At 34.3% G+C, this 229,221-nt stretch overlaps 22 protein-coding genes and 1 long non-coding RNA gene across 28 annotated transcripts; 10 read left to right on the top strand and 13 right to left on the bottom strand.

Moving 5' to 3' along the window:
- Positions 1-569: 569 nt before the first annotated feature.
- LOC144422023 (uncharacterized) lies at positions 570-3,017 on the top strand. The gene is made up of 5 exons (XM_078111737.1): positions 570-655; positions 1,144-1,234; positions 1,804-1,969; positions 2,278-2,437; positions 2,701-3,017. Exons 2-5 carry the CDS (start codon positions 1,155-1,157, stop codon positions 2,883-2,885), a joined length of 591 nt encoding a protein of 196 aa, XP_077967863.1. The 5' UTR covers positions 570-655; positions 1,144-1,154; the 3' UTR covers positions 2,886-3,017.
- A 1,441-nt stretch (positions 3,018-4,458) lies between these two features.
- Positions 4,459-21,453, bottom strand: LOC120348513 (uncharacterized). The gene is made up of 18 exons (XM_039418658.2): positions 21,078-21,453; positions 20,627-20,706; positions 19,607-19,745; positions 18,879-19,085; positions 18,029-18,198; positions 17,033-17,217; positions 15,340-15,452; positions 14,854-14,936; positions 14,278-14,427; positions 13,746-13,921; positions 12,591-12,891; positions 11,493-11,689; positions 10,462-10,646; positions 8,677-8,850; positions 7,864-8,027; positions 7,042-7,344; positions 6,193-6,410; positions 4,459-5,809 (listed from the first exon to the last, which is right to left on the bottom strand). Exons 1-18 carry the CDS (start codon positions 21,232-21,234, stop codon positions 5,740-5,742), a joined length of 3,072 nt encoding a protein of 1,023 aa, XP_039274592.2. The 5' UTR covers positions 21,235-21,453; the 3' UTR covers positions 4,459-5,739.
- A 3,327-nt stretch (positions 21,454-24,780) lies between these two features.
- On the top strand, positions 24,781-26,669 carry LOC120348295 (uncharacterized). Its single transcript, XM_039418415.2, has 4 exons — positions 24,781-24,852; positions 24,939-25,165; positions 26,113-26,179; positions 26,458-26,669. Exons 2-4 carry the CDS (start codon positions 24,944-24,946, stop codon positions 26,547-26,549), a joined length of 381 nt encoding a protein of 126 aa, XP_039274349.2. The 5' UTR covers positions 24,781-24,852; positions 24,939-24,943; the 3' UTR covers positions 26,550-26,669.
- Positions 26,670-30,783: 4,114 nt separating this feature from the next.
- LOC120348470 (uncharacterized) lies at positions 30,784-32,261 on the top strand. Its single transcript, XM_039418593.2, has 3 exons — positions 30,784-30,971; positions 31,487-31,553; positions 31,826-32,261. Exons 1-3 carry the CDS (start codon positions 30,792-30,794, stop codon positions 31,912-31,914), a joined length of 336 nt encoding a protein of 111 aa, XP_039274527.2. The 5' UTR covers positions 30,784-30,791; the 3' UTR covers positions 31,915-32,261.
- A 2,146-nt stretch (positions 32,262-34,407) lies between these two features.
- LOC144432405 (uncharacterized) lies at positions 34,408-38,253 on the top strand. Of its 2 annotated transcripts, XM_078120514.1 has the most exons (4): positions 34,408-34,626; positions 35,262-35,483; positions 37,312-37,387; positions 37,895-38,253. In XM_078120514.1, exons 2-4 carry the CDS (start codon positions 35,325-35,327, stop codon positions 37,960-37,962), a joined length of 303 nt encoding a protein of 100 aa, XP_077976640.1. In that variant the 5' UTR covers positions 34,408-34,626; positions 35,262-35,324; the 3' UTR covers positions 37,963-38,253. The 2 variants fall into 2 exon arrangements, 1 of the variants encoding a protein (XP_077976640.1); XR_013480619.1 differs by lacking the exon at positions 34,408-34,626 and having other exon boundaries at positions 35,284-35,483; positions 37,236-37,387.
- Positions 38,254-38,546: 293 nt separating this feature from the next.
- Positions 38,547-58,140, bottom strand: LOC120348328 (coatomer subunit alpha-like). 2 transcript variants are annotated; one of them, XM_078120363.1, is made up of 23 exons: positions 57,967-58,140; positions 57,527-57,640; positions 56,948-57,021; positions 55,289-55,405; positions 53,993-54,143; positions 53,279-53,391; positions 50,372-50,488; positions 50,131-50,285; positions 49,451-49,648; positions 48,861-49,003; positions 47,913-48,135; positions 46,433-46,657; positions 45,794-45,935; positions 44,263-44,430; positions 43,687-43,876; positions 42,811-43,086; positions 42,391-42,506; positions 41,594-41,774; positions 41,179-41,264; positions 40,460-40,783; positions 39,842-40,051; positions 39,269-39,444; positions 38,547-38,958 (listed from the first exon to the last, which is right to left on the bottom strand). In XM_078120363.1, the coding sequence occupies exons 1-23, from the start codon at positions 58,004-58,006 to the stop codon at positions 38,817-38,819; spliced, it is 3,681 nt and encodes a 1,226-aa protein (XP_077976489.1). In that variant the 5' UTR covers positions 58,007-58,140; the 3' UTR covers positions 38,547-38,816. The 2 variants fall into 2 exon arrangements, with proteins under 2 accessions (XP_077976489.1, XP_039274380.2); XM_039418446.2 differs by lacking the exon at positions 53,279-53,391 and adding an exon at positions 52,525-52,640.
- Positions 58,053-63,022, bottom strand: LOC120348329 (polycystin-2-like protein 1). The gene has a single exon (XM_039418447.2). The coding sequence runs from the start codon at positions 62,917-62,919 to the stop codon at positions 60,406-60,408; it is 2,514 nt and encodes an 837-aa protein (XP_039274381.2). The 5' UTR covers positions 62,920-63,022; the 3' UTR covers positions 58,053-60,405.
- Positions 63,023-63,467: 445 nt separating this feature from the next.
- LOC120348330 (uncharacterized) lies at positions 63,468-66,271 on the top strand. Its single transcript, XM_039418448.2, has 7 exons — positions 63,468-63,627; positions 63,904-63,979; positions 64,306-64,399; positions 64,843-65,012; positions 65,232-65,420; positions 65,504-65,649; positions 65,942-66,271. Exons 1-7 carry the CDS (start codon positions 63,614-63,616, stop codon positions 66,048-66,050), a joined length of 798 nt encoding a protein of 265 aa, XP_039274382.2. The 5' UTR covers positions 63,468-63,613; the 3' UTR covers positions 66,051-66,271.
- Positions 66,272-66,945: 674 nt separating this feature from the next.
- On the bottom strand, positions 66,946-70,164 carry LOC120343542 (uncharacterized). The gene is made up of 5 exons (XM_039412753.2): positions 69,800-70,164; positions 69,276-69,451; positions 68,476-68,630; positions 68,093-68,196; positions 66,946-67,619 (listed from the first exon to the last, which is right to left on the bottom strand). The coding sequence occupies exons 1-5, from the start codon at positions 70,031-70,033 to the stop codon at positions 66,987-66,989; spliced, it is 1,302 nt and encodes a 433-aa protein (XP_039268687.2). The 5' UTR covers positions 70,034-70,164; the 3' UTR covers positions 66,946-66,986.
- Positions 70,165-70,786: 622 nt separating this feature from the next.
- LOC120341941 (RNA 3'-terminal phosphate cyclase-like) lies at positions 70,787-77,766 on the top strand. The gene is made up of 7 exons (XM_039410551.2): positions 70,787-70,983; positions 72,521-72,720; positions 73,144-73,557; positions 73,771-73,919; positions 73,992-74,110; positions 74,321-74,439; positions 74,521-77,766. The coding sequence occupies exons 2-7, from the start codon at positions 72,526-72,528 to the stop codon at positions 74,911-74,913; spliced, it is 1,389 nt and encodes a 462-aa protein (XP_039266485.2). The 5' UTR covers positions 70,787-70,983; positions 72,521-72,525; the 3' UTR covers positions 74,914-77,766.
- A 4,624-nt stretch (positions 77,767-82,390) lies between these two features.
- LOC120343048 (beta-1,3-galactosyltransferase 5-like) lies at positions 82,391-88,836 on the top strand. Its single transcript, XM_039412124.2, has 4 exons — positions 82,391-84,503; positions 85,001-85,360; positions 86,075-86,300; positions 86,594-88,836. The coding sequence occupies exons 2-4, from the start codon at positions 85,012-85,014 to the stop codon at positions 87,258-87,260; spliced, it is 1,242 nt and encodes a 413-aa protein (XP_039268058.2). The 5' UTR covers positions 82,391-84,503; positions 85,001-85,011; the 3' UTR covers positions 87,261-88,836.
- A 96-nt stretch (positions 88,837-88,932) lies between these two features.
- On the bottom strand, positions 88,933-94,278 carry LOC120343055 (uncharacterized). Of its 3 annotated transcripts, none has more exons than XM_039412151.2 (3): positions 94,174-94,278; positions 93,513-93,617; positions 88,933-90,157 (listed from the first exon to the last, which is right to left on the bottom strand). In XM_039412151.2, the coding sequence occupies exons 1-3, from the start codon at positions 94,196-94,198 to the stop codon at positions 89,742-89,744; spliced, it is 546 nt and encodes a 181-aa protein (XP_039268085.2). In that variant the 5' UTR covers positions 94,199-94,278; the 3' UTR covers positions 88,933-89,741. The 3 variants fall into 3 exon arrangements, with proteins under 3 accessions (XP_039268085.2, XP_077976395.1, XP_039268069.1); XM_078120269.1 differs by lacking the exon at positions 94,174-94,278 and adding an exon at positions 93,832-94,025; XM_039412135.1 differs by lacking the exon at positions 88,933-90,157 and adding an exon at positions 92,382-93,068.
- A 7,078-nt stretch (positions 94,279-101,356) lies between these two features.
- On the bottom strand, positions 101,357-103,266 carry LOC120344894 (uncharacterized). The gene is made up of 2 exons (XM_039414225.2): positions 103,156-103,266; positions 101,357-102,624 (listed from the first exon to the last, which is right to left on the bottom strand). The coding sequence occupies exons 1-2, from the start codon at positions 103,217-103,219 to the stop codon at positions 102,077-102,079; spliced, it is 612 nt and encodes a 203-aa protein (XP_039270159.1). The 5' UTR covers positions 103,220-103,266; the 3' UTR covers positions 101,357-102,076.
- Positions 103,267-105,230: 1,964 nt separating this feature from the next.
- Positions 105,231-107,232, bottom strand: LOC120344331 (uncharacterized). Its single transcript, XM_039413500.2, has 3 exons — positions 106,669-107,232; positions 106,187-106,352; positions 105,231-106,083 (listed from the first exon to the last, which is right to left on the bottom strand). Exons 1-3 carry the CDS (start codon positions 107,180-107,182, stop codon positions 105,837-105,839), a joined length of 927 nt encoding a protein of 308 aa, XP_039269434.1. The 5' UTR covers positions 107,183-107,232; the 3' UTR covers positions 105,231-105,836.
- A 1,822-nt stretch (positions 107,233-109,054) lies between these two features.
- Positions 109,055-120,195, bottom strand: LOC120345162 (beta-1,3-galactosyltransferase 1-like). Its single transcript, XM_078114124.1, has 5 exons — positions 120,038-120,195; positions 118,849-119,029; positions 112,138-112,478; positions 111,833-112,058; positions 109,055-111,195 (listed from the first exon to the last, which is right to left on the bottom strand). Exons 3-5 carry the CDS (start codon positions 112,448-112,450, stop codon positions 110,538-110,540), a joined length of 1,197 nt encoding a protein of 398 aa, XP_077970250.1. The 5' UTR covers positions 112,451-112,478; positions 118,849-119,029; positions 120,038-120,195; the 3' UTR covers positions 109,055-110,537.
- On the bottom strand, positions 118,926-126,108 carry LOC120340930 (intelectin-1-like). The gene is made up of 9 exons (XM_078115136.1): positions 125,978-126,108; positions 125,432-125,610; positions 125,081-125,227; positions 124,751-124,978; positions 122,374-122,536; positions 122,079-122,221; positions 121,286-121,344; positions 120,038-120,123; positions 118,926-119,029 (listed from the first exon to the last, which is right to left on the bottom strand). Exons 1-9 carry the CDS (start codon positions 126,045-126,047, stop codon positions 118,926-118,928), a joined length of 1,179 nt encoding a protein of 392 aa, XP_077971262.1. The 5' UTR covers positions 126,048-126,108.
- A 4,467-nt stretch (positions 126,109-130,575) lies between these two features.
- On the bottom strand, positions 130,576-135,171 carry LOC120340941 (beta-1,4-galactosyltransferase 4-like). The gene is made up of 5 exons (XM_039409346.2): positions 134,469-135,171; positions 133,947-134,108; positions 132,505-132,642; positions 131,138-131,288; positions 130,576-130,851 (listed from the first exon to the last, which is right to left on the bottom strand). Exons 1-5 carry the CDS (start codon positions 135,169-135,171, stop codon positions 130,707-130,709), a joined length of 1,299 nt encoding a protein of 432 aa, XP_039265280.2. The 3' UTR covers positions 130,576-130,706.
- Positions 135,172-142,530: 7,359 nt separating this feature from the next.
- On the bottom strand, positions 142,531-148,254 carry LOC144428308 (uncharacterized). The gene is made up of 7 exons (XM_078117363.1): positions 148,164-148,254; positions 147,928-148,080; positions 147,629-147,756; positions 146,972-147,063; positions 143,945-144,116; positions 143,278-143,363; positions 142,531-142,961 (listed from the first exon to the last, which is right to left on the bottom strand). Exons 1-7 carry the CDS (start codon positions 148,215-148,217, stop codon positions 142,858-142,860), a joined length of 789 nt encoding a protein of 262 aa, XP_077973489.1. The 5' UTR covers positions 148,218-148,254; the 3' UTR covers positions 142,531-142,857.
- An 83-nt stretch (positions 148,255-148,337) lies between these two features.
- LOC120340951 (intelectin-2-like) lies at positions 148,338-152,536 on the bottom strand. The gene is made up of 7 exons (XM_078114066.1): positions 152,467-152,536; positions 152,216-152,391; positions 150,442-150,576; positions 150,139-150,366; positions 149,823-149,985; positions 149,544-149,689; positions 148,338-148,415 (listed from the first exon to the last, which is right to left on the bottom strand). Exons 1-7 carry the CDS (start codon positions 152,534-152,536, stop codon positions 148,338-148,340), a joined length of 996 nt encoding a protein of 331 aa, XP_077970192.1.
- Positions 152,537-161,049: 8,513 nt separating this feature from the next.
- Positions 161,050-167,297, top strand: LOC144425171 (uncharacterized). Of its 2 annotated transcripts, XR_013477352.1 has the most exons (5): positions 161,050-161,406; positions 162,089-162,183; positions 164,637-165,735; positions 166,459-166,556; positions 167,179-167,297. It is a non-coding gene; the product is annotated as an uncharacterized LOC144425171 (long non-coding RNA). The 2 variants fall into 2 exon arrangements; XR_013477351.1 differs by lacking the exons at positions 161,050-161,406; positions 162,089-162,183 and having other exon boundaries at positions 165,135-165,735.
- A 7,381-nt stretch (positions 167,298-174,678) lies between these two features.
- Positions 174,679-177,292, top strand: LOC120348444 (uncharacterized). Its single transcript, XM_039418562.2, has 6 exons — positions 174,679-174,870; positions 175,288-175,424; positions 175,523-175,599; positions 176,057-176,131; positions 176,348-176,434; positions 176,567-177,292. Exons 1-6 carry the CDS (start codon positions 174,754-174,756, stop codon positions 176,713-176,715), a joined length of 642 nt encoding a protein of 213 aa, XP_039274496.2. The 5' UTR covers positions 174,679-174,753; the 3' UTR covers positions 176,716-177,292.
- Positions 177,293-181,617: 4,325 nt separating this feature from the next.
- On the bottom strand, positions 181,618-184,966 carry LOC120348297 (uncharacterized). Its single transcript, XM_039418417.2, has 6 exons — positions 184,808-184,966; positions 184,041-184,118; positions 183,663-183,826; positions 183,271-183,400; positions 182,231-182,415; positions 181,618-181,915 (listed from the first exon to the last, which is right to left on the bottom strand). Exons 1-6 carry the CDS (start codon positions 184,941-184,943, stop codon positions 181,772-181,774), a joined length of 837 nt encoding a protein of 278 aa, XP_039274351.2. The 5' UTR covers positions 184,944-184,966; the 3' UTR covers positions 181,618-181,771.
- A 21,499-nt stretch (positions 184,967-206,465) lies between these two features.
- Positions 206,466-228,157, top strand: LOC120339580 (uncharacterized). The gene is made up of 13 exons (XM_039407742.2): positions 206,466-207,303; positions 208,040-208,234; positions 208,951-209,078; positions 211,556-211,713; positions 213,282-213,389; positions 215,887-215,951; positions 218,098-218,223; positions 218,654-218,725; positions 220,564-220,692; positions 221,124-221,183; positions 221,849-222,095; positions 222,551-222,670; positions 224,255-228,157. The coding sequence occupies exons 1-13, from the start codon at positions 206,524-206,526 to the stop codon at positions 224,374-224,376; spliced, it is 2,310 nt and encodes a 769-aa protein (XP_039263676.2). The 5' UTR covers positions 206,466-206,523; the 3' UTR covers positions 224,377-228,157.
- The last annotated feature ends 1,064 nt before the right edge of the window (positions 228,158-229,221 follow it).

Genomic DNA, 229,221 nt, shown 5'->3' with positions numbered 1-229,221 from the left:
TCTTGCCGTTCTACAGTTTCAGCCAGAATTAAAAGAGGGAGAATTTTTGTGAGAATATTACTATTAGTATCTAAATATATTATACTTTTTTGATTGTACAGAAGAAATGCACGCTTTTGTACGTATTCGATCTATAGTGCACGAGCGTATGCGAACCATTTCATTTAAAACAGATTTCAAGATGCCCGCAATTAAAAATGTCAATTGGTGAAAAATCTTCTTTTCTTAATAGTCAAAATGTTGTAGCCCATTAAAGAAATCAGTTGAACATGAAAAACTAAAGAAAAAGATAATCTTATTATATGAATTAAATTTCATAAATAATGAAACGTCACCGAAATTAGTGCAAATTCGCTAAAACCTTCTATTCAGCTGATAAGAACTATCAGTAAATTCATAGACATCATAAATAAATAAACGTTATAACCTGTAAAATATAATTGGACGAGGTTTAGTGATATATATCCATCTTCATCCCAAACAATTAGACACTCTTTTAGTATAATATGATTTTACTATTCCAGAGTGTCCCTACACGCGTACAATTCAACAGAATACAGCTACAGGTATAAAAAGGAAGATTTTCCTTTGACTATTTCAACGGGTCAAAATATATTCCTAGAAGTGAGCTTAGCATTTACCGAGAATTTTAAAGGTTTGATATAATAATCTATTTCATTTTCTAATATTTGATTATTGTTTGGATTTACCCTTGCGTTGGCATGTCATAAATGAAGTAACACGCCACAATATTATATGATTTCTGAATTCTATGATTTTTTGAATTACAAATACGAGTTTAGTGCAGTTTACAATACCTGAGATTGTCGCTTCTAGATAGTCGATCCTCTTCGACTAAGATAGCTAAAATGTTTGAAAATCTGGCATAATGTTTCCCGACCTTTTTTCATGCGGTGCCACTGTTCGGTCCAAATCACAGTTTTCACCAAGTGTCTTTGGGCTATATTCACAGTATTTCGAGCAATAATTCAGTCGTAAGCAGTTACAGCTAACTGATTATCACTTATTGACAATTTTATTCCATATCCAAAGTTTGAAATATAATATATAGAATTCTTCCAAATTAAAAAAAATAACATTGGTTGAAACAGTAAGTAACTCATTGTCGAAGTTTATGCTTAGATCTGGAGCTGATGCTCAACAACTGCTTTGCTTCCTCTTCTTCAAATGTATCAGAAAGAACTTCAAGCAAATATCAAATGATCGAAAATGGGTAAAACTAATTTATATTCTGTAAGTAACGTACAGATGCAAAAGTGACCGAGTCATATCAAGACTAGATAGTAATCAGACCCGCCAACTAATATTCGGAGTACCGTCTCATTTAATGGTGCCCAGTTATTGATCAAGCACTTAATATGTATTTTTTATTAATTTGACGTTACTGTAATTGTTGTAAACTGCTTGTCTGAGGAAGTCTGATTTTGGTCAGACGAAGCGTTACAGAAATATATTTGTGTTAGTGTGCAGCAGGACTCTTGAATTGCATATTATGGTATTTTATTCCTGCTACGGATCCACTAGTGCAAAGGCATAGAGAAAGGATTGGGAGTTAGTCTCGCGCAACCTCTAGTGATCGCTGTAAAAAGAATTGCGAGTTTACTCAAAACTTTACTTGGCATCTTCAAGTGGTGAGGTATGAAGGCATCAGAGCTGCTAAAATTAGTTGTAAATCAGGTCTTTTTGTGAAAAAAGTATTCCCAGACACTCCCTGAAGTATAGGCCTACTAGCCACTCCGCTAAGCTGTTAGTACTTTAAGTATTCTTCTCGTGTTCTTGCAGGTGCATCATAGACTCTACTCTTCAGTACTTGCCTTCACCTAATGAAGTCACGCGAAGATTTTTCTTCAAAGTTTTTGATTTTTCCTCATCTAACATGACTTCAGTTTTCATTCATTGCCAAGCATTATTGTGTAATTCAACAGATGCCAACTCAATTTGTAAACAGGTTTGAAGTTTACAGTGTTTTAAACATATGCAAGGAAATAAACGAATACTCAATAACATTATAAACACATGAACGAATCGCACTGTGTGAACTGGAACTTCCCTCATTTTTGAGGTGAAATTATGTTCACATAAGTGTATTTTGTAGGGCTGGGAATTTCACGCAAAATGCTTTAACCGTTAACTGCAGCGTTATGTGTGACGTTGTTGTAATTTAAGCTTGTAACGTCCCGATGGTTCCAAAGCAACTTCGCGTCGAACCAAAATGTCTATTAGACGTCTTCAACGAGTTATTGTATTTTGTTTTAGCAGGGATGTCAAAGGCAAAAACGTAGCACATCTGGTATATCAGAAATGGTGAACACCAGACAGAGACTAAATAATGGTATTGAAAAACTATCAATCAATAGTGTCGAAGAAGACGAGAAAGCTTATGGAAGTATCGGGCCATTTGTTTTGGGAAATGCAGGTAGATATGCACATTTAAGAAAATGTGCGGAGGAGTAACCTGGGAAAAACGATTAATAATATGCGCTGGTTATTACAATGACCATGCACGGGTGTGATTGATCAAAACTTGTTTGTCATAATCAAAAATTATATAGAGCCATGCAACATTTTTATTTTTGAATTTTAGATTCAACATTCTATATTAATATTCTGCTACAAACAAGTTTTAGATAACTTCGAAATTTCAGAATAATTTATTCTAAACATATTCTTTTTTTCCAGAAGATGAAAACGGAGAGTCGACGAATCCACAGATGTACGTTATCATTGCATCGTGTATCGCTGGAGTCTTATTCATAACTTTGATTTCATTTGTTGCTTATATAAGCTACATCAAAATATTTTCTAAAACAACCAGTTACCTATCAAATCATGCATCCAATTCACAAAATTTTTCCGAAATATAATATCAACATTTTCGAATTTCATAACTTTTTAAATGTGATACACTGTCTCATATATAACCCACTATTAAACAACATATCGGTCGCCGTCGATAGAAGACTACCGTATACATATTGTTTACCTAACACCTGAAATGTTCAAACTGTATCGCCTATTAAAAGTATGAAATGTACATCATTTGTAACACAGCCAAGGATCCCATACCTGCCTATTTATTTTCAAATGTTTCAATGAAGATTTGTACGCATGGCCAAGTATGCTAGTGCTGTATGTGCGAGTACCGGCATTGTTTGGTCATTTTTATTATGCACGCGCATCGCTTGGCTGAACTTTCTTCGGGAGAGAAAAACTTATTACACCGTGTTGAAACTTCGGAGAAATTTATATTCGTGAAATTAGTACGGCCGAAGTTAATAAAAATACGGAAGTGCAGAAATTTGCTGACCAAAGTTCCACGGGTTTAGTATCTCATAATTCAAGAAGATAAGACAAACGTCATTACTACACAAATGATCGTAATTAGGTGCTAATTAAATAACCACGCATTACGTTGATATGGCCTGTATGATCTGTAATTCACTAATTATTAATTACTTTTATTAACCAATAGTTCGCTAATTCATAGAAATTATTTTGATATTCAGTCTGTTCAATATACGCTGAAAGAATATCAAATAACACCATACAAATAAAGTAACATTGACTTCCAAGTATTATAAAACTCGCTTCTGCAAAATTATTCGAAAATGCCTAGCTTTACTCGAGAATTTTTCAATGTTATTCAACAGTAATCACAGATATACGTACCTGACTCAAATGCGTAGAGCACTGCCATTAATAGTGTCGATCCACGCTTAAGTTAAAACAGCTCGTTATAACGAGCGTTTGAAGACCGCTTCGCCGCGGCTAAAACTAGACAAGAAATGACAAGAGGGGTTTCTTCATCAGACATTGGGTTCGAAGGCTTTTCCCCAAACGCTCAGCGCGTCGGAAGAGGGAGCCTCTGCTATCATCATAAGAAACGAAACACTTGCGGGCGTGTATATCTGATATACTTTAGAGCTATGCTAACATTTATGGTGAGTATGAAAAATATACACTGCTTTCAATATGATAAGATGGTAGGTACACATGATAGATTCTAATTAGATTCATTCACTGTGCAGTTTAGTCTATGAATGAAATAAGGTTGACATGGTTCACTGCACATAAATTACCATCTAATATAGTTGGAACTTACATCTAATGAGCTGTGTTGTTTCGGGGCATTTCCCAGTAAAATTTTATGCTTATTTCGAGGGAGTACTCAATCATGGTCTCATATCTGATTATTAATATGACTGGGATTCTGAAAATAGCTAGGTCGCCCAAATAATCAATCAATCTACTGCATGTTTAAAAGGCAATCTCACAATACGAAATCGTAATACATCCACAAATTGCTCAGGCGTAGAAGGGGTGAGCATCTTTCCATCTATTATCCATATTAGACTGCCTCATTAAGTTTTCAATATATAACCTTATTTTAACATATGTCTTGCATTTATTGAGCAAAATTAAGTTATATGGTACATATCGATCACATAATTTTTATTTATTCAATTCAGTGGTTCAGAAAATATAAAAAAGTTAATTAACTGAGTGAAGTTTTCAGCAGTACATGTTGAAGGTTTACAAAAATTAGGCACCGAATAAAAACTGAATCATATCACTACTATTTTTTGCATAATTAAGCACCACAATATGTACATATTAAGTAAAGTTCTAAGGTAAAAATGTTATGGAAATGGCATTAAACGAAAAAACCATAGAGTTATGAAACTGCCTTATTAACAATTATCAAACTTGATAACTAATGACAATGGAACACTTTAAACAATTTATTATTGGCTCAACTGGTCTGAAAATTTCAATGAGATAAAAATTTAACTTGAAATGTTAACTTAACGTGATATTGAAAGTCTGTAATATATATATACCGGTATATATGATCAACTAGCAGGCCTGTGTTTAAGTGGTTGCAAGGTGCAATATAAGTTCAACAAGGTGTTTTTTGTCACAAAGTTTCCAGTAATTGCTTTTTGTTTATTCCTCATGATAATGTTACATTTTCTGAAACATTACATTTCTTTCAAATTAATGCAATCTAGTAAAGGAATCAACAGTTGAGCAATATTATAAAACCACAGGTAAGCGATAACGTTGGTTCAGAAATTAGATCAACATCAGGTAAAATGCAATTATTTAGCAAATATATAAGTGTTATTCATAATAAAATGAAGAAAAAAAAATTGATTACAGAAGCAGAAGTGCAGAAAAAACCTTAATAGGTAAGGTTTTAAAACGTATATAATTTCAATTAAAAACGAGTTTGCTAAAAAGTGGTACATGTTAATTAATTCTCACACACTCACGCACAGAATACAACCACAGAGATATAATTGAAAAACATGAGAAATGTTAGGATAAACTACATTATACACAAAAGGAAAACCCAAAAATTAAATAAATAGTATTTGCTACATCATATTAATAAATTTTGTAAGAATTACCAATTTAATAAACAGAAGAGAGCAGTAAAGAAGTATATTTATTAAAATCTATCTCGAGTCAGATTATTGTTTTAGTCAATTAAGGCCAAATTGCTCAACCAAATTTGTCACAAGTTGGATACTTGAAGATGTGGGCTAGGCCATTTCATCCAATTGTTACATATCTAGCCAAACTAAATCAAATTCATTTTATAAATTATTAAATGCATATATACATTGAAGAACATTTTAGTGAAAAAAATAGCATAAAAAATTTTATTTCTAGAATTATCATCATAGTAGATTTCAATTCAAGTCCAAATATTTACTGGATTCCCATGAATTGTAAAGTCTGTCTGAGTTCAATTAAGTAGTTTGGATCTGGATATCCGTAGCTAAATAAAAACAGTGAGGAACTTATTCAACATGAATAATTGCATAACATAATTACATATTTTTTTTTATACAGTCATGATTTACTGGCTAAGGAAAAATAAACTTAACTACCCCTATTGTTATACATAGAAACTAAAATACTTAGGTTACATCCTGATTTCCATTACGTTGCGGCCTTTATTGTACCATTTGTTTATGATTAGATTTTAATATATTACTACAAATTTGTATACTAAGCTGTAAACATTAATTTTTGTGATTTAATCTACAAAATATGATTTAAATTATAAGGAAAAAATCGAAAATACATATTTTAGTCAAAAATGAAGAAAAAGTCTCCAAAATTAGGAGATCAGACACCTGATAAAATAGACAGACATACCTATGCTTTCCTCCATTTATATTGGTTTTATGCGGAATTCCATTCCAAACAATTCGATTGTCTTCGCCCGAAGATTGCGATTGACCAATAGTAAAAGTAAGTCCAGCATCAAATGCTCTTCTGAGTAATTTTAAAAGATCGCGACCTTCTCGATTATCAGGCAAATACGCTTCACGATTTGTAGATCCATATTGAGATCCAGGTGAAGGATGACAGTTCTGAAATTATAAAAGTAAAATTTCATGGAATAACCAACAAAAGAAAAAAGAACATGCTTTTATGTCCCAAGTTTCGCATTAAATATTGCTGCTTGTGTATATCTAGCCACTACGATTTATTATAACCATTGGACGGAAATTCTAGGTATATAGAAAGGGAGATGAAGCTCCACAAAAGTTGTTTGTTTTTCCATAAAAGAGGTTGAGAAACATAGCTTTACATGGTACAAATATGCAGGATCTTCATGAAGTCCTGTTACAATTTCGCTATAAAGCCAGTTCTCAAAACGTCTTAACCAGGTTTGTTTTAAGACATTCGAACGCTGTATGAACACTCTGTATAACTCATTACACTATATCTGCCGATAAAACAAATAAAGTATATTAATAAAACTGAATGATTCAGGAGACTTGCTGCACAATAATACCAATAATATTTCATCTGACTAAAGTCAGACTTCTTAAGACCTGCATAATTCAACTCTATATTTGTGTTAGTGCGCATATAAGACTCTTGAAACACTTCAACATTCTTCTATTATATGTATACGGGTCCACCAATGAAAAAACATAGAAGAGGAATAAGTATTTGGTCATGCACAAACTCATTAGATAACAAAAGTATATTAACCTGTTGAATTCCAGATGGAAATGAATATCTAATCACAATTGTACCACTTCCAGTATATCCAGGTAGTGACCTTGGATCAGTGTGATCTGTCATTTTACCATTGGTAGGTTGATTTCCAAAAGCATTTCTTGGCTGGGAATTTGGCGAATACTGACGTGGTTGGCTGTTAAGTGAACCAAATAGCAATCTAGAACCTCTTCCAGCATATTGAGTAGGCAATGGAGAAAACTGTGGTGTTTGATGCCGAGGACGCTGAGGAGAATTACCTAGCGGTTGGTTGCACATTGGGCATTTGGGATTTGTCTGAAAAAGAATATGGTTTGAAATAATTATTTTCTGAATGAATTTCAAATCAGTTTTTATCAACTATTTGATTTGACTCGTACAAATTAGCTGGACTAAAATCGTATCACCTTAACTGTTGCTTTTACAAACAGATATTTAAATACGGTAATTCAGGAATTGAAGTTTGGTTTGAATTTTTGTACCACTGGAATTACAGTATATAATATTGGCCTACATGGTTTTTCAACAACAAGGTATCATTACAAATACAGAATAGTGAAAAATTCTCACAGAATAAACAAACAAAAAAAAATGGAATGAACGAAAAGTTCGAATGAAGACAGGTTCAGATCTATGGCAGATATTCATGTGTAAGAGGATCAGAAAAATGAACTCTTCAAAGGGTGATAGGATTACTCAATCACATGGCGAGACATGTCCCTCTGTCAGGTTGGGTATACAAGCGTATCTTGAGATTGTTAAAAGAAGGCGAAAAATAGAATGAAAACAAGTAGGCAAACTGTGCAACGATCTTACTTTTATGGCCGTATCAACACAGTTTGCATGAAATATGTGTTTGCATGAAAGTTTTTTGGTTGGTAGTGCACTTATTGGAGCCAAACATATAGCACACTTATCTTCCTCTTCATCCTCTTTCTTATCATCTGCTTGTAAATCATTATGCTGTAGTACACGAGGTCCTATAATTGCAGAAATATTAAATATATATTGCTATGTTATGTTCACTCATTTTATTTGGTATTGGTCCAAAAAATGTTTGTTTCGCTCAGTACAGGACAGTATAGCAATTTAAGACATGAAAAGCATGCAAAAACTGGAGATTTTTTATGGCTCAACGGCTGGAGCATTGTGGGATAAGGGTATGAGAGGGTTGCTGGTTTCATTCCTCGTCATTGTAGAGTGGCTCACAAGACTACTGGTCGGTTACAGATACCAGCAACACCAAGTCCATATTTGTGAAACATATATCTGGGTAACTATTCCTACACCAAACTGGATGAGAGGACAAGGTTTTCCATATGACTAAGCAGTTATCTGCTATCTTGATTGCTTGCATTCAAATAGACTCCCCTGGCAATAAACCATTCAATATTTAAATAGGAAATTTCAGATTTGTTTCACAATTAATTCCCATGTTTGAATAATCTAACAAGATGATGTTTCATCGATTACATTGAAAAGTTAGTTTAAATTTTACACACACTTAAAATCGGAAGCATTACAACTAACTAACTATAATTCAATAACACAATAATACATCAGTTATCGTCTTGGCTTATACTAATAGCATATTTATAATTTTTCACATCTGACCTTAACATTACATACCTTTCATTTGTTTTTGCCTAGGCATACTTCGTGAATATTGCTCAAAGGTTTGAGGTCTCCGGGCCAGACGAAGTTGTGAATTCATTGGATCAACATAATTTGGGATCAATTTTTGAGTTTTTGGTCTTGCACCAGGAGGTCTAAATGCTGGCGCGAGCTGCGGTTGTGCAGTCACTGAAATAAAACATAGAAGTAAACCAGTGGTTCTCAAAAGGTGGGGGACGCTCACAAGGAAAGGGAGGGTGACGTAGACAATTTTTCGAGGACTTGTGAAGCTAATTCAATTGATCTTACTCGCCTCATTTTGGATATTTACATTTCAACACTTTTCATTTATTTCATTATTTTTAACATGTTTTTTTTTTGGTTAAAACATACTTTCGCCTTACTATCTGTTATTTGTAGGCGTAGCTTATTGTTAGCTAGTTATTCTTAAGGTGGGGCGCGAGACACCTTACAAATTACAAAAAGGCTTAAGAAGTTTGAGAACCACTGAATTAGACAACCTGTATTTCCAGTATTGGTCTTATGAGATCTTATCCAAATGCAGAATGTGAGAAAACAAACGAGGAGTAAATTTTTTTTATATTCATCCTAGCCTAGGATAGAGGATAGATTTAGAGCATCATTGTCATAACAGAAGCTATGTCTTTTACTAAGTCCATGTCGAGTATGACCGGATCAGTCAGGCGAATGTTAGGTATTGGTAGTGGATATCATAACTGACCAGTTATTATATAATTTAAGCTTATCAACCCTGCAAAATGCTCTGTTGAAAGTTTGCTTAATATCTACCTACCATCATGTATACAATACACCTGCCGTCTACTTTATAAATACATTGTATGCAACGAGGAAATTGAATGTTAATTATTGAAAAAATATTAATTCACTAGCATATTGCACTGATAACTCAAAATAGACAGAGTTGATGCGAGAAAAATGTTATCAATGTATAACTAAATCCTACTTTGTTTTTTAAAATACTAAAAACTATTTCAACTCTTATTTGATTAAACTCGACGTGAAATTCGATGTGTTATATTTACTGAGACTCAGACTCGATTCAAGAGATATGACCTGTGCATTCACTTGACTTGCAACTCGAGTTTAGGGACATGAACCCAACTTTGGATGCAAGTGGCTCTTGTGTAGCGGCTTGTTCTGAGCAATAAAATATCATCGAATGGTTAATAAATCACTTGCTACGTTTTTTTATGAGATTTATTCACATGTTTCGCTCTGTACAAAGCCCTGTATAAGCAAATACTGATATCTAAAGATACATGATGAGCTACTGTTTTAAAAACTGGAACATTTCCAGTTCGGCATGATTTATCCCAGTAGTGTGAAACATTTTTTGTCGGCGGTACATATAACCAACCTCAGACATCACTAGGCAACTTAAAAAATTTTGTATTTTCATAGACACAACAAATTACAGTAATAAAGGCAGCGAGCAAAACGGTGAAAGATTTAAGGCATCGACAAGAGCAAAAAAATATTATTCATATTTGCCCATATGAGCAGCGCCTTTTAAAAATAAACTGTCGCATTATGATTTTTATTATCAATGGGGAAAATGCTGAGTGTTGTCAAGGGCCCCCTAAATGGCTTGTTTGGTTGCATGCAGCCACCGAGCCGCCTGTTGTACACCCCTGGTCTATTCAAATTATCACACCTTCGGTGAGGTCACTGTGACTTGGCGCAAAACACAGGTATGTCTAACGTTTCAACCGTTAGAACATTGATATTGCTATTCAAAATCCCAAATCTCGTACTTACTTGTATCAGGTAAAGCTTGTGCAGATGACGATGCAGCCCAATCAGGTGGAAGAGCACCACCTTGTGGAATCGTTGATTTTGGTATTGAAAGGGAAGCAACAGCTTCTGAACTTGGTTCTCTGATTCCCAAACTTTTCAACTCCTTTTTGAGTTGTGCCAAATAATCTGTTCTCGAATATTCATCTCTATATATTGAAGATTACACAAATTAGTCAAATAGCAATTATTGTATCGGTTGTCTACTTTATTTATTTAAACTTTCGCCTGTCTGTCTTCATACTTTTTCAGAGTACATGTCATACACTCCAACAATCAACACAATCTTCTTTGTGTGCTTATATATACACATATACACAAGCCGCTAGGCACCCAGTATGGATCTCCGCCATTGCTTGTGGCCCGCATCATTTCAGGATTACTAACGGGTAATATATAGACGCCACTGTAACAAAAAAATTGTACCAAAACTGGCAGTTCATTTTGACCGCTGTGTGCCTCATCGGTATCCATGGGCGAAAGTTATGCTGTGTCTAATAATTAAAACATGTTCACTAAAATTTATACTGCTGCCACAGTTTATGGACTCCAAGATGAAAGACGGCTATTCGAAAGAGTATTTTCTTTCGCGACGGGTAGCAGTCTAGGAATTTTAATATTCGACTTGGTTGACGAGGGAATGGCAAAAATTTATGAGAAAATGGGAGTATTTTCAATGATCTGTGTTTTTCGCTGTTGCCAAGGAAACGAAACATCAATTAGAACTTTTGGTGAAACGCACATTACTAGTGTGACAGCATAACCCACGTTAGAAATTCCATACAGATTGGTCCGGCCGTTAAGACTCTACAGTTGACACACAGACAGACAGATACACAGACATACAGACAGAACGACTGAGAACGAGGGTCTCCTAGACAGAGATCCAATATAGCAAATATCGGTACATGATGGCATAGATCTATGCTATATCTAAACTAAATCATAACTACCGTAGTTATATGGTTAACTGAAAATTTCCATAATCAACTTACGCTCTCAAAAGTGTTACGCATGGTCGCGCTCGGAAAGATGGTTCACCTTCTCTTCTTTCAATACGAAATAATTTCCTGTCATTAAACGCAGTGCGCAACATGATTGCCATACGAAGACCATTCTCGCTATCAGGCAATGCAGCAACAATATACATTTGACTGTATTGAACTTCAAATGATTTTGAAGGTTTCGACCCCTAGAATATATGAAGTCGAGAACATAATTTAGTCAGTTAAAATAATGACTTGCAACTAGGCTAGATTTATATCAGTTCTACAATCGAAATGCTTTATCATGTTTTATCATATATTCCAAGAAAAAGTATAATTCATTTGTATATGTTGCAATAAAAAATGATCAATATTACATACCATGAATGACACTACATAACATCAACGTACATAACACAGTACACAAGAGTAATTGATAGGATAAAATATTTATATCATTCATTCTAGGGAAAGCTGCCCCCCACCTCATACAGAGTGTAATAAATTGGGTAGGCAATGATGAACCTAAAAGATTGCGGTCCTCTCAGATAAAACCGGCTCCTTATATATCGCTAGATAACCATGGCTGTGTGTACAGGGCCTTGCTCGGAGCAAAAAACAAGTACAAGAATAAAAAAAAAGGCCACCCAAGACCCAAGGGTTAGAGGTAAGATCGGGCTCTAAAATTCCAGCCCGGCCCGACCCAGGCCCGTGGGTATTAAACCTGACCCGAGCGCGACTAATTAACTGGATTTGCAGGCCCGAACCCGGAGCAAACTCGAAATTTCATATTTTATTCAGGAGTTCATTAAATTGTCATTGCAAGAGTTTAGTACAGTATGTGTGGTGTTGATGAGTCAACTTCTGTTTTTTTTGCAGACCACATTCTCTCATGGCCAAAACACGGCCGAAGCGCCTCATTTTCGAAAAAAGTCAGCGATAGAGAAGCCTGACCCGACCCAACCCGAACGTAATGATTGACATTTCAGGCCCGACCTGGCCCGAATTTCGGTTCGGGTCGGGCCCGGGCTTCAGATCTTTGCTCTACCAAGGGTACGTGCAACACTACTTTCTAAAACAAAACAAGATAATAACACAATAGGCTACCTCAATTTTCATTTTTCCTCCAGCAAAACGAAAATAAATATTAATCGTTCCACAGTTTCCAAAATTTTTGAGATTTCTATTTTCTCTTTCCATTCGTATTACTCCATTTTGAGGTTGAGGAAAGGGTCCTCCTTTACGTAAAGTTTCTTTACTCTCTTGATCAGACTCATCGCTTGAGTTTTCTTCATAATGGGCTTCGGATGTAGCGGGAAGAGGAGGTGGAACTGATGGTTCGGAGATGCCAAGTTTTAATAGAGCTCGATACAACTGCTCTAAGTAGTCTTCATTTGGGTAGTCATCACTGTAATATAAAAAAAATAGATTAAAAATAAGGAGTTAAGAGTAGGATTTTCATATTTATCCTAGGGGAGAGAAAAGTCGGTAGGAGGACTTAATCATATGACAACCATGTCACATCCTGTATGGGAATAGCTAGCATTATTTGTTTCAAATGCATGAAATTTTCTTGGAGAAAGTTGTGACCGAGCAGCTGCTATCAGAGTGAACTACCCTATGTCGGTGAAGAGTCCAGCAACCCTCTTACACATATAGGTACTTATCTTTCACAGAATTTGAACTTGCGAACCCACATATGCTTAACAGAGTTGTTAGACTAAATAATCAAATGAGAACTGAAAGAGGCAATGATGGTATTAGCTTTGGAATGTATCATAGTACTACTTACTGCATAATTAACTATAGAACTATAGCATAACAAGAAAGAGACGTTTATCCATGAGCCCCAGTAGCAATGGGTTAATAAATGGCGCACGGACCCAACTATAAACTGATCGAACATTAGAACAAAAAGTTGCATTAAAATCAATGTGAATAGTTTGCTCTTGAAAATATTTTAAGCTCAATTAGCACAATGGTTAAATTAATTGAAGGATACATTGACTTAAATTGTCAAGGGAAGTGTAATAATTATCCAGTTATACCATATATACCACAGCGAAATATAAGTCTATCTTTGCTTTGCAATCTTGCCATGCAAAGCAAAATTGAATAGAAAACTAAAAGTTTACTTTGAAGACAGCTGATTCTAATAAAAACCTCAAAATAGCATGAGAGAAATAGAAACCGCTTAGCGAGATGCAAAAATCATTAGATAACAATAAATCATATACGGTGATATGAAGAATTTAATCTTACCTAGTAAGTAGAGGAACTTTTGTTCTAATCATGTATATTCCAGCTTTCAATGCCACAACAAATAATTTTCTTTGATTTGCAGCTTCTAATATCATTGCAGATAATTTTCTACCTTCAGCGTTTGCTGGTAAACATGCAGTTCGATTGTAGGAAACATATTGTATGATTTGCCCACCCTGACAAAATAGAAAACATTATTATCAGATGATTTGGACTTGAAACCGCCCCAGGGTTCGAATGAGATATAATAGAGGATGAAAAGCTATTCACAAAAAGTCAGAATTATTATGTGACGTGTTTTTTTCATTTGACATCTGACATATACCCAACAATACAGCCATGAAATCTAAAATATCGCATAAGTGGTATATACTTATTACGTAACACCCAGCAAAATCAACCAAGTATCAAGTCTAGGCTAAATTAAAAGGCTAAAATAATATCGCAATACAATATTTAGCCTGGTTGATGATAAAATTTACAAAAATTTGCTGATATCATTACAGTATTGCCTTAATATAACTGCACTCACATTTGTATTGATTATGCCACCAGGAAATCTGAAGTACATATGCAGAGCCTCGCAAAGTGGAAATCCAGATAAACTTTTCTCATGAAGTTCAGAATTGATTTTTAAGCCATCTGGCTGAGGAAATGGTCCTTTCGGCTTTGGAGTAACCTTCTGTAGAACAAAAGTGAGACTGCTCAATAACTATAATGGAATTGCTAGTAATTCTTGCAAACTAAACAGAAAATAATAGAAAAGAGAAAATAGGATTGCATATTGAGATAATATTGTTTTGTACTTTAGTGGATGTTGCTTCAAACCATGGGCAGGAGGAGAACCATGGAAGCATTATTTTGTTAATTTCAACATTCAATATATTACAATTATCATGTCTCTCATTCCTAATCGGTAAAGCTATTCATGTACCCTACCACATTGGCATTATCATACTTTGTCAGTTGAAAGACTAAAAAAGTCAAAAGGTTTTGAGTTCAACTAAATTTTGAACTTCCTCTGAAAAAACAATTTCACAAGAGTCCATTGCCATGAGACATTAATTCCTTCACAAAATAGAATTTTGACCAACAATAGTATGTTTACCTTAACTTGATGTATTGGTGGAGAAGTATCCATCATTTCATGTCCGGTTTCGGCTGGATATGTGGAGAAAACGGCGGGGGCAGCTGAAGTAGTGAAATATGAAAGCGATAATTATTTGGAAGTAAAAACTATTATAAAATTCAGGTTGCAGAGCTAATCTTATATCTAAGATTCCTGGAGTTTATCTGTGAGAACAAAAAACTGGATTGCCCGCCGCCGTAACATGGTGACGGCTTCCTCCACCATCAAGTCCATGCATCTGAAACAAAATCTGGATAACTATTTCTATACCCGACATGGACTGTTAACTCAACTAGAGAGTGTGGTTCACCATATGACCAACTGGTCGCATCAGCTTTCGGTCCAACCGGTCGCATCCTCCTTATAAATATCAAAATCTTATCCTAAATACCTTTACATTTCTGCTGTAAAAAGTTGTAGTACATGTTAGGTCAAGTATAATAGAGCATAAAATCAGTGACATACTTTCTCGTGGTCTTGTTATTGGGGGGCTTGGAAGAGCGATCTTCAAATCAACTAAACGTGATTTAATTTCATCGAGTTTATGTGACAAATCAACTTCATCTCCTGTATTTCGACTGAAAAATATAACAAAAATAGTTAGTGTAGAAAACGCAGTGAAAAAATATTTCTACGCTATATATACTATGATACAAACAGGCATAAAAATTTTGTGAATGAGGAATCAATATTCTGAAGCAATAAGAACAAAATTCCATAATCCGAAAATTTTTCTATAATAGTAATGTATTTATTATTAATTTGTTATTGCTGGACATTATCAACAAAAGCAATTTTGAAATATTTGAGTGATTTTATTTATGTATGTATGAGAGACTTTTAACCCAAAAGAGACGAATTTGAAAAATCAGTTTTGAGAAATTGAAGAAAACGTATATTTTTAATTTTCAACTTTTAAACTTTATATAGAAAAACTTTGGTAAATATTGCTTCACACTATGATTATAGCCTAAACCCTAAACTTGTCTTTAAACCCTTGAACTGCTTGCTATATTAAGAGAGATTTATTTGAATCTCTATAGCAACAAGATATCAAACCTAAACTTATTTATAACATATTTAAAAATTTAGGAGAACACTAGTTCCAATTAGCGTTATATGAAATGATTACGCAATTTCTGTTGATACATAGTTTATTCCAATTACTCTGTTTGCCTACTTTTTAATATTTACCTAAACACAAATAAAGAGAATATCGCCAGGCAAACAAAAGTGGCTTTCAGTACAATATACCAAAGTCAATTATTTACGGTCTTGTGTAGTCTAATTTATATGGTAAATGTTGTAGAATTCACTAATATCAGTACAAAATAGAAGAATGACAGGGTTGGGGCTGATCACTCAAAATATATCATAATCATGCGCACCTGTGCTTTTTTTTAAATTTAGGACGAGATTGCATACTTAGTCACAGCAGATTCCATATAGTAATTTTATCTTTTTTTATACAAACTAGTACAAAACCAACATCCAAAAAAAGGTATTTTGACAAAAGATGCAAAGTTTAATAACATAGTTCAAAAGATTATGGTGATTAAAATGATTATAATAAATTATTTCAGCACAAACTACATACTATATTTTGAAACTGTTAGAAAAGATTAGAATCAGGGATATCCAAAATGAATAGAATATTCGAATCGATAAGAAATTAATTTGATTCACTATTTCAAATTCAAGACAATTTAGAATAGCTGAATTCGAAAAATTATTACCTATTTTGAACAATTGAAGTATCAACACATTATCCTTTTATTTTAATTTTTTTGCATTGAGTTCTATGGCTTTTTGCTTAACATGACTCACCTAAGAATGTTCTATTCCTCATTCAAAAATATTATTTACAATTATGTTCATAAAGCAGAATATTTGATTCAGGTCTAATTCACAAATTTTTTTTTCAATTCGTCAACTTTAAATAAGATAGGATTTGCATATTTATCCCGGGGGAATAGAAAGACATTAAGACGACGAAGGAGTCCAGCAATCCTCTCCCACATAATCATCCCCCGCAGGTCTCGAACCTGCGAACCCACGCAGGGTATCCAGAGGTGATGTGGCAAGCATATACCTAACGATTAGAACGATGCACCACACTGCCGAGCCAAAGAAGCATGTCAATGTCAATAACACCAACCTTCCAAAAATGTCATAAGCAGACTGTACAACAAATCCAGACCCTGTAACATCCTTTCTTACATAGAACAGTTTTCTTTCTTCAAATGCAATTTTCAACATTTCTCTAATGATTTCTCCACGAGAACTAGCAGGAAGCCTGACAATGCAGTCATATGATGGATATCTAATAACATCTGAGAATATCTGTAAAAAGAGGAAGAAAAAATTATCAAAATATTTCAAGGATTTGCCAAATACCTGATTGGTGCATCATGATAAGCGCTAGGACACTCACCATCGCACCTCTAATTACCCTACATGAGGTCTCAAATCCGGATCCTGTAGGGAATAATTATGTGAGAGAGAATTGCTACACTTCTCGCCGCTGTAGGATGGTTCACGAAATTACTGGAATATGAAAATACTGAGCCACCGGGCGCGGCGGTGTGGCTCAACGGGCTAAGCGTTAGGAATACGCTCGTCACTGCACCTCTAATTACTCTGCGTGGGTTCGCAGGTTCGAATCCCATGCAGGGATGGTTATGTGCGAGAGGATTGCTGGACTCCTCGCCGTCATTGGGTGGTTCACGTGACCGCTGGTCGGTTACGGCTTCCTCCACCACCAAGTCCATGCTTCCGAAAACAAACAATACAGTAAAAACTAATCCCATACCCGACTTGGAATGGTAACCGGACGAGAGGCCGTGGTTCGCCATATGGATAAGCCGTCTTATCGGCTTTCCTCTCCCCCGGGATAAATATGTAAATCCTATCCTATCCTATCATGCCTAACATGGAACGGTGATTGGACAAGACACCGTAGTTTGTCATATGATTAAGCCATCTTTTTGGCTTTTCTTCATATTCAGAAAAGTAAATTTTTTGTATTCATTTATTATTCGTATGCTATTTTATTTGTACAATTTACTTGGATCAATATAAATTTCATTGTTATTCATATCATATACTAGATTATTTTGAGAAAGTATTATTTTGAGAAAGTATTGTCTCTTACAAAAATCTCTCCTTCTGGAAAACAAAATTTTCCTTTGATCACTGCCTGGCCATCGACATCCACATTCTGCCAAAACATGTTTCCATCTTGTGGCTGCGGTAAAGGACTATCTGACCATTCAGGAAGAAGTGGATCCCGTAGTTCAGGAAGAAGTGGATCTCGTGTAGAACCTTCGGACACAAAATTTTTTAATTTTGAGAGCATATTTTTCAAGAAAATTCACTCAAAGCAATGTCACAGGCACTCACTCAGTCAGAAAATAAGGAGATTGATTTCTGAGTGAAGCTACGACAAGCCATTAAAATGCCAAGAGCTACAGAGACTAAATCATCATTATCTAATTTGTAAAAATTTGTGTAAATTTACGCAACTTCGCAATGTAGAATTTATATAACTAAAAATTGGATGTAGAGAAATGTATTGAACAAATTATTTATTAGAATACTACTTATTCGATTCTTTTATTTCTAATGAAATAATGACTTATAAACTGCAGTTGACTAGATACCTTACAAAATTTTCAACTTGATATCCGAAATATTATTTAAACTAAACATCATGCATTAATGACACTTTCATTTTACATTTAGGAAGCATGTAAACATCAACAATATGCAATGCAAAAATGTCAAAAATTTGAGTGTATAAAAGGAAACGTTTAATATTTTTTGGAATTTTAATATCAACACTGACTAGAATGCCCTGAATAATTAGAAAAAGGTGATCTAAAACCTATAAAAAATCTATATTCGAGTTATGAATACACGACTGCTTTTCTGATATATAAATCCTGTTTGCAAATCTTCTTTTATTAAAAAATAACATTAAACAAAAAAATATGAATAATCACCAGAAAATTGTGATACAGGATCCCATGAGTTCACTGATGTTCTCCTTTCTATATTTGGTGGATGAAATACAGGTTGTTCCTCAAAACCATAATTTGTTTGCTGCATTTTAACAGGTGATGATGACGATCGACTCAAATGTAGTGTCTTGGATTTTTTTAACAAATTCTCCAATAATTTTTTAAACTGTAGTAACTCTTCCAGAGAATCTTAATGCGAAAGAACTACCAGTAAATTGGTAAAACATTACCTAACCATGACTGTTTTTAAAACTTGAAAGGATGGCTAAACGTCAGCTCGAAAATTATTCCAAACAAAATTGTGGATTATTTTATTCTAAGGAAATGCAGAAAATGGATTTGAAAGATATTCAGAAATTAGGTATCTAACATAAATTATTATCGTGGTCATCTCAACATAAATTTTTTTGTGTCACATAACAATGCTGATATGAAATTAGGATTATAGGCACATCAAGCATGATGAAACTACAATTGAGTCTCCTACTGGTTGGCTGCTCATACTGGTCAACTAGCTTGTAGTTAGCATTGGTATCAGAACTATTATTTTCCAGTAGTTCCACATTAGAGCAGCATGAGTTGCAATGTTACATCTAAAACTATGTCATAATATAAAAAAATAAATAGCTGAATATATGATGTATGGTATTTCCATTTATTCAAGATCTAAGTACGAAGTATGTTCATCATCATTGAAAAACTCAATTTACCTGTTTTGATTAACATTTGTCCGTTCTGCAATTTTTGACAATCAGTATTCTTATGATGTTGAGTCAACAACTCGATTTTATATTCTCCAAGGAATTCTACGGTAGTCGAACTCAATATAGCTTCAACTTTGAGAAAAAGCTGAGAAGAAAACAAAAAACTTCCGATCAGTGTTATATTACAAGATTCTCTTCACGTTTTATTAAAATTTTGAATATAATTAAATATTTTATTACAGAAAACAGATATTTTGCAATATAAATAATGAGAATATATTGCAATGATGAACAAACATTTTCTAAATCCTAAAACAAAAGAAATAACACTTTTTCATGAGTGCACCTTGGCTTATATCTAAAATATGCAGACAACATAAAATTAAGCTATCTCATTAACGTTCCTCTCCACATGCTAGTAATATTTACTTATAATTGGTACAAGCCAACATTTCAACTATTCTAGAATGGATACAGTACCAGAATTATAAAATGAACATTTTAGGGTCTGGTATAGTTTAGTACCACACCACTTCTAGTTGGCCTGGCTCAACTATTTTCGCATATGTCAATATAACCCCCACCTGACTACGCTACCAAAATATTACGTCATTACTATGACACACTATCGTAATAAAGCCCCCCAAAGTATACGGATGGTCGTCCAAAACGCACAGATGATCACCCGAAATCAAGAAAGCTTTTTCTTTCGTTTTCTGGTCGCAACGATCACGATATGAGAGAGATCATCGCCATTCGCGAGTTCGTTCATCGGTGGCGCAGATGCCATCTCGGGTGATTGTAGACATCGTAGCAGAGTAATTTTTGGATGGCATAGTCATGTGGGGGTTAGGTATAACATATGCAAAATTCGTTATGCTATGCCAACTGGAAGTACTCGTGGTACTGAACTACACTAGACCCCTTGTCAGTTACATAACAATGTAAAGAGTTTGCACAATTGGTTTATTAATCATTGGAAACATGTTGCCATAAATAAACAGAAAGAGTTATACTCTTGTGAACCTTTTTCGGTTGTTCAAATTGTTCCACTTCAATTCTTTTTCCAAGCAATGTATGTTCTCTTTGCACAATTTTTGAAGCAACTAGGGAAAAAAATGAATGAAATAAAAATCTATACACAGGAAATGGGAATGGGACCAAAAATTCAGTTTTCCCAAGAGCATCAGATTTCATCATCCAAAATCATATCACTAAGAACTCACACTGGCATAAAAAGTCTCGCCAAATATATACAAACTGCTGCCCAAAAGCGCTCCACTGTGAATAGTATAGAGTTGATGACCGCATTTCTGCTTTTTTGTTACACTTTTTTGTGTAAATGTGAAGTGAAAGCATCGAAGTGAGTGACGTAATTTCGGATGAACTAGTCAAACAGGGGATAAGAATACCATATGCAATATTGGTATTTTATCAAGAAAGATGAAAAAATACAAATGTATATATTTATGCTCACTTTGTTTCTCCTCAAAAACTACAATGGCTTGTGATCCATTTTCAATCATTCGAACTTCGTTTACATCTCCACCTCCATTTTTTTGTTTCTGGAAATAAATTTCTAGCTTGTCTCCATTGATATTGGGCGGCAAATTCTTCACAAGAATGGAAGACATAATCAAAAAGTCAAAGTCGTCTTCTAAATGTCTAATCAAATCAGCAATTATCTTCTAATCAAAATATTGAAATGCGGAACTGGAAACACGCATTTCCTTACGACACTTTTGACCGGTAGATTAAAACGAATATAGTACGGTATTAGTCCTGTAATCACCGGATAAAAAAGTTTCGTTAGGTTTCTTCCTGCTTATTTGGTAATAACAGAATAATAAAACGAAAATCCGCCCACACAATCATTGGTACCCAAGTTGGGGATTTCCCGACAGGGATACTAAAATTTCGCTTGGGGAAAATAAACAAAAGCTCACTAGCGTCATCTACGCAAAATAAAATTTCCCAGGATGTTTTTCCGAGCATTAAATTCCTCGCCTATTTTTGTACGGTGATGACTATCTTAAAGTATTGGTAGCCGCCCAAGCCCTAGTTTTGCACAGACAGATTTCCAAGTGCTCGCTTTTGTGTGCTTTTAGCTAATTTTTAGTCACTAATCTATTTGTGACGTTGACTCTACAATCCACGTTTAAGTCTGACCAATGACATTAAACAACGTCATTGGTCTGACGTGGAAGGCTAAGGTGGAATGAATTCTTCCTTGTTATGGCTATAAAACGTTAAATATTACTAATTACATTATTTACCCTTTCTTTCTTTACGTATACTTATATATATATATATATATATATATATATTCAATAGTATTCGTCTTAATATTGCATGTTAATTTTTTTACTGGAGATATAAATTAAATTTTGGCAGAAACACAAATATTCGTAGGTGGAGCTGATTGCGAGTACAAATGTGCCTACAGTAGCTGCAAATTGCACGGATGCAAATGTATGCGATTGCTTATTTCGTGGGTGTAAATATCCACGGGTGCAAATATACGTGGGGATAACTTCTTTTATAGAAAATGTATGCTACGTGCTAGGATTGGCAGCAGTATGGGCGTCCACAAAACAACGCGCAAAATTTCGTAGAAAAGGATTGATTGCAAACCCACTGGTCATATCCGCTACAAATTAAGAAATGATTTATGTAATTCAAGTTCAACTCTTATGAGGAAGTTCGCATTTTATGTTGGGCAGATGAAGTATCCCATCCGTTCACAATTTTGGTATAGAATTGAGACTTTGGCGTGATGTTTTGAATTCGAATGAATATATTCAAATTTTTTATTATTTGAATGTCTAAAATTACAGTACCAGGACGTATGTACATTCAAACAATGCTATAAAAATATTATACTAATGACGATATCGTAATGATTATTAGATTTATTATTTGATTATCATAATAATAAACACAATTTATATTGTATATTCATGATGCTGATGCTAATTGGATTAACTTTAGCACGAACCTTTGGAGGGGGAATCTAAATTATTATGTACTAAATTATGGTGACCGTACATTTGAACCCATGTGTATATCCGCGGGTTCAATCTATATGCGGGTGCTAAAACCCATGGGTTAGGGTTAGTATGGGTTCAAATATCCGTAAAACAAAAAATTTTTCCATAGGTGCAATAGTATGCAGGTGCAATTGTCGTGGGTTCAGATGTAGGCCTACGTGGTTCAAATGTACGTGGGTTCAAATGTACACGGGTACAAATGTAATGGAACCCTAAATTATTTTTCGTTATATTATATATAAACACTACATAATTAAATGCATTCGAGTCATAATCGTATTAGGATTGATTGGAATTTGGCATACAGGTTTTCTTGAGCAATAATTTGATATGAAAATTTTTAAAAAGCTTGGGTGAAAAACAGATAATATAATAGACAAAGAGAAAAATAACCGAAGAAAGAAAGACGTAAGAAACAAAAGCATTAACTATTAATATTCTTCTTTGGGTATTCTGTTATTACTCCGAAGTAAGAAGTGCCCAATTCAGAGTAAAGCCAAAATGCCAGAAGATAATGAAAAAAGCCGGGATTATGATGGTTGTAATGGACGCAACTATTCTGTATTTTATCTAGTTATTTAATCCCGGAATCTATCAATATTTGAAATCAAACTCAAAATAATATTTAGTCAAATTTTGTCTACAAACTCATCAGTCATATTCAACGTTAGTTGAATCAAACTCTGTGTGCATTTTTGAGTGTTATTGCCGTACTATTCTGTCGAGTTTCAAGTGGAATATTACAACAAAGTTCTTTCAGTTGGTGTGATCTTCTGAGGTGTTGGGGTTCAAAAGTTCAGTTGTTCAAGATTGGGAGTGGGGGCTGATTGTTACGAGTTTGCATTGCAAATTGTAGGAGAAACGGGACGTGGTACTTAACAGTGGTTGGGTATAAACGTAGCGCAGTTTCCGAGACTCCAATTCGTGCGTTACAGTGGTATTACCAGTAGTAACCCTTCTACGTTAAAACCTAAAACTGATCGTGTTATACGGTCATCTGGAGTAATGACCAAATGGAATGATATTATTTCGATTCATAATCGTTTGAAGCCTATTTAACAGGTGATTAAGGAACGGTGTGCTAGTAATAAAATATCTGTTTGAGCCTATTACAATAAGCCGTGTAAAATTATGTGTTATTCTTATTCATGAAAACAAACTGCGTCTGTGCAGCAGCACCTCTTCCGCCTATCGTCTTATGATTTACATGTCTTTTGCTTATGTGTATGGTATCGTATATACTCTCAAGTTTGCCCACATCCGTAGCAACCACTAATTGCCACAAGCTATGAAATTTGAACAAACAAAACAAACGACTTAATGCCATATTGTTTAAACTTTCTCTATTTCTCAACAGTTTTTAAATATGTCAATCACACATGAATTGAAATTAAACAAGAGAGCGATGCTCAAATATATGGACACGAAGACAAGGTCATCACACAAAATTTTGAAGTTGAAAACGAATCACAAAAAACCCACAAAAAGTTTTAAATATAAAAAAAGTAATAGACTTCTAGCGAAAACTACAATATTTACAAAGCAATCGATCCAGTTGTTAATGACAAAAGCGAAGAAGAAAAATAACAACAACAAGAATAACTACAACAACATAATTACGAAACGATTCATAGGTTCACTTTATGTCCAATAAATATTTTATTACCAAGCGCTCTTATTCATATATATATAATGCAAAAGGTATGATACGGAATCCTAGGGCAGTCAAATATGAAACGGACCTAGAGGGTTAGTTATCGAGCGCAGTCACAAGTATGGACTCAAAACCGCTGACCACATTAGCCGTTTTTTTACAACCTTCTATTTAGATTGATGGTTCCCGTAGTAGATACGCCCAAAGGTTCGTTGATTGTTGATTGTTATTTTTCCTTTTCAAAACAGGACCCACTTTGTTTATTGATCTTGCACAATTTTTGGCACCCACCCAGATTATTTTTCTTAGCATAAAAAAGCATAATAAAACCTTCAAAAAACAATATGACGATATCTAAAATGTACATTATATACAATTTGAGTCAGTTATTCGAAATCGAAACCTTAACAATATATTTTCATATACAAAATAATCATGATTTATGTTTGGAATGCTAATACCAACTTCCTTTTTAAAAAGGTATATATAGTCAAGAATATATTACCATAAAACACATTTGTTCCAGCCTAAAGAACATTGCATAAAAGGCGAGTGTCCTTTTAACATTTGACTTTTACTCATTTTGCACCATCGATTCACGGTCTAATTTCATTGGCTTATTCACATTAACTAGGGAAAATGAAGTTTAAACTTACCTTCGCATTCATCCTGTTAATTGCCGTGATCAATTTCGAGTTGGGAGAGTCCTGGCGTCGCAGACGAACCTGGCGACGACGAACTTGGCGAAGAAGGACTTGGACACGCAGAAGGACTTGGTCACGTAGAAGGACTTGGTCCCGCAGAAGACATATTTGGTTTGGTGATGCTGAAAGTGAAAACGCAAACAAAATGAAAAGCCTGGTAGGAATGCAATTTTCACTAAAGCTAGGGACCTCAACGTGCAATTTCGAACTATTATTTAATCTCTTAATCTCTATTATTAAGTCTCTTTTTAATTTTGAAGTCGTGGTTCAGGTGAAACCAGCTTAAAATTTTGCAAACCTGGTATTTGTTTAATTTTACAACCAGGTTAAGTCTTGTCCAAAATATTTACCGTTTAAAAAATTAAATACGGTCAAATAATTGAATTTATCTCAGTTTGAAAAACTATCTATCTCTTTACCTTAAAAAACAAAATAAATATACTAATTCAAACTAAAAGAACAGTTTTTACTCAAATAATCCCCATTTTTAAAAAAACATAAGAAAATATGATATACAGATATACTAGTTTATCTAAGCAACAACGAAGCTAAAAATTATTAATATATATACTGTTAACTATTTTCGGATCTTTATCTCATCATACCTGTTTATTTCAAGAAATGGTAATATACTTTTATTTATCAGTAATATTTTATTATCTGTAATCGGACGATGTCATCACGAATGTTAACGGGTATTAGCTTTTGAATTTTCTGATTTTTTCTAAAAGTGTTTGTAAATTTAAATTACTATCCAATCGACTTGAGCGTTCGGCGTGCGTATTAAGCCTGTGACTAAAATTTCGTATTCCAAGCAATTAAAAAAAGTTATTTATGACGGCATGATGCATTCGGATAAATTTATTATGCTTATTATAAGTAACGCTCCGTAGGATCTCGTGTCGTCATTGTTAAAAGGCCCCTCAACGGCATTGCCTATGATGGCATATAGAGATAGTCTGCTTTTTGTCTGAGCATTTAGGATAAGAGCATATTGTAATATATAAATATTTACCGCAGTCTGACTCATATTCCTTTATTAATTATTGAGCTTTGATAAACTCCATATGATATTCTACTTTTATTGAATTTAAAATAAAACAGATGAATGAAGAGATGGCTGACAACGATGATCAAGAAACTAAGGAGCAAATGGAGCATCTCGACCCAGGTAAGATGGATTTTGAGCGTGCTTGTTAGATATAAAGTGGACATACAAATCAAAGATTTCTGTCGGCTATAAGGGACTCGTTTTCGTGGGTGCGATTACGTCATCAAAGTTGAAAATTGCGCATTTAGTGGCGGTTCCTCATTTGCTTTCGTGAACTGGTCAGTCGTTTTGAAGAACTGACATGAAAATTATACGATTAGTTTCAGGCTTTAATAGTTTTCCATCTCAAAAATTTTGCACAATGACAACTTTTAATCTTAATAAAAATCCATTGTCAGATGAATTGAGAATCCTTCAACTTCGAGAAGATGATGCCAATGATGACAACGACGAAGCGGAAGATCTGTTTGCTAATCTCCAAGAAGATTAAATGATTGAAAAACTTCCTTCATTGTATGCTTGTTCGTAAATCCAACCGAATTTGCTTTCTGATTAGACCTCGATTTATGTTTTTCGCATTTTTATTCAGACAAGAAATATAAATACTTGATGAAATGATGATTAATAATTTTATCATAGGGCATAGTTTGGTTCGAGGTGAATACTATAGGAGGCAATGAGGCTTCCATGCCTATGGATGAATTTGTAATAGCATACTCCACCTAACATGTTCAAAAGAACATTCCTTCCACAGTCCAGCTTATGATAGACTGATGCGAAATATAATTTACGTGACATGACAGTGTTTTTTCTCGAATCTTGTTGTTGTTGTCTCTCGTAAAATCACATTCGTGCAAAGCGCTATATAAAGGCACTCGTGTCGCAGGTATATACCTATTCCCAGCAAAGGCGTAGCCAGCTCAAAATGTTAAATGTTTTTTGTTAATACGAGGTTTTCTTCTCAATATAGCTTTCTCAATATAGCTTCAATTTTGGAAAAAAGCTGAAAAAAAAATTGACATTTTGATAAGTTTTATATTACAAGATTCATTTCACGTTTTATTAAAATTTGAATATAAAGATGCAGTAAAGATGAAACTTTATTAAAGAAAACAAATATTTTACATTTTTACAATGCAAATAATTCTTTTAATACGATAAGAATATATTGCAATGATGAACAAACATTTAAAATCCCAAACACAGTAAATAACACTTTTTCATGTGTACGTCTTATATCTAATAAATGAAGACAATATATAGTTAAGTCATCTTATTCCTTCTGCTCTTCACATGCTAGTGAAATTTACTTATAATTGGTACAGGTTAACATTTCAACATGCTAGGCATATAGGACCAACATTATGAAATTACCATGTTATTTTTATGACAATGTAAAGAGTTTTCATAATTAGTTTATTGGGCACAGAGTGGACCTATGGATCCATGGATCATATGGATTCTCTTTAATTATTGGATCAATTTGAAATATTTAGTGGTTAAAGATAGTATTTTTTACTATGACTTTAATTTATATAAAATATTTCTGTGAGCGCTATGCCTCTATGGGATTCGTTTTTGTGTGCTCGCTAATTATACGACATAATTCATCCAAAATCAATAGGCTTCGTGAGATATCGCGTGCATCTAACAGACAGACAAACACACATGCAGACAAATACCTATCAACATACTTACCGATCTAAAGATCGATAAGTAGTAACCAAAGAAAGAAAGATGTAAAAAACAACGTCTGTTACGAGCGAGGCCTCACTCAATTACTCAGAAGTAAGAAGAGCTATAAATTCAGAGTGACGTCAAAATGTCAAGAGATACTGGAAAACAAGTCCTGATTGTGGTGGAGTTACCATTAATAACCCTTCTATATTGAAACCTAAAACATTGATACGGTCAAAGAAACGTTTAGAAATTATTCGATTCAGACGTTCAGCATAAATGAATACGTGTCGATAAAATATATAAAACTACTACTTTTGGCAGCAACTTACGCTGTTTTTACTATGCCTGCATATTTGTGTTTTCTTTTTTTCATATTAACCTTTCGATCTGGAGTAATGACCAAATGAAATGACAGTAATTCGATTCATAATCGTTTGAAGCCTATTCAACTGAGGATTTAAGAAATGATGCGCTGGTAATGAAATATTTGTTTTAGCCTACTGCTAGAATCCGTGTAAATTTTTTGTTTATTTCCCTGTGGTCAGTGCTCTATAGTTCTTTGCTATTGCAATGGGGATTTTCATAATTGATATTGCCTGTAATTCTTATTCTTGAGAACGAACCGCGTCTGTGCAGCAGCACCTCTTCCGCCTATTGTATTATATTATTGTATTGTGGTATTAGCATGTCATTTGCTTGTGTGTATGGTATCGTGTATATTCCCAGTTTGCCCACATCCGTTGCAATCACTCAATACCACCTACAAACTTTAAAATTGAATTAATCGAAACAAACGACATAAACATAATGCCATATTTGTATACACTTCGTCTATTTCTATTTTAAATCTATTAGTCCCAAACGAATTAGGACAAAAAACAATACAGCGTTGCTCAAAAATATGGGCACGGAGACAAGGTCATCACAAAAAATTTTGGAATGAAAACGCACTTCATAGAGCGCACAGAAAGTTTTGAAATAAACAATAGCCTTTCAGCAAAAAATACAATACAACAACTGAAAATTTCAAAGCAATAGATAATGAAAAAAGCGATTTTTTTCACGAGATAACAACAGGAAGAAGAACATTAACAAAAACAAAAACAACAAAATAATAACTAAACGATCCACAGGTAGACATTGTGTTCAATAATATTTTATTACCGAGCGCTTTCATTCATATATAATACGAAAGGTATGATACGGAATTTTAGGGCAGTCCAATTTGAAACGGACCTAGAGGGTTACCAAGAGCAGTCACAGGTATGACCTCAAAACCGCTGTCTCTATTAGAAAGCTTCTTACAACCTTCCTTTTAGATCAGGGGTCGGCAACCTTTTGTTGCACGAGGGCCAAAATTTAGGATTACAAATTTCTGTATATGTGGGCAGCATATATTTTGAGAATTGTAAAAGCGAACGGATGGGCGATGGCTCAAATTTTTTTTTACTCAGATCAGAAGTTGAAATTTTAGATTTCAAACATAGCGCGAAGACTGCGATAACTCGTGAACCCAACTCAGTCGTCTTACTAAACGAAAAAAAAATACAAATGACATTAATGTGACACTTTTTGTTGCATCACGCATAATAGCATTCCGAAATCAGGCTGCACACTGGATGAAGCCAAAATTGGAACATTCTCTAAATGTGCATCACTAATCCGAGTTCTCAGATTGTTCTCTGTAGTGTTCATTTTTGAAAATAACTGTTCTCACGCATATGTACTATAGGGAGAAAAGATGCGGTCTTAGGGATAAAGACTGTTCACCCTGATATTCAAAGTTCGATTCCCACGTCATTAATTACACGTGTTATGGAATGTGACTCCAATCTGGATTCCCACAGACGATAATAAGCACACGATGTTGAATGTCGAATTGTTGTATATTATTGAAAAGATGCACGATCCAAATTCCAAATACAGATAAAATTGTACACACTCAATTCTTAATGCAGTAAGATTACGGTCAGATCACAAGTGAAACAAAAAGCACAATATTATAGAGCAATCTCGGCAAACCGGAAACGATACGTCATCAAATTGGTCGAAACGAGAAAGGCAATACATGGAGGGAATGCATTATCGCTGTTGCGAAACATAATGTGGCCTATTTTGTGAAATATTACATGCTATTAATATGAAAGGGTTAAATACATTATAATCCATAGTTACACAATGCACATTCGCTACAGTACTTCCAAACATCTTTGTGTATTTTTTCGCATGGTTTGTCAAATTTGGATTGAGATTTCCTCCAAGAAGATATTTTTTATAAAAATCGAGCAGTGATAAATCTCTCGACTAGAATATATACGGATTTCATTTAATTGCATTTTATGTCAAGAAGCTCTATTCGAATATTTCTGCCCCTTGAACCCTCTGCACTTAGCATCAACTTTTCTGCGTGTTGCCATTTGTCTAATAATATTAAATTGTATGGTTAAACGAGTAGATAGATGTTCACTAAATTGTTAGGTTATGATATAATTTAATCTGCACTTGTCTCACAATAAATTAATTGAGAATATAATTAACTCCTCGAGCGTGGATTATAAAAAATAATTCATCGTCAAAACTGCTATTTCGTCGCTATAATTCAGCGTCGCGAGTGGGATTTTTTTACCCCGAGCTCCTGATCTGGCCCGCGAGCCGTAAGTTGCCGACCCCTGTTTTGGATTGATGGTTTTCGCAGCAGATACATCCAAGAGGTTCGCTGATTGTTATTTGTCCTTGTCAAAACAGGACCCTTTTTGTTTATCGATCTTGTATATATATATACAAGTTTTTGGCACCCACCCAGGTTATTTTCCGTTGCATAAAAGGGCATACCGAAACCAAACCTACAAAAAACAACAAGGCGATAATTAAAATGCACATTATATACAATTCAAGCTAGGTATTCCAAATTGGAGTCTGTACAATATATTTTCATCTGTAAAATAATAATAATTTATGCTTGAAATGCTAATACCAACATCCTTTTGAAAAGGTATATATAGTCAAGAATATGTTACTATGAAACACATTTAATTCTTAATTTATTAAGAATATGAATTTTAAACTCACCTCATTTATCCTAATAATTGCCGTGATCAATTTCGAGTTCGGGGAGTCCCTGCGTCGAAGACGATTTTGCAGATGTCTATGGTCACGCAGAAGGACTTGGCCCCGTAGACCTACTATCCCTGTTGATGCTGAAAATGAAAACGCAAATAAAATGAAAAGCATGGTAAGATTGCAATTTCCACTGAATCCGTTGCAATAATAAATATGAAATTTGTTGTTGTATATTCAAGTCAAGGCTGGCTTTTCCACCAGGCAAGATGAAGCTCAGATGCCTCAACATTCAATTTTGAACTACTGTTCATGTTTAAGTCTATTTTTAATTTTAAAAGCCTATTGCAGAATCTTACCGACTTGACATTTTATAGTTATAAAACTAGTATTTGTTCAATTTTTCAATCAGGTTAATGAGCCGTGTCCAACTTTTATTTATAATGGACTCCGTGGGGTCTCGTGACGTGATTGTTAAAAAGGACGTCACAAATGGCATAGCCTCTAATGGCATAGCCATAGATGGATGCTTTTCGTCTAAGCATTTATGATGAAAGGGCATATTGATACAGTCGCTCATATTGTAATATGTAAATATTTCCCGCAGTTTGACTCTTATAGTTTTTAAATTTTTGAGCTTTGATACACCCCTTATGATATTCTACTTTTATTGAATTTAAAATAAAACAGATGAACGAAGAGATGGCTGACAATGATGATCAAGAAACTAAGGAGCGAATGGAGCATCTCGACCCAGGTGAGATGGCTTTTAGGCGTGCTCGTTAAATACGAAGTGGACATACAAATCAAAGATTTTTGTCGGCTTTAGGGGACTCGTTTTATGTGTGCGATTGCGTCAACAAAAATAAAAATTGCGTACCCAGTGAAGGTTCCTCATTTGCTTTTGTGAACTGGTGGTCAGTCGTTTTAAAAAACTGACATGAAAATTATACGATCAATTTCAGGCTTTGATAGTTTTCCAATTTTGCACAATGGCAACTTTTCATCTTAATAAAAATCTATTGTCAGATGAATTGAGAATCCTTCGACTTCGAGAAGATGATGTCGATGACAACGACGAAGCGGAAGATTTTTTCGATAATCTTCAAGAAGATTAAATGATTAGTGCCTGCCTGATTGTAGATCCAACCGATTGTGCTTTCTGATTAGACCTCGATTTCTGTTTTTCGCATTTTTATTCAGACAAGAAATATAAATACTTGAAATACATGAAATGATAATTACTAATTTTATTGCAGACAGTTTAAGTTGAGGTGAATGCTTTGGGAGATAATGAAGGATAAAGCTCATACGTGTAAAATAACATTCCTTTGTGATCTCATTCTGTTGACGAAAACGGGCAAATCGCTTTTGCAAGATAATCAGGGTGATTTTAAATTATGATATCGAGATCTTTGACTTAAAATATTCATATTGTAGCGAATGTGTATTGTGTAACTATGGATTATTATGTATTTAACCCTTTCATATTAATAGCATGTAATATTTCACAAAATAGGCCACGTTATGTTTTAGCACCAGCGATAGTGCATTCGCTCCATGTATTGCCTTTCTCGTTTCGACCAATTTGATGACGTATCGTTTCCGGTTTGCCAAGATAACTCTATAATATTGTGCTTTTTGTTTGACTTGTGATCTGGCCGTAATCTTACTGCATTAAGAATTAAGTGTGTACAATTTTATCTGTATTTGGAATTTGGATCGTGCATCTTTTCAATAATATACAGCAATTCGACATTCAACATCGTGTGCTTATTATCGTCTTAGGGAATCCAGATTTCAGTCACATCCCATAACACGTGTTAATTTAATAACGTGGGAATCGAACTTTGAATACTAGGGTGAACAGTCTTTATTCCTAAGACCCGCATCGCTTGTCCCTATAACATAATACTATATTGTTAATATTGAATGTAAAGTTGTACAATTGATTTGATATCACTTCCATTAACCTAATGACCCCTGGTGTTCCTGGGTCATTTTGACACCCTTCTATAATTTTTTTAATATTTCACCAACCAAAAATGCCAAAGACACCATTAATGTGTCCCTGAAAAGCTTATTTTCGTCGCTTCCCACTAAAACGCGCCCACATTACGTAGCGTAAATGCGTCCGACCATATGCCAGTAAGAAGAGAGAAAATTCAAAAAATTTCGAGAAAAAGTTTCTCACTTTTAACGCTGTGGTCGACACGTGATTGATATGCGAGAGAAAGAGTTCTCTTTTAGAAGAGCTATACGTCACCTTCAAGATAAAACAAGACTGGGATTTGTAAGTGAAGTGATATTCGTTTTATCGAAGAGCATTTGATCGCGTGCTGTCTGGTATCTTTGTTTGTTTATTATGAGCCGAAGAACGTTGCTCGCGCGTTCAAAATACTTCGTTTTCAACTAACAATAGATTATTTGGTTATTTTTAAGCTTTGAAATACTCATACAAATAAAATTGACCTTGTTGCAAAATAAAAATTATACATAAAAAAAATATGATGACATCACCGTAATTAAGAACACTCGGATCAAGCATGGGTAATTTAAACTCAAACATTTTGAGTTTTGAAATTGGTTTTGTTCACATGCAGACCACTATGAAATACTATTGACCCCCCAAAATACATTTAATTTAGCCATAAACCCAAATTATGACACAGATCAGCAATTTATGGCAGGGCCGAAACCCTAGGGTTAAAGTATCACCAGAGATCGTTACATGATTATTGGCCAATGCAATCACAGTACAGCAGATGTTAGACTGCGCCTGCTGTGACATGGCAGTTTTTTTTTCTTGAATCTTATTATCGTGTCTCACAAAGGTTAGAAATGATCTCAACTATTTTAGGATTCATGTAAAGCACTATATAAAGGCTATTGTCGGAATAATATACCGATTACCAACAAGATCGTAGCCAGCCAAAATATTAAATGTTTCTCCTATTACGACGTTTCCTTACATATTTCGCTCCGAACAAGCCCGTGTACAAACAGCCATTGATACCTAAAGAAGCTCTTTTCAGACTCACTTGACTGTCGAAGATATTCAAACTAAAGAAGACGGTAATTGGTGATTGGTAATAACCCCTAAAACGCCAGGATATCAGTGAATTGCTAACGAATATAGAAAAATAGTGTTTTAAAATGGCTGAGTTTGTAAAATCACTTTTTTCAGAAGAATACTTTGAAATGGCGTGACTCTTTGCGTTCCCCAAGCATTATCTGCAACGTTTGCTAACGGTACGAAATTATTAAAAATGTCATTGATGTGAAACCCTTCCCTGGACCCGGAGAGTCACGTGAAATATCTAAAATTCGTCAAACCACGTTTCATTGGCTTATCAGTGACAATTTTAGGATGATATTCGTGATTCGTGATATTCATTTCAGTCAAAGCTAGTAGTAGTTACCGTACGAATGAAATGAGGAAATGTAATCATCAACATCCTTTATCCTGTATAAACATCCTGTGTTGCTACAATATGAAATTTTATTTCTATGTAAAATAATTGTGACGTAGTATTCAAAGTAACGAGATGATTTGGATGTACATAACATCCGTTATTAGTAATTAACGATGTAATGCTACTGCTGTTTTTAATTTGAAGCTTAACACGGAATGTGAGTAAAATTGCAAGACAATTTTAGCAGTGTTGTTTTCAGAAGTTTGCTTCTTACTTTGAACAAGGGATACAGTTCGAGGATATGAAAAAGTATTTCATAAAAAGCGGTTGTTGAGAAGAAATTTAGACACGAGGGGGTGCTCCCGAAGTATGCGAACCAAGATGGCGGACATCGGAACGTAACATGGATAACAGGTTAGGGTTAGGCAATAATTTTTTTTCCAATTTTCCTTATTTTAGTCCTATTATCAGTTCGAAGACTAGCCAAGATCCTCCCGTAGTATTTATACCTAAAATTATGGTCTAACCCTAACCTAGTACACATATTACATTCCGATGTCCGCCATCTTGGTTCGCATACTTCGGGAGCCCCCACGAGGGTTATGATAAAATCGAGTAAAATCTATTACAAAAAAAGAGATGAGATTGAATCGCTTATTTTGTGCTTTGTAAATTGTTTTTTTTTGGTTCAGTAAACAGTTCGAGTTCAGTAAACAGGGCGCGGTTAAATATTTATACCATAATCCAATCGCAACCGCATTTTGTTCAATCGAATATTTTGTAAACTAGAGGCAAACATTTTCATTTTTGAATGTATTCAAGGAGTAGTCGCACTACATTGACAATAATTTTTTATACCTATGCACAAAACAAAAGTCGTATTAGTCGCAATTGTTTTGATAATATTTCTGAATTTCACAAAATGACATTGAGCAAGATGAATAATGAAATCAAATTTTGGAATTGGGAAATTTAGTTATCATCCTCTTGTGAATCTATTTAAACCTACAAAAAGAATTCATAATTGTTTTGCCTTTTTCTTTGTAAAGGAACGTTATTGCTGTTGGTTGGGGCTAAACTGAACAATACTACTTGAACAAAATCGAAGAAAAATGAGATTCCAAAAGGTTTATATACTCTCATTAATCACGATTGCCAACATTCTTGTGAGTGACGCTTGGTTTGTTCATAGATCGAATCGAGGGCGTTACATTGGACCAAGAATCTTCCGCAATCATCCTTACTATGCGTTACCACCACCAAAGTTACCGGTATGTAATTGAATCTATCATTTATTCAGCTATTTCGATTAATTATTGGACACGTTTAGTGGCCATAACGATCGTTTCACAATTTTGTTGTTATTGTTATTTTCTTTCGTCATTATCATTAAAAAATCGCTTTTCTCTTCGAATACTGGACCAATTGCTTTGGTGGAATTTTCAGTGGTTCAAGATTGATTTTTTTGCCAGAAGGCTATTATTTTCATTTATTCCTGAATTTTCTATGAATCTTATGAGATCTAAAAGTTCATCCAAAATTGCGCTGTATTAATTTTTAATTATGGGAACACGGTTTTTAATCCGCCAAGCGTGACGGCTGACTGTGAAAATTCTTGCGACTGAAAACCCGGAACTTTTTCAGGGTACGGTACCGGTAACGTCAAAGGTAAACCCTGCTTCGCTCTAGTCCACGTGTCCATATATTTGAGCGTTGCTCTCTTGTTATTTGTTCAATTGTAAGTAATGTTGGATTCTGATATTTTACTGTGCGGAGATCAATATTTTTTAATTTTTCAAAACGCATTTGCGTGTATTTCTGGTCCGATGTTTACTTTTGAGCTTTCAAATGTGAAAACTTGGATTCGCACGGATACGAAAACAGAAGAACGGTAAAACGGCAAAAGATGGTTTCAAAGAATTTTGCAGGGAAAATCCACTCCGAGAAAATTGTATATTTCGTCAAACGCTCTAGAGAAAATTATTAAACTTAATCGTGTGTTTAATTGAAGCGTTACAATGTTTTAGCCTACATTTATTTGGTTCATAATTATAAAGTGTCGTATCTGTCTTTCAGGCTTAATTCGTAAATTGTATTTATGCATAATTTTGAGGAGTAGCCTACAATGAATAAAAAAGAAATATACCATAAAAAATTTCCTCGGGACTCTTCTGCTTTATTTATCTTCGAGAAAGAATCCATGTCATAAACGGGGCGGCGAAGCTCGATGCTAACCTGTTGGAGTTGCTAGAAACAAGCAGCTCAGTCTTATTGGTATATGATAAATTTTGTATCAGTATTGTTACCATACCTGAACTAATACATTTAACAAAATTTCAGATTGAAGGCAGGCCTTCCTACGAAATTTTTATCAACGAAATATTAGAACTTGTTGCAATACGAGAATCATTGTACTTTTTTGCAACTTCTCTAAATGGATTCTAAAGTGATGTCATCAAGCATTGCATTAGTAATAAATCCGCATTGTCACGCAAACAAAAAAAATTATGCTTCGTTTCCTACTGGAAAAATATCAAAATATATATAGGTGAAGGAATCTGGAAATATCAAAACAACCGCGAAGAAAGTACACGGTCGAAATGGCCAACGAATACCCCCCAACGTAAGCCAAAGACCTCGTAATCAGAGACTTAAATTTTAAATTGAAATTTTCATACCCCATCCAGGTATCAAACCATCGGTAATATCGAGAATGAAATACTCAAGATATGCGTTCATCATATTTTTTCCAAATCGAACGACTGAGAGAGACCTATCCGACCTTGGAAAATTTCTGAGTAATATGTGAAGCGTTTTGCTAAATTGATATTGTTGAAAAAAAAAAACGAAAAAAAACTAGGCAACTAATGAACCAATAAATTTCAAATAGTCAGTACACGAGGAAGAAAACAAACGCTATAACGCAATTAACTTTATTTTTTCATTTTCTGTCGCGTCCTTTAAGATACGACATTTTATTCAATTATTTGCTGTTTTTGTTTAATTCATGTTACCTTTTTTAGTCCAATTAACCGAGTAACAACAAAACACAGGGAGAAATTGTTGATTATTGCCCACTAAAAATAAAATGTGTCACAGAAGCAGCAAAAGCCGCCAGCATTCGACATATATACAGAACATGATGAAAAAGAAGCTACTATTGAACATGATCAAGGTGGGTACGAGGAATGAGTAAATAAAATATACTATTGGAGTCCAAATCTAGTGAACTAAAATTTCCGCATTTGAAGAAGAAGATACAATATTGTTTGTCAAGGCGGCCACTGGGCCCAGGCCAGTTTTAGAAAATTGGATAATTAGACTTTGATTGGAAAAATTTTCTTGTTCTCATTTCCATACATATCAGCAGTAGTGGGATTCACAGGTCCGCTCGAACCCGTTCTTGGAATATCTATTGTAATAGTCAGCGAACCTGTTCTTGTTTTAAATGTGTTCGATTTAGACGACCGCAGCAAGACGGGATGCTGAAGACGAGAGTTGGGCATTTTGAAAGTTATGGTATTAGATGTATGCAGAGCGTATCATCTTAATGCAGCTTACGAGATGACATACGTATATTTTCTGAAATGAGGGAACCTGTTGTTAGTGTTTTCGATAAAAAAGAGAACCAGTTTTTAACATTTTGATACTACTGTATATTACTCCTTATACGTTTCCACAGATCCAGTAATGTATCCTAGAAAGGAAGAAAACGACGACTACCATGAACATGAATATCTGCTATCTTGAAGGATGATAATGCATAGACGTCACAGATTTAATTGTTACTGCCATATTTCGATGATACAGCTCGTCCTTTTTTTGTAGATTATGAATTACATATCATCTTAACAAATCCATGATTTGAAGACGTTACATCTGTATTGAAAATCGTTATTTTAACGGATCAGCAACGCTGCATGAAAAATTACCGTTTTGGGTCTCGATTCTTACAGAAAGCATCGGGCTGTAAGACGCAGCGATTTTAAAAGCAATACCGGTAAGGGATTTGAAGTTAATTAAAGTCCATAAAATACGATGCGCATCGGCATATAAAGCGCCTGGTCGCTGTTTTGGGAAAAATGAGATTCAAAATGCGATAAGCAAAAATCATTAGATTCGAATATCAGGCAAGAGCCTGCAATATAATTGCATTATGACTTCGAGTCAAGCAAGAAAAAAATAACTATAACCAAATTCCAACCCAACAAAAATGTCGGCACGTCTGGTTACCATAAAAAAATTGCGTTCAGTGCCTTCAGTGTACAGTCTTAACCAGTCCAAGGTTTAGTCGAAGGTGCATGCCTTGTTAAAGTAAATAAGTCACACAACTGTCAATGACACAAGATTATATTATTTTATATACCAGTATATTTTGCACTTTATCACATAATGAACTATAAGAAGCATTAATAGTTAACACATCAGAAATTTTCTATCTTGCATTCAGATTGGAAGGAAGCATTGTTACTTCAGCATGTTTGAACAGCAAATAAAACAAACAATATAAGACCCAACTGTCTTCTTTGGCTCACACCCCGTTGAGCATGAATCGATTATTGTTAAATATGGGCACTATAAAGCATTTAGTGGTAAAGAGTTGGTCAGCGGAACTGTATAGCGCTAACTCGCAGTCCGACACAGTCTTTTCCGATTTCTGTACATAAAGTAACACGACAAACTTCTCCTTTGAATTGTGATTGGTAGCAAGTTCCACTGAGAGGACACTTTTCGACTGGTTTCCCCCTGCAAAATCAAGTCGATCATTAGGAATAATTGAAAATAATTGTCATAATTGATAATTGAAGTGGTATTTTCAACTTCCCTACTGAAAATGAATAACAAAATTAATTATTTTTCAAAAGGCGTATCTAGACTTTCACTATGGACAAGGGTCTTGACTAGCGGCCACTGACAGGATCGAAGCTATTATTTCAGAAGAAAGACCTTTCTTGTATAACATGGATAAAGGAAATATGCAAAACAGTTTCTCATTTATCACAAATAATAATAAAGATATCTAAAAAATCAAAAGGTACAAATAACATGACCAAACCTGTAAATTGGAAGGTATGAAGCACCGCAAATATCGAAAGGATTATGAGCATCGTATCTCAACTCATGAGTATCCCGTGGATTTTTATCGCAAGCAGCAATGATTTTCCTAGTCTGCGCAGCAATCTGAGGCTTGGGGCCCAGCTCGAGCAGTCTTCTTGCAAATCCAGCAGCAGTCTAAATACAAGCATTTAAATTAGCAGGCTGCAAGTCTTTAAAATCCCCAACTTTATATTTCCAAATAGTCTGTTCATATAAATTGAGCATGAACAAATATTAAAACGAGAATATCGGTCGGAGACCGAAGACTTATCGATCGAAAATGCGGTTTCGATTCATGACTCTATAGTGACACCGCGTGTCCCATCACTAATTAATTAATAACTCGCTAATTATACGACATAATTCATCCAAAATCAATAGGCTTCTGGTCCGAGATATGATGAATGCACATGCAGATTCAATCACGCCTTCTTGAGATATCGCGTGCATCTAACAGAGAGACAGACAAATACCTATCAACATACTTACCGATCTAAAGATCGATAAGTAATAAGCGAGTCTATCTACTGACCTTATAATTCTTTAATTTGAAGAACAGATTCTGAGCTGTTCTCAGAGCTAACATTAGATGTACTGGTTGCCATTGACAATGTGTGAGATACGCAGCCATTTCACAATTTCTTTTCTGCTCATCTAAGCTTTCTTTTGGAAGCTCTTTTCTTCGTTGTTCCATGGTTAAACCAACAATATATTCTCGACAAATGGTGATCAGTTGTTGAGCCTATAAACGAACAAACCATGACAGAAATTGACATAAATCATGCTTACATGTGTATTTTCAATTTAACGAAATCCATAATACAAACAATCCTTTCTGCATGCTAAACTTCAATTATACATTCTTGGTCTTAGATAGAAATTTTCAGATGATGATCAATTTGCCCAAACAGAGTAATCCCAAAAACAGAATTTATAAATTTCTTAATTACTTCTATGAAAATTAATAAAATGTAATGAACATGTGCGTTTTTGGAATGTACCCAAATTTTTCAATTATGTTCTTTTTAGAATATGTTCCAAACAATCTGGGTTGCATTTTGTATAAATTTGATTAATACATAATGACCATTTTAAGAGAATAAATACATTTAATTTAGCTTCAAGGAAATCTTCACAAACAAATGCTCACCTCACTTATCTCCTGTTTGTTGTCAACAACTAACAATGGAACAGAAAGCAAAATATATCTGAACTTCTTGATGGCTTCTTCAAATTTCCCCGCGGTTGTCAATTTATAGGCATCTTGTAACCAACTGGCTAAATCCGCAAGTTTCGTTCCATTGAGAGGCAGTCCAGCCTTTCCCCCTGCTTCTCGCCAATTTCTGTGAGGATAACTAAACACAGATGGGATGGAAGGAATGCCGATGTATGTGGAACGAGAACGAGCATAGGTTCGCATAAAGAGTGTCTTGTATGGTTCAAAATTTACAACTCCAACTTGGTCATGCAAAAGCTGAATTAAACAAAACATAGGTTTAAATTCAAGATCTACTAGAAATTCAGTAAAACGAATATGCAGTAATAATTCTGGATAGTAATACTCATAATCGATCAGAATTAGGATTACATTACTGTGTCAATTTCATTTCAAATTAATCATGATGCTGAGAATTCTTCAACAAAACCAAAGAGACATAGCACAGAGGTGCATGTTAATCGCAAGTCCTCCTCACAAAGAAAGTCTCACCCTGACAAAGTTGATGATTTTAGGCAACCTGAGTTACTTGTTTGAGACTTAGCTAAAACTAAGATTGTTTTAACCTAAGTGGTCAAAACACTTGAATTGTGAGCAGAGAAACCCAATCAAAACTTTAGCAAAATGACGAATATATCATAAACGAGACATACCCTGAAAGCAGTATCGAAAGAACCAGCCAAGATATGGTCAACGGGAAGTTGAGAATTATTACACCAAACTTGGGCTTGAGAAGTTCCTGAACAAAAATGAATTGAAATCTATCAGAATGTCAAATTACAAAGGTAAATGAGTCGTAAGTTTCAAAAGTTTGGGAATCAATGAATATATCTGAAGTGCATTCAGGAATCACAATTCACTGTGATAGTTTATATCTTATAACTGGCATACTCATTTCAGAGAAAAACAATTTAAAGCAATGATGCCAAAAACGCTGTTCCTCAATATCACATTCTTTGTGAGAAACTGTATTCAATACAACTCTTTCTAACATCGGCACATATTTACTGTGAACACAAACATTCAAATTACTTTGCGAGTCTTCCAATTCAACTCTACCTTCCTTACCTTTAGTTGGAGGAACAAAATATCCTTCTCCTCCTTCAGAAGCAGGAATATCTGGCAACTCTAGATCAGCAGGAAGCTCCAGGTCATCATCATCAACATCCCAACCTCCTCCTCCACCCTCTCCACCACCATCTTCATCTCCATCTAAAGCATCACCATAATCTTCTACAATTGCACCATCCTGAAAATAATATTATTAATAAAGTCGATTTAAGATTCGAATTGGTTAAAATAGAAGAGGAATGCTCTAGTATGTGGACACCAAATCTGTGGCAAAGCCTAATATTCTATTCTAGTTATAGGAATTTGACCGAAATGAATTCTAAACAAAGTAAAACTTGGAGTGAAATATTAGCCCATAAGACTTCCAAATTTTTTTAAATATTTTAGAAGCATTATTCTCCCAAGTAACTACTGAAAATTTGAAATTGATTAGTCTGTTGGTCGGTAAATACGAAGTAAGAACAATTTTTTTCAGAACTTCGAAAACCTCGACAAACAATGGGTTTGTTTTCTCACTAGTTTAGATAAGATTGAACACTAGCGATTCCCAGCCTATGTCAGAAAGCCATTTCAGAACAGAAAACCAGACAAAGCATGCAAATAAATCAGATCCCAGTGTTGATGGGAAAATTTACAATATCAGTAGATGAATTTCTGCACTAGTTACAAACACTTGTCTGTTAATTAATAGGACCATATACCAGATTTCTGGTCAATATTAGCTTAGATTAGCAAAGTTCCTGAAAGAAAAATGAAGGAACTAACAAACTGATGAAAAATTCACAATTGATTACCTCATCCAGAATAATATCAGCATCATCACCCCATCCACCAGTATCAATATCAGCATCCATATCAGCAGCCAATGCTCCTGTCTTACCGTGACCAGCCATTGATCCCTCAAAGAATCCTGATGGAGAAATGGACAAAAGAAAACAATAGTAAGGCAAAAGGTAAGTGAAGGAGACAAATCACTCCAGACTAGCTCTGGTCACTGATATATAGTGAGCTACTATTTTTTGGAAAGGAACCTGTCCCATCCGTTATTACCAACCCAAATTAAATGTGATTTTAGAGATAACGTGTTTCGGAAATTTGAGCATGTAATTTGGAGCACATGGAGCAACATTTGCTTTATAGAAACATGAAATTTAGCTGTGAACAACTATAATTCTCCACTTTTTTGAATAAAATAAGTACAATACCAAACACACCTTTGCTGACAGTTAGCAATGGCCAATTCTCCTCAAATTGAGAGATAGGTGGAGGTGGTTGAAGTAACTCAGCATTGGTTGGAATCTCAGGCACTCTCTGATCTTCCTCAAATTGTTCTTTGAGTTGTTCAGCTTCCTGCTCCATTCCATGAGTGGCAGCGGTCAGATATGCGAGCGGAATTTGTCCACACGAGCGTAGGATTTTCACACGCTCGGACACATCTCCAAGATACAATGCAGCCTGGTAATGCCCAGATGTATCTTTGCGAATTTCAGCTGAAGTTGAAGTAAAAGAAATTTTTATATTTATTCTGTGATTGTACAGGGGATCGTGCTGTCCATATTCTAATTTAGGTGAGAGGTGACAACCAGAAAACGATATGAAAATCTGATTCATCACAGAATTATATTATTTGTTTTCAGTTAGAAGGTTTTCAAATATGCCATCAGCAGACTTGTTTAGACTTAAGTAAAATATAGGTACAATTTGTGTGTTCAGAAGGAATATTTTAGTTTCTACAAACATCATTCACAAATCAAACTTTCGTGGGGCCTTCTTTAAAATTACCCGAAAACGTTTGTGCCACATATCAGTGTTGGGTGGGAGGTTAGGGGGGCTTGAGTCATCGACTAGACTCACCATTTATCGAAGATTCGAAGTAACTCGAGTCAACTCAATGAAATTACTCAGACTTATCATGGACTCATCGTCAGTGAGACATAGATCAGTGACTGTCTTGATTTCAAACTCATCTCCAGACTTGGATCACTCGAGTTCGGGGTACTTGCACTCAGCATGGCCATATTTACAAATCAGGTTGGTTCCCCATCTATGATCTATGACAGCAAGACCTTTAACTTATTAATTAATCTTACCAATTTTCATCATTTTTCTCAATTTCTCCAAGTTTCCAGTTAGCAGATAAAGAAAAGAAAGCTTGTCAAAATTCTTGGTTCTCTGATAAGCCATTTCCACGACCTGATGGTTCCCTTGAGCAAGAGCGACTTCACCAAGAGCTTCCCAACATTGCTTGTCATCGAGAGCTTTTGCAGCAGCAAGAGCAACCTGAAACCCGAAAGAAAATATTTATATGAAATAGTAAAAATTGTTTATTCCATACACTGATAAGCACTTGCACTGAATAAGGCTCGGTACAAGCAGTCACTTCAAGGTACTTCAACTTCAAGGGGCTACCATAGTTTGAAAAAAGCAGAATCTTTAAGGTGGTTCTGCATTGTCCATTATCATAGCCTGGATAAGGAGTGGGGATGAGATTTTACCTTGAAATGCTGGTATATTTAATTCTAAAGTTTCATCAAGTAGGGCAGCGCCCCACTTTTCTTTTACAAGTAATATCGAAAATAACTTTCGAACAGTCTGTTGATGTATTTCCATAACTGAGAATTCTCATACACCTCAAATAAAAAGTAATATAAGATCATACCCCATACCTCGATATCACCACACTCCAGCGCCAAAGTAAATCTGGTTTTCTCATCTTTAACGAAATGTAATGCAACTTCAGGATATCCTTTTTGTTGCAAGTACGCGATGATCGATTGACCGACCAATTTTGCGTTTCTAACCATGTTCAACACTTCGTCATATTTTCTGTTAACCTGGACAAAACACAAAATCAAATTATTATTTATTAAAAATTTAGGATTTGTCAGTATTGGAGCAAAAATTTGAGCGCAAAAAAGTTTGACTATTAACGATACAAAATTGAGTGTTCAAACAAACAGTAAAGCATGTAATGTTGCCTCAATTTCTGTATGTTACTATTAAGATTGTTACGAATCTTACGATTCCTGAGCAATTTTCACATAAGCTTGGCGTTGCTCCAAACTGACCACGTACATTAGAATCGAAAGCACTACCTAAGATGATAGTTAATTGTAGTTCTAAACCAGTGGTTCTTAAACTTTTTCGAGCGCGACCCAAATCTGAGTTTTATGAATACTCGCGACCCAATCCTAAATGACGCAAAATGTGTTTTTAATGTTAGTACAGTTTGACTCAAATACAGACAACTATTTATTAGGAACAGTCCATTGACTCAGTGAGATTGATGAAACTGAAATTTCCTTTTCATTATATCTTCAATACACAGCTCTATTTTACTTAACGCAATACGCAAGTTGTCACGGGTATCGAGGCAATTGCGAGCTTAGTTTTGATAACCGTCAGTGCCAAATATCCTATATATAAGTGCCTTGTCGCGAATTGTAGCAGAAAAGGCGTCCGCTGTCCGTCGCAAACACGACATCCTAGCTGGCCTTCGGTATCTCTCGCAATATACAACTTTTTACTCATCAAATGTGCACACACTGCTTCGTTCGCAGTAAATGGTGCCTCGAGATGAAGTCACATTTTCGCTAGATATTGAATAATCCAATGTCGAGAAGCGAGCTTTTACATTGCGTCGTCTATTACAATTTACATTACCAAAAAGACACCCATTTTTGGTTATTTTAATCCACTAAGACGACATTCCACGCGGTAAACACAACGACAAGCGACGTGCATGGTTACTGATACCATAAAAATAATACACGTGACTGGCATATCAGAATTGTGATGTAACAATGAGCTCAAGACAGTTCTTCCCGTGAATGAAATTTTATATTTCATTATTTTTAAATACCAGAGTTTAGAAGCTAAATTGAAACATTGGGAAAGCTGAAAATTCGTCCTTCTCCTCTTAGATTGACGACCTTGTCGCGACCCATTTTTAAACCTTCCGCGACCCATACTTTAAGAACCACTGTTCTAAACCATATAAGAACGGATAACTGATTCCCATGCTTTTTTCAATATATTTTTATATTTGCATATATTTCGAAATTCTATATTCCCTCCTTTCTATGCATCACAAATATTTCCATTCAAAGTTCAATATTTATTGTATCGCTAGCTAGTTTTATGCACAACTTGCATTAGTTTTCGTTAGTTTAAAGTTTTATGTATATGTGTACTTACCAATGCCTGTTTGAAGCGATATTCTGTGGGATCGATACCAAGTACTCTTGGTCTTGTCTCTCTGTCCAAGCAAAACACACTTGTTCCACGAACACGAGTGATGTAAATCGGTAAGTCGAGAGTACGAATGATTCCATTATCACTAAAAACATTCTCGTTTTGATTACAAAAATTATTTTCTAATGTTTATTAACTATGCAGTCAACTGTTACTATTCAAACACTATTCAACTACTAAATACAAGTTAGAAAGATGTACAAACCAAATCGCATATTCAAATGGTTTTTAAAGTAATGGTATTCCAAATTTAAAATTCTTCATTTTGAGAATTTATCAAATTAGTTTCATTCAAAGAATTATGTGATTCGAGCGATTAAATTGTCATGGTATGTGCATAACTTCATTTCGTTTTTGATAACTTCAATCATTTTTCATTTGAATTTTCCTGAATTTGCGAATTCAAACTCGTTGAATATGCACGATTTCTTTGTCATATTTGTTGAACGTCACCCAATTCAGAATATATTCAAAATTCCATTTTTAATAATATTATTTCTGAATTCTGAATATTAGGTAGATTGATCGGTTTCGAACATCTCTATTAGTGTATGTCATCATATTATTTATAACAAACCCTACCCATTAAGAAGAGCATATTTAATATGATTTGAAGTCGTGTAGATGAAGACCCCACTTTCGTCCCATGCTCCAGATTTGACTCTCACATTCTCATGTACAGTTGCTGATGATTCGAGCTTGCGATTACAAATAGCGATGTTATGTTTTGCGAGGAGTGCTACATGGGACATGTCACCAGACCAAACCACCAACTTCACTTTTTGAATCTTCACTGACGCTAGGGCCCTGAAAAAAGAAAAAAAAAATTCAAATTAAACAGTATGGTAATCTAAAATTTCAAGTATGAGTACACGATCCGCTCATTCACAAATTTTGCTCCGACCAAGACACTATGTAATCAGCCACTGATATCTAATGATATGTGAGGATATTATTTGGAAGGAACGCAAGCTTCCCAGTTCCTAATCGCCTACCTAATTTATCATACTCTGGGTGAGATGGAGGGTATGGGATTTGAACCGGGGATGTAGGATATATTCTGTGATGCCAATACAGTTAAGTCTAACACTTTAACCGCTAGGCCAGTTTGGCATCCGGGATAAAATGTATAAATACAACATAACACAATATTGCAGCAATATCCATATGCGATTTCCAATACGCAATTCTAGAATTTTATCTAAGTAATATTTCTGAGTAAAATTTTGACTTGACTAAAAAAATGATAAACTTCACAAAAAACAATATTTTTGATCAAATAAATATTCAAAAACTTCGCAACAACTTCGTTAAAAATTGTAATTCCTATTTACAGCTGAATTAAAAAAAATACAGCATGTAAATTATATTTCACCCTTAATACTCCAATTGACAGCTAATTTCCATAGAAAAAAAAAAGATAAATTTTTCATGAAGAAAGTAATGTATCACGCACTGCATGCCTGAATAATGAAGTTTTAATGTGGCACAACAATCAACCCTTCAAATATACAAAAAAAATTTTATCAGCGAGTATTCGATACGATAAACAATTTAATGTAATCTATTTCCAAACGATAAATTTTTTATGAGGGACAAAATTCAATTACATTCAACTATCGAACACTAACAAAAATAGTGCACTTACAGCCATGAAACATAAAAACAATTAGGCAATGAAATTAATAATGGCATAAAAAATTCATTTGACGAGATATTTCGGTAGACAACTTGCGTAGGCATTTACGGGGCAGACATTATTACAAAATTTATTCTACACAAATATGCAAATCGAGGGGTTTCGAGAAAAAAGGGCAAACATTAAAAATTTGAAAAAGATGATACTAAAAAACGTGGGCTCTTTAATTATGCTGGTATCTATTCATAGTTTTAAACAATATACACCAGATACAGGAGTTTGAAAATAAAAAATATATGTCAAAAATTTGAAAAAAAAACCTACTAAGAAATGTATGCTCTATATTAATTGAGCTGCTACCCATTTATAGTTTAAAACAATAATCACCAGATACACAGGGTTTAAAATAAAAAAAATACCAACCTTTTCTGTTGTACATCATAAAGAGTGATCCCATCTGCTGTTCTTAGCAAAAGAGATCCTGTACCAGCGTAAAAAATCTCGTCAACTCCTGGAACTTGGATTTTCTTGGTTATTTCGTTCTTCAAATTCTTGATGACAATTGTATGGGTCCTATCTAACACAGCAAATCGATTTCTTGCCACCCATACAGCAGTGAGACCAGATGAACGTTTTCCTTCAGGTGCTAAAATTAAATGATAAGTAAGGTCACATGCACTCACTCAGATGCAAGGGGGGATCATCAATGAGCCAAATTGAAAGTGGCCGCTGAAATGCCAAGGGCTACCGAAACCAAAATCGATTCCAGAAGAGGGAATGTCATATGATCAACAAAATTTGCTCAATGCAAGGTCGCGACACTCACTCAAGTGTGAGGAGACTCATCACTGAGCCATGATGTTACAAGAGCCACTGAAACGACAGAAGCTACTGAAACTAAAATCTATTCAATAAAAGAGAATTTAATTGAAAAAAAGTGTTAAAACTTCCAAAAATGTGACACTTTTCACAAAAATATATAAAGATTCTCGTGGCGTAAATCATAAGCATTTAATAAAGCCAAAGATAGATTTTTGAAATTGAATAATCTACTATTCAGAATACATTTCAGAATGACATTTTTGTTTATACAGAATATTGAATATTCAAAATTGGGTCATGTTAAACAAAGACACATAGACGTTAATACATATTCAATGAGTTTGAAGTGGAAATTGCGAAAGGTAAACAATACTTCGATTAGTTTTATTTTCCCATCTTTTTTCCCAAATATTAAGTGCTCAATATGATAATTTTTCGAATGAAACTATTCCTAAATGTTCAAATATTATTAATTTTCAAATAAAATTGAGCATAGAATCTTTGAGCATAGAATATTACACAAAATCTTTTCAATAATCACCCACTTACCATCAGGGCTAGAAGAGTCGCTATTCTTAGGGATCTGATAAAGATCATAAGTAGAGTTCTCAACATTAGATGGTCGTGATGTTACAAGAACTGCATTTTCGGCAGGGTTGTATGACAGGGAATACGGGTTCACCTTGCTTCCCCTAGAAGAAAAAAATAGTGATCACTTGCTACATCTTGATTCACAATTTCTGAGGTTCTGTTAATCATCTGGCAGTTTCATTGTAGGTGAGAATGGGCAAAATTGAAAAACTTGCTACTCTGAATATATATTCTGAAATAAGATTTTCAAATAGGAAATTCAGACATCAATTAAATCGTGTCATATAAACCGGAGAAATTTACATAAATCATTGTGAGTTCATAGAAACTGGAATATGCATTGCCTAACCCAATATACTTCACTCCTAGATGAGGTGGTGGGCGATGGGATTTGAACTAGAGATTTTAACCTTCGACCCCCTCATAGTTAAGTCCAACGCTTCAACCACTAGGCGCACCACCGGGCACATTAAGCCTCGTTTGAAGTTTTGGCAACTTCACTAAATTTTAATTATGTGTGTATTTTTTTTCTTTCGTCTAAAACCCACCCTCTCAATTGCATGACCGCTGTGTCCTTGCTAGTCGTGAAATCCAATCCGCGAAGGTATTTGTCCTTCACGTAATATAGAATGTTTTGGTTTGTGGCGAACGCTGGTCTCTCACGATCCAGTTTGAAAATGACCATGCCTCCATCGTGGCCAGCTGCAAACAGATTGAGTGTGGGATGACAAGTCAGAATCCAAAATCTGAAAGAAAGAAAGATTCGATCATGTTATAAAGATGGAAATTGTACAGTTTATCATAGTAAAATTTTTACAGGGCATTTCTATATATTTACTCTGAGAAAGGCTCTGTATAAGCAGAAAATGAGGTTACTATATTTTCGGAATCAGAATCTTTTCAGTTTTCCAATTAACATATGAAATTTAAAATGCACGAGCCAGTGATAAGAAAACAGCTACAATTTTGATCGGAATAGAAATTTCCTGTTTATCACAATGGAGAGGTAAGCATGATAAGACGGCCCAATCACGACCTCAATTGCATATGGGAATAGTATTTGTTCCAGATGTATAGAGTATAGACTTGATATGATGGAAGAAGTCGTAATGCCCATAACCAACCAACAGTTACACCCATTTTCTTGCCTGATTTCCCCTTTCTTAGTTTTCAATTTTAGAAATAAAATTTTGAATGCAAAAGACAGAGTTTCACTGTGATCACTTACCTGTCATGGTCACGTCTGAATGATTGCACTCCAGTTCTCTTGCTCATGTCCCATACTCGAATAGACTTATCTTCCGAAGCACTCAAGATGAGTTCGAGTTTAGGATGAAACGAACAGCATGACACATTGTTGTAATGACCTCGACAAGAGTCAACCTGCGAGAGAATATAATTAATTTGAACATTTTGATTTAACGAAAAAACACTTTAAAAAAATTGAACGAATATTCATGGAAACTCACCTCCCAGGCTTTCGATTCATTCATTCTCCATAATTTAACCAGTCTGTCATCAGCAGCAGAGACGACCAATGGCATTGTTGGGTGGAAACACGCCCAATTCACACCTCTATCATGACCCTAAATGATGATGACACAAAAAAGTATATTTTATAGCATGAGCTGATTCAGATATTATTTAAAGTTCAATTATCAAAATAGTAATATGAAGATAGGGAGTAGGTTGTGGACGTGATTGACTTATTATATACAGACTGAAAAAATGTAGATTTAAGTCTGTGTTTCTGACCACAACACGATTTTTAGTCGGGCAAAAAAATTTTGATAGCCTTACACAAAAATGAGTAATCTCTTTATATTTTTACGTGTTATGAATTAAGCTTGAACAGAACATAAACAAACTAGTGACAACAGCTCATTATATATTATTAATCGAATACTTATTTTACTCTGAACAAGGCCCTGAATACCTAGAAATCATTTGGAAGGAACGGAATTGTCAATCCAATTTATCACGCCCTGGGTGAGGTGGGGGCATGAGATTTGAACCCGAAATGTGTGTTTTGATAATTATTGACAAAAACCAGTAGACAACATTTTATTTATCAACGACCATTTCTAGGAAGTGTTTATACAGCAATCACTAAAACAAATATTTTGTACAGTTTTGTAACACAATCTGTTTGATATTTAGAGCATATTGATTGAATAAAAAATATTATCATTTTTAGGAAAGGAGAAATTTGAAAATAATTTAACATGCTAACCAGATTACACACAAAGAGTTAATAAATTGATTAACCAATCCCAAATTATAGCATATATATTTTTTAATTTTTACCAAGCCCTGTTCCCATTCCTAAAATCAAAAATTTATCATATCATCTGAAATCAATTTCAAATGTGAAAGAATGCTCCATTTGTTGTGAATATCCAGCGATCATAAGATGAAGTAATAGTTATAGTTTATGATTAATTGAGTGAAATTTTTTTTTTTAAATATGTAATGTTAAATGTGGTTTATATGTTACTGTTTCAATGTGTCAATTACCATCTGTATCAACTTATATACAAAGAAGTCAGAAAACAAGTTCTGTCTTAGTGCTATATTCATGTCTGAAAGTTGGTATCTTTATGTTTTGGAATAGCCAAATTATTACATGTTGAAACTAGCAAGTGTACCTATATTTATACCAAGAGGAATAAAAGAGCATTGTAAAACGAACATCCAAAATTCAGTTACGTAAAATAACAATTATTAAAACAATAAAAACACCAAAATTGAATGAAAAATTTAACAACAGATAAATATTAATACCCCATGTCTTTCAATGTCCGATATGAGTAAATAAGAAGAATCTTACAGATTGTGATAATTGAATAAGGTTAGATTACAATCGCAAAGCCTTGCCTGATTGTTGATATAAAAATACATATTCAGATGTACAGAGCATGATATCATTCAAAAACTCGAAGCAAGGTGTGAAAACATGTGTAATGTAGACAATAACCTGATATATGTACAAGCGTATCATCGTGTGTGTATCATTTCAGAGACAATAGATGTCGTGTGGTGAAAATTTAACACAGGTGGTGAATGGTAATATGATATTTGTGATGTGACATCACATTCCTTACTCCACTAAATATTTTTTATGATTTCAAGAAGATGAACTCTACTTCCTGATTGAAAACACATAGCATTAATAATAAACTGATGTATCTTTTAAATTTTTTTGCCCCCCTCTCAACCAGAATTTATCAAGCTATGAAATCTTACATAAAGATTGCATTCTTACAATGTGATTCAAAGATTTTGTCGCTATTAGAGACATCCCGATGTTATTCTTTTTTGCTGATATTGATCTCACGATCAAGGAAAATGATGATTTTACGAGATATAAAGTTTACTTTGCCCAAAAAAATTGTTACATGACTAATTTAAAGTATTGTTATTCCTTTCAAGGTTTCTATGTCATTTTCAAGATCTGATAAAAGTTAAAATAAAGGTTATTGAAAAGCATCAGAAAACTAATCTAGGAAATATCAATCATATTAAAAATCAAACAAAAGAACTTGCAAATAACGCAACCGAATTAGCAAACATGCACTTCAACCAAAACCAAAATGATCACTCTAAAAACAAGAAAAATCACCTCCAAAACATGCTTGACCACAACATCAGTTGTGCCAAAAAGTTCGATCGAAGTTGGACCTGTCCCAGAATTCCTGGTCTCCTCAGAACCTGGCGACAGGTTTTTTTTTCTCAAACCTAAACCAAAATACTGAGTATCAAATTAAAAAAATCAGATCGAAAAACAATTGAAATTCTAAAAGCAGCTCTTGTTCGAATCAAGAGCAGTTGGTAGCTTTTGAAGTCTCAATTTGGGAGAGAATTTGGGAAACTGCTGAGACCATTTCCCCCCAATATATCATTTTGTTTGCTAAATGCATGGACTCGATGGTGGAGAAAGTCATAATCAACAAGCGATTAAATGACCAACTCTACATGCCACAGAGGAGTCGGTCCAACAATCCTCCACAGGAACTAACAATTCTGTGCAGGCTAATTAGAGGTGCGTTGGTAAGAGTATTCTTAACGCTTAGCACGATGCGTCAGCCGCCGAGCCATCAAGCACATGTATAAACAATAGTGCATAATAAAATGATAAAAAGCAAAACGCTTCTGTATCTTCAAAATTGCTGACGAATTTTTATAATGAAAATGGAATGTAAATGGGATGCTTCATAACCCAAATCCAAGCTGATACTATAAAGAAAAAAAGGATGAATCGATCAAGCCATATTTGCAATAATTATTCCGCAACTGAATAAAAACGATCAAATTACAATCCCAGACCAAAATTGAACACCAAATTAAAATTTCTGACAATTCAGTATCTTTTTAACCTCAAAGACATATTTGATAACTGCTTTCGGGCCTTCGATTAACCCCTTTGCAATATCTTTCCCAGTTTGCAAGGACAATGTCTTAGGTTCTGCTGGCTTCGATTCTTTTAAATCTTTACATAGTGAGATAAAGGGTTAAGAATAAGCATAAAAAATAGGAAGGAAGTAAATACTGCATATTATATAATCAGGTTTAGAAGTCAAATTTTTCTGGTGTTGGAATCTGTTCGTATTACTAAATTGCAAAATAGAATTACTTAAAGTTTACCATATTATTGTATGTCTGCCATATAGACAGTTTTGATTAATTCGGTAACACAAGCACATTAGGCTGTGTAAAACCTTCTATTGCCTGAGGCATATAAACACATCATTTACATTTCAGATTATTATCAAAATTGACGTTTTATTATTACATCATTACACATATTAAATTTAGGAATAGAGATGAATATACGGTCTGCCAAGCGCTATTGAAACGGCCACCTCCATAGAGGGCATATTTGAATGGCATATAGATCGATGGGTTGAATTTTAGGGAAACTAGGAAAGACATGTATAAGGTAAAGATTTTTCAATCTTTAGCCTGAATGGAAAATAATGATAAATATGGCCAGATTTGTGTAAAGTTTTGTTAATTAGGCCTACACTATGCCCCGCTTTAAGTTATAACTATCTATGGATACTTTCACATGAGTATAATACAATACATACCGGCAATATCCCACACACGAATGGTTTGATCCAAAGACGCAGATACCACAAGATCTTCTTTCGGATGAAAATTAGCGGACATGACATAATGATTGTGTCCAGTCAATACAGCGACGCATGTACGAGATTGCCAGTTCCATAGACGAATTGTCTGTAATGAAAAATATATGAAGAAAATAGAAGTAAAAAATGTAGAAGTTAAATCTTTACAGACAAAGAGAACAGATTTTCGATTTTAAGAAAGTAATAATTAAACTAATATGGGTCAGTTTTCAAGGTAGCTATGTTAGATTAATATTAAATTGATTAATATTAATATTCATTGGCATTTTCATTTTTAAATGTGGTGTTGCCCATAAAATAACTGATGAAAAATTGTTATTAAATAGGAAATAGGAAACTAACTAGAAGTCTTTAACCCAAAAGGGCAAAATTTGACAAAAAAAGTTTTTGGGACTTCTCTAACTTTTTACTGAAATTTTTGGGGAATATGGATTCAAATTTAGATGAAAAAACGAGCCTATAAAGCAAATAATTTTTTGTAATCTTTTCAAATAATTTTTCTTTCGAATTTCGACTTTCGTCTTGAAACCCACAGGTTGACCTCCTCAAATTTAAACATAAATACAACAAAAATATTTAGCCAAAAATAGATTTCAAAGAAAAAACCCAAATAATTTGCATTTCACATTTGTTTACAATATAAAACACTGCCATTAACACACTTGATGATGCCAAGTTCGATAAACAATAAATTTTATAGGCAACGTAATAAATAAAATGCAATGCATAATAAATGAAGCTTAATGAAATTGAGTCTATTCATAGAATGTCTATCAAATGGAAGTAGTTTAGAACTTCTTCAAAAGAAATTTAAAAAATACGAGAATTAGCCCTGCTTTGAGAGTAGGGCGACCTGGGGTCTGAGGAGCGATATTCTAGGGGCATTCAATGAAAGTTAATTGAATGTCATTTGTTCAATTCTTCGACTATAATGCATTTATTCTTTTTCTTTTGTTTATTAGATTTTTTATTTTTAAATGTGGCGTTGCCCGTAAAATAACTGATGGAGACTTGTAATTAAAGGCAGACGGGGCACAGGGGCCCCAAAGGGCATTGAGAACCGCTGCCTTGTCTTATCACTAAAATTGAAAATTCTCTATATCAAATAAAACCAATTTGAAATAAAATGAATTTGATACATAGACATTCCTGCATTCTAATGTCACTAATTTTAAATTTTACTTCAAAAATAGCAAAACTAAATAGTTCATTCATTATCAACTAATAGAATACCTGATCATCTGAAGCACTCAGAATCCATGGATAATCATGATGAAACATTGTCGTACGAATGTAATCAAGATGACCAAGCAGAGTGAACAGGCATCTTTTGAGCTTGTAATTCCAAACCTGGATAGAGGTAGAAATAAATAGTAATAGCAAAAAAATTAAAAAGCAGAGGTTTAGGTTTAGCAAAAAACAAGTTATCCATATGCTTTCCATTCATAACATTTACTTATAAGAGGGCAAGATGGCCATGCATAGGTTCTCAAAGTGCTCTGTGCGGAGCCCCAGAGGTCTTTGAGATGGCTCTCCCCGCGAGCTATTCGTTAACTTATTGAAATACTGACTTGTCTAATTCTGTAACTGTCCAAAGAAGCAATAACGACAATAATAAAAATTGACAATGGTAGCGTCGAGATGTGGTAACAAGGCAGTAATTTAAATATGACACAATCTATAAGTTTCAATAGATAATTTTAATTTTTATAAATTGGTTGTGGGGCTCCGCAAATAATAGTCAGATTGTTCACGGGCTTCATAATGCCATAAGTTTGGAAACCACTGGACTAATGGTTAGGGAGAAAGGCAATAACAATAATTATTACAAAGGGGTGGGTGGATCTCAATCGAAGATTAATTAATATTTATTTTGTAATGTGTTTTTTATGAATAATTAAAATAATTGCGTATGGATGAGAAATATGGTAGTCAGAAGTTTATCAGCATCTATAACAACTTTTTACATTTTATAAATAATGTATTGCAACATGGTGGAATGTTGGAACTTAATCAAAAATAAATAATAATTTTGAGATATCTTTTCATTTGAATAATTAAGATGGTTACGTATGAATACGAACTAGAGTAGTACAAAGTTCATCAGTTCCTATAACAACTTTTTATCGTTTATAAATAATGTATTGTGACATGGAAATTACAAGCTTCCCATGTTTCAATACAAAGAACGCGGATATTCAATTGGTATAATGGTCAGTCTAAGTAGTGAACAAAAATTTCTGTCCATTTTGTGAATAATAACAATATAAAATATTAATAATTTAACAGTTTCAGAACGTAATTGAAAAAAGGACACGTCTGCACCTGTGACGTCAATGCCAATTTCAATATTAAATAACAATGAATAGATGATGACAACATGAAAAATGTATGAAGATAAAGGATGTTTTGATCTCGGTAGCTGAAGAAAGCATTTATGCACTTGACGAACATTTGATTCCTTAGCAATTAGATATCAGTGGCTGCTTATACGAAGCCTTGGTCAGAGTGATAGGTACAAAAAAGAGTGGGAGAAGAGTTGTGTGAAAGAATTTCATGTTATATGAATTGGACATGAAAAAAAAATTGTATAACATACCTTATGTATTTTTTATACTTCAAAAATAAAAAAAACAGACACTTTGAAATAGGCCTACTCGAGATCTGAAACTATTGAATGTTAAAAACATGTTTTTATACAACATGGAACGTTGAAAAGTTTTAGCCCCTCATAAGGTCCGATATGGTACTTGACTACAACACTTAAATTTTGTAGATTGATCATCATCAATGGATCCTTGGGCCACTGATAAAAATTGGTTTTCCAACTAAAGTTCTATTTTCAGATAATCTTTAGCTGTGAATGTACTATTAAAAAAATAACAAAATGACCTTGATTTTATAGTCATCTCCGCCAGATACAAACAAAGGCTGTTGGTTATGAAAACATACACCACGAACAGGGCCTGTAAAGCAAACAAAATCATAATAGTATAGCCTATTTTATGAAAGAAAGAAATCTTTTCCTTGAGCACATTCGAGCCTTTTGCTTGTAATATGAGACAGAATTTTTACTATGTAAGAGTGTGATGGCCTAATGATTAAAGCCTTAGACTTAACTGAGTTGGCATCGTAAACATGCTCCCACTCCCTCACCCGAGGGGGGAATAAGTTTGGTAGGCAATGTCGTCCTGAAAAGATTTCGGTCATTCCAAACTATAGTAACTCCTTACCAAACAGTGGCTGCTTGTGCAAAGCCTTATTCAGAGCAAAAGGTATATAGATAGGTTGTACGAAAAATGTTTAAAACTAGCATCTTCAGCTTGATTCAATTGTAACAAAACAAAATTGGTCAAGAATAATATTTTGACATTTATCATTACCAATAATTAAATTATATCCAAAAAAATATTTTCAACCATCTGAATGAGATATTATTAACCTAATAGCATAAAAAAATTCAATGCTTACCATCATGCTCTTCAAATTTATCGATCAACGTGCACATACGATAGTCCCATAGTTGAATTACACCACTGTGCAGAGAAGCAAGAACCCATGGACGTTTCGGGTGAAAGGAAAGCCCTGAAAGGAAAAAAAAAACATTTTAAATATGCAGCCATGCTTTTAAGTGTAAGATTTCAATTTCATATCCAATTTTTAAAGAATAATAAAACAAATATTTTTTAAGTCTTTGAACAAAAAAAGAGATAACAGTCCCCGCCAGAAATTTTATGATATGTTTTCTTTCATTCTGTTTTAAGTTACGTTGGGACAAAATGGGTTAGGATATTGCTTCACCTTTGAACCCAAACTAAGATAAACATGGTCCATTAGTTTTAACTAATACAATCAAATGCTACTATTAAATAATTTCAAGAGCCAATCGCTTAAAAAAAATTATTACTCACCTTTTACCCTTGCGGACTTTGTCTCAAACTTCGTTAACATTCTCTGATCTCAATAATCTTTTCGTTTTATACTGACAATAAATAAATTCTACAACATAGAAAAATAAACACATATATTACAAGAATGAATGCAAATAAGACCGTAAATCTTATTATGACAATATCCATTGTGGTAATGGGTAAACTTTTATTATTGTACCAAACATGATAAAGTGATAATTGAAACTACTTAAAGTTTTAATTATCCTATTGCCATGAATGGAGAAAATATAATTGTAACTGAGAGAAACAAAATTAATAAATTTTAATGTTCGCAATCCTTGACCAAATATTTCAACGAGTAGTTTCTAATAATTTGCAATGTCAAAAACGAGATATAATAAACCCAGTTATAAAATTCTTTTGTTTATATATTATATAAATTGATAATGGATTATTAGCTATCAATCAGACACAGTACATACTAGCTTTAGCTCAAAATCCATGAAAAGAAAATTATAACTGGGGTGCTAGAGAAGTATATGTATATATATATAGCCATAATATGGAAATTTTCAGACCAGAAAATCTTCGTTTCAAATAGAAATAAGGCAAAAATAGACAAAACAAAAGATAATAGTACGCATGCCAGTGTGAATAAGATTAGGCTGAAAGACCAGTACCAAATATTTTATTGTCAAATTCTTTTCACAATTCAATATGAAGCAACCATGTTTGTTTTGGAGATAATTCTAAAACGAAAAATAGGGATCAATTATTTCTTATATTAAAATTGTAATGAATGAAATTTCAGTTTATTGCTAAATTGAAAACATAGGTAAAATAAAAATAACCAAAATGGCAGCCAGTAACAAGTAGTACAATATACAAGTCCAATTACAAACAGATCGATTGTACATCGCAATTACATAGACATTCATTTCAAATTACATTTTGTTATATATCGGTCATGCAGAATGAAAAAAAACGAGTTTGACTAAGCATGGGTTATGTTTTAAATAAGATGCATTCATCTTTGATCCAAAGCCGATATGTTTAGAACCCGATATGTTTAAGAAAAAACAAAATGTTTACTAAAATTACACCATTTTTGTATAATACAATAGGGAAACTCACAGTGGGCCTTAGAGAATATACAGAGTTTGGTTAATAGGAGCACAAGTGCAAGATTGAATAAGGTGTCAGTAATGGCAAATAATAGAACCATTAAACCAAGTAAATATGATCTCCTATAGAAAAAAAGCACCTTCAAACAATAAGAATATAAAATGTACCGTAACTCTAATTATTAAATTTGTATCACAATTATTCGGTAGATATCGAATGTAAAACAGTGAAAAAGAAATTGTTGGAATTTGGGGCAAGGAATTAAAAAACTGAAAAGTGTCAATCGATTATGAATGAAATCACAATATATATTGAATTTTATACAAAACATTTATCATGATTTTGCCGCACTAGTAATTAATATTTAAAAATATTATTGGGATTAGGAAATATCGAAGCTGTCAGCAAATTAACTAATTAAAACCGCATTTCAAATACTTTTAGCCATTCAGGATTCATGAAAACTAAATATTACCCTTTGTAAATTGAAAAGAAATATAGGAAGCCAGAAAAAAAAATACTGTATGACAACATATCTGCACCACATGCAAAAGGTTTTCAATACAAATAGAATGGATATTAAGATAACCTGAACAACGGATTTTAAACTAAACTTGATATATTAATCATAGCCGCAAATGAAATTTAAGTTTCAGTGCTTGACTGGTTGAAGCATTCTACCAATAACCAGATTTTTTCACATACTAGAACAATAGAAAACACAGATAAAAACTTAAGATCACATAAACAAAATTATCACAGTAAAATTTATAACAATCCTCTTTATACCTATGAATATAACTTGTATCCTCCATCACAAGTGATAGACTTTGCATGATGAGCAACTTTAAAAAAATTCCAATTTTATTCATACAAAGTTTAAAATACTTTGATAATTTTGTCTACGTGATCTACATTTTAATAAACATATAACAAATAAACATAGATATATACAGAAAATTTGAAAACAAATTCTTCTTTGTGAAACTTGTCAAAAGCAGCTAGCTATTGGAACTATAAGAAAACTCAAAACAAAAAAAATATATCATAATAGTCTTGCACTGAGACTAATTCTTAAAAACTGCACTCAGGAATGGTTTAATGAAAGGAATGAAAGGAAACTAAGTTTATCAGCATTTGAAAACATCCAATGATTTTTCTAACAACAGGTATTAACTTATGTTAGCCATGCAAGCATTACAAAATTTGTAAGATCATTCGCGTGTAGGGAGGGATACTGATGATTACAACAAAATTTTCAAAATACTGAAAGTTACAATACTGAAAAATACAAAAAAATATATACAAAAGAAATTTTTTCCTCGAGAATCTTCATGCGTGACTTTGGTCGTTGACACCCAGGTTAAGGCCAAGGCCTAACCCACGACCCGCTGATGCTGTAGATCTACCAGATTGGGGTCGTCCCATGTGACGTTCTTCATTTGGTGATGTTTCCAATACGAGTTGGTCAAATTCTTCTTTCACATATCGTTCCATTGGTTTGTCTTCGTTTATGCTATCAAGAAGTTTTCCCATCGTTTCTCTGCGTTTCAGTTTCGCTCGTTCCATTGCTTCCAATTTCACAATTACGGCGTCGATTTTAGAGACAATTGATCCGATGCTGTGTTCCATTCTGTCTACACGACGAGTCAATATCTGGAAATCATCTTGAGAAACGAGATTTTTAGAATCAATACGGCGGTTGTCATCATCATCATCGTCGTCATCACTGTCTGCCCCCGACTCCGCAGCGCTGACGTGTGAAACTTTGGATCTTGCAGAAGGTGGTCGATGCGAAGATGAACTTCCAGTACCTCCAGCTGCGGTTTTCTCACGTTCAATTTCATCTAATTCATTACTCAAATCCGCTTTTTCTTTCTCTAAATCAGCATGCATTCGTTTCTGTTCATCCTCATTCAGTATCATGTCACCATCTTGATCGTATTTTGCAAAAACAGCTTCAATTTCGGCGTCAGGTATTCCACGCATTTTTAAATCTAATCGCCATTCTTCCCAGTCCAGTTGTCTGTCATGATTCAAATCAGCAGATTGTATGGCGTCTTGAATGTCACGAATTCGGTCTTTTTTCAATGAAAGCTTTTCCAGAACTTTGTTGTATCCACGCTTGATGTAATCAGAGATCTCAAACTCGCTTTTTTGGACAGATATTTCAGCTTTGACCTCAGAATAAGTATCATTAATGATGGCCAAGAACATATTGAGCAGAACGAAGAATACAAAGAAGACATAGGTGAGGAAAAAGATTGGCCCAAGAAGACGATTCGCAGATTCCAGCTCGTGGAAATCAAAATCTCCCAGAACAATTCTAAATTGAGTATAAATACTTTCCTCAAAAGTGCTGAAATCTTTGACTTGAGTTCCGAAAACCAAATAGCCGAGCTGAGCATAAGCAAAAAATATGATAAAAAACATTATCGCAAATCCAGCAATATCTTTAGAGCAGCGTGAAAGTGTCGATTGCAATTGTGTCATCGTTCGATTAAAACTGATGTACTTGAAAATCTTGATCCAAGCAAAAAATACAACAACGGCCACCATGTTGTTGTATTGCATTTGCCAGAAAGCGAGAAATTCAAAATCAGCATAAATATGAGGATTATCCAGGAGGCCATTTAGCAGGCTATCAACTTTCACAGTCCGATAGATGTTGAATGCAAAAGCAATAATGGAAAGGACAATTACAAGAATGTCCAAACAATTCCAGAAACTTCCAAAGTACTTGCACTTGTGACGCTTGATTTCCAAAATCTCTTCCACAATGTAGTACACAATGAATAGCACATACAAAATTTCACAAGCCATGAGGAAATAATCGTAAGTAGAAACATATCGAATCAATTTTACAGTACGAAATTGCCAAGATGGCAATGCTCCTCCAGTAGCAGGAAATTCAACAACCAAGCGAACGACACAGAAAAGATTGATGTTAGCGTTGTATACCGAAAAATCAATGAATACAACACGAGTTCCACGATCAAGCCATAAGTTAGTTTTCAGATCTTCAATGAGGGGCAACGACGCTGCTTTTGTTGAAAACAAATCTTGAACATATCCTGCTCCAGAATAGGTCACATCAAGTAAACCCCAATGAGAGGATCCATCCAATTCTTCTTCTGTTTGATAAGTCCAGGCAGTACCATTTTCTTTTCCGAATGGGGTCGTATCTTCCTTATCTGCATGATAGGAATCGAAGCATGCAGTTATTTCATTCTGAAAATCTGGGTGAACTTGACAAGATCCATTTTGAATTTTCAGTTGTCTCATTCGAGGAACTCCAAGTAGCTTATTCTCATAATAAATATAACCAAGATCTTCTTCTGAGACGTTTTGATTGTTATACCATTTTTCCCAATATAATCCATTCATCAATGGCCCTTCTGCAAATCGCCAAAAATCTTGCATTGTTGTGATACCTCGGAAATTGTTGGTTGTTTCTGTGAATTGGGTGTCAAGGAATAGCTCTTGCATCACTTTTGTATAGTAAAAATGAGTCGAACTAGTCATTCCAAAAGTTAAGATGCAAAGAGTTACCAAGAAGAAAACGTAAATAATCAATTCACGAAGGGTTGTACGAATGTATAATTCACGATCATTTGTGGTATCCTCTGTGTGACGAGTACCCCATAGGCCACGGACACCTTTCTTCAAACCGGCCCACCAACTCTTGCGATCTCCTGAATCATCCCCAAACTCGCTCTGTGCACCCATGTTGTCGTAAGACATGTTTCTTCCAGCACCTACCGTCGACACGTACGCCTCCATGGACATTTCACTGGGTTGCCCTCCATTATTATATTCTCCCCTACCGTTAGTATCGTCTTCCATACCTCAGAATAGTAATTGTTTAGTACCAAATTTCCCTGCGAAAACTTGTTCCTGAAACGCTGCTGACCCGACCAACGCAGCATAAGAAATGGGGCAATATTGTTTATGACGTAAATGAAGAACACGTCGGTTTCCTGCTGTTTTGGGTTTAATTTGAGAGCGCTATCCGGTGGTAATTTATGTTTAATTTTTTTAACACAGGCCACGAACGCTCGCTAAAAGTACCGTATGTTTATCGACTAACTACAGAAAATATTTAATCATTATTGAGTATAATTTTACTTATCCAGGAATGTGCGGTGTGGCTCATGTAAATCCTATCCTATTTACGTTACATGTATGCATTGTTTACTTTATAGAGTAAGTAAATGGGACCGATGGTTACTTATCTTATCAACACTAAATGCACGCCAGTTATATTCAACCTCAGAAGTTAAAATAAAAATATCAACATTATTCCCATTTTTTGTACTTTCAATTATGAAGGTAACCAACGACTAACATACCAAGGTAACCAATATTTTTCATCACATCCCTGTATTCCCTTGTGCAGCCATGCATGTCATAAAAACGATGGCGACAAAGGACGCCAAAATAAACAAGTCGATCTTCATCTTCGTACGTCGTTCTTCTGTCGTTTGGCCAGATCCTGCTCGACTAAACTATATATGTAAAGAAACAAAACGGTGAAGACATGACAAGAGAAGGGTAAGAAATTACATGAATTTAGATGTATCATAGATTACTTTTAATACAGTAATAGAAAAAATACTTCTCATTTGGGTATGTTTTTCATAAAAAGTGAAATAAACAAACTTTAGGCATTCTGGCACTACCGGTAGTTGGACAATTCAGCAATTAGAATTGGTTCCTCCAAAACGAAGTCTAAACTAAACTTACTAGTCTATATGCATCTTCTATACCGGTACTGCCTTTTTGTCACCTCAGGCCTTCCAAGCTTTAATTCAACATTTTGTTTTTCAGAGGGACAATTGCTGTGCCTACATTAGTTTTATCTCAACACAGAGAAGGATCAGATGCATTTATAAAACCCAGTGATGTAAGAATACTTGCTTGATTTTGGCACTTTTATTACTGGTTGAATTTCAGAACTTGAAAAGAATTAGAATATGAACCTTATACGGTTATAATTGTTTCAATGCAATTCAGTATAACTGGTCTGGTGTCGCTGACATGATGACTTTTGATAGTCTTTTCGCGGCCCCTCGTCTATTGCAGTTCAAATATTGTTTGTTGTTTCTTTCAATGATCTTTTTTAATTTTTACTATTTGTTTAAATGTACAATGTTTTTGCGTGGCGAAAAATGAATATCTGAATCTGGTAAACTGTTTTTCATTGTGTTTCATCACTTTCGCATGTTTTAGTTACCAAGTGCAAAATTCAAATATGATGTATGGCATGATATAAAGAACAATACAATTGATGCTGATGAGTTGAAAAATCCTAGAATCAGAAAGGGTAACTTACAAATATGTCAAATAATTCAAATTTATAATAATTCAATTCATTCATTTCAACACTGATATATGGTAGACTTTTAGAGAGAGTGCATTTATTTTTTGTAATACAAATCATGACACGCTGGAATAAAAAATTGATATTATTGACAGTAAATTATGACGAAATTTTTATAATATATGCACATCAATTGAATATGTGAGCCAGTTTTTGTGCACATTCATGATTATAACACGGCTGAATGTGCGATACCATCTGTTACACTATCATTAATTTATTTATTTTTACTATTTTACAAGCATTTTTTGAATGCAAACAAGATATGAGTTTTTTGGGAGTATAGGAACCGTTGTTATAAAATTCAGTTTCTGCTATACCCTGTATACTAATAAATAAACCAAAGAGTTTGAAATTTTAACAGATTTTTCAATAATATAATTTAGGACCGTATCCCTCGGATAGAGATGACGAAAATTCATCTTCATCTAGCAGCAGCAGCGATAGTGAAAGTGATGATGAAGAGAGTGTCAAGAAAAAAAGGAAAATGGATAGAAATTGGTTGAAATTCCGGAGAAATCACAGAGATGAGCATGAAAATTGGGAAGAAGCCAAAGTAAAAATTATTTTTTAAGAAACAAAAGTTACTAAATGATTATTCTGTCTGTGTTTTAAGTCCCTTTTTGTTTTACTCTTATATCTGTTGTGAGTCCTTGAAATATAACATGGTTTTGTTCCATCCATATTTTGGACCTGACAGCACATCGGAGCAATACCAAAGCATCTCTTTGAGAAGTAACATATTTTTAATGTGACAATTTTTTTATTCTGGTAGATTGTAAATTTGTCATATCAAAATCTTGGGGACAGCTTTCAAATCAATAATTTCATGAGAGTTATCGGAATGCTGCGGACATGCGTAGAGCTACATCTTGTTTCTGATGAACTGAGAGACTTGAGCAGGATTTCATTGCCCATGTGTAAAGTTCTGAACTTGACTTCAAATCACTTGACGTCATTGAAGGTACGTTTATGTTTTACAACATTTAGCGATGTTTTTTATTATTTTTCATTGATTATAATGGATTTTAATTAATAATTCCATAGGATCTACCGTCCACCAAAGTTCTACAACGCCTCAATATGACAGAAAATAATATAAAGACGAATGATGGACTAGAAAAATTGAAACGTCTCAAGACACTTCATCTCACCAGGAATCCGATCTCTTACTCATTTGACTACAGACCACAGTAGGTTCTTCTCAGCTTGTTATATCTTTCTTGAGGGCACACATTCTTCTACTTGGTGACCATATTTAAATGTAAAGACTTAGCACTCATGATGCAAGGTGATGGCGTATCCACTAGTACAGGGATGGGTCAACTGCAGCTCACAGGCCAAAAATCTATTAGTAGGTTAGTTAGACTGTTGATATTTTCAAATATTGTAAGTAGCACTGCTCAAGCAAGTCTCATGGTAACCTACAACCTTGCCAAATGCAATAAGTCTATTATACTAAAAATGATATTCTTTATTATTTAGCATCTTCAAGAAGCTACCCACACTTGAAGCTTTAGATGGCACACCAAAGCTTGAAGATGATGACCACTTTGATTATCCAGTGCAAAAAGATACTTGCAGCATTTGTTGAATGCTTATCAGATCATATATTGATATTTACACATTGTCAACAGCAGTACCGCAAATGGCTCAATTCAATATGGCACACAATGGTGAAACATCTCGCAATCTTTTATACAATTTTATTTCATGCACTTATGCATAGCATTATATTCCACTGCTCTACTTTTAATCTGAATTTTATGTCCACTGTAAATCATGATTTCGCAAATATATAACTTACCGTAATAATTTTTCATTTGATTTACAAAAAACATAGTAATTTAGAACGTTGTCGTAGAATTATATATGGGTAGAAACATTTCAACTCGCAAATTTTGGACAGGATTTCTGCAATACTGCATCTATCCTTATTAATCTGATATCTTAATCCTAGAGACTTTCGTTGTTAATTTATGGTTTTTCAAATTAAAATATTCTGTTGAATGAATAGTTGCAGGCATCACTAAATGTAAACGAGACTAGGGAGATTTATGTTATGCATATGCACTAAAAACTTTCTGAAACTCAATAATCCCCGATGGGTAAATTTGAAACAGTTAGTGCTACACATCTAGATTTTTCGATCTTTTCTCATATTACATATTTAAACAGTTCTAAAAACTGTTTAAGCCTCCTTTTTAGAATTTTTTAAGACCTGCGCCCCACCTCAAAAATAACCAGCTAACAATAACAGATAGTTAGGCGAAAGTATGTTTTACTCTCACAATCTCTAGTCTAAACAAAAAAATATCCCAAATAAGGCAGGCAAGATCAAATCTAATGAATATTTTTAATTAGCTTCACATCCTCGCAAAAAATCCCATCTACTGGGGTTTGTTTCAAACACTGTAGATGGGATCTCAATCACAAGATTTATGTGATATTCCATATGAAAGAACAGTCATTCCTGCAGACATTTCGAATTAAGACCAAAGAGACAGTGTATTTATTGCAGGCAGCATAATCAAAATTTAATAAACATGTATAAACAACACAGTACTGAACCCCAGAGTACAACATCTTTAACCCCAACACCCCAGTTTGGTTCTTTCGGCGGTGTCTCATCCTCACCGTGTAATTCACGAATAATGGGACCAGAATCGTCAAACTCTGACTCAATGGAATTTGAAAATGTAATGGATGATAATTTGGACTTGATCTCTTTTAATTGACTGTTTATATCAGATAAGCCAAGCTCATTTGCCGATGTTATCATTTCATCTAATCTGTTTTGAAGAAGGTTTGTAGTTTCAATTTGTTTTTGTAACAAAACTTCTATCTTCATCGAGGAACTGCTATCTAACAGTGCCCCGGCATTTGAAAGAGCGGTTACTGCATTTGCGAGTGAAGTCAAAGCTACATTATAATTAGACAATTCATGTGTAAGTGCTGTCAGGGGTACATGCGTTGATTTTTTATCCGGTTGGCTTGGATGTATGGCTCTTGTTTGTTGGTCAGTCAGTGATTCATTGACAAAACCGGCCATAGCTTGTAAGTTTTGAACTTGAAGAGCATTGCCCATTTCCACGATATTTTCCGCTATGATATTCAAGGCAGATGTGAAAGCAACTCTTTGCTCCTCATTAGATGCAGACAGCTACAATAAAATTTAATCAGTAGCATCATGATAAGCCTAGATAAGATTATGGTAGTGAGGGTTGGGGCCCCGTAATTACATGCAAGGGTTACTTTCATTCCAATATGCAATTGGCAGTCCATTTTAAATGCTTTTATCGGCCACGAAAGGTTTACACAACATAAAAATCATTATCTGCTGAAAAAGTCTGTTCTTAAACGAGGTATAATAAACATTGCATTGGAATTTCAAATATTTAAATCCTAACACCCTCCCACCCTTTGGGAAATCCTGGCAGCGAGACTGGTTGAATCTATCAAATTTAAGTATAAATAAACTTCACAATTATAGGACAGATAATGATGGCGGAATAAGTTGATCTAATGCATGTGCAACTATTTTTTAACTTAAAATATGAAGGTTACTTTAAGGTATAAGGAGTTGTTGAACACGACAGAGATCAAATTCCTGAATGAAAGCAAAGTTCAACTCACTGTATCAATCTTAGCAGCAAGGTCATTTTTATTTCCAGATTCTTTCACAGCTTTCATCAAATCCTTAGTTCTAACTCTGTTCACGTAAATTGATCCCATCATGCCTTAAAAGTTTATCTGAGTTTTTTCAGATTTCTCTAATCATTTAACAGCCAAACAGGATAAAGTGCATTTTTCCAGACCCTTGGTGTAGTTTTACTGATATTGTCGAGGGAAGAACAGAGAGAAAAGATTCAAAGAGAAATTTATCAACAACGGTTGAGAACCATAAGACTAGATGTGAAAGCCAATAAAAGCTGTTTCTAGCAAAGCTCGATGAATATAATTTAAGAAGAGATTCAAGATTATAGTGACAACTGAATTCTCATATTTTATACACTAACCTATTAATGTGCCAATCACAGTTCCAATAATCGACCAATACTTTGTTCTTTCAACTCTTGCTCTCTCATGTTCATAACTTTCTCTCATTGCATTCGACAAATCGATAAAAGAATCTCTCTCCAAATCTTCAGCTTCCTCAAGTTCCCTTTTCTGACTGAAATGCATCAGTTAAATGTAATTGAAATATGGATAAATGTCTTCAGATACCTTTGTCATAAGCCAGGCAGCATATTGTCAATATATATACACAAATTTCACAATGGATAGAATAATGTTATCCTTCATATTAGTTATGTGAAGTGTAATAGGGAGGAATGCGACAGATCCTATTTAACAATAACCTTCTTGATGAGAAATTTATCTCGTCTTAATAGACATGATTATAATACAGTATACTGTATCTTGTTGTTTTTCTTTTTATATAAAATTTGAAAAATCTTTTTCTTATTATTTATAAATATATCCTAACCCCAAATATTTGTACACTACATTTTTATGTGTGTGCATTCACTTCCCGATATAGGTTTTACAATTTGTTTTGATGGCTTAGTGATTGAAGTGTTAAACTTAACTGTGTTGACATTGCAGATTACACATCTTAGGTTCAAATACCATACTTCCCGCCTCATCTTGGGTGTAATCTGTGTAGGCAATGCCTAACAGGAAAGATTCCGGTAAATAGTACCTTTTTAGATATCAGTGAATTTTTGTGTCTTGTTCGGAGTGAATAATGGGCCTGTACAGGGCCTTGTTCAGAGCAAAAGGTTGGGTTTTACCTATACAAATATATAAAACTAACCTTTCTTCTATATTGACAAGTTCATGTTGCTCAGAAGCAAGTTGTAAATACATTGTGTTCGAGTAATCAACATGACTTAATCTTTCTCTGACATTCTTTAGTTTCTCTCTTGTAGCAACCATCTGTCGTAGAATCGTTCTCTCCTTCGAGCGAGCACCCAGAAAGATTAATTCAGCCTTAAAATGAAAAGTTCACATGAAAATCCTGATATGTTAGATTGACTCATCGTTGTTTACTTTATGTTGTTTAAAGCTTTTGATAACCAAATGCTGAAATGGACCACTGTTTTTGATAAAGACGGGAGGGATCCAAGTCAGCTCAATATAGGAACAGTTAGTTAAGACAATAAAATGAACAGAATCAAAGAAAATCCCTTAGCAATAACCGAATTTCTAACACTTGGCATGATGAGCCACACTATCCTATGTAAATCCTATCCTATCCCATCCACTGCCGAGACGAGAGTGTGCATTGATGAAGACAGAAATAGAGTATTTCAAAAGATTTTGGGATTGACAACTTACCTCTTTAACTTTCTTTTGCGCTGCTTGGACGTCCGCAAGTCCGACATATTCTTCGTACTTGTCATTAAAATTTTGTAGACGTCGCAACAGAGCAGTTTTTTGAGATTCCAACACTAATTTGATTTTACCTCTTTCGTTCTGAGCTTCACTCGAATAAAGGGATTTTCCAGTATTAATCAACTTGCAGTTCTCGCTCAGCAATCTGAATCCACCAAAAATACCGGGAGAACGCATACCAAAGACATGCACAATCAAAATAAAACCGCCCTAATACTGCAACATAAGGTAGCGATCGTATTTCGTCGGCTTTTCAACATTGCTGAACGTGCACCTGCAGTTTTTCACTCCACGCATTCATTCGCTAGATGGCGTTACGAAGTCGGAGGCATACAAATAAATCTCCGCGAGAACTATCTCGCGACTTGTATAATCCAATAAAGTTCACTCCACGGCAGTTTTCGTAGCTCCAATATATTTTTATGCAATCAGTAATGCATAGATTAAACTTCAGCATTATCCAATATAATCCAAAGACGAACTGCGACACACTGGAACACGTCTCATAGATAGACTACCATTTAAAATACTTCTGAAAATGTAAATACAAAATGATTTGGGATTGGGTTCGTCTGGCTTAAAATGAGCGCATACAATACCAGTACGGTTTACATATGATCTTTATTGTCTCCAGCTCTCCTCTCAAGAGAAGACGTTTGTAGAATGAACCGCGAAAATCTAAAAAATATTTTGCATCATTCTGCCACCTCATGCGATTATAAAATTGATCGCAATGGGTGTGATGAACAGAGAATTTTGTACAAAGGTCACTCACTCATTTACTATAGATTGGAAGCACCCTGGTTGATTGAAACACGTCGTATTGCACAATGTTTTGATTACTCGTCTAGCGATTCAGTGGTCGCGAAAACAGGTAAACATCACTTTAGTAATTATTACTTCGAAACAGTCGGGGTTGGAATTCGTGTAATAATGAAAGTATTTTCATTTGCATTCTTGCGGAGCTCGTCAACGTTCGGAAAAAGCATCTTTGGTGTTCCACAAACCCGCGTGGTTAAAGTATTTTACAGCGTGTTTACAATTTAGTTGATAATTGTTACGTCACAATTAGCATTGAACTTGTCATCAATCAGTTTTCTGTGTTTACGTAATCAAGCAAAAATAAGGTAAGCTTATTCATATTACTTTTTATATTATTTTTGATAGAATTGTACGTTATAGTCGAAGTTTATAAGAAGCAAGATTTCACACAAATGGCGAAACAAATAAGTCATCATATTTCTGGTTAAACAAACAAGAGATATGCGACGAACGAAACACGTTGTTTTGCATTTCTAAGCGTGGCTCTGTGATGTGAGTGCTGCCTCCCCCATGGCGAACGTTTGTCGATGACTATTTCTATAATTTAACTTTAGTTGTGAGCATTAATGTTGTAAATTATATTTAGTAGAAGTTGTACGATGAGTAGCAATAGGCTACTGCAATAGGGAGTTAAACGTTAATTTAGCTGGTTGTCTAGCCTATATCTGTAACATAAAATCCGTAATGCGTGTACCGTACTAAGTTACCGCATTACATAAGTTAATAACATGCTGACATGGGTTATACTCATTGCGTCGATCGACTGCTGCTACCTACCAGCCTACGGCCCCACAAACGGACAAAACGTCAGGAAAAATTCAAAATTTTGGAAGCATATAAATAGTTCACACCATTATACTGTTATACGTTTTAGCCTACTTGCAAGACCGGTTGATATATTCGGAATTTGGTTTGGATTTCTGTATTTCTTTGCCAGTTCCTTCATATTCCAATATTCTGATAGATAACAGCATTATAGTATTACAGTGGTATTTCTTTGTTTATTGGCATAACGTTATTTTTCTAAGTTAGTACTGTAGTAATTCTGTTATTTCAGTATTTGTAGGGATTCATGGATTTGCATTTGGGACTACTATTTCCATATTTCTGTATTTGGGACAAAAGTAGTGAACACAGGAAAAGTTTGTTTATTTCAGTTAGGCTACCACCTGGATAAGGAGATGAAAATGTTAGATTTGTTCTAGTTAAATAAACTTGGAAGTTACCAGTACTGCAGTAATCGATGTAGATAAAGATACCACATAGACTCAGCTTTATTAATGTTCTTCCTGAGACAATAGTATATGTTTCCTTTCAACCTTTATTAACATTCAATTCAAGTATTCAATTTTAATGAGTTCTTACATATTGATACTGTGATAAAAATGCTGAAATGCAGATCTCTCTCACTCTTATTACCACGTTTCTGTATTTGCCGTTTCGGTGTTAAGCTACAACTTTTATCCTCTTTAGAAATGATTTAAAATTGGAACGATTCACATAATTGAATTTTTTTTGGTAATTCACTAATTGAATGGGTTTTTATTTGTCGTGTTCCATACAAATTAACTATATATCTTATAAATCTATTTTTTTTGACATGGACCTATGAACAAATAATACACAAATTTTATAATGATATCACAGTTCCAAGGAAAGATCAGAGATGCTTCTCATTGATGATACCAAAGCCAAACATAGGCCTACCTAGTAATCAGGGCTCTTTTCACCCATTACCTTGTTAAATTATACTATTTACTACTCCTAGGCATTTTCTTTGGCATCAATGCTTTACCTTAAAAATCAAAACCAGACTAATATTATCAAGCATTCGCTTGATAGGTAAGATGGCTTCAAACCAAGGCCATATGAACATCAACTCTCATCAATTCAATGGCTACATGGAAAATCAGCAACATGATGATAAAAGCAAGGTTAATATGAGTCACACGGTTGGATTGGATATTTCCAAGTTTGGTCAAGGAAGCTCCTCAGATATAAATTGCAATACAGGAATGAATATGTCCGCACTTGGAGCAGTGGTACAAATTTCATTATAGCTTTTTTGAGATTCTTACTTTAGTAATATTAGGCAATACCTGTAAGTTATGAAGCTAAAATTATTTTAATTCACCAATATATGCGCCTCCATACAGCCACAGATTTTATGCCTAATATTAATAACCCCCAATAGATAACCAATGTATTGTGTTTTGGGGTCTTTCATTCCAAGAATGCCCTGATTTTTACATGTTTCACAGATATTTCATCCAGACGTTTCGGTCGACAGATGTATCCACATGTATTTATATAGTATTATTTTAAACAATTCCTGAAAGGTTCGAAAATCCAAAAACTAAATTCAATTTGTCTTATGCCATCCTGGGTTCCGAAAAGACTGAAAACTTTCTTAGATCCGTTTTTCATCAATGGCATTATCATTACTCCATTTCATCTAATGACAGGGAGGAAATATGAATCGAAATTATGGTGGTGGAATGGCAGTCACTCCAACAATGGGTTTCACTAACGGTTACAACAAGTGGACAACAAACTCTGATGAAGCAGAATCTATGGAGGTTACTGAGATTGATGGTGGTATCATGGAAGGAGGCGGTCAGATCTTACGCATTGCTATTGCTTTGTGCTCCATTCAGCATAAGCCTATATCAATAAGTAGGATTAGAGCAAATCGTACCAATCCTGGGCTTCGACCACAGCATATGACTGGAATGCAACTAGTTAGAGATCTATGCTCTGGACAGTTGACTGGCGATCAAGTAGGAGCACAGCATGTCACATTCATTCCAGGAATGTTGCAAAGTGGAACTTTTCTTGCTGACACTGGAACTGCTGGTGCAGTCAGTCTTTTATTGCAGGTATTGTTACATTCTTTCAATCAAGTCCCACCTGGTTCCAAGTTTCTATTAAATACTGTATAGAGGCTTTATGCTTCATATGGATTTGATTGCAAAAGACATTGTTAATTAACAAATCTCTTCATTTTTTTATTACGCAACCGAAAATGATCTTTGTGTAATTTTTTTTCTCATATCTCCTAACTCTTACTACTCATTTTAATATTTTTATAGGTAGCACTTCCTTGTCTTATGTTTACACCTGGTACATCACATCTGACTTTGAGAGGAGGTACAAATGCGGAAATGGCTCCTCAAATTGATTATACCACTTGTGTGCTTAAGCCAATGCTAGAGCTTTTTGGTGTTCGTATGGATTGCAGGTATGGGCTCATTACCTTCAATTTGCAAGTTTATATTCTGCATATTTTGCACAAAATATTTTGTTTCTACAGAATTGTCACCAGAGGTTATTTTCCGAGAGGTGGTGGAGAAGTAACAGTTCAAAGTTCACCTGTAAGACAATTGAGAGCGGTTGATTTGACAAATTTTGGCACAATCAAGAGGATAACAGGTATAAATAGGAAGAGAATATTTTACTGATGTGTATTTTACTAAGACACCGAACAATTGCTATGTCATTTCAAGTTGTTTCCATTATCTCCAGCTTGGTCCACAAGGTTGTTAACTGTTAGTTAATTCAAGTGCGGGATAACAATTAAATTCCAGTTATTTTTGAGTGATAATATTTTCAAAAATAATAATACATTCATATCTGTTGAAGGTCGGGCTTTTGTTGCTGGTGTCATTCCTTTCAAGATAGCTCAACAAATGGCAAAAAGTGCAACTTCGGTTTTGTGGAGGACATATCGGGAGGTGCCTATTAATATTCAAGCTGTACAGGTAAGTTTTTATTCTCCTGTCTTTGACTTTTCATATTCAGCTCAAAAATATGTGTTTTTTGTATTTGTATCTTAATTCCAGGAGCCTAAAAATGCTGTAGTGGGAAATGGCACAGGAATAATTGTGGTTGCTGAAACAACGACAGGTTGCAGATTATCAGGGTCCTCACTGGGAAGGAAAGGAATTCAGGCTGAGCAGGTTGGTGCTGATGCTGCTGAAATGTTACTTCGTAACCTTTCCTATGGGTGTTGTGTGGATGAGTACCTACAAGATCAGCTTATCATATACATGGCACTCGCAGCTGGTCGATCCAGGCTCAAGACTGGCCCAATAACTCTTCACACCCAAACCGCAATGCACATAGCGCAAATGATGACACAGGCTCAATTCAGTTTGGTTCAAGCAGCTCCCCCATCCACTGAAAGTTACATTATTGAATGTGAAGGCATTGGGCATCGCAATCCGCACTTCTGAGTACTATTTATTACCTTGCACGACTGCCTGAACAGTGTTCCCTCTTGCTGAGCCACTGTGGAACCGATATTTGAATAGTTAGTTACCAGTTGGACGCTCCGGAAATATAGCTTTATTATTATGCTGACTTGTCCTTGACTTGGGATGCTACTGTGCTGTTGAAAAAAATTACAACACTGTATTATACATACTATCTTTCCTGTCAAACAGTCATATTTGATGGCAATTTTCTCATACTGTATTATAGACCTTCAATCATTTGTTAAATACTTTTCTCATTATGTTCCTTGGAAAAACGGAAATGTATGAATTCTGAAAAATTGGTTATCGCTTTCAATGTTTTTGCTTGTTTTCATGCCAGATATTTTTTTAGTTCTCAGTTTTTGAATATATTTAGTTTTTGTTTTACTGGTTTTCTACTAAATGACATTTTCTCTGTGGCATTTATCGTCGAGCTCTTACAGGATTTTTACACAATTTTTACTCGAATTGAAACTGTGCCATGATTATTATACTTGAAGCAATCTATTTCATGTGCAAATTTTCTTTGTGAAAATGTTGTCTTGGAAGAAACCTCATATAAAAAGCTTTTAAAAGATTGTTTCTAGTCGAGGAATTTTACTGATGACTTGTTTTGTGCTCTTGATTACTTTTGAATATCAGGGTGGTGGGCCATTTTGGTGGTGTGTGATTTTAAGGGTGGCCGGGCTACTTATAAAGCAAAGAATCCTATTGTTTTTAGATTGATAAAAATGGGTTTACTGCCTATGATGGTGCCTAAAATGGGACTTCATTCAGACTGTTTTTTCCCTACTCATTTTAAATTCGGCCACCCTTTGTAGTCCCATTTTAACACTTTCATATTTGCGATTTTGGCGATTTCAAGAGTGTTTTACAATGTTGGGTGTCCTTTTTTATGGTACTGGTCATTTTTAATTTTTTTTAACGTTATTTACACTGCAGGATCTTGTTATAAAATCGACAAATTTAATGGGATAAAAATAACAAATCAAATGTATTTTTTTTTTGTTTTCTGTTTATATCAATCGGCTTATACTTTGTTAAATATTTTTATTTTTTTCAATTGTAAACGAATTAATTTGAAAAGTTTTGCAACTGTGAGGTATGCTTTAGTTTGCCTCGGCCTATAAGCGAATCTTTTCACCGTACAGGTTAAGTTAGTTTGGGATCAAATCCATGTTTACTAGAAATAGTTTTGAAGCTTGGGGTTGTTCACTTATGATTCATCTTTAATAAAACTTGAAAAGAAGTTTCAATAATTATTGCAAGAATGAATATTTGTGTTATCAAGTACCGTACCTAGCATATCATTGAGTATTCTAAACTGCAATTCTTTTCGAGTTATTTTCATCTAAATTTCATTTGTCCTATCCTCACTGTATACTACTCATTCTACCAAGAAAAAATAATGAATTAGACAGCTTTATAAAATGACGTGTTTCAAGATTACACTAAATTACAGTATTCATTCTTGTTGTCAATATTATGCAAGATATGAGAGTTAAACTGGTTACATGTGTCAAAAGAAAAATTATATGTATGTATATGTTTCATAGTCAATCATAGTTGTTGTTGAATTTGATGTTACCTCTGTAAGTTGTGTCTTGACGTTAAAGTATAGCAACTGCTGTTCTTCGAAGATGGTTCATGCCATTGGAGGAAGTTGTAATTAAATAAATTATAATTAATATTCAGATATGATGCATTGCTAACACCTTTCTAATCCCAGTTTTTTTCATTCGCATGCATCCAAGTATAAACTTATAATTATATATACTATTGGTCCATGTCAAATACAAAATGATGCTAAAATATGATGCGAACTTCACTTCACAATTTGGGAATGAATTTATAAAAAAAATTGAAAGCCCTGTCTGTTAATGTTTGAGAGAGTATAAGTAAGCTTTTGTCATATTTTTTTTTCATTGTGATTTGTATGTAACTGTGAACTTGATCGTGTGCATTACACATGTATCTGTAACGTCCATGAGCTGAAATCGTGTTTAAATATTCCTTTTGTTTGTTCGTGGCTTTTGCTTTCACTGTATAGGATTCAGTTCCACAGTCAACCTTAAGTACCAGGCCTCCTTGTACATTATTTAACTGCCTTCTCTAATATAGTATTACTTTGGAGTTGTTAATGCAAATAAGTTTTGAAAATTGAGCAGGTCGTTTTCTTATGTGTTGGATATTGATCATGGCTGACCCCTGTAATAATAAATTGCTGAACTGCTAAATTTCTGTCACTGCATACTATTTTTTTCTCTGAAGATTTGTGTATTATCAAGTTTTAAGTTTTATTAGGACCTCCAGAAGTATGCGCACCAAGATGGCGCACAACCTGAACATAGTATGTTGTACCGGTTAGGCATCAGGTTGTGTGACATCTTGGTGTGCATACTTCTGGAGCACCTTTTATTATGTTGCAAAAATAATATTGAGCTTAATATTTACAGACTGACAGTTTCTTATTCGTTTTGTTCTTCTTTTTTTTGTTTTGCTCACTTTGCAATTGAAGACTATAATCTATGGATGATTGGTCAGTCATTGTCCAGCGTTTGTAGAACCCTTGATTTGTTGAGAAACTCTGGCTTTCTTATTTTTTAGAATGTTAATGGTGCTCTAAAAGTCTTTAGTGCCGTCCTGTTGAATCATAACCAATTGAATTTTTTTCTCTTTTCTTTCGTTGTTGCAAGTTATATGTTCAGCTTTGTCCATAATATCTTATATCGGTCATAAGCGTGCTAATTTCTATAGTAGCCTATATTTCGTTCTCCGTTCTATACATTTGTTATCTGCTTCATAAAATGAAATAAAACATGCACAAATCAATTTCGAAACTGGTGTGCTGAATGGTATTTGTCATAGATCATGCAATGGTAGATAATTAAAACCCTTGGTTTGATTTTTGAAATAGGATGGGATTTACATATTTAGTAAAACGCCCTCTCGCACAACGAAGACTTCGTTTTGTATTGAACACATCGCAAACGTTGTCCCACAGTGTTTGACAACGACACACGCGCGTTCAGACGGACCAGCCACTGTACCGGCACCGTTACTTAAGTAACTCTTTTTCTCTTTCAAAAAAGAAAGAAAAAAAAAACAGCAATAGACATGAATACAATACAACAACAATTTCATCTAGTAAATCATAATTTTCATTTTATCACAATAAACATACAATTTTATTATATATAACTATGTAAATAAATTTTAGTTGATGGATATGAAAACTTCACAGCGTCACAGATTTTTCTAAAAGAATTTCAATCTTCTCATCTCCTAACATTTGCTCTTTTATTAACTCATTCATAACTCTTATAAATCCTATCACCACACATTTGAACATTGTTCGAAGTAAGGACTGTAAGGTTTCGAATTCTTGAAATATTATGCCATTACTTCTTCACCTTGGCATTGGTTCTTCTCATATCCACTCGTCTCAAAAATTTTGTTTTCATCTCTATGGTTTCTGCGTCGCTCGTACCAGAAACTTCCAAAAATTTTTCGACATAGTGCCCAATGGATCGAAAGCCTCGGAATCTGACCGTAACAAAATCACCCTGCTCGAATGATTCCACCTTTTTCTACATGTCTTCCTCGCTGTCGTCAGTGGTGTCGTGAATAGGCATAACATCTTCCTCATATGAGGTCGATTCATCATTGACCATTTTTCCTGGGGATCTTGCGTTGTATAGATTGTGTACTGGATGCGTTCTTTTTCATATATCTAGCTAAAGCCAAGTCATTCTCAGAAGTTCGAGTCAAAATACAGGATTTTTTTCTAGTTTCTTTCGCTCCTGTAGCTTAGGTTTTGTGAATGACCGAACCAGCTCTGGAGTCACATTGGTCTCAGACTCGACTTGCGATCACTCTTGGTTCTCTACGGCAACTTCATCTGGAGGCGGACGTTCAGAGGCCAGAGATGGGGAGAAGTCATCTCCGATAAAAATATTCCTATGCAATGCTGACCAACAAATCCCAAACCCGACATGAACTGATAACCTCACGAGAGCCCGTGGTTCGCGATATGATTAGGTCGTCTTATCGACTTTCCCCATAACATTCCAATTACAGTTACACCCCATTTTCCAAATATTACGTCCACAAAGACTTATATTTTGCCCGTAGAAAACTGAGTGGTTTTCGTGATTGTTACCTAGTGCAGTGTTTCCCAACTTATAGGTCGCCGAGAAATTCTCATTTGCAAGCTTTTTAAAAAATTATAATTTTACAATGTCTGGGTCGATTGAAAAAAAAGTTGGGAACCACTGACCTAAAGAAGTACAAATCGTTATATTCAACATTCGGTACTCCCGATGCCGGACAACGGAACGTAGTATGTGTAATCATAAACGTACCAACTTTTCAGTGATAAAGATATTTGTAGTGAGTACTCAGTTCAAAGTGATAATAGGTAAACAACTATAGTGGCGCAGCTACTTATAACAATGCTGTTAGGACCTTTATGTTCCTGGAATACAATACAGTCTAGCTCAGAGGTTCCCAAAGGTACTTGCTAAGTGCGCCCCGAAAATTAACAGAATTGTGTTAAACATAACTACTATATGAGTGAGTATTTTACATATTGTATCTATTATAAATGTTTTATTGTTTCCTATTTTAAAATTTAAATGATGTGTATATAAATCAAGAAATTCCCTTTGCCTCTCTATGTCGTTTACTTTCTGTAACGTAGTGTATGCCTTCATTGTTACGTAATAATAGACGGCAATTTCGCGAGCGGCGGTTTATTTATTTTTTAGTATTTCAAAAGAAAATCAGAGAGATATGTAAAAGTTGACTTGAAAAACCTTTGCCTTTCTTCTTCATGCCTACATTTTTACAAACTTTAAAAGGCATAAAGTACACTTTAAAGATCACAAAATTGAGTTAATTTTTTTGTGTAAGTGCGATTTAGTTCTTCGTATTCATCAAATCTATCTTTTTCACGCTAGAATTTCATGAAATCGAGTACCATAAATAACTACACAGGTTTATAAATAACAGTTGAGGAATAATGCATTTAAACGAAACAGACATTGATTAATCGATTTTTCATGATAAAAATACAATGAATATGTGACCCATTCATTAAAAAAGGATTGCCAATTGCCATACCTACTCACCTGTTCTATACTAACGTTATTAATTCGTCAAGCATTCGTATATTTGCGTTGTATATTAAACCTTGGGATATTTTCGAACAGAAATGTCTAAATCAGTTTATATTTTAAGTAAATTACGGGGACGCTAATTACTGTTAAAATTGGCCCACCATTTCCCGAGAATATTAGGAAGGCAGACTGCTTTTACACTAGCTGTATGGCCCGCGGCAGCGATGGCGCTGAGACAGAGCAAAGTACGGCAAATTGTGCAGTCTATAAAAAATCTTTTGATTCGCATAGTATTAAAAAATAATTCCCTTTTCGTCGAGTTTCTACACAATCTCATTCTTCTCCCCAAAGAGTTATTTACGAATTAAAGTTTTGACGGAGAGATTGGCTAGCGTCGTTGTAATTGATGCCATCGAACGATGGCGACGTTGTCGCGTCATCAGGAGGAATATAATGAAAGTTATGACGTACTATTTGTGTCGATCCAGAAAGTTTAAATTACCTAATTAACCCGAAACAATTACTAGAGAATTACAGAAAATTATTTTTTGAGTTATCGTACCAGAGGTGGCTTGTAATTTCATTTGCACAATTTCATCAGACGTTGCCTGGCCGTTTTATAAACACTATTCCATTCGTGAAAAATTGAGACAGCAGCATTTAATAAATGTAACGGAATATTTCATACGCATATTCAGAGCGCTTTGTCCGATGTGCGTTTCTGAAGCTCATACGCGAGTTAGGCCACTACAAAATACTAACTGATGTTCGACAATAAATTTTCGGTACTCCTGAAGTATGCGCACCAAGATGTCGCATAACCTAAACCCTAACCTGGTACCCAACCCGAGTTCAGTTTGTGCGCCATCTTGGTGCGCATACTTCAGGAGGTTCAAATTTTCTATATTAAAATGAAGATTACATAATAATTGATGCCGTCGTACTAATATATAATTAACCAACGGCCACCATATGTGACAAACAAGAACGACGACACAAATATGGTACATATTGCTTCAAATACTGTGCATTTCATTTAACATGTCGCAATTGGGGAATAGGAAATCAATTTCAAAAGCATTTGTTGATCGAGCGATTATTTAGTTTACTGGTTATTAAGCTGCAATTTAATAGGGTGCACTTATCATGATGATAAGAGCAACTTTTCGTATCCTTGCTCAACTATAGTTGCGCGTTAATTGTCTCACGGAACAATTCATTTCCTTCCTAATGTAACCAATTTGTCAATAACAATGGAGTAATAAACCATATGGTGTGTTCATAAACGCAAATGAGCGTGTTTTGAGAATCAGAATTATTGGTTAGTTAGGGAAAGATCAAAAATCTTTTACACCAGTGGTAAGATTCGTGTCATACGTTCAAAGATATCGATTGCTATAAGTCGTGATCTACATAACGTTTACAGGAACCAAAAAAGCGTAAAACCGGAATAGAATGCGGAGCTCACACGCCAATTGCAGTTCATTGGGGTACGAACTTGTATTTATGATGTAACACTATTGGTGTCAAATAGATGTGTGCTGGGAGTAGAAGCTGTTTGCAGAATGCAATCTAGTATTGAACTTTGGTGGAAATGGCAATTGTCTTTTATTTATCAACGTTATATGAATATTTCAAGATATTCTGATTTATCGATAACAAACCTGATTGCGTGCCAGACAGTCTCGAAATATTCCATCATTTATGGAAATAGGCCAACCCCAAAAATCGCACCCCAAATACCTTCAAAATACGCAAGTATTTTTGAAATTGTTGGCAGCGTCTACTCTACGCATGTATCATATCAGTGGGATTTAACGAAACCGTGACCTGCAGACAAGCGTTGTGGCGAATAGTTCAGTTCCGGCCTTACGTGTTACCAATTCCCAGTGATATGGCTGTACAAGTGCTACTAAAATTAAGCTGTAAGGTAGTACCATGCCCTCTGCTTGGAGATAGCTGTAGTTTCATCAAGCCGACGAACTTTAACTGCGTGATGTCTACAGTTCATGCAAAAACTCAGCAAAGGATTAGTTTTTTGAAACCACGCAAAATTTAAGCCATCATCGTATTTAGAAGGTACTAAAAAACATACAAATTTTCAGATATTCAGTCGACAGGAATGGAATTAATACTCCAGAAACCTATAAAATGACCAAAGTTGTGGTTGTGATGCAGCCTGGCAATGCCATTGTAGTATGAATGAATAATTTAAACCACAAAGATCAATACATTTTCTGTCTGAGGCTACGCTGATGCCGCAGCAAGATGGCTTGAGGCGCTTCAAGTTGCAATATAGTTGATAAAACTGTAGCTGTATCGCTGTCATATATTTTATATGGTCGCTATAGTAATTCAGTAGCGCCCGTAATATTCAGCACGGAATTAAAAGTTTTATACCAAGTTATTTTTCTTGAATGTAAAACACGTTTTGCGCTAAGTTCAGTAACACCAGAATACGAGTAATCTTGGCAAGTGACTATCACAGTGCATGTTGATAATATCCGGTGCTGATTGGCAAGTGTTGTACTATAACGCGTTGTCGCACTCGCAATATAAATAGATCGGCGTTAATTAAGGTTGATATTCTAACTGCGAGTCACTAAGCCAGGATGCAGTAATCAGTAGAGAGCGCCCTTTGTTAATTGCTATGGTTAGTTCATTCAATCCCATATGGCAATTTGCCTGGGCTAAACGAATTCGCGACCTTGTCAATAGTCAATGAAAGTAAATGAGCAAAATTAATTTAGAGCAGATCATGATGTTGAAACAATGCAGAAGTTTTTTTAGCAAAATGTACTTTATATTATTTCACTTCACTTGTGATCGTCGAACATTTTGTGTTTGTAATACGCAATGAAATAAACCAATTTTGCGACTGTAAATATTGGATTTCAGACTTCAAAAGACAACGTTTGTGTTTTTCTTATATTTTTGGTCTCTAAACTGTTATTGCCTTTCTCTAATTTTATGTCGTTAGTGCGTGCAGCGAAGTAAGCAAAATGAAACACGTTTAATAGTTACTTTTACTGAATTCCAATTGAATTTGCCTGCCATTAGTTTACTATTTATGGTAAAAAAATCACTGTTTTGAATGTTTTGCACAACCATATTTCTAAAGGCATACGCGATTACCTGTTAGGGTGGTTATGGCGTCATGAAATGACGGTATTCATTGATTGTATTTGTAACCTTTCGCATAAAATATTGATTCTGTATGTGAATTTACTTGCCTAGGAAGCCGCTGAATGATACCAGAATCGCATCGAGCATTGGTCATTTAATATGTCTATTTCACACTCGCGTTAAGTCACTTGCCAGGCTTTGTCAAAATCGTAGACAACTTAACGTTTTGTATAAGTTAATTCAATTGCCAGCATATGTATATTTTAATAGTCGCCAATTTAGATAGATTAGTCGTATTCGCTTTTTATTGGCCGCAAATGGGTAGCACGTTTAATAGCTATATCTTACATTGCGGGGAATCGGTACTCATTCAACATTTTAGTTATACAATCGAAAAGCTATATACATTGTGTTTGAAGGGGACTCTTAACGATTTGATTCCATTCGTTAGAGCGCACCATACCGCTAATCGCTATACCCAAACTACTTCAGTCGAGTCTAGCGTGATTTAAGCGCGGCGAAAGAAGCCTGCAACATCAGTAGCAGGGAGGATTGGTCAGGCCTATTTTAAATATGCACAAGTTTTTGTTTACATTGTAGACGTCAGTTTAGTAAGTTATCAAAACAAGGAAAATTTCTCTGACGTTTTGATTGCGGAAATGGCAGGTGTGCGAGAAAAGCGGTATTGTGTACAGTGTATCAACTTAATGATTAACCAGCATTTTCGGTAGATTGTGAACCCCTTGTTTTTGGCAGCATTATATTTACATTGTGCTATATATATGTACACCGAGATTCTATTTTAAAGGTGTTTATGAATAACCCAATCAATATCATCCGTGTATACAGTGTTGGTAATTTTTTTGTTGTGACTGGCAATCGTAGTATTTAGCGCACACGATTCGGTACTTTTATTGACATGGGAACAATCTCGTTCTAAATCAGTTGATGGTTCACAGCGGGCGCCCCATTCAAAAAACTTTTTGTGAAATGGGATTTTGATAGGTCCAGCTCAATACAATCGCATTGTGTTGTCAAAATCGTTGCCATCCTGTACCTCTAGAGAAGCATTACATTTGCGTATAACTCCTACGCGCGAAACCTGGATATGATTCGTTAGGCTTGTAGTTGGACTGACATTGAGGAATGGATTTGTCAGTCAAGTCAACCACTGAGATAGGGTAGGGTAGTCGGGTTCGTTATAAACGATAGTTCCCATTGGGTGATGTATGCATTTGAAACCGCAACACCGGAATTAGTCATTACTGAAGAGATTTGACAGGCCAGGCGGTTGGTCGAAAAATACAGTCGCCGGTCATCTATGTAAGTGTTATTATAATCAACCCATCTAATTTAATTTAATCCATTCGGCGTAATTAAAAAAACGACTGGTTTGGAGTCGCAATAAGTGAACCGTATCAACAGCGATATACAGGGTGTCCAAAAAGTTTCGCCCGATTATAAAGTCTTTATAATCAAATTTTTAATTAAAATAAAAGATTTATAGTCAACCTGTTTCTAATTGGATGTTATAGATGTTGAATGTTGTAGTCCCCATTTATCATACAACAAAATTTATTCAAAAATGCAATTGGTAATGCTATGAAATCGGGCGGAACTTTTTGGACACCCTGTAGTGTATAATACCGTTTGAAGACTTTTTAGTACAGATTAAGAATCATCAGAAGTTTGCAATGGTAAAATATTTTTGTAATACTACATTTGTACACATTGGCAGTCGAGACTCAATCATGCTGGTGTGTCAGCAGAAAACTTCCGTTTAAAAAGACGACTTAATGCTTGGCATTTCTTTTTTACAGGATCAGTGAAGATGCAAGTTAGGAATAAGTGCATAACCTTTGTGAAGTCTTTAAAATGGTATCGCGATGGGAACAAAAGGCGGAGTATTATATTAATGTGCATATTCATAATTGCCTGTGTTATGTTTAAGTTAGCGTTTGTGGTGCTCCATTTGCATTCGAATGGCACAAATGGAAGAAAACTTATGAAGCTTCAATATGAACATCCCAGATTAGTAGCACACCATAAGAAATACAATGAAATTGATGGATTTATTAAAAATGGAACGACACAAAGAAAACACATTAAAATTCTTGTTTCACCTTGGAATGTAAATATTTCATCGTCTAGAGCAGGTTTATTTAAAGACAAAATCAATGGTGAGAAAAATATATCGGTTTTATACAACGTGATTTAGCTTGAAATGAAAATTTGAAATATATGCTATCGGAAATTGAGTTTTTAAAAATTGAGACAAAATCAAAAAAAGAACTTTATGTAAATGTGCAGTTTATAGAAGTAAAACCACATAATTCCGTTTTGAATATGCAAAATCTATTACAAATATTTGTATAATGGTAATATCACCACGCATGTTATGTAGAATTTGCGTAAATATCTTTTTGAAACAATGTTTTTATAAATAGAGTGTTGTACAGATTTGTCACAAATACCATTTATTACATACAATCCTTTATCTTAAAATGCTGATGCTTTGAAGCCTATTTGGCGTTTCGTTCGCTATTATATACATAATTTCTGAGTGATGTAATATCCTCAAGAGTACCGTTTAAAATTAAAAGTATTTTTGTGGAATACAAAATAAAACCTTATCATACTATTCAATTTCTCTGGTCATTTGTAGATTAAATTAGCTTTTGAATTTAGTATAATGTATTCTAAGAGTTATCTAGTTATTGTACTGACAATTGGCATGCTTAACTGAATTTATATCGCTAACTTATGTTTTACATACAATAAATATTATCGTTCGAATAATAAGCTGCTGTATACCAACTGATATTTAGCAGTTTTATCATATTTAGAGATCATTTCCAGACTGCATTTATATGGACTTCTCTGTTTTATTGCAGTTGAAAGCTGGTCATCTATCACCGTAGTAAAGTCGAGTTTATTGAATAAAAAACGACGAAATGTCATCCGTGAAACGTGGGGTAAATTCAAATTTATTGATGGAGTCAGACTTGAAACTGTTTTTATCTTGGGAACTACTAATAATATTCATCTGCAAAGTGATATAAAGGAAGAAAATCAAATATATGGCGATATACTTCAGGTTGATCTACCTGACACCAAAGAGTAAGTTGTATTTAATTAATGAAAATGGTCTTCAGTAGTTTGTAAAGAAAGTAAAGCAATTAACATAGAATAAATGTATATCGAATGGAGCTTTTTTATTTCTATTTCAGTCGAAGCCTCAGATCTTAAGTTTATGATATTCGTAAGATTCTAAATTGTAAATTAAATGTTTTACTGAAGGCGCCAAATTCTTTCATTTTATGTTAAAAAAGTAGTATTAACCTTTTCTAATAATTCAATTAAATATTTATTATCCTCAAACTAGGTAAAACTTTCAATGTTTTTCAACACAGAAACGTTCCTCTCAAACTTCTGGCTGGAATGAGATGGGCCTCGACTTATTTACCGCAAAATTGGTTATATTCATCAGCAGATGACGACTTTGCGATTCACCTCCCAAATTTCCTTAGATATATAGAGACAATGCGACGTAGAATACCTTCTCATCCACTTCCTATCATGTGTATCTATGGTTATAGACAAGCTGAAGAACCCGATAGACAACCCGAGAGTCCTTGGTTCGTTTCGCTTGAACAATATCCCGCAAAATATTGGCCCCCATATTGCCGTGGCGGTTGGTACACAATGCCAATTGCAACAACGTCAAAGTTGTATGAAGTATCGAGAACAACTCCCTTTTTATATCTTGACGATGTCTGGGTTACCGGGATAATGAGAGTTATGGTGAACAACCAAGAAGGCAAAAGTATTCCTCCCGGTAGTCTTCTTTCAGAAGAGGGTATTACTTATGCTCCTCTTGCGAACAGAACGAACCATGAGTTATACTGGAATAAATTTGAAGACGATTTAAACAAAGTTATTGTCACTCACACCTGGTCTGGAAATTACGGCTGGCTTCGGCATAATATTGATGATGATATTCGCAATATATGGAGCAAATGGGAGAACTCTTTCATGGAAAGAATGAAGTATTTTGTTACATTTGGTAGTTCTGATTGAAATTCTATTATTCTTGTCGCATATGAGATTCGATTTGTTCAAAATATTTCGTTTGAAAATACTGTATAATCATATATCTGTTTATTTGTAATTTGTTTTTAAAACTTCGATATGCAAATTTGATCATTTTTAAGAAAATATTTTTGAAATCGCTCGTTCAATATACGTGATTTAAGAAAAAAAAATTGAATCATTCATGTGAAACAGATTAACTAGTATTAGTAATATGCGTCTGTGGAATTTAGTTTCTAAAATAATGCGGGATAATTTTATCTGTTATTTTCTATATCATGTATCCCAGATTGGTTTGCTATTGTTCTAGGTAAGTTAGTTTCGTAGTAATTTCATTCTAGTCTCGTATTCGTCATTTCCCTGCTTTGTTCTCCTGTCTTGATTACAGCTTGAATCATTCAATGCTTCCTGTAGCCGTTTGTTTTTACAATCTGGGCATGCTGCTGGATTTCCTTCAGTTGTTACAAGGCAACATTGCACAATTGCATCCCAACTCATATTTCTGGATTTATAGCTTAGCTAGATTACAACACAATCTATAGATTTTATAGTTTCGTATTTCGTTTAAAAAACTTGTGCTGGGTAATCTTACCGAAATAATGCCCATTCAAACATGCCTTAACAATTTGAATTTACTCCGATCTACACTCTTTTGCAAGCATATAATTTTGACTATAAAACATCATTTTGACACTGTGGTGTGATAAACTCATTTAACGAGACTTATACTTGCATTCATTCAATTTGTGAAGTCAACGATTGTATTTTTTACTATTTTATAGGTAATGGCATTTTGTTATACTGCACAGGCTTTTTATTATTTTACACAATGAATATTCTACTTTAGTTATCTCAATAAGCACAACTTTAAAGCACTGTGATAACGGGCTACTAACGTTCTGCTGTATTGATGGACACGAACCTATGATCCTTTTGCTAAGTTATTGTTGTCGTTAGGATGAAGTTTTTTGCTGTTAAAAACATCTCTTTTCTCCGAGAGTAATGATCCATTTCAGATTTTTTGTACCTGAAATATGGATGTACCTAATACGAAAGCAGCATATGAATATATTATGGGACCTTTACTTCGTTGGAATGCTTTGTAAAAAAAAAAAAATTTTCACCAACAGGATTCGTAGAATTCTTTCTAATTATTCTAATGTCGAATTCAATATGTTCATTCGTGTTTAGTTAACTTGCAAGCGTAGTAGCTCGTCTTCTTATTATTTTGAATGTTCCCTTAAGTCAGATAGGCAAACTAATAATCTGATACATAGCCCGTTTTCAGATCTCCTGTTTCAGGGCTGTGATCATCGCAAACTTAATTAAGCTTCTATTTCTTCGGCGGAAGCACTATACTGCTGAAAATGTGCAAACGATTATATAAATATTTTTTGTTCCGTTTCGGTTTCCAATGAGATTGTGAACAGATCTTCAAATTTTTATTTGCTTCTACACTGTTTATTCTTTCTATCATGAGAATTTCCATATATATTCAGTTTTTCTTCTTTTGCTTTATCATCCAGTAGTATCTTAGAATACAATTAAGATAGAATACAATTAAGTTGTGTTTCTCTATTTTATTTTGCTATATCTAGGCAGACAGCGTTCGTGAATATATCATGCTAGTGTAATCTACAAAAAAAACGACTACTTTTGCAATTTATTGGGCGTGATTGAATTAGCGTCTTTAAGATCGTTCAGTTATAAACGAAATCTTCGACTAAATGCAGAGGATTCTCATTTCTCGTTCATTTACCAAATTTGTATCAATTGAAGATTTAAGACCCGTCACCCACTCGGCTAAGCTCAAATATGAAAGACTTCCGACAACCTAACACATAATTTCTATTTCCCAAGCACTCTTTAAGTTGTCACGATTCCAACTTGATATCCGGATAACCAGGCTGAACCATGGGAAACGTCCGTTTGATCCAACTCCCTGGGACTATAAGTAATTGGGAGTTGGGACTCATTCAAAGAATTTCGTGTAGAACCCGCTGAATTATTAGACACCAACGACGGTTTTACAAGTCAAATTGAATAGTTCAGCGAACGCCTAATCTAAAAAAAAATCGAAAAACGATTATAGCGTACAGCTCTGGTTAACATTTTTATTGACTTCGTTCCAAGTAATAAAATTTGTATTATTTTGACAATATAATCTTAACAACGACGCATTATTGTCTGAACAAGAACCAACAGAAGTAAATTATCCATATAAGTTTGCAGAACTTATGGTAAAGGTTTAACACTGATTTACGATGGCGGCAAAGAAATACAATGTGACCAAAAGAACATGAAGCTAACTGTTGAAAAGTATGTATTAGTGCCCATTTTTTTGATATTCTTGAATATAAGTAGTCACTGAAAAAAAAAATACATATTTGGCGTGACACAGAAAACATATTTTTATAGGATAGATATAATGCTCTCGAACGATATATTATGTTGTCTAAATCTTCCTTGTTATGGAGCAAATGTTGGTTGATTTGGTCCGAATGTTGGTTGATTTGGTGCAAAGGTTGGTTGATTTGGTGCAAATGTTGGTTGAATTGGTGTAAACGTTGGTTGAATTGGTGCAAACGTTGGTTGATTTGGTGCAAACGTTGGTTGATTTGGTGCAAACATTGGTTGATTTGGCGCAAACGTTGGTTGATTTGGTGCAAACGTTGGTTTATTTGTTGCAAACGTTGGTTGATTTGGTGCAAACGTTGGTTGATTTGGAGCAAACGTTAATTGATTTGGAGCAAACGTTGGTTGATTTGGTGCAAACGTTGGTTGATTTGGAGCAAACGTTGGTTGATTTGGTGCAAACGTTGGTTGATTTGGAGCAAACGTTGGTTGATTTGGTGCTAACGTTGGTTGATTTGGTGCAAATAGTGCTTTGAAAAGAAAAAAAAGTCATATATTCGCTCTCTTCACGCAATGCGGATTCATTGCCTCAAGGTAAGCTCAGGTATTGAACAGATATTAACTTAATTTCATCCTATTAGGCTAAAAAAGTGACATATCATGATTTATTTCATACCCTAATTTGGCTCTTTAAATAAATTGGCAACTTTTTGCTTCATCGGTTAAAAAATTTAGTTGTCATACGACATAGAGACATTAGAGTTTTACTGATTATTCCTCATAAATATGAAATATATTTAATCACTGAATTCTTTTAAAGATTGCTAATTTTGTAGAAAATACAGCATTCGAGTTCAAATCTAAATGTGAAACCCACAATAGCCTAAAAGTTGTCATACATAGACCCACGAATGTGAGATGTTACAGCATGAGGACGCGGACAATCCGAGTCATGCCTGATCAAAAACGTCTATTTATATTTTGTGAAATTCATGTCAGTTGTTCCTACTGAGTGCTAAAGGTCGGGCATAACACTGTGATTTTATTGGAATGCATTATGTGGATAATGGCTTTCCTTCCTTCTGTATTGGATATTTGATGGTGGACTTTGACATGATGTCGACTATATGAAATATCATGTTTTTAACCTATTAAAGCATACCTCGTAAATAAAATGATTTTATATAAATAACCCATAATTTCAACTATACATATATATAGGCATATTATGTAACATGTGTGTGCATTTGCCGTGCCCGGAGTTCCTAGCATACATAGTTTCCAATTTTTCCCATTTGTACTCAATAACAATAACTTCAACTCTTCACCATACATAAATATAAATTTTGTGTTTTCAATGATCTGCGGGGCAATTTCACCAACCTTCGGCGTTCTTATTAGGGGGCCATGGAGGCATATCAAATGGAATATATATATTTACTGTGTTGGGCAGCTCTCAACGTGGGGATCTTCGATTTCATTGTAGTGAAATATTTGTTAGAAATTTTCTTTATATTGTTTTTGATTCCATGACTTACACACAATTTGCGCGCTACAAAAAAATATCGTCGAAGTGTCAACCCAGTCGTGCCTACTCTGAGCTAGAGCAGTGGGAACTTGAAGACAATTATGAATATGCAGCACGATGCATCTTAACGTACTATTATATCATAGCGACATGAAATTTGACAACTTTGCGGTGCCATTGCCTGTTAATCACATGTTTCATGATACTTAAACAAATGCGCAATCGGTTATTGGTATACAATACTAATTTTACGCTGATTCGAAAGCTCCAACTACAAAAAATTAAGTAGGGCAAGGCAACTGTAGTTAAATATGCTCCTCGGCCCCAGACTACTGACGCAGGCGAGTGATACGAATGAGTGACCAGATAATGAGTTTCGTTCACAACCTTCGTGCGTACGATTACGGGGACCGCATGTGACCGCACGCCAAGTCTTTACGATAAATCCTTTGTGAATGAGATTCACGAGATTTCACTATTGTGTTTTTGGGAGACTTGGTTTGGTTTGTTGAATGAATTCCTGGTTACAAGAATCGCACGTTTCTTTGCTGTAAATTTTGTGGTTTTCTATGTAAATTTGGTTGGAGCAAATTTTTCGTGAATTACACATGTATATATATACCATATTATTATTCTACAAAATGGGGAATACTTCTTGTGGTATATGTATATGAAAATTTGAATATTTTTCAAATTGAATTTTCTTCGAAAAATATCAATCGCAAATTCTTTAGCATGAATTAATTAATTGAAGATGCTAATACCCGTCACCCACTCGGCTAAGCTCAAATATAAAATACTTCCGGCAAACGCATCATTTCTATTTCCCAAGCACTCTCAAGTTGACACGATTCCAACTTGATATCCAGGTAACCAGGCTAAACCATGGGAAACGTATCATGTGATGGGATAGGACAGAACACATTCGCATTTTCCACGGTACAAGTGGACGCATGGGACAAGCGGGAAACGCAAGGCAATTGGGAGCACATATTTGTATTTCCCTTGGGCAAAGTGGACTACTGCGTTTAGTTTCTAGAGCGCGAGCATAATTCCACCTTTCGGATTCGGATGAAACTTGACATGTCTCTTTGTACATAGAGTGCTAGTTAATGGCCACTGAACCTAAATTTTAAAAAATTTAATAAAAAATTGTATTCCAATGGGAATCCCATAGGAAGTTCGATTAACGATTATAGTGTACAATTCTGGTTAACATTTTTATTGGCTTCGTTCCAAGTTATAAAATTTTCACTATTTTGACAATATAATCCCAACTACGACGCATTATTGTCTGAACAAGAACCAACGGAAATAAATTATCAATATGAGTTTGCAGAACTTATGATATATATATAAATTTAACACTGATTTATGATGGCGGCGAAGAAATACAATGTAACCAAAAAATATGGAGCTAACTGTTGAAATAGTATGTATCAGCGCCCATTTTCTTTGATATTCTTGAATAATAATAGTCACTGAAGAAAAATACATATTTGGGGTGACACAGAAAACATATTTTTATAGGATAAATATGATGCCCTCGAATGATATATCATGTTGTCTAAATCTTCCTTGTTATGGAGCAAATGTTGGTTGATTTGGTCCGAATGTTGGTTGATTTGGTGCAAAGGTTGGTTGATTTGGTGCAAATGTTGGTTGATTTGGTGTAAACGTTGGTTGATTTGGTGCGAATGTTGTTTGATTTGGTACAAAGGTTGGCTGATTTGGTGCAAATGTTAGTTGAATTGGTGTAAACGGTGGCTGATTTGGTGCGAATGTTGGTTGATTTGATGCAAAGGTTGGTTGATTTCGTGCAAATGTTGGTTGAATTGGTGTGAACGTTGGCTGATTAGGTGTGAATGTTGGTTGATTTGGTGCATAGATTGGTTGATTTGGTGCGAATAGTGCTTTGAAAAGAAAAAAACAAAGGTTATATTTTCGCTCTCTTCACGCAATGAGAACTCATTGCTTCACGGTACGCTCAGGTATTAAACAGATATTAATTTAATTGTATCCTATTAGGCTAAAAAAGTGACATATCATAACGTATTCCCTAATTTGGCTCTTTACTTTTTACCTCATCAGTTAAAAAAAAATTTAGTTGCCATAAAAATAACAAAGACATGGATTGAAAACAGCGCGTGAAATAATATCAGTAATTGTCAATGGATAATCGTAAAGTTATAAGCTAGGTACCAGTTCTCTTACACATCTCGATCCGAATTAGGCTGGAATTTTTTCAGATCACCTCACTTTAAAATTTAATCCGTTCGAAATTTGCAACGTTTTGAAATACTTTGGGTTTGGGGATAACTTCAAATACATAATGGCTCCTACTCAATTACTCTCACCTCGTCCGTTAATCTGACCAGAGTAACTGAGAATCAGCAAGCAAACGGCGTTGATGTAATATATACTTTTCATGGTAGTTGCTTGTTTCTGAATATCTTTGTTAGCTGTAACACATTTAACCACAGATTTACTCGCAATGCTGGGTATCACGAGGAAGAAACTCAGTTTTCATACTACTAACTTGAGTTAAGGTCACAAGTTTTAATGCAAAATATTTTTAAATAAGTCGCGTCCATATAAATTATGATTCCATTAAATAAACGACACCGATTAGAATGTTAGCGATTAACTCTTTATAAAAACAAAATATATATTCACCGAATTTTTGTAAAGATTCAACGGCGCTCCAGAAGTGTGTGTACCAATATGAAGGTAACTAATTTTGTTCGCCTATACCTTTCATCAAGTTGTGTAAAGGGACTGAAACTTATGAGCAGGGGTATATTCACTTGGCTAACACAGACAATACTCAAACTTCGTAAGACGTAATAGAACTAAAATAAGGAAAATCGGGAAAAAATTATGCCCTAACCCTAACCTGGTACACAGACTACGGGAGTACCGATTTAACTGCTAATTTTGTGGAAAATAAAGCATTCGAGTTGAAATCTATATCTGAAACCCACTATAGCCTAAGATCTATCAAATATATATACATACCTATAAATGTAAGATGTTGCAGCATAAGGACGCAGACAATCTAAGTCAATGCCCGATTAAAAACGTCTATTTATATATATTTTATGAAATTCATTTCAGTTGTTTCTACTAAGTGCTAAAGGTCGGGCATAACACAGTGATTTTATTGGAATGCATTATGTGGATACTGGCTTATGTGCTTCCTTCCTTCTATATTGGGTATTTGATGGTGGACTTTGACATGATGTGGACTTATTAGACTTCATGTTTTTAACCTTTTATTTAAAGCATACCGCGGTAATAAAATGAATTTTTATCAAAAACCCATAATTTTAACTATACATATAGGCATATTATGTAATATGTATGTGCATTTTTCGTGCCCGGAGTTCCTAGCGTACAGAGTTTCCTCTTTTCCGTTTGTACTCAATAATAATATCTTCAACTCTTCACCATACATAAATATAAACTTTGTGTTTTCAATGATCTGCGGGGCAATTTCACCAACCTTCGGCGTTCTTATTAGGGGCCATGAAGGCATATCGAATGGAATATATATACTGTGTTGGGCAGCTTTCAACGTGGGGATCTTCAATTTCATTGTATTGAAATATTTTATAGAAATTTTTTTATATTGTTTTTTTTATTCTATAACTTACACACAATTTGTGCGCTACAAAAAAAGATCGTGAAAGTATCAATCAAGCTGTGCCTACTTTAAGCTAGAGCAGTGGGGACTGGAAGACAATTATGTATATGCACGATGTACGATACATCTTGACGTACTATTACCTCATAGCGACGTGAAATTTTGTGGGCCATTGCCTGTTCATCACATGTTTCATGATACCCAAACAAATGTGCAATCGATTATTGTTATACAATACAAATTTTACGCTGATTCGGAAGCTCCGTCTACAAAAAGGTAAGTAGGGCAAGGCAACTGTAATTAAATATGCTCCTCGGACCCAGACTGCTGTCGCAGGCGAGTGATCAGATAATGAGTTTCGTTCACAATTTTCGTGCGTACAATTTCGGGATCGATGTCACCGCGCGCCAAGTCCAGTTAGTTACCAGTTACCAGATTTCACTATTGTCTTTTTGGAAGACAAGGTTACTTGCTCGTTAACCTGACTTTTTACAAAATTTATTGAATGGATTCAAGGTTACAAGAATTGCTCGTTACTTCACTGTAAATTTTGTGGTTTTCTATGTGATCGCATGTGATTTTGATTGAAGCAGATTTCTCATGAAAGATGAAATACATATGTACCATATTATAATTCTACGAAAATGGGAAATACTTTTTGTGGTATAAATATGTACAAATATAAAAAAAATTGAATATTTTTCAAATTGAATTTTCTTCGAAAAATATCAAGCTCAATTTTTATTATAATATAACAAATTATAATAAAATATTGATTATAATAAGCATAATTATAATATTATCCTATTCATGCCATTGATCTAGCTGTCAATTCAGAAGACACAAGAACAAAACTGTTAACATCAACAAACGTTGTTTGATTTAAAGCAAACTGTGGGTAATTTGGAGCAAACGTTGATTGATTTCGTGCAAAATTTGATTGATTGAATTTGAACAACAACAACATAACAACAAAACGATCCATAGGTCCATTTCGTGTCAATAAAGTAAACGTGATGCATGTTTACTACTCTATCATAGCGCTACATTCACGAGTTAAACATCTATTGAGCACATTCAAGCCAATTATCTAACAGCATTTTCCTGTGTTGTGTACCGTCACTTATTATGGTTATTATATTATTATTTAACAGGAAGTGTACACATGCGTCGTTTTGTTATTATGTTATTGTTCTTATTTTTGTTGTTAGTATTTTTCTTCTTATTATTGTGAAAAAGTCTCTTTCCTCTCCAATCACTGGACTATAGAGATCGTTTTTTGTGTGCTGTCCTTAAAAAGTGCGTACATTGTGGCAGTTCTTGGTTTGCGTTAGTCGTGCGGGACTGCGGTTTCGATAGTGTACTGTGACCCAGTGGCGGCGCGTGGTCATTTTGACAACCGGGGCAAGCTACTGCGGGACCAAGTCACCCCCATCTACGGAGACAGGATGAGCGCTGTGAGTTCTCCCATCATTTTATGAGTATAAAAACCATTCCATCGGTAACAACCAATCGGCAAAAGCGACAATTTTTAACGATAAGAAAGTGTCTTTAAAACCAGTCCAAGTCAAGGGATTAATAGATATAGACATAGTTTATTTTGGGACCTCTTTCAAAAGGAAAGCAATATTTACCCATATAAATACAATGACATATTAACAGAAACTTCGGGAAAGCAGACAAAACCTAAAATAAGGTTTAAAACGTTACTATGAAGAAAGGAAAGTTAATGCAAAGATAAGGACATGCGTCGCTCATTCATAGATATATATGCTGCTAGACTTCTACTGCTTGAACATATATCCAACACGCCGCGGTTTCTTGGAAGCAAAATGCTCAATAACGCGCTGATTAAAGTCATTCATCCCAGAAATAACGTCTTTGTGAATGGATAAAACAGCCAAGGAATTTAATCTATCTTGCTTCATTGTGTTTCTGAGATACGTTTTAATACGCTTCAGCGTGCTGAATGTTCGCTCTGCGTCGGCGGAAGAAATAGGCGTCGTCAAAATGATGTCCAGAAATTTTGCAGACGCCGCAAAGGTAGTTACTAGAGTGTTATCTATGAGGAACTCATAGAGCGCGCAAGTTGATGTGATTTTTAAAAAAGTTTGATTGGTGTATATACATCGCAATTCATTTTCCAATTTACCCACGTTTATCATGGGGTAAAATTTGGAGACAGTAGCCAACAAATGGATGGGAAATTGACGTGCAAATTTTGAAAAATTTTTGGGTTTATCAAAGAGAACGCGGCAAGGTGTTCAGTGCGCAGACGATCGCATATCTGATTCACCAGAATGTCACAGCATTCCTTTGCAGACAAAATCAAAAGCTGCGTTGTTTGCCCGCGGCGTAAAGAAGCACTCCATGTGTCGTCGTATTTTTATGTTTCCCGGATACGAGATACAGCATCGCAGAAGTCTGAAATACACGACTGCACAGACGCTCCATCCATTAGCCTTGACTGCAATGCGCCGTATAATACATCCACGTGATAGAATATTGTGGAGAAAAAAGCGAGAAAAAATGAAAACTCACCATCTTCTAGCAGACGCTTTAGACCTGCCGCCTCCCTCACAGAGCGTTCGTCCCAAACCGGAGAGCTCTGAATGCCATTGAAACTCTCAATGAGCTCAGACCTAATTTCGGACACGCCCTGCACCACGCGTGATAGGAAGTTCCAACGTGTTGGTGCACAAGCTGGGAGACGGCGGCTACATATCTGGCGAAGGAGGTCAGAGCGCTTCGGCGAAACGGAAAAAAATGAAGAAAACCCCGAAACATTTGCAAAAAATATACGGACAAGAGGGGTATCAAGACACATATTTTTGATAACGAGGTTAAATTGGTGTGCATAACAATGTAAAAAATGCGCATGAGGAAAATCCTCTTTTATATAAACTTGAACACCTTGTTTCGACCCACTCATGACTGCCGCGCCGTCATAAGTTTGGGCTATCAATTTTGACTTCGCGTTGTAAGGCTGTAACACTTCTTTCAGTACAGCCGATATCCCGCAAGCCGTGCGATCAACGATTGGTACAAAGCTGTGAAATCTCTCGGTAGGTTTACCATCTTTCACAAACCGAAAAATCACAGCCAGTTGGGAAACGCACGTGATGTCAGTTGTCTCGTCAGACTGAATCGAAAGGAACTGGCAATTCTCAATTTCCAGAGCCAAGTCTTGTAAATAAATTTTATACATTGAGTCGAGCAAATCATTTTGGATATCCTTAGATGTCCCTTTCGAAACAGTTTCGGCATCAAGATGATCTCTCAATACTGTATCTAGGGATGCGATGTATTCCACCATATCCAAAAATACCCCTCTATTAGAAGAGCCAGCCCGTTCATCGTGCCCACGGAGGGACAGCTCGTGACAACCAATGAACTTCAAAACATCTATCAATCGACCGAGAACATGGCGGTTTTTCTCGACGTTTTGGTTGTGCCGACGAATAGAAACCGCGCGTCCTTCATCCAACTGTGCTGCAATATTAACATTTCCGAATGTTCGGTATTTTACTGCATTGTCCAGATGCTCCATAGAAGATTGATGATCCCTGGCACGCTCGGAAAGATGTTTAAGATCTCTAAAACCAAATTTACACCAACGTGAGTCACGGGCGATAGCAAAAAGTAGGCAATAAAAACAAAAAAGTGCATTTTTGTCCTCGCTGTAACACAACCATTCGTGTTTTTTATACCAAGTTTCTGCGCAGAATGTACGCCGACGCTTTCCTCCGTCATGGGACTGTTTCAGTGAACAATTTTTTGGTTGATAAGGCCCAAGACGTTGTACCTCTAATTTTTGTTCCAGCGGCAGCTGCGAGTAGTGCATCAACCTTATTCATTATGAGGTCTAAGGCTAAGAAATGCGAAGCCGGAAAGAAGTGAGAAAGTGGAAACAATTGTTTTCAAATAATATCATAAAAATGCAATAACCTCCACGGGGAAGATTTCATCCCCAAGTCTTCGACAGAGGGCGAAACGCAATTTAGTTGGTACTCCCGTAGTCTGTGTTCCAGATTGAGGTTAGGCCATAACTTTATTCCGACTTTCTTTATCCTAGTTCTTTTACGAGTTCGGGAATTGTGTGTGTGTTAGCCAAGTGAATATATCCTGTGCCCATGGTTTCCTTCCGTTTACACCAACGGTGCACAACCTGCGGCGCACGGCCGTATGCGGCCGTCGTGACAAAATAATGCGGCCTTCCATACACAAAATTCAATGAAAAAAAAAAGTTCAAAATATAGGATTTGGCGACAATGCTGGTGCAAAAAGCATGATGGACAGCATGTGCAGAAGTTTAAAGACGAGAAAAATCTGCTGGACACGTTAAAAGCACAGTTGAATATCCAGTGCTACAAGAATTGGCAAGAAAAACTCTCGTTCTTTTTGGAAGTACTTACACATGCGAAGCAACGTTTCAAGAATGACGTACCTGATAAATGAGTACCGAACCAGATTGTTAGACGTCAAGCTGGAGTCTAAACTAAGGTTGATGGTATCCAGCCAGTTACCTGACTTTGCAAGTTTATCTGTCCACGTGCAAGACCAAGGGAGTCATTGAATTGCTACAGTGCTTTGCACACTTTCATAGAAAAAATTCATTAAAATATTTGACATTTTATTATACTTTTGGGGACAAGAAAATGGGAGCGACCGCCCATCTTCCCATCCCCGACTTTCAATTTTTTTCAAAATTGTGCAACCATTATGCAACTTGTTGCAATATATCTGCTCAAGAATAGGTCCACCGAAAAAAAATCCGTTTAAAATGCGAATATTATACTTCCAAGTAGTCCTACATACTTTATAGGTGGGCAGACTGCACCTCGCATGGTTCAAATACGCGGTTATGGCGTCATAAAAGCCAAAAAAAAATCGCGCGCGTTCTGCGTGCTCTTCAGCCCCCTTGCGGCCGTATCGAATACAAATAAATGCAATGTGGCCTCCAATAGCAAAAAGGTCGTGCATCCCTGCTTTACACAAATTGGTGTAGAGTAGGCGAACAATATTAGTTACCTCCATATTAGTACATACACTTGAGGAGCGCTCTTTAGTTCTATTTACATGTACAGCTAGGGTGTTATGGAACCAGGCCACGCAATGATATTGAGATCGTTACGCAAAATGCGTAAGGCGATAAAATAAGGCCATATACAAATGGGGAAGCGATTCGAATAAGCCATCTTGACTAATGTTTTGTGGTCGTTTTTGTTCGCCTTTGACTGATACGTTGGCCATATTATTAACCACGACTTTCACAAATTTATAAAACTGCCAAAATTAGCACCGTATGGTGAGCTGGGATATACTAGCGTTTGATACATAATGAGAAACGAATCAAGATCAGGCGAATATGTGAGAAAAATCGACGCAAATGATTGATTTCTGCCAAATCCCATAAGAAATGCATTACGCGCTTCGGAAAAGTTGGAAATCTATCGTCAAAACGAGAGAGCCTTCAAATAATCTCGCGGAAACGAGAAAGAAGCGCACTCTATTTATATATCTCTGTGGTTCTACTTCGTTTTGATGTTCGTATCCATATATTTGAGCATCGCTCGCTTGTATGATAACATTAAAATGTGGCTCTTCAAATAAGTCGATAAGTTAACTTTTTGCAATCTTCAGAACTGCGTAAATTGTAAAAAGATGATATAGATTTTAGTTGTTGTAATATTATTAAATCCGTAAATAAACTCAAAACCAATGAAATGAAATCTGCGTATAAATTGTATTCAGTAATTGTTTTACAAACGCATGCTTTTTATAACAGAATTTATCCATCCCGTGCAAAATTTGTACTTTCATTTTTGTTTCGGAATTTTATCTTCCCCTTACTTCCCTTCTATCACCTAATTTCCACAACTCATCAGTTGTTTTTGGCGGTGTCTTCAAAATGTCGTATTCCACGTGTCCCACTTGTACCACGTGCCCCACTTGTCCCACGTGTACCACTTGTACCCCGTTTCCCACTTGTACCACGTGTGCCACTTGTACCACGTGTCCCACTTGTACCACGTGTCCCACTTCTTCGGGACAGGAGGTCCTCGTTTTGTTATTAAGTTGTTGTTCATGATATTTTTGTTTCTATCGTTAGGAAAAATCACTTTTATTTCTAATTACTGGACCAATCGCTTTGAAATTTCCAGTGGTGAAAGATATATATTTTTTCTTTGTGTGCTATGACGTCATTGGAATTTATCAGCGGACATTATGCTGTGCGAAAGTCGGCGAATCTCGTGCTTAGCGAAAGTGGGAACTTTTTATTAGGAACGGTAGACTGTGGGATCTGGTCTGATGATACATAAGTGACTCGGATCAGTTGGTGTTTTAATTCACGTTGAAACCTAATCATGAAGAATGGATTTTCGTCAGTACCCTGAGTAGTCGAGTTGTTTCTGATGAGTTGTCTGGGTAGTCGAATTCTTCGCCTCCCGATACGGCTACTGGTAATTTACCGTGTATGATTTTCAGGGAATTGATGAGATAAAATATTTTGTGTTGCCCACCTTGTCGACATATTCGAGCATGGCTCTCTTGCTTAAATTTATTTTTATAATAAGCTCAATAGTCTTGATTAATCCTGCATACATGACAGATACAATATTAACTTGATTATAATATATTGGTAATAATCATATTGAAAACGTAAAACAAATTTTGGTCTGAAATGTTTTGTCAAATAAACAGCAGCAAAAAAATTAGCACAAGAAAGGTGGTGGCGATTTTTTTTTCTGAAATCTTATACTTCTGACTGATAAAAGTCAAGACACGCACATAACCTGATTCCACATACATATCGTATAGCTGTATATTTTAACGAACGCATTACAAGCCAAATTCTGATTAGTACTGTAATCTGATTAAATCCGATTCAACCTCCAATATATTTGATGAAAAACATAAATGTGTCTGATTGTGACTTGACTGTGCTTCGAGTAGTATAATATTCATGAACTCGGGAATACATTTCAATGAGTTTGATACCTTTAGTTTAACTCTAACTTATGCTTACAGATAAAAAATATAATGTAACCACAACAATTTCGATTAATATCAAATTCCTTGATATATATTCCTGGATAATAATAGTCACTTTGTAAAATAACAGATTTTACGTGACCACGAATAAAGTATATCGATATAGTTTAAACATGGTGCTCTGGAATCTTTTATCATACAATCTGGAATATTTATGTCATGTTATTTATGTTATCCTTGTTATGGTTTAAGCGTTGGTTGGTCTGGTGCAAATATTGGTTAATTCTGAGAAAACTTTGGTTGATTTTGAGCGAACGTTGGTTGATTTTGAGCAACTGTTGGTTGATTTGAAGCAAACTTTGGTTTATGTTGAGCAATCGTTGGTAGATTTTGGGAAACTATTGGTTGATTTGAAGCAAACGTCGGTTGATTTGAAGCAAACTTTGGTTGATTTGGTTCAAACTTTGGTTGATGTGAAGCAAATTTTGGTGGATTTGGTTCAAACTTTGGTTGATGTGAAGCAAACTCTGGTAAATTCGATTCAAACTTTGGTTGATATGAAGCAAACTTTGGTTGATTTGGTTCAAACTTTGGTTGATGTGAAGCAAACTTTGGTTGATTTGGTTCAAACTTTGGTTGATGTGAAGCAAACTTTGGTAGATTTGGTTCAAACTTTGGTTGATGTGAGGCAAACTTCGGTAGATTTGAAGCGACTGTTGGTTGATATGAAGCAAACGTTGGTAGATATGAAGCAAACTCTGGTTTATGCGCAGCAAACGTTGGTTTATTCGCTGTAATTGTTGGTTGGTTCGTTGCAATCGTCAGTGCTTTGAAAAAGAAAAGCAAACGTCATATCTACTAATCTATCTCCATGCTACACTCACGTATTTAACAACTATGAAACACATTTAAGGTTATCAGCTGAAAATATTTGCCTATGTCGCGTATCATCATTTATTTTGGTCATTATATTATTATTATTTATAACTTTATGATAACATATATATTGTATATTTCATACTAATATTTGGCTCTTCAAATAAGTCGACAACATTTTGTAATCTTGAAAACTGCGCCAATTGTAGGATAAAATGATATAAATTTTAGTTATTACAATATTATTAAACTCAAGTTAAATGACTTGAAATCAGCGCATAAATTATGTCCAGTTATTGTATCTTATGCATCGCAAAGTTGTAAATCGGGTCAGTTTTTTTTTAAACACTTCTCAGGTCAGATTCTGCTTGATTTTTTGGACCATATCACACGCGATTTTAATTATGTAGGCTTTTACAACGTTTTGGTATAATTCTGGGCTTAAAATGACTTTGGTAATGACCTCATTTAGTTAGACTGACCTCGTGCATAAATCCGACCATGGCAACCAAAAATCCGAGAACGGACGACATTGATGCGATACATACTTTTATGAATATTTTTATACTCTGAAACATATTTTATTAGAGATTTACAACAACACTGTTTGATGGCAACGCTGGTTATCACAAAGAAAGGGCACAATTTCTATGCTACCAACTTAACTGAAGTTCGTAAGCTATAACTAAAATTTTGTTTGATGGTGAGTTTTCTAAAGAATCTTCATTAACGTGAAGCTGAAGGGCAGGTTAAGTAATATCCTTAGATTAGCATCGTTTAACTAAAGTATGATTTCAAATCTATAACCTGGATTAAAGTGTTAGTAATTAACCATTCATAAATAAGGTATACAGTATAGACATTCAACTCTTGTAAATATTTCTTTGCTGTTTTAATAGACGATGTAGCATTCGAGATTCAACCTAAACCTGTAACTCACTATAGCGAAAGGTCTTGTAGAAAATAAACTTCGATGCATACGGGTTGTTACAGTATAAGGACGCAGTCAAATTAAATGTCCGATTGAAAACATCTAACTATTATACTCGAAATTCATACAGTTGTTTATATTATTTGCTAAATATCAGGCATGACACATGCTTCCTTCCTTCCATTGAATATGAAATACCACTTCGACATATCGTGGATTGTATATGATTTCATATTTGTAACCTCTTATTTATTTATTTAGCATGTCTCATAAAATCTTAACTAAATTCCGGTGTTAATAAAACGATCTTACGCCAATCGTAATTCGTAAGTAATAGTATCAGAAACCTATACTATTGACTATGCAATGCATATACCTGTGTAATATGTGCTTGTGTCGTGTTCATAATTTACGAGTTACTACAGAGTTTCTAATTTTCACATTTGTACTTAATCATATTAATATTTGTATTTTGAATGTGAACTGCATAAATCTTGACTAAAACTGTCAGTGCGTGAGTGAGTAAATTATATCTGGAGTTTATTTGCATGTTAAAATAGCCTACATAAAATGTTAACATTTTATGTATGTTTTTTGCATTTATATAATAGGCTACGTTGAATTTTCGAGCTAATTGATTCAAAAGTCTTGCTGCATACTAACACAAACGAATCTCTGTAGCCTTCGATCTGACTGATGTCAAAATTATTCCAACTAACATAATTGATAATCGACTACATTCACTACAACAGCAGCCCTGCATCATTCGCATTGGAATCCAACAGTGAAAGGTCATAGAAAAAAGATTAGTTTCAAACCAACTAAATTGATAGCATACCTTGAATTGTTCGTTGTTAGTTGGTGGCACTTGTGCCGGTAAAACCCTCATTGACGATAACTTGATGATAACGTGATTCCATTCTTTAGTATTTCGCATAGATATTATTGGACACGAAATGAACCTAAGCATTGCTCGCTTGTTGGACACGACATAGACCTATGGATCGTTCTGGTGTTGTTGCTGGTATTCTATAGACTTGTTGTTGTGAAAAAATCGTTTTTTTCTCCGACTACTGAACCAATTGCTTTGAAATTCTCGGTGGATAAAAATTGTTGCTTTTGTTGTTGGTAAAATATTTCATTTGGATTCCATGTCATTATAATTGAGCATTGCTCTCCTGTATTTGATTTAGGATTTCTCGTTTCTTCACTGTAAGCAGATTGTATAGTTTTCCAAGTGAGCGCATGTGATTTTGATTGTATCAAATTCTCGTGAAATGCATATAGATCATATTATCATTCTACGAAAATTGGCACTACGTTTTATGGTATGAAATTTGAAATAAAATTTTCTTTCAAAAAATACCTTTCATAATATAGTAACGATGTTTTATTCGTCCTGCCTTTTCTCGGCATAACAGTTAAGATGAAACCAGAACAAATTTCTCAACGAACGCCTGTCCAAATCAATTTTTTAAAATTCTCAAATGTAGGTATTCTCGTTTTTCATGTTAATTGACAAAGTATTTTCCCAATCCCGTATGAATAGAATGATTCCAACCTTACAAATTTATTCCATCATTTTTGTTTTATAATCTTTGTCATATTTTTATTTCTATCTGCCATCTAACTCCTAGAACTCACTAGTTTTTTTTAAATTTATTTACAATAACAATACGAGCAATAGTCTTGATTAACACCTGCATGCATGACAGATAGGTATTAGTAATAAAGAAAATAGAATAATGGCAACATAATCATAATAATATTTTTCATATTAAAAAAGTGAAAACAATTTTGGCAAATTTTGTACTGATATGTTTTGTTAAATGAATAGCAGTAAATAGTCAAGCACAATAAATGTGGTGGGGTCGTTGGAACACGACTAATATCGGTTTTCATCCATTTAAATAACACACATGATGACATGGGACTGAGTTACTGCTGGGGCATATGATAGAAGACGTTTATGGATGGCTCACAATTAATCAATTTCCATACCCGAATAATATGAACAATCAGATTAAATGACTGTAAAACATAGCAAAAATCAGGCTTTATAATATATTGAGAACATATAATTTCTCCTGGAATCGCATGTAAGTTTTATCGTCAATTTAGTTCCCAACAAAATTGTTTTGTTCTAAATTCCCACCCAATAGACCAATGTTCAAGAATCAAATTATATTGGCACATTTGCTCAATTTATACCGTACCATTAATATCTCAGAACTAGTATCCGCTCTCACATAAATAATACCATGATGCAGAGCATACATTGTCAACTAAATGCAAATCTACGTGAAGACCGACACAATTCTCTCCCTCAGTTTGTCCAGGTTCTCCATCTCTCCAATCTGTTTTACTGCGCCAAGCTGGTGTTCCATCTGACCACAACCAGAAGTATTGTTTCTGCAAGTCGTCCATACCAATCCAGGTGTAAAACCCAACTGGCTTTACAACATCATTCAAAATTTTTCTGTAAATTTGATACTATTATTTTAATATTATATTAACACAGTGAGTATATAAAAATAAGAAGAGAATGGGAAAAGGTATTGCAAAATAACTGCATAATTTACTTTCTGTAGTTCTCATCACGAAGTCCTGTTGAAGCTAATCTCCCTCCTATATCCATACAATGAATTCTTGCGGTTTGATAATCAACTCTGTATTTGAACAGTTTGTACCATAGATTGTTTTCCGCCTTATACCAACCAGTTGTACTGAAGAAGAGATTCCTGATTGCTGCAAAATAAATTATACATATTGTCTTATTAAGCCAGATACTAAAACTAGAAATAGCCAAATATGGGTCAAAGATAGATTTTTTGAATGGGATAAGCATAGTATTGTTAGGAGCGTTTCTCAACAACCTAAAAAAATACCAGGAATTATGATATTCAACGATTAGAACCATTGAATATCGCCTATTTTAAGTCACGAATTGCATTTAAATTTCACCCATACCCAATATAGTCTGAATAAATGCTAGGAGATTATTTTTGTACCTCAACACAATATATTTAAATAACTATTACATGAAAAATCATTATTTTCATACCTAACAGCTGTTTTTTCACCTCCATTCCAATCATCACGTTAACTTCTTGTGTATTAGGACCGGGCGCTCCGGGTGGTCCAGGTGGCCCGGGACGCCCAGGAACTCCATGCATTCCTCTAGGACCCATCATTCCTGGGATTCCAAACCCGTGCTCTCCTTTAGATCCGGGCATTCCCTTGGGCCCGGGTGGCCCTGCTGGGCCTACTTCCCCACGAGGCCCGGGTTCGCCCCGAGTACCTATTTCGCCTTTAGCTCCTCGTAGTGCCTCCGTGGAATTTATCTTCGGTTCACAAGTAATGTAGTAGTATCTATGTTTGCGATAAACTTCTGGACTAAATCCAGGTATCATGTACATGTGCGGAGGGATTGGGTCGCATTTGGAAAATTCACATCCATACTTTGGCCTGCAGTCGAAATCGAGAATCCCATTATTGTTGCTGTCAATTCCGTAACATAAAATTTGTTGGATACACGAAACTAGGAAGCCAATTACTATATATCCCTTCGTCAGCATTCTAAATATTCAATCTGGTGAAGATGTGAAAACGTTGTTTGGTGATCTTTATTTGTCTAACTATTGTACAAAATTTAAATCAGCAATTCACAGTGGGGATTATTTGAACCACCATTTGGAGAAATTATTAAATCCAAAAACAGAAAGTTAAAGCCCCAGATATTCTATTGGCCTGTTATTTATTATTTCATTTTACATTATTGATAATTGTTGCGAAATGGCCCAGCCAATGTGGGCCTGTGCCAGTAATGTGAGAAACGCCTGTCACCTTTAACCTATTTTAACTAGCGTTCGTTCGCTTCCAAACTGTAATCTTTCGTACGCCTAATAATCTTCTATACATGCTAGATATTTTCCTATGGTCATATTTTGCAGCGAATTCCACTTAAAAACGGTCGCAAAATCTTAACGTAAATGTTGAGGATTGAGGAAAAACTTCATGTCATGGTATTATTATTAGATTACAAATTAGACACGAGTGGAACACCATCTTTTTCTTTTCATTCATCGAATTCTTATCTTAGTTTATATGATACCAAAAATGATCATTTTCTGTAGTACGTTTCGTTTTCTAAAATCCTACTATTTAGCCAATATATACTGAGTTCTATCAAAAACACACGGACCCGTCTTCCGAATTTATCCGCTCAGCAATTTGTTTTGTTGGTGCTTATTTTTGGGGTTTCTAGACCTTTTTAATGACTGTGCTCTACATATTCTCAACACGCATATACCTCAAGGCAACCATACGTTAGTTGGCACCCACTCCTCCCTTAGCCTGTAAAAACCTAGCTTAAATTTGAAATATTTTAGCATTGACGTTTGATCAAACCTAGCAGCAATAATAGTCCTCACTTTCCATTTTACCGAATGATACAATAAGAATTTTAACCGATAGATGAATTATTCCGACGGCTTGATACAGTTTGAGAATAAAAGTGACGTGTTGCTACTTCGTGTGACTAATATTTCTCTGATATAACTAGCAATTTTTTCTTGTTTCCATGGGTACCTGCCTCTGCCTTTTACTGTCTGATATATAAATATATATATATAACTAAGTTCTGGATCTACCCCACTGTATTTGGTGTTTTGAACTTTGTTTCAATATGGTTGCACGATATCCTATCGCACGATGCAGTAAAAGCAATTTCTCTGAGATTCAAAAGAGAAATCCAAAAATCGTTTTCATGTAAATACAACATGCTTAACGCGATATCGTTTCCCTATTCCTCTAAATTAGGACGAGAAACGTGTGAACGACAGCATCGTTTACGCAGATGATGTACTATTCGTTAATTGATAATGTATTAACAACCAAGTATGATCACACATTGATTCTTGAATTCTACTTATGAATCATATTTGGCAAGTTAAAGATCCCAAATAATGTTATTAATACACCCTTGGGAGAAAAAAAAACATTTATGATCAAACCAAAATTTAGCATTTATCTATCGATATTATCAATTTCGAATAATGACAACCAAATATATATAGCTTTAAGTTTTGAGAATTTCCATTTCAAGCAAAACAACGAAAACATCCTTATAATTTAAATTTCAATCAGGATATAAAATATATTGATGGTAATAAAACACTTCTGGTTCAATCAGATGAGGGTTGATATCATGAATTCATCTATCTAATTGTCTTATCACAGCAATTTTTGATTTTTTGGTTATCCCCCATATGTGGCAGTGAATCCGTGCAATTCTAATATCGCTGTGTATTACGAAGTAAAATGACGCAAGAACTATTTTTTCTTCTCACATTGCAACCGCCTTACATTTATATTCGCACATCGCCTCTATGCTGCCCGTTTGTAACCATGTCAGTGTTTCTACTATTCCGCAAAATAGGGATATCCAAAAAATGTATTTAATATCCAATAATATACCGCAAACAACGATATTCAATTGTTAAGTAATTACATCACCATGCTATATAATCGCACGAATGTTCAAGAGTAATACCAAGTTGAGCACTGCTTTTTATATAGCCAATTGGTTTGGGGTTAAAATAAAAAAACACAGTTTTACGTAATGTAACGCCATTCATTATGCATAGCAGGTAATCGCAGGTCGCTATTAGAATGATTTACGTTGCTAAAGGTCTTTCGGTCTGATTTAAACCTTCGAATGCATAATTTTAGATACAGTTTGGTTGAAATTAAGCTTATATATATGATGCAACAATATCAGTTATGCGAGAATAAAGGGTGACATACATATGTTACTATTCACTTTAATTAACATTAGTAACTCTAAAATGTGGTTAAAAATTAAACAGCAGAGACCACTAATAAATAAACTCCAACAGATAAGTACCCAGTGCGGTTTACGTCGTATCACGCTACATCATGCACTGTATTATATATTAGACAGTTAACAAAAGGTATCTGCGTGTACAAATGCGAAAAGCGTTAGTATGCTGAACATGAAATCGTTAACAAGGTTAAATAAACGCTCATTTTGCTTCGTTGTGCACAAAGTATTAGGAAAGAGTTATATTGTATTGCTGAAATAGTGGCGCTCCCGTAGTATGTGCAACAAGATGGCGGACACCTGAACATAGTATGTGTACCAGGTTAGGTTTAGGCCATAATTTTATTCCAATTTTTCTTATTTTAGTTATATTTCGAGTCGGGGACTAGCCAAGTGACTCCCGTAGTATTTGATCCTGAAATTATGGTCTAACCCCAACCTGATACACATACCACGTTCCGGTGTCCGCCATCTTGTTGCATATACTACGGGAGTACCGAAATAAGTTTTCAATCAACGACAAATACATCGATTTTTCGCTGCGAAAATGTTTTTTTCGTCGGTTATAAATATAAAATTCAACCATATTATGGTCATCAAGTATGCGATGCTTAATGTGTTATTAGGAAAAGTACACCGGTCCATATATTAATCGAACAGTAGTGCATTATTCGACCAGTCAGATAAACAATCTTTTTTATTTGTTTGTGTAATTTGAAAATCCGCACAAATTTTGTCTCAGTAAAAGGAAAAACATGTACAAGATATGCAAGTAAGAATCAAAAAAAAGTTCCATATATGGGCAACGTCTTATAAACATACATAATCACATGCACTACAAACAAGAGGGTTGCACAAATTATCACAGCAATTCAAATAAATAAAATTGAGCAAACAATAAAATTCGACGTCGTAGGGATTTTGACAACACCTTCCTATTAGTGGAAGCATCTTTAAGATGCTTATGCCATTTGGGAATGTCTCAGCTAGCAACCAAGATATAAACCATTATTATCATATATAGGCCATTAGGCCTTTTTTCCCATCACTGTAACTTGGTAAATTAAAGTTACCGCTTCATTCTTAATTTAAATCGCTTGAATATAATATTTCATTCTCTCCAATACCGCTGTCTCCCACTTACTCCAAATATTTTCTATATCATTTTCAATACTATGTGCAAACAGGCCATAATTACCGGACCAAGTATGGCTGACTATCACCTTGCCTAAATCATTCTCATATTGATTATAATACAATTGATTGTTTGTTCTATCCGCCAGGGGAGCAAAAGTAATACCGTACTCGGAGACATGGCTACCTGGAGGAACCGGTTTATTTTCACGATCGTTCATGATAAGCCTTATTATACCTGTTATCCAAACATCATCAAGTTTTAGAAACGGAGTGGTTCTTGATATTTCATACAATTTTGAAGCGGTTTCCGTTGGCATTGTATACCAACCACCGCGACAGTACGGGGGCCAATTCTTTGCTGCATACTGCTCTGGTGAAATATACCAAGGACTGCCTCTTTTTCTATTAATCTCCTCGGCTTTTCTGTAAGCGTAAATACACATGATTGGTAGAGTTTTGGAAATTCTATCTCGTTTCACGCTTTCAACGTATCGGATGAAATTTGGTGGATGTAGGATGAAGTCATCGTCTACTGAAGAGTAAAGCCAGGTGTCCGGGATATTTTGAGAAATCCATCTCATTCCCGCCAACGTCTTTGCAGGAACATTTCTAAGAAAATGATAGGAAGCATGATATCATTAACGTCTTCAGAGTACACACATTGTCAGAGCGCACGGATGTTCAAAAATATGTTATTGAAGAAGATTGCAGTTGCCAAGCCTATTTTTAATATTTCTTCGAATCTTCACCCAATAAATAAGCACCTAGTTTGGTTTGTATGCTACAACCTTTTCTCCGAAGCCGCCTTAATTACGTTTTTTTTTTAACATAAAGAGTTAATTAAGCTAAAGACTAAAAACACAACTTAAAAATAAAATAAATTTATTTAAAGCCTAAACTTCTGTTTGTGTATGATTGTGTATGACTCAAATGTTTCAGTAATCTAGGACGCTTTGCTATTTGTTTTCTCTCTTGAAATATGTTTCAAGATTCTCAAGTTACGAGTTATCATTGTATGACTTCGCCAATACTTGATTCAATAATACAACCCATGTGCAAATGATTCCATTAAGTCCTAAACCATCGGCTGCAAATTTTCTATACCGAATGATTATTACCATACGTCATTGCTTGTGAATTAGTAATGTACATCAATATTATGATTGATTAACTGCAACTATTCTGTATGGCTCCGTTGAGACACACTTGCTTTTATTCGATTAGAATACCCAGTGTTCATACTTACTCTTTGGTGTCTGGTAGATCAACCTGAAGTATATCACCGTATATTCCATTTTCTTCTATTATTTCTTTTTGTAGCTGAATATCATCAGTAGTTCCCAAGATAAATACAGTTTCGAGTCTAACTCCATCAATAAATTTGAATTTCCCCCATGTTTCACGAATAGCAAACCTGCGATTTTCGTTCATAATACTTGATTTGACTACAGCGATAGATGACCATAATTCAACTGTAAATACAAATAAGTGCCTCTTTATATGTTATCAAATATACAGTAAAAGACAATCGTGACAAAATGAACAACTTACCAACGTTATTGTTGTGAAATAAACTAGCTGGAGAAGCAGATACATTTATTCTCCAGGGTTTCGCAAGAAATTCCAAATGCTCTCTAGGGGTTGTGCCGTTTTTGAGAAACTCGTCAATTGCTTCGCAGTTGTATTTGTGTGCAAGCAATGTCAGTTTGTTTGAAGTTGCCTCGAAATATTTTGCGATGTTTTGTTTGGTTACGGGAGGGGAAGACATAAAAATTGCTATCTTGAGAACAAGGCATAGAGTCAAGGAAAAGCAAAATAAATAAGTGAATTTCACCCGTGTCGGACATCGGCAGTAAATTTGCATGATGTCGAGCTCAGTAACTGGTTAATATCTGTAAAAATAAGCATACAAAACAGTCACGTCGACGGTTTAGCTTTAGTTTCAACTGTATTTTACATATTACCAAGTACTTTCTGTAATTTTAAGATCATGTAGGTCTGACTGTGAGCATTGTTGACACAATCCTGGGTATGCAAACATTATAACCAGAATATTCGAAAGATCTATTTACTTTAAATGCTGTTCAAATGTACGTAGATCACACGCGAGACCTTTCGTTCTACACTGTTATTTTAATAAATATTAGGCACCAACTAACTGACTACATCATTTATGAATTTATTCCGGGGCTGACTGTTGTTGAATATGATTAAACCATTACACCTATGGCAGTGAGAAGAGAGTATTTTGCCGGAAATTTCCCATATTCATACCTAAATGTATATGTGTACCAGCCAAAATTAACTTCATTTAACTATAACGTATCTGAAGCACTCCTTTATATTACTCAAACTACTGCGAAGCTAGTTGCAACTTGTCCTTCGCGAGCTTCGAACCTCAATATTTATGGTAACTAATATGCGTGTGAAGTTACCAAGCGAAAAAATTAGCGCACGGTATGATATATAATAACTTCAAATAATGTTTCATCGTAAAAATGTGCCGCTCAATTAAACATCACTAAACAACAATTCCACATTCAAATTAAAAACCGTTACCACTCAAATAAGAGACAAGCACCCTAGGTAAGGATAATCTCGTACATAACTGACTTGGGCAGTTAAAATCAAAAATCAAACCTCAATAGCATCTTTTTTCATTATGTGAAATTAATAAAGTTTAAATTTTTCTCCATATTATAACATTCATGACCCTGATTTGGAAACTTTGACCGCAGCATGCGAGACCGATAAACAACAAGCTGTATCTACGCTACCGCAATATCGGTTTTGCAATATTTCTAAATAATGTGTAAAACATAACTTGTACTTCTTGAAAAGACTACTGACCTTTCTCTATTCTGGACGGACTTTGCGAGCTGCTTGCGTACCACCTATATTCCACCACAGTTTGGGAATTACTGCCGTAGCGTATAAAAACCCAAAATAAATAAAGGGATCAATATTGAAACCACCACACTTCAATGAGCACGAATGTGAACCAGTGCGCGATTTTAGTTGAAGACCTGGATATAGCATTCCATCTACAAAGAACAGCGCCGTATTTGACGTACAAGACGACAGATTTCTCTCGGTCCTGTATTACTTGGCAGTGTACCGACCAGTTTTCGTTTTAGTTTATCAAAATTCATCTGTACATCGGACGCTCATTTAAAAATTCAGCATCAGCTCTTAATAGATTGTTTTGTGTTCTTCAATATTGGCATGTCAAGCACAAAGTCAATTTGCACTTCCGACAAGCGAAGCGATTTGTTTATTTTAGTACATATAGGAATTGTTGAATTCGAAATTGTCGTCAAATGGGATATTAACGGTTTTACCCTATCACCACTAAGTCGATTGCCCACGAATTCAACTACATTTTCATCAAGAAGCCGAATAGATGCATGAATAGATCTGACGTCCAAAATTTTGACACAAATAGGAATATTCGTTAAAATGGCGGAATTAGCAACTGACTATTAACTTCTGGTAGCATCGTGGTGCTGAGGATAAGCTATATCGGATATCTTTGATACTGAAAAAACTCCATACGTTATAAAAACAAAAGTGAAACAAACTTCATACGTTATAAAAGTAGTTAAACGTTTGCTAGATTAGATGCTACATGTATATATATATATATGGCGTCTTTATAATACCATGGGCTGAAGGGAGCAAGAGAGATTACATTTGTAGGTATATGTTATATCGAAAAATATAGGAGAGAGTCCCTTTAATAAATGTAATTTAGATAGCCAATCTTTCCATTTCCCCAAGACACCTAGTAAGTGGGTCGTCCCATTGAAATTTCCAACAACAAAGTCATTTACACTTACAGTTTGAGTGGAAGTGGAATTATTGTGCGAAATTTTTCTCAAGTTGTACCAAGGAATTATTATTTGACTAGTAGAATTGTCGTTATAAAAGTAGTTAAACGTTTGCTACCCTCTCCCATCGGTATTTGCAAGTACCATCTACGTCAGGCCTGGGCAAGTTGCGACCCGCGGGCCACATGCGGTCCGCGAGCAAGTATCTAGATTTAGACACTTTTTTCCATTTACATATAAAATATAATTTGATTGCGAACAAAAGAATTTTTAGGACAATGAAAAAGTCGATAACGACATTCGACTAAATTTCCCTTAAATCGCCGATTGTTTTCGCCATCTCGAGGTGTTATTCAGATTTTAGAACGTAAACACCTTTACGTCGGCGATTAGTCTCCTCAAGTCACAAATTTTCCTTAACATATGTATGTCTTGTATACGGAACTGTGAAACCATTGAAAAAAAAGAGTTATTATATAACCATCGGCGACGAAATGCTAAAGATAAATAAAGGAGTGAATCTGCAAGCAACCTAAATCTAGATTTAGAGCGGCAATACAAAATACTAAAAATTGAACAGAAACAAGTTACGATTCAAACGGCTCGCGACAAATTAAAAACGCTTTTTTTGAAAACGGAAACTAGAAATATTTTTGGTGCCCACGGCACACATGTTAATTGCGTAGCTATCGTGGGCGCGATGTACCTTTTGATCAATTCTAAAACTACCGACGGGGCCTGATTTATAAGATAATTAATGTAAGGTAAACTCAATCGATTTTTATGTAACTAAAAAGAATTTTACTTTTATCGCATGGTGGTAAAATCTTTAAAGCAGAGCTAAGTCAGTGTTGCAGGAACAGATCAGATTTGTCGAATTCACAAAATCGCAAAACACGAGCGTTCCGTTTCTCTGATCCAATGTATTGTCTCGAAATCGTCAGATTTACGTTTTAAACGAGTTTTATTAATTGCGCTTTGAATAAAAATTCTAACAAAGGGGTCTTACTACTTACTGAATACAGCGCGAAACACCGCAAAGAGCGCAAAACAGAGGAAAACAGCGCGAAACAGAAGGAAACCAGCGCAAAACGGAGGGAAACAGCGGAACACAGGAGACGCAGTCATTACCACCTCCTGCCACGAAAGAACCACGGCGCCTCTCGCCATGGTTTTATGGCGCTATTTCCGGTATATTTACAAGGTTATGTACCGGATTATAGGTCATCATGCGAAATTTTATCTACCTCTTTGGTGCTCCAGAAGTATGTGCTATTTTGCTGCCGTGGTACTCCAACTCAAAACGAGGTGCCCCGAACTCATTGCAAATTTTTTTTCTGCTTCACACTGTTTCTCTCTGTTTTGCGCTCTTTCCCCACTGTTTTGCGCTGTTTCGCTCTCTTTGCGGTGTTTTCAGTAAGTAGTAAGACCGCTAACAAAGTGATATAGTACTCATTTATATACTTACTTATATAAAGTACGTATTTAAATATGTAATAAAATACAATAAAAACGCGAAATTAGTCCGGCCCGCCTCTGCATTTTGAATACCGGTATTCAATGTGGCCCGATACCAAAAATAATTGCCCAGCCCTGATCTACGTCTACGAACACTCATATCCATTGAATTCAGTACCTAGGTCTTCAATTAAAATAGTTGAGTAACGGTAAGGAATAATAGTTTTGTTAGCACAACGGCCGCCTTTCTGGTTACATGGGAGAAACACAAAGGAGAATCGGCGAGGCATGAACAAAAGAAATCGAGAAATCGGCGCGCTTTCGACAGATAACACCATTGACTATCATACTCTCGTGTTGCTAGATTAGATGCTACATGTATATATATATATATATATATGGCGTCTTTATAATACCATGGGCTGAAGGGAGCAAGAGAGATTACATTTGTAGGTATATGGTATATCGAAAAATATAAGAGAGAGTCCCTTTAGTGAATGTAATTTAGATAGCCAATATTCCCATTTCCCCAAGACACCTAGTAAGTGGGTCGTCCCATTGAAATTTCCAACAACAAAGTCATTTACGCTTACAGTTTGAGTGGAAGTGGAATTATTGTGCGAAATTTTTCTCAAATTGTACCAAGGAATTAATATTTGACTAGTAGAATTGTCATTATTGCCGACTTATTTAATTATAATTTGAACTCAAAATAGCATTCAGGATTCACACAACGACTTTGCAGGGTTTTATTCACTACTTAAAATACGAAAATAAAACAGTCACACTTTTGAAAAGTAAAGTCAAGGTCAACTACCGTATTCATAAATATCCCAGTAATCTGGCGAAACGCGTGGTAGTCCAAACACTGATGCAATGAAATTTAATAAAACCTTCATGAATTTAGTAAATTGCACTACTTCACGAAAGCATGGTGGAATTGACGATTACTTCATATCTCGAACACAAAAACGGTTATCTTTTTGGATAGTTTCTGCGGTCTGAAAAACCGAATAAGCGTTTCGACGTAGTAAATGCTATAGTCTTTGCCATCAAATTATGCTCGGGCCTTGCACGAAATTCATAACGTGAAAAGACACGTCCAGCGAAAATTGTTTTAAAAACTTTAAACCTATTTAGTGTTTCAATCGATAATAATTAATTGTTCTAAAGAAATACAGTTTGCCACTCTAATTTCTCTCGCAACTACCGACAATAACATTATTGAATGATTTTGGCAATGGGAGAAACATTGAATTGTAACAAAAATGAATTAGGCTGTGAAAACGTGAGAATACATGCGATGATAATAAGGGCGCGACGTGGAAGGGCAATCAAAACCGAAGCGCGTTATCAGCGGTGCGTTAGAAGAGCACGTATTAAACGAGCGGCCGCGCAACTTTTACAATAATGTGAGGTGCTCCGAAGACGCTCTCGTTTAATTTAATGTAAGAAAACAGTTCTAATATTGGTAGTCTAACTATTGACCATTTGTTCGCGTTCGACTATCGCACTCTTAATGGGCAGTAAATGTTCGTGTTTTGTGATAGGTGTACCGCGAATATTCAAAGAGCTAAATAGTGTGCCGCGATATAAAAAAAAAGGTTGGGAACCACTGCCCTAGATGCCCTAATACTTCTGCGTCGATATTACATGAAATAAATACGTGATTTTATTATAATGCAAGTTGTTTCAATCTTTTACTTAATCCCGAAAAATCCCGGGATTATACGGCTCAATCCCGGGATTATACGACTCAATCCCGGGATATCCCGATACCGGGATTTCAAAAACTGGTCCGAAATCCCAACCCGACTTAGAACGATTCAAAAGTGAGCATACGTGTTCACTGGAATTCTAATGCTGCGAAACAGGCTATTTGGCAATCTGCTCCAAATACAAAAGATTGTAATGAAGTCTGTTTCACACTTTTTCTTGACATCTCTCATCGGAAGAACGAGCGATCTCGATCATAGATTCCGTTGTTTATTGTGTGACGTCACAATTGGAATTTTATGAGTGGTTCAAAGACTTGGTTGTAAACGTTAGCACGTTTTCGTGGCTTTGCTATTTTTGATAGTTTTTAGTTCCCGATATTCAGGTATAAAACAAATAACCTAGTAGTCATTTTGTCTTCCGAGGAATTTCAGTTTTGTTTCAATAATAAGAAAGTAAAAAATCGTCGGTAGACTAGGGCAGGGCTACTCAACTATTTTACCGAATATCCGCATACAAAAGTTTGAAAATATTTGGGTCCGGTCTTACCAGAAATTATATTTCGGCATCTTTAAACACGCACTTCCTCGGCCTACTATTGATTAGTAGCTACGCAAGATTGTTTATTATGGCGTTATAATTCTTTTCATATATATTTAAATTTATAAAAGTGATTTTAGAAAAGAAAACTTCAAAAGTGGAGCCAATGATCTAAAACCGACCAACATATTTCCTGCCGGGTGTTTTTTTGCAACCAGCCTGAACTGTAATACAAAAAATGCTGCCTTTATGTCAGAAAATATAGTAATTACCCTCCTGTGTCTCAAATTTGGTAAAAATCGATAATCAATCAATCTGCAGTTATTTGTAAGTTATTTTGCAAACATGACTTTGAAATAAAAGCTGACCAATTCAAACATGTTTTTGACTAGATACGGGAGGATAAATATCACAGTGCTTTTCAATTTCAATTTTCAGTGTGAGAGTGTGTGTACAGTGGAGGTTTGGGTATATCACCACTTTTAATAGACGTTGCATAAATAACTCTTTCCCAGTGCAAATACAAGTTATATATATATATATATATATAAATAAATTTAAAATATCACAAAAACAAAATTTTTAGAATAGTTTTCACTACATGTATACGCAAAACAAGATGAAGGTCTCAATAGTTTAAATAAAATAATGGATATTGCAATCTTCGATTTCGTAAACATAAACATTGTAAATAAAACAAACAAACAAAAATAAAAACCTTGCCGAGAAATATATGCAATTATATATTCATTCCCAAAAGCATCAAGCAGAACTATACATTGAAAAGGACTGCATTCAGCGATAAAATATCAGGATAACAGAGGATATATCTTTTCTGGAATGTGCATATCCATATGGTATCGATGGCTGAATCGTGTCACCGGATTTCCCAGACCAACCTACAAAAAATAGTTTATTTCAAACTTTAAATGTTATTTTTTTACCGAACAAGAAAACTAACCCATCCCTGCATAAACAGCCGCCAGGCGTAGCCACAAAGTTGCGAAATAAGCTTGGTCTTTCCAGTTTGGCGCATCGGTTTTTTGCCTCATTAACAATATATTTCTATTCAATTTCTGTATTGAAGTTTGAGAAAATATGGTTAAAAAGGGAGAGCAGTGGTCAAATATATGAACACAAAGGAACAGTGACTATCGTTTATTTGAGATCGATCGCTCCATTAATTGAGAATAAGAGTATTTTCACAATAACAATGAGAATTCAGAAAAACAATCCATAGCTACACTTTATATATCGTGTCCAGTGAAATAAGCTGTATTTCAAGATGTACCGATTTAATTTTGCATCCGAGGTTAAAACGCATCAGCAATCATTGGAAGCAAAGTGGACAGACGATTCGTTTTGTTAAATTGTTCTTGTTGTTAATATTCTCCTTTGTATTTTTGTTGTTCTTCTTGTTGTTATTGTGAAAAAATTGCTCTCTTGTTAGCTTTGACGACGAAATTGCTTAAGTAACTGTCTTTATTTTTCAATCCAATATTTTTGTTTGTCAGCATGCATTATATTGCATTCGTCTGCTTAAATTCTACAAATTTTGACAAATGCGGATCGCGGGCATAGCGCAGTGGTGGCGTAATATACGCAAAGCAAAATAGATTTAGGGTGAAATATTGGGTCCATAAAATTCATCGAATTAATTTGAGATAAATAAATGATGATTGAGATAGTAAGTAATAGCCTAGCGACTGAGTTCGTAGTTGATCGATATTCCCCCCCAAAAAAATCAAACCCAACAGAAGGAACATTTTCCGAAGCCAATCATAGGTCGACTTCGTGTCCAATATTCAACTTTGCCCAGTTAGATTTAAAGGTAATTTTTCATCATCCAATTTGAATTCAAAAGATCACGCAATACATTGAAATATACTCAAGCATGACTTTCTTACCAGCAAAATCTCCACAAGTACCATAATTTCTGACATCTCCAGATACTCCTCCAATGCACACGTATTCAGGAGAAATATATTTCACTCTGAACAAGGAATACGGTCAGTTAACAGTTTAACATATTTACGAGGCGTACCAAAATATAGAGGTGGGTCTTTCTTTTTGCAATTATTTATATAAACAGATTTGCACATGAATGTGATGATCAGAACAATTTTGAACTGGAATAAAATAAATACACGTCCGCGGCTTGTGAACAAGAATAAGCGCTAGTAAGTATTTTTCTTTGGTAAAGATAGTGTACACTGTACAGTATAGCGAACCATATATTTGTTTTCGTATAACATTGCACATAAAATATATTCCGTCATAGAAATATCAATTGATGTTTCGGTAGTTCGATAAACTTGATCTCCACTTTTTGCCGTTCACTTATTTTTAGTAAACAAAGACGTGTACAAATTGTTCAATACTATACTATACTGATGTCCAAAAAATTCCGCCCGATAGTAATCTGTATTCTGTAATATCTGTATCTGTAATAGTATTCTGACCAAGGTCAGACTTCCTCAGACATACATAGTTCAACTCTAACATGAAAAGCAGTTACATGCATATTTGAACAATGAGTGTAAAATTATGGGAGTCACGCATGTTAAATAATTTTACACTGATTGTCCAAAGATACATGTAACTGCTTTTCATGTTAGAGTTGAACTATGTATGTCTGAAGAAGTCTGACATTGGTCAAACGAAACGTTACAGAAATATTGTTGTGTTAGTCTGCAGCAAGACTCTTGAATCACTTATAGGATTGTTATTTCTACTCTTGCTGCAGCATCCCTGCAATATATGCATACGGATCCACCGGCACAAAAGCATAGAAGAAGCATAAGTAGTTAGTCTCGCAGAAACCAAATAATCAGCGAATAATACATATATAGGTGTTTATACTTAAATGAGCTTATTGATAGAGAGATTAGTAGACAAGCGTGACGAAAGCATGTACCCCTATTTTATGAAGAGCGTTTTCATAAATTAAAACATAATAGTTAGGATGAAATGTAGGGTCAATAAAGCAAAGGTAATAATCTTTTAGCAGCTTTAACTTTTTTTCGATACTTCAAGTTGAAATCGATAGGCCCATTAGCTGCAAAGAAAAGCGAACAACAACCATTTAGTAAAACGATTTACAGGTTCACTTTTTGTAAAATAAATGTAACTTTAACTTAGCGTTTGACACTTACCGATATTTCTTTTGATAAAACAGGTTGCCTTGTGATCTGTACGAACTTGCGAATGTTATCTATGAAAATAAAATATTGATCTTGCCTAAAGAGTTTGCTGCACTAATTTAGAAAAGAAATGAAACGAGTTTTATTTCACTATCAAAAATGTCCACGCAGTTACAGATTGTGCTGCCCATAAAAACATTAGCTACTGAGGAAACTTTTTTGTTTTGTTTTGAGTTTACCGATAATTAGGAAACAATATGTTTGCCAAGATATAAATACGTCCTTACCCTAAATATTTCCATACCTTTCTGTAATTTTCTTATATGTTTTATCAATAATGTGTCCCAATTTTTATTTCATGCCACTAAAAATGTTATGCTATTATTGCTACCGATTTGAAACATTGGCCTTTTTTTTTATTGAGTTTGTATTCGACCCATTGGAGCACACGATTTTTTTATGTGTTATCGGTAAAAAGCCACAAGTCATTTCAGTAGATATCTATCAGTTTGGAATTTTGAAGTCTTCGATAGGTTCTCGTTTGTTAAACTCTTTGTCCAAATTCAGTTTTATGACATATAAGGTTTACTATTTGAATCACCTGGACAATTTACACAAATTCCAGATTTAATTATTGTTCCCATTTGAGCTGTTTTGTATTGTTAAAAAATATTCACACTACATATAGCACTCAAATATATTCGAATACCCAGACTATTTAAAATGACTAAGAAGTTCAATGAAGTATTATTATTTTACAAACGATTTATAAACCGATTGTAGAATGCAGTGAATATAATATCACCAGATTTCCATATGAGTTGTACAGCATTGAGTTTGATATTTGGTACGTGTTGGAGTACGTGTATTCATACCAATCAGGAATTTTCGACTTCATTTCATCAGCTTTATTCACCAAAGCATCTAGCAATTTTGCTGTTCTCTTTTCTAAAGTATCATAATGTCTATTTATTTAGATTGTATATAAAAAGTGAAACAGAAAATTGATCTGCAAAATATAAGTCATTCCACTTACGCTCTCAAGTTATAATTAAAAATTGTAATTAATAAAACCTGTGTAATGAATATATTTTCCCCACCTGAAGTAATTTTCAATGGTAAATGATTTTCATATAGATATTTTAGATTTCCTCCGTAGTTTGTCATGAACTTATTGTTTGTTCTGTATCTTAAAGTGGAATTTTCTTTCATATGCGCAACGGACGATCCTTCCAGAGTTTGCCACATCATAACGTCCGAAGCCTAAGAATATCATCCAGATATTGTTTACCTGCATACTGTTGTTCAGAAATAAGCTATATGTATGATTATTAACATATTACTTCTGTATATACAAATTATGGCTTTACCGGTGACCACTTTTATTGTTGTTTCAGTTTTCACCGGCAGCCAAAAACGGCAGAGGATGATGCGCTAAGGCCCGCAATAACACGAAAAAATGGCGAATTGTTTTCCAAGGGATGTTTCACTGAGCATCGACTACCTTGTTCATTTCGTGACATTGGCCAATCAGCAAGATGCAAAAAGTGACGTAACAATGAACCCTTAAGCATCCGCTCAGGCACTTTTGTCACTCGGACAAATTTTTGGTTGTGGTTTCAAACAATACCTAGCTTTCGCGATTTTGAATGCTATTCGTTAGTTTTCGGTCAAGATTCCGAAATTTGAGTATGAATCAAATAAGTCAATCATCCTCTTGCCTTCTTAGGAGTTGTAGTTTAATGGCAGTAATCAAAAATTGTCTAGAAATAGCTGTGATAAAATAGGCTAAAATGCTCTATCGGTACGCAACGTTTTCTGCGTCATATATCCTGCCAAAGTACAGCCAGATCGTCCAAAGTGGCATCTGCGCCAGCGATAACGAACTCACTAATGCAGGGGTCACCAACGCGTTGCCCGCGGGCACCAAGTCGCCCGCGAAGATCATATGAGTCGCCCGCCGGTCTGTTCCAAACTAAGCTTAATAACGGCTCTTATAAGTAAGCTAGATCAATTAAATTTTGTCCTGCTATTTTAGTATAAATCACATATGGGAACTGGAAATGACACTATATTAATATTTGTAACCATCAACCTTATTTTTGTTTGACCTCAGTAATGTGACGGGTCAATTTACGCTCTTCCAATTATGACATCACACCGATATCACTTTCCACGAACCCGCACTTTTTCTTGTCCGTTGGTTTGTGGAGCAGCAATAATACAATTATTGATTCCAAAGTAAAATGGCAGAAAAGCGATGAAAAACTCATCATTTTCACAATGAAATCATTTTTACCACCATGAAAAAAGCCTGCGTGTGTCTCATTACTGGAGCGATCGTAGCGACGGCAAAGCGAAGAGATATTTCACATCTTGTCACGCAATCTATCCACTGGACAGCGCAGTACGGGCAGAAAAAGCTCGCGATTCAAATCATACAGCAATCCTATTTTACGAGACCATCGTTTGGTTCAACCTATCTTTGTGAATCAACATTTTTGACATAAACTCAGGATAGGAGAAGATTTACATATTTATCCCGGGGGAGAAGATAGCCGATAAGACGACTCAACCATATGACGACCACGGCCTCTCGCCCAGTTACCAGTCCATGTCGGGTATGAGATTAGTTAGTTATTTGTTTGCGGATGCATGGACTTGATGGCGAATGAAGCCGTAATCGGCCAGCGGTTATGTGAACCACCCTACGGCGTCGAGGAGTCCAACAATCCTTTAGTACATAACTATCCCCGCATGGAATTCTAACCTGCGAACCTATCGCTTTACACGATGGGCCACAGCGCCGCGACTCATTCCACCAGGAACAAACACGGAACACGTCTCACTGATGAAAATCTGCAAGACTTGCTCAGAGTTACAGTGTCAAGTTACACGTCGGAGTATGATACTCTGCAACATTTGATAGTATAACTGTTAAGTACATTTCATCTTAAACTTGCGCAGAGTGTTGAAAATCAATTTGAAAACACTCAGTTTAGAAATGCAAGCGTCATTGATAAAAATGTATCTGCTACGTTGTGATAATCGTTTGATTCCCTGAAGAATCCTAAAGCTTATTAGTGTCTCTACTTCACTAAATACCAGTAATTATACCAATAATTGAAGCTTAATCGGGCAACTGACTTTTTCAGAAGTGTACATTGAACTGGTAGCCCGCAGCTCAATCTGCACCCAAAAAGTAGCCCTCGGCCTCGAAAAGGTTGGTGACCCTGACTAATGACTAACCAATCGCTACGATCACGTTGCGACGATGTAACGAGAGCTTGCTCGATTTCGGGTGAACGTTTGAGCGTTTTGGACGAGTATATTTTGGCGGACCTTATTACGTAACTATGACGTCGAAAATTGTTACGCCACGCCCACTAGAGGTTATTGTGAATCTAATTCAATATATGAAATATCTATATAGTGTATCATATAGTGTGGACCTCGTTTTATGAAAAATAAACTTACATTAAGCGAAAAGTAAGCCGAGTTTTTATAATCACTGCTTGTACATTTATTTATCTCCCCAAAAACGTTTTCATTTTCCCAGTTGCTCACACCTGCGTGAGCTTGTTGGTTTTCAGGAACATAGCTTGACCAGAAATCATCAGATCCACATTTTGTTTCAATATCATCCTCGTGAACACTTGCTACTAAAGTCCATCCTCCACCGTCAGTTGACATATCGCAATATGCCTGCAAAATAAGGCTATTGTATTCGAGAAAAGTATACCTTAATCACAATTTAATTTCAACCATTTCGACTAATCAAAAACAAATTTCGTGAACAATTTCAACCTGTATTTCTGAATTGTTATCCGGTTTGATTGTGAAAATTCCATCTACTTGGATTCCTTGGTTTTTTAAGTCAAGACAAGATCTAGCAAATCTGCTGCTAGGAGCTGTTGTTTGCTGAACAGTAGTAGTAGTTTTAAGACCGCTTTCCTGGATTGAATTAGAATAAATGTTGTGAAAATATAAAATGTTTTACATAAGTTTAAAATCGGGTTGATGTATAATATTATACAATACTTCAATTGGTTGAGTGATATTTTCTTTCATAATAGGAGGAAATGATTCACAGACACAAGGTTAATTGCAATTGGCAACGTGATATGATATATATATGCAAAATATAATGTGCAATACCTGGTAATGTTTATTTTGCTGTACGATGACAACAATAAGCATTCCGGCCAGCAGTGCAAATCCAATACAAACAGAGACATAGAGGTTGGTAGTTTTCACGTTTTTGTTTTCAGTTTTAACAGGAATTTCTTTTTGGGGATCTATAGAACTTGTCTGAATAGGTCTCGCTCTCACTGGACCTGAAAAATCCCACGGTGTAAGCTTGAACCCTCTAAGTATTATACGAATTTCCGAAATGCTAAGAACAATAATTTCGCTCTAAACAGAAGCCACACAAATGTGTTATTATCAATCAAGCTATTCATGTTGGTTAATTTGTTTTGATGATATCGTAAAATGAGAACATGTCAATCATATTCGGAAACTCTGCGCAATAACAATCCCTCATTAAACTGAACAACTAAACATTGTCGTGCAATATTTGGCCCTGTCGTGCGTTTTGTGAACTCACATGTAGCCTGCATAGGTTGAAACCAGAAACCGACGTTTGAAGGTCAAACTTACAATCTTGCCTAAAAGAACAAATAAAATTTAATGGGGTCTTACCTCGTTGATTCTCGTAACGGATTGCAGTTTCATATGTGTCGTTGTATTCAAGCTCGTACGCTTCATTCATTCTCAATTTATAATATTAGTTCGGTTCATTCATATATAGAGTATATTGCTAATACCAAACTAAGGATATTTAAAAGTAAGAACTCGCATTAATTAATTAACCGTGTTTTCAATTCACAATTTAAAATATTTTCAGATTTTAACAACTTCATCTCGTACAATTTTTTGACAATTGAATATAATTTTATTTGTAAATGATATTTAGTGTTTAACCAGAAGTTGAAGTATAGACTACTGGACTGAATATTCTTAGGCTCCTGAGCAGTGTAAATATATATCAAAATCAGTGACATGTTCTGGGTCTCGAGAGAAGGTGGCCAGCATTGCGTAAATGATTAGAATAAACAAAGCATAGAATTATTATAGGTACCGTAAGTTTTATTTTTGGCCAAAACATAAAAAGATGTATATCTGCGACTGTATTATACTATTATATTTAGTCAAAAAAGAGAAAAACTTTAGATATCTGCTATGATAGAATTGAACATCACAAGATTTTATTTTGCAAAAACGATCGTATTTTAAACGAAGTTTGCAGTTGCACCTTAGGTTGGAAAAACATTTCGAATTTTCTGATTTACAAATATATAGGTATTCTAAAACACAATTCATAACTGGTTTTGCTATATATTTCTAACAAAAAGATACCAACGAATATATAGTTTTGTTTCTTGACAGCCTCAAAAAGAGTACTAAACTTAATTTTTATACCGTTTGAATATCTCACCTTTTGATTGAGAAAATACGGTACTCCTGAAGTATGCGCACCAAGATGTCTCACAACCTGAACCCTAACCTGGTACACAACCTGAGTTCAGGTTGTGCGCCATCTTGGTGAGCATACTTCAGGAGGTCCGATTTTCTATTATCAGACTAATAACTATAAACCTACCATCTCCTCATCGATGATCTTTACTTGACCACATTTGAAAATAAAACCGCATGAGTGTGTTGTATTACTGAGGTGTGACACCTTTACGCTGTACTGTTATGAAATTAAGGAAAAGACCTTTGAAGCACCTCACCACGTCCTGTGGGTATCGGTTACGAACTTTCGGCATTGCTGATGATACGCGATTTTTACCGTTAGTTTATTGTTGACTATTTTTTACATATGCCATGTTGTTTTATCCCGGTCGACTTACAAAAACAACAAGAAGATTCTGATATTTCCTGTTATTCAATGTTCAATAAATTAGTCATGTTTTTCATTTACCTTGTTCTTGTTTTTTTTTGGTTGTTTAACCTTATTGTATATACATATTCACGTCACTGAATAAGAAGAAAGATTATAGCAACATAAAACCTAAGCTGTGATTAGTATCACAATGACGTTTATGAATAATTTTACCATATAGTTCACAGCATTATTTCTACGTTTGAAACAATGACAAAACTTCAAAAGTAGTTACGATTTATCTCAATCCTGGGCACAACGCCTTTTGGCACTAAAGTTTATTAACAGTCGCAGAATACAGAAGTATTTTACAGTCTTAGACGGGCATGAAAGGATATTTTGAGTCATTTAATCAAAATACTTCTAACTTCGGTGTACACAATATAGTTTTTAAGTGCCTAGCCATCTTAAACTATACACTAATTTGATAAGCCATAACGTGAGCATGTATATGCAATGTGTATTTTCGGCGTGTGTAAAAATAAACTAATGACTGACTCCAATATCTACGCTTACTGAATAAAATCCCAGTTAGAGAATTACAAATGTAAATTTCACAACAAGTAATAAAACGTACGTACATATTGCCATAAAAGCTAGTTGAAATGATACGCAGTCACCGAATTGAAAATAATTGATTCATTGAACCTTTAAATGGATCCTGGTGCACTTATGTTTACACTGTTGAGGCTAAGTAAATCAAGGCTATAGAAAAAAGTTCAAATATATATTCTACTTGTATGCTAAATGCTCAACTGAGCGGAATTATTTAATTTTTGAAACGATCAATATTAGAATATTTTACATTTCGTTCAAGTCAATAATACTAGTTTCACTTTGAAGCGTTACATCTGGAAATAAGCGCAAGAAAAATATTTGCTTTAACCTTAAAGCAGTTGGTGAACAATAAAATACTAGAACGAAGAAATATTTTGACGATCGAAGGAAATTGGTACTTTCATGAGGCTTATAAAAGGCCCATTAGTATTTTCCAACGATTAGGAGTATACATGTACTATGACGATTTTAGTAAATGATGGAAAATCCAGTCGCTACACAGTATTAAATTTGTAATGAAATTGCTGTTGCTTACGCCTTGGTGACATTCAACTGTCATTAAAGCTCGTGCTTAAAGGGATGACATTGATGGTAATTTTACCAAACCATATATGTGATAATTTTATTTCGGACAAACGATGTAGTTATTTTTTGGGTATTGTTTATTTTTCAATATAATACAAACTCTGACAAAAATAAGGATACGTATCCGTGATCCGTGTCTATAATATTTTTCTCCATTTCAATTTAGGTTTTATATAATTGTCATTAGATTCTGTCCAGGACACATCTTTTATTTTGTCTTTAATACAATTGTTTCATATAAAAGTAAATGTCTAATTGAAACATCAATTTAAGTCATATAAACTAAGAAATAAAGACATAAGCACATCTCAGTTTATTAATGGATTTTACTTGATGGAGTATAATGTATATGAATTCATTTTCTAAGCTATCAATCGATTTACCACATGTACACTTCATTTAACGTTGTCATATTATGCTTACTCATAACGCATAACGATATTTGCAAAAATCTGTCCAATGTCTATTATTCTATAGTTGAGTATAATAAGAATTTGCCTAATACAAGAGGTTGTCCGTGTGATATACCTTGGCATAACGAATCCCCATTCGTACAAATGAACTAAAGATCATCTTCGATGTATGCACACTAATACCGACAAGTACATGATTTTGGGAGAAGACGCAATACTGTATCTGCATCACAAAACGTAGTCTAATACAACAAATCACACTCGGCATATTCGGCTTGGCGGTACACTTTGATATGACTGCATCTGATGAATAATTTGATAGTCAACCTCGAAATCTCTTTTAATAATTATACTGTGGAAAACAAAAATTCTCTGCTTATTCAGCGAACATAATTTACCCGAATTTTCAGTTTTCTTCTTGGATTAGTAGTTTTTAACAGTCTTCAGGTGAGTAAACGTGTACCATATTTTAGCAGAAGCATTTTATTTGAATTTTGTTTTAAACCTCCTTTTGGTATTGCTTGCTTTCTTGTTTCTGAATTCAGGTTTGATTCGTTTTTCTCAATTATTTTTCTTGTCATTTATACTGGTCACAAATTTACTAACAATGTGATTGAGATATTTTATTGTGTGAGAGAGAAAAGAATTTACTTTTCAGCCATGTATTGAACCATCTTGAAATTCTTAATATAAGATTCCATATTTGTTCCAGTAGGAAATAAAACGCAAACACTACCCGGGAATATAGGCATTAGGCTTAACTTAATTGTCGTGAGCGGGCGAATGGCGTGATCAATTGTTGTATCACAAAGCGAAAAGTACTCTATAATTCCTCTCCACATGGCTCAAAAAGTTCCAATTTAATATTAAATTGAATACTACAGTCGCCGAGCAATTACGAAATTGATAGAGCGTGAAAAAATTGGTACAAAATGTAATATGAGCGATGTAAGGTTATTATAGGGTTTGTGTGCTGAATTATTTTGGGTTTTTTGTTCCGAATACTATGTAGAGAGATATATATAAGAAACAGAAATAGCGGCGGTTAATCTCGTGCTTTGTTGGGTTATCTATTAACCTCCCCCTCTGTGTACAATTTTGGTGCTATAGTTACTACGAGACAACAAAAGATAAGCGGATTGGGTGATAAAGCGTGAACATTATAATCATCCTTTTTCAAATTTTGATAACTATCGCCTAAAAGTTTGTGCGTCGAAATTCTCTTTTCTGTCGAATTTTTAGTTTTTCTTTCATTACAACAATGGATCATCACTCAACGAAAACGATGAAAACAAAAACGTTTAAATCTGTACAAACCACCAAAATGGTAAATGTTCCTGCGAGTAAACAATGAATATAGATTGTCATGGCTAACCCCAATCAGGAACAAGAAAGTTTCCACTCACGAATAATGTTTATGGTTGTTTAGTTTATATTTTGGCCTAATAACATACCCTGAGGTCGAGAAATTTGTGAGCAATTTCAAAACAATTTTTGCATTTCCGTAGTTTAAATTTAATGTTTGCATAATAAATGACATCAAAAGCGATTGAAATGAAGAAGCAAAAGTTACATAAATATGCTTTGAGTTGACAATAGGGGAGACGTGAGTTGTGAGTGAAATATTGTTAAGTATTAACGAAGCAAACGAAAACGCACTTGACTTTTTAGTGTGTTTAGAAAAATTCCATAATATTGATTGTCCTCTGCCTCAAGGTGATTACTTCAAAATTTGATTCTATGAATGTGTATCGTTTCAAAAGAAGGTTCTTGTCAATGTCAAATAATATATATCACTTAAAATTCTGAAACTGCTGGGAATTTCCTGCAAGGTTTGTTGTTTATCATCCACCACTCATCATCCGAAGTTTTAATTAACCTCGAGCAGATATGACATTATTGAAGATATTATTAATCAAAATCTTTATCAGTCCCATGGTGTTGTTATTTTATTGCAAGGAATTCCATCAAAATTTGATTCCATAAAATGATTCATCTTTTGTGACGGTATTCCTATGTCAACTGTGATGTTCATGTAAAGTTGATTTCGTTCAGTTGAAATACGTTTGTATCTGAAAAGGAGCAGGTAATAGGTTGTGAGTGACTATTAGGGATTAAATTTACTGGAGTGTGGAGACTCGCTTGGGTGACTTTACTTACTTCAAATTATAGGGTATAGAATAGTACGTACGGAATTTCATGAGTTCTTCATTTATTATAACAAGTATTATATTATGCTTTGTGAAGAGATTGGAAAGAAGAAATTTTTATTGCGTTGGTTCGGATATCCCAGGTTATTGATTGAATAGGCACTATTATATTATATGTTTAAATTGATGCCAAAAATAATTATCTGACCTTAAAGTATTCATTCCTTCATTTTGCATTCGGGATATAGTGTGGTATAAAAGAGTGAACCTAGCTTTGTTGACACTATTGGTCGATTCGTGCTCATGCTTTATCATACTATAGGAACATTGCCTTCCATAGGGATTAACGCTGTCATGACCTGAAAGAAATTTTCAAACTTTGATCAATTTTATTATTAAAAACAGCAACAGCGTACATGTTGCTGTCATATAGTCTCCAAATAAAATAATTTCGTTATAATTCCTAATATAATTTAATAAAATCTGTACTAAAGGTAAAGATAGCATGGTTCTTTGTAACAGGAAAAAATACAGAAAGAGAAGTGAATACTGTATATAAACATACGGTAAGCTCTCTCGACAAAATAATTCTTGGATTACTCGAGTAGAGTTTCGACCGTGATAAACATATACAGCCAAAATATACATATACCGCCAACTCATATACATATAGAGCCAGTGATGGGATTCAGCCGGTTCGCACCGGTTCTATAGAACCGTCTCACGAAATTTTATAAGATCAGCAAATCGGTTAACATTACTGGTTAAGGTCAATGGATTTTCGCATCTTATCTGACACACCGATTTGTGAGATCAAGTAGCTCACGTTTTTTTTTTTTCAAAATGTGAAATGATCAAGTTCGCGCGTAACAGTTATACATTATGTTCATTTTTATAATTGTAGTAATTTTCCCTTTGTGACTGAAAATTGAATTATTGCGTAATAAGTAGGTAAACCTCCAGGTTTTTAGGTTCATTATCAACGAGTATATAATATATACAGCAAATGTAGACAATCCTCAACATCATTAAAAATCCCGATGCTAATTTTGACATGCTTATGATGATGCTTACTTAACCATTATTTTAAATGTCAATTAGGACGTAATTAAAAATAATCAGTTTATTTGCTAAAAAAAATAGGACTTTTTGTAACAGAACCGGCTGAAAAATATGACCTTCGCGATGGAACCGGCTGACAAAATATTGAATCCCACCACTGTATAGACTTATAGAGCCAAATAAATTTGCCTATACAGCCAATGCGATATGTCGCTTACGAGTCACAGTCGGTTCACGAGTTTATCGAACTCTTGCCAATCATCCTGGGATAAGATAATTAGTTACCACATATATGCATAGTACATTGGCTGTATATGTATATTGAGTTAGCTATATAAAAGTTATTTTTTTGCAGTATCCTACTTGTATTGCATCTTGTATGTATGGGATCATTTCGACTTTTGACTTATTCTCATAGTTTCAGATATTTTTCTCAGATCCAAATATTTTTCAAGTTTTGCAAATCCATTCAAAATACACTAAAATGAAATAAAACTGAGTCCACGTCCTTACCTTTACTCCACAATCTTGAATACATATCATCATCCTCACCTCCCCAACCCCAAAATATGTTAGAAAAACCATTCACTTCAAGGAAAAGTTCGTGCGAAACCTGAACGACTCCGCCAAAGTACTTGTTTATCCGTGGCGCTGGAATGAAACAAACGGCTTCAAAATTACTCTAATACAGAAATTCAATCGCTTTCACAGTTGTATGTATCAGTGCTCTAGAAATCTATTAGTTTATGGAGACAATTTTTCTAAAATGATCGTTAGTCTAAATTGCAATATATTGTTTTAAATGAGTAAATATTTTGAAATGGCACCTATGAAGGTATCTCCTATCCCGGAATGACAACTATAATTGGGCAAAAAGGGATCATTGTAATTTTTAGACGTCAATGAATGGAATTAATCCCCATAAACTCCGGAGGGTTTTACACAACATCCTACAGTACAACTCATGTGCGTTTTCTTCTGAAAGTGACGGTAATTTTGTCGATACTATAGGTAGATCAAATTAAATTGTTTGCCAGGGAAATAGGCACGATAAAATCAAAACAAAAGAAACACGGAAGTAATGCTTAAATATATAGACATGACACGTACGGTACCGTATTCTTCCCGACTTGGACTGACAACCAAATCACAAAGAACGAGAACGCAGAATTACCACAAGGTGCGCAATTTTTGATTTTGATGATGACACACGAAAAACGAATCCCATAGAATCCACAGATTTTTTTAAAATAGATAAAAGTAATAGCCTTGTAGCGACAAAAATAATGAACAGAATCATACAGCAAACAATTTATCGACTGAAAATTTTAAAGCAATTGGTCTAGTAAAGAGAAAAGTGATTTTTCACGACATACCAACAACAAGATACTAATGATAAAACGATCGATAGGTACACATAGGTCCTGTCCAAAAAGACAAGAAATATTCATGCATTTGCCCGGAATAGACAGAGCTAACTTTAAAATGACAATACCGTCTGAAGGACCATGGCTATCTCACAAAAGCTTGATTCGTTTTATGTTATATATGAAAGATTAAAAAAAAACGAAAAATGGACTGGATTTATTAGATTAGTAACTTCAGACTATGCGCGTTTACCATATCTTGAATTTGAAATATTAAACAATTCGGTAAAAAGAATTCGGTATTCGGTACTTTAAAAAAGCTCAAAATGTGCCAAAAACAACCACAAATATATTACCACTTATTTTCTAGATTTTCAAACTACTGATTTAAACTGGAACTCGCGATTAAAATTCCAAAAATCAGTATCGGGTCAACCAATGCCGTGAATAAGATTAATCTCTAAATTATTATTGTATAGACACAATAAAATAGAACAATAATATGAACTGGTAATTTTTGGTAATTACCTCTTCTTAAGCAGAATATCCCTATAATTAAAGTTTATGCTGAAAAGCTATGCTACTCACCATTACTTGAACGGCAACCGAGTGAGTAAGACAAGGGTTTATACCCAAATTTATCCATGTAGGGAGCGAGTTCTCTTGGCTCTTTCGAACACCAATATAAACAATTATCGTCTTCCAATAGTAAATCCACGTCATGGAATATATAGCAATCGTATTTTCGGTCTTAATAAAAAACGAGAATTACTGACCAAATGAACACTGGCAAAGAACATAGCATGTCAATTTATGTAACATTTTCTGGTTCTTTCCACACATTCGCAAAATGCTCTTGGCGATGTTACGGAATTTGAAAACCCGATATCTACCGGTATATATTGCTAATTTGTAACAGCCTACCATATATATATATTATCTACCAGCAAATGTTGTGGTTGTTTCGGTCTTATCGTTGAAAACACATGTACCCAAAAACCACAGGCAAAGCGTATTAACAAAATGACCATTACCATTATGATGTACTTTGTCATAAGTTAAATGCTTTTTAGTAAATCTTCACCCAGAGCAAAACTGAAAATAGTTTACCTCTATTTGCCTCCGCGAATCCCACATTCATAAGTTTAGCTCTGTTGAAAACGCCTTTTCCGGCCATAGTGATAGTGTATATAGTATAATCGACTTGCTGTCTTTGTAAAATCGGATGCAAATGATAGAGGAGAATTTTCAATTGGTCCTCTCTGCCTCGTAAGGCTATTATTATAGCGATTTTATATCTCGCTTTACAGTTTTCAGGCATATAACTTCCGCCGTGTATATTCAAATTTTGCTTCCGAATTTCCTCCCACGATGGAGGGAGAATGTTATTTGGAATAGCCATTTTTCCAACTAGACGAGGTGGTTTTTCCATGCAAAATTTTCCTGTATTATTGTTGTGTTTACTTGTATTGTATACTCTTGATCCGTTATATCCAATGATAGAATAGTTCGTGTTTCCAATAAATTGGTCCAATACATATTTTTGTTTTGGAATTGGAAGTGTTGAATGCGTTGAAACTGTAGCATTTCTGCTAATATCTCCCAGAAACTTTGAGGTCTTAAATAAATTATTAGGTTCAATAGAATGATTTTCCTCCGTTACATTTGAAAAATATAATGAATCGAATTCCACTTTTGTATCCTTTGTATAATCATACACACTGACCGTTGTTAACGTAGTATAATACAACACTAAAACAACAACTACGTCCAGAATAGCAACTATAGTGAGCCCTACTTTCGTATAATTCATTATTACCTATAACTAGAGAAAAACAAACAAGTACATACAATGAATAATAAATAATACATTCCATTAGCATACGAGGCAAAATACAATGTGCGATTCAAACTGTGATGTTTTTATCCAGTCAATAGGAATATTTGAAAGAAAAATCGCACCATAAACAATAAAGTGTTTACAAAGCAAAACTTATTACTAAACTGTCAAATATTGCAAATTGTTGATGTAATTTGGAGTCCAAAATATTGAACATACGCATTTTACCGTGCTTGTTTTTTTGCGCTAATTTTACCACACATGCAGTGTGGTACGTACACCTGCTCATTTTAGAAATACCTAGACCTGCGATTGGTTGATAGATCTAATCTTGTTGTCAGTTAAATTTCCTCAATTACTTTCAGTCAATGGAGAATCTAATCACGTCACGAAAAAGTATATTCTTGATTAAAGTTATGCAATTTCTATTCTCATTCGTCACCAATCATTAAAAAGTTTTTTTTTCTGTAAAACTCGAATAATAATCATTTTAGGGCTGCGAACATTTTTATCAAAACCTTATGGATATCTTTAATATCAATTTAACAGACTATCCAAATTTAGACAAAACATTAAATCATAAAATATTTCTTTTATTCTTCTTAATAATGCAGAAGGAAATAAAAAGCCGGTTAATCTAAAATAAAAGTAAAAAATGTATAAGACTACGAACGTTTTCGACATACAAATAGAAAGAGAAAATGATCTAAACCAGTACCAAGCATTGCAACACAACTGTCTGGATTATTCTTTCTCGCATAAAACTACGCGGCAGAAAAAAATAATAAATTGTTATTGCACAATTTGTTCCGGCAAATTTAGAAAAAAGTCAAACAGACATTTTGTAATGTGGAAGAATGACTTTTCAAAAATTATCTTCATTTCAGGTAATGTTTGCTAGACGCAAAACTTTAATCAGACGTCCAATTGTCCTCACGATCTCATACTATGACTGAGAGTAACTGTCACCTGTTTCAAGTCAAACTTTTCACGTAATATTGTTTCTTATAACTGGGTATAATTTATTCAGCTGCCAAAATGAATGAATCTTTCAATACCCATGGCAACTGCTATTCGCAATTTATTCCATCTTTGTAACGATAACGAATTTTACATTTATGATTATAAGTTTCATATTTTTAAATTTAACTACCGAAAGAAATGATGACCACTAGATGACCCTAACATACCAACTAGCCAAGTAATGCTTGATTTCCTTCAATCTACGTGCCGGACAATAACATTCTCGCTCGATTTCATTGACTGAATATCCCAATAAATGAAAACCCATGTCAAAAGATACATTGTCCATCAGTAGCTCATCTTTGTATTGAAAGCCGTTTGTGAAACACTATTTAAAGCGTATGTAACATAGCTTTAAAATTTATATACAATGCCTAAAAGGCCGCTACTTGATGGTTCCATTCATAGAGTTGGTAGGAAATTGATATTTTTTATCAAAAAATTTTGATATCCAAATGCCCTCTGTAAAAGCTGGTATAATGGAGCATTTTCAGTGTTATACATATTAACAAAACATCTAAATGTCAAAACATTAGTATAATATTGGGGATTTCTGGCTAGTTATGCTGCTGCTTTTCAAGTATGATTAAAGTAGTATAAACCTAAGTTGCGCGGATCAGAATTCTGAGTCTAAGGCTTTTCGTAGATTCGTCTTTGTGCGATGGTGGCTTAACATAATTCCCAAGCTTGTCCATGGGACATTATTTTTCTGTCCCATTCCCATCCCATCCCATGACAATCATGCCTGTCCCATCCCATGGGATTTCCATTGGAATAAAATTCAATAAAAATTGTTAAATTTAGGTTTAGCGTCTACTAAATAGGACTATGTGAACGAATAGACATGCAAAACAACAAAATTTACGGACTTTGTTAACTTTATATTCATACTTATTATACATGTGCCCATCAGCCCCTTCACGAAGTATATTGTTAATGCTGAATATATTTTGCTCTTTATAACTAACAAGAGAGCTATGCTCAAATATTTGGACACGAAATCCCCAATGAAATGTTTTACCATCATTTCCCCCAAAATCATACAGTTTTCGTGTCCCATGGGAAACACAAATGTGTGTCATGTGTAATCTCATTCCCATGGACAAGCCTGAAAATTTCTGTTTAGCTGTTTTGAAGCCCCCATCACATACTACGCGACAAATCTATAGTTTTAAGGAACAGGTAAAATGATCAACTTGTTCCCTTGCGTTAAAAACTCAATATATAAACATACCTAATTGAACTTCACATAAAAGTCGTTCTATAATTTTACTACGTGGTTAATGCACCAAGTACACACAAATATAGAGTCTTATTTAAATTTGCAAATTACAAAATTCGACTTGAGATAATAGATGTACCGATACCACTGAAAAATCTATCGCTGTCAAAATTATATATATATATATAAACCACCCTGCCTACTTGATCATATAATCTTTCATCCTATCATTTGTGAAAATGAAGAGCTTGCTGAACAAGCATGTTCAAGAATCGAACAATCGACTTGAGAGGGTTTGACGCCCTACTCTTCCAAATACGTTAATCAAGCAGTTTGGCTTCCATACAAATCTGATTAACTAATGTCCGGTTCTGACTTCTCAAAGTGCCAAGTAGTAAACGGCAAGCAGTGGCGTAGCTACCCATTGGACCTTGTGGATAAATCCAGGGACGGCAAGTTGCTGGAGGGCGGCAAAACGTTTTAAACGAACTATGACAGTCACTTTAATTTATTCTCAGAGAGACTCAGACCTAAACGATCTAAGTTAACACTAATTTAAGTTTGCGGAAGAAGTTTTTCAAAAATTTTGAAGTTGATCAAATCTTACTTGAGATCGACTATGAGAGAAAGAGAAAGTGAACTACTCCGGCACCAAGCATTGCAACACAACGGTCTGGATTATTTTTTCTCGCATAAAACTACGCGCCAGAAAAAAATAATGGGTTGTTATCGCACAATTTGTTCCGGCAAATTTAGAAACAAGTCAAACAGACATTTTGTAATGTGAAAGACTGACTTTTCAAAAATTATCTTCATTTCAGGTAATGTTTGTTAGACGCAAAACTTCATTCAGACGTCACATTGTCCTCACGATCTCATACTATAACTGAGAGTAACTGTCGCCTGTTTCAGGTCAAACTTTTCACGTAATATTGTTTCTTATAACTGGGTATAATTTATTCAGCTGCCAAAATAAAGGGGATCTTTCAATAGCCATGGAAACTGCTATCAGCAATTTATTTCATCTTTGTAACGGTAACGAATTTTACATTTATGATTATAGGTTTCGTATTTTTAAGTTTAACTACCGGAAGAAATTATGAATAGCAGATTTGCCTAAACATACCAACTTCCCGAATAATGTTTGATTTAGTTCTTTCAATCTATACGTATATCGGACATTAACATTCTCGCTCGATTTTATTGACTGAGTATCGGTTACCCAATAAAAGGAAACCCATGACAAAAAAAAACATTGTCCGTCAGAAGCTCATCTTTGTATTGAAAGCCGTTTTTGAAACACTATTTAAAGCGTATGTAGAATACCTTGAAAATATCTGTACAATGGTTAAAAAGCCGCTAATTGGTGGTTCAATTAATAGAGTTTGTAGCAAATTGATGATTTTTTATTGTAAATTTTTGATATTCAAATCCTCTTTGTAAGAGCTGGTATAATGGAGCATTTATGAGTGCCATTAATATAAACAAAACATCTAAATGTCAAAACACTAGTATAATATTGCGGATTTCTGGCTAGTTATGCTGCTGCTTTTCAAAGTATGATCAAAGTAGTATACATTTAAGTTACGCGGATCAGAATTCTAAGTCTAGGGTTTTCGTAGATTCGTCTCTGTGCGATGGTGGCTTAACATAAATCCTGTTTAGTTGTTTTGAAGCCCCCGTCACATACTACGCGGCAAATATCTATTTTTGGGAACAGGTGAAAGGGTCAACTTGTTTCCTTGCAATAAAAACTCAATATAAAAACATACCTAATTGAGCTCCACATAAAAGTCGATCAATAATTTTATACTACGTGGTTAATGCGCCAAGTACACACAAATATAGAGTCTTAATTAAATTCGCAAATTGCAAAATTCCACTTGAGATAATAGATGTACCGATACCACTGGAAAATCTACCGCTGTCAAAATTATATATATATATATAAACCACCCTGCCTACTTGCTCATATAATTTTTCATCCTATATTCATCCTTGCTGAACAAGCATGTTCAAGAATCGAACAATCGTCTTGAGAGGGTTTGACGCCCTACTCTTCCAAATACGTTAATCAAGCAGTGCGCCTTTCAATTCAAATTTAACTAACTATTGTACGGTTCTGACGTATCAAAGTGCCAAGTGGTAAACAGCAAGTCGGCAGCAGTATTTATGATTTGTTATAAACATACAATTTTTCCATGTTGAAAATGTCGGACCCCAGAGACAGAGTCAACTCAGTTTTACGCTTAAAAAATTGTTCCCGGTGCTGAGAATGCGAAAAAAATTGAAACACTTTCAAAGTGTTTATGGAAAAAACAAACTGACGTTTTGGAGGATTATTAGTGCCATATATAAGCATGTAAGTCCAATATCACTCATCAAAAATGCCCGTATTGGGGTGCTCGGACCTTTCTAGCTTTTCCATGTCATGTGTCGATTATGAATCATGCTTCCAGTCTCAACGTGAATTGGAATACCAAATGATCCGAGAACTACTTTCCACTCAGCGCAAGATCTGCTAACAGGCGGTCGCAGAAACGCTACAATTAATTTTTAATTTTGTTGAGGCCACCACACAAAACGTCAAGTAGAAAACGAATCTCACAGGGCCCACAGAAAATTTTGAAATAAATAAAAGTCATAGCCCTCTAGCGACAAAACCAATTTTGATTTTTGAGCAATTGGTCCAGTAGTTAATGAGAGGAGCGTTTTTTCACAACAAGAAGTAACAGAAATGACAAAACGCTCCAGAAGTCCACTTCGTATCCAATAAAAACAGGCAATTTAAACGTTGTTTCATTTACTTCTTTAACGTTGATTATGACTTCAAATGAATTCCAACAACTTAATTCATCTTGAACAGTTAACAATATTCGAATGCTTATGGTCTTTTACTCCCCCTTCATCATATGCGTTCAACAATGCTGATCTACCTGCAGGTTCCAAGATTTTTCGGTTGAATTACTGTGTTTGTCAATCCTAACTACTACGCAACAAAGTGCAGGAATGCTGATCTAACTGTTGATCTCAAGCTTTTTCATTCTAACTATAGACAGGAAGTATGAGGGCGAATTACTTTGTTCACTAATCTTAAATGCTACCTACCAGTCACACTTAAACTATCGACCTTTGAATATTGTTTAAAAGAATTATTTTTATCATCACTATAAAAATGATTAAATCTGAGAACATCCAAATCACAGAAATGTTAATACCAGGAATCTGATGTAGAAGATTATAGAACATTATACTCACAGTCACAATGTTAATAAAATGAGAAACAAAGTCACAAGACTATTTGCAGTTTTAAACAAATTTTGCTGTAACATGTATAGAATGCAACAGTTTTCAACACTGTAAGCAGTATGTGCCCAGGACAAAGGTAGAAGATTTTTTCTATGCTCATAAACAAACATTCACTTGTGTCACTCATCGTGAACTCTGATCGGACATTGAAAGTGTGGATAAGGAAGGGACGTTTCTTGCATACTTTGATGTCTTTGTATTTCATCAACCGTGCACCTGCAGTTGTTGTCGCATATATATAGTCCGACTAAGATCATGCAACCTTGTGTGGATCTATGGATGTTGATACAGCTCGAAAGTAGCTCAAAAATTCTAAATAATCATTGTAATCCCTCACATAGTTTATGCGATTTTGGATTTCAGCTCGTGATGGAAGTTTTGTTAATAATCAGTCAGTCAATGATACGCTGTTGAAAAAAAAGCCGCTTATTTCACAGCCGACTTTTAGATAATAACACTACATACCATTCTTTTATCATTTGATCCACCTCATATTTATCAGAATCCAAAAGTCTGTACACCACAAATTTACGTGAGTATGCGAGCCGTTATGCCTTGACTGGGATTGTGCATTCAAATATAATTTAAGACTGTCACTGAACTAAGGCACATGTTGCCAAACTTCACCAGGGCAATTAAAAATTGGGATGGGTCAAGCGTTCACGGTCATACCGGTAACTATTTTTAGCAAATTTTTACAAATTTTCTAACGCAATATGCATTTAAAACAAAACTTGATATAAAAAGATGCCATTAAGCAAAAACCATTGAGCATTCCATTGTAATTCAAGGCTGCAATAAAACAAGAGAGCGACATGACAATACAGGGAGTCCTCGACTTACGCCGTTGTTCCGTTCTCGAGGCGCGGTGTAACCCGAATTTCAGTGTAAGTCGGAACAATCAAACTTGCGTACGGTATCACTGAAACTGTGTACTATGTGACTGAAGCTTAGTGATTATTCGTTCATAATCGTAATAGTTCGCAATTGTTACATGAGGGATGACGGAAACCAATGAGCCCAAAGCACTGATTTTCTTGATCGCAATAATCCAGTTCAAGGGCTTAGATATTACAGTACAGTATTATCTTTTTATGGAGTGCGTTCGTAACCTCGAAACAGCGTTATGGAGTGCGCGTTCGTAACCTCGGAACAGCGTAAGTCGCGACCGTCGTAACCCGAGGACTGTATGAAAAGGAACTCTACTTATCTCTAAATTATCACACTTTGTGATCTGGATATAAGTGAAATATCGATAAGATATTTCAATTTTTTGGTGATAACTTTGATCGATAGTTTAATAAAATGTATCTTAGGACCTGGGTTATTATCATGTAGAAATTTCTTCTGTCTAGTTGCCTCAAATGACTGCCTGTTTAACGGAAATTACATCACCGATTGAAGCTTTCATTAGTGATCCAAAATTATTGTTTGGAAACGTATGATATTTTAATATAAATGATAGGCACAAGAGAATTAATAAAACCAAATTCCCAGTTAGAATATCACTGAGACAAACTGGAAAAAATGTGTGAAGGTGTGTAAGAAAACGATTTTCACTTGTAAACTAAATTTTAATTAGACTCTCAGGTGCATTCTAAATCTAAACCATTTATTTTATTAATATTTAAATTATCATCATTAAATACTAACAATAAGTTCTATCGAAATTGAAATTGAGGTAAAAAACATTTCTTTCGGACCAATCTATCAATCGTAACGTATGGTTTCTAATCGGCAACTTGTAAATTAAAATGGCTTAACACGAATTCGAACAAGTTTAATAATTTTTCAATGAGTTTGCATCAAATATCAATTCTACGATAGTGAAATATATAAATAGAAAAGCTAAACTGCAGATTACCAAATGAAAATTGGATGATGTTGATAAAAATGAAATTGCCTTTTCGACGTATTTAAATCAAAGTGTTATAGTGTTATATTATGATAAATGCAAATATTAATATGTAAAAATGTGCGTCAATTCTTGATTTCAAATATATATATATATTAAACATTCGTGGTTAATTTTCGAAGAAACAATGTATAAAAGTAATTAACGAGTTACATATTATTTAAAATCATCAAAATATGCAATGTATAATTCAGCGATAAAATATGAGAATGACGGAAGAAATATCCTTCTTTGAATGAGCATATCCATTTGGTCGAGAATGTAAAATATTGTCATCAGATTTTCCAGACCAACCTATAAAATTATAAATACTGCTATTAAACGAATTATATTTGAATCATGTCGCATAAAGTTTGATCGCTGTGCATTTTTACATTGAAATTGCTTCACTTAAAACTACTGACCTGACCCTCTTTTAATAGAAGAGGTATAGAAAAGTTTACTCTATTACCCAGGTAGTAGTTTCTATTCGGGGTGAAAAACTATTTAGGTCTGCTTCATCAGTAAATCTATATAATATTTAATGAGTCGGTAACCTAGTATGGGCTTGACGTTGATTTATTCAGACACACAGATTATACGTTTAAAAAAAATTCGGATGATTTCCCACCAGCAAAATCTCCACAAGTTCCACGTTCTCTGACATCTGCAGAAATTCCTCCAATGCAAACGTGTTCCGGTGAAACAGATGTCACTCTAGACATATCACGAACATTCAAAAAATATAGTTAAAACTAGGTTTCATTTACATCTTGTAATTACTCACATTAACTTTAAAAATCTACTTTATCTAACTAAAACGATGTCTTGTATTTAGAAAATTACTCGCTATAGCAAAAACAGTGCATAATTTTGCAACGTTTTCTATAATATAAAACAAAATAAAGTGATGCATTAAGTTAAAAGTTATTAAAAAAACATCTTATAGTAGGATACAAAATATGGGTTCAACGAAAATTCGCCGCGGGAAATTTCGCCGTATAAAATCTCGCCGCATAGGAAAAATCGCCTAATTTTAAAAATATTCGTTATTTAAGAGCATACCCTAACCCTACAAATCTAACTGTTTTTATCACAAATACTTGTTTTACAGCGAAATGCTCTTGTGGCGATTTTTCCTATGCGGCGAAATTTCTTGCGGCGAGATCCCCTGTAGCGAAATTTCCTGCGCCGAATTTTCCGGACACGCAAATCATGAACTGTACGACAACCTGTCTGTTGTTCTTACCAAATAAAACAGGAGGATAATAACAAACACAGTGTTCTTGAAATCTTACTTGATTCCTGGGCAGATTGCATTCGGGTATCCTGACAAATTGTATGCTCTCAACTGCAGATATCCAGGTTCGACATATGGACGCATACTAGGTGGAGTCATGTTAAAAATCAAGTCAGTGCTTCCTTTGTCAAATGTAACTGGTGATATTGAAGCATCGTTTCCTGGGAATTCTGCCAATTATTGAAAATTAGAAAATATCGAAACTAGGAAGAAGGCAATAAATTTTATAAACAACTACTTAAATAATACAAGTTAGCCATTTATCATCCTGTGTACATCTGTGGAAGTAATTGCGTTTTACTGTAGGCTACGGGTTGGTGCTCGGGTGTCGGAGTAGTATTTTCAAACTTCCGTAATTGGGATTCAACTTTTTGAATAGACCTTATTCATTAAAAACCCATTCTACGCGCAAAAAAGAAAGGGATGTAAAAAATTTTTTTTTAACATTAGCTCTCATGGGGAATGTGATCACCAGAGCAGAAATTTGCATTTTTTGTAACTTTCTAGATATCTTTCATAGTATACGTGAGCAGTTTTGAGGACAGAATATTTTTTACATTTTTTTTGATATTTTTATCATGATAAACATGGTCAAGATTTTTAATAATCGTTCATTAAAATTTTAATGAGCGCGGTGTTTCCGATGACGTCATTCGTACTAGACCATGAGATTCTGCCAACGCGCCGTGCTCTGTGGGATATGCGCTGCAAATGCGGCGCTAATGTCGCTTTGGGTACGGTACCGATACTGGGAGCGTTTAACATTGACAATCTATAACCCATACCGTTTCTATCACGTTTGTTTACTGGTTTTACGCATTTATACCTGTACAGCTAGCAATCATTTACTGAAGGCATGCTGACGTGTTATTTAAACTACCGGTACCGTACCAAGGCTGCAAGAGGTGAAAACTAAATTATTTAGTAAATACTGAAATAGGCCTACGAACAAAAATGTTGGCCATCATGCCAATAGGCAGGATAAGTTGTACGGTACCGGTATACAAAAAAGATGAATATCTCCAACCTATTATGACTGAATACGAGAGGCAGAGTTATTTTGTCAACCAGAATACAACCATTGAATCAATAAAAATTATATAGACTACAAAACACACAGTTATTCGGTATAGACTGGGAAGCGATACGACCATCACAGTCAGCTCACCCCCTGCCCCCCATGTTCGATATCAAGATTAACAGTTAATTAAGATGTTTGAACAATTTAACAAAAACTCCTTGGAGGAAGGGTTGACTGAGTTACGGAATATTTTTGGATTCGGTTAAAAATGTAGTCCATTATTAAACCACTGCTTTTTTTTTTGTACACTAGATTTTCACTTAGTGGACACTTAGCAAGTACGACAGTTAATTTATATTGAGTGAGTGAGTGATTGGGGCAAGCAATTTGCTGTAGGGACCATCACCAGGGCTGGATTTACTAATAGGCTAGGCAGGCTGAAACCTAGAGCCTCGAAATTCGGTTTCGAAAATTGTAATTCTTTTGAAAACTTGACAAGTTCAAACCCTACGAAAAGTATATATATATATATATCAAGCTTTTCAGAGTAGAAAATTCTGTACACAACTGGTTTCAACCACATTGTAAACAGCGTTATTGCGTCGTTTGCATCATAATAGGGGAAATTATTAATATGTGCATTCTGCTGGAAGTTTCTATGTTATGGCTGTAGCGGTTGTTTGATCAAAGAAATTGAAAGCAAAACTGCCTCAAGTAAACTTTTATTCTTTTAATTAAAAATTCACACCCATGAATGGGGAGAATGAAAAGTTAAATTCTTTCATATTTTCAAATTTTAAGCAATTAAATGTGATGTTGTTTAGAGAGAAATTATGAGCTCAAAAATATGAAGGGGCCTCTCATGGTCTAAATCCAGCCCTGAACATCACCAATTTTGAGATAGGTACATGGTGTCAACATATGAACTGAGTTAGGCCATTGGATTTTGAAATGTGTACCAGAAATGTACATAGTTACATGGAATTCATGAAATATATAACATCCAATAAAAACCAAAATAGGTCTTTCGTTGAACGCCAGTTGTGGTCCCGGTACCGGTATTCTGTTATCACAAGCAGTTGGGGCGCATATTCCACAGAGCACGGCGCGTTGGCAGAATCTCATGGTCTAGTGAGAATGACGTCATCGGAAACGCCGCGCTCATTAAAATTTCAATGAACGATTATTAAAAATCTTGACCATGTTTATCATAATAATAAATATGAATAAGGTCTATTGTTCAAGTCTAGTTTATAGTAGTTTAAAGTCGAAATCTCCAACTAAAATCAATTAGTCTAGTCGAGGGTAAAGTTTTTCAAATTTCCGTTTTCTGCATTCGGTAGCCGGAAACAATTAGGATTAAGTCAGGTACCGGTACCGCAATCAAAATTTTGAATGAGTCAGACATTCATAAGCCCCACTGACTCCGATAATTTAAAAAACAGAATAGCTATACTTCCTGTAACTTTTAAATTGTTTGGAACATATAGAGTTCAACTTTGTGAGGGAAATATTTTTTGTTAAATAGCGATTGGGGAATGTTATGACCGAGTGTAAGTATATATCAATGTTGATCCGGATCACTCTGCAGTAACGCGAAACTTTGTACCAGTGCTTAACTGGCGATGGATGGTAGTTACCCAGCGCGGAGATTTTGGCGGGCCAGGTAGCACCTTCTTGGTGTTCAAGAATTGTAACGTTCGCTGGGATTAAATGTCCGTGTGTGCAAAATTATATGTACTGGTTGCATATGCACATGGGTGCAAAGATAATGATGGTCACATAATCAGAGTTACTTGATGAAAAATTGAGGAATTCATAAAGACGCATCAAATTTTTGATTTTTTTCTCATGAATCGTCAATTTTATGATCTACTCAATTTTAGAATTTAGTGTGGAGGCGTACTAAACGGAAAGCCGCATGTGACAGAGTATAAAATATGTCTTGGATGGATCACAACATGTATATGGAATAATATTATTTTACTTATAATACGTGCTTACCTTTGAATAAGTCTTTCACGGATTCAACCGCCGTCAAAACTACATCTGTCACATGATCTAGTTGATCAACTGTAAAGTTAAATCCATTTTTTCTACATGTAAAATATAAATAATTAGGACAAATGCAAAAAATATGCCTGCACTTACTAAGGACTAAGAAAGATATTAATGTATCCAGTTTTCAGTTTGTTTGAATGTGATAGAAATTAGTAATTTATTCTGATTACAGTGATTAAAACCTTGAACTTTAAACATAGTAATGTTGAGGACCATTTTTAGTTTGGATTTATCATCAGTGGAGAGGACCGATTAAAAATTATCCGAAACCAGTATGTTTAAGAATCAATACACTCAATCAACTTGTGTTAATCAAACAATGAATTTTTCATACAAAAATCAAAGAAGTCCAAGTAACGTACGATTCAGCCATCTCAAAGTGCCATATAAAAAAGGAATGGCAAATAAATTTTTTTATTATAATACGAACATGCAATTTTTTCATGTTGGAAATTTTAGACCCTAAACTTGTTCATGACTTTACTTGTCATGCATATGAATTATTCCTTGTACAGAATAGCACAACGGGTCGTTGCAGATGTTTATATATAGTATTTCATGATAACTTATATATATATAAGTGTCTATGTCAATACTTACCTGGTAAGCATTAGATAACCCATTACAATGTTTGATGGGCTTCCCTCAGCATTACATTTTATAGATCGTGAAGATAGATACATATTATGATTATCGATTATAGATGTCGGTTTGTACGATTTCCAGTCCTGTTAATTAACAAAAACACAACATCACAATACTAAATCGAGTACTTTTTCGTCAAAAAGGTAAGAAACAACATACATTCTAATGATTTTGTATATTTTTTGTCTAAATAAACTCTAGATCTAGCTGATTGAGCAAATAATTGATTGTGATCATCAAAATTGCTTCCTTACTCTGATATTAGACACAATGAAGTGATATTCGCAAACTGTGGCCTCGGAAGGATGTACAAATTGCGCTGCGCTGTATTGTATTTCAAAATTTCCTCTCGAAATTGTGTTTTTCAGCTGACTCTTTACTGTCACTTTATCTTGACTTGAGTACGCCTGTTAACAGAACACACATACACGGTAATGACTATTGAGCATGGTAGTGCAGATCAGCGCGAGAAATATTAAATTTGAAGTACTCTTGTGAAGTAGTATGAGCTCTTCCTGTCTTCGTTTGATATCACAGACACCATGATAAAAGGCTGAGTCTTGCTTGTGTTTAAATAGGTGTTTGAGCGGACGAATCTGAAATAATAAAAACAAAGAATTTCAGATGATGTATGATAAAAACATAAACTGAACGAAAAAATAATTTATATTCTTGATACTTGCCGAACTTTCTGCTGATAAGGAATGCCGTAATATTCCTGATAACTACTTCCGAATGTAATCTGAACGTAATGAATTAATATATATTTATATCGAATTGTGCCATTAATTCTTTAAACATGATTAGTACAAATTCCACTGCGTGCAATTTGTCCTTTAAACAGGGAAATTTATTTGTAATAGTATAGAAAAGTTCGCACAATTTGTGCAATCATGAAACTTTAAAACTTTTGTGGAAAGCGAAAACGACGTTTATGATTGTTTTGGAGCACAATATTGCAATGCAAAGAAATTGTGTGAAAATTAGTTTATTTATTGATTGAAATCTAATCTGGAGATTCACGGATTGGTGAGTGTATATATACAAGAGAGCTATGCTCAAATATATGGACACGTAAAGCCACATAATTTTGATGACATCATAACGAAAAAAAAGTAATAGTCTTTTGGAGAAAAATTTTATGTTTAACAACTGAAAATTGGTCCAGTAATCAAAGGGAAAAGCGATTTCTTCAATACGTGTCAAAGAACAACAAGAACAAGACTAGGAACAACATAACAACAAAACGATCGCTTTGTCCACTACGTGTCCAATAACTTCTTCGTGATCTTGTAGTTTTTAGTAGACGGTTTTCCCAAAAGTTGTATGTCGTATTTCTGTCAAGCAAGGTATTGTAACGTGTAATACAGCATCTAAATATTTTGGAGAATCGTCGCAATATTTAAGACGCATAAATGCTTTCCACATTGTTTGTCAGTCTACTGAATTTGAACTTTTACTGACAACTTGTGAACCGGGAATATAACCTGTGTAGAGGTTTTTAAATAGGAAATCTCCATTAATACACAGACAAAAATAGCAAATAAAATTGAGTAAAGAATTAGTTTACTTAGATCTTAGATAGTTGACTGATTGATTGAAATATTAGATAAAGGCTTTCCGAACAGTTTTTGTGGATAGATTGTATAGATGAAACTTTTACAAACCACACTTACTTGGCCGTAATCATGATTTTTCACATAAGATAGTAATCATTACTTTTCAAATAAGATAATAATCATTACTTTTCAAAAACGTGGGCTGGTTCCTACTGTATTTTGAAAACGACACTTGGATTTTGAAAAATGAGAAAGAAGAATAAGCGTCTTCTGTGTTTATAAGTATTACATCTGTGAAATTGAAATATTACCCGATTTCCATAGTGGCCATACAGCTTTGAACTCACTATTTCATCATGTTTGTATAAGGTTGAGTATTCATACCAATTGGAAATTTTTGCTTTCATTTCATTTGCTTTATTCACCAGAGCGTTCAATAATTTTTCCGTTCTTTTTTCTATAGTAGTAAAGCAGTAAAACTACAATGTAATGTCAAATTGTATACAGAACCATTTTATGTTGTATGAAAAATGTCTCTGGAACCATGAAAGATGGAAAGCATTTGTGATTCAATAAATTTTTTTACTCACCACTAGTTATTTTCAATGGATAGTGGTTGTCAAACAACATCTTGAGATTCCCACCGTATTTTTCCATGAAGTTATTATTTGTTCTGTATCGTGATGTAGAATTTTCTTTCATATACAAAACTGGAGAACCTGCTAGAGTGTGCCATGTCATAACGTCTGAAGACTGATAATATTGAACATAGATGTATATGATACATTGGTTGACAAAAAATAAATACAGAAAAAAAGTCGCTTCACTCATTAACTGTGTAATAGAATTATGGTGATTGTTTCTTTTCTTTTTTTCGTAATTATGAAAATATAAAAACAGGCTTACGTTTAACGAAAAATAGGCAACGTTTTTATAATCACTGGTTGTACATTTATTAATGTCTCCATAAACGTTTTCATTTTCCCAGTTGCTTACACCTGCGTGGTCTTGTTGATTTTCAGGAACATAGCTTGACCAGAAATCATCAGATCCACATTTTGTTTCAATATTATCCTCGTGAACACTTGCAACTAAAGTCCATCCTCCACCGTCAGTTGACATATCGCAAAATGCCTTGAAGATAAAATTAGAACTTTTAGAACAAATTTAATTGGAATATTCAAATACATCATGAATAATAATATCAACCTGTATTTCTGATCGGAGTCCGCTTGGTTTAATTTTATAAATTCCATCAGATTTTATTCCCTGGTTTCTCAACTCGAGGCAAGATCTTGGAAAACTCACGTAAGCTGTTGTTGCAGTTGTTGCAGAAATTTTCGACTACAGTGAATTTAGTATATGTAGTGTATTATTTATTCATAAGATAAGGGTATAAAATGTTTTGACTTGGGGAGATTTCATTACAATTTTGCAAGAGAGAATTATGCAAAATATTGGTTCTGGATCTCGCAATCACAGAGTGCATTGTTGAGCTTTCAATCAAAAAAGAGGCAGTAGGTTTGACACCACATTCAAATTCAATGATGGAAAAAAATCATCGATGTCGATTTGGTAAAAAGAGGAAAGTGAATGAATTCCTTTACAATAATAGCATTTAATAGACGGTATTTATTCAAAACCCATCCTAAGCGCGAAAAATAAAAGTGGCATAAACAAAACGATTTTAACATTAGCTCTTTTAACATTGTAGACGTGTGCAGTTTTGAGGATGGAAGATTTTTTGATATTCTTATCATGATAAATATGGTCGAAATTTTTGATAATCGTTCATTGGTAATTTAATGGGCGTGGTGTTTCCGCTGGCGTCTCTCTCACTATACCAAAAAATTCTGCCAACACGTTGTGGTCTGTGAAATATGCGCTCCAACTGCTCGTGCTTCATATTAAGTGATCACAGAATACCGGAACCAAAACATACCGTGCTTGGCGTTTAATGAAATACTAATTTTAGTTAGTGAAGTTTATCTGGAATGGTAGTCATTCACGTATTCAGTCAAATTTACTTTTCCTTACTAGCTTTGCGCATATCCTACCGATACAGCAAGCGACCTTTCTCTGAAGGCATGCTGACATGTTTTTTAACCTAGTTAGGATACTGTTTCAATTAAGAGTTGTCGCGCTACTCATCATTTGAGGAATCACATTACGATACCGGTGCTGTACCGTTACTGAATTAATGTAATAGAGTAATGGGCTGGGAATATTTATATTCGTTTGTATACAACTTACCCTGAGATACCTATTGGCTAACATACCAGGTAGAACTTAGTTTTCATCCCATTGGTACCGGCAATTTAAATAACACGTCAGCATGCCTTCAAGTAAATGGTTACTAGCAGAAATAAATGCGTAAAACCAGTAAACAAATGCAAGTGAACGGGTATAGAATCTAGATTATAGAACGTCAATGTTAAACGCTTCCAGTACCGAAGGAGACATTAGCGCCACAGTTAGCCCAATATTTCACAGGTTGGCAGAATGTCATGGTCTAGGAAGGGAGACGCCAGCGTAAAAACCACGTCTATTACAATTTTAATGCACGATTATCAAAAAACTTGACCATGTTTATCGTCATAAATATTTCGAAGAATATCTAAAATCACTCTATATATAAAACTGCCCACGTTTACAACGAAAGGTAACCAGAAAATTATAAAAAATGCAAATTTCTGCCCTGGTGATCACATTCCCCATAAGAGCTAATGTTAAAATTGTTAGGTTTATGCCACTTTTATTTTTGCGCGTAGGATGGATGGGTTTTGAATGATTATAAGGTCTATTCTATTTTCTGAAAATGAATATGTCTATAGATTTTGTCTAACTAAAACTCTTAAACTCTCTTATATATTCATATTATTCATCTGTTTATGAAATTTCATTTGTTTCAGATCCTTAATTTCTTCAGCTATAATTTTTCATGAAAAATATTTCATGAAAGTACAAAAACAATGTACAATACCTGCATATGAAGGTTCATTTGTACAATAATAGCAACAAGCAATCCTATTAATATTACAAATCCCACACCAACAGCAACATGATGAATGCTCGTTTTATCCTTCTTTTTTGTTTTAACCTCCTGAGTAATGATAATATCTTTCAACCTATTCGTCTGGATAGAAAATGACCGTGGATCTAAAAAATGATAAAATTCAACGTATACGTAATACTCATCAATATTAATAAAAAAAAATCTTCTCACAATCTGACCTGGTTGATTCTCATATCGAATTGCAGTTTCATATGTCTCGTTTCCTTCGAGCTCATAAATTTGATTCATTTCCGATTTTTTCAGAAGAAATGCTTCTTACTCTTTCTTCAGTTCATCTAAAATATTTATTCTTCGGCTGTCTTTACACTATAATGCAATCATTTTATACACTAATCTAATATTTTATTCAGCACGATGAACGGAACATTTTAATTGAACAAGGTAATATAAATGTACTAGATTCAAGTGGTGTTGAAAAATATCTATTATCATATTTGGATAATCATAAAAACGAGATTTACAAGTATTCATCTTTGTCTTTTATTGTTAAAATCTACGCGAATAGTATAAGTTTTAGCAAAAAGGCCATACACACTTCTTCTGATTTACGCCAGATAGATACCCAATACACTTCTCTACTGAAAATAGACACTTTTTAACACGCACATGATTTTATATAAAGCAATGTTTCATATGACATTCTATGTTGTATGCCCACTATTCTTTTTCTAACCTGTTTACCAAACATTCTACTGAAAATAGACGAATAGGAGGGTTATATTAACATCAAATGCATTAAAAATAACATACATGCAAAAGTGAAACTCCGTGCCTCGTGACACACGCTATGAATCTGTTACATTAATGTTTTTTATAGAATATTACATATTTAAATATCAATAATGAAGTTTATTTAATTTATGTTATATTCTTGATAGTGGATTGTATAGCATTTTAGTGGCATTCATTACACCTGCACTGCAAAATACTACCGAACCATTTTGCAAAATTCAAATGCGTGTTTTGTACGATATGAAATTTTAGTGTAATAATGAGACGGTAAATGACCTGTAAATTTATGACCTGAAAAGTATTCATAAAGATGTGTTCAAATTTAAATTCTGGAGGATGAATATGATGAAATATGAATGTATATTTGTATGATAATATTTGTCAAAACTATTCTTGGACCCACAGAATTACAACCGTTTTTAACTTGCAGAGCGAACCACCATAGATTTTGTATCATGAGTACCCATCGAGGGCAGGAATAATGCATCGAACTATACAACTCCAGCTTGTGTTGCTCGCTGATTGGGATCGGCCGATATCTTGAGTCGTCACGCTTGACACGTATGGCTTTTGGGTTCAAATTTTAGGCCTGTACTCTGCTTTCAGCTGCGTCAAGTTACACATCTCGAATGCAAGATTCTTTACGACTCCTCAAGCTTTAATCTAACATGAAATTAAAATGTTTGTCGTTCTATCCCGTTGTTTCTCATCTTTGATTTTATCGTCGTTTTAGCTGGGCATTATAATACGCATTCAGAACAAAGATCTTATTTGTTTTTACGGTGGATATGTCAGACCCCGTTGTCTGTCTTAAGGTGATCTACCTCGCACCCTATGCAGATGTTGCGTAGAGAAGTTTTAGCCGTTCTTGTTTCATTGGTCAAGTTGGAGTTTAACTCGCAATTGGTGATAGAAAAGCCCTTCTGAATGAGCAGGAAATCTTTTCCGGTTGTTCGTGGCGAAATTGTAAGTATTCTCACAAAAAGACACCACCTATTGGAAGGCTACATACATTATTTACGAAGATTGCTATCGCATTTAATTCGAAAAAAATCAGAAATTCAAAAATTCGTATAAACGGTAAATATAAATTCTACGTAATACATCCGTTAGTATCTCTATAATAATATGGGCTTTGTCATTGCTTCCTGGTATCATATGCGTAGTATTATTGTCATGGGATATTAAAACAATGCAAAATTCATTCGTGTCCGATTGACATGCGGGGACGGTATTTATGATATAGTCTAATTATTTTTCTCAAGTGTCACACATGCAATAAAAATAGAAATACTGTAATAGAGTCATAGTTTGAATAAGAAGACATGGGAATTGCGAGAGTTCGCGAAAAAGATTATCTTGTCACTTTGAGTGGAGGATGCAATGGTTACCGGACCCACAGCGTTCGCATTTGGGGTCTCGTGAATACGAGTGAAATCTTTTTCCAAGTGTCTTCAACTGTCACTAAACTATGCAACATATATTTGAATTTTACCAAAACAATTCAAAACTTGGATATCTGTATAAGCTTGTCATTTTGATTTTAGTTTAGCCAATGAACTATATATATAAAAAAGTTGCTATATGCCGTTACTTATTACGACTCCAGAACAGTGGTAGATTTAGAGGGTTCGCAAGAACCCGCTCTCGGAATGTCGTGATAATTAGCATTCATTGCTAGGTCGTGACAACAATCATTGCTACGTCGTCGCAGTGTTGAATATCGACATTGCTAAAGGCGGTTCAACTTCGGCTAATAACCGGTAATATTCGTTATATCTGTTATATTTCTAAAATATGTATCACATAAATTTTATTTTTAAAATTGTTTTATTTCATAAATTGAAAGTAATAATTATGTAAAGCACATATCTGTTGTGAGGACGATATAATTGCAAAAATACTTTACTCCAAAATTACTAATGTTAAAGTCCCAACTTTGTTTCACTATTTTTGAATCTATACTATACGTCATCACTCGAATAAAAATTATCGCCTATTTGAAGATTACTCATTAAATCGCCTTTGGCAATTTCTGAAACGGATTTCAACCAAATTACTGTTCTATCACGTCAATATTGTTTAATGCTGTTGAGAGTAATCATTGTTTAGAAACATATTATGCTAACTATATTTTTTTTTCAATTTATTATTTTATCTTTATACTATACTCGTATATATAGCGCATAGCGCAAAATAATATTTTTCTTTGTTGTTGAATGAATCAAACTACAATTACTTTGCAAATGAACACATAGACAGATGATTCTAATATTACTTCAACTTCAAGGAATCGTTTATATTATAAGTTCGTTTATTATCTGACAAAACTGGGATTCACTGTTTTATGTAACAACACAAAAATGTTTTAACAGTGAAATTATATAATGTTAGTGAACAATATATAATGACAGTTCTGAATAAAAATAACAGAAAAACTGCTGTTTGAAAACTGTTTAAATTCAATGGGTAATACTTGTTCAAAGTACTTGTTTACACTACATATTATATAAATACAAATTATTGGTATTTCGTGTCAGAAAAATACACGCAACATTCATCATCTCCTTTATGCTGGACAAACAAGAGTGCGGTTGTTTTTACAGTATTGTCGAATAATTTTCTGTAATAATAAAAAGGTGGTTTGAAATTGAAATTACTGTTTTTCTGACAATGCTACAATGCAAAAATTAATTTCATTTAACAATTATTTTTCGTCTAATTCGAGTATGATATGATGAAATAAATAAAAGATAAAGTAGTTTGTGAAGCATAAACGGTTGTAGAAAAATTCACATTCTTTGATAGTTATGCAATTGCAGGACTTCAGATGCCACAAGGAGGTTCTCAGTCATGTACCACTAGTGAATTCACTCACTCAACTGCATATCTTTGAGATAAAGTGCATAGATAGTAGAAATTGAACTTACATAGTCGCGCTTTGGAATGCACACACCAAAGAAATATTTGGGAAGTTCTTTATCGATGTTTTCTTTGGGACAAATTGGCTCTTTCGGAACGCAAATCAAATTTTTTGTCGGATCACATTTTCCATCTCTCCCCCATCTTCCATTACAGGATTCACCTTTCTGCTTTGAGCAAACATCGCAGCATCTGTACAAGTATATATTTCAGATGGATAAATCTGAAGGCTTGGTTGATTTTGATCCTACAGCTATCACAACGCAGTTGATGTTAAAAAATTGTAAAGCTGAATTTATGTTGAATCAGACCTCAGAATTTTAAACTGTGAGCTGCAAAATGCTTGCTTTTCGTGATTCAATATTAGTTTTATGCGAAATACTTGAGAGGTCTTCAGACACTGGCGCTGGCGAACACTGTCCGTACACCTAAATACCACCTAAAAAATATATTATGTACAACAAAATGAATTTGTCTAAATTTAATCGAAAGAAAAAACTTGCGTTTTAAAATGATAATAAATAATTCTCACCCACAAACGTGTTTCACGAGCCCAACCCCCTTTTCACACTTCGGCTCTGGACATGGAGTCACACGTCCTTCACATGTCCCTCCACATAGAAATGCATCTGACACTGTGACCAATATGCTAACGGCCTCAAGAACGCTTAACCACTTCATGCTTGTCGAATTGTTTAACTTTTATCGTGTAATTTTTAAAAATAATAATATTTATCATTTATTGTCAAATTTTATATAAATACGCAAAATAGTAAATTCGACGGAACTTAGTGTTTGCAAGTAAATATTCGCGTTAAAGACTTCTTTAAATAATTACATCTCTCAATACTGCTCCAATTATTAAAACCTATATTTAATAGTTTGCTAATACAACAAATTATGTAAACTCGTCTAAAAACAAACGTTTTCGAACTTACAAACGATACAGTTTCAAGAATCTAGTAGGAGACGCCCTTTTTATTTTTGATGCCATATTTTTTTCTTCTGTTGACTCAACGGTAGCAAAAGTACCATTTATTCAAATTTTAATCATTAGTGAAATAATAGGAATTATTAAACTTTCATGAACTCGTTATTTCATTGAGGTTGTTATCAGAAAAGTTACTCATCTCATGATATTTTCTATACGTGTATTGTTACGTTATATGTGTTTGTAAATATTTAGGGAAAGATTCGCCATGTTTCTCATTTGTGTGATATTTCGATGTCAATCTAATGAATGGAATGATATGCGCAATAATAAGTTAGAACCACCGCAAACCTGGATGGTATGAATAGTCTCGTAGTGAGTTTCGTTATGATAAATTTCCCATAATTTTACGTTTTCATAAGAATAAAATTTGAATTTCGTCAATGGTGCATGGTTCGTCTGTTCAAAATATTTTAGAATATAACGTCTTTAGTTATATTTAATACTATTGAAGTCGTTATGAATGTTTATTACAAAAAGTCATTGTGCATCTGCTTTTCCGTTATCAGAAGTTGATCAATGCCAGCATTCTATTTTATTTTTAATTGGCAATTGTATTTAGTAATTTAGTCTATATGCACTAATTTCTAATATAAAGTGGACGCAAGAGACTATTTTTGTGAAATAACAAATATAAAAAATGGAAATATATTCGCATTTAATTTTTGTTACATTAAAAGTCTGAATATTTAGTGAACCTAATGGTATCTGTTCAAAAACTGTTATTTTGTAGAAATATTTTTATAGAGCATTTTTTATATGCTTGATAAAATTACAAACACTCTTATGTGCAAATCCAGAACATCCAATAAGTAGGGAAAATTACTCGTGAAATAACGGGAAATGACTAAATCGACGTGCTAAGTATTTCAATAAAAACAGGACATTTGAATAAAGAGCAGACATTGAATGACGACGGGCCTTAGGCAGTCTCTGAAATTGCTTCACATAAGCCCTTTTCCAGTCATATGAAACTTTACAAAAGAACTTTTATTATTGTATTATTTATCCCCCGTTTTGTCACGATTTTAGGATTAAAATACTTTGTACCTTAGAATAGCCTAAAACAAGCTACAGTCACAACGTTCGTAATAAGTACTCTAAAAGTCAAATGCGCATTTCAGCATAGACTGACGTTCCCATTATTTGCATATTATCGTATGCATTTTTCTCATTATCAAGGTGACATTTTTCTCTATGTCTTCAATTATTTAATTGCAGATGGGTGATCTTCTTATTCATTTTAAATTAATGATTGCACGATAGAATGATGCTTGAATAAAAAAGGAAAAGCAAACGTAGCATGTAATCATCTTGAAATAAAACAAAGCTGAAAAACAACCAACTTAAAAAAAGACAAAAAAAAAATCCGAATTAATGAAATGCATTAAACTGAATCGGCGATTTTATTTTGCATTGGTTCGGTATTGGAATTCTAAATCTTAATTAACTCGTTGTGCACTATAAAAATGATCGCAAAGAATACAATAAAGATTGTTTGGTGATTAAACCTTACAATTCATTTCGTTCGACCAATGCTTCTGTTTTATAGAAAAAATGAAATCACAATTTTAAGATGGTCGGTAACCACCACATTGATTTGACAACATCTTTTTTTGTAATAATGGTTTCAAACATTTTCAATGATATGAATCGTTTCAGTGATTTGTATGAAATTTTTGGAACCCGTTCAAATAAAACCAGTGAATACTGTTATACATAATTGGTTTCTAGTAAAAAAGAAAACAAACAATTTATTCAACTGCTTCATGGAAATTTAAATTGCAAACTCTCTACTTTAAAATTACTCGCAAAGAACGAACGTGTCTGAAAGTCACATAAGATTCCTCAAAATTATATCAACTCAATCTGTCGCAAGTTTATAAGGAAGAATTCAAAAATTTTGAGGATTTTTAATAAATTGGTGAAGAATTATCAGGGTGATGTTTGTTTTTGTAATCACAAAAATGTTTTAAGAATATGCTTGCTCGAATATATTGTGTATTTAAAAAAGACATCATAATTCAGAACACTCGGCAGCAAGCAATGCATGCAAGTCGCAAGACAGAGATCAAGCGACATTAATAAAGAAATAATAATGACGACATAAATAATATTCTCACAGTAAATAATCTATTGGACATTATCATAAATAGGGGAGAGATCTTTTTTTAAATTGTTTCGAAGGATTACGCATTGTAATTTTTAATTTGCATAGTTGCAAGAACCCAAATAGAAATATATATTTTCAGGTTTGGATAAGATTTATAATGTAGATTTCATAATAATTGTTCGATTACCTGCATAAAGCAACATATTCGATTGGTAAGGTAATATTATGTTTTATTTGCTGGCTGGATGCCAGATTTCCCTAAATGTGTTTGCATTGAATGCAGAAGTGAAGAATGTTGCGAAGAAAATACTTCTTGATCTGATTTTGTTAAGCAAACTAAAACAACCAATGAAAATCAAAATGTGAGCTGATTACTTCTAACACCATCTCTCTTGAATAAATATTATCACATCATAGTAACACAGGGTCTGACGGCTAAATACGACTAACATCAATACTAGAATTTATATCCGTTCGATACTTTCATATCTCAGATATGTGTCAGATTTGGGTACCGCATTGAGTGGTTTGTTGTAATTCGAACTTGAGGTTGAAGAATATGGGCCTACGAAAACAACAAATTTCATTATAGTACAGTTTATGGAACAAGGTTTATTAAATAACAGTGTTACTCCGCATTTGTTGTATTTTTGGCTCATTTAACAGCTATGCATACGTGCATTTACGAAGTAGCTTTATATATTTGTATAAAGTATGAATTGGTAAGGAGTGAAGGAGAACTGTGGCCGCATTGTCTCCATTTAAAGTCAAGCTTTAGTCAGACCTATAAGTATAACAATCGGCAACGTTATATATGTTTCGCTGTAAAAAATGTCCCGTTCAAAGCAATTAATCGTATGCTATGTATGATTTCACATGTATTCATAGTATGTGATGCCAGAAGATTGCAAACTGTAGAATTTTTTGATTTAAAATTACTTATTCTCTTAGCTTATGCCAAGCCCACAACCGAAATCCTCGCACAATCACACCATTTGGCATTTGCAATTATTAATTAAATAAGTATTTCGAATGAAATGGTAATACTTATTTTTACCGATTTATCGTTTCCGTTGTATTGTGGAGGATACCAGATGGAGTGCTATCCGACAAGGCGAACACCGGAAACAGTGCCAGATGCTGAAGCCTGAAGGATTAGCAGTATTTGACGTAATGGATTGTAAATGCATCGACACTAAATCAAGTCATAATGTAACATGCTCAGGGTATAATATGCATGATGTATACAGTAATGCTTGCATCCATGCATCTGCAGAGTTAATCCGGCAAATGATAAAGAAGAAGAATTATCCTGTATCATGTGGCCCTGAACTCTTGACTATAGGATGCTGAAAATGGTTATACAGTACACCATCGTGAAGCCTGGGGTTTTACTCACAAACAGTATACAGAATTATTTTGTTAAATCAGCAATCCATGAATATGGAACGTTTACATTTCCCAACTCTGGACAGCGAACTGCCTGTTAGCCACCAGTTCACCTTAGAGAAAAAAGAAAGTAACATCACTCACGCGCCGAGCGTTTTATACGTAGCATATTTTATGAATAAAATTCAATTTTTTTGAATTAACTATTTCTCGTTTGCATAATCATGTAATACATTTAAAATACATTTTCAGATTATACATTACCTGAAATAGGCCTATTGTGAACTGTTGTAATATGACCTTCCGAGGAAATGCCCCATCGGACGGGAGTTATACATTGATATAATCGTCAACGACCATATGGTTGAAATTATACCATACTTTGTACGAGGGTATCTCATCATCTATCGATAGAAAGTAAATTAATAAGAGTATCGAGTAAGAAAGTAGCAGAATATATAGGACAAATCGAGAGTTCCGTCAGTTTTCCATTGCCCACCGCATCTGCGGGCAAGGGCGTATAATTGAGAGTTAACCCACAACAGAAATTAGGTTATTTGGAACACATTCTAAGGAGAACATAACTTTTGTGCAAAGCGTCCTATATTATTGAAATCTTAAACATTCACACACAAAAATAATTTCAATAGTTTAATAAATTTTCGTAGAGGTAATTAAGAAATTTATGAAGTCAGTTTTTTGGGTTCACCCTATCTGTATTCAAACATTCATTACCGGTAGACTGTAGTTCGTGGACAACAGTGATTACAAACATAGAATTGGATCATTAAATCAATGCTTGTAATATAATGTGATCGAATGCAAGAATATTATTTTATAGTGGCGTTAAATGACATTATTTGCTATTAGATTGTCAACATTTAGATTTTGAAATATGACAAGCAGATCTTTCTCGGTTGTGTTTATTCTTGTATTCCTCGTTGGATCGGGGTGAGTATTTCGTTTCTTGATATCACATGCTTGCTTCTGTACTATTTGACTTATTCCCGTTCATATTGTATTTCTGAAAAATGGTTACAGTTCATTAGACATGCGTCGTCGTCGAAAAACTTTTTTCGATTACCTTGGGCTGGCGTCAATTATGTGGATCATCTGCAACATGTATTAAATAACTATACATTCCGTTAAGAGGAGACCATCTAAAACTTATGCTAATCTCCTTCATTTACAGTTACAATCATTTGCAACTATGTTCAGCTGTTGTCAAATTCAGGATCCTTCCTGTTTCAGAACGAATAAAATCATCTGTTCTATATCATGGGTACAAATACCCTCCACTGGTGTGAAGCATCCGAGCAGACAGATCTTTGGCTTTTAACCAAAAGTTTAAAAGCTTTAAAAGTTTGCTTATACAAAAGTGGATCACAGAAACAAGTGACAAAAAATTATGAGGATGTTGGAAAACTACAAAATAAAATAGTATTTTTTTTACAGAAATGTGTACGCTGATCATAAATTCCTAACATCAACACGACTCTCATTTCACAACTAAAAATAAATCCCTGTCCTTCTTCTTTACTATGTACATATATCCACATTTGCTTGTGATACGACGAAAATTTTTACACCTAATATTTATTACACATACAGTACTTTGAATTTATACATTCAGAAACAAATGTGTGAATGGAAAAACCATTTTGACAACCTCATCCATATCAGGATTAAGAAGATATGTGAGAACAACCCCATCTTCAGCGGCGTGGGGTAATGTACCATTGTTGAGTAAAATTTTTGTACGATGCAAACTTCCAATAAGTTCTGAATAGCTTAGTTTTAAACACATTGGCCTTTAATTTATGTCACATTGTTTAAAGCAGGGGTGTGCAAACTGCGGCCCGCGGGCCAAATGCGGCCCGCAAAAAAGAATTGTGCGTCCCGCGGAGAAATGCTAATTTTGGAGGATGTTCCCGCGAAACGAGCTTTTAGTTTTATCATTCTAGAACGTGTGAGCGAATCAACCTCTTGCGTCGCGGAACCCATTCAAGTACCCGAGTGCCACTATCATATAAGTAAAACCAGCAGGCAATATTTTGTTGGAAAATACACAATGTCATAAACGCGTGTTTCTTGCTAAATTCGATTAGGTCGCTGTGACAATAAATTTAAACAGTTTTATTTAAAAAAATTTACGTTTCAACTCAACATTTTTGCCAGGACCCCGAACAATGCCGTAAGATCGATAACAAAAAGAAACAAATTTTTGTGTCTGCAACTACAGTAAAGACTCTATTTACGAAAGGCTCGGGATACGAAAAATCCAACTTACAAAAATTATTTTTGCAATAACATTGCTTCTACTATAACATGAGATTTTTTACATACGAAAGACAAAAAACGCGTGTAGGGACATTCGTTTTTTTTAATGCAGAGCTTGAATCAGGGATGTCCAATTCGAATATAGTTTTACGTGTCTGTTAGAATACCAAATTCCTAGAGCGACCGTAAACGTTTTGATTTGGAACACTTTACTAATATTGCTTATCGATCGTGCATTTATCATATCGCGGACCAGAAGCCCAGTGTTTTTGGATGAATTATATGGTATAATTAGCGAATTATTAATTAATTAGTAATGGGACACGCAGTGTCGCTATTGAGTCAGAGCGAAGAAATCGAACCCACGGTTTCTGTTTTGGGGGATCCCCTAACGGAACATGCTGAAGATCGATAAGTTGGCGGTCTCTGATCGCTATCTCGTTTCATTTTTTGTCGAGATAGTTTGTGCGGCATCGACAATAAATCTGAAAGAAAATTATGTTTGTAAATTGTAATTGTTTTCATCCTTTCACTTTGATAGTGTCCAAACATAAGGGCAAATTTTCATCTCTTGCAGTTTAGAGCTTATAAAATAGCTCCTAAATATTATTTAGTATCTATCGCGGCGTGATAATATCGTTCAGTTTAAGTTGGCGGTATTAATTAATATTAAAAAATAAATTCAAAACAGCCTAAATAAAATATTTAAATCAGCGCCGACTCGAAAAATAAAAGAAGATGTCCGGTCTTAATTCTCTTTTGTTGGTAGATGGGAATTTGGGAATCAGATTCACTCATTTGGCAATGACGATGATCGCGTGAATACATTTGCGTTTTTCCTGAATCAACGAATGGTGTCGTGACTCGTGAGCTACATAAAAATCGAAGTCGGCGGTAGCTGCCCTGCCACACGCCAATCAACCATCTTCCATCCCACTTGCCCGTTTGTTTCCCGCGGGTACGTACAATAAGTCTCACTCAGTTTCAGTTGAGATGACGATGATACGCATAACAGTCAAAGCTAAAATAAATGAAATAATAAAAATAAATAAAAATGCAAAATAAAAATAGTAAATATTAATTTTGATATTCATGTGCGTGTGCTCATTTTCGTACATTACGTTCTCTTTCAGATTTCTACTTTTAACGCCTCCTTTCACCTCGTCCGACCCCCGTTTTCCCACTCTCCACGGTCTTCGCTTAGCCTAGTTGCCCTAGTAAATATTATGTCCGGGTTTTGTGGGAGCTTGGAATGGATTAATCCCTTTTTATTCATGCGTCCTTACCCACGGAATTTTCTATCTACGAAGAGGCTTGGAACAAATTAATTTCGTTTAAATTAGGGAAACTCATTCGCAAGTAAGTAATTTTTGAGGGCACACATGGTAAAATAAAATAACAAAGAAATACCAATTAAAAACTACAAATTTTTCGTAAGTAGACTTTCTTGGTGCGGCCCGCGGCTTCACCCAGTTACTTGTATTTGGCCCATCTGTAAAAAAGATTGCACACCCCTGGTTTAAAGCATCCAAGGTTTCGAGGATTCAGAATGAAGTAGAATAAACTTTGACCACAGTGTCACACTTGAAATGCTACTGAGCTACTGAAACCGCCTAGCACTATGGTGGTTTCCTAAGCAACATTATAAATATCCGTTGACGTGAATCTTGAAGCAATTCACCTCAATATTATTAAGAAACTTGCTCTGTATCCAGTGGTTTACATATGTTTGTTCGAAAACTTGTTCGGGATTTCGTGATATGGAATGGTTTTAATTTTAATGCGGAAATATTTTTTATACTAACCGTTTTGTCCAGATACAAAGTACACTGCATGTCGAAAAATTTACAAATTCCCATTAAAACAAGATATGAACTTCCTTGACTTCAATCTTTTTACAGATGTTAGGCGAATACGAAATGCAGACTATGATGATGATAATGATGAGCTTGATCTCGAGGAATTGTTTGATTAATATTTTCAACTAGATATATATGGGATATATTGATATTTCCAAAATGGTATATTTCGACATACTTACTGCTTGAATATTAGCAGGCAAAAAAGGAAAATTTTCACTCATTGTTAAGATTAGCTTTTTGAATTGTTATCATGTGTCATCATAATACAAAAATGAAAATTTTAAAGTGAGAGTGTTTTGTACAAATATAACTTGATGAAATTTGTGAACACGTGAAACTTCTACGTTTTTTCTTTATCGTAGTGATTACCTGTGCCAAACAAATAATGTAGCCAGAAAGTCAATCTTTGCTCGTAATGATTCCGACTTCCGTAAATACAATGTAGAGGCGGTTAACGGTCATCATAGATTTATGAGCATCAGTGCCATATGGTTGAGCTTCCCCTTATTCTTTTCAAAGTCATTAAGTAAACGAGTTCTTTGTCAGTGCTAATGTGCAAAGAAAACTGAAGTTGTGAAATTTAGATTGTGCCAAGCAGTAACGTTAGAATAGATTACAGAAGTGTTATTGAACACGAAGTGAATAACGAAGACCTATGAATTGTTTGGGCAAATTGTTGGTTTTGTGGAAAATTGCTCTCCTCCACAACTAAAGGACGTATCGATTTCAGCATGATAATCTTTTAATTTATTCTCAAAGTTTCTCTTGATTCTGGGAAGCCCGATAGCCCAGAGATTAGTAATTTTGGCGAACATTTCTAATCTATAAATATATAAAGTTTCTATTTTTCGTTAATTCATTCGAGCACCCTCATTTAACATTCAGTACAATTCCTTTATCATTTGGCTGGAATTTTGATAATATTGCGATTTTCAGATTAGCCATTTGGCATTACTGTCTATATTCTTGAGCATTGCACTCTTGCTATCGACTAGCTTGCTAATTTCTAGAACGTGATTAGAATGAGTTTAAAACTACAAATCCATTTGATTGTCTTTGTTCCTTTTTTGTAGTTTGGGTAAACTATGAATCGATATCTCGTGATTATAGTAATTTTTGTTCTTCTCGCTGTAACTGGGTAAGTATTTAATTTATTACTTTTACTAAACATCTTTTGTCGTATGAAAGTAAGATGTAATTTCAAGATGTTTGCAACTACAGATATATTATTTGTTTTTACCGCTTGTTACTCCAATCGCAATGGCCCAATTTTTGATTTAATGAATGTGAAACATGCAAAATAAGATAGCAGAACAATGCAGGCAAAGATATATTTTTCGAATGTAAAAATGATTTCTCAGTATTTCCTAATCGAACAAAAAATCAATCGGCAAATGCGATGTTCCGTACTGTCGCGTTTTCGTCTCAAAATTCGCCCATTATTACATACAATTTGGTAGTAGGCTCATCGTTTTAGCAACAATTATTCAGGTACCCAAAATAAACAGATTTTATGCGGTCACGTAACGTTAATGAAAAAATTTGATAATAAGAGTATATAATAGAACTGCAAAGTTTTTAGACTTTCTTGATGAACAATTGCTCTAACTGACTGACCATTTGCATCATTGGGCAGAAATGAAGCTTTGACATTAAATCGCCGTCAGCAGGCATTCACTGGCTATATTGCGTCATTTGCCCAACCGTGTTTACTCAACTCGTTCTCAGTCGCGCATCGATGGACACTGGAATAATGCAGTCCATATTTTTCCGACATCAGTTTAAGTCTTTGGCAGCCTTCATTTTCAACAAACATAATCTATAATCTATATATATAAAAAATTTACATTTATATAAACAGAAATGAATACACCAATGGACAAACAATTTCTACGATCTCTACCACTCCCGGATTTAGAACATTGAATAGATTTCAAAAATCTTCTGCAGTCGCCTATGGTTAGCCGGAGTTTTGTTTTTAAAAGATAAAAACAATTCATGTGTACAAGCTAAAGTGAATTTATCAGAATATGTTCTACTTGGGTTCAATCCCAACTCAAAAATGATTATTTGGGAACATACTTTACACGGCCAGCTTATTTTTGCTAATCTAATTTAGGAATATATGTATATAAGGTTCATGAAACCGTTGAGTATATTACATATACATTTTTCACATGCTAGAATAGCACAAGACTTCACACTTATTCCTGTGAAAAGATGTATCTTGTGATATAGTGAATTGCTGCTAACTCATGTTCGTTGCCAGTCTATACCTACCGCGTTTCATATATATACTTTACGTTACAAGATAGAATCTGAGTAAAATTCAGAAAATAATAACGATAAATTTTGATACCTTTAGGTAAAATGATAACAAGGTTTGATACTCCTGAAGTATGCGCACCAAGATGTCGCATGACCTGAACCCTATCCTGGTACACAACCTGAGTTCAGGTTGTGCGCCATGTTGGTGCGCATACTTCAGGGGGTCCCAATGTTTTTTCTGAATGCGAACAATTTGTTGCAAGACGTAGCTTATGGTACGCAAATTCTTTAATTCTTTAAACCCCTGTTACAGATGTGTCACGACGAAGACGATTCCGATATTTAGAAGATAATGATGAGGATGACAGAGAATTGGATGTATTTGAAATTTTTGAATAAACCTAGAATAAAACAATAAATGCAAAAATATAACAGCTGTTGTCGTTACGTTTCCGAGCAAATCTTACAAATTTTTGAAATGATGACCGGCCTTCTAACTGTAACGTGACAATTTCGAATGCAGTGTAAATAATAGCAATCAAAACAATAGTTCTTGATAGCCGATTCTGGTTCGTCGGCACAAAGACTCGTTGCCAACTGCCTATACGGCATTACTCATAATGCTAAAATAATTATATATATATATATATATATTTCTACACGTCATCATCAGGAAGACAACATCAGTTGTACTATAAAAGTCATAGCGTTCCTCCACTGATCAACTAACAAGACAGCGATGCTCAAATATACTGACACGAAATAGTGCCTGTGTAGTATGTCAGAGTAGCCTACCGTTACCATATGGCTTCCCTGGACTCCCTGCTTCAGTATGCGATACACCTTAAAACACTCTCCCTATGCCTAAACATTTTGAAACCATCATTTTTATTTAAAAAATTATCTAACCACGTGCCGCTTACAGGTGAACTACTGATAGCTAATTTTAGCGTAGTTAATCACATAGTTCGTGAGACTAAATTTTTGATGCTCCCGAAGTATGTGCACCAAGATGGCGCACAACCTGAACATAGTATGTTTACCAGGTTAGGGTTCAGGTTGTGCGCCATCTTGGTGCACATACTTTGGGAGCCCCAAATTTTTATTACTGCAACTAAAAACCGACAAATAACACGCAAAACTATAAAAACGAGGCAATGTTTACAATCCTTCTTGAACATCTGTCTGATCGGCTGCAGAAACTGCAATTATTTGTGATTGGTTATGGTTAATCGTTAAGGTAATAAACAAGGAAATCATATGATTTTAATAATAGACACTAAAAGAGACTTAAAAAAACTAAGAAAAAAGCCAACAAGCCAAACGGAAGTTCTGACGTCAAACATGTTTGAAAAAAGACAAAAATGGCAAATTTGGCCTTGAAAAAGCCAATATGGCAACCCTGCACAGAGAGCGCAATTTTTTAATTTGATGACGTTATCGCACAGTAAACTGAATCCCATGGAGACCACAGAAATTTTTGAAATAAATAAAATTATTAGACCTCTAGCAAAAAATATAATCTTTAACCACTGAAAATTTTAAAGCAATTGGTTTAGTAGTAAATAAGAAAGGCGATTTTTTTGCATAATGATAAGAAGAAAAATACCAAGAAGAACAACAACATAATAACAAAACGATTCAAAGGTCCATTTTGTGTACAATAATAATAATAACAAACGATCCATATGTCCATTTTGTGTCCAATAACGCGTCTGACGTAATAGATGTCAGAAAGATCGCCTGCACTGAATTAGCGTTGTTACTCACGTAGAATTCTTATTCGCCATCCTCATGCAAAAATAATCAAGATCAAACTAACCTCAGCGCGGTAGACCTGCGTCTGATGTGTGACATATAGCGGTCGACCTTACGCTATAGTAGAACCTGAAATTTTATTGAAAATTTCGTCTGCTTATCAAATTTTATTTTTCCCAAATAACTGTCGTAAATTGTAAAGTCTGACTATTACTTTTTACTACATGGCTGGTAAAATGAACAATATTTACGATATACTCGTATATATATAATTGAGTATCCCGGCTTGTTATTGACGTTCACAATAAAGATAAGATGACCCTAAACAACATTATGGTTGGAAAACTGTTTACAATCTTCAATTTTTGCTGGCGATCTCGAAAAAAAAAACGTTCATAATTTTTTTCCAATATATATATGAGAATATGGCATGAAAAATTATCTCATAACCCAAATTTCTAATATTATTTTAGAATAGCGTTTGAGAAAAAAAATAAAAATAAATTTAGACATTTTTTCTTTAAAAAATTTATATTTTCATTACATCAACAGATTCATTATTTATCACTTTTGGTATACGCCCTCGGTATTTACAGTTTTATATTGAACTCAGGTTTAAAATCGGAAGATTACGTTTTACATAATAATCTAAGACAAACATTTACTAAATAAGACAATGAATTTCGTAAATATTGCTGATCCGATACGATGTTATCTTTGTCGGTCCAAAGATCATTTTTTAAACCTGCCAGATGTAACATTTGCATTTTATATTTAGGCGCTCTATATATACATACAAATGGGTGGAATGTTTTGGAAATGCAGATTTAAGTGACTCACTCTTTCCAACGTCGTTAACATGACTTCATCAGATAAGGCATCGCCAAGTAAGTACGTTTATTTTTATACCATCTCGTAAGCAAACGAAATAAAGAAAAATGATAAATATCATTTAATAAATTCATCGATAATGCTTCCTATTCTCGAATCCAAAACATGTTTTTATCTGGTACAGAGTATAGATGGGACAGATGAAATGGATTTGCGAAGCAGATTATTGTTATATATATGTAAAAGAGATATTTGAATTACAATATTAAAGTATTTTTGCATCACTTGTATAAAATATGAAGCGTAAAACCAATGTGATTTTTATTTTAAAATTCGAAAGATTTTCAATTCAATACACTCACCACATAGACAAGTGGCCAAAGGCGCTAGGCGCGAAACATATACTTACCTTAGTGCCCCGTTGACATGCAGAAATGTTTCTGTTGTACAGCTACAACGAATAAAAGTTGTTGAAATTTTATATTCTTTTTATAATAAATGATGTCGCTAAGTAATTATTTTTCAGGCAGCTATCTTGTCGGTAGTTGAACTATCAAGTTCCTGCCGGAGAAAAGCTCAACGGATATCTTATGTTATTACAGTCAACATGTAACATACATGATGTAGGCTGAGTACGACTTTCTACAATAAATTTACAAATTTTTATTTTGACAGTTTTACGCCGTTATCTCTTGTATTTATATACCTAAATAAGCTGATTTTTCACTTTTCTGTTCATTTTGCACCCGCCCAAAATTGATATGCTGAATAATAATGACTATGCGTAGTAGAGCATCCAGCAAAAGGTATATATATAAGAGAACAACGAAATAGATGCACAGACAGTTTCACAGGTTTTTGTTCACTCTTGATTTCTCTTGACAGCAAACAAAGGGTTTCTTGCGATTAGAAAGTCAATTATTTATGACAAGAATTTTTAGGAGATCAGCTAATTATGCAATTCTTTAATTAACAAGTATTAGTGTTAAGTACAAATTCAACTATGGCCAAATTTTATGATTTTCTATTTTTTTTAGGAAATATATATTTTGCATTGTTTGCGAAATGTATGGCACATTATTGAACTGTGTGATAACTTTTTTTGTGATAAAGCCTCTATTTTCCGAACAATAACATTTAATTAGAGTTTTTAACCAATATCTTGTTATATTATTTAAATAAAAAGTAAGTCTGAAACGCGAAAATGAATTGGTAATAACTGTGAACTATGATTATTAATCTATTGAAAGACTAAATTCATAAAAGTCACATTGTTATAACAGCGACTATAAAAATTCTAAAATCTTTTCCATATTGAAGAGTTGTTCTCAGTAGAAAACACTGGACAATTTGACGCAGAAGATATAAAGAATGGCCAGAAATAGTTTCATTCTATTCTTAATATTAGCAGCAATATGCATCAAATCAGGGACATGTCAAACATGTTCCGATGGAATTGCTGAGCAGCAGCTTGACTGGACGAGGGTAAGAAAAAACAATTATTTTTTTTTACAAATTAACTAATCCATATGCAATAGAAGAATTCATGAACATAGTTGAGCGAAAACTTTTGTACTTTACAAACTTATAAATCTCACTTACCAACGAACACCACGAAAGATACAAAACAGTTGTTGCTCGCTAGCGACAGTGGCTGGAAAATTGGATAAAATCATTTTTAACAGTACCTAAGCGATGTTTGTATCACGTTTGCGAGCTTGAGCTATGACTATGAGAAATGACTTTTTGGTTAAAAATGGCAAACGTGGACTAAGCGATGTACCTAAGCGATGTTTATATCACGTTTGAGAGCTTGAGCTACGAGAAATGATTTTTTGTGAAGGATGGCAAACGTGGATTCGTACTGTAGAAAATAATGGCTTAAATGAAAAACATCCCGAGGAGAACGTAAAGATAAATTCACGGTCATAAAGCAAAAAAACATCATAACTCGTTATATTTTTGTTTTTCCATATCCAGCTGTCAAAAATAAAACTGTGGTACGATGTTATTGAAATACCGGCACCGGCACTGCCGATTGACTGTTTCAATTGGGGAAAACTGCATGTCGTATCTGACGGTATCATAGTGGATGTGCATGCTTATGTTGAAGGGTCAGTATTTTTATACGCTGTACAATTGTACAGTTCTCTTGGTCATATAATAATCAATGTTTAATTGACAAGTCTTGTGGTACTTTCTAGTATAATTGACCTAGTGTTATTTACACTCCTAAATTTGTAAGGCTTGCTTTCAAACATTCGTTACGAATAAGGTTTTACACGCGCACTGTCACAATTTTACTACATCTTGATAAAATATCTATTTTAAGTTAAACTATTTAAACAGCGATCCAGTCGTTGAATTAGCCATAGCATGTATTTAGATTTCAACTTAATAACATGGAAATGATATTTTTTCAGAGCGTCAGAAGAACAAACCCTGTATACACATTACATTCGCGTTGAGAACGGAACCTACAGAATAAGCGAAAAAAATAGTAAGTTTTTTCTTATACTTGTCTACACACAAATACTACACAAAACTTCTTGGAAGTTCTTATGGCAATTCGTGAAGTACAAAAGGTTTCCAAAACTGGGTCGCCTGAAAATACTTCTGAGCCATTTGTTTTTACAACAAAAAACTTGAAAGTTATTGATTTCATTTACTAGTAGATTTTATTGTTTATTTTTCATTTTGTATTGGAGTGTTGCTCAATAGTACAGTAATTGTAAATTATATTATATCAAAGATTAAAAACCACGCCACGATTTCAAAAACTTGTTGATAAAAAGCGAAAGTGTTCTTACTTTGAAGCAGTTTCTCGTAGAAGAAATATATGCAAAAAAATCATTGTTTTGTATGTATATCATATGGTAGTTTAATTTGACTCCATGCAAGCACTACATGCCGTGTTGGATTTCAAAATATTTTTGTGTCGTGAGTTTTCACAATTTTTTTTTTTGAATTCGGGTCGCTTGAAAAAAGGTTAGGAAACACTGATCTGAAGCACTATTAAATGTTTGCAAGTATATTGTTGTCGCTTCAAACGTATCAGCGTCCGTCTTTTAGGAAAACAAAATATTCCCATGGAAAAGTTATCTATGCTTTTATTTCGAAGAAAGCTTTACTCACGTAGACAAATTGACACGATAATTTTGATTTAATTGACTTTTTGTAAGTTTGCCACGACTCAATCTATTTTTTGTTTAGTTTTGAGACGCAAATAAAAAGAAATATTTATCAATCGCATATCAATTCAAAATGTTTAATTCAGAATATATATTTGAAATATATTTTTGAAAAGTTAAGATCGTATGGATTATGATTGTCTTACATATATCAAGAAATATTTTGTCGTTCACAGAGCACTCGTTTCTGAAAAAGAGTAGAAAAGTTCTCTCTCATATTTCAACTCCGGCTATGCTTGAAGAATTCGACCAATGTGAGTAGTGTTGAGATATTGATTTTTTAGCAATTTTTTTTTTGTATAACGTTTTCAGCTGTCGGTGTGAAATATTGTAAAAAACTGATATATATATTAAGCATCCACTACACAAACTAAAATTTAATGTATTCGATATGAGACGCAAAAGTCAATACCGATTCTAATACCAAAATATGATCTTGACCAGCTATGTCTATAGCCGATCTTGGTATGTAAAATAACACAGCACAGCAAAATTCTATATGAATACTACAAAAATCTAACGATACTCTGATAACTTTATTTAACGGTACAACGAGAAGTTTTGTAAAAATTCATTATTGTCCTATTAACATTTCTCAAACACTGGTAAACACAGAACAGAAAATTAACCAAATATGTTTTCAAAAATTCTCTTTCATTATTTTGCAGTTGTGAATGGAATGTACTACTTGAGATTTCACTTCTTTACAGACTATGAAAATTATTTTCTCATTGTTTCCTGCGTACCTGAATTGGGTAAGTAGCAATATCGAAAATTGAGTACATATAGGGAGTATGATACTTTCAGTAGGTTCATATAAATATCTATTAAGTCTCAATACAAAGAGTATAGACGTACCGTTTCATCCGTTTATTTTGTCGACTAATCGGCCTCATTCGAGAACAGTTTTTCGTTTTTGGTTTTCTTTACATGAGAAAACAAGTAGACTTTGTTTCGCATGGTGGTTAGAGATCTTTGTCAAGATATCCAATCCAGCTTATAAGCCAATCCAAGTATTACAAAAAATAAACGAAGTAGAAAAATCATTTTGGGTTTTCGTGTCTCATTTCTTTGTGACTCGAGATCACTAAAACTCATCAAATCTTCACTTTTCTAGGCACAATTGGATGGGTGAAATTTAGCAAGCCTGTTCCTGATGGGGAAATGGTTGCAAAAGCTTGGAGTAAATTTTCCGAAATTGGTGGTATATCAAGAATCACTTGGAAGACGAAATGTACGAAAAGAGAATACTAAGATAGAAAAAACATGTAATCTGTTGTTGTTAGAAATAATTGAAATTAATAAAAGTTTAATGTTTAAATTTTGATATAAAGCACTATACACACGAAAAAGTTTAAATAATGGTTTATTTAGCATTAAGCGAAGGTAAAATTTTTTGTGTGGCTTTGTCTTATGCTATCACACAGGCTTCTATATTTTTCATTGTGAATTTAGTCGTTAAAAATATAAAGCGTACAATTGTATAAAAATAAACCAAATTTATTTGACGAATCAAGCCTAATTATTTTCATGTTTTGGGAATGGTATCGATGGTATATTAAAAAAAAGGTGAGTTTGGCTTAAGCGGTTCGAGTTCGTAGCAAAGGTCAAGTATGAGCTGGTATCTAGTTACCATCACCAATAAATTTTTGAAATCGATACCCGTTCGCCTAAGGCTATCGTCAGCAGCAATCCTTCAGAATAGTCGGTACGGAGAAAAAAAAATTTGTACGGCGTTATTGCATTGCAAATACGATAGCGCTGATAATGAATCTGGGGAAAGACGTGAAAGGAAGACTTTCTTTTCGCAGGATCTCTTGTAAAGTGCACACTTTCTTTATTTGTGTCGATAGAAATTGTTACAGTCTAACGAAATAAAAAATTAAATAAATAACGATAATAACTAAATAGGGTTGATATTTGTCTACTTACTAGACAACGCAGCCAAGCGAAGTCTTTATTTGGTTCTTGCTGTATCAACTTAATTAATGTTATAATTTTTATCCGACTAAGCAGACTTTAACATAAAGCGATACACCAATACAGTATATACTTCAAAGTATACTTATAGTATATATTTCAAATTTTCGAGTATAGATTTCGGCAAAATGAATACTTCGATAACTATCATAAAAATAGTTGTGATTTTTATTGTTACTATTGGCGTAATTGAAACCAAAATTTGTCCGCATGGAAAAGCAGGAGAAGAAATCGATTGGACAAAGGTTTGTAGATATAACATATTACCTTATAGTTTTGAAAATATATTTTCAAAATGCGTGTTTGTACGTTAATATAACTAATCTTTGGACGTGTTTCTCGCCTGTGAAATGCCTGTATATCTCAAGATAAAGTTGGCTTGTTGTAATTGTAGTCTTAAGCGTTGTGTAAGTAAAGCAATACAAGGTAGAAGATGAAACAATTTCGTACAATTTTATTTTAAGTCAAGCTTCGAAATTGGGTGCCTAATACACCCCCATGATTTACCAGGCGATTTGAAATGTATTCCACTTCGAGAGGTTGTACTTAGGTGTAACGCATAATATAGGACCAATGAATTTTAGAATACTAATTTTAGTTACAATAAAAACATAATCGAAGATGTTTTTAACGTATTGTTACAAAATCTCGGTTTACTTAAGCTCGCAAAGAAAAAGAAGACCTTTTACGACGTCATTGATATACCGACACCAACAACTCCTTTTGACTGTTACAACTGGAAGAATATTCGAGTGACGGATGATGGCTTCATTTCTGAAGTGCATAAATATATAGAAGGGTAGATATAAGTATAATGATTTTCTGAGAGTTATAAATTCTTCCTTGAATATTAATACTTTTTTTTCCTATTGAATAATACTCTTTTTGTTTTGAAAGAATGCCAGGTGAATCAACGATGAATGCTCGCTACGTTTATACTGGAAATGGTACATATAGTTTAAGTTCGAAAAATGGTGAGTTTTGTTACATTTTCCATTACCTTGATTCGCATTAGAGAACATTTATGCAAGCAATTTCCTTCTACATTATCACAAACACCCGAGACAAATTATGGAACACGAAATGTACATATTGATTAATGAACCAATATTGACCAATGGATCAAGGCTATTTTGTTATTATTTTCTACGAGGTTTATATATGGAGTTTTATGGGGCTCTATATTTCACCCAACATTTTGCAATTTCAACGAATATTGCGACAATATCTAAGATATCTTTCCGACAAACCGATGGTCACTGCTCGGGTATGGTCGGTATTTGTATCGATGTGGATTTTACGGCGGTGTGGTTCGATTTGCAATTTCGACTTAACGCTTTCGAATGCCCAGATAACGGATTCGAGTGTCGCATATATATTGGAATATCACGGTAATATGTTTAAGCATTGCTCTCATTGATATTCTATTAGACTTCTCATTTCTGAAGAAAGGCCAAACTGCTACCAACACTATGATGCCATCGTCTGACGAGCAATTCCAATACTGTAAGTAAACTAATTTATTTTCAGGCTCATTTCTGCTGCCTTTCAAATTTTTTGAATAAACGAAGAATTACTGAACAAACATTGAAACAATTACATAAAGTGTGAGACTAAGATGCAAGCTTATCCTGACAGGATAAGAAAAATTGATTTCAAAAATCAGTAAAAATGACGTAATGATCTGAATTCTTAAAATGTTTCTTTTTATATTTCATGCAGTTTTGAATCAGATGCTCCAATTGAAGTTCTATTTCTTTACTGATTATGAAACTTACTTGGCCGCGGCAGCTTGCATCCCTGGATCCGGTGAGTAAACAGCAAAAGTTTTGTTTATAATATATATATACCTGATTGTAATATTTCAAAATCTGAATATATAGATACAATCTTATACAAGAAGATGTTTTTACTTTGAAATAATATACATTTTTTTGTCAGTATTTGGATGGGTCAAATTTACCAAACAAAATCCTGGAGGCAAAATCATTGCAAAAGTTTGGGACAAATTTTCGGAGTATGGTGAATTGCCGAGAATCACCTGGAAGACTAAATGTGTCAGACGCAAGTATCTACAGAAAGGAAATTAGCAACAACATTGTAATATCTTTCGTCATTGATAAGAAAAACATACATAAACGATTGAATAAAAACATGATAAATAGACTTATCGATCGAAACTGCGGTTTCGATTAATGACTCTATAGTGACACCGAGTGTCCCATCACTAATTGATTAATAACTCGCTAATTATACGACATAATTCATCCAAAATCAATAGGCTCCAATATCCGAGAGATGATGAATTCACATGCAAAATTTGGAGCAGATTCAACCTCGCCTCCGTGAGATATCGCGTTCATCTAACAGACAAACAAACAGACAGACAGGCAAATGCCTATCAACATACTTACCGATCGATCGATAAGTAATGATATATACATATATATTATTCAAACGCATAATACAAATAACACCAACTTTGTTCATAGCTCTTGAATCAGTCAGAATGTATAATAATGTAATAATGTATAATGTATAATAAAACCTAAATTGTCATATTTCTCATGATTGTAGTATTTTGATAAAGTTTTAAAAGCCATATACATTTTAATTGTCATTTCCAAAGTGTTTCATGTAAACTGATAATAAAAAAAACACCAGCTTTGTTCAGAGCTCTTGAGCAGGGGCGGACACCCGGGGGGGCGAGGGGGGGCGGTCGCCCCCCCAATAATTTCGCAAAAAAATTTAATACATGTTGTTTCCGCCCTACAAAATTATCATTTCAGAAAAGTGCGATAGTCAAGCGCCATTAAACGGTTAATAGTTACCGATATTATAACTGTTTTCTTACAATAATGCGCCTTCGGAGCACCTTACATTTTCGTGGAACATGCGCGCCCGCACGGGTAATACTCCGTCTTCAAACGCACCGCCGATCACGCGCCACGGTTTTGCACAACTAACTCATTTTTGTACAATTTAATATGATTTTCTCATTGTCAAAATCTTTCAATAGTGTTATTGTTGGCACTTGCGAAAGAAATGAAAGAGGCAAACTGTGTTTCATTACAACAATTAATTATTATCGCTAAAAAATTAACTAGATCTAAAGTTGTTTTAAACAATTTTCACCGCGGGACGTATCTTTTTACGTTATGGATTTCGTGCAAGGCCCAGCATAATTTGCGGGCAAAGATCAAAGCATTTACTTTGTCGAAAAGTTGAAAAGCGGCAATATAAAATACTAAAAATAAAACTGTAAACAATATAAGTTTTGAGGCCCGCGACAGTCTAAAAACGCTTTTCTAGGCATCGAAAATCGCAAAATTTCGTGTGCCAACGGCACAAATTATGTTTGCTTAACCTTTAAAAATATTTTGTTACTAAAATCGAAACACGGTCAATTGTGAGCGGGATTTGCCTTTTTATCCATTACTTTAAAATTGACGTCGAAAATTTTCGTGTTAACATTAAACAAAGCTGAGAACGCGACTTTTCCACGGTTTGTGATGATATATAAGATAATATCCCTATATAAGTATATTCGATCACTTTTTGTATTTACTTATGTATTTTTATTGTACTGAAATAACTTTTACTACGTGAGAATTGACAGAAAATTTACGGATTTTTGGAAAGGTTTTTTCCATCGTGTTTTAGAGTGGCCCTTGTTTTGTCGACTCAACCGCAGTTTAAATTGAAGACAATTAAATTAATAAATCAAGACATTTTGAATATGCCCGTATCGGTCTTTGATTGATTACTTTGCACAAGTGAAAAATCATTTTTCGTTGATGAAGTCGGCTCTAATTAACAAGTGGCGTAATCGCGGCGACTGTTCCGCGTGGATTTCGAGGCGGTGTATTTGTATTTTTGATTTACTAGTATACCTTATAATTATTTTCATTGTATGAATTAAAATTGTACTATATCGGATTTTATATCAGATATCGAGATTTTTGTAACGACGATAACGAGTTCGGAAGATTGCAAAAATACGTATCAAAATTAAATACATCAGGCAGCTTATCTCATATTTTTATGTCCACATATCGCCGTGGTACTTTAAGTTTAGTAATATTTTTATTTTGACGTAAGAAGTCGCAACCGCGAGTTAGGTTGCACACAATTTAATATATAAGGACATTTTAGAATCTCGTGGCTGTCATGGATCGACAGAAAAATCATTATACGCTCAAATAGGCGGCTCTTTTATTGAGCGCGTAATCGCGGTGCTTGTTGCAGACGGCAGTGGGAAGTTCCGACTTTGACCCCGCCTTTTTTTTTTAAATCCTGGCTGCGCGCCTGAACTTGTGCCTGTTTATTTTCGTATTAAATTATAAATAAAAACCCTGCAAAGTCATTGCGTGAATCCTGAATGTTATTTCGAGTTCAAATGATGATTTAATAAATCGGCAATAATGGCAATTCTACTAGTCAAATGATAATTCCTTGGTAAAATTTAGGAAAAAAATTCGCACAATAGCTTGTTACTTTGTTTTGCATTTCTAATTTCACGAAACGGCGTTAGTGCGCTTTATGCAGAACTAGGAATTGAAACAATAACCTAATACGACTCCTCAAATTTGTTATTTTCTGTATGTTAGCAAGAGCCGTGGGCTAATTCTCGCGGAATTCAAGAAATTGGTTCAGTGACGCGCAAGTTTCGTGTCCGAGCAAAGCAGCCTAGGTAATCGATATATGAGTAGCAAACTGACATGCTAATACTTAGAGAATGACATCGACAGGTTATTGTTACGTGACGATACACGGCGCGGTGTTTTTCGGTAGGCGATCCAAGTTCGCCCCCCCAAAATTATGGAAAGTGTCCGCCCCTGCTCTTGAGTCGGTCGAAATGTATTCCTGAGAAACAGTTTTTAATCGGCCATGGATATATAGTGGATCCTTTTAGCGTTGAATCAATGGGCCATGCATAACTGCTTTAACATTGATAGTTTATATTGGCGTTTGGCAATTAAGTTATCAAGTCAATTGGCTAACGCATACACTAAATCTACAACGATGAGAGACAGCGCTTATATCTATTTAGTCGCCCTGATTGGTAAAAGTTTTTCTCACTTCTATTGTATGCTACTCAATGTTTATTCTAAGACCCACTAATATTGAAAATTATTTCACATACCGTAAGCTTCCGCGAATATTTTCCCCAGCATGACCAACTTTGCTCCATGTAGCCCAAGCGGAGTCATCTAGTGCAGTGGTTCCCAAACCTTTCTATCCTGGCGGACCGGTAAAATTAAATTAAATGTACTCGCGGACCGGCAAAAAATTGAAATGACCGGAACAGTTATAATATATTGTAATGCCGGGCATTTAATATGATTCTAGACTAAAAAGGCACAATTAAAAAAATTTCACACGAAGAAAAACTATCAATTAATGTGCTGGCCAAAAATTGAAATGGGTGAAACATAAAATAATAATACCTATTTTCGTGATAAAATGCAGTACTGGGCACCCTTTATGCGTAAGAAAGGCACGCATTAAACATAAAAACATGTACATGCAAAATCACGTACAAACACAATTAACTCTAATGAGAAATTTGCCACTGTTTCGTTTCCAATATAAGATTGCAAACAAGACCTCAAATGAGTTATTGCAACACGTAGCTCTGCAGTGCATGGCGTGCAGCCGATTTCTTTGCTTCGTTTCAATTGAAGTGAGTAAAAAAAATGTTTTTTCGTATAACGCAGTAACTGATTGAAAATACGGACAACAGTTTGATTGCTCGATTTCTTAGTGATGGTATTCGTTATCAAAATTGTGACAGTGATTCTTTCTTAAAGCTGGATTGTAAAGTAGAGGCACAATTTTGATCAAGATTTTTCTTTTTCATCGGGTTCATCATATTAATACCTCTGCAGTTGATCGACTCCTCGAACGAAATGAATTTATATTACAATGACAAAGTCGTCGCTAACTTGGCACCAGGCTCGACATTCTACTGTGTCTGCTCTAAATACTGGAAAAGATCTCTGCAGCCCATGCATTTTTGCGCGTTTCGTGACCATCTGCAGAGTCGCAACAAGTTCATATCTTACTGGAATATTATACCGTTCTTGACTGTTTTCTAGTTTAAACGAAGAAAATATGCATAACGTTTTATATGGATGGTCATACTAATCAGGAAAAATGCGCAGAACAGAAAAAGCACGCTCGCCGATTTTTAGGTTTCTGAAACTTGCGAGATTTGATGGAGCGCATTCGCGATGAATAGAAGCCGAAAAGCAAAAAGTGGGTTTACTCGGCGCCAAGATGTCGCGAAAGACGTCACAATTTGACGGAAAAAGAGAAATTGCGTGATAAACCAACGCAACCTCGTCTTCGGTAAAGCGATCGGAGCGCAATCGCGATGAATCGGGGCCGAAAAAGCGGAAAGTGTGATTACTCGGCGCCAAGATGTCGCAATATTACGGCGGAAGAGGAATTGCGTAATAAACCAACGCAACCTCGTCTTCGGTAACGCGATTGAGACGCATAAAAAACAACGAAATTTCTCGCGGACCGGCAAAAAAGCTTCGCGGACCGACACCGGCGGTTGGGAACCACTGATCTAGTGAATTGAGTGATTCCAATAGAATTTTTATGGGAGTTGCTTCAAAGCATTATTTCCTGACAACAATAGTTCTCTATAAATTTGATTTCCCGCTCTTTCCAATCTGATTTAGATATTGGACCCATGTGACGCTGATTGATGACCTGAGACCTCTCCAGAAAATGATTTGTTCACTTTTTCTCACAATATTACACAAAATCATTTACACCAGTCATGTTACACCAGTCTATGCTCAAATTCACCAGAAACAGTGTAAAACTTTTTTTTCGTTTTCAGTTTATTTTCAATAAAAACTAGAATACTCGAGAATTAATCATGTTTTTTCAATTGATTATAAAATAGAATATTAACGATACAAAAAAAAAAATACTAAAAAAACAGCATGAATTAGCTGAAGTATGTAATTTACCTCAGGTAGTTTTGACGGTAAATATACAGTGATAAATTTTAACCATGCTTCATGTTTAAATTTCAAATATTGAATATTTGAAATGATCATTCGTTTGTAATCCGTGCGAACTTAAATATGCCTCATAATAATTTCAATAACAATAACTCAATCACTAATTTTGCCATTTTTCACATAAAACACCTTGTATTGATGTAACGTGTGGAGATGGTAAAAACCTTGGCATATCATTATTGCCACTCAGTACTAAAGCAGGACTTAAATGTTCTGTGAAATGTGAATTCTCGTGATCAGGATTCTAAAGATAAAATTGGTGAAAATTTAATATCAAGCATGACATAATAATTCATCCATAATCGGTATTTCAACATTACTTTTTTTTAAGACAAAACACTGGGAGAATTTTTTTCAAAAACTGTCCAACAAGTAGCAAAGTGAAAGAAAATTTAACATTCTTCCAAGTTATACGATAGAAAACATTGTTAATTGCACGACATGTTTACTATTGTTTCAGGTTTTTTTCGCCAAACATAGAAAACGCCTTTTGACAAACTACCTAATTTTAAGATCGCGAATACTGGACGAACAATTAATTACAACACAAAAAACTTACATAAATTCTTTTAATCCACACTTCAACTTCAACTTTACTTGTTCCAACGTTTTCGTAGAGAAGGCCTCTCACTTTGTTTATTGTTGTCTTGTCTTGAATATTCGCAATTTCTGCTGATTTTTGTTGACACTCTTGATATGCTTGAGCGTAGTCGCAATGAACACAAGAAATGTAGAAGTAAACCCCTGAAAAAAGAATATTTCAATTGCATCATTGAGTAAATAAATTGCTACTTCACTCTGTACTTAAGATTATGCAATAAAGTATATTAATAAATGATATGAACACGACTTCTATGCGATTTATTAAATGATTAATCTTCAGAATATTTACGGTTTGAAAAAATATGGGTGGATATAGGTTCACAACCTCCACTATAACTGAGCGTACAAGATTTTAATCGCGGAAAGCACTGTCCCAAATTGATTGTGTGTTGTATTTTAGTCTATTATTTAAACCAAATCAAACATTTGATTCAAGACTTGATAATTCAGTCAATAACTCTTAGCATTTCTGTGGTCGCCCGTAAATTTTATCAGAGTTGAATGTTCGTTAGAGGGAGTGCGCATGACCTTGCTTTGATTGAATTCTTCTGAAAGAACTGTTGGACATTTTCAAAGTAGATTATGAGCATAACGAATGTTTTTCCGAGAATCGACTTCCTTGTTTATCCAGATCAAACAGAATTTCAAGCGCTTGGTGTCATTGTATTGTTAGGTACCTGTCAGTTTTAATTTGTGTTTTCAAAACTTATGCATTCATTGTCTTTATCTTGCATGATGTTTTAGTGTAGGTGGGCGACCAAAGCGTTGCACCGTAAACGCTCGATAAATTAGACTTAAAATAGCTTTCTGTACTTTTAAAGGGCAGGCGATAATTTTTTTGAATGGAATGCTGGTTATGAACATATAATCTGTTTTGTAAGCGGCAATAGGCAAAGCCTTCTCTGACTATGCATTACAAAGTTTTAGTGAAACATTCAAAAAGATTGAATCTGGAATGCCATCAAGTTCCCTGCTTGACATATATTAATAGAATACCGTTGTCGATTTGACCGGATGGGGCAATAGGCGATTCCGTTGTTGTGTTTTTCGATGAAATAGTCACCTCCTTATCATGTTTATTTTTCATATTGTGGTCCGTGTTAAAATATACGTTTTGCTGGTACAACTAAAAAAATGAAATTGTATACTTTAATATTTCATACCTATTTATAGATACAATACGCCATTAGTCTCCAAGTACTTTAAATCACAAGCAATTTATTCTTTAAAATGATCTTTTGGGGGCTTTTGGGGGAAATATTGAAACATTGAATGATCAATAAATTACAGTGAATGCGCTGAACTCTCGATATAATCTTGAGACATATAAACTTCCTTACCTAACGGCACGGATGGGAGAAACAAAATTTTCACAATAAGGGGCTTACCACAATGAAGAATGTCATGAATCCAAACATTATAAAGAAAGTTAAAAGGGATAAGATGAGTAATATAATGAATCGTCTTCTCCATGGATCACTCGCACGTTTGATTGTTGGTGCAATTGGAACTATGCTTCCATTAAATGACCGCAATGTTGAAACTGAGTTATCTGTTATTAAAAATGATTGCATGTTTATCTAATTCTAAGGTGTTATGATTTATGAAGTAGGAATTAGCTTTTCGTCGACATTTATTCCCAATTTCACGTCTTTAAACATAGAGAGAACTTACTTAGACATAGCAAAACAAACATGCCAAGCTGTGATATTTAGTACCGGACTTGAATGAATATAAAAAATTGTATATATCAGAATGTAACCCACCGGATGTCGATTCTAATTCTCCTGAAATGTTTGGTATTGCTTCGTAAACACCAGGTGTCGCGATTGGTATACTCCGTGCTGCAAAATAATAATAGCACTAAATTGGGCTCGTTTTTTATATATCGATGTAAACTGCAACGTATTCTCCCAATATTCGGAATTTTTGCTCACTATATCCAAAGCGTAAGAGAAAGCGAAAACAGTTATGCTATTAACCGGGGCAAATTAGCTTTACATAACAAAAAGTGGAATTTCATGTCATAGTTAAAAGAGTAAAATCATGTTACGTGAATATATTATACGTGTGTATTTCAGTAGATTTGCTAGCCCGGGATTTTATTTATTTTTAATCAATAGAAAAAATGAACCTAGAGAAAAATTGCGTATGCAATGTTTTTGCTTCACATACGAGTATGTACCGGAGCGCTGTATCATTATAGAGTGAATTAGAGCTCTATATTGCAGAAGAACAGTAGATAGTTACCTATCGGTATATATATTCTGTCTAAAACATTTCCCACAAGTGAGGATTACAGTTTACATGGGTTCAACATTTTATTGATCAGCTATCCACGACCGAGACAGGTAATAATACAAGAATCCGTGGTTTACAGAAATAACTTACATTTAAACTTTGAATATAATCTCATAAAAATAGCATCAGAAAAATCTCGAGATTCATGTAATGGAAAATCCGCAGATCTTTATATGTTAAAAAAGTAACTAAGTGACTAGGGCGTATATTACAGTTCTACCAAAAACCTTACCCTCGATCTGTACATATCCAGAAGAATCCAGAACAAACGAATCGTCGTGAATGCTGTCATTAACATATCCACCTACTGGTTCAACATATTCGCCAGGTCTCACATTTGGTACAAGGTAGCCTCCAGATTGCTGCATCTTACAATTTAATTAATGATTTATGTATATCTGCAAGTCAAATGAAACGTAGTAAGCCTAACACGTATAAGTAAAACTTGTCAGGGCACAAATGGCCGTCAATCAGTATTTCTCATTGGTTGGGTTTACGTTTTCTGTTGTACTGTGGATTGTATCTAGTAGGACCCCAAGATCAATTATAATATTTTAAAGGTTGTAAACTACGGTGATGAATAGGCTACTTAGCATACTTCCATGCCAAAATGTACAGAGAGTGTTACGCACATAGCAGCCTCTTCTCTAGATTCTGAGATTGACTGAAAAAAGTCTGAAATTTAATTTATCAAAATAAAAATTAATGAAACTTGCAAATTGTGGCCTCGCGATGTCAGAAATAGTGTCTTTCAATGTCTCTATTGGTGAGAGCACTGAGTTAAAGCTCAGTAAAATAGATCAAGGTAATTCATTATTACCAAATTGATATTTTGAGACTAAAACTCACACGGTTGTTACATCAATTCATAGGAGAGTCCACCAGTTCATTATACCCATAGTATTACTACATTCAGTCAGATGTCCACTTTGAATTTCAAAGTCAGTCACTCCAACAGTTTTATTAATAAATATATAAAAGAGCTAAAAAGGAGCTCAACCTTTTATTGACTTGCGCAACTACCTATTAAAAATTGTTGCAACCAAATATAGGCATATAGCATATCTAAATATGGAAATAAAAAATTCAAAATCCAATCAGCACTATCAATTTATGCACTGCTAACAACTGGCACTAAATCAAACTCGAAACCAATGCAATTCTGCAGTAAACATGGCGAAAGTTTTTTTTTACCCAAAAGGCGATTAGGCATTGTCGATATTCAATATTTTAAATTTTTTTAACGTCCAAAAAAAACAAGAACATTGATTATAAGGCAGTCCAAGAACGTTTCCCACTGAATCCCACCACTGGTCGTTTTATATAATTGCCAATGAATACGTATTGGGGGAATATCTTCATTGTTTCAGGTTTTAAATAGGGTGGCTGCGTTGCAGTAGGATGCACGTCGATATTACCTCATGACTAATTAGTTACACGTACACGGAGTTAATCGGGTGATGAATCATGAGTTATACCAAACAGCGGAATTTCCCAATACAATGCTGGGGAAGGAATATTATTCAATGATTTAGGCTTTAGGAGGAAAATGCATTACGCAATACAATGACATTCTGTTAAACCTCTTATGCATTGTGTCCTCCGCAATACGACTATTGTGACGATAGTGAATTAATTTACTATTTCTCAGTACTATTTTTAGTCATTGTTTTGGCCTTTTGGCGACCAAAAGTTTCTGATATCATATCAAGGTTATCATACCAACACAGACATTGTTTTGACCTTTTGGCATCGAGAGTTCTTGAAATATATCAACGTTATCATACCAAGACGTAATTTTTTTTTTTGTAAAATGTTTTATTATTTATTAACATTTATATATTTATTCCACACATATGAAATATCCACAAGGTATGTAATATAAAAAAATAAAAACACAATGAACAATTCTTTATAAGGAAAACTATATAGTATATGAAATGCATATACAGGGTGATCAGACCAAGTGTAGAGAAATGTTTATTAAAATATCTACAATATAATTGTAAGAGAGATAAAAACTGTTTTGCAGAAAATAGCATTATAAAGATAAATAATATAATTCATTGTTATTTTTCGATATATCCTCCCGATATATCCTATCCTATCCTTCACTACACGCCTCGATCTGATTGGAACTTGACTGCATGAGGCACGTATGGGGTCTTTTAAAATTTTGTCCCAACAAGTCATCAATCTATGATGCCTTAGAGCAGTTGGTTCTCAGTCTGAGTTCCGCGCACCACTAGTTATCCAAGGGAATATTTCAAGTGGTACGAAAGCAGCTTTGAATTATTGCCGAATTAACTTTTGTATTCGCTAAACGGCGTTTATAGCGCTTCCAATGCTTGTCTTTGGAGATCGCCCTCGCCCGTTACTGTCCACCTAAAACGAAACGGGCACGTTTTTGCCATTTTGCGCGTTTACGTCACTATACATCTCATCATAACCACTAAATTATCCAAAACCTCGTTCGAATACACTCTGATCAGTGCTAGCCTCGATCACGAACGACCCCCTCATTTGCCGATTTATTAATGGAGACGCACTGTGACTGTTGACATTTTCGGTTCCGATTCATCGCGAAGGCGCTCCGTTAAATCTTGCAACGTTCAGAAACCTACCAATCAGCATGCGTGATATTTTCGTTCTGTAGGCTTTTATTGATTTATAAGTCGAAGTTACGTTGGTTTATTATGCAATCTCTCTTCCGCCGTCATAATGGGTATTATTTTCTGTTCCACTCATTTCAATTGTTGCCGGTCCGCGAGTACATTTTATTTAATTTTACCGGTCCGCCAGGGTAGAAAGGTTGGGAACCACTGTTCTACACGGTGTTGCCGTTGCATGTGGATTTTCAAAAGCTTTGCGATAAGAGTTTTCTCAATGCTTATTCGGGTGGCCATTGAAGTCAACTTGTTTTGAGGAATTTGAAATGAAAAATATAAAGCATATTTGGGTTTCCATTGGAATAATGTCTAATTGGGTGATCCATGTATACATACGTTCATTATTAGAGGTTTTAGATCTCGATATTTATTGGATCGGCTAGCGACAATAAAGTTTTGCTCTAGTGCCTCGCACTACTTCTGCTAGTATACGTCAATCTGAAGCAAATGACAAGTTACCTATTGCTATACCCGACAAGTTTTTGGTATCCGATAGAAAGGCTGTAGTTCCCCATGGAATTAGATCGTAACCGGCTTTCATCTTTAACAGCATAAATGTGAAAATTCCACTCCATATGGCCAGAAAACAGATACTCAGGGGTCGGCAACCTACGGCCCGCGGGCCGGATCCGGCCCGCAGAGTAGTGCGATCCGGCTCGCGACGCTCCACTGAATTATAGTAACAAAACAGCGGTTTTGACGATTATATTCTATACGTAACAGAATTTATTGTGAGACGTGTAGACTAAATTATATTATAACCTAACTAGTATATAAGTTAAAATTACTGGTCTAATGAGCCTATAATTTAATTAAAATAAGACAAATGGCAACAAAACGCAGAGAAGTTGACGCTAAGTGCAAAGGATTCAATGGCGCCGTAAATATTCAAATGGAATTTTTTGAGATGCAGTGCAATGGGGTAAAAAATCTATATTCTATTCGAGAACAATTGGTTTGGTTTTCAACTTTCTAAAAATATGCGCGGCCCGCAAATGACTTGCAACCCTTATTTTGGCCCGTGAGCGACAAAAGGTTGCCGACCTCTGAGATACGTGGTTGTGAATTTTATAAAACTGGAGTTTTTTAAAAAAATATCTTAAACATAAGGTTAAGAATAGACCAGAACCCTGAACCTGTGAAAGGATCACGTGATTGCTTGTAATATTGTGACGTAATTCTATTATAATCCTCAATAGATTTCCCACAACGTTGACGACGTTCATCATTGCATATTTCCCCGCGTGATAATAACCTGGTAATCAAAAGTTTTTCGTGTTTCAATATGACGCCGTATGCTGATCTCATATACCACCAATATGCGACGTGTTATAAAATAACTCGTCTCGGGTAATACAGTATCTCAGGGCTTGAATAAGGACACCGGTTGCATATATAGATTCTAGACAAATGCTACTGGCATCATTCAGGAAACAGAGCATGTGGTTTCACTATAGTCAATTGCATTATATTCACCTGCTTTTCATAGTAATTAATTCTCACTGTCTACCTTCTCTGAAAGTTCCTGTGTAAGTACGCGCCAGAAACTTTTATCTCTTCACCACGCTTGATGAAATGAGTTGGTTGTAAGAAAAATTGCCGTAAAAATTATAGCGATTACAGGTAAATACAAATGAATTTACTTTTTGAATTAACATATGGCTTAAGAAAGCATTGTAACAAGGTGGCACATGTCACGAACCGAAGGCTATCAAATGACAGTCGATTGTGTCCAACACACGAAGCGCATATGGAATTTATAGATGAGTAGATTGAGTAAATCTTGTTTGGCTGTTTATTCCGAATTAATCCTGTCACTCTTACACAAAACGTATTTAAAATAGTCGAGGCGGCACACTTCGGTCGAATGTGCAGAATTGTAACAGGCACTGAGGTTAAATGAGTAAATTCAGATTAACCAGCGATAAACAGAAAGTATTTGAAACCGCGCAAGCGTTTTACCATTCGTCATATTGACTATTAAAATGACTTCACACAGGACAGCGATTTCTTAACGTTAGTTGACTCATGGATTTTTGATGTTGAAGTTCTGGCAAAGCTAAAAGTATTTATCAATACAAAAACATGACAATGTCCTTGTTAAATTGTCTAAATATAATAAAGTACTTATTAAATTGGATAATATCAAATTTGCTACACCTTAAAGACCATTATATTTTGTCGGTATATGGTTTGCTTTTATAAATATACAGAGTTTAGGCAATTCACCTTAAAGACTCAGAAGTAAGTTCTTAAGCTATTAGGAGAATAATCCGTGCAAAATGTCCCAACACCCAAAGTGAAACTTATTTTTGCGTTCAAACATTTACTTCTTCCATATCTATTAGATTATAATGTTAACTTAATTTGTGATTTATAATTGTTTTCAGGAACTTGGAAATGAGATTCTTAGTACTTTATTTCTGTTTTCTTTATCTCTTTATTGTATTTCAATGCGCGGATACAGTTGATAAAAATACATGGGAGATTGCTGAAAATATTCTTTTGACAGACATAAGGTTGATCGATGAGCTTCAAGGTAAATTGACGGTTTTGAAGCATGTATTCGATGAATTAGAAGGCAACGTGACCAAACTGAAAACAGGAGAAGCCTCAGAATTAAGAGAAAATGTAGCAACTGTGATATACAATCCTATCCAACGTATTGAATTCATGGAGAGATTTGTTGAAGAGTGGTCTCATGTTAGTGCCCTGTTGAACGAAACATCTGAATTACAAAATTCGTTTAAGCATACAGTGAATGATGTTGCAAATAAAATTACAAGGAAGATATCAAAGACCGACATTTTGGAAAATCCCCAAAAAATCATGGACATTATATCTGACAAAATTTTTCCAAAATTCTGCCCAAATCCCCAACGCAATATTTGGGCTGCTGTCGCACCTTACGAAAGGGGGTAAAATCACACCTACAGTGGGCGTATGATTATAATCACTTATTTACGGAAGGTTGAAGGTTTAGGAATTGAACTGTGTTTACCACCTTACCAAAAATGTCTTATTCCCAAAGGATAAAATAATATTTAGTCAATGTATGAAAAGTTCAATTAATTGCTTGCTAAGAGCTCTTTATTCAGTGCAAATATTGGAGAATGTAGTTACTAATGATCTAATATTGCTGAATTCATTGTAACTTGTATATTTTCTATTAGATACTGATAGATATTGATAGAAAAATTTATCGTATGTTTTAACAGATACATTCGATTTTAACGAATAAAATTCGAAAAGTTAAATTGTGTGTCTAATATATTATTAATTATTTATAATATATATTGAAAATTGCCAGTTCTGTTAGAAATAATATGCGTGGTATAATTATAGGGAACTGTGCCTTGTTTTGACTCTAAATTGCCGTTGGATCACTGAATAAAACTGGGTGGGTTTGATACTTTCCTGGTCGCCAAATCGATAAAAGGGATTTCTTGATAGAACCACAGAATGGCGTAATGGGCAAAGGGAATATAAAACGAAACTACAATGCTGGTTTTCCGATATAAATACATTCTGTCAATAAGTTGAATAGTTATGTAAATCAGGATGATTTAGAATTTTTAGACACTGTTGTCGATGCATGCCGGTTAGTGCTATATTCTAATTATATTTTGTAGGTATAAATACAGTTGGACAAACGAAAATCTGAAGCCAGTTAGAGTTCATTGATCGATTGAACCGCGTTTTCTGTGCTCAATCTTCGACGTTATTAATCAATTGCAAAGGATAAAACCATACATAATATTGCCATCGCATTTCCGTAAGTAATAAAGTTATCAATAACACATTAAACTTTTGTGAATCACAATTTAGCCTACTGCATAAAACAAAAACTAAAATCAGGTCCCCATCTATCTATCGTTCTTCCGGCTATAAATGCTTTGAAGCTCGCAGTAAATCGTAAAATCACGTTAGGCTCAGGCCAACACTAAGACTGGTATTCAACTAGAAACTTCAAATTTTAGTGTCAATTCAATCTGTAGTAAATTATGCTTAGACGCTCAGAGAGGTTCTATCCTCTGAGTTTTTGCGCCCCACCTCCAAGGTACATGCAAAGTCTCACTACATGCTCTGGTACATGTACTGAAAACACGAAAATGAGAATCCAGTAATAATAAATTAGATAAATATCACATAGAAATAAGATAGTAAAAAAAATAAAATTCCCCATTTGTAAATAACAAACGACCAGTATTATATATAATAACTTATTGTGATTGTACTTTTAAGGCAGAGCCAAATGGAAACACATTATAAAACTTATTCTCAATTTTCACAGTTGAGCATAAAAAATTGAAGATATTCCAAAAATAAATGTATTTAAGCATGACTCTGTTTAACAGAGAAATGAACAATAAAATCGTTTCCCCGTTGAGGAAGAAATACACAACTATAAATATGAGTAAATTCAAAATAATATTTTTTCAGACCATTCAAAGAATTGTTAGAAAAAAGCTGGAAACGAAACAACATGGCACCCACACAATATTATAACAATGCATGGTTAGGGTTACCATATTTTGTGGACTTCAAAGCGCGACGCCTCCAAAGACACGACCTCTGAGCTGTGATCCTGTAACTTTACAGTTTCCGATTTTACTACATAGGCCTACATTTAAAGCCATCCCGGCTGTCTTCATTGACCATATTGTCATCGAGAGTTCATGCGCATATTCTCTGTCTAAACATCGGGTTCAGTTCGAAAAATAGAACGGAATAGACGCTAACGATACAAATGATCCGAATTTAGATTTTTTTATGTACAGCAAAAGGAATAAAAAAGAATCAAATAGTCTGCCGTTTTCAAGCATTGAGAATTTATTTTTTCGCTAAGCTTTTTTTCATGCAACAACGAAACATTCAAAATAACGCATTCACCTTCAGTAAGTAGGCTAGCGTTGCACTACACAGCAACAAGAACATGTTCGTGTATTATGCTGGATGGCTGAACGCAAAAGCGGGACTTTTAGCCGACTTGTCGGGACGGCGGGACAAGACGCTAAAAAGCGGGACTGTCCTGCCTAAAGCGGGGCGTATGGTAAGCCTATGCATGGTATATATTTGTATGATAAAATGGGATTATTTTCCCAAAATAGCTACCTTCAACAAATATTATCAGTAGAATACAATACAAAAACTTCTTTATTTACCAGTAACCATCGTCGAGAGTTGCGCCACAGGCCTACCAGTAATCATGAATAAATCACCCAAACAAATGTCATTGTCCGTGATTTTCTCACTCATGCAACTTCTGGGATAGATTTAATATCGCAAGCTCATCTGGTAAAATAACTTAACAAAACAGTTCAGCTATTTTTCAAATCAATCAAGAGCCTGTTTCAAGTATATATAGTTGGAACATGCATATATAACAGAGACGTGTTTTGCATAAAACATAATCAACAGTATTAACGGTAAAAGACGGTTTCACCATTTTAATCAAGAAGACATATTTTAGGACCTTATTGGACACGTTTAGTGGCCATAACGATCGCTTCAAAATTTTGTTGTTATTATTATTTTTGTCAAGGATTTTATTATCCGTGTGTTTTAATTTAGTTTGTCTTTTTGTATTTGCCTGTATGCTTTTTGAGGACCCTTGGTTTGGATATACTTCATCCGGGTCCGGTTGCTGTGGGACTCCGATCACCATCGAGTCGTGGGAAAAAAGAGCTTCCCGCCTCTTCTCCGGTCGCCTCGCTGGCGGCCGGACGTGTTTTCCTGTGTTCTCTGTTTTGTGCTGTTTTAACTGTGAAGTTGCCTCATAATAAACCACAAATCCGGAATCTGAGTCTTCTGATTCAATACACACGGTAGCAACATCTCGAACCGTGATATTTTCTTTCGTCATTATCATTAAAAAATCGCTTTTCTCTTCGAATACTGGACCAATTGCTTTGAAATTTTCAGTGGTTAAAGATAAAATTTTTCTTCAGAAGGCTATTACTTTTTTTTTCTTTATGACGTCATCAAAATTATTGCCATTGGGTGGCGTGTCCAGATATTTGAGCATAGCTCTCTTGTTAAATAAAAAATGAATATTTTCATGATTTATCGCTTCATCGAATGCTATGTCTTGCTCATGCAACCCAGAGTAATGCTCAAATCCAAGTTGCGCTATCCTTCACTGCAACTGAGCTTACACTGTGGGTGATTCGAGCTCACCCTTATGTATAACGGTACCGGTACGCTTCCTTTTTGCCACCACCATTGATGTAGATAGTGTGGATTAGATGAGGTTCACTTCAGTTGCAAATTTAAAGAAAACAAATAAACAAAATTAAAAGGTCGCTATATACTATGTAATATCAATACAAGCATGTCCTCGTCAGAGTCAATTACCCCTCGACTGTACGGTAAAAATACAAAGCCAGCGCTTCAGGTATAGGTCCTCAAATAGAATGTCGCCAACTGTTGATCATGACATGACTCACATTTTCAGTTTTAAAACCGGCGCTAGATTCGAAGACTAATTTGTATCATTTAGGAAATCCTTTAGAAATACCTTATTGACAAGGTGAGTGTAGAAGAAAACATCTACGAAACTCACAACACCAGTGCTTTTTATAAGCTTTTCAGATACATTGGAACATTTCAGGAAATATCTGCACCCGTTCGAATAATTCAAGCTGCTTGTTCTATAATTGCTTTAAAACTTTGTGTGTGCGAGAAAGACAGATATAGTATATATATATATATATATATATTTACGGTACCTTTTGATCTCGATCGTTAAGTATGTTTATAGGTATTTGTCTGTTTTTTGTTTGTCTGTTAGACCGAAAATATAGACACATTGGTATGTCAGCGAGGTTGAATCTGCTCCAAATTTTGCATGTGCGTTCATCATATCTCGGACCAAAATCTTATTGATTTTGAATGAATTATGTCGTATAATTAGCGAGTTGATAATTAATTAGTGATGTGACACGCGGTGTCGCTCTTGAGTCAAAGCAAAGGAATCGAAATCGCAGATCGATAAGTCGGAGCTCTCCGATCGCTATCTAGTTTATATATTGTAGATTACAAACAGGTGCTCTTTCTTTTTAATTGGCCAACTCTAATTTTTCATCATCTTTTTAAACTTTTTTTTTGTTTTGCTGTGAGCGTCTATTAAGCTTGTTTTTTTTTTATTTGTATTGTTCACCAATCGCTGCTATGTTGATTAAAAAGACAAAATAAACTTCTGATTTGACTATTTATTCCAAAATATATCCCATTTCGGCTTGTCACAGCACTAGATGCAATATTTATATATGCTTATTAACTGAATACACTAATCTGTAATACTATTTATGTTAATGTGACTAACTTCAATAAATATCATAGTTTATCGTTAACATGCATTTTTTTGAACATGCAACATTCTTAACTTGTAAACGTTTGGTATTACTTTCTATAATTTTCTACGATGTTGAATTCCAGAATATGATACAAGCTATTTATAATAGTCATCTTTTACTATGAGATCATAATAGCTCGACTTTGATGACTGCATGGTCGTATCGGTCCCTCCCATCGAAGAAACATTCTAATTTTTTTATTTTTCGATATAGTTATTATTGATATACTGTAACTGTTTCATTTTGGCTGGCAGTTAATAAATCTTGTCAAAGAAGACAAAAGAACTAGCGGCCATATATTTGTGCTATTTAGCAGGTTCTATTATACATTCCCTTGTTTCGTTCAGTGCTGAGCTGATCGGCCTTCGGCGATCGCTATTGCGATAAGTTCAAGTGAACTCGTTTTCATGTTTTGTTTTTGTTTCATAGCACACGTCGTTACGATAGTCGGTATGTTCGTCTGCAGTTAATGAGTTACCAGTACGGTATCTGTTCATTGGAAAATTGTGCCATTAATTCAGTAATTGCGTAGGCATGTTGTTATCGGCACGTCTTAAACTAATTTACTGGGATCTCTGAATCTGACATACCGGTCAGCCGGTACGGTGCGGTAATTGGTCCACGCGCATGCAGGCTGCAGCCAGTATGGCAGTGCTAATTGCACCGGCAAACCGGTGGCACATTCTGACATTCCACACAAACATGTGCTTTCACGTCCTTATTGCTTTATGGCGGTACCGGTATGGGCTAGAAGTTTTAATCACTGAATTAGTACCCTATTCCTCAAATTGCCTTTGCTGTAAATTCCTCTCGATTTGTCTCTTTTACTAATTTTATTATATACGGTACCGGTACCTGTACGGTACTGCTGTACTGTATGTTAGAAAAGTTGCGCTCGCTGTCAAGTCTGTAAGTTCCAAAAAGTATTTGGGTTATAGTCAAAATATGTTCACCATCATGACTATTCTGCTATTGCATACCTAGCCAATGTGGGTCTCGTGTAGTTTCGTACCGTACCTAACATACTTCTAGTGGGCGTAGCATAACAATTTTTTGATATGTCAATTCTAACCCTCATCTGATTACGCCATCCAAAAATTAAATCACTACGACATCACAATCACGTCATAGAGCTTGCCAAATATACGCTCGATCAACCGAAATGGCATTGGCGCCGACGATAAAGAACTGACTGACGTTATCGGTCACTCTCCTATTGGAATCGTTGCGACGAGAAAACGAGAGAAATAACTGTTCGATTTCGGGTGCTTGTTTGCGCGTCTTGGATGGCAGTTCGTATAGTTCAGTAGTTTGAAGGGCTCTATTACGTCACTGTGACGTCGTAATGCCTTAATTTTTGGATGGTGTAGTCAGGTGGGGGTTAAGATTGATACGTGAAATAATTGTCATGCTACGCCGACTAGAAGTATGTTAGGTAAGAAACTACATGAGACCCGCCAATGTTTGTAGCGAATGCAATTACAGACTTCTTTTTTACACTCAACCAGACAAACTAGTAACAACACTATCCTGACTATCATTATAGGTGTTGCTGCTTGAAGACCCAACTAGGTCTCTTGCGACTTCTGACTTCTGTTGCGCAATTAACGTTACTAGTTTTAACGTTATTTTCTGTACCAATCTTTGTGCATTTGTTTTTTGTGACGACAAATTAACGATTGACTGACTGCCACCATGAGAATTCTGGAATTCAGAGTTACATCAGAGAGTAGGCCTAGTACTACTAATAGTAGACATTCAGACATTGCGCTATCCTTCCAACATTTCACCTATGGCAGTATGGTACTGGTAACCAGCTAGCATTCATCAGTACACACATTCAGAAATTGTTGCATCTGAAAAACATTGTCACTTTGTACGGCTGTAAAAATTATGATTTAATTAAGTTAAACCTATTTATTCGTTTTCCTATGTTTTTGTTTGTTTATACACCTTAATGCTTCGTTGTCGCCCATATGGCTCATTTCAGAACTGCAAGATGAGTTGCTGCAGTGGGTCATGTTGTTTTGTTTGCATTAGAACTTTCCAGTTTTTCTCCATGTCCATTAAATACAATGAAGAAATAATAATAAAACAGCGAAATATTTCACTTTCGATAGGAAATATGCAATCAAGGCTATCAAGCCTTGCGCATGCTTGGTAACCGTATTTCCACACTTGATTTTGCGTGGGCATAGAACCAGAGGGCAGAGACATCTTGTTCTGAGGTGTCCGTGGGTCTAAACATTTTTTCTTTACCTGTATACCCTGTACTATTAAAGAACAAATACAGTTATAACATTATCCGTTAGTGTATAATAAGCCACAGCTGGTGGACTATGCTGCATTGATGTAGTCAATCCTCGATATATTTGACTCTATGATGCAGAATCTAGAAAGAAGGTCATATAATTTCATATATTTTAACGTTGATTTTTATGGGACTCTAAATTGTCTGTATGCAAAACAATTCTGTGGTGTGTATTTTTGTGGAATATACCCAGTACTATCATAAAGTATATAACCAGTAGAACAAAATTCTTGTTGATAATCGAATCAAAAATTTTAAACTTTGACTGCAAAAGTTAGCCTATTAAAATTGTTGATATGGCAACATTTATATTAATTTTTTTTTTGTTGGTTTTATGAGATTCTATATTCTGGCTGTATGACTAAAACAATGTGTAAAGCATATAAATGTATAGAAGTTATAGTAGGCCTAATGAAATGCTGCAATTTTTGAAAATTTAAAATATTTGCAATTTGGCATATTCCAAATAATTCTAGATTTGTGTGCATCTTTAGATGGAATAGAAAAGTATATATTCGGTATGGTGTACATTCAAAATTTAATTGTGTCTGTTTTAATAACAGATAAATATTAGGGTAGTAATGCTTAATTCTAGATTTGTGTGAATAAAATAACACATTAAACTTTTTTATATATAGGCTATCATTATTTGCATGAAATCCATTTATAGGTCTCATTTATTATCATTACTTTTGTTTTGTAAAGCATTGATAAAGCATTTAGTTTCACAAAATATTTTATCACCATATTTTGTGTAAGAAGTAATGATTTGTCCAAAACACGAATCCAAACCTTTTACGATAGCAAATTAGTGTTAAGGTGAAGCAATTCTGTCCTTAACACAGTTTGCAGCAGATGGACATCTGTCTCAAATGATTGCTTTGTGCGACCAATTTCAATTTTTTTAATGAAAGCAAATTAGACTTTTATACACTCATCATACACTTAGATTTTTTATACACTCATCTGAAAATGATTAAATTACCTCCAGCTATGCATGTATTTAAAAAACGCTATTACCACAAATTGTACGGTATTGATTCAAAATTTCTATAAGTGTAAAAATAGATTAATTTCTGGGATGTAAAAAGCAACCATTTAGTATGTGATAATATCTTCTTCAGACTAAACAAAAAATTATGTTGTTACCTCAAATTTTCAAAAGGTGATCAGATCTGTAGATCAAAAAGTCATATCGAAATAGCTTATTATGCTGAAATTATGTCGTTTAAATATACTTGATTATATTTTAATTTCAATGGATATATTCTATGTGTTTGGTAGCGGAGTAAAAATGTGAAATGTCATTTTAGTCGTTCAAAAAGTATGATCTTTTTCATGAAAATGGTGAAGATAACAGATGTGTTGAAATTTTGTAACTCTTTTTTTCTAAACCAACTATAATATTGAATTCTGATTCATATCTTCGTTATATTTGTTATTACAATAATTTGCTCCATGCAAGGTGATATACACTCACTGAGAAGTAAAGAAAACTCATCTGTTAGCAAAGTTGCAGGCTATCAATGAAATGCCAAGGGGTATTTTAACAATACAAAACTATGATGGTGCATCGCACACCTGATTTTATCATGATTATCTGCAAGTGCAAAAATTTTATTAAGGATAGCAAAGTAGATTCATTCCATGTGCCTACCTTTAGGCAAAATATGAAAAATGTTCCACAATCATTTATATTCAGCATCATAAACTCAATATAGTTTAACTGTATATTTTATTTATTTGGTTGGCCTTTTCCTCATTATTTTGTTTCCAGAAGCTGAAGGAAAATTTGAATCATTACCTTAAGTAAACAAGGATGTGTGTCATCAATTTATTATTGGGGTAGGAAGTTATCTGTATAGTCTATTTTTTTTAATCATTTTAAGTAATTATGGCCGATGAATAATCTTGTCTTAATCAGATTCTTTGTTAATGTGAACTCAACTATAATTTTGGATTGAAATGAAATTTTTTTTATATCATCAATTTCATATAAACATTATAATAATCGTTGATGTTTATATGAAAAGTCCAGGTAGATAATATGGATATAATCTCCATTCTTTTCAGCAATTATGGCTTTATTAATATCTGTCTAAAACCACTGAATTATTGTCAGCTAAATTGGGCACAAAAAGTATTATAACATGACTATTGATAATTATTAAATTACTATAATTGGCCTAAATATGTGTGTCATAGTTGTAAAAGTTCAGAATTGATGTATACATGATGACCACTATCATACATGGCCATGGGTTAAGTGTTCCACATATTGCTGCATAGCATTGGCGTCAATCATGATATATGCTTAAGCTTTTGTGTTTATACAGATTATGAGAGTGACACAAATTTAATAATTTCCAATAGCTATGTGGTACTAAGTCTAGCTTTCTATTATATAAGACTGCCTCGTCAATTGAACATCGCTAATTATCAGAAAATTATATATATAGCAATGTATTCTTTGGCAAGATTTAACAACGCTAATTTATACGCACGCAAACGTGTTTTAAGAAGAAACGCCTCGGGCAAAATAGCATGGGCTCAATTCTGCTGGTTTTGTAACATAGTTTCGAGACATTTGCAAGTTAGCATAGGAGTGCAATTTTGGGGTGTTGTCTATGGTGTGTTTTGCCACACCCCTAATAAGATTTTATATCATCTATGGAACAAAGAATATATTTTTATTTGATGTTACTGTTAGTATTTGTATTTCAACGTAATATTTTCAGTCACGGTAAATGGAAACATCCTTTTGATTATGCAATGATAGCGGCTATTTTAAAATACTTTGTTTTACCTTTCAAATTTTTTTCGCTTGTCAACACTTAAAGATTTATGCTTTGTTTGAATAAGACATAATAAATTTTAAGTTAAAGTTTGAATTTGAACATTCTTTAGACTGGAAGCAAAGCTTTATGTAAATGCCTGAGCAAAATGCTACAAGTCTGCATTGCCTATTTTACATCCCTATGCTATTGATTTATTCATTACAAAGGCTATGCTAAGCCTTTAGGGTTGTTTCATTGATTTATCAGAGGTGCTTAGCTGCAGTATAGGAAAGGACGAATGTTGCCACAGTGTATTGATTATTAGCTTCAGACTGATTGGATACTGAATCATATGAAATTCTTTATTTCGATGGTAGCAAAGCAAACAAATGGTTGATTATGAAAGAGATATAATAGGTTATTATATTTGTCCTTTGCAGCATGTATAGAAGGCCGAATTTTTTAAATTTGTGTGCATTGCCCAGTTGATATTATTTTTATAATAATGTCATTTTTTATAAATAATGTAATAATTAAGATGGGAGAAATAGGCTTGAAAAATAAGCTTTTTGAAAATGATATAACATTAATATTATGAAAAATATATGTAAGACGTGACATGGTGGTGTTGACGCTAATCCATATTTAGGTTGATAAAACTATAAAATTATAGCAAAATGATAAAAAATAAAAAAAGCAAAAAAGGAAAGTGAACTATTCAAGCACATTGCTCCCATGATGGATCTAATCTAGTATTATTAGTCAAAATTAATGTATAAACTACATTTAAACTATGGGTATAAATATACATTAAAGTTAAAAATCCAGTTTGATATTTTTGGCAATTCCAAGATAATAAATATTTTTTTTTAGTAATTTAGATAACTGAAAGCAGTATTGCGGCGAAATATCGATTTTATTTTTCAAATACATAATTATTCAAAGGTACACATTAACGAACACAAAATTGAGTTTCATTGAAAGCAGCATTTTTTTCTTATGCGCGGTTGGTTTTTCCTGATAGTTTAATGCTGCATAAGCAAAAAGTTTTCTAACCACTAATCTAAACGATAGTTTTGAAACAGAAGTAGTAATACTAATAAACATTTTTGGAATTCAAATATCAGTCTTTTTTGGACTTGAACATAAAAAAAAAAATATTCATCACCTGCTTTTATAACTCATTATATGACATAGATTGAATCTAGGCACTCGACCTAATATTTTACTCTGGTATGGAACTCAACCATATTTTGTTAATTCGCATTATAGATAATCATAATCACTCGATTTGTCCTGAATGTTAGTTCATGTCATATAACTAGGTAATATACGGGGAAAAGATCATTAAGCAGTGGTTAAACAGTTATAAGCAAACAGGCAAATGTAATTATTGCTCCATATTCCGACTAGACATTGGCTCTTTCTTTTCATTTATTTAAAAAAAATAGGATTCAATCCAAATTGGTAATCCTGTCATTTAATGGATCAGAATGGTTCCTTTCATTCAGTTTATTGCTGTCACACCATGCCACACCCCTTTGAGCAGAATCAATGATGCATGAAATTATACTCTTTAACAGAATTGGTGTCAACACACTCTTAGAAGGTCAAGTTGCCATAAAGTTTAATGCAGTAGCAGCAGTGTGCTTCTGTCTGGCTTCCATTCTTTTGTGTCTTGTACCTTTGTGTCAATTTAAAGCACGGGTTCCTAAAAGGGTAAAAATAGGATTTTTAGTGGGCTGCAGACAGTTTTGTCAGGATATTTATGTAAAATGTCAGAATTTCCAGTATTTAAATTCTATTTGGTGAATGCTGCTGAAGTGCAATATATATTACATATCTGTGTGTGAAAAACCATTTGGTTATTTGGCACTCCAGAAGTATGTGTACCAATATGGAGGTAACTAATTTTGTTCGCCTATTTTACATCAAGTTGTGTAAACTGAAACCTATGAGCAGGTGGGTATATTCAATTGGCTAATACAGACAATCCCCGAACTAAAATAAGGAAAATCGTAATAAAATTATGGCCTAACCCTAACCTGGTACTGGTACACATACTACAGGAGTACCGATTATTTAGATACAAGTGACAGCATATGCATCATTTAGCGATTACAAATTTGCTTAGTAGTCTTGCTATATTACTGGTATGTGGTCTTGGGTTTGCTCAAGTGTGAATACATGAAACTTATCTAGTAGATGTTTTTATGTCTTAAATGCTAATTCTTCAACATATTTTAGTGATATGATGTTGTGTGTAAGCTTCCCAGTTGCAAGATATATTTTGTGAAATATATCATCTTTATTGCAACAGGAATTGCGGCTTTATGTATCATTATTGAGCATATTTGCATCATTGCTATTTCTAGCTAAAATTGTACCTTCATGCTAGGAATGTTATTATTCCCTATAGATTTCGTTCTAAATATAACTCTTACTTTATTTTTAGAAAGGGAACATCAGTGTTCCCAAATTCTAAACCTTGTGTAGTCTAGGTAGACTGTTATATAATATTCAAATATCTTACTTTGATAATCTATTCTTGTAGTAGCATTGTATATTTGCTATGTGGTTGATATTCACTTGACAGTTAGTGTTCTATTTAAGGGTTTTACTCATTTAACAATATGGTTGCTGGCTTTTATGGCTGCTATAAATTTCATATCTATTGTATTGTGCAACCCTTCGAAAGAGCATATTGAATTGAATTTAGTAGGAAAGTGTAGTTTAGGCATTTGCAGTATTTTAGATTTACGTTGGTAATATATCCGTATCTCATTTGATATCCTAAAAGAGCATTTGCTAAATGGCATTTGATTCATACAATATATAAATGCTAGATGAGAGGCATTATGATTTTAGCTATACATAGTGACTATAAATAGCAATAAAAGCAAAGTCATTGAAATGGCATGTGATATTTCATACTTTATGTTTTATAGGTTTTTCGCTTGCTTTTATAACTAGGCCTGGTAGCCACCACGATTCACGAATGTAATGATATCAAGCCACTATTACTGATAATAACCTAAATGTCATAGCCTATTCACTTTCATTTTAGATGACAGTAAATATCATTTAGTATGATCTTAATTGCTTTGTTGGACATATTCTTACAATATTGCAGTACTAGATGAGCATGTGTTTTCAAGATATTTTATATAGAAGACGTATTTTTGAATTTCTGAATAAATATTATATAACCACAAAATTGACTGGGATTGATCTGGAAGGTAAAAAGGTTTCATTTACACTGTAGTTCTATATGTTTTGCACAATCAAAGCTGAAGTGTGCATTCCTGGTAGAAAATAATAATTATACTGTTTGCTTCCCAACTTCCCAATAAAATGTGTATACTTGACTTAGATAACACGTTTAAAAGTAACTGAAAAATCAAGCTGAATGCTTGCTAATTGTGTAGTAAAACTATAGTTTGTAATAATGGGGTAAGATCTCCCTGTCCCTACTTCATTAGTTGATTCATATTGTATATTGTATAATTGCAATACTGCTGTAGCAAGGAAAATAAAGATCATTAATTTTAGTATTTCAACACTCTTGCAAATGTTGCTAATCAGAAAAATTTCTGACTTGGAATTAGAATAATTTGTAAAATCATGAATATTTGAAGTGATTTGCTCTTAAAATATGATTCAAAATATTCAAATTAAAGAAGCCCAAAACTTGAAATTGAAATGCCATAATTTTTTTAAATATATGCTCCCTCATTTTCTCGTTCACAGCATGCATCCCTGCAGTTTTAAATTCTTTATTGTTTTATGAACATGCATTGATCATCATGTCCATCAATCTCTGCAATACTGTTAATAATAAAATCACACTTTGATGTCTATTCATTCTTTGGCAGTCTGCCACAATTTACATTACAATGTTTATGGTTCTAATAGAAATCAATATTGGCGTACTATTCATCATGTACTTATAAACACATCAACCTTTGGTGAATAAATTTGTAGAAAGGTTACAATTTTATTGACCGCCAATCCAAGGTATAGAAATTGTGTGAGTTCTGATCAATTCCAAGCGGTCTTCGATATAATTTTTAATGGATTCAAGATCCGGAACATTTATTTATTATAGTCTATTTTATTTTATCTGATACAATTTATGGTATCTTTTAATGAGCATTATATCAATTCAAATTCCTATGTCGAAGCTATAATTCAGATTCTTTTCTAAAAATTTTGGGTACCGTTAGATGTTATTACTTTGCATAGTTTAAGTTATTAAGTAAATTTATGAATAGAAATTATATATTTGGTTTAAAGCTAAATCTTCTATTCTTCTGCATTATTGTTAAATCTGAAGACTGCTTGGGGCAATACTGACTATAGGTAGTAGACACTAAAATGTAACATTTCATCTATTGAAAATTTATGTTCAAGTTGTTTATATCCTCAATAGTTAGCTTTTTTCTGTGGATATTTTAAGCATTGCGCTCTCAAAGTTTTTAGATAAATCCCATAGATTCTCAGATAATTCTTTGAAGTAAGAAGTAATCGCACAAGAACAAATAGGCAGCAATTAGCAATAGTTGAATTTATAATTGGTGCTATTTCAGCAGGGTTTTCAAATAAGATTTCTGATAATCTTCATTGATTTCTGTATTATTTGCTATTTTTGAGTTAAAATCATGATGTACAGGTTGTTCATGAAGGTCATTGATGTCATTGCCATATATGGGCTATTCCAAGTGACACTACAGGAAAATTTCAAAAATTTTGCGTGTTGTTAGATGCAATATTTTTTTATATTTTCAGCTACATGTTTGTTTCATGGTCCAATCAGTTGCTTTATTGAATATGCAAAAATTGCACAAAAGTTACACCCAAGACTTACTTAGTGGATATAAAAAATATAGTAAAATCTAGCGTGACGCTACAGGACGTCAAATCTACCATGCATCAACTGGCATTGTGTTGTGCTGTAAATTTTTACGATGGTACAGCAGGAGCCTATAATATTTTCTGGTGCAGTAGCTGAAGGACCCCTCTATGTGTTGCTTAAGTTACTTAATGTAACATTATAAATCCATGCCAATAATGTGCATATTGTATGTGACACTTCAGGACGTGACACTACAGGACATTTTTCCACTTCAGAACAGCGGCCTCTATCATCTCTTAAAATTCTGGTGATAAATGGGTGAAGAAATGTCCTACAGCACTGCAAACATTTAAACTTTATTAACTTAAATTCAGTGCGTCTATTTCATATGAAATAACTGTATCACACAATAAAACACTTTGTGTCATCAATCATCACAAAATATGTCTATTATACCAAAATTTCTACATTTTAGGCCATTTTTTAAAAACCATCAAAAACCTGGGTAAAATTTTAACTTTTTTGGTGAAAGGAATGCAGTTCAACAAAATTCTAATGTCTTTTGATATAAAAAATACAAAAAAATTACTTTTACTACCCTTTTGAAAAAAAAATGGAATTCAACTTTTGCTTGGAATGGCCCATATATGGTAATTTGTAGGCTCCTACAGGTATATTATTAAATGGAAAAAAAAAACTCTAAAAAAAAACTAATTGAAATAAAACAAAACTTAAAGATATATTGATTTCATAACTAACTTGGACTTCAAGAACTTCATGCATTTTAAATTTAAATTATGATTTGACAATAGAAATTTCTTTTGGTTATTTGAAATTAAAGTTTTCATTCTTGTGCCATATAGCTACTTTTCTCTTGAAACTTTGAGTTTTCTTTGTCACTATTGAAATAAAAATAAACTTTTGCGCCAGGAACAAATTAGGTAACGTAGTTCATTGGTATGTTTAATTAGAAAGTAGAACACTTCCTAATCTGATTGTAAAGCTCTTATCTATTAATTAAATAAGGGATTATCAGTTCAAAGCACTTGATCCCAGATTGTCGAGTGAACTGATTCAACTGACACTTACAATGAACATGCTAGCTTAATTACGGAAATTCAATTACAAGGCTAGAAGATAAGTTATAAAATCATCATATATGGGCGTCGATTACATAGATGTAATATTTCATTATTTAAAACTGTTTGATGAATTCTTATTTCTAGCTTCTAAAAATTTTATTGTGAAGATATTATATTTTTTTAGACATGTGCTTTTTGTAAGATTCTTTTGAAATATTGCGAAATATTTTTTGACTAATTAAGATTTATAATTATTTGCTGTTAATTTAAAAGAGAACAGTGAAAGAGTATTAGAGTATAAAGATAAAAGCTAGTTTTCATGTCTGAGTTAAGCCTCATATTTATGCCATATGTGTTGTTAATAAAGCAAGTTATAACGTAAATAATCGTATTGTGTAATTGACTTGTGGTCTACTAGTTGTTTCTCACTTTGTCGTTAGACATTTTAAAGGATAAATATGCAACGATGATGGGGAAATTGAACCTTCATCAAAACAGTTGCGAATGGCATTCAGTTTCATTCCACACTTATTACTATAACCAGCGATATACTCATCGTTCCTATAATTAATTGCTATCGCTGTATTGCCTTGGTTTTGCTGTTACGATCAATCCCAACAGAATTTGGTAACACACACTCATGCTTTATTGAGTGTGATCCTACGTATTAAACGGTAAATTCTATGTTTATAATTGGTATTTTACAATGTATTAAGAAGAGTAGATTGTTGGATTGGCCATCCCTGGCCCGAATTAAACAAAAAATCTTGCTGGAAAACTTATATTTGCAAACCAGTAAAAGTACAACAAGTTATAAATGTTCAATCTGTATTTACAGTGATGTTAATAACTAATGATAAGGTATATTGTATATCTTAACGAGACACATAAACACGATGGCAGAAATGCCCAACTTTGACCCGAACTTTGAGCCTCAGTCTCGCCCTCGTTCGGGAACATGGCCTTTAAATCGGCCCAACATTCCATCAAGGAAAAATAGAATGCAAGAGATGGGTGGAGGAACTTTTCTAGACACAACTCTCGAGGAAGCAAACTCACAAGAGCTCATTGCAACTGAATCTAATGAAATGCTTGAGCCACCACCATTGTTGATGAAGGACGATTATTTGTCGCTGTTGTCTCCAGATTCTATGAGTGATATTGACTGTATGTTAGTAGGATCATCGCCCACAGCAAATCTTGTTACAGATTTTTCAGCTCTTTCGAATACAGTGATAAAACCAGAGCCTAGTAATATTGCGAATAATATACTGAGTGATTATTGCGCATCTAGTACAATGACAGAACTATCTAATTTACCAGAAGGACAGACATTCGAAGATGTTCAAGTGATGCAACAGCAAAATGCGAAGCAAATACAAAACACTGCCGCTACATCGGTAAATTTTGTATCGAGCAGCCCTTCACTGTCAAAATCCCCTCCTTCCACCACTGTCTCAGCGACACAATCGTCGGTCGCTACTGGTGCTACCACGAAAGCAAAATCGACACGGAAAAATGCCTGGGGAAACATGTCCTATGCTGATCTCATTACACAAGCTATCGAGTCTTCTCCTGAGAAGAGACTGACTTTGGCACAGATTTATGAATGGATGGTCAAAAATGTTCCTTATTTTAAAGACAAAGGAGATAGCAACTCAAGTGCTGGTTGGAAGGTATTTTTTATTTCTAATTTATTTACTTTCAGTGATTTCTGGAAAGATTTTGCCTAGTGGGGATAAAGAGCAGGCTTTTTAACTGAGTGGGCATCATAGGTTGGATGTCTCAGATTTGAGCCCGGAGACCTTTTTTTTACCAAACATTTTATTTTAACAAAATTAGTGCGAAGAAGAAAAATTGAAATTATAATTTCTCCTAAAAATCGAAATTTGGGATCTATTATTTTAATATAAATCCAAAAAATGAATCAATTTTCAACATTTAGAAATAAATAATTGCAAAACGGCATCCTTGATCAAAGACTTTTAGAAAAAAATAAGTAATCGCAAAACGGCATTTATCAATACTGAAATATACATCCTTGATTCATTGTTCAAAGACATTTTGGAAAAAAAGAACTGTCAAAATAATCTATCATTAAAACTTTAATGCAAAAGTATAGAGCTTGAAAAAAAAAACATTTTTGGGAAAATAGGGAAACATATTTATATTTTCAATTTTCTACTCATCTAACTTTGGTGAATTAAGCATCCATTTTTTTTGTAATTTTTTCAAACAATGTTATTAGAATAACATTCATTTCTGTCACTTATGAAAATGATGAAACATTACCGGTATCTAATTTTTTTCTGGTATATTTACATTTTACACCATTGTGTAATACGAGTAATACATTTTTAATTGCTGACTGAATCATTTTACTACAACATAGTATTCCCTTCATTTTTCCAGAATTCCATCCGACACAATTTATCACTCCATGCAAAGTTCAAAAGGATTCAGAATGAAGGAACAGGAAAATCATCATGGTGGGTTATAAACCATGAAGCCAAACCTGGAAAGTCGCCACGACGCCGTGCGATCAGTATGGACAATGCCAGCTCAAAGTATAATCGATCTAGGAACAAGGCACTAGCAAAGCAGAAGGTATTTGTTTCAAGATAACATGCCTGTTTAATAATGAGGTATACCTAACCGTACCAAGTAGGGCTGTCCAAAATCAAATATTTTTGCGATTCAAATCGAATATTTTTTTTCGAATAATCGAATATTACGGTATTGCGAAATCATAATTCTGTCTCTATTTTACAATAACCCTCCCTCCCCTTAGATATTGTGATAACGTATGTGCAGTTACATCTAAAATAGCCTACTGCTGATATTTGCATAACCATAAAATATCTGGAAACTAGTTATGCGAGGGACGAGAGTTCATCAAGCACGAAGAGCCGCCGCTTGCCCGGTAAATATCACTGTGCAAAGGTGGTTGTGAGGCTTTTTCCGATTAATGTTCTTTATTTCACCGATTTGCAAATAAGCCAGAAAACAATTCAAATAACTTGCGCTTGATTCAATTTCGAATATTCGGTTCGATTGGACAGCCCTAGTACCAAGCGATCCAAAATTAATCGAATTTTTGTAGGGGGTATCAAAATTGCTCATTATCATTAAAAATTAAAGGACGAATTTTTGTTACCATATCGATATTTGCAGTAATAGCAGATTTTTCTGTTTTTAAAAATCTATTGGTAGGATATTCAATGAATAGCCTATTCGTTTTGCATTCTCCTGTTCCTTATCGCGTAAGATAACGTTGCAATAACAAGACTCTGATTTACACTGAATTCTTATTTTATAAACAGGCCGCTGAAATAATGAAGAAACAGAAAGCTGGAATGAAACCAGGACAAAGAGAATCTGGTTCGTGGAGTCGTGATCCAACTTCTGGTCTTGAAACACCAGTCTCCAAAGCACTTGCATCTGAATATCGGTAAGCTTGTTTCGCCGCACCTATAAATAGGAATGGAAAGCGGTTATGTTGTTATTATTTATCACTCTAATACAGGGGTCACCAAACTACGGCCCGCGGGCCGGATCCGGCCCGCGGCGTCATTTTATCCGGCCCGCGATAACACGCAAAAATGGCGAAATATTTTTCGAAAGGAAATTTTCCCGAGCATCGTCTTCCTTGTTTATTTCGTAAAATTGGCCAATCAGCAAGATGCAAAAGAGTGACGTGATAATAGACCTTTTCGCATTCGCTCAGACACTTTTGTCACCCTGACAGATTTTCAGTCGTGGTTGTAAACAATACTTCGTTAGTTTTAGGTTGTGTTTGGGAAATTTAAGTATGGATCAAACAAATTAAGTCAGTCATCATTTGCCTCCTTAGGAGTTACAGTTTTAATAGTAGTGATGAAAAATTAGTCTAGAAATAGCAGTGACAAAATAGGTTACAATTTTCTACCAGTATGCAACGTTTTCTGCGAAAGATACACTCGTACACTCGTGACGCGTGCTTTCGACGAAACTGTTTACGTTTCTTGTGCTAAAATGAACGTCTAATGTGCATTTTGCGCTAACAGTACTGTAATCCCTCGCGTACTGCTCCAATTTCACAAGTCACACTAACTTTTGTACTGATTAAATGCGGATATTCATGTACTTATGTTACAAAAAAATTAATGTTCATCCGATTTAAATGAAAACTGCACAATTAGATAGATCTGAGTGAAAATAAGGAAATAATACCAAGTTTGTAAAAAACGGTCAAGAAATATCGAAATTTTAGTACCGCCCGACAGGCCAACTTTCTCCATAAGAATTGTATTACTTTTTTGATGAGAACTGTTATAAATATGAAAAAAAAAACATATCAATCACTAATCTTTCGATGTGCGTCACATGTATGGAATATTGAAACTATTTCTGGATTTTATTCTGGCAATGGTGTTTTACACCGCCGAAAGATCGTGGCAAATAAACGCTGGAGTTGTGCATGTTAGTTTGTCAGTGGTTCATTGGTAAATTGGTAAGTATCAACTATCAGGTTAGGAAAGAAATACACACGTCCACATAAATTTTATTGGTGTCTATAGACAATACCATCAATTTGCACTAAGTATAACTTGAGCGTAATTTTTGAAAGCTTTGAATGATGGGAAATTTATTCGCTAATGATAAAAATCAAATACCAGATAATAGTTGTTTATTTTATCTAAATTATGTCAAAATTTTATGGAATTCCATGCTACAGCAGGCAGTCCATAGTCGTTTTTATGAGCGGTATTCCGACACGGCGTAACGGTACTTAGCAGACGTGATGCGGACATTTTTTGGCGCAAAAAGGCGAATTTTGTAACATTCCTAATTCATGACTGCAACGTTTTGATAACAGCTAAATTCAGGATAGTTGTCAAGATATGAAAATCTTGTATATTTGTTTTCCTAGGATGTTTGCGATCTATATCCTGCGATATAGATAGAATTTAATATTCAAGTCTTCAGAAATGTAGAATATATATCGTTAACAAATTGAATGGATTTCCCAACTTTTGTGAATTTATTGTAGGCCTATTGCATTGAAAAAAATATTTGTCCGGCCCGTTTCAACACAGTTTGAGTCATACCCGGCCAGCGGTCAAAAAAGTTTGGTGACCCCTGCTCTAATACTATCTCATTCAAGCATCCTTGTGGCAACGTCACATACGGATCCGAAATAAGGAGAAAGGATCTGCAGTTCAATACACAATATCCTAGTACCCTTTGCTGAAAACATTGTTACCGTTATACCATCATGCAATGAAATTTCTATGAGATTTCCATCAATAATATTTTTGGATTTGGCATCGCTCAAATATTTAATAAATAATTGGGACTTTTTTGTACTTAATTACATTTGTGTTTGTTTGAAGGCTACCCATTATATTATGGTTCAAAATTCAAATTTCGTTGGTGATTACCTATTCATGTTAAACAAGTTTTATATTTCATTTAATAATAAGATGGTGTTTTTGAAGCAATACATATGTATGCACTGCTCACCTAATAATCACATATTTTTAATTACCAATTTTACCTTGTAAAAGGTGACAAAAATATTCTTGTGTGCAATGAAGATACAACAGTATTCTGGATTATGTTTAGTATTTTGTTCAATTAGTATCTGTTCAATAACTGAAATGGAAACAGATTTAAAATAATATAAATTTATAATGAGATTTTTTACTGAATTTTTGAGAAAATGTTCTAATTTAAAATCCAAATCTGAATGGGACCAATTGTTAATGAGATAAAAGAATAATTAAATTCAGGTTTCAATGTTGTATTCCAATTCTGAAATATTCGGTAATAATAGAAACAAGGTTATGCTACACTATTTGTCTATACTCCTTCAAATTTGACGCTTCAGATAGCCCATGTTCAATTGCACATAACTTTTATATATCTTTTTATCAACATCTTTAGACAAAGAGCAAGCTCCAATGCCAGTAGCTTGGGTGGCAGAACATCTCCAAGTCTATTTCTTGCCCAAGACTTGGATGATGATGGAGCACCTCCTCTTTCACCTCTCTCTGGATCGATTACGAATCTATCAAGCCTTGGAACATCTGTACCATCAGGAGGTAAGATTTTGGTAATATACAGGCTGAACATATCAAAACATATTGAAGCAGGGTTGTGCAAAAGTCCGGCCCGCCTAGCCATTTAGTGTGGCCCTTCTCAACACTCAAATTTTTGCCCATCAAGCATAATCCGACAGTTTATGTTATCAGCTGGTATTAACAAACAATGCAAGAAATTTGAATTGTCTAAATAAAATTTTGCATTGTGGGAATTTTTCAATTTGTTGTGTACTTGGGAAAACTAAATTTTCGTAACCCAGCTTTATGTCTGAAGTTAGTTATATAGTCTATCGACAACAAATGTTGCACACCCCTGTTCTAAAGAGTTACAAAGCGTCCTAGGTTCTGGGGGTACAATCATACACAAACAGAAGTTAAAGTATTCAATACATTTTCTTTATTTTCGTACAAGTAATTAAGACATTTATGGGTTTTGATTTTCTCGAATCACCCTGCATTGATGATTTAATTTTATTTTATTGACCAATGATATTTCACTTATTAAATACCTCATTTTTGCTATGCTTCAAATTCAACCAATTTAGTCATAATTTCATCCCCCCCATTGACCAATTTTTTTTTGTTATCGCAGCACTGAAATAGATAACTTTCCTATAAACGCAATCGTAAACTTTACATCAATATAACGACCTCAATCCATTTAAAAGACTGGCTACATGTCATAAATAAATATTTCACTGAAGAGTTCTTGTTTCAATGAATGAGCTTTATTAGTTTGGTCACAGTCAATATATTCAAATATTTGAAATGTTTTGTACGTCATCTCATCTCTTTTTATAAATTAAATTAAATGAGTTTTATTTCGGTAAATTCAATTTCAACATGTTGATTATGAGATTACTCACAATTTTAATTCACATACAGAGTGACCCAAAACACATAACACAGATCATTTGGAACCTTTTCTGAAGAGAACATGACTTATTCGCAAAATGTCCAGGATTACTGAAACTTTTGAGTACAATCATACAAAAACAGAAATTCAAGAGTAAAATAAATTTTTGTAATTTTCATGGAAGTAATTAAGGAATTTATGGGTTATGTTGTTTGAGGGGTCACCCTGTAGTTGATGTCTTCTTTTCATTTTTTATTTGACAAATTTTCTATTTTGTCAACCTGTATTTAATTAGAAAAAAAGGGCGCTCCAGAAGTGTGTGTACCAATTTGAAGGTAACTAATTTTTTTCGCCTACTTCACATTAATTTGTGTAAAGTTACTGAAACTTATCGGCAGGAGGCATATTCACTTGGCTAACACAGACAGTTCCTTAATTCATAATAGAAATAAAATAAGGAAAATAGGAATGAAATTATGGCCTAACCCTAACCTGGTACACACACTACGGGAGTACCAAAAAATGTATTTTTGTGTATTTATTGCATGTTAAATCTGTCTGTCATATTTTCAATCTGATTTTTTGCTTATGTTTGCTATTCAACAGTAGTTTTCAATGTGAATAATGCATAGTTTTGATTCCAAAAAACGATTTGTGAGTTTATCATCGAACCCAATCCATAATATTCACATTAATATTGCATATTTTTCAGCCGTTAACAGCATTTTTGACTTCGTAAGACAAGATCAGTCTTCCACGATTCCGGAAAGTTTATCAACAGATCGAATGGTGCAAGAAAATTTGTTGGAAAGTCTCGCAAGTGAGTCACTGTATCTGATTTATAACGAACATTCATTATCTTACGTGTTTTTCTCAGGAAGACGTTTAGAGAAATATTGACCCATAGGTTTGAAATTGTAGTCTCATTAATAGAACACACTGAATTTGAAATATTTGAAATTAAATTTTCAATTCATAGGTTTGGCAACATTAGTTACTAGTAGCAAATATTTGACGTGCAATGAAATTGTATTTGATCTAATTTCATCTAAATTTATCTATTTTGTGGTAAGACTCATTTATGTGCCAGTTTTTATCAATCTGCCATAGGTCATGATTTTTCTACAAAATACTAAATTTTACATGAGAGAAAAATACTTTTCATTCTATGGATTTCGCTGTTGTTTATTAAACTCCATTCTGATTGTCAAATCCAGCTTGTATTTATTACAAATTTTGCTTTTTCAATATTTTGCTCTGTTCACCTATATTGGATTACTTCGTTCCTCTGCACTAGTCACTATGCATAGAAAATGCATGCACATAATGCAAACATTATTTGTCCAATCTTCATTCGCTTCTTAGCCAGTGTTACGCACAACACACACTCTAGCTTTTGTACAGTTTAATTGATTTATAATGTGTCCATAAATATGTATCGTATTGCGATAAATACTAAATAACAAAGCAATGTTAGTGAACCTACATGCATTCAAAGTAATATTTTTTTATTTTTCCCCGAAAGCAACAAACTAACTCCTTGGGGAGGATTCCATCCCAGTTGGGAAACGCTTCTAGGTAGGCTATATCCAATTTTCTTGGAAATTCACTGAATTCGCGCTATCGGTTTGAACATGCATAAAGTATGCATATATTGTAAATTTGCTTCGTACCGACGTTCATGTTCCCATCTAAATTGGATTAATAATTTGCTTAATATTGATTTTATTTTTGAATTGGATTTCCACCTTCTTTTGGTTGTATTTTTTTAACGGGTGCTTGATATTCACTACCATTGCATCATGGGCTGTAGGAAATATATGGTGGAAAGTATACTTGTGAAAATGTAAATCAAATTTTATATAAAAATACAGTTATTTTGATTCTTTCAATTCTTCAAATGGATATTTTCATATCTATATATCAGTGATTTCAAAATGTTATTTTAATCAAATATTATGAATAATTCTGCTCATTGTAAAAGTTTTGTTCTGTATGGAATTTTTTTGATTTATATAAATAATATATATTTTTTGAAAAAGTTTCCACACCAAAGCAAAGTCACATGAACTCACTCAAGGAGTAATCTTCTCTGACAAGAGTCACATGAGACCACGAAAACGCCAATAGCTACTGTAACTATGGTATAATGAATTACGGTGCAGTGCGCGTTAGTAAATTCTGATTGGCGTGACACTTGAAGCCATGGGTGCTGTGACCTAGGAGTTAAAAGCATTAGACTTTGATTGCTATTTGTAGGTTAAAATCACAGGTTTAAATTCCACGCCTACTCGTAGTTTATTAATGAATTGGATGGGCAGTAGCAAACCGAAAAAGTGGTTCTCCGAAACTAGTATTTCCTTGCTCAGTGTCTACATGTGTAATGATGCCTTGTTTGGAGGGAAAGGCGTATAAATATGTTGTATAAAAAGGCAATATGATCAGGATAACAGCTACAGGCTAGGAAATTGCACATGGCATCGAAATTTGATGGTTTATGAACCTACAAATACAACTAAATGCCATTTTGCTTCTGCAAACCATCAATTTGGTCTATTTTGCAGCATCTAATTCATTTGAAGCTCTTTGACTTCGCCCCAATCCAATTATGAGCGAATTAGACCGTCTTTCACACCTCTATTTTTATTTCTTGCCACAGTTATTTTGGCTTCGTCAACCGAATCCCGTTGGGTATTGAGTTTTCGTGATAATTTGTATTCGTAGAATTCTATTTTCGGCACATACTTGCATATACCATGTAGTACCCAACAGACATTGCCTGACCATGAATGCATATTAAATTGCATTCTTTCATCACTTGCAATTGTCTGAAAATTGAAAAGACTGGTTGTCTAGCTACCATTTTCTGGAATTTTCCAATTTGCAAGAAAAAATTTCAGTGGCCTATTTTTATAATATAAGAAAGGATAGGCCTATAAATAGTGGTTATTTAAGTGTTTGCATAACTGTGTTGCCATCACAGAATATATGTATGGTTCAGATCCTATGTCCCCATCTCACGCATGGTGAATAAATTGCTTAGGCCATGACGAACCGATAAGAAGCTTGTTGTGTGCCGCATGAAAAATAATGAAATTGTATACAGAAATATTTGTTTATGTAATATTATATCATTTGTCTATAAGTATCAATATTATGTTACATTTATCTTTCATGAACATTGCATTATGTATCGATGTGTTGTATAAAAAAAAAGGTCAAGCTTACGATTTTAGAAGTCACTGGTAGTAACAGTAATTGTTGCTCTTCCCAACTCAAAAAGTAAAAATTAAGTATTTGTGTTTTTTTTTTTGAAGGTATGGATATGACGCCAGATACAAAGGCTGGAATATATTTGCAACAAATAAATGGATCACAACAGGTAGAATTGATTTGAAAAAAACACTTCGAAACCTACTTACTTGTTATCTAGGCGGATGAGTTATAGAAAAGTTACATACGAATCTAAGCTAGGAATAAGCAAACAAAATCAAAATATAAATTTGTACTCTGATAGTCTCTAATTTTCAATTTTTAATCCTGATTTGAGTTGAAAAAGTTCAAGACAAATATTTTGGACCAAAATCAACCACAGACTTAAGAGTCGAAAGTCTTTCTTCAGCTTTTGCCATTGTATAAAATAAACCATTGATCATAATACAATGGAAAATGACACAATTACCTCATATAAACCTCGTCATTCATTCAATAATGAAATCATCAATTATTTGATAATGCTTAGCGCTAGTTATAAGACAGTTTTGTAGTTCTTGCAGGGAGAGCGATTCTTGCAAGAGATTTGTATTTAATAACATAGAACCTGATTGTACTGTTTACCCGAGACTTTTATAACGATATTTTTTTTTTATAACGATAATTAAAGTTTTTAATAATTTTTTAAATAATTAAAGGATTTGCACATCTGTACATAAGAATCTGTAGGTCTGAATTTTCATGTTAAGTATAAAATACAATATTTGAATTATTCCATATTGTGAATGCAATCTGAAAAATTAATCTTTTTAAATATGGAATATTGATTTTATTCTAAATTGTGTCGGGTTCAACAGAGAACACATCATAGAAGTCAATGTTAATTTAATGAATTTGAATTGGGGAATATACCGGAAACTTGAGATAAGAAGTGATATAATGCGTTCTCTATTTTTTAAAGTTTTAGAAATAAATGAAAACATTTTTAGTCATACTGAAAGACTTCAATTGCTTAAAATGAAACTGTCCTAAATTTTCCTGAAATCAAAAATATAAAATATTGAATAAAATAATTTTGAATGAATTTGAATATAAACTCATTCTGGAAACCCTGACTCACATTTTATGAACTGATAAGATAAGAACTGATTATTATCATAGATAATTTATTTTGAAAGCTCCATAGTATAAGAAAAATTACAATACACAAAACACATATGATTGAAATTCAGGAAAGTAACCAAAATTGAAGGTTAATAACATATGACGTAGAAGTACTCACTCTATGATATAGAATATAAGAAAAAACACGATAAGATCATCTCTAATTAAGCTTGTGATAATACATGTATGTAAGTGAAAATTGCCCATTTTATTTGCATCTAAAAGTGAATACTATTAATATATTTTCATTTTGGTTTCAGTTTAAATATATCTATATCTTCAATAATTGATTCATTGAACTAGGCATATTGGAAATTACGGCTGATTCATAATGATTGTTATTGATCTGATGGGATTATAGGTACTGAGTATTGCCGTCACCAAATGCTTTCAATACCTCTCTGTACCTTGAACATTTAGCCCTTTTCCCAGTGGAACATTCTCCTTGAATAATAATGAGTTTGAACTTGATTGACCTTGGTTTAAAAAATGTTCGAGATTAACTATTATTTATTAATAATAAAGATGAATGAAAATAATATATTTTCAAAAAACGGTACAAAATTTGCTCATTATTAGGCTTTTGTATTTTTAAATGTGCTTAATTAATATTTATAGAATAAATTATTGCCCTTGGGGAATTTTCAACTTTTAATGAGAATGGTATTTGGTATTTCATTTAGTAGATCATTACAATTGCCCTTTCACAACAAATGGAGACGAAATCTTGAATGTATCTCACATTTTGAGATAACTCCATACTAGTCGCCAATAACAGTCTTTATCAAAAATGGCAATGGTCAAAATGTCTGTCATTTGACTGACCGTTGTTTTCTCCCAGATGATTCCTGAAAATTTAGAAGAGTCATTATAGATATCATAATGAATTTTGATGAATGTCATATCAAGGTGTGCCCATTGTTATTAAAAAGTAAAACTTGAGGTGAAATGCCAGAACCAGCACAACTAAAAACATTCTGGAAAAATATAAAAATAATATAATCTTTATAAGGGCAGTAAAGCTGTATACAGGAAAAAGCAAGCAATTTTGAGATTTGGATGTATCTGGTGATTCTTAGTCATAATAATTTCACTTCTTTTTATCTCTAATAACTATTGTTTTATTAACTTTTTCCATTTTACTTTTTTAGAATTCAAAAAATTTGAATAACGCGATTGTTCAGAGCACACCAGAGCTTGCAAGTCTGTTACAAAAACAATCGCCGAATAAAAACCTACAAAAAAGTGCGAAACAGGAACCACGATGGAATGACAAGGTACCGAAAAATCTTGTTTTTGTCCTTACTGCCAGCCCTGGTCCGCTACTTCTTTATAAACCTCTATCTGAAATCTTTTTCTTCTTAAGTTAGTGTCAGAAGTTTCAGTATACTGTTAGTATTCTTGGCTAAAGATTGAAAATGCTTTCATAAAAAAACAAAAAAAAAAACATTTTGTCTATTTAAATTTAAAAAATTTCGTCGAGTGTTAGTATATCCAAGTCCATTCGAACAAAATTCTTTTAACATTCCTGGTAGCAAATATGAAACACTATAAATTGTTATAAGTCATGCATTGTAAACCAAGTCTATGCCATAAAAGAAAGAAAAAAATATTAATACATTATGAAATATAGAGAAGTAAATCTTATATGTAAAATATGAAACACTCATTTTTTTTGGACAAATAAATATACATTTTTATTTTCAGGGTCCCTACCCGTACCCAGATTACCAGAACCCACAAATGATACCTCAGGTGCCTATGCAGTCACCCCCACAGGTAGATTTTATTCTAATAGATGTTTATTTTATCTCTAGTAATACCTATGTTGCTAAATATGACAAATTCAGAATGATGTTCTTTCTAACATTTAGAATTTGCTGTTGTCCAACATAACTTTTTCTTACTGTATTTGAATCAGACTAGGGAAATTTACATCAGACTCAAAATCGAGGGTGCGCAACATTTTTGGCGATGGGCCATATAACCAACTTCAGAAATATAGCAGGGCCACACCATAAATTATATTTTTCCATTTACACAACGAAATAAAAAAATTAGTGACAACCAGAGCATGAAAGACAAGAGATGAGAAAGTAGCTGTCTCCTTTTCCCAAAGTAATGAAGGCACCGGGCAAATGGTGTGAGATTTAATGCAGCACCAAGAGCAAAAATCATTGTATTTTCACCCATGTCTTTTTGAACTGTCGGATAGGGATTTTATGCTTGATGGGAAGAAATCTGAGTGTTGGAAAGGGCCACACTGAAGGGCTTGGCCGCCTGTTGCATATCCCTGCTCTAAATTCTGAATCATTCAAACACAACTCAGAGTCCTACACCAATGGCCGCCTGTTGCATATCCCTGCTCTAAATTCTGAATCATTCAAACACAACTCAGATTCCTACACCAATGGCCGCCTGTTGCATATCCCTGCTCTAAATTCTGAATCATTCAAACACAACTCAGAGTCCTACACCAATGGCCGCCTGTTGCATATCCCTGCTCTAAATTCTGAATCATTCAAACACAACTCAGAGTCCTACACCAATGGCCGCCTGTTGCATATCCCTGCTCTAAATTCTGAATCATTCAAACACAACTCAGAGTCCTACACCAATGGCCGCCTGTTGCATATCCCTGCTCTAAATTCTGAATCATTCAAACACAACTCAGAGTCCTACACCAATGGCCGCCTGTTGCATATCCCTGCTCTAAATTCTGAATCATTCAAACACAACTCAAGAATCCTACACCAATGGCCGCCTGTTGCATATCCCTGCTCTAAATTCTGAATCATTCAAACACAACTCAGAGTCCTACACCAATGGCCGCCTGTTGCATATCCCTGCTCTAAATTCTGAATCATTCAAACACAACTCAGAGTCCTACACCAATGGCCGCCTGTTGCATATCCCTGCTCTAAATTCTGAATCATTCAAACACAACTCCGACTCCTACACCAAGTTGAAGGAAATATACTCTGACATCGTCCCAACTAAAAGAAAGCCAAATTTTGACCAAAAAAGCCTTGGTGTAGGCAAACCTTCATTAGTTGTCTATTGATACTCCTCTAAACTCCACAAAGTTTTCAAATACAACTTCGTCTCTAATTTTAAAATCAATAGAAACATACCAAACTCCATTACCCCTACCTCACAGTCTTGATTTAATAACCCAATCCCATTTTAGTCCTCTTGGTAGACGTTAATGCAGAAAAACATTTTGCATAAGCTATTTATTACTTTTTTATACACTATTACTTTTCTATTTTCCATAATAAATTTTTGCTTTGTGATAAACAAACGATCCAGATAAAATTGTATTCCAAAGTTTGGAATATTACCATGATGAATGAACATGGAAACGAAAGTTAAAAAATTATTCATCTAATTATTCGCAAGACAAAAAATTTACTTTTTTTCATCTTTATTTATCAGACCGATCGCTTCCAAATTTTGTCTATGCACTCTGTATCACATTTTCACCCTCAATTTGTCAAAAATGGTAGAGTCCTTCGCCCTGTCAATCTATTCAGAAAAGCCACTTTCAAATGATGTCTGGTAGTATAAATATCTGATGATATTTTTCTGTCGATTCACATACTTTTTTATTTTAGTACAAAAGTTCATTGCAACAGGGAATAAACGAAGACAAACCATTATATCATTTTGTGAGGAGACCGATACGACAAAATGATTCACTTTATGGACAGCCTTTGTCTATTCAAGTTCAACAGCAGCAACAGGTAATATGTCACACTAAGCAGTTACGAAATAAGCAGGTTCATAGGGTATGATTCTACATATTTATCCAAAGGGAGAGGAAAGTCAATAAGAAGGCTCATTAATCATATGGTGAACCACAACCTTTAGTCCATGTCAGGTATGGGATTAGATAGTTACGTTTGAGATGCATGGACGTGATGGTGGAGCCATATCCGATCAGTGGTTACGTGATTCCCCCTATGGTGGCGAGGAATCCAGGAATCTTCTCGCACACATAATTATCCGCCACAGGATTCAAACCTGCGAACCAATGCAGGGTAATCAGAGGTGCGATGCAGAGCGTATTCCTAACGCCACATCTCCGAGCTCGCTATCAGTTCGTATTCCAAAAATTTTTCTGAATTCTAGTGATTTATTGCATCATTTTGATAACATTGTTTTTTTTTTTTAGACAAACTATATTCAGCAACAGCAAAGAATGCAGCCATACATGACTGGTCAGCAACAAATGGTAAGTCTTTGATTTTATATGTTTAATATACCTTAAGTCAGGGATGTTGCACCTTCGCAAAGGTTACAAGATGCCCGCCATGCTTTCTTGTTTACCCGCTAAATCACTAATTCAACATTTCAATAAAAAAAAAAATGGATAATAAAAACAGCCTTCATCCAATCTAATATGTGAATTACTGCCGGTAAAGTGATATCATCTTCAATATTGACAATACAATGGGAAAATGGAAGGACATTTATTTTATAATAACAAGTAGTGATGATTGATGTTTAATAATATTCCTTTTGCTGCGGGTATTTCCAGTGCTTATGCATACAGACACTGGAAAGATAAGAAAAATTTTACATTGTGCGGCCCGTGGAGAACTGCCAACTTTGAATAGCTTGCGACCCACAAAACTAGTTATTAATTTAATTTAATCTGGTATCTGCGAGCAATTCCAATCATTTTGCATTGCAAAGTCTATACCCGAGTCCAATTTATATCTATGACTTTACAATATCCTAACGGCTAGCTTGTGCAAGCTAGAATGCCTATGTTAAATATAAAGATGCGGCCTGCGGTTTCACTGAGTTATTTGTATCTGGCCCTCCTGTATTGAAGGTTGCACACCCCTTTTTGTGCCCCCAAAATTTAACATCCTCTGTTCTTTTTTTATCCAGGTACAAACAGACAACCAACAACCTCAGCCTCCACCACAGTATGATTCAATGTTACAAATAGATCAAGCCAACTTTCCGTCGGATCTCGCAAATTTAGATAATCAACAGGTCTTCGATTCTGGCGATCTGGACATGAACGCTGTTTTGAGTGACATTCCATCGCCGTATAATTTTGGATTGGATTTTGACAGCGGTGGAAAACCAGCAAGCTATTTCAACCAGTGTCAAACACAAATGCAAGATACTGGTTGGTAACATTATTATGTAAAAATTTGGCTTCTCGTTGTGTCGCGTATCCACACCATCACCCCAAGCAAGTCTTTGTACAATATGTCATTGATAAGCAAGAAGCTGCTATTATTTGTCGGAATCTTAAATATTCAGAATGTTCTCATTCTGTTTCCTGTTAGATTACTATCTATCCTATCCCACATTTTCTGGAAAAATTTGTTCCAGATTCTAATTTCACTGCAAACATGTCAAATCAACAGAAAAAATGTAATTTTTTATTAGAAAAGTACATTTTTCAATATTATCGATTTGGGATTCATTTCAAACTAAGTTAAAATACTTCAAATTTGAGTTCTTCAGAAATAACACAGTGCTGTACTGATTGCAATGAGTGTTTTTGAAATGTTTGCAAGCAGGTGTTTTGAATATTGTAGCTAGAATGTTAAATAAATGAAATTTATTTCTTGAAAGGTGATTATAACATGGGAATGAATGGAAATAATAACATGATGGATACTGGAATGCCACAACAGCAACAACAACTCACAATGCATCCAAATCCTGATGTTTTTATCACCAACACTGGCCCTGGTAAGTTGATGAAACCTTACTGAAGAATAAACATATTGGACTGATCTTTGATTTGCGCTTGGTTATTTTCCACTAATATTGAGTTTCAGCAAGTTTGATTTTATCAGGATTTTTGTAAAATTTTATAACATAGTCTTGAAGCTGGAACATTTCTAAGCGTGGTCTGCCCTTTGTTAGTCTCTTGTAAAATTTTACTTTGTGTTATGTCATTGGTAATAATTAAGGCTATAAAAAAGAAACAGCAACTTTTGAAATCGTGTGAGTTGTCAGCATCTTACTAATACTCTAAACCAGGAGTGTGCAACCTTTAATACAGGAAGGCCAAATACAAATAACTGGTTGAAATTGCGGACCGTACCTTTATTCAACATGGGCTTTCTAGTAGTTGCAGGCACAAAAATTTTGGTTATTGATGTTATGACATGCATTGTTAGCTGCTTGGGCTTAGTAACATCCCAGAAAATAAATTAGACTCAGGTATAGGCTTTGCATCACAAAGAGATGGTAATTACTCTCACATACCAGATTAAAATGAATTATAAACTCGTGGGCCGCACACCATCCCAATTTGACACTTCTCTGTGGGCTGCATAATTTTTCCTATTGGGCCACATTTGGCCCGCAGGTTGAACACCCTCACTCTACGTTGTCTTCAATGTTACTGATATTGTTTTCTGATTTAGTATAGTTGTAACGCACATAAAATATGCATGCATAACCTAGAATACAAGTTACACATATCACAAGCAAATGTACCGTTAAAGATTGAATAACAAATGCAAATAGAGTTTTTATCCTTGATGGGGAGAAATTAGGAACTCACAAATTTATATTTTGTAATCTACTCCGCTTCAGCTTCAAACTTTTTTACTTTGCTAAAATTGAAAAGAACAATCCCTGATATATCAATACCCAATGTATTGCTGTCACAAAATCTTATTGAGGACTTTCCTAGTCAGGACTTATATTTGTTTAGTACTTGGTGGCTCATTAGTTATTATTTATCAGCAACCTAGTTTTTTATTTCCCTAATGTCTCTTACATGGTATTGCTGAGGCATTGAGCCCAACTATGGGTAAAATATGATTCTGGTTCAATCCCCCTGCTTACAACCTAGTATAATAAATTGGGCACTGATGAACAGGAAAGATTATTGTCCTAAAATAGTGTTAATTACACATCAATAGCTTCTCCTCTAAAGCAGGGGTGTGCAACCCACGGGTCAACTGCGGTCCACAAAGAAAAATTGTGCGGCCTGCGGAAAAAGGCTCATTTTGAATGATTCGCGGCCGCGAAACTAGTTTTTGATTTATTTAATCTGGTACCTGTGAGCAATTCATCCCTTTGCGTTGCAAAGCCTATACCCGAGTTCAATTTATTATCTATGCCTATGATGTTACAATGCCATAAATACAGCTTGCTTGTGCTTATGTTAAATATAAGTGTGTTTTCCAAGTTATTTGTATCTGGCCATTCTGTATTAAAGATTGCACACCCCTGCTCTAGACTAGAGTACTGTTCATAGTGAAAGTGCGAAAAGCCTCACTAAAACTTAAAATTAATTTTTTATTTCCTATTTTTCAGGATCAACCTCTGTGGACCTGATGATGATGGATGGTTGTCGCATGAACAATGCTAGTTTTCAACGAATGCAGACAACACAGCAGCCTTCCTCTGTTGGTGCATCTAGCTACTCCATGCAGTAACTCATGGAAAGAATTTGACGTTTGTAAAAAAAATCTTATCAGGAAAATGTACATTTTCAAGCCTGTGCCATGTATAATAGAACTGTCTTGTAGGCAGATTTCATACATGGTTTTTGACTGATAACAGAGGCCCAAGTTTAATATGTGCTTTTGTCGAAGGTGCTGATGACATGTTATTGGTGCAAATTCTGTTTTACGTTGCAAATGTGAGTACTTCTCTACACGGCCAAGGGCTCTTTATTGATGCCAATGTATCAATATTAGTTTCAGCAGATTTCTGGTTAAGTTTCATGAGAATAGTCACTTGAATCTAAATACCATTAATGAATAATAAATTTTTCATTTCCCGGATGTTGGTATTTTTTGTCATTCACCCATGTAGGTCTGTAAACTTGTCTAGAAAATTGATAATCAGAGACGGAGTTTCTGAATCAGGCTGTATACGTCTTGTTCATGTATGAAAACCTGATTTACAAATATTTCAGGATAATCTAATATGATTCATATTGGAGAAACGCAGATTTCCAATAATTTTTCAACTTTTTCGAAGAACTTTATACATACAAATTTTGTTGAAAGGCTTCACTTGGCTGTTTCAAAATGTCTCAACAAGACAGTAATGAGACACTATTTAATGCATTGTTGAATTCTGATGAAATTTGTTTAAAATTTCTTGTGTTAGTCTTTGGCCTAGTTTTTCTTCGAGTAGGCCTAAATCAGTTATAATTCTTTAGTTTTTAATTCCCATTCCTTTATGTTTATCTTATTCATTGTATCCATATGTAATTAGCTGTACAAGTGTACCCGTAATATCACACGATATGTGTGTGAAGGTGTAGCCTTTTCGTTTTCATTTTTGTTGCATGAAGCCAAAGTTCTCCGTTAATGACGGAAATAATTTGCCTCATTCGGTACAATCAGGTTATCTATTTTTCTTTTTTTTTTGCAAAGGGAAATTGAAACTTTTATTTGTATACAACCACATTATATAAGATCAATGTGGTTTTCAAGCTTTTTAGCCCCCTTTTTGAAAATTGTCAAGTCTCGCGCCTCACCTCAAAAATAACTACCGGTAGCTGACAACAAGCTACAAATAACAGATAATAAGGCGAAGAGAGGTTTTATTCAAAACACCCATTGAAAATATGTGGCTGGAACAAAAATAATGAAACAAGAAGAGCTGTGACATGTAAATATCCAAAATATGACGGGAACAATCAGATCTAACAGATATTTTTTCAGTTTCACGCCCCCTCAAAAAATTGTCCACGCCTCCTTTGTGGGGCGAGCCCTACCGTTTGAGAACCACTGTCTTAGACAGAAAATATATCTGTCTTCTATATTTGCTATCTGGAACAGTTGTAAGATTGGAATTTCCAAACCAAGCTCGTAACGGCACATAAGTTTGATTGCCTTCCATCATCTCGATATAAATGTGAAAATCGTATTGAAAAGTCTACCCAAAAATTTTTTTCTGATTACATTAGAAATTTTTTTTCTTTGCTATTTTGAAGAAAATTGTTGAATATGTTTTCTTTGAGTCTGCCATTAACTGGATTTATGGCTTATGCTCTGCAAAGTTCAATTATGACTTACTTTTAACAATGCCTGACTTCATAAACACCTGTACCCGACTGATTTGTAACCATGTTGTGATATACCTGATTCATATTTGGCATTTTTAATATTTACAAGCAATAAATTTGCATTATAATGTTACGTTCATTGATTATATTTTTTCCTTCTGTTCCTCATGTCCATAATCGCAAATTGTGCGAAATTTTCCACCGGTTTCTCGTTCTCATCAATTTTTCTGTAAGTTTTGGTGTTTTTTATCTTTTCCTGTTCTTTTTTTTTTGCCTAATGAAATTTTGTGATCATCTTTTTTTACTGCTGTTTCATCAGCATTTTACAAAGTATGTTGTTGTTTTGTACAGGTTCTAGTTTGTTTTAATGAAAATTTTGATTTATTTTCATATCCAATTTTGAGGTTTTGAGATAGGTCAGTTTTCCTAAAAAGTTTCATTCAATACAGGGGTGGGGAACCAGTGTCTCGCAATATTATTTGATTATTTCGCCAGGAAATATTCATGTAAAAGTGTTCGTTTCAGCTAGGTTTTACATAGCGACATTTCTGTAGTTACCATTCTTTTGAATTTTTTCATTTAGTTGTTGTAATAACAAGTGGGTCTGCTCTCGATTTATTCAGAAACCGCAATGATCGTAAAAAATAGCAATCTAAAAATTGAAAGTAGCAAAATCTTTTCATGTTAATGTTTCTGAAGTAATGAATGCGCTATAAAAATTTGGCACGAGATATATCGAAAAGTGCTGTGCAACCTGTAGCAATTTGTGGTTTCCCACCCTTGACTTATTAGGTTAAAATGGTAATAATGACCTTTTTCACTTATTGTCAAAGCATGATTCTGGTACATATGTTACATTGACTGACCATGTTTTTAAACCTCGACCCTAAACTCGAATTCTGACAAATTTTAAAATACAACAGAATAACTTATCTGTGGACATCCTTGAATATAACAGTTATTCCAAGATTTTTCCTGCTCAAATTCAAACAGTTTTTTTTCCTGGAAGTTATTAAAAACCTTTTATTTCATAGCTAATTTTGACGATTTTCATATATAGGGTGGGAATGGGTTATGTTTGAAAACAATTCTATTTTCATCATGGCACACTTGTGTAGTGTTTGACATGTCTTTTACAAATAGTTATTCTGGTTTATAAAACTACCTTTTTAAAATAATATAATTTGGGCCATAATATTTACAAGACAATCAGTTTAGATTGATTAGTTGTACTTACCAATTGTCTATGGTCAAGCTCTCTGATAACATTTTTATGGAAATATTGAATTTGCTCTGATCATCATGTTTTGCTCAATTCAGGTTGTCCATTACACTGCCCCCAAGATAATTTGTCCTCGATCAAGAAGGTATGATCGTTTTTATGTCACCACAGGGTTTCTGTGGTTTTTGTATAAATGTATGATTTTCTCTTTCATGATTTGGTTAAATGATGTAATTTTTACTTGTATCTAAAGTTTATTTTTTCATGTGCTCACTTTTACTTGATGAAAAAACGTAATTTGAATTGAACTAACAAGACTTTGTAGATATTTCTCTATACATATATATATAATTCGATATTGTCGTAAATCATGTATGTAACGTATAGTTGCGCTTTTTGTAGCTCTAGCGTTGTAGGTTCTTATCATTCATGTTGTTTGGTGCTTAATCATCCTTTTGACGATGATTCTGCACTTTTTTTTGTTTTTTGAATAACTTTTTGTCCTATTTGCTTACATGTTTCGCATTCAGATTGGTTCTTGATAATCTTCCACAGTATTTTAAGTAAGGTGCTCAAGCAGTTTTATAGTTTGATAATGTGATGAATTTACTTTTGGCATTCACAGGCGACGGCATTTGCAGTATAAATTTTTGTTCATCTTTTTGAATTACAGATCACTCTTCGATTCAAGATAAAGGACCATGTACAAAGCATATATCAATGCATAGTGATACAAGCTTAGCAAAGATGTTACTATAATGTATATGTCTAGAATATGTTTAAAAAAAAAAAATTTAGTACTTTTTCGATGCCATCTTGATTAGTAAATTACCCACCAGGTAGATGGATGAAATGGATAGTATATAAATTAAAACAAACATTTTCATGTTTTTGCTCTTTCAATGTGTACCAAGTATCTGTTTTTTGTCCATGGATATGGCTAAGCTTAGAATATATTACATATTGAAAATAATTTTTCTGAGTGTATTTCAAATAGTAATTTAGTAGGTTTTGGAAGTCTGGGTGCTACTTACCGATTTTATTAGGATTATTCTCTTGGTAACATATACAGTATGCACGCACGCACGTAGCGCTACGATATGTTGTCTGTGTTTTTATGTCAATGATATGTAATTTTGTAGTTTTAAATACCACCGGAATATCTTTCTTTCTCAAATAAGAATTATCATTCCGAATGCCGTCTGCGTCATTTGTGTTGTATACCGCGTTTCCTGGCAACGATTAACTATATAATGTTCGTAACGTAATTTATTTATATACCATAACTCGCAATGCTCCTGTTAATCTACAGGCGTAGGCGTTCAGAACTTTGGTTTTTACTCAATAATTGCTTCAAACAAGTCGATTGATGAGACAGGCGATCATATGTAATTCTGGCCGTTTCCAACGCCGACAGCGTTGTTTTATCGGGTTTGGGGAATGTGGGTACCCCCTGATCGTTGCCCTGAAGTATTACGACACAGCACAAAGGCCTTTATCGTATATGTTATGCGTTAATATTTAATTGACAGCACCTAAACAGTGACGTCACACGCAATATATTAAGAATCGCGGCGTATTAATCAAAATTTGGAGCCTATGTCACAATATCTACTGGATACTTCCTTTTGCGTATACAATAATGATTTCTCAATTGTTGTGATGGCTCAATCTTTAATAAACTTGAGAGAGAGAAATTGGCGGGTCTCCAGAGCAATCATATATTACCTGGGCGAGTGCGACCGGTACAAAATACTCGACGACTATCTAAAAGATATTTTTTTGATTAAAAACAACATCAAAGTGTGGCAATTCTTGCTAAATAAATGAGTTGTTACTAAAATGCGGAAATGCATGCCTGGATGTGATCCAAATGCAGTCATGCGTGGCGACGTAAACACCTTAGAAAACGTGGACTGCCGAGGTCAGGATAAAATTTCTCCGGGCTGAGCGATGACTGTTCCAACGCACGCGTTTCTCAGCAAATGGCAAGAAGTTTGCTTAAACGAGACTCCAGAAAGTGTTTCGTCAATTTCT

Source organism: Styela clava, chromosome 1 (genome assembly GCF_964204865.1).
Source record: "Styela clava chromosome 1, kaStyClav1.hap1.2, whole genome shotgun sequence".
Lineage (NCBI taxonomy): Eukaryota > Metazoa > Chordata > Ascidiacea > Stolidobranchia > Styelidae > Styela > Styela clava.
Note: the sequence above shows the minus strand (reverse complement) of the source record. Positions and strands in the feature narration are given on the sequence as shown.

Bases quoted from the DNA above. Each gene is read 5' to 3' on its own strand.
- LOC120348470 (XM_039418593.2), top strand. From the start codon at position 30,792: ATGAATTTTAAACTCACCTCATTTATCCTAATAATTGCCGTGATCAAT. The intron at 30,972-31,486 runs GTAAGATTGCAA...AAAATAAAACAG, and splicing joins CAAATAAAATGAAAAGCATG to ATGAACGAAGAGATGGCTGA. The intron at 31,554-31,825 runs GTGAGATGGCTT...ATCTATTGTCAG, and splicing joins AATGGAGCATCTCGACCCAG to ATGAATTGAGAATCCTTCGA.
- LOC120339580 (XM_039407742.2), top strand. From the start codon at position 206,524: ATGGCAGAAATGCCCAACTTTGACCCGAACTTTGAGCCTCAGTCTCGC. The intron at 209,079-211,555 runs GTAAGCTTGTTT...CAACATCTTTAG, and splicing joins GCACTTGCATCTGAATATCG to ACAAAGAGCAAGCTCCAATG. The intron at 213,390-215,886 runs GTGAGTCACTGT...TTTTTTTTGAAG, and splicing joins TTTGTTGGAAAGTCTCGCAA to GTATGGATATGACGCCAGAT.
- LOC120340930 (XM_078115136.1), bottom strand. From the start codon at position 126,047: ATGAATGAAGCGTACGAGCTTGAATACAACGACACATATGAAACTGCA. The intron at 124,979-125,080 runs GTTGAAATTGTT...CTTATTTTGCAG, and splicing joins ATAACAATTCAGAAATACAG to GCATATTGCGATATGTCAAC. The intron at 120,124-121,285 runs GTAAGTGTCAAA...TTCCTTGTTCAG, and splicing joins TTTTATCAAAAGAAATATCG to AGTGAAATATATTTCTCCTG.
- LOC120340941 (XM_039409346.2), bottom strand. From the start codon at position 135,171: ATGAATTATACGAAAGTAGGGCTCACTATAGTTGCTATTCTGGACGTA. The intron at 131,289-132,504 runs GTAAGGACGTGG...AATTTCTTTCAG, and splicing joins TTCAAGATTGTGGAGTAAAG to GTCATGACAGCGTTAATCCC. The intron at 130,852-131,137 runs GTCAGATAATTA...GCTCCTTTTCAG, and splicing joins GAAGGAATGAATACTTTAAG to ATACAAACGTATTTCAACTG.
- LOC120348297 (XM_039418417.2), bottom strand. From the start codon at position 184,943: ATGCAGCAATCTGGAGGCTACCTTGTACCAAATGTGAGACCTGGCGAA. The intron at 184,119-184,807 runs GTAAGGTTTTTG...ATTATTTTGCAG, and splicing joins TGGATATGTACAGATCGAGG to CACGGAGTATACCAATCGCG. The intron at 182,416-183,270 runs GTATTCTATTAA...TTCTTTTTTCAG, and splicing joins ATCCGGTCAAATCGACAACG to GGGTTTACTTCTACATTTCT.
- LOC120348295 (XM_039418415.2), top strand. From the start codon at position 24,944: ATGAAGTTTAAACTTACCTTCGCATTCATCCTGTTAATTGCCGTGATC. The intron at 25,166-26,112 runs GTAGGAATGCAA...AAAATAAAACAG, and splicing joins CAAACAAAATGAAAAGCCTG to ATGAATGAAGAGATGGCTGA. The intron at 26,180-26,457 runs GTAAGATGGATT...ATCCATTGTCAG, and splicing joins AATGGAGCATCTCGACCCAG to ATGAATTGAGAATCCTTCAA.
- LOC120343048 (XM_039412124.2), top strand. From the start codon at position 85,012: ATGCAAGTTAGGAATAAGTGCATAACCTTTGTGAAGTCTTTAAAATGG. The intron at 85,361-86,074 runs GTGAGAAAAATA...GTTTTATTGCAG, and splicing joins ATTTAAAGACAAAATCAATG to TTGAAAGCTGGTCATCTATC. The intron at 86,301-86,593 runs GTAAGTTGTATT...TTTTCAACACAG, and splicing joins GATCTACCTGACACCAAAGA to AAACGTTCCTCTCAAACTTC.
- LOC120345162 (XM_078114124.1), bottom strand. From the start codon at position 112,450: ATGCAAATTTACTGCCGATGTCCGACACGGGTGAAATTCACTTATTTA. The intron at 112,059-112,137 runs GTAAGTTGTTCA...TTGTATTTACAG, and splicing joins ATTTCACAACAATAACGTTG to TTGAATTATGGTCATCTATC. The intron at 111,196-111,832 runs GTAAGTATGAAC...TCATTTTCTTAG, and splicing joins GATCTACCAGACACCAAAGA to AAATGTTCCTGCAAAGACGT.
- LOC120344331 (XM_039413500.2), bottom strand. From the start codon at position 107,182: ATGCTGACGAAGGGATATATAGTAATTGGCTTCCTAGTTTCGTGTATC. The intron at 106,353-106,668 runs GTATGAAAATAA...TTTATTTTGCAG, and splicing joins GGTGAAAAAACAGCTGTTAG to CAATCAGGAATCTCTTCTTC. The intron at 106,084-106,186 runs GTAAATTATGCA...TCAAATTTACAG, and splicing joins CGTGATGAGAACTACAGAAA to AAAAATTTTGAATGATGTTG.
- LOC120341941 (XM_039410551.2), top strand. From the start codon at position 72,526: ATGGCTTCAAACCAAGGCCATATGAACATCAACTCTCATCAATTCAAT. The intron at 72,721-73,143 runs GTACAAATTTCA...ATCTAATGACAG, and splicing joins TGTCCGCACTTGGAGCAGTG to GGAGGAAATATGAATCGAAA. The intron at 73,920-73,991 runs GTATGGGCTCAT...TTGTTTCTACAG, and splicing joins GGTGTTCGTATGGATTGCAG to AATTGTCACCAGAGGTTATT.
- LOC120348329 (XM_039418447.2), bottom strand. From the start codon at position 62,919: ATGGAAGACGATACTAACGGTAGGGGAGAATATAATAATGGAGGGCAA.
- LOC120348444 (XM_039418562.2), top strand. From the start codon at position 174,754: ATGAATACTTCGATAACTATCATAAAAATAGTTGTGATTTTTATTGTT. The intron at 174,871-175,287 runs GTTTGTAGATAT...GGTTTACTTAAG, and splicing joins AAGAAATCGATTGGACAAAG to CTCGCAAAGAAAAAGAAGAC. The intron at 176,132-176,347 runs GTAAGTAAACTA...TATTTCATGCAG, and splicing joins TGACGAGCAATTCCAATACT to TTTTGAATCAGATGCTCCAA.
- LOC120343542 (XM_039412753.2), bottom strand. From the start codon at position 70,033: ATGCGTTCTCCCGGTATTTTTGGTGGATTCAGATTGCTGAGCGAGAAC. The intron at 69,452-69,799 runs GTAAGTTGTCAA...TTTCATTTTAAG, and splicing joins CGCAAAAGAAAGTTAAAGAG to GCTGAATTAATCTTTCTGGG. The intron at 68,631-69,275 runs GTTAGTTTTATA...GATGCATTTCAG, and splicing joins CTTGTCAATATAGAAGAAAG to TCAGAAAAGGGAACTTGAGG.
- LOC120348330 (XM_039418448.2), top strand. The intron at 63,980-64,305 runs GTAAGAATACTT...CGCATGTTTTAG, and splicing joins CATTTATAAAACCCAGTGAT to TTACCAAGTGCAAAATTCAA. The intron at 64,400-64,842 runs GTAACTTACAAA...AATATAATTTAG, and splicing joins AAATCCTAGAATCAGAAAGG to GACCGTATCCCTCGGATAGA.
- LOC120348328 (XM_039418446.2), bottom strand. From the start codon at position 58,006: ATGTTAACGAAGTTTGAGACAAAGTCCGCAAGGGTAAAAG. The intron at 50,489-52,524 runs GTGATTTTTCTT...ATCATCATTTAG, and splicing joins TGGTCAAGCATGTTTTGGAG to GGTCATGATAGAGGTGTGAA. The intron at 40,784-41,178 runs GTATGTCTCGTT...TGTTTAATTCAG, and splicing joins CTTTCGATACTGCTTTCAGG to CTTTTGCATGACCAAGTTGG.
- LOC120343055 (XM_039412151.2), bottom strand. From the start codon at position 94,198: ATGCTGCAACATCTTACATTTATAG. The intron at 93,618-94,173 runs GTATGTATATAT...AATGTGTTACAG, and splicing joins GCAACATCTTACATTTATAG to CTAACAAAGATATTCAGAAA. The intron at 90,158-93,512 runs GTGAGAGTAATT...TTCTTTTCAAAG, and splicing joins TGGTCAGATTAACGGACGAG to CACTATTTGCACCAAATCAA.
- LOC120344894 (XM_039414225.2), bottom strand. From the start codon at position 103,219: ATGTATCGCATCAATGTCGTCCGTTCTCGGATTTTTGGTTGCCATGGT. The intron at 102,625-103,155 runs GTCAGTCTAACT...TCTTTTTCAAAG, and splicing joins TGGTCGGATTTATGCACGAG to CACTGACGATTGCAACGAAC.
- LOC120348513 (XM_039418658.2), bottom strand. From the start codon at position 21,234: ATGTCTTCCATTCTTGTGAAGAATTTGCCGCCCAATATCAATGGAGAC. The intron at 19,746-20,626 runs GTTCACAAGAGT...TTTTCTTCTCAG, and splicing joins AATTTGAACAACCGAAAAAG to CTTTTTCTCAAAGTTGAAGC. The intron at 19,086-19,606 runs GTAAATTGAGTT...TTTCGCATTAAG, and splicing joins ACAAATGTTAATCAAAACAG to ATTCTCTGGAAGAGTTACTA.
- LOC144428308 (XM_078117363.1), bottom strand. From the start codon at position 148,217: ATGGTGTCTGTGATATCAAACGAAGACAGGAAGAGCTCATACTACTTC. The intron at 144,117-146,971 runs GTAAGCACGTAT...AATAATTGGCAG, and splicing joins CGTGAAAGACTTATTCAAAG to AATTCCCAGGAAACGATGCT. The intron at 143,364-143,944 runs GTAAGATTTCAA...TGATATGTCTAG, and splicing joins GCAATCTGCCCAGGAATCAA to AGTGACATCTGTTTCACCGG.
- LOC144422023 (XM_078111737.1), top strand. From the start codon at position 1,155: ATGCTCAACAACTGCTTTGCTTCCTCTTCTTCAAATGTATCAGAAAGA. The intron at 1,235-1,803 runs GTAAAACTAATT...GTGTTCTTGCAG, and splicing joins TATCAAATGATCGAAAATGG to GTGCATCATAGACTCTACTC. The intron at 2,438-2,700 runs GTAGATATGCAC...CTTTTTTTCCAG, and splicing joins ATTTGTTTTGGGAAATGCAG to AAGATGAAAACGGAGAGTCG.
- LOC144432405 (XM_078120514.1), top strand. From the start codon at position 35,325: ATGAGATTCCAAAAGGTTTATATACTCTCATTAATCACGATTGCCAAC. The intron at 35,484-37,311 runs GTATGTAATTGA...AATGTGTCACAG, and splicing joins TACCACCACCAAAGTTACCG to AAGCAGCAAAAGCCGCCAGC. The intron at 37,388-37,894 runs GTGGGTACGAGG...ACGTTTCCACAG, and splicing joins TACTATTGAACATGATCAAG to ATCCAGTAATGTATCCTAGA.
- LOC120340951 (XM_078114066.1), bottom strand. From the start codon at position 152,536: ATGAATCAAATTTATGAGCTCGAAGGAAACGAGACATATGAAACTGCA. The intron at 150,577-152,215 runs GTATTGTACATT...AATTCACTGTAG, and splicing joins AAATGAACCTTCATATGCAG to TCGAAAATTTCTGCAACAAC. The intron at 148,416-149,543 runs GTAATATTTCAA...CATTACGTTCAG, and splicing joins ATGGCCACTATGGAAATCGG to ATTACATTCGGAAGTAGTTA.